The 288,358-nt window shown below is 36.2% G+C and overlaps 2 long non-coding RNA genes and 2 pseudogenes across 2 annotated transcripts, besides 3 other annotated features; 2 read left to right on the top strand and 2 right to left on the bottom strand.

The window, feature by feature from the left end:
- Window positions 11,185-12,384: an enhancer, noted in NCBI's record as "P300/CBP strongly-dependent group 1 enhancer chr21:26479627-26480826 (GRCh37/hg19 assembly coordinates)". NCBI's record gives its function as "activates an origin of replication core promoter dependent on BRD2, BRD4, P300/CBP, MED14 and CDK7 cofactors, with strong dependence on P300/CBP, by STARR-seq in HCT116 cells {active_cell/tissue: HCT116}" and the evidence as "EXISTENCE:reporter gene assay evidence [ECO:0000049][PMID:35650434]".
- On the bottom strand, window positions 18,328-18,566 carry RN7SKP236 (RN7SK pseudogene 236; annotated as a pseudogene).
- Window positions 37,836-39,035: an enhancer, noted in NCBI's record as "CDK7 strongly-dependent group 2 enhancer chr21:26452976-26454175 (GRCh37/hg19 assembly coordinates)". NCBI's record gives its function as "activates an origin of replication core promoter dependent on BRD2, BRD4, P300/CBP, MED14 and CDK7 cofactors, with strong dependence on CDK7, by STARR-seq in HCT116 cells {active_cell/tissue: HCT116}" and the evidence as "EXISTENCE:reporter gene assay evidence [ECO:0000049][PMID:35650434]".
- Window positions 61,952-279,148, bottom strand: LINC01692 (long intergenic non-protein coding RNA 1692). Its single transcript, NR_046198.3, has 4 exons — window positions 278,970-279,148; window positions 274,769-274,919; window positions 89,839-89,914; window positions 61,952-64,264 (listed from the first exon to the last, which is right to left on the bottom strand). It is a non-coding gene; the product is annotated as a long intergenic non-protein coding RNA 1692 (long non-coding RNA).
- Window positions 87,778-88,680, top strand: LOC100419737 (MIA SH3 domain ER export factor 2 pseudogene; annotated as a pseudogene).
- On the top strand, window positions 126,643-132,633 carry LOC107985516 (uncharacterized). The gene is made up of 3 exons (XR_001754982.1): window positions 126,643-126,775; window positions 126,870-127,710; window positions 132,437-132,633. It is a non-coding gene; the product is annotated as an uncharacterized LOC107985516 (long non-coding RNA).
- Window positions 164,120-164,169: an enhancer, noted in NCBI's record as "active region_18302". NCBI's record gives its function as "activates an Ori minimal core promoter by ATAC-STARR-seq in GM12878 lymphoblastoid cells {active_cell/tissue: GM12878}" and the evidence as "EXISTENCE:reporter gene assay evidence [ECO:0000049][PMID:35858748]".
- Window positions 279,149-288,358: the final 9,210 nt, after the last annotated feature.

The raw sequence follows: 288,358 nt of genomic DNA, 5'->3' as shown, positions 1-288,358 counted from the left end.
GGATGACCAGGAGACCCATGATTAGTCACCTTAGAGAAGTGGCAAAACTCAGAAATTAGGTGCAACATGCACCTCAAGTAAACAAAATGAAAGAAAGGACAAAAAAAGATGACCTAGTTGAAAGTAAGCATACTAGGCAGTTGAGTTCCACTATCCCTTTCTGCAACAACATGACCTTTTCATTACAGTCTGTAGTTTAGGTTTATTACTAAATGGTTTCTCAAACACCTGGAAGCAACACTTTTAGATCAGAGCCTAGAGGTGAGAAGCACTGGCTGGTACAAGATCACCATCTTGTCTCACTCAGGGCACCCAAATGCTAAACCATAACAGCCATAACAAAATCTTTTTCCATATATCTACATGCCATAATCTTTGCCATATCCAGTAAGCTAGAGTTGTGGGAATGAGTGTCTCTCTGTGTGTGCTTATCTTTCAAGGTAAAAGTAATATGTTTTTATTTTGGAAATTGTCTCATGATTATTAGTGTTTTTAGTAATGTTGTGGGCGGGTCTTTGTTTTTAGAGCTCCCAAGATGGAGGCGGGCCACTCCCAAGATGGCAGAAAGCCTTTTGTTCTCTGACCTGGGGTTCTTGGCCTCACAGATTCCAAGGAATGGAACATTGGGCCATGCGGTTAGTGTTATAGCTCTATTAGAAGCCATCATTATCATCATTAGAAGCCATAGATCTATTAGAAGCGTCTATTAGAAAGAGAAGTGTGGAACCCAGCAACTAGTGTTCAGCTCGATTAGGACAAACCTGGGCACTTAGCTGTGCAGGAACAATAGTGAGCCTTTAGCCCGGTCAGGAGCGGCAATGGGCGCCTCACTGGATCAGGAGCGCAGCAGACACCCTGCCGGATCCGGAGGGGTGGAAGTCAGCGGCGGGTCTGCTACCACGGGGAACAGCAGTGGTAGAGGGTGAGCAAAAGTTCAGCTTGAGCCGGAACAAACACTGACCAGAGGAGTGTACAGTTGCAAGATTTAACAGAGTGAAAACAGAGCTCCCATACAATGGGAGGGGACCCAAAGGGGGTTGCCCACTCCCGGTTTGAATCCCTGGGTTTTATATCCCAATCATTGTCCCTCCCCCTGTGCTGTTAGGCGATATATGATTTGACTATTTCTTTACCTCCTGCTTTTAGCCTAATTTGTATTTCAGTGAACCCTCTTTACTACCTGATTGGTCGGATGCGAGCTGAGTTACACGCTCCGTGTTTAAAGGTGGGTGTGGTCACCTTTCCCAGCTAGACTTAGGAATTCTTAGTCGGCCTAGGAAATACAGCTAGTCCTGTCTCTCGGTAACTTTGGCAACTTTTTGGTAACTTTAAAGACTAACTGGATCATGTAGTAAAGTGGGAAGAATGTTATGTTCAGCATTCAAGCAGATCTGGGTTCAAATCCTTTGATACCAAATCTCCTTTAAATTTACTTTCTGCACCTGTGAAAAGGGGATAGAAACATCTAACATATAGAACTATTGGAAGATGTGATCATGTTCTAGATTGAAAGTGTCTGCTGTATATTTGACACTGAATGACTGTCATCTTCCTCTCTGCTCTGTGACCTTACTGAAGTACCTAACTGCAGCACGTAACTCAGTCTATAAGAGAATCATGCTGAGTGGCATTTGGTGAGATACAAATAAAAATTTAGGACAAAAATATTATAGTTTCTAGTCTCAAATTTTTATATAAGTAATTAGTTGACTTCTCCTTTTATAAAATAAATACTGCAATTATAATTAAAAACAATGTTTTTATAAAGTTTTCTTAACTTTATCTTCATGGGTATGCTATGCTATGAAGAGTAGGATAAATAGATCTGGTTTACATACACAGAATCTAAACACTCAAAAATAAATGTAAAACTCTTGGATAATAAAACACAGCAGTCCTTAAATAGTTTCCTAAAGGAATTTCACACATCTTGTTTATTCTCTGTTGTCATTTTATTCAAGAAAACTAAATTTCCTCACACATGTTAAAGTCTCTCATCGGCTGCCGTAAGAACAATGCACTAAATATTTATGTTGCCAAGGGCTTCTTTTTAAAAGCAACCTGTAAATTGTTTTGCCAATTTATATTGCATATTTTTCTCTGAAAATGGTGCTTTTGCTTCTCTCCAGCATTTATGATAAGTTAGGCAATAATGGAAATAGTTTGACTCCAGTAGTGGTGAAATGGAAACTGCAGACATTTCATGTCATGACTGCAGTCCAGGGTTAAAGAATGCTTGCACATTTGATGAATTATCTTTCTCTACAACTAAATGTGTGTCTTAATTCTGAATATAGACCTTAGGCAATTATTAATCTTCAGTAGCAGAAGAACCTAAACCCAATCTTTTTATATTACCTCATTATTCCTGTTCATAAATGAAAATTTAATTTCTGTTATGCCACTTAGTGCAGTCAACTGTTATATTATTAATTATAGAACTGCTGCTAATGCCTAGGAATGATATTTTAATAAGGTTTAATCTCTTTTCCACATTCTAGTGCCTTTCATAATTATGTCTCAGTTTTTCTCCTTGCTTTTATTTTATTTGCAAACAAACCCAGTAGTGCAAACTATAATGCTGAGTTGGCTGGTGTTTCTGAGACAGGCATATCATTCACAATCCAGGCTCTGTGAATTTGTTCGGAAAAAAGGGGGCAAAGAGAGACAACTTAATTTTAAATACTAGCTGCAATATGGAACCACATCTTGCTTTAAGATTTAGTTTTTTCACACTTGCCAGGGGTGTTTTATGCACGTGGCAATCATTCAGAAAGGTTTTTTAGCTGGAAATTGTTTTGTGTGTGTTACAAGAAACATAATTTTTATTTTCAGATATGCTTTAAGGCAGTTGGGAGTTTTCCAGAGGAAAGTGTGTAGATTTGTGGTCATGTATGTATGGCAGAAAGAAGGTGAAAATTGAGCTACAGTCATGTGCTGCATAATGATGGTTCAGTTAAAGATGGAAGACACAAACAACAGTGGTCCCATCAGGTTCTAATGGAGCTGAAAAATTCCTATCACCCAGTGACAGGGTAACCCTCATAATCTCCTAGCACAAGGCATTACTCGTGTATTAGTGGTGATGCTGCTATTAACAAACCTACTATGCTCCCAGTCATAAAAGTGGCACATGCAATTGTACATCATGCTTGGTCATGATAAATGACTATGTTACTGATTTATGTATTTACTACACTATATTTTTTATCGTTATTTTAAAGTGTATTCCTCCTACTTATTAAAAAAAAGTTAACTGTAAAACAGCCTCAGGCAAGTCCTTCAGGAGGTATTTCAGACGAAGGCTTAGTTATCACAGGAGATGACAGCTCTGTGTGTGTTATTTCCCCTGAAGGCCTTTCAGTGGGAGAAGATGTGGAGGTGGAAGACAGTGATATTGATGATCCTACATCTGTATAAGTCTAGGCTAATGTCAGTTAATCTCTTGGCAAACCCCTGGTGTAAGTCCAATTAAATATTTCTGTCTTTGTTTTCAACAAAAAAAGTTTACAAAGTATAAAAAACTAAAAAAATTTCAAACAGATTAAAGCTTATAGGATATGCATACAAAGAAAGAAAATATTTTGTACATTTGTGCAATGTGTTTATGCTTAAATCTGTATTAGCCAGGGTTCTCTAGAGAAATAGGGCTCATAGGAGATATGTACATATTAATGGGAGTTTATTAGGAGGACTGACTCACACTATCACAAGATGAAGTCCCGCAATAGGCCATCTGCAAGCTGAGGAGCAAGGAAGCCAGTTTGCATCCCCAACCTCAAAACTAGGGAAACTAACACCACAGCCTTCAGTCTGTGGCCAAAGGTCAAAGAGTCCCTGCAAACCCCTGGTGTAAATCCAAGAGTTTGACAGATGAAGAGATTGGAGTCTGATGTTTGAGGGCAGGAAGCATCCAGCACAGGAGAAAGATGACCAGAAGATTCAGCCAATCTAGTCCTTCCATGTTCCTCTGCCTGCTTTTATCATAGCTGAGCTGGCAGCTGGTTAGATGGTGCCCACCCAGATTGAGGGTGGGTCTGCCTCTTCTAGTGCACTGACTCAAATGTTAACCTCCTTTGGCAATATCCTCACAGACACACCCAGAAACAATGCTTTGCATTCTTCAATCCAATCAAGTTGACAATATTAACCGTCACATAAGCTAAGTGTTATTATAAAAGAGCCAAAAAGTTAAAAATAATTCAATGCTTACATAGTAAAAATGTTATAGGAAGGCAGAGTTACTTCTTATTAAAGGAAGAAATTTTTAGAAATAAATTTAGTGTAGCCTAAGTGTTGAGTGATTACAAAGTCTACAACAGTGTACATCACTGTCCTCAGCCTTTGCATTCACTCACCACTCACCTACTGACTCACCCATAGCAACTTTCAGTCCTGAAAGCTCCCTCCAAGATAAGTGATCTAAAAAATGCTGTACTATTTGTGACCTTTTACATTATATTTTTACTGTATCTGTTCTATGTTTAGATATGGTTAGGTACAAAAATAACTACCATTGTTTTACAATTGCCTCCAGTATTCAGTACAGTAATATGCTGTGCAGGTTGGTGGCCTGGGAGCAATAGGCTACACCATGTAGCCAGGTATGTCGTAGGTTATACCATCCAGGTTTGTGTAAGCACACTGTGATGTCTGCATATTGAGGAAATACTCTAATGAAGCATTTCTCAGAACCTATCCATGTCATTAAGCAATGCATGACTGTATTTAATTTCTATGCATTTGACAGCTTGTTTCTATTAAAGGAGTTGCCAACATCCTTAGGAGAGCTGTGCTGTTTTTCTCTATTAAATAGAGGGAATGAGGTCTAAGTTGCTTTGGTTAGTGTGTCTTCTTTATGATCCAGAATTCACAGTATTTATTTAATTATCTTATCCTACCCCCATGGTGATCTCTCCATTTTTTTCTTTTGTTTTTAGCACATTTTAACCTCACTTTAGTATGATATATTTATATAATTGCTGTATTTATATGATTAAATCTTGAGTAATAACCTTAACAATACTCTTAGTTTCAATGTGTTATGAGGATCAGGTCACTTGGCACTTTTAAAAATTTGTTTTATTGTGCAAGAAACTGGTAACACACAACAGGAAGTGAGAAGTCTAATCTATAGGTCAAATTCAAGAGGGAGACCGAGTGAAAAAGATCTGTTTCCTTGTTCCCCAAATATGTACCCAGTGTTCCATATGTTTTGGTTGTCGATAAGGTATTAGGAATTTGGCCTAATGGGAAAAAGCTTTAAAAAAAAGCTCTCCATCATTTTTGCAACATATTGAGTTAAGTGTAGTAGGAGAAGAATGGAATGTATAGGCCAGTCAGAAATTGTGCTTGTGTTCAGGGGGTAAGGAGATTGTGTACGAAAGTGTGCAATTAAAATTTGGGTAACCTAGAGATGAAACTTTGGGAATCACCAACATTTAAGAAATAAAGAGAATGAAAAGGAACTGTTTAGAGAGATTGGAAGTGTATAGGAGTGAGTGGAATCAAGACGCAAACAAAAGAAAGTTACACACAGAGTAATGATTAATTACACAACCTGTTGGAGGGAAGGCAAGTTCTGTAAAAAAGGAGATACTCTGTGTGCGTTTGGCACCTTCTAAAGCTGAGTGCAGCAACGTGTTTGGTGAGGTACCAGGCTGTAAATATTTTAGGTCTTGCAGACCACATGGTCTCATTGCAGCTACTCAACTCTGTCGTTGTAGAGCATGAGCAGAAACAGAAAATACATAGATGAATGAGCGTGGCTGTGCACCAATAAAACTTTTTATATAATAACAAGTGTGCCTCAAATTTGGGCTGTGCACCATAGTTGCCAAGTATGTAAGAGAACTAAGGCAAGAGATTAAAGTTAATTTTTTGGGACTACGAGGCCAATAAGTGACCAAGACAAAATTACACTTACTCTTCAGGCCTTTTTTACTACACCATGTTGCCCCTGCTATAGTAAAACTGCAAAGGCCAGTTAGCCCCAGACTGATTTGGACTTAAGCTTCTTATTGAGTAATGGATCCCACATGCATTCAATCATCTCTTTAAGAGCTCATTTGTTTTTGTGCAAAGACTTGCTGGCATTAGTCTCACAGCTAGCCTTGACGACAATGGGAGCAGTAGTTTCTTAAGGCTTGTATTGCAGGTCATCCATCCTCTAAAATATTGCCCCTCAAAAGGTGAGAAGAAATTTGACAATCTTCCTCTAGGCGTTTCTTTTTAAAATGCAAACACTTCTGCAAGGCAAAATTGGTTAGCATTAATAATTAATTTGAATTAATATCAGATATTTTTAAAACAATAGTGGAAACTTTGGTGATAAGGGAACACTTAAAAAAGCAGAAATCAAGGGAAAGGACAATGGAGAAAAACGTCTTCAATTTGCTATACATCTCTGAAATTGCTAGAAATTAAAAGTAAATATCTCAACCATTAAATATATATGCCAACATGTAATTTTTATACTATTGTCTTTCAAATTATGTTAACGTTTGCTACCAATAAAAAAAGCCAGAAGTGTTCTAAAAGTTGCATTATTTTCAGATATTAAAAATGCTGAAAATAAGATTTCTGAAATATAAATTGAATGTGATGGGTTTCATGTGGGTCTTGGATATATATGTTATACCTATCTCATTCCAATTTTAATATACATATATTATGTACTCTCTCTCTCTATGTATATATACACACACACACCATGGAATACTACTCAGCCATAAAAAGAAATGAAATAATGGTATTCACATTCACAGCAACCTGGATGGAATTGGAGACCATTATTCTAAGTGAAGTATCTCAGGAATGGAAAACGGAACATCATATGTTCTTACCAACAAGCGGGAGCTAAGCTATGAGGATGCAAAGGCATAAGAATGATACAATGGACTCTGGGGACTCAAGGGAAAGGGTGGGAGAGGGGTGAGGGATAAAAGATTACACATTGGGTACAGTGCACACTGCTTGGGTGAGTGCACCAAAATCTCAGAAATCACCACTAGAGGACCTATCCATGTAACCAAATACCACTTGTTCCCCAAAAACCTATCAACATAAAAATAAATCAATAAATATAACTTTCATGTGGAAAAAATAAAATAAAATAGATTATCTAGTTTCAGGTATTCTGTTATAGACAACAGAAAACAGACTGTGAAAATGACATTGGAGTAGTAGGTTGAGAGATGACATCTGCTTTGACTTTCAAGCTGATAACCAACCAACATGATAAAAGAAGCCATAAAGAAAGAAAGAGATACATAATACTATTCAGAACCTGTTTAGTTTGCCTTTTATATATGTTCATTTTTCTCCATCCTAGGAAGGTTTCACTGTGGTTCCACACGAATCCTTAGTACATGAAGTCTGAATACTTAAAAGAGTCTTCGAGATTATTTTGTTCAACCACTGTCTACACAAGAATAACCTCAGTATCACCCTAACGTATAGTCACCCAAATCTAATTATGCAGCTTAAGATTCCTTGTGAAGGGCAATTTTGTAACTGTAGTTGCTACTTATTCTATTGATAACTATTATAGGTTACAGATAGAGAGAAAGGTATATGGATGTTGGATCTTATAAAAAGGCTGGTAGAAATAGAAAATTTGCAAATATCACTATTTTTTATTTCTGGTTGTTAAGATTATTAAAAACGTGCATTGTGCTTTTCAATATTTTTCCTGCATTTGGTATGCTTTGTTTTTACAGTAAGAACAAAAATCTATACTCATACTTTAAAAGAAATAAATAAAAATTTTTCTCTTTTAAAAAAGAAACTAAAGTTTCACTCTTCCTCTGTAACAAAACAGATAATTTAAGTGTATTTTATAGATGAGAACTTTACAAATACTCAGCTATAACAATTATTTTATATCCTTTACATTTTTCTTCTCCAAGTTAATTGTGTCTTTTCCTTCTCAATTTACCTGCTGATTTACTTAAGGATCTTTTCCTGAGGTGATTTTGAAATGGTCAGGATTATCTGATGGGCTGTTCATGTTCGGCAACATCACTCTTTAGAGAACATTTGAGCTTATAAGTGTTTTGAAAAGATACAGGAATTAAAAAGGAAAACCACATATAAATTGTCCATCATTAGATTTTTTTTCAATATAAATTACCTGGTTTGTATTGTGGCATTTAATTTTGCCCATAATTATCAGTAGATAAATAGTTAACACATAAAGCCAATTGATACAAATAACTATTTGCATAAAATGTGTTTTTGAAGTAAGATTTCAAAGGCAAAAATACAGATAAATAATTAACCAAACCACTAAAAAAGGGTTCTGATTTGACAAGTTGGGGGGAGAAAAAAAATATCAATTATTTCCAGTAAGAATTTATGTTTTGACTTAAAAATGTTTTGTGACAATGTCAACTAAATCTACTTCCTTATTGAGAGTATAAATAATAAAGCTCACTTGTTGATGTGAAACTCAACCACATTTGTTCTAATAAACAATATACCTAAAGCAGGAATTAGCAAGAAAGCTTGGCTTCAATCACACAAAATTTATTGGCAATAACAAACAAATATAATACTGTTTAATTAATTTCCTGGTGATTGTTTACAGCATTTGACATATCTGTATACACTGATAACACTTACCCGACATAACTTATTGATTCTTTATGTCATTACTTGCAGATACTTATAACTATCTAATGTAGTATCATGACCAGCCAACGTGAGAAATTTTATTCTTTAAGTAGAGGCTTTCATGTGTTCATGGACTATTTTTACTTATTTATTCTCATATTTACTTGGTCAATATCACAGAGTTGATTTGCAGTATTTTTCTTGTCACTGAATTAAATCTGCCCAGTTGAGAAAGAATCAGCTACAACAGCTATTGCTCATGAACACCTAATAGCTGTTACCATGCAATTATCGTGCCTGAAATAACATGATTGTGTACAGCAGTTGATAGGATAAGTTATCAGACATCATCCCTCTTTTTAAAGGTTTCATCTTAAATCTTGCAAAATACATTTTGACAACATCTTCAGGTTTCTAATGAACTTACAATGAACTTTTCTCACATGTCATGTTTTCATATTTTCTTCTAATTGTGATTTGCTTATTTTCTAGTAAAAGTAGAGTGGTACTACCTTTGAATTTTTGTGAACATTACTTGTGTAAGGGGACTTTAGTTTCATCTGTGAATTAGGCAGGATGAAACAGACTTCATACAGCTTCTTCAGTCCTTAGATACTCAAGACTTTTCATGCAGAAACTCGACTAACAAGTAATCTATGGATAATAGTAACGAAAAGATATTTGTTGTTTGCGTTTATTGAATTCTTACTACAGGCCAGACTCTTTTCTAATCACTTTACATTTATTAATTTGTTACCAGTCAATTGTAATGGCAATAAATAGGATTTAGGAAGAGTTGAACTAATCTGATTAAACACTGGCATTAAGAAAATCAGATAAGATTGATAATCTGGCAAAAACTTTGATACTTGAATTTTTTTTTTTTAACACTTTAAAGAAAGATTGAACTCTATGTGTCACCAGTCCAGGTATTCACTGGAAGTAAAGAGGCAGCATACTGTTTCTTCCACTTTCAAGAATTTCTTTTCCATATTACTGTTTTGGTAATATTTTAGGTCAGACCCCTAAAATAACAGTGTAGGCTCCTCAATGATTTTAATTAAATTGTGCAAAATGTGATTTCTCCTTCTGCTTCTATAGATTTTATTCATTTTCCATGTATACACTATACTACACATTGAAAATAGGCTTAGGGTACAGGGATTTGTTCTGAAAAATACGGTGCAGGTTTGCTTACCCAGCATACTCTTTCTCATCACTTTTGCTTCCAGCCATTAAGACTTTGATAATGCTTTAAGCCAGTTCCACTTTTTTATCCCTGCTCTGATACAGTCAGAGGACAATAGAATGGAAAGGCGGGCACATATCTTCAAACCATGTGAATTCAAAGGAAATATTTGTTTTTGTATCTTATAAAAAAAATAGCTCGGGCTTCTGAGGAGAATGGCTCAGAAGCAAGCTGAATACACTGATTTATTTGACCCTCTGAGGATCAGAATATTTTTATACTTGAAATAAGTAATGAATCACCAAAAAATACTTTCTTAAAATCCAGCAGGCAATTTTCTTTATATTTTTTCTAAAATTGTGACATGCTTTTCCTGTACTAGAAAAAATATAAAGATGTATCATTGATAAAGCTTAAAATATGAAGCCAAAAATAATGAGCCAAAAATTCTAAGTAATTGAAAATACCACTTATACTGGTACATATATTTTTAATAAACTTTAAGAGATACTTTCATTATTTTAAAATTTACTTTGGCCCATTTATTTCTGTAAGTTTTCATGTCATACTTTCCTCTTTTCAAAATTCTACTAGGACTTTAATTTTCCTTCATAGTTTATAGTCATTCTACTCAAGAAGAGAAATGATTTGGGAAATGATGTGGAATAGGATTCCCCTGCTGCTTTCAATCCAGAAGATGCTATGTGGTGAAACCCGCCTGGGGATCCCTGCTGATCTGTAATGTTCCATCATCATTGCCAAAGTGTCTCCCCTGACCAGCAGCTCATTACTTTTTCCCCATATAGGAAATACAATTATTTGTCTCTGGGTTAGATTTTCACAGAAAAATAAAACTGCACCGTAAGACCTTCTGAAGATCATGATTAAATAATTCATTCATTCAGTCATTTATTAATTCTTATACTAACACGTGTATTTTAAATACAACTATAAGTGAATTTATTATACACTTCATTAGGGCTCATGTTAAAATAGTGACAATATTTCTTATTTTTGATAAAATGGCCACTTTTATTACACACTGAAAATCTGAGTTTTATCTATAATAAAACCGTAATAGTGTGTAAAATGTCTTTGTGAGTTCTGTGCGTTATTCCAGAAAATTACCAAACTTGGGTCAGGAATCCTGTGAACTCTGGAATTTGTAGTTGGAAGGCAAAAATATGGGTAGCCTATGCACCCCATTTACGGTTGGCCTCTGAAGTCAGGGGCAGTCTTGTGGAACTGAGTCCTTAACACATAGGATCTGATGTTAACTCTGGGTAATTAGTGCCGGAATTAAATGGAATTATCGGGCACCCAGTTGATGTTAGAAATTAGTCAATTGGTATTGGAAAGATAGAGCAGCAAATATTTGCTTGAAGTGGGGGAAAAAAACCCTCATACCCCTGATCAATAAAAAATTATAAATTAGTTTGTCTAGTAATAAAACTGCCATTGCAAAATTATACCTGAGACAATTAAAGAGATCTGATCTAACCAACTCCATCTTGCTTTTCACTTTCAAGCTGGCCTTGTTCATTCCTTAGCATAGGCCAAACTAACTTTTGGAGTAACTTAGTTTATAGTTTATAGTTTGAAACAAGGATGCTAACAGTCCTTTCCCAAAACAATCCCCCTTCTTGTCTGGGGACTAGATTGCCTTTGCAGGACTAATAAATTAGCCAAAATTTGTTAGAATTTGGATTAGAAATTATGGTTTAGGAGTCACGCAGCCGGAGGCGACAAGAGTCTGACCCTCCCCAAATTGCTCCAGAGGATGACATCACTATTGTAAAACTTAAGATCAGTGCTTGAGATATTTTCAAGACCCTGCACTTGATGGATAACCTGGCATCGCCCAGATGGATCAACTCGCTTATCTGATCTTGTGACCCCCTACCCAGGAACTGACTCAGCACAAGATGACAGCTTAGACTTCCTATGTCTTCATCTCTGACTCAACCAATTAGCACTGCTGACTCACTGGCTTCCCACCCACTAAACTAGCCTTAAAAACTCTGATCCCTGAATGCTCCAGCAGACTGATTTGAGTAATAATAAAGCTCTGGTCTCTAGCACAGCTGGTTCTGCATGAATTACTCTTTCTCTATTGCAATTCTCCAGTCTTGATAAATTGACTCTGTCTAGGATGTGGGTAAACTGAACGCATTGAGTGGTTACAGTAACTTCATTGACTTTTCCTTGAGAAAAGAAATTGTTAAGTGACCTTAATATAATTTATTTTGTATCATCGAAAGTGCCACAAAGTGAAATGATAGAGCTAATTCATGGATTTCTTTAGCATTTAACTAAGCCTCTACTATATGCTGAAAACACCACAAAGTCTTAGAAATAAAAAACAACAACAACAACAACAAAACAGTCTCTGATGTTTAGAATTCACAGTGTAGCATGTGAAACAAACATCTAAGCAGATACTGTACAATGGACTGAGGTAAGTGAAAAGGCAGATAGGCACAAGGTTGTAAAGAGCCCAGAGAAAACCATTGGAGTCCTAAGGGTAGAGGAAAGTCACTAGGGCATAGAGTGGAGAGGTAAATGAGACAGTGAGACAGGAGCTGGAGGTAGAGAAGATGGAGAGAAGGGGAACACAGCCCTGTCCTGCATGGAAGGTCAAATCTGTATTGTATGTAGTTAAGGGTCTCTTTAGGGTCAAAGTTTCCCTCATTTCAAAGGATAGAAAATGGCTTACTAGATGTGAGATAATTGGAAAGTAGTTCTGGTAGAAATTGGTTGGGTGAAGTGGTCTGGGATCTTGAATCTAGGTAATGCTTGGCTCCAGATTACTGGCCACCTTGGATAACAGAGAGTGGAATAAAACCAAATAGATAAAGCCAGATAGCAAGAAGCAAGTTATTCTGCAAATGTCCTGTGTTTTCTGTGTAATATATGCAGGCAATGAATTAATACAAACTCCTGGTCTTTTGAGGATGTTTGCCACATTTCAAGTATACCATAAAGCATAATTCCCTAGATAATTTCTCGAGTCACTGTGACAATGCCCGCAAAATAGCAACTTGATGAATGGAAGTTGCTGGGCTATTCATGACCCAACGGACTTTTGTACACAGGCTGCATTTCCCAATTTCAGACAAGATTGGACATATTCAGGGTAGTACGCCATAGACAATACACTATTTCAAATAACACACAGATTACTTTCAGGTTACTTTGAAAATACATAGTCAATAATGAGAAAGACATATCTGTGCTTCTGATGAACTATTGTACATAATATAAATTTGATATAAAATGTTTATTCCCACATCATTTAAAAATAAATTCATTATTAATAGTAATATAAAATTTGATATTAGATGTTTGTCCTATTTAAGAATATAAAATAATCCAATATGGCATCTTACTTGTATTGAAAGTTATTGATTTTTCACCAAAGTAGACAATAGAAAAATGTGATTCTATCCATGAATGTGACTATACTTTCTATTACATCTTTAAAGTTCCAAATGTTATGTGGGTATTTCACTAAACAACCAAGTAAATTAAGTATTATATATGTGCTGATTTACATATGATGAATTCTTATTAAGCAGGATATAAATGAGCCTCAACTATTGCAAAAATTATGGCTTTAATATGACAATTTTTTTGGTAAAAACTTGCTTAATCAGATATCAAAGAGATACTGACATTTTATTCAAGTGTATTAAGAATATTGTAGGTATACTAGCTCTTCTTCTAAACTTAAACCCTCCAGACACTCTGTTCCACCCCCATGGATCTCATTTCATCAATTATTTGATGTCATCAGCTTTTCCTGATCTATTGTCTTCCTTCCACTAGTGGTTCAACATATTCAAGTTTCTTTCCTTAAGAAAAAATTAAAAGTTAGAGTTTTTCAAAACATAGATATAATCTGATGCTACCTCAACTTCAGAGCATTCAATGATTCTCTCTTCCTTGAGATAAAGTGCAGTGTATTTTACTCAGTCATAGTTAGGGATGTTTTAACAAAGTACCATAGCAGACCTTCATTTATAAATAGCAGATGTTTATTTCTCACAGTTTGGAAGGCTGAGAAGTACAAGAGCAAGGCACTGGCAGATTCAGTGTATGATGAGGGCTCTCTTCTGGGTTGCAGGCTGTTGACTTCTTGTTGTTTCTTCACTTGATAAAAAGAGAACAAGAGAGCTCTCTGGCCTCTTCTTACATAGGCACTCACCCCATTCATGAGGGCTCTACCATCATGTCTGATTATCTCTTCAAAACCCCACCTCCGAACACCACCACACTGGGGGTCAACATTTCAATTGTTAACTGGGAGTTAACAATTTTGGAGAGACTAAAGACTCAGTGCATTGCATTCAGTATGTAGCTTGAGAGCTCTTCAGATGTGGTGCCAGCATGCCTCTCAATATTTCCACACTGTATGTTTCATCTATCCTGAATGACTTTCCTTTCCTCCTGTGTGCCACACTGTCTCCTGGCTTTTACCCATTTCAGCTCCTGTGTCTAGAATTCACTACGGGAATTTTCTCTTGGTTGATGTTTTACACATTCCTCCCATTTCTGCTTAGATATCCCTTCTAGAACACTTTCTCTAACTCTTCACAAACTGGGTTATGCGCTTTTCCCCAGGTTACCTCATCAAAGGGGACAAAAAGAACATTAGCACCATAAGAATAGACTTTGACATAAGATAGTGCCAATGATTCCTCACCACTTTCATTTGTAACCATGTCTTGTCTGTATTTGCCTGTTTCCTCTTCTAAATTGATTTTTAAAATTATGTTTTCAAGTTTAAAGAAAATTTCTAGTGGAAGTTTGATTGGAAATTTCTAGTGGAATGCTAAACCTATAAATAAATTTGGGTAGAATTTGCATCGAAAAATATGTTGTCTATTCAGCAAAACAGTTTATTGCTCCATGTATTGAAGTAAACTTTTTTGTTTTTTTTACTGTTATTTGAAGACAAAGAATAAATATATATCTAACTATACATATACACACATAGCTGTTTGTATGTGTGTGTGTATATATGTGTGTGTGTGTGTGTCTATGTATGTGTATATATGTATATTTGAATTTACCCTAATTTCTATTTAATTGTCTGTATTTGTTACCAGGTCATTTTTAGTGAGTGCAAATATATATCTATATTTGCCTCTAGTATTCTTGGCATCTACTACAGTAAGTGACACATAGTTTTCTACATGAAATATTTATTTTATGTAATAAATAAAGGAGACAGGAAAGAGGGAAGGAAGGGAGGAAGGAGGGAAGGAAGGAAGGAACAAAGGAGGGAGAGAAGGAAGGAGGGAGGGAAGAAAAGCAGGAAGAAATTCTATAAAGTCAAATTTTGATTTACTTTACATTCAGACTACTCATTAGCTTGGAAATAACTTTATTTTTATTGTTTAATCCAAGAACATGACCTGTATGTCTGCTTATTTAGTTTTCCTTTATATATATCTACTCAGTTTTACAGTTTTCTTCATAAATATCTAAACCTTGATTTTTGCTGGGTTAAACTTCTTAGCTTCCTATGTATTTTTAGATAATTCTCAAGGATTTAGGTGTAAAATTAAAACATGTATGCTATTAATTTTTCCACTGTCCAACTGCTTATTTCATTTCCTTTCCATATTGCTTTGCAGAAACTCTATAATGAAGATAAACAAAAATAAATACCAGAGCCTTCAAAAATTATTAATGGGAAAGTTGGGAAAAAACAAAAGCACCCTATTTAAACATAGCTACAGTTGTTTCCAAATTCAAAGAAAGTGGTTGAAAGATTGCAGTTATTTTATGTGGAAAGGCACTTTAATAGACCCTTTTATTTTCTGATGGTAAAACATTTGGGCTGTGTTTCAAAGAAAATAGTATGGTCTAGGTAATGGAATGGTAAATCACTCTGCATAATAAGAGTAAATGAGTCATCCTTGGATGAAGACTGTTCAACATGAAGAAATGTCCAATTTTACTTTGCTCTTACCAAGACACAGAGGAGTCTCTGGTCCTGGAGAAGATAAGAGATTGGGGAAGAGCTGGTTACTTACAGCCATATGTGATGGGGAGTGGGTGCCTGATGGAAGAGAGGCTGAGTATGGAACTCTCTGATAGATATAGCTGGGAATTAAGGAATTATGATATTTAGTGATACATTTTTCTATCTGTGATTTTTAGGCCTTTGTCTTAGTCAATTTGTGCTGATCCAACAAAATACCACAGATTGGGTGGCTTGAACAGTAAACATTTATTTTTTACAGTTATGGAGGTCATAAATCAAGATATCAGCAGGTTTGGTGTCTGTGAGGGCCCACTGCTTGCTTCATAGACAATTGTCTTCTCACTGTGTCCTTACATGGAGGAAAGAGCAAGGCAACTCTTTGGAGCCTCTTTTAGAAGCTACTAGTCCCTTTTATCCCCATGACCTAATCATCTTCCAAAGGCCCCACCTCCAAATACCATCTTATTGGGGATTAGCTTTCAACATATGAATTTTGGAGGCATGCTGACAGTCAGTCAGTCTAAAGCAGTCTTCAATAACATCAGTTAATCACAGAGTTCTTGCATTAGTGCCAGTTTGGCAAATGAGCAAGTCATTAGGAAAAAGAAATCTGTAGAAAAAGCAGAGATAAATGTTGTTTATTCATATTAGAAAGTGTAGTTTATTAATTTGTATCATTTTCCTACAGCTTTTGCTTCAAACTTGTACAAATAAAAGTTGATATAGTGATCACTCTAATGAGAGAGTGAAAATTATATAATATAAAGAATTCTTCCTTTGGGAGGCTGAGGTGGGCGGATCACGAGATCAGGAGATCGAGACCATCCTGGCTAACACGGTGAAACCCCACCTCTACTAAAAAAATACAAAAAATTAGCCGAGTGTGGTGGCACATGCCTGTAGCCCCAGCTACCCAGGAGGCTGAGGAGGGAGAATCACTTGAACCCAGGAGGTGGAGGTTGCAGTGAGCTGAGATTGTGCCACTGCACTCCAGCCTGGGCAACAGAGCAAGACTCCTTCTCAAAAAAAAAAAATTATTCCTTTTTGCCATCTACAATCTATATTTTATGAGACAGTGGCCAATAATGTTGGCTTGAGAAGAGTCTACTTCTGTATATTTCAATAATAATCTGTTAGATTATCTTCTGATGTAAATGACATGCAATTTAATTATTTCTCTCACTCATTTATAATCTATAAGATTTTTAATGGTGAAGTTGATAAGTTTTTTAATGATAAAGTTGATAAATCTCTAAGATTTTTAACAGTCAATAAAAATGAGATTTAAAATATATTTCTAGAAAAATAAGAAAGAACTTAACTCTTGATGAATTAAGTTTCCACTTTAGAGCTATACATTGTATTGCAATAATCTAGTAGCCTGGGCACGGGTGATAACTTGGGCCAACTGGGAGAATTTGAGACAAATTTGGGAGGTAAAAATCTGAAGAACATGGCTGTGAATGGTGATGGATGAATCTCAAGTTTTCTACTCAGGCATCTAGATAGGTGGTGTGGTCAATTCTTTTTTTTTTTTATTTTTTATTTTTGAGATGGTCTCGCTCTGTCACCAGGCTGAAGTGCAGTGGCATGATCTCAGCTCACTGCAACCTCTGCCTCCCGGGTTCAAGCAATTCTCCTGCCTCAGCCTCTCGAATAGCTGGGACTACAGGTGCACGCCATCATGCCCGACTAATTTTTGTATTTTTAGTAGAGACAGGGTTTCACCATTTTGGCCAGGATGGTATCCATCTCTTGACGTTGTGATCCACCCGCCTTGGCCTCCCAAAGTGCTGGAATTACAGGCTTGAGCCACTGTGCCCAGCCGTCAATTCTTGTGATAAGAAAAAAAGGATGAGAAGATACTAAATTATATTTTTTAAAGACTTGTGGTCTCTTTTTTTCTGAAGCATGACATAAAAAAGCTAAATTCTAATCTAGCAAAGGTCTGGCTTTTAAAAAAGTAATATCAAGTTTCTACCTGATGTAATTTAAAGTAATTCATATATTTAATTTTGTTGACAAGAGCAAGATGTGGAGTTAGTTTGAATATTTCCTTCCTGGGTCTGTATATGTGTGCATTTATGTACATAAATAAGGACGTATGATAAGATGGCTCTTTCTTCTAGAACTGGCTTAAAAGGTTTCTTTTATTTGTTTCACTTTACATCTTTCACTATCAATACCCTAGATTTCTTATGTCAAGGTAAAGAAGTCTGATGAGTGAACAAACTGGTATTTTTAAGACAGTGAAGTGGAATAAAAATTTTTGGTGGAACGCTAATGAACTGACTAGTTTAGAAAACATACAATATTGCTGGTGTCATGCTTTCAGGAAGCCGATATAGAAGAGCCCCTGCTGTCCTTCTCCACATTGGGGCTAACTTAAATTCACAATGCCACCTGCTACCACTGCTTTTCTTTCTATGAATTGTAATGACTAGATAGAGCATTAATCAGAGCTTGATAAATCCTAGAAATAAGCAAAAAGACTGTTGCTAAATGTTTTGGTGCTATTTGTTTATAATTGAGAGCTTGTTTGGAGGTTCTAGCAGGGGAGTGCAGCTACTCACGTACCCTAGAACAAAGACTGGTCCTCCTCTGTCTGGGATGGTCGTCCTCTTCATTAGAGTGCACAGCTTCGGGACAGACACACAAGGAGTGGTGAGGGAGGAAGGGGACACCAGCCTAGCCAGCCAGATCAGCCGAATCAACCCTGGAGATCCATGGGGTGGCAGATGTCCCAGCCAGATTGGCCTCACATCCATATTTTTTATAATTGTAAAAAAAAAAAACCTTTAAGCTTCTATAGTCATACAATCTGAAAAATGGTGTATATATGTATACATTTATATGTGGTATATAAATACTTATAAATGTAAACACATAAAAAACATATTTATTACATGAGGACCTGAGAACCAAATTCTATGGTAGAATAACGTATATTTTAATTCTCCCTTAACACTGCTTACATCAAGCATGGAGTGAGACAATAAATTACTCTCTATTAATTGTTGAAGATTTTAAAAACATCACTGTAAAACTCTTGCTTCCAAAGTTCAATGACAAAATATAAACACATTACAGTTGAGTTAGAACAACTAGAATAAAAGCAACTGAATTTTCATTTTTAGATTTTTCTGTGGAATGAAATATACTGTTATAAAATATAAAGGAATTTCAAGTAAACAGTGCTGATTAGATTACTTTAGCTGATTAGTGTATACAAAATGTCTTATGATTTTATTGTCATTTAGCATTGATATAAAATATTTTTCCATGTGTTTTCAAGTGAACAATGTGATACAATGACAACTCTTTAGTTAACTTAGGACATGACTGCTTCGTCTATCTAATGCTTGCTATAACTTCTACATTAATGTAGTTGCTTATACGCTAAAGCTTGTTAACTTGGCATTTTTCAGATATGTTGACAGGAGGAAATTAAAAATAAATTTTCTAAAGGTTAGTTAATTACAGATAATAAATTTTATTATGCAAATATGGAAATGATTTAATTTTCCAGTATGTCATATTGAGGCTATAAATTAAAGCTCGCCTTTTATTTATACTGTTAAACTGCCAGTCAAACTGAAGGCTATCTAATTATAAGAAATTTTAAGTTTCTAAGTGTTTTTGATCTTTTCCCTTGGAAGAAATCTGGGGATCTAACTTTGGTCCTTTTAGGCACCTTTTACAGCTTTGAGTCAATGATACATTGTATTTCTATCCTGAAATTTAGCATATTAGCGGAATCTAAGGGTTTTTACTAAAACATTCAGCCCAGAAAGTTTGTTTATTTTATCTAAAAAATATGGTTCAATATAATTAGTTATATTTTATCTTACAGTGTAAGAGACAGAAGACAAATTTAGCTATGGGATATATATTAACCATGTGCTGGGATCATTTATAACTACCTTTCTGTTCCTCCTTTCAGTTAGAATGATGTTAGGTTTATCATTTTTCTTTTATTTCTTCCTTTCCCTTTCTTTCACATCTGTCTTCTCTCCCTCCTCTATCAGCTCCAAAGGGGAATAAAAATGACGTTATAAAACCCAACAACTCATATAGAGAATTTTAGACCAAAAATTTACAAGGATGAAAGGAATAGTAAATATGCGGAAAATGTAATATCCCATAATTATCATTACCTAGTATTAAATTTAAATATGAACTTCCTTGGAGACTTGTAGACACATATACATACCTTCACACACACACAAGAAATTATGATGATGTGTAGAATTCTTACTCTTTCACAAAGCCCTTTCAGTTCCCCCAGTGAACTTATTTCCCTCCTAACATAGAGCCTGACCCTCCCCTGGACTTGAAATAATATTTTTCTAATAATACCCACACAACCTTTAGAGCTCAGCTCAGTCAGTCATGTGTCTTTGTTATATATTCTTTCTCACATTTCTTTAATAGCACTTGTATAGTTTGTAAAAATGCATTTACTTTGTAATATTTCTTACCCTACCAGAATGTAAGCTCAAAGGAGATAAAAACTGATTCTACTTTATAGTTCATTTTTTATCTCTAGCACCTCTCACGCTGCTAGGTACATAGTAGATGCTCAATTAGTATTCATTTAATGAGTGAAATGTAAATGAATATATGAGGCATTTCCTTCTAAGTTGGAAGTGAGAAAAAAAAACAGGTATGTAAAGTTATTCATAACAGCTGATTTGAAGAGCCATCCTTTTTCTTATAACTGTTTCTTATGAACTACAGTGAAAGCTAAAAGTGCAATAAAATAAAAATAAAATTTAATAAGGGGCTTGTTTCAATAACTTGTGGGGTTGCCAAAGTGGGCTTCCAGTGATCAAACTTGACAAACAGAACTCGGATTACAGAGAAAAATGAGTGGCCATCTCAATCAGTATATTTAATACCAAAGTTGCAAAGCACTGTTAGATATTGTTGAGATAGATTTATTTTTTTGTTTGCAAAGGCAAAACTTAGGTACTATTACAAGCAACTTTGCATATCCTCATTTAGGTATCAATCCTGTGTAACCCAAATATCTGTAATGTTAGATACATCCAACAAACTTATGGGATAATTAAATGAAGAATTTGTTATGAAAAAGCTTACCTGAAAATAACTCAAAACATTTTATGGGGCTGGGTGTGGTGGCTCACAGCTGTAATTCCAGCACTTTGGGAGGCCAAGGTGGGTAGATCACCTGAGGTCAGGAGTTTGAGACCAGCCTGGCCAACATGGTGAAAACCCATCTCTACTAAAAATACAAAAATTAGCCTGGGGTGGTGGTGCGGGCCTGTAATCCCAGCTACTCAGGAGGTTGAGGCAGGAGAATCACTTGAACCCAGGCGGCAGAGATTGCAGTGAGCTGAGATCGTGCCACTGCACTCCAGCCTGGGCAACAGAGCAAGACTCCATCTCAAAAAAACAAAAGAAAAAAATATTTGATGGATAAGTGAGCTGCTACTATTTTGAAGTGGTTATAGTAAACTCAACTAATTTATTCTAACATTTGTGATACTTATTTATAGGAACACAGATTGAGTTTTCTTTAGGCCACCAAAACTTAAACACTTGGCAACAAATTACAGGGAAGATTTCTCTACCTTTTGGCTTGGCTTGGTTTCTCTAACTCAGATGGATCCCATAATGTTATCACTTAGATATCTATTTCCATATTGCTATTAATGTTTCTCCAATAGTTCTTATGGGCAGAACTGAGAACAGTTCTCAGATTTGGGGAAGGAATGTGGTTGGAACCATGCTTTTGTTGTTGAGAGGAAGAAGTTCATTTAAAAAGCAGTAGCTTTTGACTTCCTTCTCTCTCTTATTTCTTTTTTCCTTATTTTCATTCATCTTCTTTAAGTCCTTTCTGTTGTAGTCACCCTACAGATATTAGATGGATTCCCACCTAAAATTTGGTTCTGATGTCAAAGCTGATGAAATCACACACACCGAGAGGGTATGAAAAGATTTATTACTCAGATAATGAAGAGTTATGTGGCTAGCACAGGTGCACTTCTCAAGCTGGTCTGAAAATAGCTTAAGAATGCAGTTAAAGCAGGTTGGCTTGGGGTTTTTATATGGTGGGTAAGTGTGGGGCAGAGTTGAGTGTTCCCTGATGTGGGCAAGGGCATGCACAGTTTGAACCCCTTGCTGGAACCAAGGAAGGGGCACCCAGGCTTTCTTATCAATTTGCTCAGAAGAGAAAGAGCAGGCAATTATTAAAAAATTGAGTCGGACTCTCTTCTACCCTTCTTTTATTTTCCCTCCCTGCCCCCATCTCACCCTCTCTCCCTTTTTCTCTTCCTCCCTCCCTCCCTTTCTTCCTTCTTTTCTTGTACATGCATTGTCCTTTCTCTTTCTTCTGTCTGTCATACTTTTTTCCGTTCTTATTCCTGTTAAGAATTGTGCTTTATCTCTTAGAAAATCCCTTGAATTGGTAGAGAAAGCACAGCCTTTCTGAGAGTGCCACAAGGAAGATAACTTTCCCAAGTCAGCAAATTCTGTATCATATGCTTTTGTGATTCTCAGAAATTGGATTCAGTAGGATTTTTATTTTAATTTCTGAGCATCCTCAATAGACACTCAAAGGATATGTCATGCGCCTAAAGAAACAAAGTTGATTTACTGACTAGAACACCCTGCTATCATCTGTTTCTGAATTATTGAATCCGATTACAAATTATAATAGTAATGATAAAATATCACAACTAGAACATTTTCTGATACATTAAAAGCAACATTTTTTCACAGTGTTTTGGGTTTTACCACATTCTAAAACGGATATATGACTGTGTATTATAAAAATCATAAGAGGGGCCGGGCGCAGTGGCTCATGCGTATAATCCCAGCACTTTGGGAGGCCGAGGCGGGCGGATCACGAGGTCAGGAGATCGAGACCATCCTGGCTAACACAGTGAAACCCCGTCTCTACTAAAAATGCAAAAAAAAAAAAAAAATTAGCTGGGCATGGTGGTGGGCACCTGTAGTCCCAGCTACTTGGGAGGCTAAGGTGGGAGAATGGCATGAACCCAGGAGGTGGAGCTTGCAGTGAGCTGAGATCGTGCCACTGCACTCCAGCCTGGGGAACAGAGCGAGACTCCATCAAAAAAAAAAAAAAAAAAATCATAAGAGGATAAGAGGATCTAATATCAAAGGATCTAGTTATCAAAATTCAAGTGACTATATAAGTTGGTCACACATATTACAGCTTTTTCAAAGTCCAGGATATTTCTTAGGGGTTAGAAGCTGAGGGATCGTTCTTTATCTCATAATTTTAGTCATGAATTTGTAGAGGAAACAAAAATTGTAATTTCTACATTTAAAAGATAGCCAGCTTTACTTTTGTTTATCCATGCAATTCACTTTTGTTCCCACAAGGTAGAATTTAATATTTAATAAAGCAATTAACTGGGCAATGAGGCTAGAATTTCAAGTTTATGACTGATTCTTCATAGTCAGTCATTTTGTTATAAGGACTGAAGGTGAAAGGATTTTGCATTTTCCTACTTGCACCTGGAGATAATGATGTTGTTTCCTATTTTCTGTGCTATTAACAGCTGTTGCATCTCCATACTGCTCTTGTCTTTCTTTCATTATTCCCTTTCTACATGATATTTATGCTAAAGCTCTCTCTCATCTCTTTGATTAGCTTTCTATTGTTTTCAGCATACTTAAATTACATGTTCACAAAATCTTATATGTGCTTTCTTTTGATGTGTCAATCATTAACCTATGCATAATCCCATATAATTCTTTCATTACTGCTATTATTTTTCTAATATATTCGGATGCTGTTAAAAATATTTTTTGCTGCTATTGTATTGAAGTAACCTCCTAGTTATTTTAGGATAAAGAAGAAAATTAGAGATAACTACTGTCTATTTATTGAACCACAGAGATTATATTTGGTACTTTCTAATGTTGTCTTATAATCCTTTAAACAACAACTTCAAGATTATTTTTATACTTGATAAAACTACTCCTCAAAAAGGGTAAGCTATTTGAAAAAAAGGTGTAACTAATAAGTGCTAGGGTATAGAATTTTAAAATAATGTTTATTAGGTTTCAGATACTTCTGTTGATTTATTTTTAAACCAAATTTTATTTAGATCCTGGCTCTGTCTCAATATGCTTGTATTAGTCTGTTTTCATGCTGCTGATAAAAACATACCTGTGACTGGGCAATTTACAAAACAAAGAGGTTTAATGGATTCACAGTTCCACGTAGCTGGAGAGGCCTCACAATCATGGCAGAAGGTGAAAGGTACATCTCACATGGCTGCAGACAACTTGTGCAGGGAAACTCCCCTTTATAAAACCATCAGATCTTGTGACGCTTATTCACTATCACAAAAACAGCACAGGAAAGACCTGCCCCCATGATTCAATTACCTCCCATTGGTTCCCTCCCACTACACGTGGGAATTGTGGGAGTTACAATTCAAGATAAGATTTGGGTGGGGACACAGCCAAACCATGTCAATACTATATCTCATTCCATTATTTTTTGTGGTCACTCTAGGAATTAAAATATGTGCTTTTAATTTATCACAGTTTACTAAGAATTAATATTATGAAACCTTACATAATATAGTATTATGCTTACATTTAATTCATCTTCTATGCTATATTTATCATACATAATACATCTACTTACATTATTAAACATAGAAAATAACAACATGTTTGTCGTTTTAGACAGATGTGTTTTTTAATGTAAATCAGACAAAAATTAAAAGTATATTTACTGTTTCCAATGATCTTCATTTGTTCTGGCATTTATAAGCTTCCATCTGGTGCTATTATCCTTCAGCTTGAAGAATTGTCTTTATTATAGTGCAAGTCCACCAGCAGCAGATTCTCTGCTTTTGCTTATCTGTAAATATAGTAATTTTGCTTAAATATTTGAAATTTAATTTTCTGGGTACAGAATTAAAACTTGTCAATTTTGCTTCAGAACTGTAAAGATCTCAATCCATTGTCCTCTTGACTCCATTGTTTCGGATAAGAAGTCATAGTTATTCATCTTGTTGTTTTCTAAAATGTATCATTCATTCATTTTTCTCAGGATGCTTTAAACATTTTCCCTTATTTTTAGAGTTTTGATATAAATATAAAGTGATATAAATATAAAGTGACAATGTGTGTGCTCATGTATGCTGTTTTTATTTTTATCACACTTGGGGATTTATTAATTTTCTTAATTCACCACATTTGGAAAATATTTGGCCATTATTTTTTCAAATAGTTTTGCTGCTTTATTCTCTGTAGCCTTCCCTCTGAAACTTCAGTTACATATATATCAGGCCATGAGATATTGTTTGTAAGTCCTTAAGTTCGGATTTTAAAAATCATTTTCTTTCTGTTCTTAAGGCCAGATAATTTCTATGTATCTGTAACTGATATAACAAAACAATTATTCTGTCATCTCTAATTTGCTGCTAAGACAATGCAGTAAATTTTTTATTTTAGATATTTTACCTTGTAGTTCTAGTATTTTTATTTAATTCTGCTGAGATTTCTCACATCCTCATTCATTATTAGCAGTTTTCTCCTAAGTCCTGGAACTTAAATTTATAATATCTCTATACTAATTATAATTCTAGGTCATATCAAAATAGGTTTCTATTAACTACTTTTTTCTGAACTATAGGTCACATTTCCTTGTTTTTCATATGTGTAATAATTTTTATTTTATGCTAAACACTGAGATGATATGTTGTAGAAATTTTGAATTCTGCTTTGTTTCAAGAAAGAGCTAAAGAGTTTGTAGTTGTTGTTGATGCAGGCAGTTAACTTAGCTGGATTCATCTTATGAAACATACTTTCTCTCAGGTGAGCAGGAACTAAAATTTCCTTTATTTCTTCTATTCTTCCAGATGGTGCAATTCATCTGTTTGGTATGCCCTTAGGCATGTATAGTTCAGGGATTAGCCAAGCATTTTCAGAAAATTAAAAGCCTTAAATTCTGCCTACAGATTCTTCAGAAAAATAATACTGCAGTTTTCTGCTTTAATTCTATTTGTTCTACTCCATACATTTTGGGTAAAGGCCTCAGACAAAAATATGTATAAAGATAAATTTTACTAGTACTGTTCCATTCTTTCAGGGTTCAATTCCTTTCTAATTTCTGGTTGCTTTGGGACACTGTACATTAGTTCATTTGATGGTTCATTGGATGCAAGCTACCCTGCCATACCTGGAAGAACCCCACCCTTCATTCGCATTTATTTACCAATTTAGAATACATTTTTAAGTCCATAAAGTGTCAAAGTTTTCTGGTAAAATTTTACCAATTTATTGTCAAGGCCCTTTTATTGATAGTTTATATATAATCTTTTAAAAACCACTATGGCACTATATTTAATCTTTCACATAATTTCATCCACAATGGCTTTGTTAATGACAAGGATATTTTTGTCAATCTATCTCAGTATATACGGCAGGCTGACAAATTGTATATCAAAAAATGCCTTATTAGGGGGCTAAGAGGTACTAGTATCAAATTGAATTAACTTCAATTGATTTTATTTTTAGAATATTTAGATTTATAGAAAAAAATGAGATGGTGATGTAGAGAGTTTCGAAACACTCACACTCAGTTTCCTCTGCTATTAACATCTTTCACCATCATGGTGCATTATAGAGACATATATCTGTAAAATGATATATATATATATATCTCTATATCATATTATCACATGGAGTTTCCAGCCTGTTAGTGTGTCGTACAGAATGTGTCAGAAAGTATTCCCTCTGTTTGTAGTTTCTGGAAAAGGTTGTGTAATATTAGTATTTTTATTCTTTAAATGTTTGGTGGAATTCATCAATAAAATACTCTGTGTCTGGCATTTTCTTCTTTTGAATTGTATTGAATATTGATTTCTTTAATAGATACAATTGATGAAAGTAGCAGGCTTCCAAGCAGCCACTGCCATTGTGCGAGCTGGAGCAGGAGCCGGGGGAAGAGGGAGGGAAGAGGGTGGGACATGAGCAGTGGCAGTGGAAGTGGCTGCAAGAGCAACAGTGGCAGTGGTGGGACCCCTTTGCCCAGCGTCCCCTGTGCCCTGTGTTCCTGAGGCAGCCGACTCTGCTGCCCCACCCTCGCACAACTAGGTAGGACCCATTCCCAGGCCTGGAGCCTCTGCTGCTCTAGATGTGGCCTCATGTCACTGCTCTCACCTGCTGACAGTGTGAGGAGGATGTGGGGAGGAGGTAGACAGTCTCTGGAGCCCAACCCTAGGAGCCCCCTGGAGCCTGCCACCCTAGGGGCCACCACAATGGGGCTGGCCAAGTCTCCCACTGAAGGGAGAGCAGTGTGGTCAGGCATGGAGGAGTGGGCAGAGAGGGGCCCAGCGAGGACCTGGAACTCCCTCCTCAGGCCGTGAGGAGGTGCACCTGGGGCTGCACACTCCATGGAGATGGCAAGAGCTGGAGACAAGCGGGAGCCCTGCCCCTTCTCAGTTGATGGGGCAGGAGCTCCCTGGGGATTTACATTTGCAACTAATCTAAGTTAACTTTCAAATGACCTACTGTTCTTTATGCTTACTACAGGTACCTTATTACAGAATATATTCAATTTCTTACTCACATCTCCTGTAACACTGGTGTTATTCATTTAATTTACACAGATGTCATCCAATGTGTTTTTACAATTGTTACTTTAACAAACAGTTATCTTTTAGGTCATTTTAGAATCAGAGAAATAAAGCATTTTATTTCAACTGTATTTGTTCCTGGTATGACCCTTTTCCCCTTTCTTTATGTAGATCCAAATTTTTGATCTATATATTTGTTTCTATAACATTTTTTATTAAGCTTCTGTTAATACATTATATAAAGCACACATGTTGGTAGTATGTTTTTTTCACTTTTTGTTGTTTGAGAAAGTATTTCTTCTTCATGCTTGAAGAATAATTTCACTTGATATAGCATTCCAGGCTTCAAATATTTCACTCTGCTACTCCTTGCTTACATAGATTTTTTTTTGTTTCTTTGATTTTTTTAATGAGAAGCCTATTGTAATTATTATTATTTTCTTCCATAGGTAAGTTCTCCTACCCTACTCCATCACTGGCTTCATTCAAGATTTTCTCTTTGTCTTTTGTCTTTGGTTTTCTGCAGTTTGAATACATTACTAGGCATGTACATATTTTGGTATTTGTTTGCTTAGTGTTCTCTGAGCTTTCTGAATATGTGATTTGGTGTCTGCCATTAGTTAAAAAAAATACCTCTGCCATTGTTATTTCAAATAGTTCTCCATTTTATCTTTATTTCTTTCTTGTGTTCTAATTATCTATATGGTACAACTTTTGATAGTATTCCACATGGCGGAATGTCATGTTCTGGTTTTCTTCATACTTTTCCAATTTCAGTTTGAGAAATTTCTATTGACATATCCTCAAAATTACTGATTCTTTCTTCTGCTGTATCTAGCTTACCGACATACTCTTCAAAGTTATTCTTCTGTGTATTAGTCCATTTTCATACTGCTAAGAAGAAATACCCAAGACTGGGTAATTTATAAAGAAAAAGAGGTTTAATGGACTCACAGTTCCACATGGCTGGGGAGGCCTCACAATCATGGTGGAAGGCAAAGGAGGAGCAAAGGCACGTCTTACATGGTGGCAGGCAAGAGAAGGTGTGCAGGGGAGCTGCCCTTTATAAACCATTAGATCTCGTGAGACTTATTCACTGTGATGAGAAGAGCATGGGGAAAACCTGCCCCCATTATTGAATTACCTCCCACTTAGTCCCTCTCATGACGTGTGGGGATCATGGGAGCTGCAATTCAAGATGAAATATGGACGGGGACACAGCCAAGCCATATCATTCTGTTATTGTGCTTTTGATTTCTAGCCCTTCTTTTTGATTCTTGATTATAATAGAATAAAGTTTTTTCATTTTAAGCCACTAAGCTTGTTATAATTTGTTATGACGGCAACAGGCAACTAACACAGTATGAAGAATAGTACTCTGGATAGAGCCTCAGGTATCCTGTTCTGATGCTTATTAGCTTTTTCTAGACAATATCCCTACATCACTTTAGAGTGAATGATACAGTTTTTAATGGTTACAGCAGGAAGCCATGCAAATTTTGTCAAATTGGCTTTTTAAGTGGCCACTCTCTACATATAGACAAACTTTTCCTCCTGTTACAGTCCTCAAAACTTATAACTTAACTCATGAGTGGAAGTGGTTTATAGAAATACCACTCTGTGACAATTCTTCAGTTCTGAAGATAATGAATTGCTATTGATAATGAATTGCTATTGATAACTGTTTTGTTAAATTTAAGTTTCCAAATTGACTTTGCTAGGCTTCACAACTTGTGAATCCGTAAAGACAGTGAAATAAAGCTCTCAGTAATTTTTCTTTATCAATAAACCCTCCCACAAAAGTCTCTCTTGCCCTTGAAATAATATGGGTGCTATTGTAAAGTTTCAAACAATATTTTAACCAAAGTACTTAAATCCAAGGTTTTAGATACAACTCAGTTATATTTACTTGGTGCCAAACTGTAGTTTTCCACCTTTCTATAGCATAAGGTTGGAAGTAGATTCTTTTATCTACACTCTCCCCATTCTAGGGATTCTAAAAATCATAAAATTACACAATGCTAGAGATATCCATTTCAGTGATATTCTAAGTTTATCATGCATGTGAACCATCTTCAAATTCTGATTTATTAGGTTTGGGACAAAGCATAAGGATTCTTCATTTTTAAGAAGCTCCAAGCGAGTGCCCATGTTGCTAGTCCTTTGAGGTACATACCAACACTTCTCACTTTACAAAAGAAATAAAGTTTCAGAGATTCAGCTGCAACTTATTCTAAATCATGTTTTTAAAAATATGCTATTCAAAGATATAAAAGTATAAATCAACAATATTAATTACCTCCAGCATTAGCTCCTTTACTTTGAGTTGGTGTGACAGAAGGAACCCTCTTTATTATTTCATTTGTTTTCTAGGCTTGTTTGAAAAATAATATAATTTAAGTGCTTTTTAAGTTTTGAATTTGGTATAAAATATTTTGTTTAACACATAGTTCCACTCAAAATATGAAATAGATAATGAACAATTGTCCAAGAAGTATGAAAACTGATGCTATAGAGAAGTTGTTATACAGAGTCATAACCCTTCATATAACCTGTCATTAGCCTAATACTATTTCTCATGATGGTCATTCCTAGTTGTCTACATAAAAGAAGGGTGAGAAAAGGGAAGTGTACATAGGGGCTAAAATATTCAAAGTATTCATTACAGATAAAGCGGGTGAGGTAACAGCTGTTCTTGACAAAGAAAACAGATACGATATATTCTTTTGAGAATATTGTGTAGAAGAAGAGTCATGTAAATATTCAAAAGAAAATAAAGCCCAAAGCAATCCTCAAACTATATGAATAACAACACATTTTAAGGATGAAGAAGCAGTTACAAAATAATAATCTATCTGCCTCCAATCTATCATTATATTTTTCATCATAACTTCCATAAAAGTGAAAAAAATTATGTTTTGTGGACTTTGACATATGAGGTAATATAAGTATAATAAAAGAATCATATGAACCCATGTATCTGGTTTATTGCTCATAAAATTGGCATCAAATGGTCATCAATAACTGATGAACAGATATAGATGCTCTTTGTTTACTATACCTCTTCAGCGGGTGATAGTAGATTTATATTTGAAGTTATTGCTCCCAATCTTTCTCATGCTTAAGGATTTGTTCTCTTAGACATTGGCTGTTTAATTTAATAGTGGTTTTCAAGATGTTGCTTCAAAACACAAGAACTGTCTAATTTACCTGAGCTCAAGATAATTTGTAATCTGCAGTACCTCTTTCAATAGTAGAAGAGACTAAAAGGATGCTATGCTATAGGTGACATTAATTTTAGTTAGGAAATATAGGCACAGCAGTGACTGCACAAAGAATAAAGGTAGATTTTATATGGGACTAGTGGAATTCACTTAGACACTTATTCAAATTTTTCATTCTAATGTTTTTCAATAGCTTTTTATCCATAGACCTTTTGTTTGTTCTGTTTCATTGGAACGTCTGACTTCTCATAGTTGATTGTAGACCTTTCTCTACTTCAGATACACAAGTGTGTATGTGTGTCATATCTAATTATATAGTTATATAAATATATACATATTCATACATGATAAAATATATGTCAAAATTGAATTTCTCTTTCAGAAAAGCAAATATTCCTAGTAAGATATTTCTGGCTATATTCATGAATCAAATCTTATTTAAATGTCAATGTGTTAGAGTCCCAGCATCCCACTCACTTCTATTTTATATTTATAACTCACTTGTAGTGAGTTCTGTAATTCACTACAAGTTCAAGAAGATTAAGAAGTATCAAGTGCTGATGTGATACTCACTAGTGTGCATGTGCTGCTCTAACTGCCTTACATATTTATAATTGGCCCATCTTCACTGCAACTCTGTGGGGCAGCTTCTCCTACTGTTTTCACTTGATTGATGATGAACGAACTGTACACAACACAGGGCTAATAGCTAGTCTTAGAAAATATTAGGATTGGATTCTAGACAGTCTTCGTCTCAGTAAGTAAAATAATAGATGTAAAATTAAATTTGGACCATCGCTACCAAGAGCTTTTCCACAAATGTTATTTTTTTCTCTGTACTTGGTATCAATTTCTCCCTGTTCTTATTTTACATCCCTAAAATATTCATTTTTTAAAATTTCATGTAAGCATAGAGAATAGAAAGAAAAATATTTAGTAGTACACTTAAAATTAGTATGTTACATAGCTTCAGTCTTAATATGAAAACTATCAATGGTAAAATCACAAATTTTATTTTTGTATTCTTTGTAGCATTACAAAAAGAGCTTTAATATTTTGTATTTTTTTACTGCCTTGTTTTGACTTTTTTTTTTTTTAGCTAAGCCAACTTATTAGCATTCAGATTTTTTAAATTAGCAAACTACTTCTTGATAGAATGGCTGAAAAATTCTCATTAACTATGCTATTAAATATTTTGTCATGCCTTCTGACAGCAGAAATATTAGACACCTAAAAGTAGCTTAAGTGTTTTTCACATGTTAAAATAAGAATAAAAATGAAGGATATAAAGAAAACTCTTTAGTTACACTAAACATCAAACTATGACTTTTGGTTACTCTTGTATTCTTACGACAGGAAAGAAACTGAACAGGCCATATAATAAACTCAATTATACCTGTCTGCTTATTATTACAACTCATGATTATCAGATAAAATGCATGATGGAGTTAAATGGCAACAATATTTGCATAATGGCAGTTACCTACAGTATATAAAATGAAATGTCTTTTATAAAGCTTCAGGGTCTTCTTAAATAGATGCATGAAACTAATAAGTGTTGGCACAATAGAATTATCTACTCAGCAGATTTCTTGGATTTCTTGTGTGTTTTCTTAGCTAACTCTAACACATTAGAAAACACTTGGCTTAGAATTTTCTAAGAGTTAACAGTTTGCATTATTATCTGAATTATTTAAACATTTTTCTTATTTAGTATAGCCTCTCTAGTATAAATCTGTCAGAATGGTTTATGCTTTGGAGTAAGAACTACTCTTTGACCCTCAGAATCTCATTCAAAGATTAAAAACTGTATAATTTGCATTTCAAGTGGTCAGATAGCCATTAAACTATCCAGGTAAAGTGTTTGAATAGGGAATTATTGATTAAACAGAAGCCTTTGAATCACAAATGGAAGAGAAAATGATTGTCAGTCCTCAGGCTTTTCTTTAAATTGTATTTTAGTACTTTTTATTTAAAAAATGTTTTGAAAGATGTCTCAGTGGAAGGAAACGGAAATTTCCCTTGCACCACGTCCTGAGAATGAGATGCGTCTGTTCTTTCCAGAAAATACTAAGGGACAATATTACAGTCGCTTTTCCTAAATTAAGGCATAATGAATGGAAAGTAATCTCTGCTTATCATTAACAGCTGGTTTAGTCCTTTTGTCTGGCTTACGGGATGTCTGAGGTTTAGATGCTATATTACTCTTCTCAGGCTATAATAACAAAATAGCATAGTCTGGGAGACTTAACAACAGAAATGTATCTTCCCACTGTTCTGGCAGCTTGAAGGCCAAGATCAAGGACCAGCAGGGTTGGTTTCTGATGAGGTATCTCTTCCTGGCTTGCAGATGGCCCTCTTCTTCCTGTGTCCTCAGAGTACAAAAGGAGGGGAATCTCTTTTGTTCTCTCCTTATGTGACTGCCAATCCTATTGAAAGCCCCCAGCCTTATGACTTTGTTTAACCTTAATTACACAATTCAGCCCATAGTAGATGCCCAAATTAGTGACACGGATTGAAGAAACGTTAAAGGTTATACAAGCTCCAAGAAAAATGAGAGTACTCCTGAAGTTTTAATATACTGAATCAAGCCTCTGTACCTAGCTGTGGAGATTGTTAACTAGGTATCCTCTAACTGCTTGGTAACATCTACCTGATAAATACTTTGCAAATAGTGAGTTTCAGCAGCACAAGAGAAAAGCACAAGATTCTGGATAAGCAGGAATGCAGAGAAGCTGTAGAGACCCCAGAGCTGACGGCTTCCTGGAGCTGAGGTGGTCGGCACACAGTCAGCCTCACTTCTCATGATCATGCTTGTGAGTCATAGGACCTTGGCTACGGTGCTGCTGAGGATGTTACAATTCCTCTCTTTTATTCTTTCTTTTTATTTATTTATTTTTTAGACAGAGTCTCACTCTGTCGCCCAGGCTACAGTAAAGTGGCGCAATCTCCGCTCACTGCAAGCTCCGCCTCCCGGTTCAAGGAATTCTGCTGCCTCGGCCTTCCTAGTAGCTGGGACTACAGGCGTCTGCCACCACGCCCAGCTATTTTTTTGTATTTTTAGTAGAGACGAGTTTTCACAGTGTTAGCCAGGATGGTCTCGATCTCCTGACCTTGTGATCCGCCTGCCTTGGCCTCCCAAAGTGCTGGCATTACAGGCGTGAGCCACTGCACCCAGCTATTCTTTCTTAAAGCTAAATAAACTTGGTGTTGGTTGAAGCCTACTGTGCCTTGTTAGTTTGAATGACAATGTAAATCTAAGACCTCTGCTTCTGGGTGAGCAGAGTGGGTGCTGCAACTGCTAACCATCTGAGACTATGCGAAGGGAAACAGGAGAAAGAAATTTACTTGTCTTGTATAATAAAGCAGAGGCTTAGGATGTGATGCAATTGTACAATGGAAGAAATAGGAAGGATGGTGAATTGTGGGGCTGAAAATTGGAGGATGGCAGAAATCTCTGTAAGGAAAAGTAGACCCTTGAGCCCTACTAGATCCCACACAGACAGGCAACTTCCTCTTCTTTTCTGTCCTCACTGTCATCCAATCTCTGACCAGAATTCTATCTTCTGAGGAAATCAAAGCAGTAAGGACTCCAACTGAGAAAAATAAGAGATCATGGAAGTCAAAGGTGAGACAGATGCTGAAAATAAGTGAATTAAGTGAAAATCTGCTTACATAATGATAAAATTCGCAATCTCCCATTTCTACTTGTTCTTCGAACACATGCAGCTAGATACAATTTTCTTCTGCCTGCTCCATAGTAAGACAGAAAATTAGTATGTTATCCCACGTAAATCTGGTTGCAGAGAAAATGCATGAAATCCTCAAATTTGAGGACCCACAAATAAACTTTACTTGCTGCAAGATTATCTTCCAACAATGCCTAATAATTGACAATTTCTGCTCATGCACACAGATAAGGCTTCTGATCTGTTGTGTAGTGGGTACTTCATTCTTGAACATGAATGGACCACATTCCCCAGATATTTGATGAAATATTTGATAAAAAAGAGAAATCAAAAAACAAGTGGGTAAAGGATAGTTAAGAAAACAGTGATAATTTATGGAGTAGAATATTTTTCTAACAATCACCTACAATTAATATTAAAACGAGAAGATATATCTATGGAACAAGGACAAGATGATACAAAACAACAATGAAGGAACAAAAATAACTTTGAAACTAAAAAAGGACAGCAGAAAAATAAACTGAGGAATGAAACAAAGATTCTTAATTCTACTAGAATTGTATCTGCATGTTAGATGGACAAAAGGTAAATAGTGTGTGATAGAAAAGACAAGTTTAAAACATCAGAAAGATGAAAAAAAAAAACCTCCTCTGCACTCTTGCTCAAAAAGCTATTATAGGGTGTGTTTCATCAAAATGTAAAAGTAAACCAATATAGAGAAAGAAACTCTTAAAAATAGGTTTTGGCCTGGAGCGTTGGCCCACGCCTGTAATCCCAGCACTTTGGGAGGCCGAGGTGGGTGGATCACGAGGTCAGGAGTTCAAGACCAGCCTGGCCAAGATGGTGAAACCCTGTGTCTACTAAAAATACAAACAAATTAGCCAGGCGTGGTGGTGGGTGCCTGTAATCCCAGCTACTGGGGAGGCTGAGGCAGAGAATTACTTGAACCTGGGAGGCGGAAGTTGCACTGAGCCGAGATCACACCATGGCACTCCAGGCTGGGCAACAGGGTGAGAGTCCGTCTCAAAAAAAAAAGGAGATTTAGCACAGGAAAACATGAAGGAGCAGTCCTAGATCAACCTTTTTGCAGTAGGCCAAGAGAACAACTATTTCAAATGGGAGAAAAACAGCTCTGGGAAAAATTTCATGAAAAAGATAATGGGGTGGGGAGGGGAGGGGCAGATAAAAAGAACTGATAGATTATTTGCTCCATCTGACCACAGGGACTATGGTATTGAAAGTTGTTTAACACCTCTAAGTATAAGTTTGGATAGTCAGTCAGTATCAGATATTAAAAAAAAAAAGCACAACTAAGCAAATGAAAAAAGAATGCCACCATTATCAATTCCAGGGGAAAAAAAGGTTTATGAAATGGAAGGCTAATCATAAATATGCCACCTTTCTCAGTAGTGGATAAATTTACAGTTGTAGCCCTATAAACATTGAATATTGATTTAATCAAAACACCTATAATAGGATGAGCGAGAGAGCAAGAAGAAGTATAAGGGAGTTAAAACATATCGTAACATGCCGTGCAATAGATCACATCTAAAATTGATGTATCAGGAAATCATAGTGGGTTGGATCATCTGTTGTCAACTTGGCAGGCATCGAACCCACCTCCTTTAAGGTCTTCTCTAGAAAGTAGAAGCTGGGAACTATGTTTTCCACATTCGCCTTCTTCTTAGGGTTCCAATGAATGTTACTTGTCTGAGATTTGAAAGGTCAAGCAGAAGGACAGACCTTTATCAGGTGGCAATTGAGAACAAATGCTTGACAGCTGTGAGAGTTCAGAAAGCCTCCAGGTGAGCTTTTGGAGTCATGATCATTGGTGCTGATAACTGAGGTACTTGGATAGCAACCATCCATAGAGTCTTGAGATTTACAGTAGCTTTGTCTGAGGACATATGACCCACTTTACATATTTAAGCTAAAATCCTCTTTGGTTGTTTTCCACATTTTTTTTCCTCCTCAGTCTTTCCAATAGTCAAGTAAGCCTTCAATTTCTTGTATCAAAACCATTAAAAGATACAGGCTGGCTTCTGTTTTCTGAAGTAAATTTGGACTGAAATAAATACTACAAAATTTGTATTTGAAATATGGAAATCAAGATGAGAAGAAACTGCTAAAAAGTTTAAATCTTAGTGCTAGAGACTGAATTTTTTAATTTTTGCAGGTACATAGTAAGTGTATATATTTATGGGTTACATGAGATATTTTGATATAAGCATGCAATGTGTAACAATACTAGGGTAAGTGGGGTATTTATTTCCCTGACGTTCACATGTTGAAACCTAATTCTCAATGTGACAGTATTTAGAGGTGAGGCCTTTGGGAGGTGATTAGGTCACGAGAGTAGAGCCCCCATGAATGAAATAAGTGTCCTTATGGATATCCCAGAAATCTTCCTTGAACCTTTTCCTCATGTGCGGATAAACAGAGAAAAAGACCGTCTATGAACCAGGAAGAGAGCCCTCCCCAGGAACCAAATCAGTCCTCACCTTGCTCTTGGACTTTCCAGACTCCAGGACTGTGAGTAGTAAATTTCTGTCATTTCTAGGTAGCCCAGTTTATGGTATTTTGTTACAGCAGCCTGAATGGACTAAGACACTTGGGAAATGGAAAGAGGGAGTAAGATAGATTTTTAATATCCATACTTATTATTATTATCTTGAACACACACACATGAGGTTTCTAACACAGAGAAAATTATTATTTACTCATAGCAAACAAACCTGTGGTTTCCTGATGCCTCAACTTTTTAACCCTGGGGTAAAGCAATGAGATTCAGATGTTATCCTATACATACTAATTTGTATTGTAGGAGAGTAATTCAGAAAAAAATAATTGAGGTATTTTGCTCATTGGGAAGCATGTTTTTACTCTGACCTTTTGGAATGTATATAAATCTCTCTAAGGGAAAGATAACATTATTGTGTTCAGCTTTTGAACTTAGGGACATCTTTGAAGTCCCATGTCTCAGTAACCTGTTCCCTCCCCCAGTTCCTCAAATATATTTTTCTAGAATTCTTTATTTAAATCGTACATAATTTATCTTTCCAAACTGGCTCATGTCCCGACTTTCTGTAAAATTTACTCAGAAATCTTTACGTATCAAAGCTGAGTTTATTAAGCTTACTATAGAAATGGAAAACTCCACATTCACCATCTCTTAGTATCAAAAGGCGGGAAAAAGATAATTTATAGATTTTGTCCCCTGGACTCAAATAGATTAATGTGTATATTTCAAGGCAAGAAAAATGACTGGGAGTTAATGTCAGAGTTTGTAACATATTTGTTGAAGATTAGTAGACACAGCAAGACCAGGCTCTCAAAATCAACCTCAATGAGTTGGCTATCTTCCTGATGAGTGAGCACTTTGTCCAGGTGAGCAGGTTATTGTGTGTGTTGGGGGGGTGTCTTTGTCGTGAGTCTAGAGTTGACAAATTTTACACCTTTCTTAACTTTTATTTTTTTCTACTTGCTCACTGCATGACTTGAAATAGTTTACAGGTCACTGCATGATATGATTTGGATCTGTGTCCCTACCCACGTCTCATGCTGAAATGCAATCCCCAGTGCTGGACGTGGGGCTGGGTAAGAGGTGATTGGATCATAGGTGCAGTTTCTAATGAATGGCTTAGCACCATCCTCCTTGGTATTGTCTTGATGATACTTGAGTGAATTTTTGTGAGATCTGGTTGTTTAAGTGTGCGCCACCTCCCCCTTCTCTGTTCCTCCTGCTCCAGTCATGTAAGATGAGCCTGCTTCCCCTTCGTCTTCCACCATGATTGTAAATTTCCTGAGGCCTCCCTAGAAGCTCAGCAGATGGCCGACATCATGCTTCCTTTAAGCCTGCAAAACTGTGAGTCAATTAAACTTTTCTTTATAGAGTATCCTGTCTCAGGTATTTCTTTATAGCAGTGGGAGAACGGACTAATATACTGCCTTTTCTCCAATTTGTAGCCATCTTCAACATTCTATCCAGGATTTCATGGATAATTTTTCTGTGCTCACGTATTCTTTTCTCTAGCAGGCCATAACCAGCTTAATTTCATATGTATGTTCGGGAATGTCTGTGGTTTGTGGCAGAGTGACTTATATAGTTAGCACTTACGAAATGCTTATTATATTAATGGACTCCTATTGACAAAATTCTTAACTTCTCTCTTTATTCTCCCACTATGATGCTTCAAATTTCTTAGAAGCTGTATTTACATAGTTGAGTCTTTAAATCAGAGAGCAGAAACAATTTGTGTAAATTAAGTATAGTGCCCAGAACCAAAGCTAGTATTTCAAACAGCTTTTAACTCTCAAACAGAGCTCTGAAACAAAGAGTTTTTAACTCTCTTCTTGCAGATCTTCTGAGGAGATGACAAGGGACAGGAGATCAAGTTCAATGACATGGCCAATGACTCAGCCAATCATGACTACATGACTGACTACATGGTGAAACCCCAATGAAAACTCTCACCATCTAGCTTGGAGAGCTTCTGTGGTTGTCAATGCTCTGTGTATCATCACATTTCAATGTGCCATGAGGGTGACACTTTCTGATTTCACAAGGAGAAGACAACTGGAAGCTTAGGGTCTGAGACTCTGCCAGACTTAGCACCATGTGTTTTTTCTCTGGCTGGTTTTGATTTTGTATCGTCTCTGCTATAATGAAGCTGTAATCATAAATGTAGCACTTTCCTGAGTTCTGTGAGTCATTCAAGTGAATTCTCAAACCTGAAAGGAACCCTCAAGTGTGTAGCCAGTTGGTTAGAAGTGAGGATGTCCCTGAGATCCTTGAGCATGCAGCTGGTGTCTGAAGTAAGGTGGTCTCATGGAGGACCTGTAAAATTTGGACTAACTCTAGATAGTTAGTGTTAAAAGTCATTGCACTGCTGGTTTCCCTTGCTGCTAAATACTGAGCAATTCTCTGTAATGATCTCAGCCCTTTTTGGACCTGCCATCATTTGTAGAATGCCTGTGGCCCCTATCCAGAGTATTCAAGTAATTCTGAGTGTCCTGAAAACCACAGGGAGCCTGGACCACTGCCTGAGGCTCATATGGCCATCTGCCGTAGCTTCTGGCATACAATTATTTTGTCTTAGTGAAAGTAGCTGTAAGCACTACAGGCTAGTAACACCTGAATTTCCAGAGTGGATTTTGTGATGTGCCACACAGACTCCTTTTTAGGACTGAAATATGTAGGCTCTCAGCTTTTCAGAATGTCACTGGCTTACTGCCCTCAGATGACAGTCTTTTCTGGAAAATGCCCCATGTTGGAGACAGCTGCTTTACCCAAGTGACAACCTACATTCAATTATGATAGATGCAGGAATATAAAATCCCAGTTCTCTCATTACAATGCAGGCAATGCTGAAGGCCCGTCACAGCTTCAGAGCTCCTTGTAGGTTTGGCCTTTGTTTGGACTGCATCACTGTTTAGCTTCTCCTTCTGTCCAATCCTGCCTCATTTCATTACTTTTTTAAGTTTTCAAGGACTTCTGTGGTAGAATTCTTGTGTAGTAATCTTTTCAAATTTTGCTTCCCAGGGAACCCAGTCTGCAATAGTTGGCACCGACTGGTCAGAGAAAGAAGAGATAGAATTCAGAAGCTTAATTACCTGCTAGCTCACATTTAGGCCTCCATAACTTTTGTCAGATGAACAAAAATGAACCTTGTACAAGATAGCAATGTTGTTAAGTGCTTCAGTATATTATTGAAAGGAATGCAATAGTAAGTACAGATTATCATGATGATGAGTAATCTGAGGTAACAACTGACATAAAGTATAGAGAAAGCAAGTGGTTGTTGTTAAGTGCAATCGATGCTTTGAAGAAAGATAACCAAAGTGATTAGGCAGTAATTTGAAATTAAGTTTAAAAGCCAGAGGGCTTCCTTGATAGCATAGCAAGGCCTAACTACAGCCAGAGAGCAAGTAAAGCTGAGGACCAAGCCAAGAACTTAATGATTAAAGCACCAGAGCTTCAAAGAAGGCTAAATGATGGACCAAGGCAGTTATCCTATGTGATGTCAAGGCGTTGATTAAGAAATGCAAACTTAGTCATGTGATGAAGACATCTGGGTTGATACGCTAGAACAACCTTGATTCACAGACTCCCCTAGACCATCTGTTCATGCAGAGGAAGCCCACTCCTCCCTGGTAAAAGCTGACATACTTCCTTCCTTAAAGACAGTGTAGAGGTCTCCCCCTGTAGGAACACATGTCTTATCCTGCACTCATCTCCTTTCCTGGATATTAGACCAATTATTTGGACGTCACAGCTTAGCTGGAGAAAGCATTTGGTCAGATAAGGGATTAAAGGGACTATTATACAAAGAGCTGCAGGAAATAGTCTTACTTCCCTTGGGGAGAGAAGTGAACCTCATCCTTCAAGGAAGGACATGAGAGAAAATAGAAATGCATGGTACAAAAATGTCGTTTATAATACATAAATTGAAATGAATGAATGAATGACTCAGCTCATATCATCCCCCCAAGAATATTCTATGTCCTGTCAAGGCAGAAATACTCCTTGTTGTGCATGCTAATGGCCTTTTTTCATATTTCTATTATAGAAATTATTACATTGCTGTTATTTTTCACAGTCATGTCTCCTCTGCTGCTGGAGGAAATTCTGAAGAAGAGTGAGTGCATTTGATTTCTCTTTAAACACATATGAGATAACTAGCACGGTGTCTGGCTTTGAAATGAAACACTGAAACCTCCATAGTTGCTTGTAATTTTAAGGCCATTCTGACCGAAGACAGACAAAAAGTGAGTCAATCATGAGCCCTCAACTTTTAGGGCTCATGATTGACTCACTGTCTATCCACATGCTTCATATGTTTTTGTATTAATGAGTAAGTAGGTGGATAAGGATAATGCATATTTACTTAATCTTTTAATTAAATTCAACTGAATGATGGGAAGCCTCTCTCTCAAAGATATCCATCCAGTTAGATGGCCTTGTACAGCAAACATCGGGCTAAGTTTGAATTTGAGTTCACATTATCATATTAAAATGATAATACTAGGTGAAATTTTCTTGACTTCAGTCAGATAATCTTTGAGAGGCAACTCTTCCTTGGATCACCAAAAATACTTTAAATTTGAGAAATGGGTAATCCTAACCCATTCAATTTTGTTTACACCCAGCTATAATGGTGGAAAGCTGTCAAAATCCAACCCCAGAGAACAAAGTCATTACCTCCAACAAACTCATGTGTTCAAGCTGCCAATTTAAGGCTCAGAGTAAGCTCTCAAAAAGAGAGCTGATAGCAGTGCCTCTAAGTAAGTTGCAGCCAACTAGCTTAAAGGGACTTAAAGATATTTTATCGGCATCTAAGTCAGGAAATGCAACAATACAACTAAATTCCAGTGGTCCAAGATAGTGGTGAACCTTCATGATGCTCTGCTGCAAGTGACAGATGCAAGTCTTTGGAAGCTGTGCCAAAAGGGAGTTATAATAAAACTGGCTGCATGATGAGAAAAAAACACAGCCGTGTGGCAGGACATTCATGAGAAATATGGATTCAGCTGGTGTTGTTTACACATCAGAAAAAATGTATTTTTGTGCTAAATCCAATCTGTGATGTTCCAATGAGAACATGTGGCCTCCAGTAATCCACTATCAAAGCTGATCTTCTTACTTGCATAAAGAGTGATACAAAAGAAAGAGGGATTAGAGACTCTGTTTTTATTTCATTCCTCTGAATGTTATCTTTGGAGGATTAAGAATGACTGATACTGATACACTGAGACAACCAGTTTAGACCAAGTAATTCTTGAGAGAGAAAATTGACAGATATATCTGGCTGTGCACCTGAATACTAGGAAAATACTTATGAAAGTGTGCTTTGAGTTTAGAATGTTCATTCTGATAGATTTTATATATATTTAATCATTCAGGAAAGAGGAGAGCTATGCGAAGTCTGTAGTAAATGGCACATTTGAAATGTCAATTGGCATATTCATGAGTATATTTCCTACTTGTAAATAAAATTAATAGAACTGGAAACATACTGCTACAGACTGAATACTTATATCCTTTACAAAATGTGCACATTTAAATTCTAACTTCAAGGTAAGGGTATTAGGAGGAAGGATCTTTGGGAGGTGTTTAGGTCATGGAAGCAGAGCTTTCTTGAATGGGATTACTGACCTTATAAAAAGACCTCAGGGAGATCCCCTGCGCTTTCTCACTGTATGAGGGCAAGCTGTCAAGGTGCTGTCAATCAGTAAGCAGAACCTCACCAGACACTGAATCTGCTGGCACCTTGATCTTGGATTTCCAAGTCTCCAGAACTGAGAAATAAATTTCTGTTGTTCGTAATCCACCCTGTTTATGGTATTTTGTTAAAGCATTCTGGATGGACTGAGACACATACATTGCAGCATCGTCTCTTAGAAGGTGTCCACACATTTTTGCAAAACAAAAGACACATTAAAATGTCCACTCAGGGTGCTGCCACAGTGAGTTTAGTACTGAAACTTTGGTTTTGGAAGCAACAGATTCACTGCAGTGGGAGTCTTAGAACAGAGGGCAACCCAACGCTAGCTCTGTAACTGAGAAAGATGAATAGTGCCCAGACTCTTAAATTCTCAGACCCTAGCAAAGTAGCTGGTAAATGGAGGTATTCATTCATGAATGACTTTTTTTCTTTCAACTTCTATTTTAGGTTCAGAGGTTACACGTGAAAGCTTGTTACATGAGTAAATCATGTGTTGCTGAGGTTTGGTGTATGAATGACCCCTTCACCCAGGTAGTGACCATAGCTAATTGTTGGTAGCTTTTCAATGTATCCCCACCTCCCAGTCTCCCCCTTCAAGCAGTCCCCAGTGTCTACTGCCCATCTTTGTGTCCACGTGTATTCAATGTTTAATTACTACTTATAGGTGATAACATGTGGTATTTGGTTGTCTGTTCCTGTGTTAGTTTGCTTAGGACAATGGCTTTCAGCTGCATCCACATTGCTGCAAAAGACATGATTTCCTTCCTTTTTAGTGTAGTATTTAATGGACCACATTTTCTTTATCCAGTCAGATGTTGATGGGCCTCTAGGTTGATTCTCTGTCTTTGCTATTGTGAATAGTGCTGCAGTGAACACAGAACTGCATGTCTTTTTGGTAGAACAATTTAATTTCCTTTGGGTATATACCCAGTGGTGAGATTGCTGGGCTGAATGGCAGTTCTGTTTTCAGTTCTTTAAGAAATCTCCAAATTTCTTCCCACAATGGCTGAGCTGATTTACACTCCCACCAGCAGTATATAAGTGATTCCTTTTCTCCACAACCCATTTGTTGTTTTTTGTCTTTTTAATAATAGCCATTCTGACTGGTGTGAGATTGTATCACACTGTGGTGCCTTTCTCTAATTGCCTTTCTCTAATTATTAGTGAGGATGAGCATATTTTCATATATTTGTTGGCTGCATGTATGTCTTCTTTTGAGAAATATCTGTTTATGTCCTTTGCCCATTTTTAATGGGGTTATTTGCTCTTTTGCTTGTTGAATTACTTAAGTTCCTTATAGATTCTAGATATTAGAACTTTTTCTGATGCATAGTTTGTGAATATTTTTTTCCCCATGCTGTAGGTTGGCTGTTTACTCTGTTGATAGTTTATTTTACCGTGCAGAAGCTCTTTAGTTTAATTAGGTCCCACTTGTCAATTTTTGTTTTAGTTGCAATTACTTTTGGGGATTAGTCATAAATTCTTTGCCAAGGCTGATGTCCAGAATGGTACTTCATAGCTTTTCTTCTAGGGTTTTTGTAATTTTAGATCTCCCATTTAAGTCTTTAATTCATCTGTAGTTAATGTTTGTAATATGGTGAAAGGAAAGGGTCCAGTTCCAATCTTCTGCATATGGCTAACCAGTTATCCCATCCCTATTTAGGGAGTCCTTTCACCATTGCTTATTATTGGTGACTTTGTTTATCATCAGGTAGTTGTAGGTGTGTGGCTTTATTTCTTGGCACTTTATCCTGTTCCATTGGTATATGTGTCTGCTTTTGTACCAGCACCATACTGCTTTTCATGAATTTAAACTGAATTTCATATCATCATGAAAAGTTGAGCAGATTACAAATTGCAGATTGTCCCAGAAAATAAAAAAAATCATGAAAGTGTAGGTATCATAAACATTATTGATTGACTGCTTGAAGACAGTCACTTAATACATTAAATCTTCAGTTTTATTTCTAACAGTGAATGTATTTACTTTTATTTAAATATCCATTTGCAAAATGAGTTTTCTTAAATCAAAGGCCTGTACTTTTATCTCATAATGGCAAGTAATTAGCAACAAACCCACTTTGATGTGACATCAATTTTGTGTTGATATATTCCGTCCATAAACCATCATTATATGACTCCAACATTCTACTTAATAATACATTGTCCATTATATTAATACATTGGCTAGATGACTTTGTACCAGGAAAAAAAATTATCTTACTTGAAGAATTAGTAGACTGCTTTTCATCAGATGATGACAATTAGATAATGGATCATGTTTCCTTTGTTATCTTGCCAGAATGCCAAGAACTAAATTTAATCATCAATCAATGTAACTAATTAGGCATAAGTTGATATATCTTCCTTACTTTCTTTGACATATTTTTATTTTCTTATTTTATCCTAATACTTGCATATTAAACCTCAGCAAACAAATGCATATAAAATAGGTATATAGGTAGGTGGCCAATCTATGCATCAGATATTTGTCATTATAAAGATGTTAAATCAAACAACCAGAAAAAATCTTTTGTTGATAAGATAAACAAGACCTCAAGCTGAGTCAGTTGGAAGTAATCACCTTCAAATTAGACCACCTCACTCTGCCTGTCATCACAAGCTTGCAAAACATCACACTTAAAACATTTATTAAAGCCAATAGATGATTATCATCTTCCTCTTCCAGTTTTAAAAGAAATGATTAAACAAAAATTTCTTAATGTTTAAGAAGACTTTTTGTCTTAGATGTAGCAAAAATAATTGGTACTTGCTTTTTGTTCCTTTTTAATCAAAAGGTTGAGTTTAAACACCATCTGGAATTGTATTTTTCCTTTAATTTATTTACATAATCAGATTTGAATACTCAAATTTATCTATAAGAATTTTTCAAATAATAAATATTATGGTTATTTGATATAGTTTGGATGTTTGTTTCCTTAAAATATGATGCTGAAATGTGACCTTCAGTGTTGGAGGTAGAGGCTGGTGGGAGGTATTTGATCATGGGGGCAGATACCTTACGAATGACTTATCATCCCCTGCATCATCCCCTAGTGCTAAGTCATAAGCAAGTTATTGCTTAGTTCACAAGAGATCTGGTTGTTTAAAAGACCATGGCACCTCCTCCCACCCTTGCTTCCTCTTACTATATAATGCACTGGCTCTCTGTTGCCTTCTGCCATGATTGTAAGCTTCCTGAGGCATCACTAGGAGTAGATGCTTACACTATGCTTCTTGTACAGCCTGAAGAATAGTAAGCCAAAATAAACTTTTTTTTTAATAAATTATCCAGCCTCAGGTAATCCTTTAGAGCAATACTTGCAGACCAACATAGAAAATTGGCACCAAGTTGCTAAAAAGATATCTGAAAATGTGGAATCAGCTTTGGAACTGTGTAATATGCAGAAGCTGGAAGAGCTTGGAGGGCTCAGAAGAAGACAGGAAGATGAGGGAAAGTTTTTAACTTCTTAGAGACTGGTTAAATAGTTGGGACCAAAATGCTGATAGAGATATGGACAGTGAAGGCCAGGCTGATGAGATCTCAGACAGAAATAACGAACTTATTGAGAACTGGAGTAAAGGTCACCCCTGTTACTCCCTAGCTAAGAACTTAGCTTAATAGTGTTCATTCCTTACAGCTTTGTGGAAGGTAGAACTTAAAAGTGATGACCCAGGGTACCTTATGGAAGAACTTTCTAAGCAGCAAAACATTCAAGACATGGTCTAGCTGATTCTAACAGCCTATGATCAGATACAGGAGCAAAGGAATGACTTAATGTTGGAATTTATATTTAAAAGGAAAGCAGAGTGTAAAAGTTTGGAAAATTTGCAGGTTAGCTATGTAGCAGAGGAAGAAAAAGCTTTTTTTAGGAGAGGAATACAAGTGGGCTTAGGAGCAACCACTTGCTGGAGAGATTTGCCTGACTAACTGAGAGCCAAGTGCTAATATGCAAGACAATGAGAAAAAGGCCTTGAAGGCATTTCAGGGATCTTTGAGTAAGTCCCTCTTATCACAAGCCCAGAGGCTCAGTAGGAAAAAATGATTTCCAGAGCCAGGCTCAGGGCTCACTACTCTATGCACCCTCAGGATACTGCTTCCCATATCCTGGCTACTTTAGCTTTAACTCCAGCCATGGCCCGAAGGGTTCCAGTACAACTCAGGCCATGGCTCCAGAGGGTGCAAGCTATAAACCTTGGTGACTTCCACATGATGTTAAGCCTTCAGGCACACAGAATGCAAGAATAAAGGAGGCTTGGCAGCTTCCACCTAGATTTCAGAGGATGTATGAGAAGGCCTGGGTGCCAAGCCACAGGGGCAGAGCCCTTGCAAAGAACCTCCACTAGGGTAGTGCTGTGGAGAAATGTGGGGTTGGAACACTCACATGGAGTCCCCACTGGGGTACCGCCTAATGGAGCTATGGGAGTGGGGCTGCTGCCCTCCAGACCTGAAAATGGGAGAGCCATGGGCAGCTTGCATCCTGAGCCTAGAAAATCCACAGGAGCTCAACTCCAACCCTTGAGAGCAGCCATGGGGGTCCCCAGATTCATATGTTGAAACCTAATACCTCATGTGGTGGTGTGAAGCAGGCCTTAGGGGAGGTGATTAGTGTCTGAGGGAGCTTATTCACCCTTCTATCATGTGAAGACATAAAAAGTGACATCTATGAGGAATGAATCCTCATCAGACATTTAATCTGCTGGTACCTCAATCTTGGACTTCCTAGCTTCCAGATCTATGAACAATAAATATTTGCTGTTTATACATTACCCAGTCTAAGGTATTTTGTTATAGCAGCCTGAGTGGGCTAAGACATCAAAGAAATAAAGTTTATACTTAAAATGAAATGTACCTCTCTGCACTGCTGAGGTGAAAAAAAAAATTGAAAGAAAAAGAAAAGAATAGAAATGTAATGAAGTTTAATGTATTCATTCTTATTTTTCTTCTTTCTGTGACATGTTGCTTGCAAATTTTTCAGCCTTTTGGGGACTCAAGGTTATTTTGCATTCAAATACATTTTAAAATAGAGATTTACTACAGAAAAACACCCCAGGGCAAAATAAGGAATAAACATAGAAATCTTGGAAAATCATGGAAATATTACATGCATACAACAGACCAAAAAGTCATAGCATATGCTACCTCTTTATCCCTCCCAATTGACACGAGTACACGAAACAAAAAAGTTTTGGACTCACCTAAACAGGATGTACAATTCAAGCTCATTTCATAAATGTTATATGACTGAAAACTTTTATCTTGAGTAAACTGGTGTGTTTAATTTTCATTGAAAACAAAATCATAGGCTGAGCGTGATGGCTCAAGCCTGTAATCGAGCACTTTGGGAGGCCAAGGCAGGCGGATCACTTGAGGTCAGGAGTTCAAGACCAGCCTGGCCAACATGGTGAAACCCCATCTCTACTAAAAATTCAAAAATTAGCCAGGCATAGGTGGTGGTGCCTGTAATCCCAGCTACTGGGGAGGCTGAGGCAGGAGAATTGCTTGAACCCAGGAGATGGAGGTTGTGGTGAGCCAAGATCACGCTACTGCACTCCAGCCTGGGTGAAGAAGCAAGACTCCATCTCAAAAAAAAAAAAAAAAAAAAAAAAGAAGAAAAACAAAATCATAATTTCAGAATATAACATAACTGCTATGTAGTATTTCTTTGGTACAGAAATTTATAGTTAAAAAACTTACTAGACAGATTAAAAAAAGGGAGGCTACTAAAATGCACTAATTGTTTTTCATAAGCTGATATGGCTAAAAGTCTGACTAGTACAGACCTGCCTCAAGTAAAACAACTATTTAGTGATAAATATTAAATTAGGTAATAAACTTAATTTTATAGTACTTCTACATTTTTAATAACTGTTAATTTAAATATTGATACCTAACGAAGTTGACATTTATATCTCTTTGTTTATATTCTTTGCATTCAAAATTAGTTTTTCAAGACCACCTTTGTATGCAGACTGTCTTAAGATATCTTGGCATACTCTATTTTCCCCAAATATGGTGTTTTATGTATATATTATATTATACATATGTATTTATGTATATATTATATACATATGCAATTATATCTATACATATTATTTGCTAGTTAAGATTTAAATTAAATCTTTAACTTTAGGCTTTTTAAAAAAATGACATATATTAAACCACTGAGCATAATGAACCCATCAGGGGAAAAATCTTGGGTTATTCTAGTTGTTTTTTTCACTAGACATTTATAATGATCAGGAAAATGGTAATTATTATTATTTCACTTGACAAGAACAGAATTCACACTGACATTGCTTTTGCTGCTCTTGTTTTTTCCACCGCACTGTCATTAGCATCTCCCACACCAGGAAGGCTGAGGCAGGAAAGAGTTACTTTTATTTTTCTTTGTGGAACCAAGAGGCTGAAGTTGTCAGAAATTCTGTTATCTCCTTATTCCTTCATTCTTCATGGATAAAGAACAAAAATGGGAGGAAATATCAATAGAGATTCTCTCACCTCTTCTAATTTTTTTTTTTTTTTTTTGGCGTAGGTTAACCAATAGTCAGGAATTTGATGGAGAATATTCTCGTGAAAACTGAACTTCTAGAGACAAATTTTCAGAGTATCTGGGTTTAATTGTTTGTTTTGGGTGAGACAGAGGCCAAGAGGAGGACAGAAATAGGTGGGCAGAAGTAGAATGTGACAGGTTAGTGACCATTGCTTTTTACAATGAGAAAAGCAGTTTAGGCATCCCAGCCAGTCTTAGAGACGATGGTGTGGGGATCAAAAAAGACTGAAATCAGAACCTGAATCTAAGAAATCAGATTTTCCCAGAAGCTGTTCTCAGGCCGCATGTTCCCTATATCTAGAATATTTGCTTCTAGCTAGCACTCTGTATTAGTTTGCCAGGGCTGCTGCATTACTGTCCTAGGACTGCCATAACAAAATATCACAGACTGGGTCACTTAAACAACAGAAATTTATTTCTCACCATTCTAGTGCCTGGAAGTCCAAGATCAAGGGGTGAGCAAATTTGGTTTCTCCTGAGTTCTCTCTCCTTGGCTTGCAGAGAGTGTCCTCACAGGGCCTTTCTCTGTGACCAGTATCATCAGTCATATTGGATTAGGTCTGCCCCATTATGGCCTCATTTAACCTTAATGACTGCCTTAAAGACCCTATCTCTAAATCTAGTCACAGGGGTGGTTAAGGATTCAACACAGGAATTTTGGGGGTGGGGGAACAGAGATGCCATAACAAAATAGAATACGCAGGATGGCTTTAACAACAGAAATGTATTTCTCATAGTTCTGGAGGCTGGAAGTCTGAGATCAAGGTGGCAGGACTGTACTCCTCTGAGGCCTCTTTCTTTGGGTTGTCCATGGCCCTTTCTTGCTTCCTCTTCACGTGGTCACCCCTTTGAGCACACGCATATTGCTCGTGTCTCTTTTTGTGTATCCTAATCTCCTGATATAAGGACAACAGTCAGATTGGATTAAGGATTATGCCCACCCTAACAGACTCATTTAACTTAAGTACCTCTTTAAATGTCCTATTTTCAAATACAGTCATCCTGAGGCTCTTTGAGTTAGGGATTCAACATGTGAATTTTGAAGACACATAATTCAGTCCATAACAACTATCATATTATACAATATACCTTTAAGTAAGTATTAAGTAAATATTGTCCAAAGATGAATGTGACATGATGTGCTTTTAAGACACATAAACTTATCTTCTAAACTAATCTATTTAACTAAGGGGTATAGAGTTCAAAAGTCAGCTTGTGTAAATATTATTAAAATATTTGCATAGATGTCAAGACAAATGATACTAAATTAAGTGGATATTCATATTAAAATATTTTGTCGACCCCTAGCTAATTCTATAAATAAATTTTTTCCAAGCTTCATCATAGATTTAAGCATAAATTCTAGAGCCATGTTTTGTAAAAGAAAATATAGAAACTATTCCCCTGTGACCGGGGGATAGGAAGATCATTTTTCAGACAGGATACAAAAAGAAGTAATTATGATGGAAAACAAATGGTCAACTAGGTAAGATGAAAATTTATAATTTCTCCTCATGAGGGAAATGAATTGGTCATTTACAATTAGTTTACAATGTTTGATACACACATATAAACACGCACACATGAACGCACACATGCATATGTCACTATGGAACAGTAATCTATAATCAATAACTCTAAAACGTAATAGACTAAATCTGGAAACAAACCAAATGCCTATCAGCAGGAGAAGAGAAAAACACATTGTGGTAAACCCACATAATAAGCACTACCCAGCAATAAGGGAATCCATCACTGAAATACACAGCAGAATGGAGGAATCTTGCAGACACTACACGGAGCAAATGATGCCAGGCAATCAAAGGGATGAACTGACAGACGGTTACAGAAGTCAGAAAGCGGCTGCCTTTGGAGGGAAAATTGTCTGGAAAGAGACAAAAAAGAACTTTCTGTGGTGACAGAAATGTGCTAAATCTTCTTTTATTTGATCATTACACAGGTCATAGTCATATATAATTGTCAAATACACTGAACTGAACATTTAAAATCCTATGCATTTTGTTAGAATAAAATTTTTTAAAAAGAAGAAATAAAACTCAAACATAGCCAGAAACTTTTTGGTAACAGTAAAAAGGCTTGGCATTTATTTTACCACTATTGGGTATTGCTGCATTTAAATTTGGGGAGAGACAGGCCTTGAATAAATCATTTATCATTGTATGCAATATTCAATAGTTAATTGCACAGGACAAGGCAAACTGGAAAGGTGATGAGGAATGGGACGTTCTGATAAGGGAAATTTATTTATTTATTTTTCTGACAGCAAGAAAATTAAGTAGTGCTCATATATGCAATATATAGACATACGGTCCACACACAGGTACACAGTATATGCAAATATTCTTAGAATTGTCTTAGAAGTAATGTAAACCATTTTACTATGATTTTGCTAAAGTATCAATCTGTGAAATATGTACATTTTATTCCTGTGCTATAGGCCAACCAGTGAAAGATATAGTATCAATCTCTGTCATATATAATAGTCTCTGATGACTTGTGAACTTCATGCAATTTATACTTTAATCATTAGTCTTGGTAGTAGAGAAGTGACTGACTCTGTTACATAGTCCCCTTGAAACATCTAAGGGTTATAAAAGAGGGAAGTAAAATATAAGCTCTATTTGGAGCCAATTTTCCTCTTCTGAGAAGCATATTCTCAGTGAGAAAGAGATAATGCCACTTTTACAATCATTCTAATATATAGATTCTCAGGAAGAGGTTTTAGTTACATGATTAAGGATTTGAGTACGATGTTGGAGAGAAACAGTACATCTTTTGGTGCAGTCTTCAGAGAGAATGATGGACATATTCAGTCAGGTATTTGAACTGGTGTGAATATTGTGCTTTTATTTCCACTTCATATGGGATTATTTACAATTGAGTGATTCTAAGCTGCTGCTGGGAAACTTAGATTAGAATGAGTGAATGGATGAATAAATGAAATATATTAAGCCATAGAATGGAATATTTGGTAATTTCACATATCATGTTATCTTATGGAAAACTAAACATGAAAAAAATGTACAGGAAAAATTAAATTGTAGAAAAAAATTAAAACTATGACAAAATTCACAAGACAAATAACAGGTAGCATTTACATAGTGTTAATTCTACATGGCGGCAGATACAGTTCTAAATAACTTTACATATGCATCAACTAATTGAATACAACATCGTTAAGTACTAACATTTTACTTATGAGAGGTTTAAGGCACAAAAAGGTGAATTTATTTGCTTTAGGTGCCAAAGATAAAAGAGCCAGATCTGGGACTTAAACTCGAGTTGTCTGGCTTCAAGTTTTGTCCTCTATACTGTATGACTCCAAACCGTCCACCCTGCCATGCACACACGTGCACATACACACACGTACACACACACACACACTTCTACCTATAAAGTTACAACACACAGCTTGAGAAAGAAAAAGTTGACAATTACCTAGAAATGGAAACATGTTCTCTTTCACCTAGGAGACAATTATTGTTTTGACAATGTGTGAACAAAACAACTTTCATCATCTCTGAAGATCTTTTCTCTCCTTTTTTCTATGGTGCTTGTGATACTACTTATTTCCATTCTCATACAACCAGACATAGCATTGTTTTCCAAGCAGAATATTCCACTGTAACATTGTTCCACAAATGGATGAATGAATAAAATAAATGAAGCACCTTCAGATCTTTTGCCATGAAGTTATCCTGAGTAATTTTTTTCCTGATATTTTATTGCTAACTTCTTTAGGATTATGCCAAAGTTATATTTCTTAGTGTAGTCACTAATTATAAAAATGTTCCTTGCCAGAAATTTACCAAATGTCTTTTAGCTCCAAACATACCATTCTGTGCCCTGGCAAATAATTCTGGAATTATGGCTGTGCAAACAATTTCCAGGATGCTTTCATAGTTGGCTCTTTTTGGGGTTTTCTAAATTGGTGGAACTAGTGGGAGATTAGAAACCAAAATAAGAGGACAACCCATAAGTTCTTCATCTCTAGTTCTAACCCTCTTTCTTTGTTTGTGGGCAATGTGCCTCTTCCAACTCTTCAACTTCTTAGGCACCAGCTCTATCCCTGGCCGCAGTTCCTATAAATAGCATTTCCTCTCTATGCTCTCCTAGACCCAGAGATGCTAGCTATTATCTGAAGTTTCTCATCTCTGAGTTACTTTACCTTTTCCTCTTATGCCTCTAGCCTTCCAGCATCTATTTTACTGATATCCCGTATTAAATCCCTTCTTTTTGAAACATCCAGCATGGTTTCTGTATTTTTTGACTGGATCTTGACCCAGTGCCTCCTTTACAACCACACAATAAATTCGTATCAATGAGAGTGGATTCCAGAGACAGTAAGAAGAGAAGTAAAGATAACAATAACATTATCTAACAACATTATTATATATATAATAATAACATTATTATCTGCCTTTATATTTTAAAAAGGTCATTTATAGATTATCTAATTAATTGATCTATGTACCTACCAACCATACTGTGAATAGTTTTCTTGAATGAATTCAGTTATTCCTCACAGCACTTCTTAGAGCTAAATGCTGCAATTATGCACATTTTTTCAGATAAAGGCAGAGAGATTTTTAAAAACTGCTGGTAGAAATTAGAATTTAAAAAGGGGCAGAGCAGAGGAGTTTATCTGTATAGGGAAGCAAAGAACTGAAGAAGGCCTCTTGAAAAAATCATAGTAAAATCATTTCTTTTCAAGATGGGCAATATTGAAGCATTATATGCAGATAGCATTAATCTGGTAGAATGGGAAAAATTAATGATATAGAAAATATAAGGATTACTTGCAGGATTGACTTGAGTAGGAGAGAAGGGGTTCCATAGAATAGATATAGAAAGGGTGTTTCCTTAGATAGGAATGTAATCCATTGACAAAATATATGGTGCAAATAAAAATACATTGATGAAATGGAAGCAAAAGTATTTGGAAATTCATTTATGATTGCCTCTGTTTTCCCAGTAGATAAAAAACAAGGCTAATAGTTGATGATGAGGAAGAGAAAAAGAATGTTGGGATGATTAGAAAAAGAGAGAATGTTATGATTTTGTTACTTAAAATTAAATGACTGGCCAAGAGGAAAATAATGGTTTGTCATGCAGCACTAAAGGAGAGATTGAAGTTTTTGGTTATAAACTTAAAGTGAGATTAATCAACATGGTTGTATAATTTTCTTTAGTCACATGCAGCTGCAAAAGTGCCAGTGTAGAAAAGGCAAATAATTTTATTTACTCTGAACTGTAGTTTTATCTGGTGATTAAAAGAGAGGGAGAAGTCCAAGGGAACAGAGAGTAAAATGCAAGAGTGTATAATGAATCATGTCATCCTGATTGAGTCATAAAAAGATGGTACTGGGCATTGAAAAGGTATAGGAGTATAGAATTGAAAGTTCTGATGAGATGGAGGAATTGTTGAGATCTGGGAGGAGAGAGGAGCTAGTGCTTGGAGACTGGGAAGCTTGAAGTTATGGAGGGGGTGCAGTAGTAGTCATGACAAGATACAGAAAGGAACATACAGAAAGAGTAGCTGAGGAAGAGTAAAGGATGGCTCAGATCTCTGCCCTTAAGTATAAATCAGGATATAAAGTGAGATAAGACTTGTGCCGTGTCAATTATTTTATAAATCAGAATGTGGTCAATGCTGTAAGGCATGTATAAAGAAAAAAGTTAGATCAGAAAAGAAAGAAATCACTCTTGGCTGGTTAACCAAGAAGAAAGTGGGATTTCAATTCTGCCGTGAAGGGTGGGTGTTATTTGTAAACATGGTGGTGGAGGAGGAAGTGTGTTCTGCATAGAAGAAATGCTACAAATAATGATCCATTGAGAGGTAGTGTCAAAAGGCCTTTAATGCCAAGGGTAGGGAATTTGGATTGACTTGATAGGCAAGAGAGTATTAGTTTAGGATTTTAAGAAGGAATATCTTATTATTTATTATCTAAAAGGAAAAATGAACCACCAGTATTGGGAAAGGTGAATTAGAGGAAGAATGTTCGGTAAAAGGTTAGTTTGCATATGAATGCTGTAATAGCCTAGGTCAATATAGTAAAGCCCTATATTAAGTCATGGTAGAATGAAAGTATATAGATTATTAGTTGTTACAAATGATCACAAAATGATATACGAACTGTTTATTTTCATCAACTGACTAGCCAGGTGACTCTTCAGCTCCCTTGATCTTGGCTGGGACCACTCACATGTCTTGTGACCACCTGGCTGATGCTGCTCTGGGATGGCCTTCACTGCAATAACTAGGGCAACCTGATGGGGAGTCACAAACCTCACATCCTCTCCCAGGCTAGACTTGGCACTTCTCATGCCAGTGGCACAAGGACAAGAGCAAAGTGGAAAATCACAAGTACTTTTTAAAAACCATTTAAGTCCCAATCTGCTAACTTCTCACTGGACAAAGCGAGTCCCATGACCAACCTGAGTCAGAGACCTCACAACCACAAGAAGAAAAACATGATGCAGGGAAGGATAAAGAACTTGGACCATTTTTGTAACATATTTACCACAGAATGGAAAGAAGAGGACAGATTTAAACAATATTTGAAATGCACATGTGCATGTATATGCCTGTGTGCAGATGTGTGTGTGTGTGTGTGTGTGTGTGTGTGTGTGTGATTAATCAGCAACTGACTGCCTATGGAAATAAAGAAAGAAAAATTCAAGACACTTAAAATTTCAAATCCTTGTCTATGGAATGATGACAGTACCATTACAGAGATAAAAAGTCATGGGGTCATGGGGAGAAGTTGGGTTGATAGAATAATGATAAGTTTAGTTTTGAGCCATTGAATTTGAGATAAGCAAGATGTGCAATAGAGAGCTGGAAATTCTGAACAAGAATTTGCACATATATGTGACATATGTTTTATGTATGTAAAATATATGTTACATATATGCACACTATTTCCAGGGATATATAGTTTTCAAGAGAGAGATAATTTTTAGGGGAGGGTATGCAGAGAGAGGTATAATTTTGAAGAATGAATGCAATGTCTGGTGTAATGAAAGATGCACAGCTATTGTTCAATAAATTTATTCGATTAGATGAATATAATTAGCAAAACCTTGAGGCTGAATTAAAGAATATTTAAGCCAGAAAGAAATAGCCTATTCGTTGAGATGAATGCAAAAACAATAGAGAAAAATGACTCCTACTTGGAATTTCTACAGTGGTGGGTTGATGTAGAGGTATGAAGACGTTCAAACAGGCTAGAAAGAGGAAACCTAGTAGTGAGATAAGATGGGGAGATGTGAAGGTACACATGCTAAAGAGCCGAGGAGATGGGAAGCTAAGGCAGGAGAATCGCTCGAACCCTGGAGGCAGAGGTTGCAGTGAGCCATGATCGCGCCATTGCACTCCAGTCTGGGGGACAAGAGCAAGACTTGGTCTCAAGAAAAAAAAAGCCAAGAAGAAATTCTGAAAGGAGGTCGGTGATTTTGGTGTTTCTCCCTCATTTGCTCCATGTTTGAAGTGATTTACCAGTTAGTCACCAGGGGCTGCACCTGAATTCTGGGAACAGAAATATCTAAGAGAACCAAAGGGAAGAGAGGGAATAAAATGGACATTGAAGTGCATATGTCAATAAATAAATAAAATCTTGCCATACTTCCGCCAGAATCTTAAGGTCATGTCTGCTTTAAAAAATCAATGTATAAATGAAGTTTGGATAATTACTTATGTTTCTATAATTTCTATTAAGACACTTAAAGTTTATAAATGCAGAAATTTTAGTCTTTCTTGAACAGGAAAACACCCACTCATTTTTTTTCATGACGTATTAAATGAATCTTTAAAATGTTTTCTGAAGGAAGCTTGATTGCAGACTGAGGGATAGGAGAAGGAGAGACACATTGAAAGAAAATCTGTCACTAAAGAGAGAGGCAGGAGGATTGAATTATTCTTTTAGTGACTCTATAATTGTTATTATTTTAGTGCCTCAAAATATGGCTTTGTTAATACACAAATAGGTGATTGGGAGACACTTTTTCATAGCTATATTCATAATATCTCAGAAAAATACAATCTGGACATTCTAATGCTCCTCCCTTATATACACTCTCAACTTGAAGTTACAGGAAACAAGTAAATCTAGTATCATGCATAGTTGCTTGTGGGAAGTAAGAATCTTGCCCAAACCCACTCCTTTAACTATCTGCTAGCATGGCTAATGGTTCCTGGAGAAAGAAGGAGTCACTTTGTTAATATAAACACCAACCCTAGGCCTTTTTCTGCTCACTCTGCTTCCAGGATAGGCTGATGTCAAGAAGGTTGACTTTCTGGTCTTCCGGGAACTCAGATGAATGCTTTGCATTTAAGCCTTCAGAGTGTCATGCTGTGCTCTGCTACTCACTTCCTCTGAAATCAGCTTCTGGCTCAAGTTATACACAGTTCTTTTCCTGAAGTATTGCCACTACTTTTTTCCTTCTCTCCAATTGACTATAAGAAAACCTGTTTGTATTCACAAAAATTAGCTTATAGTTCCTCCTTAGTGAATAGCTCATAGTTCCTCCTTAGTGAATATCACCCGTGGCTGATATTTCATAATACATTTATAAATCCCTGTCACATCAGGGTGAAAATGCTCTCTGCAGTCAGCTAACTCTTGTATCTACAAATTACCAATGAAGGTGAAATTCCGTGACTTCCAGTGGGCAGGGGTCAAGCATATATTTATTTTTGAAAGAATAATAAAAAATTACAGGCACAAAGGTTTTAAAAAAGTAGTTTTGTTTTTTATCCGTATTGATTTTTCACCTAAAATTATTGTAGGGTGTGCAGTTTTGAAATGAAGAGCAAAACAACAATGAAACCAGTCTTTTACACTTAGCATAATATATCAAAGCTTTGCTTTTCTTACCTCTTCTTTACCTTTGGCCTTTTCCACGGCAGCATCATTATTGTTGCTGTCTTTGTGAATTTGTCTAGATAAAGCTTTATGAATGCCTGTGGACAAGAGTGAGCAGTAAAATAAAGAAAGCTGATAAAGACATATAGAACCTTTAGTAAATCTGGCCAGCAACTCTTTTTTGTTTCTATGGATTTCCAGAAATAGTCGTTTGCTATAGTTTCCTTTTACATAAAAAAAAAAAAAAAAAAAAAAAAAAAAAACCCCCTCAGGTTGGGCGTGGTGACACACACCTGTAATCTCAGCACTTTGGGAGGCCGAGGCCAGTGGATCACCTGAGGTCAGGAGTTCAAGACCAGCCTGACCAACAAGGTGAAACCCTGCCTCTACTAAAAATACAAAAAAATTAGCCAGGCACGGTGGCAGGCGCCTGTAGTCCCAGCTACTTGGGAGGCAGAGACAGAATTAATTGAACCCGGAAGGCAGAGGTTCAGTGAGCTGAGATTGCCCCATCGCGCTCCAGCCTGGGCAAGGGAGCAATTCCGTCTCAAAAAAATAAATAAATAAATAAATAAATAAATAAATAAAAAATAAGACCAGGTGCAGTGGCTCACTCCTGTAATCCCAGCACTTTGGGAGGCCGAGGCAGGTGGACCATGAGGTCAAGAGATTGAGACCGTTCTGGCCAACATCATGAAACCCGGTCTCTACTAAAAATACAAAAATTAGCCGGGCATGGTGACATGTGCCTGTAGTCTCAGTTACTCTGGAGGCTGCTGCAGGAGAATTGCTTGAACCTGGGAGGCAGAGGTTGCAGTGAGCCGAGATCATGCCACTGCACTCCAGCCTGGAGGCACAGCAAGACTCCGTCTCAAACAAAAACAAACAAATAACAACAACAAAACAAACTTCATAGAATTTATTTAAAATGTTGAATCATAATAAAGATATGTATTAAAACCAGACTATCAACTCAAACATTTGTAGTATTTCTCATGAACAGGTAAATTATGGGGAAAAGTAGGCTAAAAGGAAGCTAACCAGAAAAATATACGCTATCAAAGACTGAATAGGCTTCAGTCCAAAATAGCAATTTCTAAATATAAAGTGCTATATTGGATTTACACCTTCAACTAGACTCACTTTGCATGTCTTTACAAATTAGCGAGATGGTTTTGTTGGGAGACAATTCTCTTGTGATCTCTCACATTTCTGCAAGTCTAATTTTCTGAACAAAGCCATTATCAGCCAATTTTCTCTAGATTTTCTTTGCAAGATGCTTGTAAAAGCAAATAGTCTTGAAAGGTGAGGATGTTCTCCTCCCTGGAGCAGATTTAAATTCCAGGTTCATAAAGGTAATGTCTCTCTCTGGAGAGGAGGTTGGGCCAATTTGCAAGGCAGTATCTATATAAGATCATGGACTTCCTAATATCAGTGTTCTGTAATTCATCCCACTGTAAGTAGGAAACACTTGACCCTCATCATGTTGCCCTGTGGGAATTGGGGCTCAGCAAATAAGGGCAAAATGTTACTCTGAATCCTGCTATAGCTGTGTGTAACAAACTGACCCAGAAACTTCACATCTTTCTGCCAGGATCTATGAAAATATGACAGGCTGTCTTGTTAGGCTGCAAATAGGATAACATCTGAGACATTGTTCCCCATGTGACAAGTTTATCTGAACTTTAATAAATGCCTTAACAGTTTTCTTCAACTGGATTATATTCTCTCATTGCTTTTCGAAAGACATTTGCTATTTTAGCTTAAGATTACTTTTCTCGTTATGCAAATAATATTTATCCACAGTAGAAAATTAGAGAAACTCTAAAATATAAAGAAGTCGTTAAAGATATCCGTAATTCTACTAGAGAAAATTATTAACAATATTTTAAATATATTCTTAGATCTGTCCCTCCTTGTGGGCATACACACACCCACATGCAAACAGACACATTCACATACAAATATAGAAATTTACAATTTGGGACCACAGTGCATATATTGTTATTTGGTACTTCAATTGTAGAGCCCCATATGTTCCCTATATGATACACTATCTTTAATAGGTTGTAAAAGACTTCAATTTGGTTTTATTTGTCTTATTATCTCCAATGTCCCTTATTTGTCCCTCCCAGTTTCCACAAATTATATTTAAGCTAATACTTATTGAATACACCCCACTGCACATAATCTACTAAGACCTTTATGTGTATTTTGTCAAAAATAATCTAAAAAACACTAAGAAGGTACTTTTTACCCTTTTTTCCCCTAGTTTCCAGCTTTTCATACCATATTTAGAAAGATATTTACCCTAGGCTAAAACATTATTTTATTTTATTGCCTTATACATTTACATTTAACTGCAATTCATCTAGTGAGTTAATGATTTAATATTTCCTTTTTTTTTGAGACAGAGTTTTGCTCTTGTGGCCCAGGATGGAGTGCAATGGCGCGATCTCAGCTCACTGCAACCTCTGCCTCCCGAGTTCAAGCGATTCTCCTGCCTCAGCCTCCCAAGTAGCTGAGATTACAGGTGCCTGCCACCACGCCCAGCTAATTTTTTTGCATTTTTTTAGTGGAGATGGGGTTTCACCATGTTGGCCAGGCTGGTCTTGAACTCCTCACCTCAGGTGATCCGCCTGCTACGGCCTCCCAAAGTGCTAGGATTACAGGCGTAAGCCATGGTGCCCAGACCATGATTTAATATTTCTAATTATTATGAGATTTAACATTTATTAGGCATTTATTTATACTATGGTCAAGTGCTTTCCTAAGTAGTATGTATTTATGATACTGTTAAACTCTCCCAATGTCTTCAGCTGGTAGGCTTATTTTCCTTTTAAAGACAAGCTAACTGAAACAGAATAAGTTAAAATGATCTTCCAAAAGTCACTGAGTTACTAGGTTACAAAGCTAGGACTCACATTGTGCTGAGAATGACGCCAGAACCTTCTCTGAACTGTGCTTTTCTGTCTACAAGAGTCAACCAAGTGTACTGCCACTGTTTGTTGAATCATCTCTCACTTTCTTCCTAATTAAAATATTTTTTGATGTTATGTGTAATTCAAACATGGAATGGACTTGAGTCTGTTTCTGGGCGTTCTGTTCTGTTACACAAATCTAGCTACTTACCTTGTGCCTTACAAAAGAGCTGCTACGTGGGAACAGCTAGCACAAACTGATACACACTCTTCCACCTAAGTTCTTGTAATAAACACTTCTAAGGGTCATATATGTGCTATATATAAAGAATTTTACGGTTTATTTAGAAGATATCAATATTTGTAGGGAATGAATACACATAGGAGGAAAAATATCAGGCTACTATAGTCATTCTCCAGTTTGTGATGTTGGAACACTGGAATTAATTGTGGAGAGAGACTGTTTTATAGTCCATCCCAATGTCAGGGTTGATGGCAGACTGTCCTGGATTTGCATCCAAGGAAGCCAGACAAATCAAAGACCCAGCCTACAGAGAAGGAGGAGCATAAATTCCATTCACATGGGATGACAGGGTGTCTTCTAAGATGGGATAATTTATAAAGGAACAATGTTTAATTGACTCACAGTTCTCCATGGCTTGGGAGGCCTTAGGAAACTTACAATCATGGTGGAAGGTGAAGGGAAAGCAAGAACTTTCTTCCTAAGGTGGCAGGAGAGAACGTGTGCATGCATGCATGCACAAGAGAGAGAGAGATTGGAAGTGACACACTTTTAAGCCATCGGCTCTTGTGAGAACTCACGCACTATCACAAGAAAAGCATGGGGAAACCAACCCCATGATCCTATCACCTCCGACCAGCTCCCTCCCTCTTCCCAAATTTCATCTCGAATAGATACATATCAGTAAGAATGCTAATAAACAGAAAATCTTTGTTAGTTGAAATTTTGGAATAAAGTATAATAATTTGAATACTTAGTATTTTATTCACTGAGATAAAATTTTGATGTTTTATGAATAGTCTATTGAACTGTAATTTTTCAGAAAATGGTGTTTATTAACATACATACAAATAAAAATGCATGTAGTCTTTGCTCTTCAGACATATACACATGAAGCTCCCCATTGAGATTTAGCAATTTGGCATTTCTTGAAAAACAATAATGAAACCTCTTATAATAAGCTATGACAGATAAAACTAGCTTTAAGAAATACTTATAAACAAGTCAAATCACATTAGAAAAATAATCTTGAATTGCCTTTTCAAGGTCTAGCTAATAACTTCTCTTTTCATTACAGTGAAATTTTGCTCTAATGAAATGATATGAATAGCCCCAATAATTTGCCCAGTCTCTTGAGCCTTATTTAATTGAGTTGAAAACTCATTGTAATGGGATTATCTCTTTGCACTTCTTGAATCAGCTCCTTCCTGAATTGGCTTCTCTTTCAGTTCATATATATTAGCAATGTAATTTTTGAGATGGGAGAGATTATGTGGACTATAGAGAGACAGCTTTGTGTAGTGTAAATCTAATTCAATTTTATATCTCAAAGGCTTAGACAGTGTTTCATTTTTAAGCCTTTCAGTACATTGGATGTAGGTAATGAAAATTTGTGTTAGAAAAGGAGTAAAACATTTGTGTTGTGGCAAGAGTAAAAAGCAAAACAAACAACAAACAAACAAACAAAAAGCCTGCAGCATTTTGCAAAAGATATGCTTGACTTTGAAAATGAAGAAAAATAATCAAGTGTATGCTGAGAACCATTCCTCCACATCAGCTAAGTTGCTTCACAGAGGAAATTACAAGCCTCACTCTATCCATGCTGGAGAAACACTGGGTTCTTATTGTAGACCATAGATGTGTGGCAGAAAGGAATGTCTACATCTTTGCAAGAAAACAAATCAGTGTTGTGAAAAATGCCAGTGAGCCCTTTGTGGAGTGAATGCCTAAAAAATTAATGCAGGGGCCGGGCGCAGTGGCTCACCCCCGTAATCCCAGCACTTTCCGAGGCCGAGGCAGGCGGATCACCTGAAGTCAGGAGTTTGAGACCTATCTGACCAACGTGGGAAAACCTCGTCTCTACTAAAAAAAATAAAATAAAATAAATACAAAAATTACTCGGGCATGGTTGTGCGTGCCTGTAATCCCAGCTACTCTGGAGGCTTAGGCAGGAGAACCGCTTGAACCTGGGAGGCGGAGGTTGCAGTGAGCCGAGATTGAACTATTGCACGCCAGCCTGGGTGACAGAACGAGACTCCATATAAAAAAAGAAAAAAAATTATGCAGGTCACTTTAGCGCCTTGTGCGATGCAGTCTCCTACAACACACTTGTGTTTAAATCATGGCTCATGCCACTTTGTATCTTTGTGTCCTGAAACAAATTATTTAAAATTCAGATCCCCAATTTTATCACTTGAAACATTGGGATAATTAAATCCAACTTAAAGACACTATTCTTATTAAATTAAATGTGATGGTAAATGCGCTTTAAAATGTGATGGTAAGCTACACTGTAAAATGATAAAAATGATGATCTCTAAGGTCACATGGAGTGGAAGTCTCCTAGGAGATCTATAAATGCAGCCAGCTTATTTCTTTAAAAATTTCAATTTGTAGAATATACATTCAATGTTGTATATTAATATAGCTTCATTATGAAAGCCAACATATTTCTAGGGTACTTATATTTGCTTGTCATAGAAGTTAAGCTGGTTTTAATACTGATTCTGTTGACTGTGGAATACTGCAATTGCATATCCAAGAACTATTGACTATTTTACTATTTACTTGAAAATTGTAAGCATTTATCATTTATTTACCCTAATATAGTTACATAAAGATGACATAAACATTAAATAAAACCTAAAGTATATCTTATGCCTATTAAATGGTATCAATGTTGTTCAAAACCATCTGGCCCATCAACACTAATGTAAATCATTCTGTGTGGCTTATTGGTCTAGAAAGAGTAAAAAATGAAAACATCTCCAGACAAAAACCACACTACAAGATAGTATATATGATTTTATCTATGTTTTGGATATGCATATCTTTGATGTACCGCTCTATAGGCAATTGGGATTTGGTTTGTCCCTTGTTAATTTCATCAGCCATTACACAGAATGAATAGTTGGCTTAGGAGGACCATTGGCTCAGGAAATTTAAAAGTAACCCTCAAATGATCCAGCACTCTTACTAAACAAATGCTGGCAGGATTTGAGGATGTGTCCTGTCATTTCCACACAAGAAACCTTACAGAACTTTGTTGTCATCTGAGAGGTATCACAGGGATGCGTAGTCTTCTGTTAGGAAAGATGACAATTGGTCCATAGAAAAAGACAAAGAATCTGGAAGAAGAGAATCGAAAGGAAGAAAATCATTTTTTAACAATGGGCTAACAGATAGATTCATTTTACATATTAATATATTAATGTAGTTTTTAGTTCATTCATTAATCTATTAATTCTATTGTACCCTCACTCAAGCAATTTTATATATTTTTTCTTCTATTTTTAAAATTTTGGTTTTGACCATCAATGCAGATACTTTTCTTTTTCTTTGAAGCAATAGTGACTGGAATACATGAGATAGTTCCTGCACATTAAACACTCTTAAAACAAATAAAAAAATTCTAGAATCTGAAGAAATTCAAACACTATTTTTAAAAAATTTAGCTAGTACACCATTGCTCTGTAGCCTGACCTGATTCCAAATTCCACTAATTAACCAGCAAATGAAGTGGTCATAAATATATTATTTTTGTTCTAACTTTAACTTTGTAATTACTTATGTGTAATATGTGTGACTCTAGTCATAGTGGTATCTATAAAAAGTTTCAATTCCATCTAAGTTAATGAGTACATGAGGAAGGAAATGTTTACAAAATTATTATAATTAAGTTTCTTTAAATGGCCACGTTTTGAGAACACAAGGAAATGAGTAGTTAGTTCCCTAAAGAGACAAGTGAGTATACTGTAAGGCACAAAATGTGCTTTCTTGCTTAGGTCACTTCAACTTCTTTGATTGGAGATAACTCACCTTGAGATTTCCCATACAACCTGAACGAAACAATCACTAAACCATGCTGACAAATGAAGGAACAAAATATAACATTTATTTCCAAAGAAAGTTGGTTCTTTCTACCACATGCTTTAGAGAAAAATAAAAACTAGCATAGTCTGTGTTTTTGCAAAACTGCTTATTATTTTTATGCTTCAAGAAGGCACAAAATTGAGCTTTAAAGTTTCATTCTGTTTTAAAGACCTCTTAAAAAGAGACATTAAATCCATAACACTTTAGAAGATGCTTAGGAAAGAGGACAGCCAGAAGATGAAATTTGAGATAGTTACATATGCATATCTTTATTTTCCTTCTTTGCTTTTTACTTTTCTTAATATAGGATTGGAATTTGTTGAGGAATATACTAGTTTCCCAGGAGATGTATGACCACAGGGGTGGGAATACTAGATTTAATTATGAAAAGATGAAGTTTATGGCTACAAAATTAATAAAGATATTTCATAAAAACCATCAGCATTTTACTTGTTGCCAAAATTGGAGACAGTATTTCAACATAGGCAACACTGAACAGCCTTCTTGTACCTTTCTGAACTCCTGAATTTTCTTTTTACTTCTTACTTGTGCCTCTGGATTTTCAGTGCTTCATACTCATCTGACTGTAAAAATAAATGAAAATTTTCTCTATCCAATCCAATTTTTTCATTTTCTTTTTCTAATTCTAATGGTGTTGGTTGCACACATTGGCATTTATTTAGTTATTTCTGGCAATTCCAACTGAAGTCTAATAAATAGTGGAGGCGGCCGGGCGCGGTGGCTCACGCCTGTAATCTCAGCACTTTGGGAGGCTGAGGTGGGCGGATCCCGAGGTCAGGAGATCAAGACCATCCTGGCTAACACGGTGAAACCCTGTGTGTACTAAAAATACAAAAAAGCCGGGCGTGGCGGCGGGCTCCTGTAGCCCCAGCTACTCGGGAGGCTGAGGCAGGAGAATGGCGTGAACCTGGGAGGCGGAGCTTGCAGTGAGCCGAGGTCGCGTCACTGCACTCCAGCCTGGGCGACAGAGTAAGACTCTGTCTCAAAAAAATAAATGAATAAAAAATAAATAAATAAATAGTGGAGGCTATAGATTCTTCATCCCTCTTTATCTGAACCTTTCCAATAGTTTTCACTTGTGGACCTGATGAAATGTCAGTTTTCATGCTTCACTTTTCTTGGCAGCAAGATTGGGTTGAGGCCTAGGCTTGTCCCATATAACATTGTATCTCTATGGAAAAAATGATTGCTTAGAGATTGGGCACAAGGATCCAGTTAGGCTAACTAAAATCTTCCTGTACACTTTTCTGCTTCAATCGTGGCGAATACAATCCATCTTTCTTTTAGATCACTAAGTGGAAGGATAGACTTTGGAGATTGATGGATGCCATCTTTCTTTCTTTTAAAATTATGCTTGGGAACACTTAAAACAAGACCTACTCTCAACAAAATCTTAAGTGTAGAACACAGTATTGTTACCACAGGCACAATGTTATACAGCAGATTTGAAGAACTCAGTCATTTTGCATAACTGAAACTTAATACCCATCGAATAGCAGTTTCCCATTTGTCCCTATCCCCTGGCCCTGGCAACCACCATTCTATTCTATTCTCTGCTTCTATGTTTTGCTATTTTAGATACCTTATAGAATTGGAATCATGCAGTATTGATCTTCTTGTGACAGACTTATTTCACTTAGCTTCAACGTTGTTGCATATTGCAGCATTTCTTCCTTTTGTAAGGTTGAATAATATTCCATTGTGTGTATATACCACATTTCTTTATCCATTTATCCTTTGATGGACATTTAGGTTGTTTCCACATCTTGGCTATTGTAAATGGAACAAACATCGGGGTACAAGTATCTCTTTGATATCCTAATTACAATTCTTCTGGATATCAATTTGGGATATACAATCCCTACAGTGAGATTGATGGATCATATGGTAATTCAATTCTAATACATTCTTTTAGGAAACTCCGTTCTGTTTTCATAGTAACGTTTCACACTTCTACCAAGAGTGTAAAAAGATTCCAATTTCTCCACATCTTCATCAACCCTTATTGTCTTGTGTTTTTTTTCTTGATAATAGTCATTCTGATAGGTGTGAGGTGATATATCATCGCAATTTGGATTTGCATTTCACTGATAATTTGTGATATTAGCACCTTTCCACACACCTGTTGGTCTTTGTATATGTTCTTTGGAGAGAGATCTATTCATGTCCTTCCCTCATTTTTCAGTTGGGTTATTTGTTTTATTGCTATGAAGTTGAATGAATTTCTTATATATTTTGGATATACCACTTTTCATATGCATGGCTTGCAAATTCTCCTATTCCATAGGTTGTTTCTTCACTCTGCTAATTGTTTTCTTTGCTATGGAGAAATGTTTTAGCTTGATGTAGTTCCATTGTTTGTTTTTGCTTTCGTTGCCTATGCTTTTGGTGTCATAGCCAAGAAGTCATTGCCAAAACCAATGTCACGGAGCTTTTTCCTTGTTTTTCTTTTTCCTTTTTTTTTTTTTTTTTTTTTGAGACGGAGTCTTGCTCTGTCGCCCAGGCTGGAGTGCAGTGGCGTGATCTCGGCTCACTGCAATCTCCACCTCCCCGGTTCACGCCATTCTCCTGCCTCAGCTTTCTGAGTAGCTGGGACTACAAGCGCCTGCCACCACGTCCGGCTAATTTTTTTGTATTTTTATTAGAGATGGGGTTTCACCTTGATAGCCAGGATGGTCTCGATCTCCTCACCTTGTGATCCTCCTGCCTCAGCCTCCCGCTGGGATTACAGGCGTGAGCCACCGCACCGGCCCCTTATGCTTTTCTTTTAGGAGTTCTATAGTTTCAGGTCTTATCTTTAGGTCTTCAGTCCATTTTGAGTTGATTTTGTGTATGGAGTAAGATAAGGGTCTAATTTCATTCTTTGCAAGTAGATATCCAGTTATTCCAAAACCATTTGTTGAGGAGACTATATTTTCTCTATTGTGTATTCTTGGCACTATTGTCCATAATCAATTAATTTTTAAAAATGCATTAGTTTTTCTATTCTATTCCACTTGAATGTATGTCTGTCTTTATGCCAGCACAATACTATTTTAATTATCATAGTTTTGTAACACATTTTGAAATTTGGAAGTGTGTTGCCTTCAGTTTTCTTCTACTTTCTCAAGATTGTTTTGACTGCTTGAGGTCTTTTGTCATTCCAAATAAATTTAGAATTGATTTTTCCATATCTGTAAAAAATGCCATTGGGATTTTGGTAAGAATTTCATTGAATCTGTAGATTCCTTTGTGTAGTATGAACATTCAAACAATATTAATTCTTGTAATCCATAAACACAAGATGGCTTTCAATTTATTTGTGTCTTCTTTAATTTCTTTCATCAATGTTTATTTTCCAATGTATGTCTTTTATCTCCCTAGATAAGTTAATTCCTATCTTTTTCTTTTTGATTCCATTGTAAATGAGATTTTTTAAAAAATTTTCTTTTGGATAGTTCATTATTAGTGTATAGAAATGCAACTGATTATTTCATATGTGGATTTTGTATTCTGCAATTTTACTGAATTTGCTTATTAGTTCTAATAGGGTTTTTTGGGGGAAATTCTTTATGGTTTTCTACATATGAATTCCTGTCATCTGTAAACAGAGATAATTTTGCTTGTTTCTTCCTGATTTGGGTGTCTGTTGTTTCTTTTTCTTGCCTAATTATTCCAACCAGGACTTCCTGTACTATGTTGAATAAAAGTGGCGAGACTGGGCATCCTTGTCTTGCTCTTGATCTTACAGGAAAAGTTTTTGTTTTTTTATCACTGAGTATGATGTTAACTGTGGGCTTGTCAGATATGGGCCTTTATGAAGTTAGGGCACGTTCCTTCTATATCTGATTTGGTTTTCACCATGAGTGATTGTTGAATTTTGTCAAATTCTTTTTCTGCATCTATTGACTAAAGGATATGATTTTTATTCCTCAGTCTGTTAATGTAGTAAATCACATTATTGATTTGTGTATATTGATCCATCCTTGGATCCCAGAGATAAATATCACTTGGTCATTGTGTATGATTGTTTCAATGTGCTGTTAAATTAAGTTTGCTAGTATTTTGTTGAGGGTTTGTGCATCTACATTCATCAGGCATATTTGCCTGTAGCTTTCTTTCCTTGAAGTGTCTTTGTCTGACTTTAGAATCAAAGTAATGCTGGACTCATAAAATAAATTTGTAAATGTTTTCTCTTGAATCTTTTTTGAAGAAATTGAAAATGATTGACATTAAGTCTTTAAATGCTTTGTAGATTTCTACATTGCAGCCATCTCTTCCCGGGCTTTTCTTTGTGAGAGGTTGTACTTACAGATTGAATTTTGTTATAGTTATAGGCCTTTTCAGATATTCTGTTTTTTTCATGGTTCAGTTGTGATAAGTTGTATATTTATAGGGATTATCTATTTTCTCTAGATTATCTGGTTTGTTGGTGTATAATTATTCATTAAGTCTTTTCTTACCCTTTGTATTTCTTTGGCATCATTTATAATGGTTCCTCTTTCATTTCTGATCTTATTTATCTGAGCATTCTCTCTTTTTTCTTAGTTTAGCTAATGGTTTGTCAATTTTTGGATCTTTTTAAAATTACAATTTTTAGTTTCACTATTTTTTTCTATTTTTTCCTAGTCTCTATTTCGCTTATTGCTCCTCTAACATTTATTATTTACTTTCTTCTGCTACTTTTGAGCTTAGCTTGTTCTTCTATTTCTAGTTTGTTGAGATGGAAAGTTAGGTTGTTTATTGAGGTCTTTATTCTGTATTATTGTACACATTTATTGCTATAAAATGTTCTCCCAGTACTGCTTTTGTTGTGTACCATAAGTTTTGCTATGTTGTGCTTATATTTTTGTTTGCTGAAAATAGTTTCTAATAGCACTTTTGATTTTCTTTTACCAATTGGTTACTCAAAAGTGTGTTTTTAAATTTCCCAAATATTTGTGACTTTTCTGGCTTTTCTTCTGATATTTATTTGTAGTTTAATTCTATTGTAGTCAGAAAAGGTACTTAGTAAGATTTCAATGTTCTTAAATTTGCTAAGGGTTGTTTTTGTGACCTATCATTTGATGTATCCTGGAAAATTTTCCATGTGCACGTTGGAAGAATGTATATTCTGTTGCTGTTGGGTGGAATGTTCTCTATATGTCTATTAGTTTCATTGGGTTTACAGTAGCAGTGCCCAGCCTTTTTGGACCAGAGACTGGTTTCATGTAAGACAGCTTTTCCATGCGAAGGGAGGGTCGGGGGTGGTTTCTGATTCTCACGAGAAGTACAGAACCTAGATCCCTACCATGTGCAGTTCACAATATGGTTCATTCCCTGTGAGAATCTAATGCCACTGCTGATCTGACAGAGGCAGAGCTCAGGCTGTAATGCTACCTGTCCCACAGCTCACCTCCTGCAGTGTGGCCCAGTTCCTAACAGGACATGGACCAACACTGGTCTGTGGCCCAGGGATTGGGGGTCCCTGGTCTATAGTATTGTTCAAGCCTGTTATTTCCTTATTGACTTTATTTCTGGACTTTCTATCCCTTATTGGAAGTGGGGTATTGAAGTGTCCAAATATTCTGGTATTAATGCCTATTTATTTCTTCAGGTCTGTCAAAGTTTGCTCTAGATATTAGGCACTCTGATGTTCTGTGCATATATATTTTTAATTGTTGTATTTTCTGGAGTGATTGACCCTCTAGTCATTACATAATGTACTTGTCTCCTGTGACAGTTTTTGATTTAATGTTGATTTTGTCTAAGGACAGCTACTTCTTCTCTGTTTAGGTAACCGTTTGCATGAGACATCTTTTCCATACCTTCACTTTCAGTCTATGTGTTCCTCCAATGGAAGGACTTACTATTTCCATTTTGTTCATTATTTTCTGTCTGTCTTGCAGTTCTTTTGTAGTTCTCTTTTCCTCTCTTGCTATTTTGTTATATGGTTTAAATCATACCGAGGTTATAAATAATATATAAACAAAACTTATAAATAAGTTTTGAAGCACAAAGTGTTTGCAATTTGATATTTGTGTAGGTAAATGTCATTTAAGCACTCTATAAAACAATATACAATATTTTTCTTTTAGTTACTGACAAGAAGTAGCTGGTACAAGCATATATGGTTGTTGTTACTCTGTACCCTGAGGGTTTTCTTTAATACCTCCTGATGGCACTACAAAATGGACAATGTTAAAGATAAGCAGGGTCTTCAGTGACAGTCTTTATCTTAGGCAGGACAGTGATGTCCACTAGGCTTAACCATGTTGAGATAATTCTCCATTGGCCCTTTGTATCTCTATTTGCCTGAAGCAATTTTGGATAAAATATATCTACCTGAAACATTTTTTTCAATACAAAAATGTATCTATTAGATACAAGTAGATGAAAACCTACCCTTCTTTTTTGGTTGATTCATATTTATCCTTTAGATTCCACTTTGAATTTTACTCTAAGTACAGGTTAGAAAGCATCCTATATGTATTTCCTAATATAACATTTATAATGCAATTTAATTTAATATTTTTATTATTTATATTCATTATGAAGACTGAAAGTTCTTTGAAAGCACAGACCATCTCTACTTAATTCATGCAATGAATATTTCCTGGGTGCCTACTATATAATATGATAGGTGCTGGGGATACAAGGATGAATAAAACTCTATTTCCCTGTGCTATCAAGAAAATCTATGGGTAAATGTAATAAAGGGATAAGACCTAATTTTGGATTTGGAGCCAGGAAAGGTAACACATTCCTGTCATTTAAGGTGACCTTTAAAGATAATAAAAGAATTAGCCACATGAACAGTGTGGTGAAGAATAGCCCAGGCAAAACATATACATATATAAGTAACCTCAATTGGGAAAGAGCTTGGTGAACTCCAGAAACAGAAAGATGAAAGTTTGACTGGTGATCAAGGAAGGTGCTGGATGCAAAGTGAGCCTGGAGATGTGGTAGAAGCAAAATTACCAAGTTCTGTAAAAAAACTGTCACGAGTTATTTTAAAAAAATGTAAATTTTGAAAATACATTTTTTAGTATGAAATCTTGAGTTATATTTATTTTTAAACTTTACAGATGTTAACACCTCCTATAAATGCAGAAATTTCTTCTAAACTGATGCCAGAATTTCAAAACAATTTAGTTACTGATGATATGCATGTTATAGAGTTTAGTAATTTACAGGATATTTTAAATACAAAAGTAAGAATAATAAGTTACCAAATCCAAATACATACTATTTTAAATTTAGTTCGTGTTGAAAATGATCACTTTAAAAAGAAAGGTCTGCTATTCTTTTCATAAATTAGAAGCTCTTGACTATAACTTTTAGCCTCATAGACATGATCAATCTTAATGGAGTGGTGAGTTTCACAAAAAAGACAAAGGTCTGAAATGTTATGCTGGTTTTGCTCAGGTGAATAAAACAATTCTTTTCTCACTTTTCTTTCATCATGGGAAAGTCAATTTTTCAAACAAAAATTATTGTGCATCCCAGTGGGAGAAGCTGAAGGTCAACATGTCACTGAGGTTTGCAGCAAAAGCTGTGGGCTTTTTGGTTGATGGAGTAGTTATTGACTGAAATATAAAGGAAATAATTTTTCTCTGTCTCTTTTTGTTTGTAGCAGCAAATTCACTAGAGTTCTCTTTACTAGGGACCATGCAATCATGTCTGTTTGTCTCACACAACTTGTTTATCCCATCTATCTGACTCCATGATTTTCCTTTTTGAAGCAGCCAAGTCCAGTCCTCCCAATAGAATTTCACAGTGAGTTACTCAGGTTCTACTGAATAATACTGGTTGGGGTAAGAATACTGGTTCTATTTTGTTTCTTTCTCCTCCTCTGCTCAAAATATTGGTGCAAATGTGAAGTTAAGACCCCTGAAGCTTCCTCAAGTCATACCTTCCAGAATATCAAATGCATATTTTTGAACATACTTGCTTCCAAATCGACAGTATAACATCAGTTTCTGTAACTCTCAATATCTTTTCTCAGCAAGGGAGAATAACATCTCCATAGAAATTTAAAGATGACTCTCCAAACCTAGACGAAATAATAAATAAGTAAAATAAATAAAAAAATAAAAACTCTACCAGGAAGGCAATGCAGTCTCCCAGAGAGGCCAAATACCTGTGCTCCTCAGAGAAAGCATATCATGGATGCTCAGGGGTGATTAAAAGCTATTTAAATGGGATTTTTTTCCCCCAAGATTCTGGAAGTTTCCTTTTAACAGATATTTTAAGTGAGTTATTCATCTGTTCGGATTCCACTGGGCACTTCATACTGGTCTTTATACACCTTCTCTGATGAAGGTCTGTTCCTGACCATCTCGGTCAAATCCCGGGGTGATCTTGATAAGGATTCTGTTTAAGTAGAAGATCCTCCTTGCTCCCAAAGAATCACTGTTTAATTTCAGTCAGTCCCCATAGGGAGTGGAACACATTTGCACAAAAAGTATGTTAAGAGAGTGAGCATTTTTTTTTGGTTTCACATAATCAAATCTCTCTTTTTAATTATCTCCTTTTACATCACTATCCCAGGCTGAAGCCACTCACGTCCCTTTTACTTCTACAATGACAAGGCTGCCTGGTCTGCCATTCACTGGAGACAAAAAGTGTTCCATTAGACAGGAAAGAAATTGAAGTTTTACTTTTATTTCAACAGGATACTAATATCCTAGGCCCTTTTCATTTTCTTCTTCCTTTTTTCTAGTTGAAGCATTGCAGGATGAATGCATAGCTATGAATAAATACTTAAAGCCATTCCATTTATAGAAGTGTATTTTTCAATGAGAAAGTGAAAGCCGAATTCTTTAATTTAATTTGACAAACACTTCCTCACCTAAAAGTGTGTATGTATTTTGTACTTATTTTTTGCTATCTGAAGATGAGAAGCGAGAGATGAGGTATATAGATGAGAGGATTATCAACGAGCAAGGCCAACAGGATCAGAAAAATAATGTACAGTATATGATAAGCATAATCCTATCAGAAGTGTGAAAGGAAATGGTAATAATGAGTATACTCATTTTCTCATTAGCTCCTAGACTTTTCTATCTCAATTTGAACTAGAACTTTAGGCTCACTATGTGCAAATCCTTACTCATATTGTATTTTCATATTATATTTTTTCCTGCTTCTCCTCTCTTCAGTCTTGCAATCTGACTTGCCCTTTACTTTGTATTTATTTCCTGCTTTCCTAGATTAATAGCATCAACATCTGCTTAGCATCTCAGTTAGAAATCACAAAATTGTCTGCAATTCTTCCATGTTCCACATCTTGGAGTGTCATTCATAACCATGACACTCACTACTCTAGCGGGTCAGATATATCCATCTCTTCCACTCCATTGGCTCTGCCCAATTTTCTATTTAGATGCTCATAAACTCTTCACTGTGCTATAACATAGTTTCTGGCTGCCAGCATCTCCTCAATCTGCACTGTCATGAGAGTTATTTTCCAAGACTGTATCTATACCCAATCAAGCCACTGAGTTAACAAACTAACTGTTCCCTGAATTTTATGACATAAAAACTTGAATTCTCTTTCTGATATATGTAAAAGACTATTCAAATCCTGTGAGGCTGACAATTTATAGTTCTCATTTCTCCACGTCATACTCCTTTGAATTTTGCAATGTAGTACCCATCTTTATGTGTCACTATTTATGAATTGCTTTTGCTGTTTAATTTCTCTTTGTTAATATCATATGTATTCCTGTCTCCAAAATAGCATCTGTTCCACATTTGGTATCATTTATCTTGAATTTAAAGAAATATGTAAAGCACCTTCTATGCTGATTCTTTTCCAGAAATAAGAAAATATTCTCCTGCCTATAAGTTGTGCCCACCCTGATACCAATCTTTTCTAGCAACATTTTTTTATAGGTGAACTATCAGATTTTTAAAGATACCATACCATTTTAAAATCTTACATTTTTCAAGACAAAACTAATTATTTGCTCTTTGAAAATTCTTTATAATATGTCAAGTTCTGTCCTGCAGTATACATAAATGTTCTACATTTATTTAAATGTAAGAATCTCTGAGGATCTGCATTGTTCTTTTTAGACTTGTGAATCTTTTATGAATTTTTGAAAATTTCATTATAAACCGACATTATATTCCTGAAAGGGCCATGACTGTTTCTGGACATCAAATTCTTAAATATTCTAAGGAGCCAGAGGCAATAGGTTTCTAACAGGCTTTCAGAGTTGTTTTTATTATGATCATTGTTCAACATTCTTGACTTAATTTCAACCTATTTTCCTTTAAAATGATTATTCTTAGTTCCTGCAAATATTCTCTTTGTCATTTGGGCTATATTTCCTGTATTCCACTGTGGTGTTTTGATAAATCTAATAATCTTTCTTCTTAACTGACACTGCAGGGTTTTAAGTTTATCACTTGATTGACATATAATTGCAATGCTTATTTCCTGAATCCCTAATTCCAGCCGTCTGGCTTAAGTACAGTTTTGCTCATTGTTGTATTAGAATAAAATATTTCTCATATTTTGTTTATGTTTCTAAGGCAGTCAACATATTCTCTGCCATGAGAAAATAACATATCTTCTTTTAATCCACTCCTATCTACTCCTGTCCCCCTTTGTTTGAACTGTTTCCATGTCTACAGTGGGACCTTTTTTCTTTACACAAATAGCAATTCAATATTCTGTGCTATAGCTTTTCAATTATACAGACTGTGATGGGCTAAATTGTGTCCCCTGAAAATTCATATGTTGAAGCCATAATCCCCCAGTACCTGAGAATGTGCCAGTATTTAGAGGCAGGGCCTTTAAAGAGATAATTATGTTAAAATGAGATTACTAGGGAGGGCCCTAAACCAAACTGACTGGTGTTCTCCCAAGAAGAGATTTGGACACACACAGAGACATCAGAAGTGTGTGTGCACAGAGGAAAAACCATGAGAAGAGGCAGCAACGGCACAGTCATCCGCAAACCAAGGAGAGGGACTCAGCAGAAACCAGCCCTTCCAACACCTTCATCTCAGACTTCCAGCCTCTAGAATTATAAATTCCTGTTGGTTAAGCCACCCAGTCTGCAATATTTTGTCATGGAAGCCCGAGCAAACTAATGCATAGATAAATAAATTACCTGTAAAAACACATGACACAATAATTAAATGTACATACAACAAACTAATTATATGTAAATATTTTGTGATAAATCGGAAGAAAAGATAGGAGAAATGTTCAACCTGGTTATGTTGTCTGTAAGCCCCTGGGCTTCTGCTGTTAGTGCTTCTATTGAAACTATGTTATTCAAATAAATTCTGAATTCATTACCTTTAAAACCTTAGTTAATGCAGGGATAAATGGAAAATATAAACTCGATTTCTGAGGAAAGATTACGAGCACTCTTATGTTAGTTATGTTTATTGAAAAAGAAAAATGGTTTAAAGAAAAAGGTTATTGAAAAGGAGAATTAGTATCTCCCTACAGATCATTTTTATTCATGTGAGGGAACACGGTAGTCAGGGCGAACACACCTGATCTTGAATTTCAACCATGCTACATCCTCTTTGGAAGACACTGGAAAAGAGCTTGGCCTCGCTGCCTGGATCATAATACTCAGGAGTATCTTTTCTTTGTACATAAAGAAACCTTTTAATACCTCACAGGCTTTTTGTTAGGATTACATGTATGCAGCATGTATGCACCATAACCTAATAGAGTATTTAACACACGCAAGCCATCAGTCTGCTTGCTGGTAGAGATATCATCTTTAAAAAACTCAGTATATGCATTAAGAGAAGTCCCTAGTGGGTGTCCTTAGAAAGATTTTGAGGCAGTTTAAAGGTGGAGAAACATTGTCTTCAAATACATAGTTAAATGACTTAATTTAAAAAAGATTTAAAAGAAAAGTTCAAAACTATGTACATCAGACAATTCATAATAAGTTGTGGATTTGCTATACTTATGATCCGTTATGCCACTTGTTCTTTTTGACACATTTATCTATTCCGTTGACTTTAATCAGACAATGGCAACTCCCTCTTTGTCCTCATATTATTGCCTTGGACTTTTCTAAAATTTCAATGAGGAAGACTACTTTAATCTTAGGAAATCGATAGCTCTACAACTGAGAAAGTCAACATTTAATTGGGTTGTATGTATCAGAGGATAAGTTTATTTTATAGAAAGAAGAAAAGTTATCAAGCTTAGTTATCAGAAATGAAGTTAATTAGTAAATTTCAGAGGTACTTTGGTAATTACTGATTTTAAAAAGAGAAATAAATGGACCCAGGGGAGAGAAAAAAGAAAGAGAAAGAGAGGGAGAGAGAGGGGGAGAGATAGAGGAAGAGAAAGAGAGAGAGATTGGACACAAGCAGAATTATGGAAATTTTATCATTCTTTTGACCACTGGAGTAAGATGAATTAAGTAAGACCACAAGGGAAATTAAGTTAGTAAAAGTCAGGTGTCACCTAAGGCTGGAGTTGTGTCAATGCCACTCCTTGTACCACCACCAACACCCTTACCATAAGGTGATTACAGTTAAATGAGAAAAACAAATGCAAATAGAATAAACAGCAACTAGAGGAGATGATATAAGTGGTCTAATGGGCACCCTTTGTAAAAAGTCCTGAGGAGGGGTCTAGAAGGGGTCTGTGCCATAAATAAAAGTGAGTTTATGAAATTAAAAAGAAAGCCTCCCTTGGATATAGAAAGATTGCCATGTGCTTGAGAGAGCTTCTGGTTAAAGCTCAAGCCTCGTGCTTCTCCCAGTGAGTTGCACTGAAGTCAGTGTAATCAATCAGTCATGTTGTGTGTACTCGTGGAGTCTTTAATCTTTCAGCATCACAGGCTGGGAGGAATGTTCGGGTACAAAATGGCAGAATCTCATCCTTCTGAGCATCTGTGTAAGGAGATTTGGAGAATTCATAGCAATTGCAGCTCCTTTGATTCAGCCTGGTCTCTGCCTTTGCTCTTGCCCAGGAAACCAGTTTTTATCCACAACCAGAGGGAGGCAATAGAGAAGGAAGATCCCCATAATGATTTGCATTGTGTATATTTTGAAAATGACTTTATTAAAAAACAATTGTAGAAAGCATTCTAGTTTTGTAAAAGGGAGAATAAATATGTATATGCATTTTCAGATCAATTTTATTACTTCATGCTTATGAAATTACATGATAACTGCCCTGCTTAGAGAAATAGTAAAATGTTGACATTGATGATCTTTAAATATAGATATGCCAATTTAGGAAGCTAAGTTTCTTGTGTTGACTGACGAATTAACATGGAATTCTGGGTTTTCTAGAGTGTGTTTAATATGATACAATTAAAGTATAATACCTCTGGCTAGTGTGAAATAGAGTGGGCTGTTAGGGAACATAAGTCAGGGACTGTCATGTGAAGCCCTCAGAAACAGATGGAAGATCCTTTGCAAGCCTGGTAACCCATCAAACCTTAGATACTTGGCTTTTTTGGAGACATCTTGTTAAGGTGTTTGGTTAAATTTCAGAAAACTCCAATTCCAATCCCCTTTGTCCAGCACTGACCACTAATTTATAGTAAGAAAACTCATCTAATACTATTTTAATGAAAGGCTGAAAAAAGCAGATGGGCACAAAGAAGTAGATTGCCAATAATTCAGCAAAAGTAAAGTGGCAGTTTTCCCTTGGTGGTACACAGAAAATTTTCCAGTTACACATTGTATTGTGCCCACTCGTAGCTGCCGTTCATGCTTCGTCTTCAAGTATGCAAAATAATTATGGAAAACAGCAGCCTCACAAAAGCCACACTTATAAAGACAGGCATTAAAACTACCTTTCATTCATACTTTTGCCTTGCTGCTGTTTGGAGTTCCTTGTCTAAGAGAACTTCGAAAATCTGTTTGGGATTCCTACCATTTCTTCAAATTCCTCAGAAGAACAATTGTATTCTGGGCAATATGATTAACGTCATAAATATTTCTCGAAGTGGCTACTATTCAGAAAGCTTAAACCCAGCGTAGGTATATGAAAGATAAGCATTGTGAAATGGAGATACTCAAATGAACTCACCTAAGTACTGGTAAACCCTTTGAGTTTTTAATTTTCATCTTTTTTACTTTGCAAGATGGCTGGAAAGTATGATGAGACTAAAAATACATTTCCAAAATAGGATAGATTTGCAAAAAAAAAAAAAAATAGTGTTTTCTCAGCTACATGTTCAATCCTGCAAGATTTTCATGTTTATCTAAGTTTTCTCACATGCCTCAGTTTTGATAACTATGCTTCACATGCAGAGAAGGAAAAAATTCAGGGCTTAATATTTTGTTTCATTTGTATCTTTTCCTTTTTATTTTTTTTTTGCTTGATAAAAGTGCTTACCAAGATCAGTCATGTTTCTCTAAAGGTGAAGACAGGAGGAAATGTGTAAACAATTGGTAGAACAAACAGGAGAGTTGCTTATTTTATTCCATCAATTACGGCGTCCCAAATCATTACAACCTCTTGCCACCTGTTTCTGTCATTGTCTCCTCCCTCCTGCTTCCTCCTTCTTCGGTTCCATTGTTGGAAGGGCTACTCAAAGGTTTCAGGAAACTAATCACACTGCACTGTTTTTAACACGTCTCTGCCCTGCGAGCCTTTCAAACAATTAGTCTCTTTGCAAGTGTTCAAAGATGTAGTACATTTTGCCAAGATTGTAAACTCTCCAGATTCCTTGCTTCCTGTTCCTGATCTACATTAACCCAGTCTTTTAAGGCTTTATTTCCAGTGGCTGATGAGAACAGAGACAGAAGATGGCACTGTTGACTCATTATCAAAAAGTCAGCAATTGCTTTAGAAAAAAAAATCTTCCATGTTAGAAAAACACAGTATTATTAGAAACTGGAAGTGAGACTACATATATAATGAAACCCAATTTTTGAATATTGTAAGAGGAAATATCAATTAAAAATTAGAGAAAGTAAACTAAGCAGTGAGAAAGTCTCACTGACTTAAATTTTCAGGAAGAGCTTGTTTCATATGGAATTCAGTTCTAGTTACATGCAGCAGAGGGATAAGATGAGATACTTGGGGTTTGGTTCAACTCCACTCTCACAAACCACAAGGCATTAGACACATTACTTAACCTCTCCCTGAGTCTAAATGTCCTTATTGTAAAATGGAGATAATAATACTTATTCTGTATGATCATTTTTTGCAATGAATGAGCACATAGTAAAAGTTCATTAATGCTGCTAGAATGTAAGTCTTTGATTATCTTGTTAATAACTCTATCAACACCAAATAGCACAATACCCAACCTAGAAAAGCTGTGTAGAAATTGATTGAGTGAAAAAAACAAAACTTAACTGAATTTTGTGTTAACTTACTGATGGTACTTAAACAAGAAGCAGGGCACATGTAAAAAATAATTAATTGGTTACCAATTTGATCGTTACAGCACTTGGCTATTTCAATCTGTCCTTTTTCTTAGGGAAATTTAATTATTTCCAATTAAACTATTGAAGATGTCTCATCATTAATAGGGAAATTTTTATATAGATTTTCAGAAGCACTAGCAGACAGCTATTTTATTTAGACAGGCAGAAATTAAAGTATTGTTTTTTAATATTCTCTTCTATTTCTTATTATAATTGTAACCATTATACCATAGCCTACCTTTCCTTTGAGAAATTTAAATGGGAAAATAACATATGGTAGAATATTTTGCCCCTCTTGTTTCCCTAAAATTTAAAGCAAAGACACATTATTTGTGCTCAGTCTACACTAATTAAACATGAATATTTTACATTAAGATACATAGAAATGAAAGGCTTACTTATCCTGTAATATTTTACGTTGTCATAATATTAACTTTAAGCATCAGGAGTTATTTAGACATCATTAAATGTATACATGTTTATTTTCATAATCCCTATGTATGTGATAGAGCTATTTAGCAAAAGTCAATTTTCTCTTTTGGGGCACACAGCCAGCCTACTTTCTTGGTCTTCTTTGCATTTGGGTTTGGACATATGACTAAATTGCAGAGAATGGAATGTGCATGAAAGCAATGCATGCCGTTTCTGTATCGACTCTTGTAGGAAGAAAGTATGCTTCCTACCCCAAAAGATCTGTATTTCTTTGTACTCACTAGATGCAAATGACAGATAGACCCTAAAGGGTACAGAGCCACAAAATGGAAAGAATCTGGGTTGATGAATCTCCACATAAAGGAATTCATCCTTTGCTTAGTAACTGCTAGGTAAGTGGGAAATCAGCTTCTCTTTGTTCTATTAGTTTTTATCACCCCAAATAATATGCCTGTAAAAAATAGTGAGCTAGCAATCACAGCATAACATATGATTTACTGTCACTCTTTAGAACATTCTAGGCTAAAATAGGGACACCAAGTAATAAGTGCCTTTTGACAGAAAGGCCAGGATGCTCTGCTCATTCAGCTAATCAGCAATTCTATATAGTATACGCTCACTTTTCATTAACTTATTTTTTTAATTAAAAATACCAAATAGTAGCTCACTGAGTGTTAATATTTGGGTACATTCGCACAGATATCTGGGCTTCACCTCATTATGTTTCTACTCTATTTCCTCCATTAATCTGTCCAATGGAGGAAGGATATTTAAAATTAAAATTGATGGCATCCACTTAAACTTTCCAAAGAGTGGGGAGTGAGGGGCATAATATTTATTTCTTATTCATTACTTTTTCTTCTTCTCTCAGAGTTTAAGTGTAGCAAGAAGGGAGAATTAGAAATCCTATTACAGTATTTTTTTTTTAACCATAGAAGAAGAGGACCCAGAGAGGTGACATGTTGAGTGAAACACAATATTCAGCCTTTAAAGGTACAGACATTCTTCATAAACCTTGACAGATGCATCCAAATGTTTTTGGTGTAATTTACAGTGAGGGTCACATGCTGATTCTTTTCCATTCCCTGCTCCTCACTTCCTGCTCTGTGCCTCAGGAGAATGGTTCATGTAGATGCTGTCTTTCTGGCTTCCAGTTAGACTTAGCTAGGGGGAAGTACTTGCAGAAAGTGGATGATAGAAGGGGAGAGAGGGCAGGGTATCTCTTCTCTTGCTCACCCCCTCTTCTGCACAGGATTTTGGAAAGCCCTGATATGTTCTCTAGCACCTGGAGCTGCTGCCATGCATTCCTTTCTTGCCCTTTCAGTCTTAGGGAAGGAATGGCTTCCTTGCTTTGCCAATCCGTGAGTGTTGCTGCCTCCATTTTTGCTACCTTTAAATAGTCGAAATGGTTGACCAGCAAATGGACACCACAGCATAACCAAGTTGCCACATAAATGTAACTATAACATAAAGCCTGAGAATCTTGGGTTTAGAAATGAAGAGCCATTTCCACAAATGAAGCAAAAGAAGAGCAGGCCTTCTTTTTTTCCATGACCTATGGATAATTTTGCCTAATAATACCATCTATGTAAGAGGGCGATAAAGGAATAATAAGGTTAGAAAAAAAGCAGACCTTCTGTTAAAAATAGACCTTTTTGATAGAAATTCTTTAGCTGAGGTAACACAATGTCTTTTGTCTCAGGTATTATGGTATCCAAAATTGAGTGATAACCCATTAGGGATAGCTGAAGAAAATAGAGATCTATACTGAAGGCAAACGCTAATGTGTTTAAAGTATCCTGAGAGTGAGACCCTCTGCTTTCTGGCAGTTAGCAGAGGTTGTATGTGTTAAAGGCAGCTGGGTTTGTCATCAGTTAAAAGAAACAAGAGAACAAGAATGTGATGTATAAGGCAAGGCAAATGTTCCAGTATCACTTCCCAAAAGTATACAGCCTAAGAACAAGAAAGTCTATGGTTTTGAGTTTTGCAGGCAAAATGGACAATTTAAACAACTTCAAGAGAGCACCTTCTATAGTTTGGGGTTTATGATACAAAACCTCAGTAACTAACTAACTAACTTTGTGCTGGGTGGGGGCTTGAAATTTTTGGTGTTAGGTTTTCTAAAAGACCTTAACCTTTATGAGAGACCTATTAATATTTTAAGGCTTTAAAATGTTATTATGTTTGAGAAAAATAACTATGCAGTCTGTATGGCTATAAAGATAAACTGGAGATCAAAATGTCATTAATAGATAAAAACTCAAATTCAATTTTAGATAGATTTTTAGAACAGTGAAGGCTCTCCATAGCAGCAATAGGAAGCTATGTGAGGTGGTGAACATTTTAGTATTACGTATGGTTTAGCAGAAATAATATGGTCAGGGAAATAAATACAGGCATCGTGGTTGAACTTCATGGGATTAGGCTAGATGATGTAAAGGTCTTACCTCATTTTAAGATTTTATAATTTTAAAATTTATATTCCCCATACTGAAAAATATTATGCTTATGTATACCAGAAGGCATAAATTAACATACACTTCACGTATCTCACTATTATGATTTTTTGATATTACATATAAAGTAGGATCCATAAAGTGTAAAGTTTCAGACAGAGTTTATTTTTAGTTGCCGTACTTCTTTTCTTCATATTTGATGGCATAATTCCTATTTCAAATTATAGCCATTTAAGACTTTGCAAGGGAGTTAAGCTAGAAATTTTTCTGTTTTTAGGATACTATATGCAAACATGGAGGCTGTCAAATAAAATTTTGGAAGCTGAGAAATAAAAAAAAATTACTTTTAAACACAAGGAATCTCATGGAGTTAAAATGAGCAGTTTTGTCTCTTTCCCAGGCTTTTGGACATCACTGGGTTATAAAATTACTTTTATACTTTAAAGAGAGAAGACTGACATAGGGTTGTCGATGTTGTTTTTCAGCTACATCTATCTTAAAGAAAAGTGAATATAAAATAACTAAACTTTATTGCCACCATTTCATATAAAAGGAGAATCTTAATATATAAAACCATAATTAATTCCCTGGGTTGTATTAAAAATATTAAACAACTGATATAGTACTTGTACTAATTGGCCGATTGGCATAGACATTAGCTGCCATATTGGTAAATACCATCTAAAAATTAGCATTTGATAAATATAATCTCAGGATAAAGCACAACTTTTTATGTTTAATATTTTTGTTTTGTGAAAACTTATAATTCTGTATTTTTCTCCATTTTCCAGGATGCATAAACATCTTGGTAGACCTTAGGTCCAAGATAAAAATTTACAATGTTGATGTAAGATAACGCCGCATATCTACAACTATCTGATCTTTGACAAACCTGAGAAAAACAAGCAATGGGGAAAGGATTCCCTATTTAATAAATGGTGCTGGGAAAACTGGCTAGCCATATGTAGAAAGCTGAAAGTGGATCCCTTCCTTACACCTTATACAAAAATTAATACAAGAGGGATTAAAGACTTAAACGTTAGACCTAAAACCATAAAAACCCTAGAAGAAAACCTAGGTAATACCATTCAGGACATAGGCATGGGCAAGGACTTCATGTCTAAAACACCAAAAGCAATGGCAACAAAAGACAAAATTGACAAATAGGATCTAATTAAACTAAAGAGCTTCTGTACAGCAAAAGAAACTACCATCAGAGTGAACAGGCAACCTACAAAATGGGAGAAAATTTTCACAACCTACTCATCTGACAAAGGGCTAATATCCAGAATCTACAATGAACTCAAACAAATTTACAAGAAAAAAACAAACAACCCCATCAAAAAGTGGGCAAAGGATACGAACAGACACTTCTCAAAAGAAGACATGTATGCAGCCAAAAGACACATGAAAAAATGCTCATCATCACTGGCCATCAGAGAAATGCAAATCAAAACCACAATGAGATACCATCTCACACCAGTTAGAATGACAATCATTAAAAAGTCAGGAAACAACTGGTGCTGGAGAGGATGTGGAGAAATAGGAACACTTTTACACTGTTGGTGGGACTGTAAACTAGTTCAACCATTGTGGAAGTCAGTGTGGTGATTCCTCAGGGATCTAGCACTAGAAATACCATTTGACTCAGCCATCCCATTACTGGGTATATACCCAAAGGACTATAAATCATGCTGCTATAAAGACACATGCACACGTATGTTTATTGTGGCACTATTCACAATTCACAATAGCAAAGACTTGGAACCAACCCAAATGTCCAACAATGATAGACTGCATTAAGAAAATGTGGCACATATACACCATGGAATACTATGCAGCCATAAAAAATGATGAGTTCATGTCCTTTGTAGGGACATGGATGAAACTGGAAATCATCATTCTCAGTAAACTATCGCAAGAACAAAAAACCAAACACCGCATGTTCTCACTCATAGGTGGGAATTGAACAATGAGAACAGATGGACACAGGAAGGGGAACATCACACTCTGGGGACTGTTGTGGGGTGGGGGGAGGGGGGAGGGATAGCATTAGGAGATATACCTAATGCTAAATGACAAGTTAATGGGTGCAGCACAGCAGCATGGCACATGTATACATATGTAACTAGCCTGCACATTGTGCACATGTACCCTAAAACTTAAAGTATAATAATAATAAAATAAAATAAAAAGATAATTTTCCTGTGGCAAGAGCCCTTAGAGTGATCCTATGGCAAGGCAGTGATGAATGGTGTGAAAAGTATAGAATTCCAATCTATTAACTCACTTTTTCAGGATTTTTAAAGGATAGGTTGATCCCTTAGGAGTCATTTATAATAATGGGTATGTAGTATTCAGTGGCTTAGTTCATTTTGTGCTGCTATAACAGAATACTAAATATTGAGTAATTTATAACGAACAGAAATGTATTGTCTCAGGGTTCTGAAGGCTGGCAAGTTCAATATCAAAGTGCTGGCATCTTGTCTAGGCCTTCTTGCTGAATTATCATATGGCAAAAGGTAGAAAGGCAAAGAGGGAAAAGAGAGTCAATATAATGACATTAATCCCTCCCATGAGGCAAAGCCTTCATTGTCCAATCACCTCCACAAAGTCCCACCTCTAACTCTGCCACAGTGGCAAATAGATTAAAACATTAATTTGGAGGGGAACCAACATTTAAATCATAGCGTTTAGTGTGGAGGAAAAATGGGCAACAGAGGACATGATTCCAACTATTGAAGAGTTTCAAACCTAACTAGAGGAATAAAGAATATATACTTGAAACTATGAAGAAATAATTTTAACATAATTAATCAGTAAGTATATGATAGGAGGTTTGATCCAAATATAGAAATGCTAAGATAATATAAGTTAAAGAGATGATAACATGGAAGTAAATTTAATTTAAGAAGACTCCAAAGTTTTCCAATTCAATTTTTTTATTCTATAAGAATATTAATTCACTTATATGTTACAGATAAAATTTAGTAACCTATAATTAGACATTAGATGCTTACAGTTTGAGAATGTGTTACAATAAAGAATATTCATAATACATCTGTGCTTTATGCTTATAATGAAATCTAGGGGTTCTTGATGCAAAAGTTACTTGGGACTCTGTAACTTAAGATGTTATGTTTGCTCTCAAGATATCCTATGGTAGTCAGGTTGATGCATTAAATATTCAGTAATCACTAACTTGCTAAGGATATAGAAAAATAAAAGCAATTTTCTTTTCTTGGCTCTTGCTTGATTTTGCATTTTAAAATTAGATTTCATTCACTGCCTTTCAAATTGGTAGCTTGCATCATATTCTGCCCTCATCATCTACGCTCTGTTTTTATTCACCTTTTTTTTAAGAAGTGGCATAGACCCAAAAGTGAAATTACTTGAATTAAAGAGGAAGGCATAGTTAGCATTTTTCTAAAGCAGCACATGGAAGCCAAATAAGTTTATAAGATTTAGTTCACTCCTGTTAGAATCTGAAAGGCACATGCACTTTCTCATGAGTTAGCCAATGGCAGTTTTTTAACAATAAACTATTTCAAACTTTTCAAATAGTCAATTACAAATTGTCATGTTATGAGGTTATACTCTTCTTTTCAGTAAGCTTGAAATGCAACATTTCAATATAAACTAGAAATATATTTTAGAAAATCCCAAGCCATTGTTTACGAGAAATAAATTTGTATATCACTATCTCAAAGCGCCAAAATTGTTTTTTGAGGTGTTTATCCACAAAAAAAAGAACATCTAATGTACCATTGGAGAGATGACTCAGGAAATTGGGTATATCTGACCGATGGGCAAATTGTCATGAATGCAAGACAGCTGAAGTTCACAGAGAAGCAGAATGAGTATAGTTTGCAATGAGGCTACTCAAGCATCTAAGTTGGATGGAGACTGAGAACCAAGACTACCTTTCATCATAATAACTATCTGATCCAGGAAACTCAAATGCTGGAATATCAGATGGCAAGCAAGTAAATAATGTCACTGCTTTAGAAAATTCTTGTTAACCAAATTATTCAAGCATACAGTTTGCTCATCTGGGAAAAGAGCTGTCTTTTTAAGATAATGGTTCGTTTATCAAAACTCCCCTGAGACCCTTAACTGGCCATGCTTACCAGTCTTCAACTCTATCATGTGAAATTTTTCAGATCCAACCAGTTTCCTACCTTGAAAAACTTTCCTTAAATTGCTCAAAGCCATGCCCCAAACTTAATAAATGTCCTGTTTTATATTTTTCCTTTTAAGACACTATTGGCATTTCTCAAGGTGGAAATCTCTCTTGCTCTCATAAGTTTAACAAATCTAGGCGTGCTGTGGTGGAAGCCAGTCTTCTGATGTCACAAACGCCGTGTTTGTTGACATTAAAAAAAATGGAAGCAGGTCATGACTTGAAGACACCATAAATTTGGGAAAAGAGCAGAAAAGCAACTCACGAAAACTTTCCCTAGTGATCAATGTGGAACATCTGGAAGACATCACAGAATGACGGAGAACAACTTTGGAATCAAATACAAGACAGCTTGAATGAAAACTCTCATCTTCAGCAAAGTCCAGAACCACTCAACTAAGAAACTGTGCAATGAGAAACAAAATGGAACAAATAGCACTGTTGGAGCATTCAGACACAAGAGGTCATGAAAGATAAAGGGAGCTAATTAAAATTTCTGGCTGAATCCTGCTGAAGACCATACAGTTGCCCAATTTCTGTAGCGATCACAAGGATGGTGGGAACCTGGAAGTAGAGAAAATGAGGGAGGAAGAAAATGGTAATCACTGGCCTATCAGTCAGAACTTGATCTAAAGAGTCTTACTGTGGATGTTAACTTAAATAGGTCACTTAAAATGACCTATTTAAGGAGAAAAACAGGAAAGATTCAGAAAACGGTGTGAAGAAAATCAAATGAATGAAGAGCTTACAGGATAAGTAGAAAGTCTCCAAACTGAGCAGGCATCTTTGCAGTCTGAAAATGTGCAGCTTGAAAGGGAAATTTGGAAGCTTCAGCTAGAAAATGTAATACAACTTTAGAGAAAATCAGTGAACTGCTTAGAAATAGAGAAGGAATTTCCCAAAGTGTGTAGAAACATGAACTCCACATATCAGGTACAAAACTTTTACAAGAAGGTGGCTAAAAACAATGACAAATAATTATGGAGTGCTTCTTTCTCCCATTGAAATGAGACTCTGATTTGAGAAAAGAGCTTAAGAAAGTTGGATGGCTGCTCTGTTGACTGAGAGAAAGCTCCATGGACTCAGAAAAGAAAATGATCACAACAGGCAAATAAAGGCTAATATTAAGTTCAAGTTCCAGTTTTTCCCAAAGGACCCTTTTGTTTCTGCTGCTCCACATGCAGCTTATAGAGGCCTAGAGATGCCAGGGTGTCCGTTGAGTCATAAGGTCCCCCAGGGAGAGTCATGCATTGAGGCCTCAGGGACTGAGGGTCACCCGCAAATTTGGCTCAGCTTCTATAGCATCGGAGTCCTGAACACCCACAACCACAGCAGAATATCTGCCTTGTCATTGTAAAGTAATTTTGATATATCTCTTTTTGGTTTAGCTACTGTTATTTAATTGATGTTAAAATTGCTCTTATTTAACTAGGTACAGCATAATTTCTAAGATTGTATTTTTAAATAAAGATTTATTTAGATATCTGTTATGAATACATCATTTTTACATCACTGCAACTCCTAGAATGAAATACTGTAAATATTGTATTTTGATAAATATAAGTTCGACCGTTATTTAAACCATCACCAAAGTTTTACATACATAGAGGCATTTGAAATAATCAAGACTATTTCTGTATGCTAGAAGCTCTTGTCAGAAATCAGGACAATTATTTTAATATTTACCTAAATAACTTCTGGTTGATTTTGAAAAGCAATGCAAACAAACACACAAAAAACCTAAACAACAGCACAACCCATTCAAACTTGATACTGTTTTTATTAGCATAGCCCTAAATTTACATATTAATTTAAGAAGGTTTACATTCTGAAGTCATTTGTTTCTTGCTTTAGATTTTTAAAAATATTTTTGTTATGTTTAATATAGTGCTTGTTGTCTAAATATTTCTAAAATTCATGCAGTCAAAATCAAACGTTTATCTTGATAACAAACATACACATACATACAACACCACAATGTAGATACAGGCACTTTTTAGTTGTTTTGTCAGTATCTAAGGAAAATGTAAAACCAAAGAGAGCCTCAGATTTAATATAAAGAAAGGAAAAAAAGAAGGAAGGAAAAAAGGAAGGAAGCAAGGAAGGAAGGAAGAAGGAGGGAGGGAGGGAGGAAGGAAGAAAGGAAAGAAGGAAGGAAGGAACTGTGCACATAATTTATATACATATAAATGATATATAAATTATATAGACACAAAAGGAGAATCTCCTGATTAATCAGACAAGATTCCACCAAGAAACACCTTATCCCAAATTGTGCAATTGAAAAGACTTTGAGGAAGGCACCTCTCTAGAAATGAAAAGCCAGACAGCCAGCAAAGAAACTGTAACTTCTTTCTATAACGACAGAAAACCAAATTATATTAATTACCTAAATGGACTTGAAAGCAGATTTTTCTCAGATCCTCCCGAAAAAAGACCAGCTGGTTGACGTCTTGATTTCAGCACTGTAAAACCCAAAGCAGAGGAACTAGTTGAGCTAACCCAGGCTTCTGACCTACAGAACTCTCAGATACTAAATGACTACTGGTTTAAGTTATTAACCTTATGACCATTTGTTATGGCAGCAATAGAAAACTAATACAATGCAATTTTAGTAAAAGCAAGATATATGCTATAAAAATTATTCTTTAAAAACCTTTCATTGATTATTTCTGATTATAAAAATAATACATATTCATTTTTGGAAAATGAAATAGCATAAGTAAATATCAAGAACAAAATTAAAATTATCTACATTCCCATCAATAAAGATCATTACTATTTTTGTGTTTCTCTTTTCAATGTTTTTATGCACACACTTTTGTTTGTAGTACAAGTAGAAGGTTATATATAATTGTACAGTCTTTTAATAAGTAACATTATATTATGAAGAATTTATGTTATAAAATTTTGCATAATATTTCTCCAAATCTACAATGGCAACACCTATGTCTTTTCTCCTTTTTTAAGACATGAGGTTTGGTTAATTAATACATATGGTAAAATGCAGAGCTCTTAAGTATTCAGCTTGATTGATTTTGACAAATGCATACAGATATGTAACTCACATTCATATATATATATATATATATATATATATATATATATATAATTTCTCTAATCTCAAAATCTCCTTCTTAGCCCCTTTCTCATCAATTCCCACCCTTTCAGAAACAACCCCTATTCTCATTTCTATCACCATAAGTTAGTTTTCTCTGTTGTAGAACTTCTTAAAGGGAATCATACCTTATCATATTAGGGTTTACAGATAAACAGAACAAATAGGATGTGTGTGTGTGGGGGGGTGGTGTGTGTGGAGAGGGAGAGGGAGGAAGAGAGAAAGATTTATTTTATTTGAAGGAATTGGCACATGGATTAGGGAAGCTGGCAAGTTCAAAATCTGCAGGGTAGGCCCACATGCTGGAGATCAGGGAAGAGGTGAGGTTGAAGTTCAAGTCCATAGGTCATCTGTTGACAGACTTCCTATTGCCCAGGACAGGTCCATATTTGTTCTCTTAAGGTTTTCAGCTGATTGGATGAGGCCCATCCACATTATGGAGGGCATTTTGCTTTACTCAAAGTCCACCAATTTAAATGTTGATTTCATTCAAAAACATATTCACATAAACATTTAGAATAATATTTGATCAAATGTCTAGGCACTGTGTCCAAGCCTAGTTGGCACATAAGATTAACCATCACAAGTCCACTCCTGGTCAGCTTGGCAACCATATGAATCTCCTTAAAGCATACTTAACCTACAAATAAATACAATAACAATGTCATACTTCCACCTAACACGATCCAACTGTCTTATGTACAACTGAAAATGGAATAACTCGTTCCCCCAAAAGAATGCAAAGTCCTTGAGTGATAGTTACTCTTCCTCTTGATATCCCATATCTGATATATCTCATAACTTAAACACTATTATGTCAATTTAACAATACTTAAATACTATACTATAAAGTTAATAGATCTTATGTTACCTATGGGGATAAGAGAGAAAAAAACAAAGATTATATATGTTCCGATAAACCCATTGTAAATTGAAAATATTCTAAGTCAAAAATGCGTTTAATACACATAAACTACCAAACGTTATAGCTAGCTTACTTTAAATGTGCTCAGAACACTTACCTTAGCCTACAGTTGGGTAAAATCTTCTAACATAAATACTTCTTTTGTAACAAAATGTTTAATAGCTCATGTAATTTATTGAATACTGTGCTGAAAGTGAGAAGCAGAAAGGTTGTATAGATACTTGAAGTATGGATTCTACTGAATGGGTACCACCTTTGTGCCAGTGTAAAGTTGAAAAATTATAAGTGGAAAATCATGTCAAAGCATTGTAAGTCAGGGACCATTTGTGTGTGTGTGTGTGTGTGTGTGTATATACATATGTGTGTGTATATATATGTTTATAAATATGTGTATACATATATATAAACACAAGCATCTTCATAACAACACAAGGAAGACATATTCATGACAATCACAGTCTGTTTCTATAACTGGTTACATGCTCATAACTGGTATTTAAAACTACTTTCTTCCACTGCCCATCTCATATTCCCATTGCTTTCAGCAAGTAACCCAGCTGATTATGGTTTGTTACCTGGTGGGGTGACCTAAATCTTTATTCCTGAAACGTATGGGCCATTCATAATCCTGCTTGGATTTGCTTGCTGCAGTTTTTCATTGACTTTAATCACAAGGCATGTTAATACTAAGAGACACTGCATGAATTTTGCTGTATTCCAGGCATATTCCTCCTTACTTCCATTATAAAGTAGCAGTCTAATTTCTCCTTGGAATTCAGAATCAAGCACTGAAGCCAGTACAATAATTTCCTTTTTTGCCTGTTATTCAGAGGACTGACGTGGCAGGGTGGAAGTCTTAACTTCCATTTCAACGGATCAATTATTGTGTTTCCTGGTGGCAGTAGCCCTCCCTTTGGAACTAAGACCTCCAGGCCAGCAGAGCATTAAGTTGTGGGCACAGTAAGCACAAATTTTGCTAGTCAGTCTTCAGGGGTAATAGTGGATGGTGCAACTCCCATTTCTACTCCTTGATTCCTGGGCCCATGAATCCTGCTGTGAGAGAAAGAGTACCATATATTTAAGGCTGATTTAGAGCACATATATTCTGTTGTAGAATCTTGCCTTGTCTTGTAAGGTATTGTACCTAGCTGTTACTATAAATGAGTCTTCAATAGGCCATCTCATCATTCTATCAAGCCAGCTACCTAAAAATCATGGGGAACATAAGATCAGTTAAATCCCTGAGCATGAGCCCACTACTATAGTTTTGCTATGAAGTGAGTTCCTTGATCAGAAGCAATGTTGTGTAGAATACCATGAGGGTGGATAAGCCATTCTGTAAATCAATGAATACAAAAGCATTACATGCAGGGAAGGCAAATATATTAACAGTGAGTGTGTCTATTCCAGCAAGAACAAACACTGTTCCTTTCACGATGGAAGCAGTCTAATGTAATCAACTTGCCATCAGGTTGATGCCCCCGGGAAATGCTGCTGTATCGGGGTCTCAGGGCTGGTCTCTGCCACTGGCAGATTGGGCGCTCAGCAGCAGCTGTAACTAGGTCAGCCTTAGTGAGTGGAAGTTCCCGTTGCAGAATCCATGCATAACCTCCATCTCTGCCACCATGGCCACTTTGTTCATGAGCCCATTGGGTGATAACAAGGGTGGCTGGGGAAAGAGGCTGACTGGTATTCACAGAACGGGTCATCTTATCCACTTGATTATTAAAATCCTTCCCTTGAGGTTATCCTTTGTTGAGCATTCACATGGGACACAAACCATCTTCAAATCTTTTTTTCTCATTAAGAAAGGTCTATTGACGGCCGGGCGCGGTGGCTCACGCTTGTAATCCCAGCACTTTGGGAGGCCGAGGCGGGCGGATCACGAGGTCAGGAGTTCGAGACCATCCTGGCTAACACGGTGAAACCCCGTCTCTACTAAAAATACAAAAAAATTAGCCAGGCGTGGTGGCGGGCGCCTGTAGTCCCAGCTACTCGGGAGGCTGAGGCAGGAGAATGGCGTGAACCCGGGAGGCGGAGCTTGCAGTGAGCCGAGATTGCACCACTGCACTCCCGCCTGGGCCACAGAGCGAGACTCCGTCTCAAAAAAAAAAAAAAAAAAAAAAAAAAAAAAAAAAAAAAGAAAGGTCTATTGACATGCCTCTTTCCCAAATTTCCTGGTCAGCAATTTTCCTATCATGTTTCTTCCAAGTTCCTGAACATCAGGTCCATTATTTGGTAAATAATTACATGCCTGATTATTTCTCCTTCCAAGAAAAGTAAGCAACCAATTTCAGTGCTCAAATTTCTGACACCTGAGAGGATTTCCCTTCACCACCATCCTTACAAAATGTCCAAGAAGGAAGCTGTACTGCGGCATTGCATGCTTTTACATGTTGCTTCATATCCTGTGGAACCATCTGTAAACCAGGCCTGAATTTTCTTTCTCTATCGATTGTTCATAGGGAAGTTCTCATGATGTCATAGGGGCAGGCTGGGAGAAAGAAGGCAATGAAGCAGGGGTGGGGACAATGGGCATTTGGACCAGTTCATATGGCTTACTTGTCCCTACAGGGCCTGCTTGGACCCAATCACATATACACCACTTCCATTTGATGAGAGTGCTGCTATGCATACTCAACTTTATGGCTTGGTAAGTCAGATAACAGTTCATGATGGGCTCAGGTCAGATGGTAAATGGGCAGCCCACAGTTAAGCATTCAGTTTCTACCAAGACCCAGTACCATGCCAAAAAACAGAACTTTCTTACAGTGCCCAAAAAAACCCAGAACTTTTGACACCTTGATCTTGGACTTCTAGCCCCCAAATGGAGACAAAAGATATTTTTGTTTTTTAAGTCACCCAGGTTGTAATACTTTGTTATGGCAGCCCTAACAAACGAACAGAGCTGTGATAATGTTGCTCCAGAGAGGGAGGTCATGCTGAGTCCCATACACCTCCCAGTCCTAAGCAGCGACAGTACAGTAACATTTTGAGATCCCACCCCCTACCAGATTGCATCATGCTCTGGGGCCCAAAAGCCACTACATTTCCATATCCTGGAGCACCATTGACATGTCCCATGCATAGTCACTGCCACTGCTGGCTGCTGCTGCTGGGGCCAAGGTATGAGCCACTGATAGTGACCCTGTCCCCTGATTACAGGGCCCCACATCTTCATGCACCTTGAAGAAAGCCTACCCTGCCACAGCCTCCCTTGCTGCTGGCTCCTGCCATCACTGAGGCATAAGTACAAGCCATTGGTAGTGACCCTGGTACCCCCAACAATGGAGTCTCTATGCACTTTCACACATTCCAAGAAAGGGCTCCCCTACCCTCAGCCACTGACACTACAGGCTGCCACCACCAGGGACAAGCACGAGCAATCTATGCACTCTCCAGCCTCCTCCCGCTTGCAGGGACTGCCACTGAAAGCTACTCTGCCCTCCCCAGTAGCAAAGCCAAAGCATAGTCACTGCTGCCCCTACCTAAGCATTCCACCAAGGTCGCAGATCACCCCATCCTGGCCTACCACAGCCAGTACCTGCACACACCATCAGAGGGCCAGATGACAGTTCCACCAGGCTGGGCTCCACCCCCTCCAATACCCAGTCCAGTCCACCACCTTCATCACCTGAACATTTCTCCAGAGGCCTGAGGTTAGGCACCTCCAACCTACTGCTACCATCACACGTGGCACCCACCTGTATGCACCACCTGCAGGCCTGGGGACTGGCCCTCCCAACCTGTCACTATCACTGATAGCACAAATGTGAACTTCTTGGGAACCGAAGGGTTGTCTCATCACTGCTACTGCCATCACCATTGCCACATCCACTTCCCAAGGGCCCAAGAACCCACCCGCCTGCCTGGCTCACTGCAGCCACTACTAGTACCCAAGCAAGCTGCCTAGATGCACAGGAAGACAAATATCACATGATCTCACTCATACGTGGGAGCAAAAGCAGTTGATTTCATGGAAGTAGGAAATATAATGATAGATATAGTAAGAGTGTGAGAGCAGCAGTGGGAGGGATGAAAAACCATTGTTTAATGTGTACCACATACAGTGAGAAGGAATACGATCTAATATTTGGGGCCGGGCGTGGTGGCTAACGCCTGTAATCCCAGCACTTTGGGAGGCCGAAGCAGGTGGATCACGAGGTGAGGAGATCGAGACCATCCTGGCTAACACGGTGAAACACTTAAAAATACAAAAAATTAACCGGGCATGGTGGCGGGCGCCTACAGTCCCAGTTACTCCAGAGGCTGAGTCAGGAGAATGGCATGAACCCGGGAGGCAGAGCTTGCAGTGAGCTGAGATCACTCCATGGCACTCCAGCCTAGGCGACAGAACGAGACTCCGTCTCAAAAAAAAAAAATCTAATATTTGGTAGCAGAGTAGGGTGACTATTAGTTAACAACAATGTATTTTATGTTTCTAAATAGCTAGAAAAGTTAAAATGTTCCCAACATATGGAAATCATAAATAATTGAGGTAATATATAACCCAAATACCCTGACTTGATAATTATGCATTCTGTGCATGTAACAAAATATCCCAAGAACCCCATGTAGATGAACAAATATTAAGTTTTAAGTATCAATAATAAATAAATAAATGAAAATTTTAAAAAGCAAATTATTAAGTTTGATGTTATAGCAAGGTACCTTTTATTTTCCTTGGGTAGTCTATGAATTTAAATTGACATAGTGTTCCACGTGGTAGCTAGTCAGATGCCAACAGGGCAGGAGAGGGCCCCTACACCCAACCAAGAAAATCAGGCAACCATCAGGTGATGGTCAGGCAGTTGTCACACCGCCTCTCTAAAATATTAACAGATTGCAGCCAGCACCGAGGAAAGGCACTGTCCCTATAGATAGGAAACACCTAAAACTGGTGATCAGCAGCTTTCTGATAAGATCTCAGGAGCTCGACGAAGGGGCTTAAGCATGCACATTAAGAGGAAAAATGGTGGAGTATGACCTTCCAGGGTCATTCTGCAGGTAAAGGGAACTCAAGTGAGCATGTGTACGACTCCAGTAAACACTGCGCATGCTCACCTCCCAACTGCTAGCAGGCCACTGCACATATAGGCAGCCCACCCCAAAGAAAGAGTCAAGGGAAAAGAGATGCAAGACGCCAGAAGTAGGCCAGCCAACATATAAAACCCGAAGCCCAAGGTCAAAGGGGGCACTTGTCCTCCAAGATGCCTGTAACTACAAGTTAACATATAAAATGTTGTTAAATTTAAGATGAGTAACGCTAGGACACGGATTATTTAGTGAGATGCAAATAAAAAATCTAAATTTTTTAAATAAAATTCCAATTCAAGTTTACTAGTTAGACAAATATAAAAACCTATAAGAACTGAGTTTTTTAAGTAGCAACACAAATGACATGAATATACATCTACAAATGTCTGCATATACATATATAGAAAGAGATAAATCTAGATCTATATACTTAGAAATAGAGCATTCACAATTTCTCACAGAGAAAAGTTAATGCAGAGGCAATGAAATATGAAGATGCTATCATTATTTTCAGAAATCCTTGCAGTTTCCATGGTAAGGCAATATGTCATATTATTAGGTTCATTGAATATCTAGTAATGGACTGCCCTGGATCCATTGAAGGTTTAACATATCCTCTATTCTTGACTGTGAGTTTAGGCCTATGAGGTACAATCACTGTGCTTCAATTTTCTCACTTGTAAAGTAGGAAAAAATAATAGCACCTTTCTCATCAGTTGTGAAAATGGCATGAGCTAGCAAATAGAAGGTGGGTAGAATAACGTATTTCAGATAGTAAGCAACTCAAAGCTGTTGTTGTTATTATTATTATTATTATTAATTCTGGTACTAGCTTTTGCTAGTATTGAATGAATGAAAATCTGATATAATTAACAGTATTTAAATGTTCACAATAATCATGCAATCTGTGGATCCATGTACAATTTACGTTTTATTTTATATTTTTTCTCTTTCCCACCCCCCCCCCCCCATAACACACAAACAATACATAAATACACTTCAGCACTATTCTTTTCTTTAAAGGGTTCAGAGCTTTGGATGAAAAAAGTAAGTATTTTGATATTTCAGAATATTCCAGCAGTGTTCATCTTCTGCTGTTGCACTTTACATTTGCACAATGCTACTTCAAAATAACAAAAGTCACCTTAAAAATAAACTCGGCGGGACTGGGCGCGGTGGCTCACGCCTGTAATCCCAGCACTTTGGGAGTCCAAGGTGGGTGGATCACCTGAGGTTGGGAGTTCGAGACCAGCCTGACCAACATGGAGAAACCCCATCTCTGCTAAAAATACAAAAATTAGCCAGGCGTGGTGGCTCATGCCTATAGTCCCAGCTACTCAGGAGGCTGAGGCAGGAGAATCGCTTCAACCCAGGAGGCCGAGGTTGCAGTGAGCCAAGATTATGCCATTGCACTCCAGCCTGGGCAACAAGAGTAAAACTCCGCCTCAAAATAAACAAACAAACAAACAAACTTGTCGGAAGGTGTGTGGCTCACTGTTTCACCAAGGAGGTGAGGAATATTCTATGCACAAGCATCAGGGTATGGACTGCAGAGCTTCCTGGCTGATGGTATAGCTATTTAGGAAATGAAGCTATGGTTTTCACCTTACCATTCTTGTGAAAACTTAGAGAAATACCTTGTTTAAATCGAGCAGAATGTAAAATGCTTCTGAGTTGTGAACCATGGAACTTCGGAACCCTAGGGCAAAACTAACAATGTAGTTGATAACTAAGCTGAGGAAATTTTTTTGCAGTTACTAGAAGTGAAATGACAAGATTAGCAGTGGTAGGGATAAAAAAAAAATCCAACAATGCCTTGTGTGTTCTGTATCATAGTCTTAGGGCCCACAAGAGTCAAGGGGTTCTCCTGAGGTTACGATTGCAGGAGCCTGTGATGGAAATGTGGGCCATTGGGGTCTCTCACTTACCTTTTCCCCCTATTGAGGAACCTCTCCAGGTTTCCAGCCAAGGCTGGCCAAGGAGGCTGCCTCGTTCCCCTCTCTTTCCTTGCTTTAAGTGTTTCCTGTGACTTCTCTGTTGAATTCCTGTTCTCTCTTGGATGATCTATTTGAAGTGTGATCATCTACTAGCTATATTAGCTCTTCTTTGTGGAGGAGGTGAGTACCAGCTGCCTGTAGTCAGCCACCTGAAGCCACTTCTCATTTGTTTTAAAAAAGTGAATTATTTTAAACATAATTTTTAAATGAGAAAAAAATGTATTTGTTAACACTTATCATTTCCAGTGCACTGCAATTCTTGGTGTTTCCATCTGGTATTACTTCCTTTTATCATCAACAACTTTTTTTTTTCAATGTTTTACAACAAGTTTCTCTTATAACTTTTTAAATAGTGTAAGTCTGTTGGTGACAAATACTCTCATGCATTTATTGTTTAGAAATCTTTCTTTGAGCTTTTTTTTTTCTTTTTTTTTGAGATGGAGTTTCACTCTGTCGCCCAGGCTGGAGTGCAGTGGTGCTGTCTCGGCTCACTGCAAGCTCCGCCTTCCGGGTTCATGCCATTCTCCTGCCTCAGCCTCCCGAGTAGCTGGGACTACAGGTGCCCACCACCATTCCCAGCTGTTTTTTTTTGTATTTTTAGTAGAGATGGGATTTCACCATGTTAGCCAGGATGGTCTCGATCTCCTGACCTCGTGATCCGCCCGCCTCGGCCTCCCAAAGTGCTGGGATTACAGACGTGAGCCACCGTGCCTGGCCTGAGCTTTGTTTTTTAAGGCTATTTTTGATGGGTATAGAATTGTAGGTTGATATTTCCCCCGCTCCCTCCCAATAACTTTAAATATGTTATTTTCAGTTATCCTTTTTTTGACTTCCACTGCGTCTGATAAAAAGTTATGAAATAGATTTTATGATTTTCCCCTGCATGTGACCTGGATTCTTTGGCTTCTTTCAGTATCTTTCCCACAATCATTAGTTTTTAGCATTTTGATGATCATTTAGCTTGAGATAGATTTGTTTGTGTTTATGTTCCCTGGGGTCTATTGTGATTCTTTGAAAAATGTTGGCTACTATTCCTTAGCTATTTTTTCTCTCTCTCTTTTCTTAATATGACACTCCAATCACACATATGTTAGAACACTTTAAAATGTTCCACAGATCACTGAGGCTCTCTTCAACTATTTTTCAATATTTTTTTCTTGTTTTTATTGAATGTTTTTGACAACCCTATTTTCAAAGTCATTTTAAGTTTACTTTTACAGTGTCTCATCTGCTGCCAAGTCTACCTAATACATTTTCCATTTTATGTGTTGTATTTTTGTTAACAGAACTTCCATTTGGTTGATTTTTAATGGTTTCCATCCCTTTAATGCTTCCCTATTTATCTCTTATTTATTATTTATTGGGCATATTGTCCTGACTTACTGCATGTCTAGATAACCTTTATTACATTCTAGATTTTCAGAATGCTCTAATATTGAGTATCTCCATTTTATTGTGTTTCTTAAGAAACTAATGAGTTTGGTTCTTGCAGGCACTTAATTTACTTGAGGATCAGCATGCTAATTTAAACTTTGGTTTTAAGCTATGTTTGAGCAGTTCTAGAGTTGCCTTTACTGTAAACTCTAGAATATCTATTTGTTTATAGTGTGATGTTTTTGGAATTTTACTCAATGTCCAGAATGTAGAAGAAGGACTTATCTCTCTGGCTAGTTTGCACACAGATTTTTTTTTTAACTCTCTTCATAAGTTCTAACAATTATTTAGCTCACAATTCCAGATAGATGTTCTTTTTTATTAGTTTTTGTTTTTTGCCTGGTTTCATGGAGTCTTACCCTGTGCATCTACACTTATAAACCAGCCAAAGACTAGCCAGAACTGTGAATAAGTTTCTCTACAGACTTCTGGAGCTCTTTTTCTGCATGTCTTCTCTAATATCATGTCTCAGAAGTCAGGTCTCCTCAGCAGCCCCAGATTTCCATTATCTGTCTTCACAGATCAGCAAGATGCCTATGCTGGTACTCTTTGGACCATGTCCATAAACAATGTGTGATCAAGCTATTTGATTTGTAATGAGGAAGTGATTGGTGACCTTTAAACTATAGTCTTGGAGGTGTCACAAACATCCTATTTCAGGTTGATAGTTTTGAATGGGGATGAGAAAGTAACTATAGTTATTAAAACTCTCACTACATATCACCATAACTGATTTCTCAAAATGTGAGAGAGATGGATGCTGTTACATTCTTTTAGAATAAACAGAATAAAATATTCATCAACCACAAAGTTGGTGCTGATGATCATGGCACCAGAAATAACAACAGGACAAAGCACCATCAACACTTAATGAAGGTAAAGAAAACTGCAAGTTTATTTTATTTTATTCTGAGTTTTTTTTTTTTTGAAGTGAAGGCTTGTACGTTTAACAAATTTTGCGTACATTATAACTATATTTCTTTCTAACTGTGAGAATATGACCCTTTGATTTTTCATCCTATAGTTTATGAAAGAGGCATTCTAAGAATATCTTAATATTTACATATTATGGACCTCCCCCCCGTCAAAATGAAGAGTTAGTTAGTACTTTGCTGATTTCCATAACTAAAATTGTTAAACAATAATATAGTTATATAAATGAAGAAAACAGCTGTTTAGCTCTATTTTAGAAAAAGTACAATAAATGTAAATAATTAGGGAGTTATTATTTACTAGCATTATGTGGCATAGTATAGATAACATAAAATATAACAAAACAAAAACAACTGGACTATAGTATTCTTCTGTTATCATTGTTATTCACAAGAAGCAAGAAGGAGTTCCTGGAAGACAGTTCATGATCCAAACACTTCTGGTTCTCTGTAATTTTGTGTATCTTTTTCAATATAAATCAAATCTACCATGCAGGTAAAATCAAACTGAGGAAAGAAAATATGACAGACAATAAGCTTTAAAAAGGAAGCTTAGAGTCTGAAGTGGTACTTTATAATGGTGAGAGCTACAAAGCAAGAGGATGAAACATTTCTCAGATAGTTTTCTTGCTGCCATGACATAACCTGGGGCATTTTCAATGATTCACTGATGTCTTTGGAGGTGGTGGAGAGGTTTGTACACACCCTCCCAGACATCCCAATCATCACTTAAGTAATATGATAAGGTAAATTTGTCTTTGTTACTGTAACTGAATTGGTTTTTATAAAAATAGTTTATGCTTCACAAACTTAGATTATTGTAGCCTGACACATTTCTGCTATACTAATCTCTGACCTACTCTGTAAAATGGCTGTGTGCTGATTATAGGTTTTATTGTGTATAATAGCTGGTATTGATTGCATACCGGAAGCCAGTTGATTCTCAATGTAATCCACTATTGATAATAATTAATGACTTGCTTGCTTGTACTTAGAAAAAGGATGCTGATAATTGTAGGAACAAGGAGAAACCCAACAAATTTTATCATTTAAAAAAGGGAAGCCTGGAAATTCAGGTGTTCTTAATAAGAAAAATAGATGTATTTCTTATAGAAAATAAACACAATGGTAAATAAAGAAGAAAGAGAGTAAATCAGACTTTTTTTCCTTTTCTACTCTTTGTACACCATTTCTCTTGAAGTTTGAAGTTAGATTTTGTATAACCAACTAATATGTACGTATTAGTTGGTTAACGAAGCAGAAATGTGTTTTTCCACTCTGCTGCAGCAAAGTATCAAAGGAATGACTCTGAGACAGGAATAATCCAGGGTGGTCACAGGATAATGGAAAATTCCAAGCAGCAGTTTTGCATGACTGGCAAATAAAAACTGTTGAAACAGTTGCATAAGCTAGGGACTGCTAAGACGGTAAGACGGCAAAAACCAGTATGTGGGCCAAGCTGGCTAACTGACTGGACCCAATATGGTGCTGGATGTGACCTAAGTTTCACCTAGGACCTCATCATGTGCTCATTAACATACTAAATAATACGCCCACCAGTGCCATGACAGTTCCAGGAACATTCGTATTTGGTTTAAAAATGGTTGGCACCACAGTTCTCAGAAATTTTCTCCTTTTTCCAAAAATCTGTATGAAAATCTTCATGAATATTCCACCCCTTGGTGAAAGAAACTCATAAAAATAGAAGCTCCAAACCCCACTGGGCTCTACTCACTTTCTTGAGTATGCCTGCACTCCCCTTTCTTGAGTGCGTACTTTGGCTTTGCAACAAATTGTCTTACTTTCACTGTTTTCTGACTGGTTCCTTGAATTCCTTATTCCAAGTTGTCAAGAGCCTTGACTCTGGCTGGGATGGAAGTCCCATCAGTGTTTGGGCACCTCCCCTAGCTCAGGTGTCAACTCTTCTACTATAGATTTTTCTAACAAGAAAGTACATGAGAAGGTATGCAGGAAACATACCAAATCGAGAGACCATGTCTAGCATGCAATCATTTTTTTAGTTCTCAGAGAGAAGCCACCATTACAGCTCTTCTAAGGTTTTGTTCTTTAATTTTTCAAACTTTATAAGAACAATGCATTTGCCAAGGTAATATAAGTTAGCAACTCAGAGAGAGTTATAATAGCTGCATAAAATAATGTTTAAGTCACCTAATATTATAGAAATGTATTTTGTTCTTTCACAAAATGGATGGTTAGGAAAATGTATTAATGAGTAGAAAAGATTTAATAAAGTAATATTATTTCATTAAAATTCATTAAAAAAGTTTTAATGAAAACTACAGTTGCCATTGAATATATAAATATATACAGTTAAATTTTTTTTTGAGTGCCCAGGCTGGCGTGCAGTGGTGCGATCTCGGCTCACTGCAAGCGCCGCCTCCCGGGTTCAAGCCATTCTCCGGCCTCAGCCTCCCGAGTAGCTGGGACTACAGACACCCGCCACTGCGCCCGGTTAATTTTTTGTATTTTTCAGTAGAGATGGGATTTCACCATTTTAGCCAGGATGAAAGAAAGAATTTTAATAGGTTCCCATACCAATTGCAGATGTCAGGTGTAGTTATTATTCATCTCAGGCATTTCAACAATATTGTACCTGACATTGATCTAGGTGCAACATATAAAAAATGTTAAAAAACATTGTTCTTCAACTCAGGTATTCCTTCAAGGCATTATCCTTCTAATTCCCCAAATCAAATATTTTATATGGTCTTGATTTAAAAAATGATTGTAATTATATTTCTGGTTAGTGACTTGTGCGTTCATTGATTTTGGAATTCTTATTCAGTTCTTAAATTTGAAATAAGCAATTTATTTTCGTTTTTAAAACTGTTCCTTCTGATGAGTTTTTAGAGGCGATGGGGAGCTCAAACCTTGATAAAAGCCCGATGAACATACATTAGTGGATCATCAAGTGTAATTTACAGAAATCATGGGAATTAGAAACCTTCAAGAAAATGGCAATGTAGCAATCTGGATAATTTTTTAGAAACATACTTTTGAGACTAACCAAGCACCCTGCTTGGCCTGTAGTGGGTATTTAATAAACATACATAATCAGTGAGGAAATTTTTAAATAATAATGATTACATTTTTTTCAGGAAAATGAAAATGTTAAGAAATGTTGTACTTGATTATTTAATTAAGAGACAATGAAAATGGGTCCCCGTGCAAATCTGTGATACTGTGATAAGAAATATATATTTGGTCTTCATTACCAGGTTCATAGCATAGAGCTCCGGGAAGCTATATAATTTCATGAGTGATTGGAATGAGAGAAGCATCTTTTGTTGTAATATTTGTTCTTTGTCCTTGGTTTCTGATATAAGGCTTCTAAGACACTTGGAATTTTCTGAGTCATAGGATTGGCTTTGGTATCCTAATGAATGACTCTTGGATGGCAGGGCTTCTGGATACCTGCAGGATAGAGACTAGTCATGAAAGAGGCTTATAATGTAAGGGATGGAACTTTCAGTTCCACCCCTGGACCTCCGGGGAGGAAAGAGGGAGCTGAAGATTGAGTTTAATCACCAACAGTCAATAATATAATTAATCATGCCTACACAATGGAACCTTCATATAAATTTCTAAAGAGTGGGGTTTAGAAGACCTCTGTGTTGGCACGTAAATCCATGTGCCACAAGAGTGGCCTACTCCAATTCCATGGAGACAGAAACTTCTGTGCTAGGGATCTTTTCAGACCTCATTCTATGTACCTCCTCATCTGGTTGTTCATTTGTATCATTTGTAATAAACTGGTAATAATTTTTATCCTTTATAAACTAGTAATAGAAAGTAAAGTTTTATAGCTATTGCTTATCATGTTGGCTGTTTTTGTAAATTATTAAACCTGAAGAGGACGTCATGGGAAGCTTCAATTTGTAGCCAATCAGCCAGAAGTATGAGAGGCTTAGGATTTTGGATTGGCATCTGAAGTGGGGGGACTGAGTCTTTAACCTGTGGGGTCTGCACTCATTTCAGGTGGCTAGTGTCAGAATTGAACGGAATAACAGAGCGCCCAGTTGATGTGCGGAGAGTTGGAGAATTAGTTGGTATAGGAAAATCTCCTACACATTTGATGTCAGAATTGTTGTGAGTAGAAACAGATTAGAACACAGAAGTGTGAAGAAATTGAAGAGGGGTGAAGTGAACCATTTTGACCCATTTTTTTGAATGAGAGAATGAAAAAAACAAAACTATAAGAGATTGAAGCAAACAAATCCTGAAGAAAACAGAGAGAAACTGCCTAGAGAATAAGTATTCTGTGTTTTAAAAAAGGAGATAGGAGCACATACCGTGTTTTTTATTTTACTATAAATCATCCTTCATGCCTACTCAGTTTTATAAATGTTACATGTATTGTAAACCTAAATAACAAACAGAGAGAGGCTCTCTAAAACAAAATCATATTTATTCAAAACTAAGGCATTGTAAAGGGAATATGAGTATCATAGTAAACGATACGCATATTCAAGGAGGTAAAAAAGACTTTTTAAAAATGAGGATGATTATGCCATCATTTTGAGATAATTATTCTTTGCTATAAGGCTTAACAACAACGGTGATGCCAGTCTGAGGGTGCACAGGCAGTGGCTGGGCACGTGTTTTCGCAGACATATTTTTGATGTAAGTTTGCGATGGCCTTTGTGCAAGCTTGTCTTTGCAGAGTCTTTTGTGGTAGTTTTTGTTATCAGGCATTTATGCGTAAGAACTCTTCTATTTTGGCCTTCCCTGGCTCTATTTGTCTTTTTTGTTAGCTTGTTTCTTTTTTTTTTTTTAAACAGAAATGACTTTTGATTTTGACAACTTTCATACCATGTATTCATTTATTTAATGAAGCATTCAGTAATTGATTCTTTATACCTTTATTACATTCTTACAATGTGACAGGCCCTGTCCTAAGTCCTAAAAAGTATTCTGTAGTGATTGTCATTGTTGAATAAATGTTAAAGAAAAATTTATGAAAAGAATAAGGAAGAACAGAAAAAAGAAATAATATGGATTAATTATATAGAAAATGTAGATATTTATGTATGCCATAAATAAGAAAAAAATGGAAAATTTTGCTTTATTATTTGAATTCTGTTATTAAAATCATTTCATAAGAATTAAATGAGTCAGCCCCTTAAGTTCTTTGTACAATCTAAGAATAAATATAAAATCATTAAATTTTAGACACACTGAAGTTTTGAAAGTAGACTTAATTTTATACGAGGGATTCTTATTAAAATAATTAGAAGATACTCAGTTGTCCAATGGACTCTGAAAAACTGTGTACATTTTAAAATGAAAGTTGGAATTAACAAAACAATGTCTGCTTTCAAGAAGAAATGGTGTCATGATGGTGTGGCACTAAAACATTCAGTGTCTTAGATATAACTTTGACCTTTAAGAAACGAACAAGATATTTGAAAAAATATGTAGCCCAGTGATTAAGAACAGTAATGGTCATCTTCAGCTAAGTGAGAACAACAAGTTCATAAACGGTAGTGGATGAAAATAATAGGTTATTTATTTTTCACATAGTGTTTTCGGGGCTGTAGAGTTTTTCTTCTCCAAGTGTCTTTCATTATGGGCCTTAGACTGAAAGATCATTCCTCATCTAGGACATGTCATTTTGTGCCAGAAAAATAGACAACTGGTGGAAACACATAAGATTCTTAAAGCTTCTGCTCAGAACTGGAATGCATCATATCTTTTCATTAAATTGACCAAAGTATGTTATGAGGCTAAGCCAAGTCAATGGGCCAAAGACATATACTGCTCCCCTAAGAGGCCCTGTAAATCCCATGGCAATGGTTGGTGATAGATAGTCCTTTTACACAGTAGTTAGTCAATAAATGAGAGCAATAATGCAGATTATCTGAAGAAGATAGATTTGGAGCCAAACTTACCGGATTTTCCACATAATCTCTGTGTAAATCTTTATGCCTTAAATTCCTTATCTGTAAAATAGAAAACACTAGACCTATCTCATAGGGTAGAAATCAAAGTCAAGAGAATTAATGTTTGTAAGGAACTTAGAATATTACTGGGTTATGGTAAGTCCTGTTTAAGTGTTAAATACATTACATGGATACTGCAAAATTAATCATACTAGTTTATTTCAGTTACACTTTCTGATTGCACCCTAGGAAATGCTTGTCAACTGTAGGTATTTAGCAATAAGCAAAGGAACACCAGTTTTATCAGATTTAATAAATTCTCATGAAAACAAGCCTCTGGTGATTACAAAAGCTGTGAGTTAATTTCATTTTCCAAGGTGTCATACTTTTACTTGGTGTTTATAATAAAGATCATAAACAATGAATTCATATATAATATGTGACCTTTCATAAAACACCCAGAATAGGTAAATCCACAGAAACAAAAAGCCAATTGGCAATTTCCGGGGGATAGGGGGAAGGGAGGGTAGAGAGTAATTGCTTTATTGCGTACAGAGATTTCTTTTGGGGAGATGAAAATAGTTTGGAATTAGATAGAGAGGTGGTGGTTACACAACACTGTAAATGTACTTACGCCATTGCATTGTACAATTTTAAATGGTTACTTTTATATTATGTGAATTTTACCTCAATTAGAAAATGAATTAATTAATAAAGTCTTCATATTGGTTCTTTTTACATTTTTACAAATCTTAAATAACATATTATAAATATAAGCTTATAGGAGACAGAATTTCAACTACCTTGAATGACACCGATGACCCCACAATTAAACTTAATGAAAATTAACCTTGATTTCTTTGGACGCTTCACATATTTAGTTAACTCCCTACAAAATATCTCCTCTTGGTCTACTCTACGCAACCTCACACTTGACACCTAAACTTGAATTCACAATCTCCCTAATCTTATATATCAAATGGTAATTTTTAACCTCCCCAAATGACACTGTCTTCTTCCTAATTTTGCAACTTGGAAACAAGGGAATCATTCTTCATAACCCTGTTTTCCTCATACCTTTTGCTAATCCATCTCCAGAACCTGTCATTTTATGTCTAACTACATCTCGATCGTATCCACTTCTGGTTCACCTGGATGACTCTAATAGTTTCCTAACAGGCCTCCCCAAATCAACCCTTTCCATATCAAATGCACCTACTTGCTCCAACACATATTCATATGATCCATTCTAAGCACTGAAGCCAAAGTTGCCATCTACCCTTACAAACTTTTCAAATGCTTTCTGTTGGTTTTATCTTGGCCTCCATCTCCTTGCCTTCATGTACAATTCCATTTCATGTCATTCTTCTCTTTGATCTGGCCACATCAGTTACCCAAATGCATCAGGTTCTCTCCAGCCATGGGCCCTTGACCTGAAATGCTAACTACCCTCTCTGTTATGGGATGAATTGTGTCCCTCAAAAATATGTTTAATTCTAACCCCCATATCTGTGAATGTGAGCTTATTTCAGAATAAGATCTTCACAGATGTAATCAAGTTGCAATGAGGTCATTAGGATGGGCCTGAATTCAATATGACTGTTGTTAGGATAAGGGAAAATTTGGACACAGAGGCATGCATGCACAAAAGATAATGTGGAGATACAAGGGGAGAATGCCATGTCATGATGAAGGCCAAGATTGGAACATCTTGGCTGCCACAAGCCAAGGAACACTGAATCATTCTTGATAACTCTATTTTCCTCATACCTTTTACTAATCCATTTCCAGAACCTGTCATTTTATGTCTAACTACATCTCAATCCTTTACAATTCTGGTTCACTAATTGGTCTCCCTAAATCAACCCTTTCCATATCAAATGCCCCTACTTGCTCCATCACAAGACTTCTATCCTATAGAACTGTGAGAGAATAAATGTTTGTTTCTTTAAGTCACTCAGCTTGTGGTTCTTTGTTACAGCAGCCCTAAGAAAGGAACACTCCTTTTCACTCCTTCATCTTTTAGATCTCAATTCAATAATCACAGGACACTTTCCATTTAAATATGTGAGTAGTTCAAATTCTCTTGTTAGGAATCTTGTATTTGCCTTCTAACACTTATCAGAATTGCAATTTTACATTTATTTGTGTGATTTTTCATTTAACACTTACTATTCAGTCCCTGTTCCATTCTAGTCTCTCTCAGTGTAAGGATATTTGCTGTTTTTTTTTTTTTAAACTTGTTGTTGCATTTCAACACCTACATAATGGCTGTCATATAGAACACAATCAGTAACACAGACCTAAACTTTAAAAATTAATAATTTATTATTACATGCCTATGTTATGGGAATGAAGTGAGAGTTAAAGAGAAAATGTACACAAAAGCAACTAATAAATATGCATGTGTGTATGTGTGTGTGTATATATATATATGCCAGTATTTCAATTTATGATTGAATGTAAGTGATATTTCATGAAGCCATGAATTCAATTTTGAAGTAATGGTGAGGATATTTTGTGATGAGATGGATAGCAACAGAATTCCTTTCTCTTTTTGAGCTTTATGATTTAATTTGCTTGCTATATTGATCTGAAGCAGCAACCTATTATTGAAACTAGGACAGAAAAATACTAGATTTGGTAGAGACCTGAGCAATCTGTCATCTTTGTGAATAAAACACAAATATGACATGTTTCAGGCACTGAAATTTCTAATGATATTAACCTCTAGAGAAATTTGACTCGCTGACCTGATACTAAAAGATACATTCTGCATCTTCTCTGGGGAATCTAAGACTTACCCAGGTGATTAGGCATTTTATCATCACTGGCAAAATATCTTTTGGTTGTATAATGCATCTTATGAAATTAACAAGTGCATAGTTATTTAATTAGGATTTTCAGCAGTTAATTAAAATATGTTCTTGATATTTATCTGTTTTCCTTTTCTTTTCTGAAAATGTAAGTTTAGATCTCCCCTATCGAAAAGTTCTTGCACTCTCTGTCCACAAAAACCCTCCCATATCATGCCCTTTCTCTGAATAGTGTTTTGAGTCATTATATTTTCTCCAATTATTTTGGCCTAAACATTTACATTTTCTGACTGTAGCAAGAAGATGTTACTATTTTATAAGAACAATACTGAAAAAAGTTCTAGATAATAATTGGAAGATAAAAAATGTGGACTAATTCAGAAAATGTGTGTTTCTGCGTGCTTTGACAATGAAAAAAATTTGAACATAAAATTACAAATCATTTTTGGGATGTTTTGTTGCTTGAGAGATAAATGCTTAGAAAATCAAAGTATATTTGTCTACAAATATACTATATGTTAATGATTGTTTACAGATTAAAATAAGTAACATCTTAATATGTTGACATTGACTTTGGAATATGCATATTACAAAAGAATCTCAAAGGAGTTTTCAGGTGATAAGTACTTGGTTTTAGAGATCTGAGCAAGTTGACCCTGTTAGGGAAGGTGTGATGTAAACAGAGCCAAAATAAAGGTGCTACAAATGTGAGTTAACTTTGCATGGGGAGGCCATCTCTTCCCATCTGGAGACTTGCCTTCTTTTTTTTTTTTTTTTTTTTTTTTTTTTTTTGAGATGGAGTTTTGCTCTGTCGCCCAGGCTGGAGTGCAGTGGCTCCATCTCGGCTCACTGCAAGCTCCACTTCCTGGGTTCACGCCATTCTCCTGCCTCAGCCTCCCGAGTAGCTGGGACTACAGGCGCCCGCCACCACGCCTGGCTAATTTTTTGTATTTTTAGCAGAGACGGGGTTTCACTGTGTTAGCCAGGATGGTCTCCATCTCCTGACCTCGTGATCCGCCCGCGTCGGCTTCCCAAAGTGCTGGGATTACAGGCGTGAGCCACCGCGCCTGGCCGAGACTTGCATAGAAATGTAACACATGAGTTTTTGTAGAATTTACATACAGAGTGTTTTGAGAAATGTGTCCTCAGGCAATCTCATCACTATGTGAATATCCTAGAGTGTTTTTACACAAACTTAGATTGTATACCCTATTGCAGACCTAGGCTATAAGGCATAGCCTATTGCTCCTGGGCTACAAAGCTGTACAGCATGTTACTGTACCAACAACTGAAGGCAATTGTAATACAATGATAAGTATTTGTGCATCAAAATATCCTTAAACATAGAAAAGCTACTGTAAAAATGATATGGAAGATAAAAAATGGTACACCTGTATAGGGCATTTACCAAGAATGGAGCTTGCAGGACCAGAAGTTTTTCTAGGTGAGTCAATGAGTGAGGGGTGATTGAACATGAAGTCGTAGGACATTACTGTACACGACTGTAGACTTATAAACACTATACACTTAGGCCACATCAAATTTATAAAATACAGATTTTTTTCTACAATAATATGTTAACTTTACCCACTGAAAGCTTTTTACTTCATAAACTTTTATATTTTTTAACTTTTTTGATGCTTTTGCATTAACATTTAGCTAAAAACACAAACATGTTGTACAGCTGTACAAAGAGATTTTCCTTCTTTATGTCCTTATTCTACAAGCATTTGTCTATTTTTTGATTTTTTAAAAAATGTTTACACTTGTTTTGGTTACAAATTAAGATACATACACATACATTAGCCTACACAGGGTCAGAATGATCAATGTCACTGTCTGCCACCTCCACATCTTGTCCACTGGAAGCTGTTCAAGGACAGTAACAAACCTCGAGCTGCCATCTCAAGATAACAATACCTGTTTCTTGCATATCTTCTGAAGGACCTGTCTGATGTTATTTTACATGTAACTTCTTTTTGTAATAAATAGAAGTGAAGTTTACTATAAAATAATGATAAAAAGTGTAGTATAGTAAATACATAAACTAGTGACATCATATTTATAATTAAGTATATTAGTCTGTTCTCCCATTGCTGTAAAGAACTACCTGAGACTGGCTAATTTATAAATAAAAGAGGTTTAATTGACTCCCAGGTCTGCAGGCTGTACAGACAGCATGGCTGCAGAGGCCTCAGGAAACTTACAATCATGGCAGAAGGGGAAGGGGAAGCAGGCATGTCTTACGTGGCCACAGAGAGAGAGAGAGTGAGAAAGGGGAGGTACCACACACTTTTAAACAACCAGATCTCGTAAGAACTCACTCACTATCATGAGAACAGCAAAGGAGAAGTCCATCCCCATAATCCAATTACCTCGCACCACACACCTTTTTCTTTTCTTTTTTGAGACAGAGTTTCACTCTTGTCGCCCTAGGCTGGAGTGCAATGGCACAATTTCAGCTCACTGCAACTTCCGCCTCCCAGGTTCAATCGATTCTCCTGCCTTAGCCTTCCGAGTAGCTGAGATTACAGGCATGCGCAATTATGCCTCGTTAATTTTTGTATTTTTAGTGGAGACAGGGTTTCGTCATGTTGGTCAGGCTGGTCTCCAGCTCCTGACCTCAGGTGATCTGCCCGCTTTAACCTCCCAAAGTGCTGGGATTACAGGTGTGAGCCACGTGCCTGGACCAGGCACCTTTTTCAACATGTGGATTCAACTTCCCTTCCCCTCCCTTCCCCTCCTTTCCCCTTCCCCTCCCTTCCCCTTCTCCTCCCCTCCCTTCCCTTCCCTTCTTCTTTACTTTCTCCTTTCCTTTCCTTTTCTTTTTTTTTTCTTTTTCTTTTTTTTTTCTTGAGACAGAGTCTCGTTCTGCTGTCCAGGCTGGAGTGCAGTGGCACGATCTTGGCTCACTGCAACCTCCGCCTCCCGAGTTCAAGCAATTCTCCTGCCTCAGCCTCCTGAGTAGCTGGGACTACAGGCGCGTGCCACAACACCCGGCTAATTTTTGTATTTTTAGTAGAGATGAGGTTTCACGATATTGGCCAGACTGGTCGTGAACTCCTGACCTCAGCTGATCAGCCCACCTTGGCTTCCCAAAGTGCTGGGATTACAAGAGCGAGCCACCGTGCCTGGCCTCTGAAACTTTTCTAATACAAATACTGTTTGAAGCCAAGACAGAGAGATAGATTTGAGCTTAACACTCTCTCACGTTGGGAGTTGACTTTCAATACAAAGCTTTTTTTTTTTTAAGAACCTGGTGTCATAGTATTGGCTTCTAGAACATTGGGCAGCAAGCCTCTTCCGCTTGATAACAATCATGTTACTCTTACAGAGTAGAGTGGGAAAAAAGCAGAATATTTAATAATCCGCCAAGTAAATAAAGAGGCCCTCTGTGGTTAAAATTGAGCATCTCTATGTAATACACTCAACTTATAACAGAAAAAAAAAATCATAAAACCTGAGCTCTTTCTTGGAGATATCTAAAATGTAGTATCTGCAGACACTCAACTCTCATCCTGAGGAATCTCTATATTAGTAGTGTAGTATTTTACTTCTAAATATATTTCATTTGTTATATTTTACTAACAATAACTTTTTAAATTACTAACACTCTGTGATAGATTCTTGTATCAATGCTTTCTACACGATATTTTAAGACTAATCAACAAAATGCTGTAAGCAAAAACTCACAAATTATCAACTGAAAGTATCCATGGTGGCCAGGTGCAGTGGCTCAAAACTGTAATCCCAGCACTTTGGGAGGTAGATGGATCACTTGAGGTCTGGAGTTCAAGACCAGCCTGGCCAACATGATGAAACCCCATCTCTACAAAACTACAAAATTTAGCTGGGCATGATGGCAGGTGTCTGTAATCCCAGCTACTCGGGAGGCTGAGGTGGGAGAATCCTTGAACCCAGGAGGTGGAGCTTGCAGTGAGCCAAGATCACACCACTGTACTCCAGCCTAGGTGACAGAGCAAGACTCTGTAAAAAAAAAAAAAAAAGAAAAAAAAGTATCCATTATGTTTGTCCTATAGTCCAATTAACTAAATAATTATGGGCTTTATAATGACTAGGGAATATAAAATTAATTTGATTTAAATAGAGCACAAAATAAAAGATGTAGTATTTCTCTATCTCTGGGCATACTGCTAATTCTTAAAAGATGGTTTAGAAATGAGTTTCCTCTCTATAAAATATAGTAAAGCACAGTAAAGCTGTTTTTATTTGAAAGTTTTGTGCACAATATTAGAAATTCAAATGTTTTTTTTGTTTGTTTGTTTGTTTTTTAAAGATGGCTACTCCGTTTTGAGCAGGATGAGAGCAAAATCATACCTGGGGGATATTTAGAAAAGGAAGCCGTCTCTGCGTGCTTTTTTAATTTTTTCACTTAAATTTAAACCAGACTTAAAAGGATTGCTTAATATCTTTCAATGACTCATCTCAGAGTGACAACATAAACTCCTCTCCCTGCCTACAAGACCCAGTGACAGCTGGACTGTTTTTGATTTTTCCTCATCTTAGACCACAATTTCCCCCATGCTCACTAACTCCACTCACCCTGGCCTTTTCGCTGTCAGAGCAAGCCAAGCTTGTCTCGCCGTAGGGACTTTGCACTTTATAGTTTATCTTCACCCAAATGATCTCGTAATTCACTTAGCAGCTCAAATGTCAGCTTCCTCAAAAATTCTTTTTAAAATTCATGTCTCAACTCAAATGTCAGCTCCTCAAAGAGACTTCTACAACCTCTAAAGTCAGATCACATCCATCCCTTCTTTTCTGTTTTTTGTAGGATGTATCACTGTTTGGTGCTATATTTATTTGCTAGGGCGACTATAACAAAATGTCACATATTGGATGGCTTAAACAACAGATATTTACTTCCTTACAGCTCTGCAGGCTGGAAGTCCAAGATCAAAGTGCCAGCAGGGTTGGTTTCTCCTGAAGCTTCTCTCCTTGACTTGTGGATGGCCACCATGTTGTGTCTCTCCTCATGGTTGGCCCTCTGGGCATGGGCACCCTTAATGCCTCTTCACATGTCCAATTTCCTTTTCTTGGAAAGGGCAATAGTCAGATGGGATTAGGACCTACCATAATGGCTTCATTTTAACTTAATCCCCTCTGTTAAGGTCTTGTCTCCAAATACAGCACACACTAAGGTACTGAGGATTAGGGTTTTAACATATGAGTCAGGGTGTTATGCATTTCAGCCAATTATAAACATTATTTATGTTTTTACTATCTGCTTTCTGTCTGCCCCTTCATAACATGAACTCTATGAAGGCAGGGGAATACATGACTTGTTTTATTTGTCTTTCCTTAACCAGTCTGAGTTAATGATCCTAGTTGGGTACAGGTGTTGGACAATGAATATTTTTTGAATGCTTGAATGGTTTCAGTAAAGGCATATTGATCTCCAATGTTGAGTAGGAATCTTTTCACTAGAATAAATTACATGTACTTATTGTATGGAGAGTCAATGTGGAGAGAGAAAACTTTCTGCCTCAAGTATTTGGAAAATTGTTCAGAGTTTAAAATAAAAATAAATTTATTTTATTGTGATAGATTTTATTTTAAAACTCTCACCCATAAAACTATCGTATGAAATATTTAGAAAAGTCAAAGAATATTCTTAAAGAACAAAGAATATTCTTTAAGAATATAGCTAAATAACTTAAATGAAAAACATGGAGGTGCAACCTCCACCCCCCCCCCCTCTCCGGGTTCAAATACTTCTCCTGCCTCAGCTCCCGAGTACCTGGGACTACAGGCACATGCCGCCACACCCAGCTAATATTGTATTTTTAGTAGAGACGGGGTTTCACCATGTTGGCCAGGCTGGTCTGGAACTCCTGACCTCAGGTGATCCGCCTGCCTTGGCCTCCCAAAGGGTTGGGAGTACAGGTTGAGCCACCACACCCAGCCAAAGTCACATATTTAGCTAGCTTTCTCTCTTTAAATAAATGTGAGATGCCAGAGTGCTGCAATGACCTAGAATCAAGTAGAACTTTTTGCACAGAATACATGGCGAAGAATGTGAGACTTAAAATAGCATTTTCAAGGAATGAAGACAAAATTATAGGCAGGTTATATAATAGTAAAATTCAAATTGTGAAAACAGCTTGCCAAATTAACACAAATTAGAAAAGTTGGGAAAGAGCTGACAAAGCTGGTAGGTGAGAGTATTGTAGCTTACAGTTAACATTTAGTTCAAGTTATAACAACTAGGGCCTAAAGGGGAAATGGTGATCAGTGTGGTCAATGTATGATGATTTCATTTTAAAACAAGAAAGCAAGTGTTACTGCTTTTGTGATGCACTAAGATTGAGGATCTAGACTGAAGCTGTGAGATATATCATTACAAACTTGAAAATTGGAAATGAAGAATTAGCTTCTTTTTCTACCGTCATCTTTGGAAATTGGTTAAAGGGTTAATTGTGCTACCATTTGTAGTATGGGAGAAGCCAGAGATAGGTCATGGTTTAGAGCCAGAAGTAATGATTTTCTTTATTCACGTATAGTGTTTTTGTAAAATGGGAAGCAATATAAAGTAGAACTTTGAATCAAAATAAATCTAAATGAACAGCAACAAAAAAAGGTAGGGCAGAGATGTGAATTTTAGAATCATTAGGGCAAAAAAGATCTCATCAAGGACAGGAGAGAAATAAAAGAGCAAAATATCTAATAGTCAAGCTTGAAGAATGACCACATGCAGAACAAAATACATGACATTCAAGAGGTTGTACCATCTCACACAAATATACATGAGAACTAGAAATAGATTGTGTCTCAGTTGAGGTACTTGAAATTATTTTCAGAATGGAGAAGGCAGTTGTCTTCATCAGGGAGAAATAATTTCATGCTTTTTCACCATTCTGTGTTTTGGGGAATGGGTGGGAGGGATAGTGGTTTGTGCTAAGTTCTAATTGCCTTCTACTCAATTAAGGAAAGACAATCTACATTTTTATTATTAAGTGATTGATGGTGCACTGTGATTATGAGTTTGATCATGAAACATATGAATTTGATTTCTCTTTCCTTTAAAAATTACCCAGTCTTGGGTATTTCTTCATAGCAGCATGAGAATGGACTAATAAATACACTTTCCTTCCAGTATCTCACAATTTTGTGGCTTGAAGGGATTTCTCATGTAAAAAGAACCAACTCGGCTCCAGTGAACATGAAAGCAAACTTCCGGCAGGACTTTGACCTTTCTAGCTAAACTTGCCACCTCCTCTTTTCAGTTTTGGATCTCTGAGCCAAACTTGTATTTTCTCTCCCTATTTTCATCTTCTACTCTGAGCAAATAAGGTGAAAAGTAAACACTGAATCCCAAGACACACTGGAAACTCATTCTATTCTGTTTCTTTTAGCCATAAGATTTCCCCACTCACTTTCAGGAATAAACAGTTTCAGAAAGCAATCTTTATAGTTTAATAGCATGTGGCATTTACAGTCTCTGAAGCCCAAATTTCTCTTTAACGTTTTCTCCTTCAATAACCTGAGTCTCCTGGATATTGTCGTTCTATGCCTGAGCACGGTTTCCCTTCTACATTGGTCCTTGATTTTTTTTTTTTCTTAAACAGACACATTTGGTCCTATTTTGTGACAATTATTGCCGCAAAATAAAACATCAAAAATATTTCAAAGTTGTTTCATAACATATAAATGATCTACACATTTCTTAAACATATCTCTTTCATTTGCCTACATTTATATTTGATACAGGCAGCTGAAAGCCACATATCAATTTTCCTTTATTTGGTGCTTAGAAGGTAGAACGTGGCATTATGTGGAAAATAATTCTGTAAGGGAAAAAAATTGGAGTAGATATAGGTTATTTTCCTCTCCATTTACAGAGCACAATATTACCAAAAGAAGATATTTTATTGAAATAAGTTATCTAAATAATTTGACTATGAATGTGAAAACATGAAAATATAATTACATGTGTTTGACATACTTGAGAAAAATGTTGTCTTTAGAACTCAGTGATATAGTTCTTTTGTCAAAAGCACACTGTTTCCAACTGTATTTTAGTTGTGCTTTTATGTGGCAATGAATGTTAATTTTTTTTCTCAGGTAAAATAAATATACAGGGAGGTTAACCTGAAGTCAAAAAGATAAATTTAAAAAATTGTTTCTAATTGGTTGCTTATCTAAATTCACTTTATTACTTGAAGAGAATTATCTTTACTCTCCTTTGATATTATGATTCTTTGCTACTCTGGGAATACAGCCATTCTTTTAGTACTGGATTATGTATTTGACAGTATAGCTCTCTAAACACAACATTTTTGGTCATAAAGATATAATAATCAGAAAGTAACTTCAAAAGTTCAATAGTTCCTCTCTTGAAAACTCTTTCCTAGGTCATTGTTTTAGCCATTTATACATTGTGCAACTCTTCTAAGAGAGAGAAGATGATTTTCCCTTTTACTCTTGTAATTTTCTCATACATTGATATCATGAAACTAAAAATCTTCTCTATTCTTTTCATTGATATCTCTGAAAAGTGTTGGCATTAGGCATACGCTTTCAGACATTTCCTTAAAAAAATAGGTTTTCCCCCAGCCACCATGGAAGACCTAGTTGATCCTTTGTTTTTATTTTTTCTTAAAGTCCAATAGAGCTTTTTTTTTCTTTTCTTAATGTCCAATGGGGCTAATCCCTCTCTTGCTCTCTCTTCGTATGTTTAAATTCCATTGCCTTACATTTTCTGTGGGAACCTAGTGTTCTTAATTGTAAGAATCTGAGTTTTACATAATTAAAAGTATTCAGGACTTTGTTTTGTAGCAATTTTAACTAATTCTGTCTTTTATAGTATATAAAAGTCCACAGGCATTATTTATTGTGTGTAGTAATAATTGTTTTTTAATGCAAAAGTGAGCCCAGTAAATATTTTTAAATATAACAATTCAGAATAAATTTTGTTTAAGTGCAAAGACTAGCGAAAAGGAAATAAATATTACCAATATATATGTAAGAATTGAGAAATTTGGGAAAAAAACAACTATAGTATTGGAGTGAAATTTAAAGCAGGATTTTTTTTTTTACCTGTTACATGAAAATTCTAGGAATGTATTACTTTATTTCCTGAAATAAGAGCTAAATTTTGAGAAGATGTTATGGCCTTAAGCATGGCCACAGGTGAATTTTCTCAAAATCTAGAGGCCACTTTTAGTTTTTAAAGTGACAGACTTCTAGAATGAGCAGAGTGTTGTGTTTTTCATAGAGATTGTAGGTTTTGTGCAGGTAGGTCACTAATCGTTCCATCTTAGTCCTAACGAATAACATGGTGCCTTAGTATTTTCTACCTGCTTCTACTCTTGCCTCCCCTCAGTCTACTCTTGTATTAGTCTGGTCTCATGCTGCAGACATCCCTGAGACTGGGTAATTTATAAAAGAAACAGCTTTAATTGATTCACAGCTCCACATGGCTTGGGAGGCCTCACAATCATGGCGGAAGACGAAGGGAGAGCATTGGGACTTCTGATGTGGTGGTGGGCAAGAGGGAATGAGAGCATAGTGAAAGGGGTTTCCCTTATAAAACCTTCAGATCTCATGAGACTTACTCACTGAGTCTTATTCATGAGACAGTATGGAGGAACTGCCCCCATAATTCAATGATCTCCTACCAGGTCCCTCCCATAACATATGGGAATCATGGGAGCTACAATTCAAGATGAGATTTGGTTGGGGACATAGCCAAACCATATCAACTCCTTACCTAGCAACAAAATTATCTTTTAAAATGCAATCTGTATTACATCATTCTTCCACTTAAAATGCTCCAGTGGTGTTTCATTTCATGTAGAATGAACTTGAAATGTCTGACCAGGGCATATAAATCACTCTTTCCTCCCCAGCTCATCTCACAACTTTCTCCCCAGTGCCCATTCTACATTTCAACTAGTATTCCTCTCTTCCTTGATTATTCCACATTTGCTGTTGCCTTAGGGCCTTGTCACCAGCTGTGTTACCACTTGGAACATTTTCCTGACAAATAATTTCTTAGCTGGTTCCTTCTTGTCTTGAAATTCGATTCAAATGTTACTTCCTTGAGATGCCACTCAGCATTGGAGTGAGAAGGGTAAGTCAGTCTCTATAATATTAATTAGTTTTAGTTTCTTCCTGGCACTTTCCACTCTGCAAAGATAGATTCTTTCTCTACATGCCAAAAAATAAAATAAAGAGGAAAAAGAAAAGGACAGAAAACAAAAATAAATACCAAGTCTATGAGAAGAGAGTTCTTATCTGTTGTGATTAAAATATTTACTCTCAGCACCTAAAATAGTTCCTAGCACATGATAAGTTCTCATCCTATGTTTTGTAAATGAAGAAATAAATGGGTAAGTAAAAAGCATAAGTTCAAAAATTATTTGCTAAAAAGAGTGAACTAAAAAAATATACCTCAGACTGTCCAGCCTCCATTCTCTGAGTAAATGCTCGATAAATCAATCATCCTATAACTTGGCTTTCCAGTGCTGCATGATTCCAATAGCCAGTCAATTATGTTGATAGTCAACGAACATTTTTAAAGACACTTAGGTGTCAGGCTGGGGACAGAGGGAGCGAACAAGCCAGGAGTGCGTGAGTCCCTGCCTCAGGGAACTTACATTCTAGTATGAAAGCAAACTATATATGTGCCAAAAAAAAGAAAAAAGAAAAAAAAGAAAAAAAAAGAGTGCAATGATGTCAGAAAAGTAGGGCCATGCAGAAATTGGTCAAGGACTCTGCGTTTTAAGTTTCATATAAAGCCACTATAAAGTTGAAAACAGAAAAATAAAAATACGGAGCTACACTTTAACTTTGGCAAGATCCCACTAAGCACTCATCGACATTGTTTTACTATTGTACTGCCATGGTAATTATTTCTCTTTTCATCAAAAATGTGAGAATTGACTTGCCAATCTATGTTGGATTTTGACTTTCAAAATTTTACTGTTACGCCTCTTTCTTCAGTATGTCCTAGCCACCTACTGTTCTCTGATGAGTCTGTCTGATCTTTACAATTTGCCCATTTCCATTTTTGTCTGTTTTACCCTAATTCTAACACTTTATTGAACATTTTATACCTAGAGAATATTTTATTTTATTATTTTTTTTGTATTTATGATATACTTTAAAACACATTTTAATAGTTTTAGGGGTACAAGTGGTTTTTGGTTACCTGAAAGAATTATACAGTGATAAAGTCTGAGCTTTGAGCGTATCTGACACCCAAATGGTGCACATTGTACCCAATAGGTATTTTTTCATTCCTTACTCATCACCCTCGTCCTCTTCTGAGTCTTCAGTGTCCACTATACCACTCTATTCTAGCGAATATTTTAAATGTATTATAGATACTTATATAACCGAAGTTAAAACTCAGCTGGTAAATATTGATATGGTGAAATAAAAGCCAAGTTAATAAATACTGACTGAAGTAATTAAATCACCAAACAAAACCATAAAGTAGCCTATATTTTTTAATTTAAATTTTAATTGATTGAATTCTATAGGTGTCTATGTAAAATTTATACTTAGAAACGGAAGTAGAAGATTAGACATTCAAACAAGATAATTTTTATAAATTTAATCAGGAAAAATTGTGTTACTTCTTTAATTTTCATTCTCCAGTGATAAAAGGTTTATATATTTATAACCATTCTAAGCCTAATATTTTAATATTAAGAATTGAACTAAGGTTAATATTTAATATTAAGACTTGAACTAAGTTAGTCATTTTATTTATTTTTTTAACCAATGAATTATTTTTTTTAAACACAACTTTACTCAGATAGAGTAAAACAGGGCTGGCTGGTTTGGTTAAAACAGACCATAGGACTTGTGGTGGAGGGATGGTGGGGGAAGCCTAATATTTTAATGTTCAGAACTGAACTAAGCTTAATATTTAATATTAAGACTTGAACTAAGTTAGTCATTTTATTTATTTTTTTAACCAATGAATTATTTTCTTTAAACACAACTTTACTCAGATAGAGTAAAACAGGGCTGGCTGGTCTGGTTAAAACAGACCATAGGACTTGTGGTGGAGGGATGGTGGGGGAAGTTTCTGCTTTCCTTGTGGTTTCTATCTCCAGATGATCCTGGGCAAAAGTACAGAGGTGATTTCTCACCTCAGATCCTAGTCCGAAAATAATTAAAGTAAATTTTTTTTTTTTGCCTGTCATTTTTGAGTAGGAAAATCAGAGCCCACCTTGCAAATTGGTTTCTAATGATGGGATTTTTTGGTATCACATTGTGACTAAACTGTTAATTGACAGTTTTTATGGACTTTCCTGGATGACTAAGGATGGAACATTCCTAGGTGAACTATAGGTAGCACTGATCTCAAGAATCATGTGGGTAAATTCTAATCTAAAGAGCAAAGTTAGTGGCTTTATTAGAAATGGCTACAGAGTGAGAAGATAAGTGCACAAGCAGGACTGTTATTTGAGGATACACTGTTCTTAGGGCAGGATCCAGAATCATACAGAATCTTTCTCATATTTAGTAGAATGTGTTCATGATTAAACACGAATACAAAATATAGTAAATGTATAACATAGATATATAACATTCAGATGACAGGTAACTTATTTTTATTTATTTATTTATTTATTTATTTATTTATTTATTTGAGACACAGTCTCGCTCTGTCGCCCAGGCTGGAGTGCAGCGGTGCGATCTCGGCTCACTGCAAGCTCCGCCTCCGGGGTTCACGCCATTCTCCTGCCTCAGCCTCCAGAGTAGCTGGGACTACAGGTGCCCGCCACCACGCCCAGCTAATTTTTTTGTATTTTTTTAGTAGAGATGGGGTTTCACCGTGTTAGCCAGGATGGCCTTGATCTCCTGACTTCGTGATCCGCCTGCCGTGGTCTCCCAAAGTGCTGGGATTACAGGCGTGAGCCACCGCGCCCCGCCAATGACAGGTAACTTCAATCATGAAACAATTTTAGGTGTTGTCATTGTCTGGGAGGGGTTGAGATCTATATGATTGTTTCAGGTATTTGTGTGGTTTTTTTTTTTTTTTGTCTTTAGGATAAATGTTTTAAAAGTCTCTGAAATAAATGCATTTTTGTATTTATGTGACTTGTAACTTTTTCCCTTTCTGGGAGGAAAAGTGATTTTAGATGTATGTATATATATCACACATGTTTTATCCATTGTGTGTCATTCAATTGTTAGGTGATATAATATTGCTCTGCCACTCAAAAGAACCAAGTTGTCCTTAGCCACATACATGTAATTGACTAAAGGATTACATGTATTAGGATTGAACTTTTCCCTATTGATCCCCCTTCTTTCTTCCAGCAATCCCATTACTGGGTATATACCCAAAGGATTTATAAATCATGCTACTATAAAGACACATGCACACGTATGTTTACTGTGGCACTATTCACAATAGCAAAGACTTGGAACCAACCCAAATATCCATCAATAATAGACTGGATAAAGAAAATGTGGCACATACACACCATGGAATACTATGCAGCCATAAAAAAGGATGAGTTCATGTCCTTTGCAGGGACATGGATGAAGCTGGAAACCATCATTCTCAGCAAACTATCACAAGGACAGAAAACCAAGCATGTTCTCACTCATAAGTGGGAGTTTAACAATGAGAACGCCTGGACACAGGGAGGGGAACATCACACACCGGGGCCTGTCAGGGGTGGGGGACTAGGGGAGGGATAGCATTGGGAGAAATACATAATGTAAATGACGAGTTGATGGATGCAGCAAACCAACATGGCACATGTATACCTATGTAACAAACCTGCACATTGTGCACATGTACCCCAGAACTTGAAGTATAAAAGAAACAAAAAACAAAACAAAACTAAATCTACAAGTAGTCTGTTATCAAAGAGAGATGTAACTTTATGTTCTGGTAGAGAACTTTCCTATTTTTATGTCAGAGTTACTTTTTGAAATGTGCCATGGGTGGATTATTGTCCAAAGAATATTAAAAAACAGCAGAAGTTCATTTTATATAGCAATATAGGATTCATTTTAATTGGCAGTATCTAGTATTTAATAATACTAAAAACCTCCCTGGTAACTTCGATTCAGGTTATTTAGGAGTTGAAGGCATTAGAAAAAACGTAATTTTTGTTTTATTTTCTTTTAATATTAAACTTGCAATTTTACAATTTGGAGCAATAACATTTTCAGAAATGCTTTACAAGAACATAATTATAAAGCAGCTTCGTCGTCTGGGGTAAATACTACCAAGGTTTTTGGTCTCACAGTGAAGGAGACAGAGGTCATGGACACACACACAGACACAGTGAGTTCGGAGCAGGAGTTTAACAGGCAAAAGGAAAGAACAGCTTTCCGTTACAGAGAGGGGTCCTGAGTGGGTTGCTGGGTGGCAGTAAAAATGCCAGGGTTTTTATAAATGGTCTAGTGAGAAGGGGGCTGTTGAGAAGGGGGTGTCTTATCCTCCTGGGTGCCCAAAGGTTCAGTTGAGCCAGGTATGCTATCTGTATAGAGCAGAGTTTTTGTTTGTTTGTTTGTTTGTTTTATCAGTTCCCACTCCATTCCCGGACCACATAGGCCAACTTTTAGTCTGTGTCTCTTTGTCTTGCTTACGTGGGAGGGAGAGTTTCTGTCTGTTCCCATACGTCTTCCTGCAGCTGCAGGCATACCTCCAAATCTGCTTTTAGCTTCCCTATCTTAGTGCACCTAAAGGGAAAGGAATGTGCTTATTACAGCCCACTGTTTTACTGGGACCCATGGTATAAATGTGAAGTTTGGTGATTATCCAGGAGACCTTCCCCCCTCCTTCTGTGCCCCAGCTGTCTTATCTGTGTTTTGTTGTCTGCTCTTTCAGGCTGCTTGTTGTTAGAAGAGAAGTGGCATCCTTGAACTGCATGAGGTTAGAAAGGGAGCTCTGTTTGAGCTGCTTTTTGTTAAAAGGAAAGTTTCCTGCCGGGGACTCGCTTTACCCTGTCTACCTAAATAATTTCTTTTTGTCTCCTATAACATATTTCTCCCCTCTGCAATGGGATCCCTAACTGCTGTTAGGGGGAATTGGGTGACGACTTCTTCTGGCCACTTCCTGCTGGAGAGGGGTATTGTGTGGGGACCAGCAATTAGGGCTCCTCCAGGGATCAATTTAAGGGTCCCCGGTAGAAGGGCGGTTTCATTTTAGAAGGACAGTTTCATTTTCAGCTCCATTTGCAGCACCATTTGAAACTAGATGGTTTCTAGGCAAGAAGAGATGAACTTTACAAGGAGGTTCAGCATATAGGGTCTAAATATGAGTATTAATTAAGATTACCATTATTAGTGCGGGCACTATAGACCACAACCATGACATCAGAGTTTGTTTGATGCCTGTGAGCCATGTAGATGGGTTGTGCTGTGGCACGTGGGTGATAATATTGGTTGCCTCTACTAGATGTTGCTGTACTTTACCAGAAGCATTAATATAGGAGCAACACTCTTCCTTAAGGAAAACACATATTCCTCTCTGACTTGCCATTAGGAGGTTCTGTCCCATACGGTTTTGCAGGGTGATACCTGCAAGTGAGTTTATTTGCCATTGCTGTTCTTGAATGGCAGCTGTAATTTCTTTTCCTTTTTTTTTTTTTTCAAGATGAAGTCTTACTGTGTCACCCAGGCTGGAGTGCAGTGGTGTGATCTCAGCTCACTGCAACCTCTGCCTCCCAGGTTCAAGCGATTCTCCTGCCTCAGCCTTCCGAGTAGCTGGGATTACAGGTGTGTGCCACCATGCCCGGCCACTTTTTGTATTTTTTTGGTAGAAATGGGGTTTCACCATATTGGCCAGGCTGGTCTTGAACTTCTGACCTCGTTATCCGCCTGCCTCGGCCTCCCAAAGTGCTGGGATTACAGGCGTGAGCCACCATGCCTGATTGCCAGCCGTAATTTCAGCTAGAGCTTGGGTTTGCTGAAAGGATAAATGTAATCCCATTTACCTTCGGGAGACGGACTGAACAGTGGTTCCTAGGAGTCCAGTTACAACAGCTGCTAAAGGGAGTAGAATTACATGAGCTGCCTGAGTAGAATTACGTGAGCTGCCTTTTTTACTACAATATGGGTGTTTCATAAGGAATGGGAATTGTATGGAAGTATTGGCATAGGATAGTTTTGAAAGTATTGCTGCAACACCACAGGTTCTCCTCCAGTGACTTGGTGGGCTCATATACCCCAAATTTCCACATATGAAGCATAGCTCTCGTTTGAGATCTAGAGACACTTTGTATCCCCAAAAGTTCAGCTCTACATGGGGGGGTCTTGTGTACTTAAGTAGTTCCCACTGAGGTCCTCCCATATTGAGGCAAATTCTGCTCAAATGCTGGGGGTGAATATATGATTGGGGTGGAAATTTAAAAACATTCTCTGCACTACCCAGGCTAAAGTTTGGGTTAGGGGTAAAGGCGAGTTATCTATCAACACTGAGTACCAACCCGTAGAAATGTGAGAAGTGTTGGTGTTACTAGTAAATTGAGGTTGCCTTGAATTTGGATATTTAAGGAGAAGGAACTGGTGCTGCTTTCTTACTTTAAGGTACTATTTGAGTCTCTTTTCTGAGGAGTCACATGACCTTTCCTGAGCTGTCCAGCTAAGAAAGACTTCATATGAGCAGTTGGACAAGGTTCTCAGGAAAGTTCCTTTTTTCCTTTGGGACATGAAATAAATAGGAAATGTGAGCCTTGAATCTACATTGTGAAAGACTTTTATAGGAGGTGGGGTTTCTGTAAAATTCAGGTCTGGGTGGCCATCCTTTATAACTTGTGAGATGATTGGGAGAAATATATTCTTGACTTGCTTATCAGGATAAGTTGCATTGGACTGAGCAGCGAGGGTAACTGGAGTGTTAACTTTGGCTAAATCCTCCAATGATAGTGGTAATACTTCCGCTGACAGCGAGTCTGAAGTACAAATATAACATGAAGTTAGGTTGACTGCCAAGGCGAGGTGTTGGATTTGTTGGGCTATAGGGTTTAGGGGATTGACCTGCTCTATCAGGAGGAGGAAGAAAAGTTTCAGTAGCAAGAACTTCATATTTGTCTTTTTTTTCTGTAATTATTAGACCTGTTATAAAGGTGATAGTTAGGCAGAAGATTACAGCAAGTACAATTCTGTGTCCAGAATTCCACTGTGTATCATGGTATATAGTCCCACTGCAAACAGCAGAGTAAGTATAGCAATTCCTGCAATTATAATGTAGTAAGCTATTTCCATCCAAAATTTATTTACCATTTGCCAGAATATACAATTTCCCCTTGTAGGTCTATGAACTTACAAACGTACTCCCAAGGATAGTCAAAATCTCCCTGCAAGTATGCATCAAAGAAGAGTTGTAATGTCTGGCGGCGAAGTTCAAGGGGAAAGGTGGAAATAACTGAGAGGATTTGGTAAGGCAAAGAGGGGGCTATGTGGAATGAGTAGCCCTCATTCATTTACTTATCTTTGGTTGTTCTCAGCTTGAGATCCTCTATTTGTTCACAGTGATATTCAGGGCGTTTTTCTGGGCTGTCAGGGACTTTTCCCTCAGTTTTCCAAGCTTTAACTCAAGTGTGATGTATCCAGGAGTAGATTCAGGTAACTTTTATTGTCAAGAGGGTGGAGAGAAGAACGGTTTAAGGCCCCTCCCAACTCGGGTTTAAAGACAGGAGAGAGAAGGAAGAGACTTCACCAGTACCAAATCTCCTGGGTTAAATAGAGGTGGTCCTGTTTCCTTGTGTTGGGCCTCTGCTAGTTGTGTTAATTCCTGTTGGAAATGAGCCAGGGAGGTTACGTGCTTAACTAATTCGGAGGTTTCCTGATCTAATAGGAAGTCATTTGTAAGGAAAGGCCATCCCTACAGTATATCGAGAGGGCTCAGGCCTAACTTTGAAGGGGTATTTCTTACTCGTAGTAAAGCTATGGGAAGAAGAATGACTCAAGGAAGTTGAGTTTCCTGGGACAGTTTTCTGAGGTGTCTTTTGATAATGTTTGTTTTCTCTGCCTTTCCTGAGGACCGGGGCCTCCAAGCACAATGGAGATGGCACTGTATGCCTAGTGCCTTTGAGACCTCCTGGATGACAGCTGCTTTAAATGAGGGGCCGTTGTCGCTTCGGAGATACTTAGGTAGGCCAAAGCGGGGAGATATTTCATTAACTAGCACTTTTATTACTTCAGAGGCGCTTTCTGTACGGCATGGAAATGCTTCTACCCAATTAGTGAAAATATCTACCCACGCTAGGAAGTATTGGATGCGCTTTGTCTTCGGCATGTGGGTGGACTAATTGCCAGTTCTCTCCTGGATAGCTTCCTATTCTTTGGGTTTGAGGGAGAAGAAGCCGTTTATTGAGGGAATTATTCTTAAGACATCCCCTTCTCAACAGCCCCCTCTCCCTAGCCCATTTATGAAACCCCTGATATTTTTTCTACCACCCAGCAACCCCGCTCCAGATCCCTCTCTGTAATGAAGAGCTGTTCTTTCCTTTTGCTTACTAAACTCCTGCTCCAAAACTCACTCTGCCTGTGTGTGTCCGTGACCTCGATCTCCTTGGCTGTGAGGCCAAGAACCTTGGTATTTACCACAGACAATGAGGTTGTTTCAATTATACTTGAATAATAATCAAATAGCCCATACTCAAAGGTAAAATATGTATTACACAAAAATATTCAGCACACAGCTGATTCTGTTTTCAAAAAAAGAAAACACTGAGAAAATTACACAAAATTATCTACCTCAAAATTCATACATATTTGATGAATGGATTACCTGGCAAAAGAAGAGACATATACATTTAATTCCCTCCTTTTAATTTTTTTAGGTTTTGTTGTTTTTCTTTTTTTTTCTTTCTCTTTTCTTTTTTCGTTTTTTTTTTTTGACGGAGTCTCACTCTGTTGCCTAGGTTGGAGTGCACACCTCCCAGGTTCAAGCGATTCTCCTGCCTCAGCCTCCTGAGTAGCTGGGATTACAGGTGCCTACCACCATGCCTGGCTAATTTTTGTATTTTTGGTAGAGACAGGGTTTCACCATGTTGGTCAGGCTTGTCTCGAACTCCTGACCTCATGATCTGCCCACCTCAGCCTCCCAAAGTGCTGGGATTACAGGAGTGAGCCACCACACCCGGCCTTATTTCCTTTTTTAATGTTTAAAATTAATTATTTCTTAAGAAATATTTATGTATTTATTTGGGATTCCATTTGTTTTTGGGATCCTTATTGTTTTATTTTGCCTACAACTTTTTTGGAAGATTTTATTTTTGCTTTTATTTTTTATTATTCTGACTGGTTCCTGTCTCCAAGAAGTGGAGATAGATTCATTGACTTTCACACAAGGGAAACTTCCTGGAGTCATTTGGACTGACTTGCTGCTATAGGTAAAAATGACTTGGCAGTAAGTTACTGATAGAATATTGATGAGACTTTCTACAACAACAGAAAAGCTATAGCAAGGGCTTTCTTTTTTTTTTTTTTTTTGATGGAGTTTTGCTCTTGTTGCCCAGGCTGGCACAATCTTGGCTCACTGCAACCTCCGCCTCCCAGGTTCAAGCGATTCTCCTGCCTCAGCCTCCTGAGTAGCTGGGATTACAGGCACCTGCCACCACGACCAGCTAATTTTGTAGTTTTAGTACAGATGGGGTTTCTCCATGTTGGCAGGCTGGTCTGGAACTCCTGACCTCAGGTGATCTGCCTGCCTCAGCCTCCCAAAGTTTTGGGATTACAGGTGTGAGCCACCGCACCTGGCCTAGCAAGGGCTATTATATTAACACTCAGAGACCTTGTTAACTACTTGACTCCAGATTTTTTTGCAACCATAAATTGCATTTAGAGGGGCATAAAGCACACAGTGCCTGGGGAACCTGGTTTAGGATAGCATTCAGGATGATGCTCAGTGTTTATGTTGGAAAATGATTTCCAAGTGACTCTTAAAAAGTGAGTTTTGCTTGTGCTATGAACTTGGACGAGTTCACTTTGTCCAGTCTTCAGAAATGCAACATTTTTTTTCCTACTATTGTGTGATAGCACTGTGTGATTTGTCATTGTCACTTGGGTTATCTGCTCTGCTCTCCTTAGTGACACTCTATTGTATGAAAATGTAGCAGGGCAAGTCAGAAATGGGGAAAGGCACTAGAGTTGACAAGCCCTGCATTTAGCTCTATGGGAGTGCATCTACTTATGAAAAAGTATATGGAAATATGTGCCCCATCTACTAAGTATTTTTTGACCTTCACATGAAAAAATTAATATGAGTGTGCAGTGTAACTTATAAACTGTGGGACAAAACTACTCTCAGTATTTGTAGCATGATCATTTTTACTGCAAACCCATGAGGGACAGAATCCCCAAAAAACATTCTCAGAACAGCTTTGTTTTTCCTTTCATTTCCCAGAGTCAGCTGCTTCATTTTCTCTTCATGTCTACAGAATAACATTTTGATCTGGGAGATCATATCATCACTGTGTGAGTTGGCTATTGCTGTGTAAGCCATCTCCAAAACTCACTGCTTGAAACAACAATCATTTATTATGATAGCTTTCTAGTTATGAGGGCAAAGTTTGGCTGATCTTAGCTGGGGTCACTCATACATCTTTGGGTTGGAGGCTGTTGGCTAGTGTAGACTGGCCTCATCTGGGGCAACTGGGACCATTTGGCTCTGTTCTGTATGACTTTCATCTTTTTCTGGGACCAGGAAGCAAAGCGAAGCATATATATTATCATAGCAAGAGCACAGGGCAAGTGCAAGCAAGCCTGGGCTTACAAGCCTTTTTAAAACTTCTACTTGTGTTATATCTGCCAATATTTCACTGGCCAGAGGAAGTCAGTTGGCTAAGCCCGGAATCAAGAAATTACAACCCTCACCACTCCAACTCTCACTACTCCAAGCCTCAATACTCCAACCCTCACCACTCCATCCCTCACCACTCCAACCCTCACCACTCCAGCTCTCCCCACTCCAACCCTCCCCACTCCAACCCACGCCACTCCATCCCTCGCCACTCCAGCCCTCGCCACTCCAACCCACGCCACTCCATCCCTCGCCACTCCAGCCCTCGCCACTCCAATCCTCGCCACTCCATCCCTCACCACTCCAACCCTCCCCACTCCAACCCTCACCACTTTGCATCCTCTACTTTACAGCATGGAGGATGCTGCAAAGTATGTGGTAAAAGATGAAACTAGGAGGGAGTGACAAATTGGAGTCATTCTTGCAATCTGCTACAGTCACCTTTCTAGAACAGTATATTCCAAAGTGAGACAATTGTATCTATGCCCATAATCACTTATACTCACAATATATCCATATGTTCTTAGCACAAATCTAATCTTAAATGAGCACATTTGTTTTTCTTTTCTTGTTTTTTCTTTTCAAACATTGTATTTAGAGTATCAGCTCCAAATATTAGCTGCTGGCACATAAAGGATATCTTGGCAGGGTGCGGTGGCTCAGCCTGTGATCCCAGCACTTTGGGAGGCCAAGGCGGGCAGATCACCTGAGGTCAGGAGTTTGAGACCAGCCTGACCAATATGGTGAAATCCCGTCTCTACTAAAGATACAAAAATTAGCCGGGCATGGTGGCGGGTGCCTGTAGTCCCAGATACTGGGGAGGCTGAGACAGGAGAATTGCTTGAACCCAGGAGGCGGAGATTGCAGTGAGCCGAGTTCGTAGCACTGCACTCCAACCTGGGCGACAGAGTGATACTCCATCTCAAAAAAAAAAAAAAAAGCCATATTGCTAGTCAATGCCAAATATTATAAATATTAAAATCCTGCATAGTAAAACACACACACACAACCACACACACTCATACAAATATGCTCCTTTTTCAATATCAACCATATTTTAAAATTTATACCACATGAACATCCTAAATCAGATCTAAATATAGGCAACATACAGTAATACAACTACTACTGCCAGTATCATCTATACATACATGCTTTAAGTGTATTTTCATGCTTATCATATTTCTTACACTTGATAATTTGAAAGAACTTAGTTGTTCAAACTATTCCTCCTATCTAGCAGATACTATAGCAGAACAAATTCACTTTATAGCACTGCTTATAAAATTTAACCTGATTTAAATCTTATTTATTTTTGCAAATCAGACTCGCCTGATTTTATTAGAGATCTTGGGCTTTTTCACAGTATTACATTTGCTATTATAAAGTTATTAAAAGATAATTTAATAGTCTATTTTAGTAACTATTATTGCTTTTCTCTAAATGTGTTCTCAACATATTTTGCATTTATATTCAAATTGACTTTGCCGAGCCTGATGTTGTCTATAAAGGAAGGCTGATAATTATTCTCCACTGCACACTTTGTCATATTTATGCTTAGCTCATTTCATTAGGAAATAAAATTGTATTTGATTTAGTATGCTCATCATTTCCTTGTGTGTGTGTGTTGGTGTATATGAAGTAATAATTGTAGTAGCTCAGATTTGAGTTCATACTTTGACATAGAGGTTGCATGAAACAAAACTATTTTTTGGCCAATTTTGAGTTCAGGAAAGATTCTGACTTAACCATGCAAAAAAGGTTAACAAAATGTAGGTATGATAAATACATACAAACACAGGTTTGGTTCTTTAAGAAGCAGCAGAGGTCAGGTTTGTTTAAGAAAAAAACAAAACTGTAAGCATGAGTTTACAGGATCTAGTTTAATACTTATCTTCCCTCCCTTGTAAGAAAGTCACAATCTCTTGAGTTCTTGTTTTCTCATCCAAAAAAAAAAAAAAAATGAGGTAATAATAATCAACTTTCCAATCTCATGCCTTTTGGGCATGTTTAAAACAAATAGCAGTTAGGACAGTGTTGGGCAAATTCTAACATAATAAATTTATGTCCTAGTGCAGATTAAGTTAAGAGCTGGTGTTATTACTGAGAGCAACAGAGACTAGAAAACGTGCTAATAATTTGATGTTCAGATGCCTGGCTAGTCGGCAACATCACGGAATGCTTCACAGCAGAAAACGGGCTACATCCCTTGACTTTGACTATGACAAAAAAGAAGATACACTTGTCAAGAAAATTCATTGAAAATTTGGTCTTTCAGAAACAATATGTAAATTGTAGGTAAGCTTTATAAATATATATTGAGTATCACCCACACAAACACACGCACAAATACACATTTCGTGATTTTAGAGGAGGAAGGCATTTCAGATGGAAACAGCTCTGTAAAGGTACAAAGCGCAGTTTGAAGATGGCACTCAGTGAATCTTCCTCCTGAAGCAGAGATTAAGGGAAGTAAAAGGATATTTGGACAGTGTGAGAGAAATGAGGCAATTATATTGGATGGGGCAGTAAATGAAGGATGGGCAGCATGAAATTGATGGAGTTAGGAGAAGAAAAAGGGCTACAGAAATTGTCAAAACCTGGAACCAACCTAGACATCCTTCAATAGAATAAATAAACTCTGGTACATCAATAATAGATAAACTGTGGTACATTCATACAATGGAAAATTATTCAGTATTAAAAAGAAATGAGCTATCAAGCCATGAAAAAATGTGAGGAAACCTTCACTGTATATTGCTAAGTGAAAGAAACCAATATAAAAGATGAATGTACTGTATGATTCTGATTATGTGACATTTTAGGAAAGGTAAAACTATGGAGACAGTACATAGATCAATGGTCACCAGAGCATTATGGGGAGGAAGGGAAGGATAAATTGGTGGAACACAGGAATTTTTTTTTCTTAGGGCAATGCAACTATTCTGTGTGATACTACAATGGTGGACGCATGTTATTGTATGTTTGCAAAATCCATAGAATATACAACATACAGAGTGAACTCTTATATAAACTCTGAACTTTGATTAACAATAATGTATTGATATTGGCTCATTTCACAATTAACAAGTGGTTCATTTAGCAACGTAACAAATGCACCACAGTAATGCAAGATATCAATAATAGAGGAAGGGCCTGGGTGCAGTGGCTCACGCCTGTAATCCCAGCACTTTGGGAGGCCAAGGTGGGCAGATCATGAGGTCAGGAGATCGACACCATCCTGGCTAACACGGTGAAACCCCGTGTTAAAAATACAAAAAATTATCTGAGCGTGGTGGCGGGCACCTGTAGTCCCAGCTACTTGGGAGGCTGAGGCAGGAGAATGGCGTGAACCCGGGAGGTGAAGCTTGCAGTGAGCCGAGATCATGCCACTGCACTCCAGCCTGGGTGACAGAGCAAGACTCCGTCTCCAACAAAAAAAAAAAAAAAAAAAAAAAAAAATAGAGGAAATGGGAAGGGTGAAGGTGTATACAGAAACTTCTATTTTCTTCTCAGTTTTTAAAATAAACATACGATTGCTCAAAAAAGTCTACTAATTAACAAAAACAACAAAAAAGGTTGGTGCTCCTTCTGTGGAAGATGCCAACTTTGTCTTGTTGATCCTAGGCTTGTAAGTTTTCCCTCTCTCTCACCCTCAACATAAATAAAGCTTAGTCCTTTACATGCCACTTCCCCCAGATTCAAAGTAATATTAAATTATCTTGAAGTAAAGAGATTGTGATCCTCAAATAAGGAAATGGAGAGAAAGTCTGCCTACCTCCTTAAATAGAAAGTAGCCTAGGGAATAACTGTGAGAAGTGAAAGAATAAGTGATAATGATGATGATGATGATGATGATAATAATAAAAATAATAATGATGATGCTTATGCAGGGTAAGGACTCATGAAAGTTCTACCAATGATGACATAGCAGTGTAATAAAAAGAGCATAGCCTTCCAATTCTGTCCATATTACTCACTAGCAATGTGACCAAAAGTAGCTTTTTAACATTCTAATGTGCTATTTTCTCAAGTATCAAATAGTAAGAATAATCATATTTGTGTTGTGAGGTATTCAGAAGTTTAAATGGCCAATAGAGGTTACTGACCATAGTGTTTAGGCATGCAAGACAGTTTTTCTCTTGTCTCTTGGAGAGGTGACACACCATAGTCTTCTTTGCCAGTAAGGAAGTTGAAATAACATCTTGAATAAGAGATACATGGATATGGCTCAAAGCAAAGGTTTACCCTTGGGGAACCAAGAGTTTTATGGTCTCCTTAAGATCACGGTCAACTAAAAAAATGTCATCCAGGCAGAAAGCATTCCTCTGCTTGAGGCATAAAGAGATACTACTGTTTATGGTGTTTGCACTTTGGGAGAGGAAGCTGCTTAGAGATCCTGAGGATTGTCAGGATCTAGAAAAGATTAGTTGGGGTTTTTCAGAAGCAGAGAAGGCAGAAAAGCCAAGAATCTTATGATGTATCACTCTGGGCACCAGCTGAAGGAAAATAAAATCAGCTAAGTTCCCAATCTCTTTAATATTTTGTACCTTCTTAACCAATCTGCCCTGATGGTTGGGGAAGAGGGATTTAGATAGGGCGACCTGGTCTTGAATGAATTTGGTGTGGCAGTGTAGGCGTGTAGGAAAGAAGCAGGAAAGCAGAGCATTTAGCATAAAAATGGACCATTAAAGGGATTTATGCAATTGTGTTCACTTGAAATCCAGAGATTAGGGGAAGGATCTGGGTAAACACTTGAGCTAAATCTCCATTAATTATGATTCAGATCCTCAATTTTTACTTTGGTTTCACTTTGTAGAGCTTTCAGTGACATTCAAAATAATAAATGTTTCTCAAATCCTAAATTCTACCGTTAAGAAACTTTTCATAAAATCAGAGGCATGGGATGATTGTAATTGATGGAAGGAAGGCAATATTAGTAACCACTGAAAAGATAACCTATTTTTAATGGATAACTGGGAAAAATACATTAAAAACAATGGGAGAAATAAATTTGATATGTTGAGGACACCAATGCTTTATGCAAAGAACTGAAACCAACAGGAATTCCTATCTTTGTGTTAAAAAATACATCTATTGGGTTCAGGTAATTTTTCTGTTTCTATGTTACACTGAGGCCAAGCAAAAATAACTTAGTTGCTTTCCCCAGAAAATATTCATTCCTGGAAGATAAGAGTGAGCCAACTGAAATAGTTTATTTATCAATGCTAGTAGTATGCTGCTCAAAACTCAATTCATCTTGCTGTATATACCAATTTGAAGTTATTAAGTCACAAATTCTGTCAATGCCAATTAATTCTCAAATTTGAAAGATCTGCCTTAGAAAAGCCCAGCTCAGGCCCTAGGAGATTATACCTACTTTTTTCTAATATTCAGTTACTGAAATACTGTTAAGACTCTGTTAGGTGGTATTCTGACTGCAGTAAGTCTTTAAAGTTTAGTTTTGCTTGATCAGTGTTTTCCTGTTTTGTTTTGTTTTTTTCCTGGTCTTTGGAGGATTCAACAGTTGGTAATTCTGGAGGTTTTGTAGCTCCATTTGAAACCCCCTCACTACCACAGGTCGAGATCCTCAATCCTAAACAACATTCTCTGTGAAGGTGCCTGGAACATCCTCCCAGGAGCCTCTACAACTGCTGTACTGAGCTAAGTTTTGGACTGGGTCTGAGCTCTGATTTTTTTTTCAGGTTCCTAGGCTCCAAACTGCTTAGTTTCTTTCAATTCTATGCATATTGGAATTAGTTGATTTTGTAACCAGGTTTGAAATTCCCATCCTTGGAGGGGTCCCGTCTTTAACTCGTAATACACTGCTGTGTTTTTAAGTTTTCTAGGGGATGGAGTGGGAAGGTCTTTGTCATACTCTGATATAAGCTTATAAGACCAAGGTCTTAGAGAAGAGATTGGACATAGACCTAATAAATCCATTCATTGAAGCTCACTCTAAGGGCTGATAAATTCAGAAAGCCATGTCAGACAGGCGTTATGGAAAACGTTTGCATTGGGCTATCTGTCAAAGCCTTTTTACACCTTGCCACAGTCTTGTCTAAATTCTTCTGTGACAGTTTGGTTCAGGAAGAAACTTTTTGAAAACTCCTGAACACGAGAAGAATTATGAATTTATCAGATTGTCAGTCTATGCCATCTCCGGGACAGACTTCACCTTCTTTTACGTGTCCATACTATAACACTAATTAGGTATTTGTCTTTCTAAATACCGTAATTTCTTGAAAGATAATTAAGGATTACAATGAATATTTGGGGGGAGGGGCTTCTGCTATGAAAAAAATTATTCATTTGAGAAGTGCCTTAGAACAAAACAGGGGCAAAATTCCAAACCTCTTATGTTTATCATTTTTTATTACTAGGGGAAGCTTCCAAAAAAATTCAGATTCCAAAATTACTTCTGTAAAAAAATGTGTAGCTAAGTCAGAAGAAAAAATGTGAAAAAAACATGAAACTATCTTTCTCTTTTATCTTCCTAAATCACATTTCAAATCTACTAGATTTCTTCCACATTTCTTTTCCTTCCATTATGATCCTACATCACACTCTGACCCCCCCACTTCTGACCTACTTCCTTTCCCTTCTGCTCTACAAGAAACCCTCACAACTCAATTGCCTCTTTCAAATTAGAGTAGCTTCTTAGGGCTGATTTTAAGCCCTAGTCTCATTCTTGTAAAGAACTTTCCAAAGCCAAGACATGAAAGAAAGAAATTCACAAATTCACAGAATAATTTAGTTCTAAGAAGATGTAGAGCTTTATACTCTATACCAATTTTTGCTTAATGTAGTAGAGACCTTAAGTACAAGAAGTACAAGCTATGAAATGGAAAAGGTAGAGTGGGAAGTTCCTCAGCATGTCCTCAGAGGACTACCCTAGTCTACTTATTACATCAAAAACCACTGGAATTAGCTATACATACTGGTTAAGATCTTCTCAAGGATACCTCCAATGTCTTTTCTACGAAAATAGACTTGAATCAAATTTTGTCCTATAGGTAAAGAAAGAATGAGCCCATTGGAGATAATAGTATGCATTTTAACAACTCTAAGATTTTTTGAAGGCTACCTCCAATCTCTTCTATGAAAATAGTCTGGAATAAAATTTGGGCCTATAGGCAAAGGAAGAATGAGCCCATTGGAGATATCAGCCATAGGCATTTAAATGTCTTTGGATAGTATTAAGCAGTCGATCCTAAAGTACATGTGAAACTAGCTTTAGGATCAGTCTTTTTGATGAGGGAAATTATCTTCAGCTTTAAATGGAGAATATGATATGCAAGCAAACACCTCAATGAGAACCACATCTCTCACACCTCCATGAATATTTTGAAAGAGCCATTGGACAAAAGCATAAATGGATCTAGAATATGTTTTACTGACCTTACATTAAAACTATCAGATGCTTCCTCCATTAGGCACCCATAATGGTGCAGATTGTTGCAACCATAACTTTCTACAAGCTTGCACAACACATCTAAAACTAGACACTAAAGAAACACTGAAACCAATATTTCAAAGTCTAAAGAAGTAGGAGCTCATCATAGCTTGCACTTATCTGTGTAATAATTTTGTCTTCCTACGGAAGAAAGTCACCTGGAGAGGATATTGATGTATGAAGCACCTCAAGGACATAATAAAATAGTTATTCCACTCTTGTGGTTTTGAATAAAAGTACTATTTTATCTTCTGCATTACATTATAGTTGTAAATCTGTGTTCTACCTTCTTTAGTGTCCTTCAGATAAACATTCTTTTTTTTTTTTTTTGCATTTTACTGGGAATGTCAACAATGTACACAAAAGTAAATAACATAGAGGTTAAAGTAAAATTCATGGCTGTTTAGGTAGAAAACCATGAGAAAAATCCTTGCTCTCAGGACAGTCCAAGAGGCCAAATACTTTGAATGGTTTAAAGCTAGTTTTGATTCCAATGTCAGAAAGAAATACCAGAAAAAAACATCCTTGCAAATTGCATGAGAATAATCTCTGGCCCTTTCAGGAGTTTGTTGGCACCAGAGAATCTTGAATAGAAACTTTCATAAAATTTTAATGAAAGCATTGACTGACTATAGCAAGGACAATTTGGCTGCAGTAGTCAACTAGCATTACTGAAACGTTTGACCCAAATTGTTGACGATGCCGCTGATGAAAATCTCACCAATCGCCAGCAGCATAGTCCTGGTAAAATTATAAAGAAGAAAAATGAAAAATAGCTAAAAAATAGAAAAATGTCTCGGGACATCTCCAAGTAAGTTTTGTCCTACTATCCTCCACAACTGATTTTGAATATGTTTGTCAGTGTTTTCTAATTCTGGTGATGGATTGAAGCTTTTCTTTGAAAGAGCTATGATCTGATACTAGCAAAAATACCACTTGATTTTGTTATCCCATTCTGGGAATTCCAACCTATCTCTGCAGTAACAGAGATACCCATTTTACTGGGACTGTCACTAACAAGATTTTCAACACTTTGCTGCTTATTCAGAAACTTTACTGCCCATATTATCCCAATCTTCAGAAATGATAGAAGGAACAATTAATTCTTAAGCTAAAACATCAACAAAGCTTTCAGACATTATAGGAATCCAAAGAGTATTGGCATTGTTTTTAATGACAAAGAAATTGCCTATTTTTAGGATCTTATTTGTTCTTCCATTCTGAATTGAAATCAGACTGCCTCTTACACCTAGAAATTTACTCTGATTCTACATTCTGGTCAAATTCAAGCAGACATCCTCTGATACTGCAAAGAACTCATAAAATGCACCTAATCATCATCAATACATACAGTATTTCTTCAACATCCTCCTAAATAATGCTTACATGGTCTGAAATGTTAAGATCTTGTCTTCTGGAAGAGATACCAGATAGGGTTATTGAACTCTAATGAAAACATCTCATCAAGTACTGTAACTAGTTAGCATAACTCTAAAAGTACACTTGTTTCTTGGATATACTTTACTAGGAGAAGAGAATTCATCCTCAAAGAATTAGAAAACTGTTCCAACTAGAAACCTCAAAATGAGGATTTTAAAGAATCTTCTAGAAGTGGACAATCTTTAGGTGACAGCTTCAACCCATAATCTTTGTAACAAGTTGGCAACTGCAAGAAGTTGTTGATCCAAGGCACACAGAACGATATTCAAATAATCTAAACATAGCTTGTCATATACTTTAATCTGCATGCTATTATTCTTTATCTTTATATGTATTTCTCTTTTTTCTACACTTAAAATTCAGGATTAAACCTATACATCATATTTAGAAAGAGGACTTTGTAGCAACCAGCCTTTGTAACAGAACTTTCAGAAAAACAGACCCGGAAAAATAAAAGGAAATAGATAATGTATATTTGGAGGCTGTATTACTTTTACATATCTTATAAGAGAGCTATACTACATTTTCAACTTCATTTATTGACTTAGATGTACCCAAAGTTTTTTTTTCTTTTTTATAGTGAGCAAATGTCTCCTTTATTTATCTTTAAATGTTTATTTTTTTAATTGACAAATACAAATTATATATAGTTATGGTGTACAACATAATTTTGTGATACATATTCATACACACACACACATTGTGGAATGACTAAATCAAACTAAAATATCCATTACCTCACATACTTATCTTATTTTTGTGCTGAGAACATTTAAAATCTACTCTCTTACCAATTTTCAAGTATATACTAAAGTAATGCTCCTTATCTACAGTTTCTCTTTCCATGATTTTTGTTACCTGCAGTAAACTGCAGTCAAAAAAATTAAATAGAAAACTCAAGAACTAAACGATTAATAAGTTTTCTGAGTAGCGTGATGAAATCTCATGCTGTCCCTCCCGGGACAGGGATTATCCCTTTGTCCAGTGTATCCATGCTGTATGTGGTATTCGTGTGTTAAGCCCTTGGTAGCCATCTTGCTTGTCAGATCAACTGTGGCAGTATCACAGTGCTTGTGTTCAAGTAATCCTTATTTTACTTAATGATGTCCCTAAAGCACAATTCAGATATGTCAAAGAGAAACTGTTAGGCATCTCCTGTAAGTGACAAGGTGAAAGTTCTCTACTTAATAAGGAAAGAAAAGAAATCATGCTGAGTTTTCTACGATCTATGGTAAAAATGAATTTTCTGCCCATTAAATTGTGAACAGAATGTTGTTATAATTGTTCTATTTTATTATTGTTATTACTAGTCTCTTCCTGTGCCTACTTTATAAATTCAACTTTATCATAGATATGTATGTATATAAAAATAAAAATTTTACATAGGGTTTAGAATAATCTGTGGTTTCAGGCATCCAGTGGGGATTTTGGAACCTATCCCCTGTGGATAAAAGAGGAATGACTATACATTGTTTTAAACTATAATCACCACATTGTACAATGGCTCTACCTTTTCTATACTACAATTAATGCTGCCTGATGCTGACGACTCTTGAAGAATGACAGAAAATTATTAAAATAATATTTCACAATAGAATATGTGGTGTTCTAGCTGAAAACAAATTACTAGTCACTAATGGCTGATATTGGATTTGAGGCATGCAACATATTGGCTGTTATCCTCACGAGATCCATGATCTGAAGACTGTCACACAGCATCCATGATTTCACCCAGGATCTCTTTCAGCCTCTATTTTTCTCCCTACTAAAAAGATATCTTTAGATAATTTAAATTAAGAAGGAAAAAATTTGAAACTTGGACTTTGAAAATTTTAATAATTGAAAAAGGTTTTTGGCTTTTTCCTTTATTTTATGATTCTCTAAAAGTAAGAAAAATCCTGACTAGAATTCATAGAATAGAAGAACAACTAGATCATGTCACTATGGCTTTAGCACTCTGGCATGAAATCAGGCAGGGAATGGTTCAAAATAAAAGTGTCTTAGATTTATCACCGATCTTTGCGAGTAAAGTATTTGTTGTCTTAGAGGACTATTGTGCTTATAGCTTCATCTCTCTCAGGTTGCCTTAATCTACAAAAAGGCTCACAAAACAAAGACATAAAATTACATATCTTTGTCAACAACCAGTTAAATTAATTTGGTTACATCTTTTTCTGTGAGCAATAAATGAGGAGTTTTATTCTCTTGCTTTAATATGACTCTCTTGACTTTCATCTTCAAAATTAACTATGGACTCTTATCATAAGCCTTCTCATAGTGTTCCCCATGGTTATGGTGCTCAAATGTGTGATCACAGGAGACTGATGTCCTATTGCTCAATCATTGTCATAAGTGCTATGCAGCTGCCTTCCCAGGAAAAGTTCTAACAGATGATTATACAACAAATTGACACAAAGAGCTATTGGAACAGTTACCACCAAACACTCCCAATGTGACTCTGTCAGTTAGGGTTGAAGCAGAGAATCAGAACAAGGACCAGGAGTGTATTTAAAAATGTGTCATAAGCAATTAGATAATGCAATGGTGAGGACCAGCCAGGCAAATCCAAAGTCTGTAGACAGGACAGCAGGAAGGGCTTGTCATACTCTCAAGCACAGGGTGAATTTTTTGTCCACATCCAGAATTTCTTCTTCAGGAAATTTCTAGTTCTGTTTTAAATGCCTTTTGACTAATAGAATCAGGTCAACTCCAATTATCTAGGATGATCCCCAGTATTTAAAGTCAACTGATTATTCACTGTAATCACTTCTGTGAAATATCTTCACAACAGCAGATAGATTAGTGTTTCCCTGAATAACTGGGGACTGTAGCTTATCCAAGCTGGCATATTAAAATGACCACCAGAGTTAATCCATGCTAGTTTTCTATGGCTGCTGTAACAAATTACCATACTTTTAGTGGCTTAAAACAACACAGATTTATTTTATAATTCTGTAGGTCAGAAGTCCAACATGGTTTTCACTTGGGCTAACTACAAAGGGCTGTATTTCATTCTAGAGGCTCTAGTGGAGGACCCATTTCTTCTGTTTTTCTGGAGTCTTCTGGAGGCTTCTGGCTTCTGGAGGCTTTCCATGGTTTTTGTCTCATGACCCTTTTCCTCCATCTTCAATGCCACCACAAGCAGGCTAAGCATTTCTCACACTGCATCACTATGCCTTGCTTCTGTCATCACTCTCTTTATTCAACTGTGCATCCTTTGCCTCCATCTTCTACTTACTTTAAGTTTTTTTAAGATCTAATTAACGTAACACATTTTACTCAGTTACAGTGTACAATTCAATGACTCACAGATCTGTTCAACCAGCACAACAGTCAATTTTAGAACATTCTTCTCACCTCAAGAAGAAACTCCTAGTTTTCTTTATTATCTCCCATCGTCCCACCATCCTCAGTCCTAAGCAACCACTGATATACTTTCTGTCTGTATAAATTTCTCTACTCTTCACAATTGATACGAATGGAATCATACATTATATAGTCTTTTGGGACTGAATTTTTTTTACTTAGCATAATGTTTTCAAGGCTTATTTGTGCTGCAGTATCTATCAATACTTCATTTTTATGGTCAAATATAATTTTATTATATGGATATACTCATACTTTGTTTATGGATTATTTTTACCTTTTGGCTATTGGAAATCATAGTATAATGATGCTATAACAATAAATAACAATAAAATATTGCTATAATAACATTCACTTAAAAATACATATTAAAATACAAGTATTTCTTTGAATATCTGTCTTCAATTCTTTTGTGTATATGCCTAGGAATGGACTTGCTGTGACATAGGATACTCTATTAATCATTTGAGGAACAGTAAGACCGTTTTCCAAAATGACTGCACCATTTTACATTTCCACTAGTAATCTATGGGGATTCTATTTTCTCCAAATTTTTGTCAACCTTTCTGATTATCTGTCTTTTTGATTATAGTCATCATAGCAGGTGTGAAGTGGTATTTCATTGTGGTTTCATTTGCATTTCCCAGATAACTAATGAAACTGAACTTCTTCACATGTGTTTTTAGTCATTTTTTGTATCTTCTGTGAAAAAAATGTTCATTCAGATTCTTTACCTTTTCAAAATGGGTTTGTCTTTTTATTGCTGAGTTGTAAGAGATTTTATATATTCTAGATACATGACCCATATCAGATACATGACTTTCAAATATTTTCTTCCATTTTATGAGCTGTGTTTTCACTTTCTTGATGGTTTTCTTTGAATGTTAAAAGTTTTTATTTTAATGAAGTTCAAATGGTCTGTTGTTTCTCTTGTTCTTCCTGCCTTTGGAGTCATATCTATCAATCATTTGTCACATAAAAGCTTGTAAATATTTTCTCCAATGTGTTATAGTTTTACATTTAGTTTTTTGATCCATTTCCAGTTAATTTTTGTATATGGTGTAAAATAGAGGTCTTATTTCATTCTTTTGCATGTGGCTATCCAATTATCTCAGTACCATGTATTGAAAAGACTATTCCGTCTTTCATTGAATTATTTAAAATCAATTGGTTATGGATGTATGGTTTTATTTTTGGTCTCTCAATTCTTATCCATTGGTATATACATCTGTTCTTGTGCTGGCATCACACTGTGTTGACTGTCATTGCTTTGTAGGAAGTTTTGAAATTGTGAAGTACTCCTACCTTGTTCTTTATTTTCAAGGTTATTTTGACTATTGTGGGTCTCCTGCCTCCACTTTATCGACAACTTTTTCTTTTGTAAGTGGAAAACTACTGTAGTATCTATAAAATAATTAAGAAGAAGTGAGCCTAAAATAAAATAATTTTATGGAAACACAAATTCATTTTTTATTTTCCTGAATAGTAAAAGTATTAAGAATAAGACTCATATTTGGTTTTTGTATGTTTTTAAAAAGCATTGTGCAAAATATCTTTTCAAGCTGGTAAAGCTGCTATGTAGAAATAGACCAGTTAATGGTCTGGAAGATTTGTAATGTGCTCTATACACATCAATCTCTGTTAAGAGAGGCTAAACGTTCCAGGTTGCACAATTTAAATACATCAATTTCTGCAAGAGGTCAGCTGGGATTCTTGAGGAGTACTGCCATCTTAACAATTATTTAGTATCCTGATTCATGTATATAAGTTGCCTTTCCATTCAGTACAGAGTCTTTAATTTTCAAAAATATGTTGCCGTTTCCAGAGTATAACTTTAGTACTACTTTGTTAAATTTATTTCTTAGCATTTTTTTATTGTATTGTAAATGGGTTTGTTTTCTTACTTTCATATTTGGATTGTTTGTTATAAATATATGGGATACAAATGATGTTTGTTGATACTACTATTGTGTCCTATCACCTTGTTGAAGTCATTGGGTATTTATAATTTTAGTGGATACTTAGGATTTTCTATATGCAAGACAATGTTATCTGAGAATAAAGATAGCTTTTCTTATTTTTTTCTAATTTGGATCATTTTATTTTTTCCCCTAATTTCTCTGGCTAGACCTTCAAAAACTGTGTTGAATAGAAGTGGTGAGAGTAGGTGTCCTCTTTTTCTTGATCTTAAGAGGAAAGCATTCATTTTTACCATCAAGGATGATGTCACATGTGGGTTTCTCACAAATACCCGTTATCAAGTGGAGGAAGGTTTCCTTCTATTCCTAGTTTATTGAGTATTTTTATCAGAAATGATATAGGGTTTTGTTAAATGCTTTTTCTGTGTTTATGGATATGATCATGTAATTTTTTTTTTTTTTTTTGAGACTGAGTCTCCCTCTATTGCCCAGGCTGGAGTACAGTGGCATGATCTCGGCTCACTGCAACCTCTGCCTCCCAGGTTCAAGCGATTCTCATGCCTCAGCCTCCCGAGTAGCTGGGATTACAGGTGCCCGCCACCATGCCCAGCTAATTTCTGTATTTTTAGTAGAGACGGGGTCTCACCATGTTGACCAGGATGGTCTCAAACCCCTGACCTCAAATGATTCACCCACATTGATCTCTCAAAGTGCTGGGATTACAGGGTTGAGCCACAGCACCTGGCCTGATCATGTAATTTTAAAATTCTATTGATATAATGTATTACATTAATTATTTGTTGTATGTTTAATCAACCTTGCATTCCTGGGATAAATCCTACTTGGTCATGGTATATAATTCTTTTTATATGTTGCTGGATTTAGTTTGCTAGTATTTTGTTAAGGATTTCTGCATGTATATTAAAGGTAATTTAGGTATAAAGGTATATTAAAGGTCTATTTTCTATGTTTCTCCTGTCTGTTTTTGTTCCTTTACTGATTTCTTTTGCATTATATAATATTTTCTAATTAAGCATTTAAATTTATTTATTTATTTTTACTATATCTTTTGAGTTTTTCAAAAAAGTGGTTTCTTTAGGGCATACTACATAAATTTTAACTATCATATTAATTTTCAGATTTATGCTAACTTAATTCTAGTAAGATATTGGAATATTATTTCTATATAACTCTTTATGAACTGAATGCCTGTGTCTTGCCCAAATTCTTATGTTAAAGCCCTGCCCCTCAATGTGGTGGCACTAGGAGGTGTGACCTTTCAGAGGTAATTAGGTTTAAGTGAGTTTCTGAAGGTGAGGCATCCGTGACTGTATTAGTGCCATTATAAGACGAAGAGCCCAGAATCCACTTTGTTTCTGCCATGCGAAGCACAATGAGAAGGCAGCTATTTGCAAGCCAGGGTGAGGGCCCTTACTAGCACCCAACCATGCTGACACTCTGATCTCAGACATCTACTCTCAAAAACTGTGAGCAAATAGATGTCTACTCTTTTTTTTTGTTTGAGATGGAGTCTCGCTCTGTCACCCAGGCTGGAGTGCAGTGGCACGATCTCGGCTCACTGCAAGCTCTGCCTCCAGGGTTCATGCCATTCTCCTGCCTCAGCCTCCCGAGTAGCTAGGACTACAGGTGCCCACCATCACACCTGGCTAATTTTTTATACTTTTAGTAGAGACAGGGTTTCACCGTGTTAGCCAGGAGGGTCTCAATCTCCTGACCTCGTGATCCACACACTTCGGCCTCCTAAAGTGCTGGGATAACAGGCCTGAGCCACCGCGCCTGGCCCAGATGTTTACTCTTTAAGCTTCCTAGTCCATGGCATTTTGTTATTGCAGCCTGAGATGCCTAAGACATTATCTCTATTCTTTTTCCCCTATTTTTGTTATACTGGTATTATACATATTTATGTATTAATATTACAAACCTACAAACTCATGATACTTTGTTATAATTATTAACTTACTCATCTGCAGTCATTTCCTTAGCCCAATGTAGGTTTGTTCTCACCCACCTCCTTTGTGCTGTCATTAGCAAACATATTACCAATTTATTACATTTCTGTGTTACAGACCGAACAATACATTGTAACATATTATTTTATACAACTGCTTTGTAAATCAAGAGAAAAAGAAAAATATAGATTTATACTGCCTTGTGGAATCATATAACTAACTTTATTGAAGCTCCTATTTTTCTATGTGTATTCAAATTATTATCTAGGGTTATTTCCCGTCAGCCTGAAGAAACTCCTTTAGAGTTTATTGTAAGGTGGGTCTGCTAGCAACACATTCTCTCAGTTTTTGTTAATCTAGGAATGTTCTTATTTTACTTTAATTTTGGAAAGATAGATTTACCTGATATAAGATTTTTGGCTGACAGGTTTTGCTTTTTTTTTTTTTTAACTGAACACTTTAAATATGATATCCTATTGCCTTCCAGCCTACATTGTTTTTGCTGAGAAGTCAGCTGTTAAATCGTATTGAGGTTCCCTTGAAAGTGAGGAGTTTTGTTTTGTTGTAATTTTCTCTTGCTGCTTTCAAGATTTTCTCCTTGTTTTAAGTTTAAGCATTTTTACTATGATGTGTCTGATGTGGATATGGACATGGATGTTGATGCACTTAATGGTGTCCCAGATTTCCCTGAGGCTCCTTATTTCTCTTTTTTATGTTTTCTGTTTTTTAGCTTGCATAATCTGAATGAGTCTATCTTCAAGTTTGCTCATTCCTTCTTCTGCCAATTCAAATCTACTGTTGGGCCCATCTAGTATAATTTTCATTTCAGTTCTTGTGTTTATCAGCTCCAGAATTTCCATAATAATTTTTATCTCTTTATTGATACTTTGTCTTGTGTTGGACATCGTCATCATGACTTCCTTTACTTTTTAAACAAAGTTCCCTTTCAATCTGTGAACATACTTAAAATGGCTACCATGAAGCCTTTCCTGTTAAATTTGATATCTGGCTGCTCTCACAGTTCCTTTTGCCTGCTTTTTCTTTTTTCATTTTATATGTCATACTTTCCCATTTCTTTGCATTCCTAATTATTTTCTTGTTGGAAACTAGACCTCTTGAATAATATATTACGGCAACTTTGCATATGAGTCTCCTCCCTTTCAGGGCTGGAATATTTTAGTGATGTCTATTTTCTCCTACCCCACACTGTTAAACCTCTGATGTTAATCTTCAGTGGGGCACAGCTTTTGGTATGTCCACAGTCACCTTGAGACAATAGTGGGTTTGGTACGGCTCTCTTCATCTCTTTCCCTGACGATAGCAAACTGTTATGCCCCATTAATTGGAGGCTGATTGCTCTACTATTTTCAACTATGTCCTGGGTTATAAATTGCTCTATAGGCTAATACAATCAGATTTGGGCTTCTTTGAAGGAGGTTCTTAGATCAGTGTTGTATATTTTTTTCTCTAAGTTTTCTCTTTCTCAGGTTCTCTCCTACAAACGAACTGGCTTACCGTTCAGCCTATGTCTTGAATCTATTTTCTCCCAGTTGCTTTTCACCATGACCTCCATGTCTATAGGCTAGAATTTCCCTGTGCTCTGTTGCAAGTGAAGTCAATTTCTTTGGGAAGAGACTAGGAGCTATTAGTTTTATGGCCTGCTTTTCCCTCTAGTAAAATATTGAGTTAGGCCTCTGTGGTTAGGTTTGAGATGATGGGATACTTTCTCTGAGTGATGCTCCTACTTTTGAACCTGAGTGCCCAATGGAAGTGGAGATTGTAGCATGAGGTCTTCATGAGTTGGTTTTCTTGGTGTGGAAACTTATGATCCAGGGTAAGGCAACTGGGGCTCCAGTATTTTTAAAGGTACTGTGCCCGAAATGGAGTCTCTGTTCCATGAGTGGAGGGTGGGGTGAAGAAGGGGGCCTTGCCTCTCAACTGTTCTCACCTGAAACAACCTCAGCAACAGGAGACAACTGGCAGTAGGAGAAGAAATGTGGATGTTGCATTCTGCCCTAGAAGAAAGCTCTCCAACTGGAAGCTGTGGGAGAAGATGCCATTTGTTCTTGGCTAAGGAAGTCTAGATTGGAGAAGTCAGCTATTAAATCTTATTGTTTTTAATATCTTATGATAATATCTCTGAACTGGGAGGGCAATGGAGAGTGGACTTTGCTTAAATACTACACACTCCTGCTTTTCATTCTGAATATTACTAGATTTAATTGAATGGATGTTTCTTCATTTGCTGTATTCCTTTAGGATCATTTCCAGGGGTTATAAAAAGTTGTTTTTTAAAAAAAAATAATTTTTACCAGTTTCACTGGGGAATAATTTTTCCAACAGTCATGCTGGAAGTCCTCTTATAATTATATTTTGCTTATCTGGATAATTTTTTCTGTCTTAAAGTCAGCTAATATTTTCTGTCTTGAAGTCAGCTGATTGCAACCTTATATCCATCTATCACCTCGAATTCCCCTTTGCTATTTAATCTAATATATACATAAGCTATGGAGGCTTCAAAACGGGCTCCTATGGGGAAACACCATTCTGCCTGACACAGTGAACCCAATACATCAGACAGTAATTTTGATCTGCATTGATCATATCCTCATGCTGTGATTTGGTTTGAGTTTGTTCCCACCAAACCTCATGTTGAAATTTGATCCCTGAAATGGCAGTCTTGGGAAGTGGAGCCTAGTGAGAATTGTCTGAATCATTGGAGTAAATCTCTCCTGATGGCTTAGTGCCCTTCTCATGGTAGTGAATGAGTTCTCACTCTGGCAAGACTGAATAAGTTCTCATGGAACTTAATGAATTCCCTTGAGAATGAGTTGCTATCAAGCCAGGATGCCTCTTAGGTTTTTCCTCTTCACACATAACTGCTTCCATTTTGACCTTCTCTGCCATGTTATGATGCAGCACAGAAGACCTTGCCAGAAATCATGGCCATGTCCTTGAACTGTCCAGCCTGCAGAACCATGAGCTAAATAAACCACTTTTCTCTATAAATTACTCATCTCAGGTATTTGTGTGTAGCAATACAAAACAGACTAAGGTAGTTCATAAGATAATGGTATATCTTAGGCATGACCAAAAGCATGACAAAAAGTGTCAGTGAGCATTAATACAAACATTTTTTTTCTCTCTGTGTTAAGTCATGCCAGGTCCAGGCATACTTTTCTGCCCTTCTGTTAAGCAATATATATGATGAACATATTTACATGTCCCTATGTCAAACAATATTGGAATCAAGCAAAAATGTCTTAATTACTTGTTGCAAGAAATATTTAATTGTTGAAGACAAGACTGTAAATGCAGCCACAAGCCTTTTCTCCCAGACCATATGAAAACATATGGCAGGCTGACATATCTTCTTGTCAAATCCCCCTTTAAGACTCACTCCTCACTGTAAGGACAGCCTGCTTATCAAATCCCCCTTTAAGACCCACTCCTCACTGTGATCACTAATCTAGATCTAGTAATTCAAAAACTATACCTAATTTCAACCAGTTTCCTCCTTTGAAACACTCATCTTAAAATCATTCTGCTCAGGTTATAAAACCCTAAATATTTCCTACCCAAAGGTTGGAACATTACTGTTTTTTAATCAAGAAGGTGTGTGTGTGTGTGTGTTTAGATGTGTGTGTGTGTGTCTGCGTGTGTGTCCCTTACTGTAAGAAGTCTGAACAACCAAGCTCTGCTTGATCATCTGATTTTTTTGATGACGGTTTGTGAAGCTGACAGTTGAAAATTGAGTCACTAACATGAGTATACACAAGATATTGACTGTGAAATGTACTAAAAGTTAGGAAAAAATGAACCATATTATGAAAATGTAGACTGCTTATTTTTGAATATTTGTGTGAACTGTCTTTTCAATAATGAAACTGGAAGCAGAGAAATACTGCTGCAATTGTTCAACTACAAAACCCCCTAAATAAGGAAATAGGGCTTGAGAATAAGAATACATAGAAGCTTTCAGATTATTGCTGCTTTATTTCTCTGTAATTTTCTATGCTCTAGCTATTGGGAAAAGAAATACATATGATTTGTTTACTTATTTTCTTTCTATTCTGTCCATCTCTCAACAGTGAGCTAAAAGGAGTTAAATATATATTTTCTTTTTGATTTTGCCATCGTGAAGGAGGAGAAGTTCAATAGTTCTGAATTTTTTTGCAAAGGGTTTCTACTAATTATTTAAATTTAATATTCTCTGAAGTAATGCTACATTATTACTGATATTTGTGTCAACGGTATGTACAGAATAGAAATTCTTAAACTTATCAAACAGAAAGAGGTCTGGAGCTCAGTAGCCCAGTGGTTTCCAACCCTGGATGCAGGTTGGTGTCACCTGTTGACGCCATATCTCTGAGTGTTCGGCCTTGGTTTCTCCACAGGTGATTCTGATACATAGTGTGAGTTGATAGTAGTGATATAATCCATCTCCCAAATAACAGACTTTGGGAAAAAGAGGTTGCTAGAGGTTGGAAATTTTCACTGAAGGCTAGCAAACTAACAGTGGTAGATGTGAAATCATAACCCATGATTTCTGTTCTTAAAGTTAGAATCCTAAATAAATAAATGAGAAAAATAAGACTGAAGTTTTAATGCATGCCTTGAGACATTTTATGTTATTAGCTAATCTTCTAGGTAATGATTGCAGTTCCATGGTTAAATTGTTAAATTCAAAATATTCTGATTCCTATGCATTATGGCTCAGGAAACTATAGCCTGTAAGCCAGATCAAGCCTGCCATATGTTTTTGTATGGTCTGGGAGCAAAGACTTGTTGCATTTTTAATTTTTTGAAAAAAATTTCAAGGAAAATAATACATGTGACACATGAAAATTACGTGTAATTCAAATTTTACTGTTCATAAATGAAGTTTTATTAAAATACAGCCATAATGTTTTATTTATATATTGTCTATGATCACTTTTATGTCATAGTAGCAGAGTTGAGTAGTTGTCACAGAGACCATATGGCCCACAAAGCTGAACATATTATATTATCTGGTCTGTTATGAATAAGTTTTGCCTACCCTTGCTTTCAACAAAGAGTTAAAAATTCTGGATCTGTGCAAGTCAGTGGGTGTGTCTAATAATGCAAGATATGGAGTGGTTGAATGCATTTCTGGGCATGCTGTTCTATATATTTCTTCAATACCACTCATTATTCTATTTGACTATTGTTCTCGGGTTATATTAAAGATTAACGATGCACTCAGCTTAAATCAAGATTCACAGAGATGGGAGCATATAACAGAGTAGAAGGCATAATAGTTACAGATTTCACTTTTCTTCCTCTACAGAAATTCCGAGGAGTTAAAGTGTAAGGAATTTAAGTAATTGTAGGAAATCTCTCCCAAAGGATGCACAGCTCTGCCATATTCTTGTCATAAAGTTGACGGTACACCTATGCTATCCTATTTGGAAAAATATGGTGAGATGATGTGCAATGTCCGTCATTTTGCATTTTAAAATAATTAGGTTTAATTGTGCAGTGAGTATACATAATATTTGCATAACTCTCTAGTTGAAAAAAAGAACTTCAAAACTCTGTGCCTGAAGAGATATTAGTGATTGTCACAAAGTCACTAATATTTGTGGATCTGTGTCCCTACAGCAAGGTATTATTTGGTAATAGATATAAATCTTTGAAAGGCTCTCAGTACAGACGTAGCTACTAAATAACAGTTGCTGTGGTTAATGTGCCATGGGATGGTGAGATAACATTCCTATTGATTATATAAACATCAGTCAGCCTGTAACCCATTGGAATGAAAACGACGGCGGCAACAACAGTAATAACACGGGTGATAGCAGCAGCAGCAAACATGGCTCTAGAACTTTCTATGCGCCTAGAATGGTTTAGATACTTTACAGGTTTTAACTCACTTAAATCCTCACAGCAACCTTACAAGGTAGATAACTATGACACTGTACTCAGTATATTATACATTGCACTGTACAGATGAGAAATATAAAGCACTGAGGAGGCAAGAAACTTGGCAAAGGTCACATAGTGAGGAGATGAAAAAAAACTGGAAACCAGGCAATCTGGCTGCAGTCTTCGTTCTTAAATAGTATCTTTTTTTCTGCTATAGTTTATATGAAATATGTCACGTAAGTAAAGAAACAGACTGTCCACCAAATCATGTTTTAGAAAAAATATTAAGATTCTAAAGGATGGGACTATTTCTCAGGATATGGACTGTGTTGTAATCATACTTTTTAATCTCCTGATTCTAGTGTAGTGTATAGTACAATATATAGTTGGTGCTCCATAAAAGTTTGCCAAATGAATCAACCGATCTGTGGGAAATATGCCTCAGGCTGAGTAGGAAGAAGTGAACTTTTCCCCAATTGTTGCCTTTCATAAGCCTTGCCCACAGGAAGTCTGGGAATTGTAGAGTATCAATAGCTCTTTAATCTAGCTCTGACAACTACCTTGAGATGTAGGTGACATTTTCTCATTAGGGCTTCCCTTATCCCTAAGGAACTATTTCTTTATGTCTCTTCAGGAATATGTCTAAAGATTTTGATTTTTTTTTGGATAACCATTTGTGTTCATTCTTTGCTGTGATGGGGTAGAAAGTTAATGGGTGCCGCACACCAACATGGCACATGTATACATATGTAACAAACCTGCACATTGTGCGCATGTACCCTAAAACTTAAAGTATAATAATAATTAAAAAAAAAAGAAATATATCACTGTTTTGTCTTCACTGGGTCCACTCAGTTTGGGGATTGGAAGGCTTTCAGCAGGCAGGGAGTCATTACAAACTCATGTATTTCTTCAAGAAATCCTCATTTCACTGAAGAGATCATTAGGCGATCAATTAGTTATTAGTGAGAGCGCTCTGGAATTTATCTCAGAGTCTAGAACCCCATATTTAATTTGTGTGAGGTGATCATAGGAATTCACATTCCCACTGGCCTTTCTTGCCTTATAACCTGAATTATGTATGTTCTCCTATGCAAATCATCACATTGATTCTTTTGTTAACAGCTTTAATGAGGTGTAATTGATATACAAATAACTACACATATTTAATGTGGACAATTTGGTGAGTTTCAGTATATGCAAACACCTGTGATAGCATCAGTACATTTGAGGTTACAGATGTAACCGTCACCTCCCAAAGCTTTCTTGTGCCCCTATGTTTTTGTTTTTGTGGCGAGAACACTTAACATGAGATGAGCCTTCTTAACAAATTTTGACGTGCCCAGCACTGTATTGTTAACTGTAGACACTAGGCTGCAGAACACATCTTTAGAACTTACTTACAGGCAGTTCCATTCTCAGCAAAGATTGCGTTTGTCTGGAGGTCCAAAGTCCTTAATTAGGTCTGTAATAATCTCTTTGCTCTGGTCATGTCCAGTTGTTGCAGCACCATTTGTTGAAAAGATTATCCTTTCTCAATGGAATTGCCTTTGTTCCTTTCTCAAAGATTAGTTAATGGTATTTGTTTGGGTCTGTTTCTGAGCTCTGTATTGTTTTCCATTGACCTGTTCTTCCATTCTTCTAGCCTTTTGCCTGTATCACACTGTCTTGACTAATGTACCTTTATGTAATTTATAAACTCCAGGAGTTTAGTATTATAAGTTTTTTCCTTTTTTTCAGTATTGTGTTGGCTATTCTGCATCTTTTTTCTTTTCATATAAACTTTAGAGTCATTTGCTGATGTCCACAAAATGACTTTCTAGAATTTTGGGTTGCGATTGTTTGTATCTAGATCAAGTTGTAAACAATTAGCTTCTTAACTATATTAGGCCTTTCTATTCATAAACATGGAACATCTATTTTTTTATTTAGATATCTTTGTTGTTTTATCTGAGCTTTGTAGTTTTACTCATACAGATCTTGTATATATTTGTATAATTGAACCAAAATGCTTCTAATTTCAAATTATATTTGTTTATTACAGGCTATACATAAATATAATTTGACTATTGTGTATTTATAAGGTTGTATTATACAATCTTGCAGTAATTGCTTTTTAGTCCCAGGAGTAATTTTGTTAGTTCTTTGGGATTTTTTACACAGACAACCCATGTCATCTACAAACAAACACAGTTTTATTTATTCTTTCCCAATCTCTATATGTTGTATTACCCTTCCTCTTTTAATTGCATTTTCTAGGACTTCCATCATAGAATTGAATAGGAGTGATGAGAGAAAACATCCTTGCCTTATTCCCAACCACAGAAAGAAATTGTCCAGTTTCTACCATTAAGTATGCTGTTAGCTATAGGTTTTTATAGATTTTATTTTTCCAACTTCAGTGAGTTCTAGTCTTAGTTTTCTGAGATATCTTATCACAAGTGGCTATTGCATTTTGTCAAATGCATTTTCTGCACCTATTGATATGCTTATGTGATATTTCTTCTTTCATCTGTTAATATGGTGCATTATATTAACTGACTGCTGAATGTTGAACCAGCCCTGCAAATCTACAACAAATCCCACTTGGCCCTGGTGTATACGTTTTTATATATCGTTAGATTTTCTTTGCTCATACTTTGTTGAGAAAATTTTCATTTATGTTCATCAGAGATATTGGTCCCTTGTTTTCCTTTTCTGTAATGTCTTTATCTGATTTTGAGATTAAGATAATGCTGCCTCATAGAATATATTAGGAAGTGTCCTTTCCAATTTTATTTTTTGGGGATTGTGGTTTACTATCACTTCTTTCTTAAATGTTTGGTAAGATCCAACATTGAAACCATCAGTTTTAGCGCTTTATTTTTTGGAAGGTTATTAATTATTGATTCAATTTTAAAAATAGATATAGAGCTATTCTAATTACATATTCTTGTGTCAGTTTTGACAAATTGTGCTTTTCAGTTAATTGGTACATATCATCAAAGTTATATGTGTGGTCATAGAATTGTTCATAATATGCCTTTATTATTCTTTTTGCATCTATGAGACAGTAGTGATGACCCTTCTTCCATTCCTGGTATTAGTAATTTGTGTCTTCTTTATTTGTTTGTTTAATTTTTGGTTAGGCTAGCTAACCAGTTTATCCATTTCATTGATATTACCAAATAACTACTAATAAATATTATAACTACTGAATCAATAAGACTTAGTTTCAAATTCTGATCATACCTCCCTTTTTGCTATATGAGCTTCCAATTAATCTTTAGAGTTTAAGTTTCCTCATTTGTAAATCAAAGATTATGATCTGTCTGAGTTGTTTTGATAATTAGAAATAATGTGTGCAAAAAGGCATTGTGTTAGTCTGTTCTTGCAGTGCTATGAAATACCATTTGACTTGATAATCCCATTACTGGGTGTATACCCAAAGGAATATAAATCATTCTACTATAAAGATACATGCATACATATGTTGGTTGCAGCACTATTCACAATAGCAAAGACATGGAATCAATCCAAATGCCCATCAATGATAAACTAGATAAAGAAAATGTGGTACATACACACTATGGAATACTATGCAGCCATAAAAATGAATGAGCTCATGTCCTTTGCAGGGACATGGATGGAGCCAGATGCTATCATCCTCAGCACAGCAATGCAGAAAACCAAACACTGCATGTTCTCACTTATAAGTGGGAGTCAAAAAATGAGAACACATGAACACAGGAAGGAGAACAACACACACTGGGGACTAGTGGGAGACGGGGAGGAGTGAGAGATCATCAGGAAAAACAGCTAATGCACGCCTGGCTTAATACCAAGGTGATGGGTAGATAGGTGCAGCAAGCCACGTGCACATGTTTACCTATGTAACAAACCTGCACATCCTGCACGTGCACCCCAGAACTTAAAATAAAATAAAATTTAAAAAAAAGAATTACCTCAGATTGGGTAGTTTATAAAGAAAAGAGGTTTAATTGGCTCATGGTTCTGCAGGCTGTCCAGGAGGCATAGCAGCTTCTGCTTCTGAGGAGGGCCTCAGGAAACTTACAATCATGATTAGGAGACAGGAAGGCAGGCACATCTTACACTGCCAGAGCAGGAGCAAAGGAGAGAGAAGGAGGTGCTACACACATTTCAAAAACCAGGTCTTGTGATAACTCACTCACTCACTATCATGAGAACAGCACCAAGGAGGAGGTGCTACACCATTCATCACGGACCACCCGCATGATCCACTCACCTCCCACCAGGCCCCACCTCCAATATTGGGGATTACAATTCAACATGAGATTTGGGCAGGGACGCAGATCCAAACCATATCAGTCATTATCACAGTGTTTGTTATGTTGTTAGAAATAAAGAGAAGTCTAGTAATAATACATTATTGTGGATGTATTTTTATTAGTATGTCATCAAAGTATTATCCTCCATGACTACTAATTATAAAAAAATGCAAATGAACAAATTTCACCTTAAAATTGAATGTGTTTATTTGAATTTTAATGGATCTACCATGCCTTATGCACAATGTCTTTCTCTGGTCAATTCAGCAGAATATAATTTCATGACATCAGGGTAATGATGAAATTTTTTTATCGCCAAAAAGATTTTTTTTCCTGTGAAAATATATAGGGAATGAGGTTTGTATTATTATAAAAATTCAGCAATGTTTTACTCTTGGCCTAGTTGGAAAAACACAGTAGTAGCCATGAAATAAGAGATAGAGAAGAACTGAGCCTAAAATGCATTTGGTTTATGAAAAAGAGAAATTAATATTTTATTTTCCTGAATGTTGAAAATGTTAAATGTATAACTCCTATTTATTTTTGTGCTTTAAAAAAGCAAAGTACAAAATAGTTTTTTTTCCAAGCTGATAGTATTTTTTCCCAAGCTGATAGCCCAAATCTCATGTTGAATTGTAATCCCCAATATTGGAGGTGGGGCCTGGTGGGAGGTGAGTGGATCATGCGGGTGGTCCGTGATGAATGGTTTAACACCTCCTCCTTGGTGCTGTTCTCATGATAGTGAGTGAGTGAGTGAGTTATCACAAGACCTGGTTTTTGAAATGTGTGTAGCACCTCCTTCTCTCTCCTTTGCTTCTGCAAAAATAACCATCTAATGATCTGAAAGACTTCTAAAGTATCATCTTCAAATTGTTCTGTTAAACAAGGGGTGAAAGTCCAGGGCTACACATTTGTCAAGTAAATTGGCAGAGCTATTGCAGCAAGGGGATTTGACAGAACCACACACGTGGGTCTTTGCTGATTCAAGTGGCATTTATTGAGTTCAAGTTATTTTTGTTGCTGTTGTTGTTGATTTTTGTACCGTTTCACAAAGTCAGTAAGATTTTAAATTAATATGTGAAACCTGCATAAAGATAATTTTGAACCTTTCAAAGTTTTAGAAAAATAAAACATGTCATAAGTAAATTTTTTCTTCTCTTTCTCTTTCTCAAGACAAATGTCAGCATTGTAAACTGTATCTGTCTCAATAAGTAATGCAAAAAAGGCTCTATGAGTTGCTGTTTCTCCTTTGTTTTTCTTGTTCTCCACCACTGCTCCCAGAACTCATATCTCCTTCACCTTCTCTCTTGGTTCAATTTTTATTTTTCAGGTTTCACAGAAGCAAGTTTTCAAGTTAGATTGAGTAATAGAAATAAACTAACGAGAACTATGATTAAACAGGAAAGCTAGTCTTCATTTTAGTATTGTAGCTTGTGTGTAGTGCTTTGAACATCTTTTTCTCCCTTTGCTGAATAACCAAAGTTTCTCTGTACTAAGGAAAAGAATATCAACCTCTCATCCAATCTGCAAGAATTTTTGAAATTACTTCTGTCAGTTGATCATATAGTAACTTCAAGTATGTTAGAATCATGTTCTGAGGAGCCACTTACTCATAAAGAGACAGAATGTAGTCCTAATATTTTACAATGAGCCTAATCTGCCACCTTCCAATTTATTTCTGGATTTTTGTTCAACCCTTTGGGTTAAAACCAAACAAATATCTTGTTCATCATTTATTAATGTAAGAAGTATTTGTTAACCATTACCAGGTACTGATTTGAGCATTGGTGATTAGCAGTGAGCAAATTAGATATAAATTCCTGCTTTTATGAGCCCCACATTTAGGTAGGTTTGAGGTAATAAAAAAGAAAAATAAGAAAAATACATACTCTATTAGGTAGAAGTAAGTGCTAAATGACGCAATACAAGCAGAGAGGGAGCTAGGAAGTGTGACTGTGCGTGTGTGTGAGAGAGAATTAGCAAGTTATGTAGGGCAACTTTGGAAGCCCTCAGTGAAAAAATGACTTCCAGTGGCTATGATAAGGTAAGCCATAAGCGTATTTGGAGAAAGATTTTCAAGCAGAAAGAACAGCAAAGGCAAGAGACTTCAAAGTAGGCAATTTCATTTCATTTCCTGCATGACAGTCCCTGAACTATTTCACAGTCACTAGTATATCATCCAGTATTTCCTTTTTTGTTATTAAAGAGCCCAACTGCCTTTCTTTGCTTCATGGATAAAACAATTATGCAAACTTTAATGACATAGTTGCCTCTCTCCTGGGAACAGCCAATGCTTTGCGTTCACCCTCTTTTTCACATTTGCGTGGGATAATACTAAATATTTTATTTTACCTGTTCAGTAGTGACTAAGAGGAATGAATAGATTATTTATGTTTTTGCAGCTTTAAAAATAAGTGCAGTTCTGACATGATTAAAAACTTTGCTGAGGCCGGGTGTGGTGGCTCACGCCTGTAATCCCAGCATTTTGGGAGGCTGAGGCAGGCGATCACTTGAGGTCAGGAGTTCGAAACCATCATGGCCAACATGAAGAAACCCTGTCTCTACTAAAAATACAAAAATTAGCCGGGCGTGGTGGTGTGCGCTTGTAATCCCAGCTACCCCAGAGGCTGAGGCAGGAGAATTGCTTGACCCCGGGAGATGGAGGTTGCAGTGAGCGGAGATCGTGCCACTGCACTCCAGCCTGGGTGACAGAACGAGACTCCATCTCAAAAAAAAAAAAAAAAAATTGTTGGCTCTTCATTTCTCTTTCATATCTGTTTTACTCATTTCTCTCTCTTATTCTCCTTCTTGTCCCACATTTCCATCCCCTAAAGAGCCACTAGATTACAGATTCTTCCTAAAAGTTTAATTATTCTATTTTTATCTGAGTAGGGCTGAGGAGGCAAGAATGGAGTGTTGGGCATCTGACAAGATACACTTCCTGCATTTAACCTCTGTCCTTCAATATCTACCTTATTTTGTAACTACCAGCAGAATGGGAAAGGCTGAATAACTAACTGCTAAATTTTAACAAATCTCTGTGAAGTGTCATGTCATTTTTCTCTAAAAGTCAAAGTGATAAAATCACTGAAGCATAGGAAAATGACATTAGAGACGTCACCTCCTTTAACTGTATAAATCACTCTCTAGGTTTTAGCTGCTCATTATAAATCTCATCAGTCAGTAATACCTGTTATGTATATAACAGTGAATATATAATTTATCATTCAAATTTGGCTTTTTGTGAGTGACCATGGGCACTATTAAATAAAAATCAGTCTGCAAGGCAGGCATGAAGCAGAACTCTGCGAAGGAAAACTGAAATTGTGTTTATCCTACTTATAATGATATTTAATAGAGGTAGTCACATAGTCACTAACAGATAAGGTTCTAGAATCACAGGGAATTGGGTTTGTATTCCAGTGTTCAGGAGACAGCTGTTTGACCTTGGGGACATCACTGAACTTCTCTAACTTTATTCCCCAAATCAGCATAGTGTAGCTATCACTGGTTTTAATCTCATAGAACTATTATGAGGATTCATTGAGGTCAAATGTATAAGTTGGTTTCCTTAGATGTTATGTATGTAATGAATTCAAATGTTATGAAAATAGAGGCATAAGATTAGTGAGCCTCTTCATATTTAAAATAACAAAGGAATGTATTAAAATGAACGTAAAAATGACAAAGTAAAATATAAAATGTGTCCACAAATATGATGGTACTAAAAATTGGTTCTAATTTCTTTCTTTTTTTTTTGAGACGGAGTTTCGCTCTTGTTGCCCAGGCTGGAGTGCAACGGCGCGATCTTGGCTCACTGCAATCTCCGCCTCCCAGGTTCAAGCCATTCTCCTGCCACAGCTTCCCAAGTAACTGGGATTACAGGCATGTGCCACCATGCCTGGCTAATTCTGTATTTTTAGTAGAGACAGGGTTTGTCCATGTTGGTCAGGCTGGTCTGGAACTCCTGACCTCAGGTGATCCGCCCGTCTGGGCCTCTCAAAGTGCTGGGATTACAGGCTTGAGCCACCGTGCCCAGCCTTCTAATTTCTTTATGTATAAGTACATGACTAGATAGCAGAACTAGAGATAATAATATCTTAATATATGATAGAAATGGCTTTTAGTGCTTTTTCTATATTAACTAACTTAATCCCTTCAACAACTCTATGAAGAGCTATTCTTGTGGGGAAATTGAGACACAAAGGTATTAAGAAGCCTTTTCTTTTCTTTGTTTTTTTTTTTTTTTTTCTTTTTTAAGACAGGGTCTCACTCTATTGCCCAGGCTGGAGTGCAGAGGCATGATCTCGGCTCACTGCAACCTCCACCTCCCAGGTAAAAGCAATTCTCCTGCCTCAGCCTCCCCAGTAGCTGGGACTACAGGTGCATACTGCCACACCCAGCTAATTTCTGTTATTTTTTTTAGTAGAGACAGGGTTTTACCATGTTGGCCAGGCTGGTCTTGAACTCCTGACCTCAGTTGATCCACCCATCTTGGCCTGCCAAAGTGCTGAGATTATAGGCATGAGCCTGGCCAAGGAGGCTTTTCAAGGTCACCTAAGAGGTAATTGTCAAAGCAGAGATTTACACCCAGGCGATTTGGTGTCTTAACCTTTAGGATATTCAGACTCTCGGTATGAATAGAAATGAAACAACTCTATAACAAATTTGGAATTAGAGAAATAAATATTTTTAATAAGTTTTAAAAAAATCTGACTTTTGCTTACAGTGAAGAAAACCAGATTTATTTTCCAATCTTAAAATAATAGAAAACCAAACAAAATATATGAAACAACGGTTTTTGTTGTTATGCTTTCATTTTTGTTTTTATATTGAACAACGGAAATATGCAGTACAGGAAAGTGATTCCTGAATAAGAGAAAACAAATGAGTTAAGCCCCATCATTGCCTCAGCTTACTGCTTTAATAGAGTTCCTACGCTTAAATACAAAACACAGAGAACTGAACAGAGATTAGTGGTCCTGCTGAGTTGAGGAGACATTTGGAGTTCAGAAGACCAAGGTAGTTAAAATTTATAAGAAAAAATTTGGAGAGTAGAGAGATTGACAGCCCTGGATATTTGCAATGAGGAAAACCTCTTCTTTTTATCCCAATACTGAAATTTGCCTGCATGAGACAGCATTGTCTTAGGTGAAGAAAACAAGTATTGAAGAGAAATAATGCTTGTAACTCCTCAGAAGAGTTCTATACTGAGTGATTTTTTTGATCATCCTAACAAATTAACAATTCTAACTTAGAAGCAGTTGTTGAAAAGGATCCAACTGGTCCCAGGTATCTTAACTGTGATCTAATGCAAAGCCCGACAATATTTAAAGGACTACAAAAAACATTCAGAAAACAAAAACATAAATTCTACCATGCCCAACACCCAAACAAAAATTGACAGGCATGAAAGGAAGTAGAAAAATATAATCCATAACAGAGAAAAATCAATAAACAGAAATAGGCTTTCAAATGTAAGGTATTATAGAATTAGCAGAAAAGAACACTAAAACATCTATTAGATGTATAATTCATATTTTTAAAATGTATAAAAATAATGAGTAGTAAGATGTGAAAAGAATTAAATTGAATTTTTAGAGATAAAATACACTATCTGAAATAAAAAATACATTGGAAGATATTAACAGAAGATTAGAAACTGTAGAATAAAATATCAATAAATATAAATACATAGAAATGTAAATTATTCAGATGAAACACAGAAAGGAAAAACCAACAAATATTAGCAGGGCTTTTATAGGCTACTACTGAGCTACTACTAACAGGTTACTTTTGGGTAAAACAATTTGAGGCAGTTATCAATATACTGAATTGGACAAATAATAGTTAACTGTGAAAATCTAACTGAATTATGTAAAGAGAACAAATATATATATATATATATATATATAAATAAAATTTATTTTAACAAAGTCTATGCAGCAGATTTTGGACTCAATTCTTTGCCCTTAAGGTAAGAATGTTGCCATTCTGTTGAGCATAAGAAGGGGGTCTTTACATGGGAATTATATCTTTGTGGGTTTTTAAGTGTTTTTTCTAAATAGTATGTCAGAATAGTGAGGAGTTTTGGATAAAGAGAGTTTAGCTCACAGAAAGATAAAGAGACAGAATTGTCAAAAGAAGGAGGGGGAGCTCTGGAAAGGAAAAAAAGTTTTAGTTAGCTTTGAGACAGTATTTTGTAGCAAGGCAGTCTTTGAGTCCTGAATGGTTCTTTGTTTCCTAGCCTCAAGATATCAATGCGATAAGCATATCTTGTTTAAAATGTAAAATTTTATAGCAGCAATCTTTTATTCTAGTTTTAAAACAACAGGTGGTTTGAATGATCCCTATAATGTTTAAACATGTTACCAATCAGAGTCCCAGAAAATGTCTTGGCATGGCTTTAAACTTTCTCAGGTTGAGTTTATCCAAAGCCTTAAGGTGCAGGAATTTTCCCTATAGTTTTTAAATGTAAAGCTTACCTGGGTACCTGAAGGCAGCTGGTCAGAGACCATCCCCTCGGGACATGGATTACTCATTGCAGGGACCTGACAAAGGTGTCCCTTCTGATACCCTTAGTGTGAGCATTACAGCAAAACCTGAAATGTGAGCACACCCCAGGAAGCACGAGTGTACCCACAAATTGCAAGTGTACCCTACAAAATGTGAGTGGACCCCACAGGGCTGATAGAGCCTAATGAACTGGCTTCCTGAAGAAAAGTTTTCAAGGCTTCAACCTAAAAATGGGAGATCTTAAATCCTAGAAAGCAGCCAGAAGATAACTGAGTTCAAGGGACTCTTGTAGGCATCAGGTGTTGTTCCAGATGTGGCTGGGAAGGAGCTTGGGGGCCACTTCTGATCCCATCGTTGTCCCCAAAGAAATGTTAACAAAAGTCATGAGATTTGCAGAGGGAAAAGGAGTAGCTTTAATTTCTATATTAAAAAAAAATCTGCAAACTGGGGAAGCAAAGCCTTCAGTGTAAGTGAAATGTGTTCTCTAAAGAGGGTAGGGTGAGGCTGATGTTTATGCCTTACATGGTCTGTTTTGCATAATTGGGTCATACGTTTTCAGCGGGTTTGGGGAAAATCTATGTATATTTATGAGGGAAGTCAGGCACATGCACAATGGGTAAACAGATATGTAACATACACTCTATGTTCACTTTGTGGTTGAGTTTTAGTATTAAAATGAGGGGGAGTTTAGCTGACTACATTAAAAGGTGAACTACAGAGTTCAAAGCATTTTGTGTACATCCTGTGTAAGGCGGCCGAAACTGGCTTGAGGTTTGTGGTTGTGTATCAGGAAAGAATGTTTGAAGGACCAATACCCTGTCTAATCAGAATTTGTGATGGGACTGCAGAACCGGAGGGGAAACAGTAGGATAAGGGGCAAAGCCTGGGTTGGATAGTCTTTCAATAGAAACTACAAGTCTTTCAATTAGGAGGTTCCAGGTGTCAGCTGAGCTTGTGAGGGTCAGAGGGGACACTCTAGCTGTAGTTGTTTTGACAAGGCTCTTTAGGAACTGGTTTCTGCTTAATTACAGGAAAGAAAATTTCGTGACAGTACTGAGTAACACAGGGATATGTGACCAGCTCCTCACCCTGCCATGACCCTTTGATTCTGTTTGGTTGTGCCTCATGTTAGCCATGAAGAGTTCATCTTGCCTGTCTGTTGGGGTATATTTTAATATGATCAAATAGGAAAGAAAACAGTGTTCTTCAGCTGATGAATGGCTAGACAAATTGTAGTGAACTAACCTGCTATTATCTTCTTTTTTTTTTTTTTTTTGAGATGGAGTCTCGCTCTGTCGCCCAGGCTGGAGTGCAGTGGCGCAATCTTGGCTCACTGTAATCTCTGCTTCCCAGGTTCAAGTGATTCCCCTGCCTCAGTCTCCCAAGTAGCTGGGATTACAGGCACGCGACACAATGCCCAGCTAATTTTTTGTATTTTTAGTAGAGACGGGGTTTCACTATGTTGGCCAGGATGGTCTTGATCTCCTGATCTCATGATCCACCCACCTCGTGATCCACCCGCCTTGTGATCCACCCTCCCAAAGTGCTGGGATTACAGGCGTGAGCACCGTGCCGGGCCCTAACCTGCTATTATCTTAATGTTCATGTGTCCCTAAGATTCATATGTTGAAATCCTCACTCCCAAGGTGATGGTATTAGGAAACTGATCCATCGGGAGGTTACTAGGTGTTTAGGCAGAGCTCTTGTGAATGGGATTAGTGCCCTTGTAAAACAGGGTCTAGGGAGATCCTTACATCTTCAACCATGTGAGGTTATAGTGAAAAAGCAGCTGTTTAGGAAGTGAGCCCTTAGTAGACACCAATCTGCAGACACCTTGATCTTGGATTTCCAGCCCTAGAACAGTGAGAAATAAACTTCTCTTGTTTATAAGCAAGCCAGTTTAGAGTATTTTTTTTATAGCAGCCCAAACGGGCTAAGCTACCATTCAATGGAATGTTACCAGTGATAAAAAGAGATGAACAAATATAAATATCAACATGGTTAAATTTCAAAAGCATTATAGGAAGTGAAAGAAGTGAAACACAAATGGCTGCAAACTATATGGTTTTGTTTATGTAAAAATATTTTTTACAAGGCAAAACTATTATTTTAGAAAGAATAGAGTTTGCCAGTTTCAGGGAGGTAGGGAAAGCTAATTGACAGGAAAGAGCTAAGTAGTACAATTTTGGGGGTGACGAAGCTATTTTGCTAGTATTACTGACCATACATATGTTGAATTTTATACCAAAAATTGGTACATTTTATTCTAAAATTATGGCTGAACAAAGCTGATTTAAAAATTTAGGTAAGCATAATATTAAATATTTGGAGGTGACTAAAGAAATATGTAACCAAAAAACCCATAATAAAATGCAGAAATGAATATACGTAGCAAATTAATCATGCTACATATTGATGAGATTATCACAAACTAGAATATTTTGATAAGAATTTGAAATTTAAATTATAGTCACAAATAGTAAATATGAAAACATTGCCTATTAAAATATGCTTTTTTAATAGAAAATACCAATGACATTGACCCAAATAAATATATCAGGTCCGAAGTCATCATTTCTCAAATCGTAAATAAAATCATTTAAAAAGTGAAGAAATAAGCTTAAGTAAAAAAGACTTATTAATTAAAAACCCCAAATTGAATGAAATTATGAATTAGCTAAAAGAGAATGTGTGGGCTTCAATGTGCATCATTAATTTTAAGTGAAAATAGAAACATTAAGTGTAATATATCACAGTACAATAAAGTGCCATCAAAATTTCTGTCATTTTGACACATCATTTGAAAATGTAGGCAAAAACATGTGAAAAATTGCTTAAAACTCTTTGCCATCTGGGCAATATCAAACAAATAATACTTTAAAAAAAAGAGTAAAAGGTTAGGATATTTTTTATATGGCTCTGGAATGTATAAGTAAAAATAAATTGGAAGTAAATTGGAGGACATTAAAAGAACTATATATTCATTGGCCTTAAAATATAAAAGTGCCAACTAACATCTTAAACTATTGACCTGTATTTCTACCTGAAATCTACAAAATAAAAAGTTGATAAATTTCTAGAGTTGAATCCCAAACACTTAGTCAGCATATGTATGGAATAGCCAGGATTGAAGCTGTCTGAGACAGTTAGAGATAGACTCTGCAGCAGGCAACTCTAACTACTACACCGCACCAATCAACTTTCGGGAATGCTAATTAGACATGCTTGGCTAAGTTGAACAAAATTCCAACATAAGCTTTTAATGAAAGGCTAAATTTCCTAATACATACTTACTATGTTTCAGATAGGAGAATGGAAATGGGTAAAATATTTTCTATGAAACCCTATTCTTACATATTTTTTGCATATCATGTTCCTGGGTTCAATATCTTTCATTCACTACAGTTTTCATATTTGACCATATTTTCCCCAACATTTGTTTATTAAACGGGTAAGAGGAAAAACTAGCCTAGCTTCATTCTACATTCATTTCTCCTGCACTACTTATACACACAATGAATAGCTAGTAAACTATAGAGCTACAGTATTAATTTTAAAAGACAGTTTCACTGCATAAGATGCAAGAATCCAATAACTGGTGCCCTAAACATGAGTGGAATATTAGAGAACTAATGAAGAAAAACTTAAAAGTCTACTTTTCTCCGTCAAAGACATTGATGTCAATTTCACCATGCTTTGAAAATTTCATGTTTATTATTTTTCTGATGTTTATATCTTCTCTCTTACTCTGTCCTTGCCTGGATCTCACTAGTCCTTTTCTAATACTTCACACTAGATTGTAAACTTCATGATAGCTAGTGTATCTTATTCATTGCTTTCAGAGAAAATCTTAATAAAATAATATTTTTAATCGATGGTAACAACCAGTGTCTTTAACAAAACTAAGAAATGTGATTTGTTCAAGGGCTATAGCTTTTGTATCAAAGTCTGAATTGTATTCTAAGAAAGTAACTATAATAATCAGATCTAGACTTCTGGATTTGTTCACTAATATGGCACATTTGGTCAATAAAATATTGATTATAGTATTGATTTGAACATTTTGAGAAAGATGACATAATAAATTAACATTCATTTGAAATGACCATTACTAGGTGTCAATTAAATGATTGCTGATGTATTTACAGAAACAATTAGGAAATATCTTGATATATGAGCAGGCCTTATTTGTGTTAGAAAAGCCACAGATTATAATCCAGTCTGTGAAAGATAATCTAGCAAAAAACAAAACAAGAACAAGAATTCAGAGCTTTACACATTAAAGGTGTAAGCAACATTGTAACTTCCATATCAAGTGTAATAAAGTTCTCATTTCAGGACACATTTCCACATTTCTAAAGAAAGTGACAATAAAACATCAACAGTTCTTGGATGTTGAAACATAGCCAAAAGTGAGACCATCAGGAGAAGGGCCTAAGAAGAACTAGATTAACAGGAAGAAGGTGAAAAAGTGATAATAAATCTTTTAATCCTGCCACCTACACAGGCGATTCTCCACCTACCAGAGGTGAGAGCATATCTTACTAGGTCACTAACAGCAGCAAAGTCTCTGAAGAAGGTGAGTATGAGTGAGTAAAAGCATCATTTTCAGAAATTTGGAACTTCAACCCTCATCAAACTATTTAATATGACTTCCCATTTAATTCATTTTAATAATATCAGTGCTAAAAGTATTTTGTAGCAGGTAGTCTTATTACAGAAACTGTCTCAATCATACAAAACCTTTTCTCCCCCCTTTGGAGCAGAGCTTCAATCAACTTCTGGACATCTGCAGTCAAACCTACTTCAGGATTCAAGAATGAGACATTCACCATACCCTACATATTAAACAGACATTCACCATATCCTACATATTAAACAGATGTGCCTTCCCTTTGCTGCAGAAGGGCCCATCCTGCTTTTGACTAAGTAGATTCAATACTAATATGGTTATTTGACCAATCTCTGCATTTTGAGGGGAGAGGGAAGACTCATTCTCCAGGGTGTATAAGAAACCATCATATAGTGCTCAGAGATGACGTTGAGAAGACGTCAGTGACAAACATCTGGCTCATTAAAAATGTTTGATCTAGTTTGTATATTTGCCTCTGCCCAAATCTCGTGTTGAGTTGTAATCCCCAATGTCAAAGATGGGGCCTGATGGGAGGTGTCTGGATTATGAGGGCATGAATGGTTTAGTATCATCCTATTGGTGCTGTTCACCTGAGAGTGAGTGAGTTCTCAAGAGATCTGGTCATTTAAAAGTGTGTGGCACCTCCTCTCGCACTACCTCTTTCTTGCTCCTGCTCTGACTCTCTTTCTTCTTCCCCTGCTGGACACTTGCTTCCACTTCTCCTGCCCTTGGACATCACACTCCAAGTTCCACAGCGTTTGGACTCTGGGACTTGCACCAGCAGCTTCCTGGGGGCCCTTGGGCCTTTTGGCCACAGACTAAAGGCTACACTGTCATCCTCCCTGGTTTTGAGGCTTTGGGCTGAGCTACTACCAGCTTATCTCTTTCCCCACCTTGCAGACGGCCTATCATGGGACTTCACCTTGTAATTGTGTGAGCCAGTTCTCCCTAATTAACTCTCTTTTATATATACACACATCCTATTGGTTCTGTGTCTCTGGAGAACCCTGACTAATACATTGTTCAAAATCAGCTGACTTTTCCACAACATTTTCCCTCAATGTTAGTCCCCTTGAAGGGGACCAAGAGGTTTGCAATAAGCGTTGTCCTGCTTCGCCCTATTTCAAAATGTTACTCAGAAAATAGATTTGGAATTAGGCTGGTGAATGCAAGCCCTTATATCTGTGATGTCCAGGGATCATGCTATTAATAACATTTTCAAAGTATCTATGAACCAAAACAAGCTTGAAGGAGAAAGCAGTTTTTTAAAATTATGTCAATACACATATAATTTGTTCTCATATTCTCTTGCCAGCTATTACTGAATATCTTCCAGGAACTGCACTAGGATGGGACATTGGAGCTGAAAGAGAATCAAGCACTCTGGCTCTCAAGGAACTCCCAGACTAATCAGATTTATTTATTTTAGAGACAAACTCTTGCTCTGTTGCCCAGGCTGGAGTACAAGGGTGCGATCACAGCTCATTGCGACCTCAAACTCCTTGGCTCAAGTGATCCTCCTGCCTCAGCCTCCTGAGTGGCTTGGATTACAGGAACATGCCACCACACCAAGCTAAGCTAATACAATTTAGACAATTGAACTCTTGGTGGTGGTGCATCTTGCTGGGGGCCATACAGTTTATATGTCTACTCCCATGTATGCTTATATGTGATGCCAACGCATGAGAGGAGTCACTACCTGCTGAGCTGTGCAGACTCATTCTTTCCAAAGTGAAGGGTAAGAATATGGATGAACTTCTCAGTTCAGACTCTTCATTCTTCTCTCTCTTATGGTCTGATCACTCACTTATATAAATTATCGCCATCGAAGAAATCTAACTTTACAAAAGTGGTGGACAAATTTGGATTCAATATAAGCATTAAAATTGATCTAAAAGTAAAAGTAATGCAGATGACTTTTTAAAATGATAAATCACTTTTTCTCATGTAGCTCAGATTTGTTTAATGGTATGAGGAAAAAAGAATAGCAAATTTGAGAACTGGAGCCCCAATGCCTCCTAAAAGATCCATGTGCTATGATAAAGCAACCTGTTCATGGCCATTCTCAGATTGCATATGCATAGAAAATACTAAACAGACTCTCAAGCTTGGAAGATGGGTGACTCTCTTCCACATAGTACAATTATGTTTACTTATTGGAGTGTAAACTTTAAGGGAGCAGAAATCATATCATTTGTTTGATTCTATATTTTTAACTTCTATGACAGCGGAATCTAAAATATACTGTTGACAGATTGATTGACTGACATAAAGGAGGATCTGTAGACCAAAGTAGTTAAAAAAAAGAGATTTAATAAATTATTTAACTCCTTCTTTCTATCAAAGAGATAGTAAGAGCTGGGGGTAAAAGGAGACAGAAAAAATATGAAGCTACTGTACTAAAAAGAAAATGTAAACAGCCAACACAAAATTGATCAATGAAAGGTGAAGCAGTCACGTGCAACACGGCACATAACTAAGGTAGCTTTAGAGAAGTATACGTGAAGAATAAAAACAGGAAGTATAGGAGCATGGAAAATTTATAATATACACACAAAATGTGCATAAAAGTCTATTTAAGTAATGCAGGCTGGGCGCGGTGGCTTACGCCTGTAATCCCAGCACATGGGAGGCTGAGGAAGGTGGGTGATTCGAGGTCAGAAGTTCGAGACCAGCCTGGCCAACATGGTGAAACCCTGGGTCTACTAAAAATACAAAAAAATGAGCAGGGCATGGTGGCACACACCTGTAATCCCAGCTACTTGGGAAGCTGAGGCGCAAGAATCACTTGAACCCAGGAGGTGGAGGTTGCAGTGAGCCAAGATCGTGCCACTGTGGTCCAGCCTGAGTGACAGAGTGAGATCCCGTCTCAAAAAAAAAAAAAAAAAAGAAGTAATACAAAGGCTTTGGCATAGATAGCCTGACACTCTTTGCCAACATCAATTCATGTGATGATTTATACCACAGTCAAAGCTCTTGTCTATTAATCCATCAGCTCCTCTACTACAAATAATTTCTAACAAGCATCACAAAAATCTTGATCCAAAAGAATAAGTAATAAAGTATTATCTTACTTTGTAAAAACTAACGAGAAAGCCAACAAAAATGATATGCGAGACCAAGAAACAAAGGTGTGATTATGTGATTGTAAAAAGGTCCCTTTACCTGTAATCCCTGTTCCTTTGCCAAAGTGATTTTGTATCTACTTCCAAGGGGAGGTATAGCCAATTTTTCTTTCTTGAATTTGAACTGAACTTTTGCCTTATTTGGCCAGAATTATGTGGCATACACGATGCTTTTCCAGTTCTGAGCCTAGACATTAAGAGACAACACACACCTCTTTTCTCTGGAAACCATGCAGAGCTACCCTGAGCTAGATGGGGGACAATGAAAGATATGAGAGGCCAGTGGACCATGTTCCCAGCCGATCCCTCTGAAGAGGACGTGGCTTGCTGGCTGGCTGCTGGAGGCACTTGTATACATGAGGAGCCCTGCCAAAATCAGAACTGCACAACCCAGATGGCTGGCTTGTTAAGAAGCAAAAGCTATCTTTGCTACATGGTTTGTAAATACACTAGTATTTAAAATTTATAGATTTGTTTACCTCATCCCCCACCAAAAATAAATTCTGAGATTCTTCTACTTGCCAATTAGAACGAGAATTAATAAAATTGTTGAATACAGGATCACTATAAACTAGGCTATAAACTAGTACTAAATAAAAAAAATTAGTTCTAAGAAAAATATACTATTTAATATAGAAACAAAATACAAAGTAACAGCATAAATCAAACATTTACTGGAAAAGTTATTCCACGTTCATAAACTTTTGAAGGAATCAATGTCATAATGATGTCAATGTTCCCTCAATTAATCCATACATTTAATTTAATGTATATTCATACATTCAATTATAATTCCATCAGAATTTTTTAAGGCACTTAGCAAGCCGATTCTAAAATGTATGTAGAAGTAAGGAGGCCTGAGAGTAATTCAAAAGCAAAGAAGCCTCAGAATAATTAAGTCAATGTTTAAGAAGCTAAAAAAGGTGGAGGCTACCCAGGTAGCTTAACTCATCATGAAGTTATGCGAATATACAAAGAGAACGGTAATGTTATTGCCAGAATAGACAAATAGACTCGAAGAATAGACAGTCTGGGAAAGATCATTGCATGTATGAGAAAAGTGATGTTAGAAAACAATGAGGTAAAAAGGAACCATTCAATCAATGATAACGAACAATAGGCTACCTGTACTAAAACAAAACAAAACAAAATGATCCCTGAAGTCCGACCATATATAAAAATAATTTCCATACATACAAAAGACAAAACTTTAAAACCTTTGGAGAAATTTTAGAGGAAAATATTCTTGTGGTCTTAGAATAGAGAATAATTTCTTACATGATATTTTAAAAATTTCAACTCATAAAGAATTGTGTAAATGCTCCTACTAATGCAAAGTCCCCATAAAATCAGTGCAGAGACAAGTTTAGGTGGGACTATATGTAATAAATATAGATATCCATAATTAATGGCCATAGTAAGGCCACTATGAAGCAATAAGGAAAAGATAAACAGTATGGAAATATTAGCAAAGTATATGAATTAAACATTCACAAGCAAAGAAGCCTAAATGACCAATAAACATAACAACTCACACTCATTTCATCATTATTAATATTATTATTTGAGACAGGGTCTTGCTCTGTTGCCCAGGGTGGAGTACACTGGTGTGATCATAGCTCACTGCAGCCTCAAACCTGGGGGCTCAAGTGATCATCCAGTCTCAGTCTCCAGAGTAGCTGGGACTACAGGTATGCACCACTATGCCTGAGTCATTTCACTGTTAATGAGGAAAATGGAAAAATAAAATTCTTTACCAGATTTGACTACCTTGGTAAGTATGTGGAGCAGTGGAGACATTTATATACTATTAGGTGATGCAAAAGTAATTGCGGTTTTTGTCATTAAAAGTAATGGCAAAACTGCATTACTTTTGCACCAACCTAATACTATAAGTAGTACTGAAAATTGTACATCAACATTAGAGAGCGATTGAGCATTATGTAACAAAGCTAAATAGCTTATTTCTTATGGCAAAAGCTATTTTACATTAGGTTTATGTTCAAGAATGCATATTGTTCTACAGCAGGTTTATTGCTATATTGTAATTTTTAGTAATTGTAAAAGTTTAAGTTAGGACAAAACCAATATCTATTTATGAAAAAAAAATAGGTGGTTAAAAATGGTCAATTTGCCAGGCACAGTGGCTTATATCTGTATTCCCAGCACTTTGGGAGGCCAAGGAGGATGGATCACCTGAGGCCAGGAGTTCAAGACCAGACTGGACAACATGGTGAAACCCCGTCTCTACTAAAAACATACAAAAATTAACGGGGTGTGGTGGCACACTTCTGTAATCCCAGCTACTCAGGAGGCTGAGGTAGAATCGCTTGAACCTAGGAAGTGGAGGTTGCAGTGAGCCAAGATCGCGCCACTGCACTGCAGCCTGGGATACAAAGCAAGACTCCATCTCAAAAAAAAAAAAAAAAAAAAAAAGTGGTCAATTTAAATGGAATATTTAGAATAATGAAAATGAAAATGTATACAATATTATTACATAAATTAGCATCATTACATATCATAAACAACCCTCATCATTATTGTGATACTCTGTGTGGGAATTTTCAAAATAGGTAAACAGCACTATAAGTTGCATATGAGCATAGCCAGAGGTAAAAGTGCACATACACATCTGAATAATGACTAAGAAGTTAAAGAATGTTTTCCCTTGGTGGTGAAGGAAAGTGAGCAGAGTAGGAGGAGTACACAGAAAGCTATAATTGTGATTTTAATTTTAACTTACTAAACTTGAAGGTGAGTGTGTGTGTTCAATAGATTATTGTTTAAATTTTGTAGTATTTTTTAAAATAGACATTTTTCTTTTTTTTTTTTTTTTTTTTGGAGACAGAGTTTGCTCTTGTTGCCCAAGCTGGAGTGCAATGGCATGATCTCGGCTCACTGCAACCTCCGCCTCCCAGGCTCCAGTGATTCTCCTGCCTCAGCCTCCTGAGTAGCTGAGATTACAGGCACGTGCCACCACACTGGGCTAATTTTTTGTATTTTTAGTAGAAACAGTGTTTCAACATGTTAGCCAGGCTGGTCTTGAACTCCTGACCTCAGGTGATCCACCTGCTTTGGCCTCCCAAAGTGATGGGATTACAGGCGTGAGTCACTTTGCCCGACCAAAAATAGACTTTATTTCTTAGAGCAGTTTTAGGTTCACAGCAAAATTGAGCAGAAGATACAAAGAGGTCTCATATATGCCCTCCCTTCACACATGCACAACCTCTTCCATTATTAACATCTCCCATCAAAATGGTACCTTGGTTATAACTGTTGAACCTACAATGTCACCTCATTAGCACCCAAAGCCCACAATTTACATTAGGGCTCACTCCTGATACTGAACATTTTCTGGATTTGGACAAATATAAAATGACATTTATCCACCATTGTAGAATCATAGAGTAGTTTCACTGCACTAAAAATCCTCTGTGCTTCATCCATGTATCCCTTTCTTTCCTAATTCCTGGACTAGAAATAGCTAATCTTTTTACTGTCTCCATAATTTTTCCTGTTTCATTGTCACATAGTTGGAATCATACAGTATACAGCCTTTGCAAATTGACTTCTTTCACCTAGTAATATACGTTTAAGTTTCCTCCATGTCTTTTTATGGCTTGATAGCTCATTTCATTTTAGTGGTGAACAATGCTCCATTTCATGGATTTACCAGTTTATTCATCCACTTATTTACTGAAGGACATCTTGGTTGCTTCAAAGTTTTGGCAATTATGAATAAAGATATGAAAAATCATATGTAGGTTTTTGTGCACATTTTATGCAGCTCCTCTGGGTAAATACAAATGAGTGTGATTGCTATATCATATGGTTAAAGTATGTTTTGTTTTGTAAGAGACTACCAAACTGTCTTGCAAAGTGACTATGCCATTTGCATTCCCATCATCAATGAATGCTCTTGTTGCTTCACATCCTCACCAGCATTTGCTATTGCTCTGGATTTTGCCCATTTGAACAGGTATGCAGTGGTACCTTGTTGTTTTAGCTTGCATTTCCTAAATGACATATGATGTGGAGCATCTTTTTATATGTTTGCAATATATTTTTTATTATCTTTTGTTTAAAATATGTCATAAACATTTTAAGAGGCAGGGTGTTGTGGCTCATGCCTGTAATACTGCAATTTGGGAGGCCAAGGCAGGAGGATCTCTTGAGATCACTAGTTCAAGACCAGCCTGGGCAAGAGAGCAAGACTCCGTCTACACAAAAATTTAAAAAATTAGCCATGTACGGTGGTGTTTACTTGTAGTCTCAGCAACATGGGAGGCTGAGGCAGGAGGATCACTTGAGACTAGGAGGTTGAGGCTGAAGTGGGCTGTGATCACACCACTGCATTCAAGCCTGGGTGATAGAGACCCTGTCTCTAGAAGAAAACAAAAAGATCTAGAAGTATTCATATATTAAATCTTTGGAAAGAGCAGGGCTAAACTAATGTCCTAGAACAGGGGTCCCCAACCCCTGGGCCATGGACCACTACCAGTCTGTTAGGAACCGGGCCACGTAGCAGGAGGTGAGCAGCAGGTGAGCAAGTGAAGCTTCATCTGTGTTTAGAGCCACTCCCATCACTCCCATTACTGCCTGATCTCCACCTCCTGTCAGATCATCAGCAGCATTAGATTATCACGGGAGCACAAATCTGCTGTGAACCGTGCATGCGAGGGATCTAGGTTGTGTGCTACTTGTGAGAATCTAATGCTTAATGATCTGTCACTGTCTCCCATCAGCCCCAGATGGGACCATCTAGTTGCAGGAAAACCACCTCAGGGCTCCCACGGACTCTACCTTATGGTGAGTTGTACAATTATTTTATTATATATTACAATGTAATAATAATAGAAATAAAGTGCACAATAAATATAATGTGCTGGAATCATCCTGAAACCACCCCCTCTCCCCGCTCCCAGTCAGTGAAAAAATGGTCTTCCACGAAACCTGTCCCTGGCACCAAAAACGTTGGGGACTCCTGCCCTAGTATCAAAGGATCTCTATGACAGATAACTGTGAACAGATATATGGAGAAGTAGGGGCACTGCATGTTTAGAACAGGCTCAGGAATCTCATCATTTCATTCAGAGTAGCTTTTAGAAACAGGGTTTATACAAAAATTAGCTGGGCATAGTGGTGCACACCTGTAGTCCCAGCTACTTGGGAGGCTAAGGCAGGAGAATCGCTTGAACCTGGGAGGCAGAGGTTGCAGTGAACCGAGACTGGGCCACTGCACTCCAGCCTGGGCAACAGAGCGAGACTCTATCTCAAAAAAAAAAAAAAAAGAAAAAAAAAAAAGAAACAGGGTTTATACATATTATTTTGTGGAGTCTTAGATACCTACTATAAGTAGAGAGTAATGTAGAGGCACCACCGTGTCAACACAGCCCTCCTGATTGACAAGGTGACCCGCTGCTACATGATGAGAGTAGGATGGAGCACTTCAGTAAAAAGCTACAACATTAAAACATGGCTCCTTAACATTTCAGCAGTCCTAAATAAGGGTGAGAAACTTGCACTATCTGCAATTGTCCCCTAATTTAAATATGAATAACTTAAAACGTGTCACATCTAGGGAAATTAAAATGGAATGCAAGAACAATGTTTTTAGAACTCTGGAAATGTTTTTGAACAGAAGTCTATAAGGGTGAAGTAGATGAGGTGGGAAATATATAGGGAAAGTATTTTTAGTTAAAGGCTAAAGGCTCTTTTATTATCTTCAGACTACTGGGAGTTACAAGTCCTTAAATGAAAGCTGGGAAAATGAGGCATACATTATAACATTTCTTGGTATTCTAGGAATGAATAAGTACAAAAGAGAGTATGATGAAGAATTTCCTAAGCTTCCCTTATACTGCTGTCTATCCCCTTCCTACAGTATTGATCTCCAAAGCCAGCACTAGTTTTTCCAGTTATTGATTATTTTAAATATTGCACTAGAAGAGGCCAGAATCCACTTAGTATTATTTTTTGTTCACTAGTTTATACTATTTTCGTTAGTACCTTAACTTACTTTTTTCACCCTTCATTTACATACACTTACACAGGCCTTTTTTTAAATTTGAAAAGAAAATAGATGAACACAAGTTAATCGACAGGTTCAAGTTTGGAAATCAAAATTATTTTATTTTAAATCCCAATTATAATATTACAGATTACATTCTGTATCCCACAAGGAGGAATTAAATTTGTCTACCCTATGTAGAACTGGCGGAAGCCGTTCATGAACGCTTGACATTAATTGAGGTCAGGGTTGGTGGTTAGTGTTTATCCTCGGTATTGGTTATAGTTTCTAGTATAGAAAATTTAAACTATTTCATTACAATTATTTGGGTTGCAAGTTGATAAACACAACTTAAAATTTCTTAAGAAGAAAAAAAATAAAAGCTTTTTGTTGCCTTATGCTTGAGAAGTCCAAATGAAGGGAACAGTGTTTAACGCAGTTGGATATGAATAGACTTGAATCGTCTGGTTGGGGAACCATGAATGGCAGGCATGATAGGGCTGCTTGTTGAAAAGCCTTCCCAGAACTACACTAAACGGACTGGAGATCCTCTCACCCCAAAACAGAGAAATTGAGCAAACAAAAATAATAGACAACAAATTATCTAACCTGTTGAGCATGTCTTTTTATTTTGATACCTTTACAATTTGTGGGCTTCCTGACACCGGAGGAGACTGTTCCCCCAGAGTTAGCTAAATCCTACAGATAGCAAACAACTCCCCAGGAGTGAATCTTTCTTAGGCAAATTAACCAATCCAGAGCTCACTCACTGCCTTGAAGCTCTTACGCTCCAGGCCAATATTTCCCTGCCCTAATCACTCCATTGCCAGGTACTAGACAACTCAGGAAACCCCTACAATCTAGAGTACACTGAAATTGTTCACACTTGCCAGTTCTAAGTTGTTTATCCTGCCTTGCTCATTAAAGCTCTGACTCACATTTTCTGCTTGCTCCCTCTGCCTCCTGGCTGACCTGGTGTTTCTGCCTATGGCCCTGCATGTGTGCACTGACTCCTGCTTCTAGAGTTCTGTGCATATAAACTTCTTCCTTCGTGCCAGTCATTTCTGTGTCTGCATGTTTTACTAGACCTGATGAATACAAATCTTGGGTGCATTTTAAAATACAATCTAGTATACTTATACCTTGGAAATCAAATTAATTAACCAATTAATTAAATTAATTTACTAATTTATTAACCAATTAATTTACAAAGTAACCAATTAATTAAATTAATTTACTAATGTGTTTATTTTGAATTTTAAATTAATTATAATTAATTTATCAATTTATTATGCAGTTGATACTTGTTAAGTACTTAGTTTGTCCTAATGCAAATATTATTATTTCTTTAACTTAGGTACTAAAAACCACCTATTAGTTCAGGTTCTTCAAATTACACTTTTCCTTCATTATCTCTGAGTACCCTCTCTCATAGCATCTTGAAATTTACAAGGTATTTCAAGACTTTGGAAATTGTAGTATATAAATCAAGTATATAAATCAAGAAAGAGAGGGAGGAGTAGAAAGACACTCAAAGTCAATAGATTAATCAAATATTTTATTTTTTTATTTTTACATTTTCTTAGTTTCAACTCAGAAATAAGGAGTTATAGATCACTTGAGTTTTTTTCAATACATATATTTTAAGACTTGAATCAGATTTCATGTTTTTTTTACTTTGCTTTTTACCCACAATTTTATTTATTTTTAAAAATGTTTTCATTTTAACTTTTCGTGGATATATAACACCCACAAGTTTATTTTCACATATGTGATAAACATTCTAAAACACACATTCCAAATAATTCAAAAATTGGATCAAGAAAAATATAATATTCTTATAAAACCTAATAATAAAAACAGACCATGGTAAAGAAGCAAACACAGGCTGGACATGGTGGCTCATGCCTGTAATCCCAGCACTTTGGGAGGCCGAGGGGGGTGGATCACAAGGTCAGGAGATCGAGACCATCCTGGCTAACACGGTGAAACCCTGTCTCTACTAAAAATACAAAAAATTAGATGGACGTGGTGGCAGGCGCCTGTAGTCCTAGCTACTTGGGAGGCTGAGGCAGGAGAATGGCGTGAACCCCGGAGGCAGAGGTTGCAGTGAGCCAAGATCGCGCCACTGCATTCCAGCCTGGGGGACAGAGCGAGACTCCGTCTCAAAAAAAAAAAAAAAAAAAAAAAAAAAAGAAGCAGCAAACACAAATGGAAAGAATATTCATCAAAAGTTATAGAGAGATTAATTTTGAACATGCTTTACTGGAAGTGAGTTTTTAATCTGAATTTAAGGACCAAGGCCATGAGTTTATAAAATGTTTGGGTAAGGTGTGTCAGTTTGGAACTAAACAGAAAATTAAGTGCTCTCCCTGCATTCCAACTTCGACTCAAATCCCTTTTATCACAATGAAGAAAGCACAGGAAAATTTTATGAGAGAAATGATTTTGTAGACATAAGTTTTAAACAGTTTTAGTTTATATTTTAAAGTAAAGGCAACCATAAAGACAAGGAACTTATTAATAGTTCAACGAGTTTGGGATACACCTCCCAACTGATTGGATGATATTGTTGTGGGTCACATTTAGAGAGAGAACAAATAAGAGGTCTTGCAGAAATCTTGCAGTGGGATAAGTGGCTTCAACAAAGTGAACACATAAACTCAATGTAATTATCAGGCCACTGAGAAGTAGAAGTCCCTTTATGGAGTCTCTAAAAATCAGGGGCCTTGGAAGTATTGTGAAAATTAGAAAGACATTAAACCATCTTCCCTTAAAACACGGTGTTATAATAAGTCAAACATAAGACACAAATATTTGTGGAGATATGCATAAACTCTAGTAAGTAGAATTAGACTTTGCTTACCAAAGTCATCTAATTTTGTGGTCTACCATTGCAACATTTTTGGGAGACCATTATCAAGGAAATTCTAAGCGTGTGTCTATGTAGAGAGACCACAGCAGTAGAAATAAAACTCCAGTGAACTACTGAAACCAAAAAGTTAAGGAGACGATATTGATCGTTTAATTAAATAAATCAGCCCTGTGGATTGAAAATGAGTTTTTAGAACTGCAGCTTGCAACACAGTCGCACATACTTTAATGAGGTAAAGACACCCAGGGAGAGAACTTGGCAGCATTGTGGCATGGTGTATATATGCATTTGGGCAATTTCCAGGAGAGTTTCCAATGAGCCAACATATAATAAAAGGAATAGAAACAGCCTTGGCAGCAACACACTGGAAGCCAGCAGAATCTATGCCAAGTCTGGCAGCAGAGGTAAAGGCTGCCACAATAATGATTTAGGAGTACAGCTTTGCAATCTTTCCCAAACAAAGAGTGCTTGGAGGGAAATCACTCTCTGTTCAGAGTCCTAATTGAAGGAAAGTTGTCTTTACCCACCCACTTTATTCACCAAATCTCACACCCATGATTTTCAAAGCTAGCTTGTAAGTACTGTTGGACACAATCCTTTGTCTTGCTCTGCCCTGGGAAAAAAGGTACTCATAGAGAGACCTTTCAGCAGTTTCAGACATTGATGATCTGTAGTACATGCAGAAACTAAGTCTAATAGCTAAAATTAGTTTGCTTTTGCAGGGCTTTCAATTCTTCCATTTCACATAGCCCGCATTTGCTCAGTTTACATTGCAAAAGCCCAGTGTCCATTTTTGTTTTGTTCTGCGTTAGGCTGTGTCTTTTTTTTTCATCATGACTCTCCAGCACAGTCAATGAAGACAGAAATAAGTAGAATATTCCTGTTCCTCCTTGACTTCGGGATTCCCATAGGCTGCATTTTGATGCCCCAGGTTGTGAGGCAACAACACGTCTTTCCTCACCTGTGTGTTCTGCATGCAAGAACAAATGCAGAAGGGACGTCCAAAGAGAGTACGCCTTGAGAAAGTACAGGTTTTATCTTCCACAAGCACATTACATCCTACACTAGACTCCACCCCATGTGTGAATGGTAATATGGAAGCTTGCCAAACACCTCCCTAATCTGCATTCAGTCTGATGCTGCGGACTTGAGTTTTGTTACACTCTTCACTAATAATTTGTTGCATACTTGTACTGACTCACTTTAATTCTATTTTTTTTAGGTTTTCCAGTTAATATGTGGACCAAAAAAGCACAACTGGACCAATATATAAAATAAACACACTCCTTTACTACAACAATTCGGGAAACTAAATTTTCAATGATGGAAGGAATGGTTATATGGTTAAAACCAAATGCTAATGTTGGATACTTTTATTAATTCAATAAATGAATATTCATTTATTTATTTACTGAGCTCCTACTGTGTGCCATGCACTATTCTTGGTTCTTGACATACTTCTATGAACAAAGAAATATAGAGTTTACTTTCTAATGTGGATGAGAGGAAGGTATAAACAACCAAACAACTAAGGAAATACTTTCATACTATGTCGGGGGTGAATTGAACTAATAGAAATTAAAGCAGAATAAGAGGATAGAGTGGCATGGAAAGATACAATGTAACAGTATGCAAAAAGCAATGCACAACTTGGCCCGGAGAAGAAAATTTCCAGACAAATTATATAGATAAGCCTTTCCTGATGATTATATTATTTTTCCAGTCTTTTCCTGTGATAGTAAATTTTATATGTTAACTTGCCTAGGCTAATGGATGCCTAGATGGCTGGTAAAATATCATTTCTGGCTATGTCTATGAGGGTATTTCAGCATGAGATGAGCATTTATTTGAATTGGTGCATGAGTAAAGCATATGGCCCTTCATTTGCCCAAATGTAAGTTTACATCATCCAAATCATTCAGGACTTGAAAATGACTAAAAGACAAAATAAGGTTAAATTCACTCTCTGCCTGACTGCTTGAATTGGGATAGCAATCTTCTCATGCCCTTGGCACTCATTCCTGCTTCTCAGGCAGTCAAATTTTGAGTGGAATGTTCGCCATCAGCTCTCTGTCCCTCAGGCCTTCCAACTATACCAACACCAGCTTTCCTCCATCTCCAGCTTTCAGAGGGCAGAGCATGGGACTTCTCAGCTTTGGTAATCATGCAAGACTGTTGTTATTATACCTTATGATAAATCTTTCTCTATATATATATATGTATTTATATATATATTCTATTGGTTTTGTTTCTCTGGAGAACCCTGACTAATGTACTCCATAAACCATGCACTTGCGTAAAAAGTCACACTTACTAACAAAGATCTAGAATCATTAAGAAAGGAGACAGCAGGGGAGGTTTTTTTTATGTTTGCCCATTTTGTTGTCTCTCTCCTTTAACTTTCAGTGTTAGTGCTCACAATTAAGTACTAAGCAGTCAATCTTTCAGACTCCTCACCTATGACAACCATAATCCTTTAAAACCATGTTTTCTTTTTTTTTTTTTTTTTTTTTTGAGATGAAGTCTTGCTGTGTCACCAGGCTGTAGTGCAGTGGTGCAATCTCGGCTAACTGCAACCTCCAACTCCTTGGTTCAAGTGATTCTCCTGCCTCAGCCTCCTGAGTAGCTGGGATTACAGGCGTGTATCACCACGCCCAGCTAATTTTTATATTTTTAATAGAGTTGGGGTTTCACCATGTTGGCCAGGCTGGTCTTGAACCCCTGACCTCAGGTGATCCATCGACCTTGGCCTCCTAAAGTACTGGGGTTTAGCCACTGCGCCTGGCCAAAACCACATGTTTTCTTAACATTCTTAATATTAATTTAATAATACTAACTTATAAGGATTGACATTTTCTTAAACCTCCATTTTTTTTCCTCCATAATTCTAGTCCCATGATATATTTCTAAAAAAAAATTCCTGATATACTACAATATGACATTTGAAAATATAACAGTATCAGTTTTAGGACACTTAAACTAAAATATACTTAACAAACAGCACACAGAAAGACTGTGAATGTTTCATAAGAAAAGCAAGTAGAAAAATTTGATGGACCACATAGGTCCAAGTCAGAATTATTTTTGAAATAAATTGCTTTTATTAAATTTACTTAATGTTAAATAGACAATGAATAAATTCTATGCTTCAATTTCTCACTTATAGAATATGGGTACATTGGTAATGCACAGAACTTTTATCTTTTATTTTTCTCTTGTATATTGGAAATAAATAGATAATGCATTTGACCAATGATTTAAAAATATTGGTGAATTTACTGCAAAGAAAAAGCCCCTTGTCTTTTAGTTTGAGATAGTAACAACATCAATGAACTAATAAATTAGGCTCACTTGAGATTTTGTTTCCATGAGAGAGAATAAAATTAGCCTCTGGCATTCACATGGATATTTTATAAGGAATTTCACTTTTTTGTAACTTCTGCATTTTGAAACTGCTATGGGAATTTTGTATTGTTACAATTTTTCCAAGAAAAGATAAATTATCTTCTAGAGTAAACATAAATATAGTTTTTTTTCCTTTCTCAAATCTGCATAGAAAAAAAATATGTCTTTTTTTATGACACTTAACCAAAAGCGAGAGACTCGTGAGTCCCAGCACCAGCTGTACACACATATCTCATGGGAAAGAAACATTCAAAGCAAGCCCAGAGCATGGTGCTGCTTCTCAAGAAGGTCCTGTCTGTGGTAGTGTGAGATGCTCATCTTTATGCTTCTCCAGTAGGCAAGTCTCCTGCCTGTTGATGAAGGCTACTGCATTAGCCTGTGCTCTAAATCCAGAAGTCCTGACAGGCTCCAAGACATCAGCCAAGTCTGGAGATTATAAGGCAGAGGCAATATGTATTATCCCTGTCATGCTTTTCTGTTATTTAGTGATTAGCAAATTGATCTCCAGTTAACAAAATAACAAGGAAGGTTGGTTCTAATTAGTGTGTAATACCTTTAGAGATGATAATATGTGAGAGTTCAAGGAAAATTTCCTTGTGTTATTGCAAGCCATTCGTCAATACCTGTGCTACTGGGAAAATTACTGAGTTAGATACATTGATCTTTAAGATACTAAACTAAATGAGCCAACATATATCACCATAGACTTTAATAATAATATAGCAAGACTCACAAAAGTAAACAGTATGCACTGAGTGTAGAGTAATAGGAATATGCCTAGGAAAATGAGCAAATCTTTATGATAGAGTTTTAGGCAATTTTCACTGACCATTTATTTTTAGCCAGGCAGAAGTAGAGGTGATCCACTGCCAGCTATTGTCCCAGCTGTCTTCAGATGGTCAGCTGATAAAAAGCAATCTCATGGGAATGCCAAGATTTTTTGTCATTTTCCTTATCTTTTGATTATACAATGAATCTAAGGAAAACAAAGTTTCAGCATAATATCCAATCTAAAAATAGAGTTTATTGTGTTTAGTACATTTTTAACTTAAACTTACTGTGAAACACAAAAATAGAAATGCCTTTGGGACAGCCGTGGTGGCTCACACCTGTAATCCAGGCATTTTGGGAGGTTGAGGCAGGATGACTGTTTGAATCCAAGAGTTCGAGCCCAGCCTGGGCAACATTGCAAGACCCTATCCCCTACAAAAAATAAAAACTTAGCTAGGCATGGTGGCAGGTGTCTGTGGTCCCAGCTACTTGGGAGGCTGAAGTGAAAGAATCACTTGAGCCTAGGAGTTTGAGGCTGCGGTGAGCTATGATCATGCCACTACACTCCAGCCTGGGCAACAAACTAAACAAAGAGAAATGCTTTTGCTCAAAAAATCAAAAATATTCACATTACCTTTCAGATAAAGTTCAAAAACATATTAACAGTACATGTGACATTTCACAGTAGTTCAACCTAATCTTTTCACTACTTTTGAAAGCCTGTTTTCTTTTAGACAACAGTGTATTTTGGTCTGTCACTCAATAAACAGTATGCATTTTCTCATCTCTATATTTTCTTGTGGTTTTCTGTTTGTATGTTCTGCTGGTGATGGGTATTCTTTTCTTTTTCTAAGCCAATCACTTCTTAAGGTTTATATAAATCCCAACTCTATTGTGAGACTTTCTCAGATGGTTGTAACAAATATTTTTCATTCTAATGACTATCCAGAGCACAGGTTTACTGAACAAAGCATTATGCCATGTGCCTCTTAGTGTTTACTTTCAAACTTACATTCTCACCACAATGTTTTTTTTTTTTTTTGAGATGGAGTCTTGCTCTGTCACCCAGGCTGGAGTGCAGTGGCACGCTCTTGGCTCACTGCAACCTCCACCTCCCATGTTTAAGCGATTCTCCTGCCTCAGCCTCCTGAGTAGCTGGGATTACAGGCATGCACCACCACACCTGGCTAATTTTTGTATTTTTAATAGAGACAGGTTGTCACCATATTGGTCAGGCTGGTCTCAAACTCCTGACCTGGTGATCCTGCCTCAGCCTCCCAAAGTCCTGGGATTGCAAAAGGCAAATCTTATTTTTTCTGCAAGATTATGGATTTGATGCTCAGGTATTGCATTTCTAACTCAATAATTAACAGAGGTAAGAGTTTACCATCTTCTTATTCTACACTCCTGGTAGCATAGTATGAAGCTAGCTATATATTACATTGTTAATAAATACTTGTTAAACTAAACAAAAAACTAAAACACCTCTTTTTGATTATTTAACATTTTTACCTAATGATGTTACTTTATCATTTTTGTCTGGCATAATTTATTGACATAACCTTTATGTGTTTTATTTCCTGTTGTTAAGGAGGTATCCTCTTGTTTCATCATTCAATTAAAATACCCATACATCACAATGACAGGGCTACATGAGGAGAAGTGTGTCATTAGGTCATTTGATCATTGTGCAAACACCATAGGACGTACTTACACAAACTTAGGTGGTATAACCTACTACACACCTGGGCTATGTGGAATAGCCTATTGCTTCTAGTCTTCAAACCTGTACAGCATGCTACTATGCTATTAAAAAATTAATAATTAACTAATTATGAATAAAAACTATAGGCAATCATAACACAATGGTAAGCATTTGTGTGTCTAAACATACCTAAACATGGAAAAGGGACAGTAAAAATATGGTATAAAAGATAAAAACTGGTACACCTGTACAGGCAGGCCCCATAAGTGGAGGCTGCAGGACTGGAGATTGCTGTGGGTGAGTCCATAGGTAGTGAGTGAACCTGAAAGCCTAGGACTTTACTGTACATGCTGTAGACTCTCTAAGCACTGTACACTCAGGCTACACTAAATTTATAAGGAAAACAAAAAATGCACTTTGATATCACCAGGAGATAGGAATTTTTCAGCTTCATTATACTCTTATGGGGCCCTCGTCACATATGCAGTCCAACGTTGACTGAAACATGGCTATGTGGCACATGACTGTATAGAAATTATTGATCTTAGGAATTAATTTAATTATCAGATCAGCAGCTACCATATTGGCCATATTTTTTGTTAAATTTTTTTTTGTTAAATTTTCTTAAAATTTTGTTAAATTTTTTGTTAAATTTTTAAATATTTCTTAAATTTTCAAATGCTCTATTATATAGAAGAAAACACAATAAACAGTAAAGTTATTAATAGAGATCATAAAACATGTTTATGGTTATAGATAGTAAGTGGTAGAACTAAACTGAATCCAAACAAGTCCTAAACCATCTCCATTTATTTTTTTAATTTATATTTATTATATTTTTAAGATTTAGATCTTTTGGTAGAAAAAGGCATCATGTATGATAGTATTTAATTTGAAGACACAGATTAATATTAGACCATATTAGGCCACATAAAAACATTTTGGTATAATGTAAATAGAGAAGAATAGATTTGCTCAAAGCATATCTATGGTGCAGGTTAATAAAAAAATCTAGGCTGGGTGCGGTGGCTCACGCCTCTAATCCCAGCACTTCGGGATGTCAAGCTGGGCAGATCACGAAGTCAGGAGTTCTAGACCAACCTGGCCAACATGGTGAAACCCCATCTCTACTAAAAATACAAAAATTAGCCAGGCGTGGTGGTGCACGCCTGTAATCCCAGCTACTCGGGAAGCTGAGTCAGGAGAACTGCTTGAACCTGGGAGGTGGAGGTTGCAGTGAGCCCAGATTGTGCCACTGCACTCCAGCCTGGGCGACAGAGCAAGATTCTGTCTTGGAAAACAAACAAATGAACAAAAACCTTAAAGCTAATTACTTCACCAACTTCTCTATCTTTACTAATGAAATTAGACATGTTATACATATATAACATATATAAAACATTCCTTTCTATGCAGGCAAACTACAGTTCTGAGGGATTAAAGACACTTTAGCTAATAGGTGGTTGAGAACAAACTGCCTCTTGCTTGCTATTCTACTCTCAGTTCTTTTGGTTTTCTTCCACAGCATTTAGTTTTCACAAATTGACAACTAAAATTAATTTTGTTCTAATAATGAAGCAAGTATTATTGTTTTTCTAAAGATAGAAAGAGGGGAATAGAATGCAAAATTCTGAGATGATCCATAAATGAGGGAAGGGAAGGGGAGAAAATTATACTACTATGATGTGATAGGATGTGACTGATTCTATCAATTTGTTAAAAGTGCAGTATTTTAAGGACAAAACATGCTCTCTTTGGAAAGCGATCTTTCAAAGCAAACTTTTTTCTCCAAATAGACATTTACATATACCTTTGAGTAAGAAGGACACATACATGATACTTACTGTGTTGTTTCAATAGGATTTTCATAGCAGATGACTTTGCAGATGAAAGTTGCTTTAAAATGAAATGCCATGTATATTTTTTTCTATTGTGATAAGTATAAAGGAGATCTTAATATAGAAGGCAACTTGAGAAGGAATACATTGACTGAAAGGCCTATTATGCCGATTGAATTCTCAAGTACTAATATGATCTTGTTCTTTATTATGGAGAAAATAAATTCATTGACCATAATTGCTCTCAGAGCTCAATGAGCACAATAATTGTATTGTGCAGAGAAAAAGGAAAAAGAATTGTAGTATTATGATTTAATTTATGCTGGCACAGAAGTGGGTTAGCTCATCATTTTTTGGGAAAACCATCATTTTAATGCAATTAAACATTTATTTCTTAATTTTTCACCAGATTACATCTACTTATTAACTTGTGAGAGAATGTGTATTGATCCTTATAACTGAAACATATTTACTATGTCACAGCTTACAACATTTACACTGTAAAACAGGAAATAATATATCACATCAAGGCTGTCATCTTTGTAATTGCTTTGCAAGCAATACTATTGGGAACCCAGAAAATCTGAGACAGGTCTCAGTTAATTCAGAAAGTTTATTTTGCCAAGGTTGAGAATGCGCCCGCAACACAACTAGGCTGCCAATAATAAGGGAGGAGGAAGTGAGGGGTAAAGTCTGGAATAGTCCTCCTATTTTTTGGATAGCTTGCTGATCGTCGAGGTTATGAATTTTATACATTTTAGGGAGACATGAGACATTCATCAACATATGTAAGAAGTACATTGGTTTGGTCTGAAAAGGCGGGACAACTTGAAGCAAAGGCAGGAAGATTTGAAATGGAGAGGGAGCTTCCAGGTCACAGATAGGTGAGACACAAAGAGTTCCATTCTTTTGACTTTCTAACTAGCCTTTCCAAAGGAGGCAATCACATAGGCATCTATTGCAGTGAGCAGAGGGATAACTTTGAATAGAATGGGAGGCAGGTTTGCCCTAAGCACTTTCCAGCTTGAGTTTTCCTTAGTGATTCTGGGCACCCAAGATATTTTATTTTCACACTACGTATTATGAGGTAAATTTGCTTAATTTTTATAGACATTAGAAATGTAAAGAGTTTCTTGACTATCAATCATAACCAATATAGTACATTGAATATTATGTATTTGAACATTCAATGTTTTCTAATTTGGAAATATTTTAGTTTCTGATTTTGTTATATTTAAAGTATAGTTCTAAGACCTTTGCATAGAAATAAAAAATAAAATGAACGTTAAAAATGTGAAACTATATCTCATGTAACAAATAGTGTAATGGTGTAAAAAATAATAATAGAATAATCATGTAAATAAGTTTATAATTGAAAACAGTAAGCACTATAAAGGAACATACAAGGTGTGAAAGTAATTAATAGGGGAATTAACATTAACTATAAGATTGAGAAGGCTTTTCTTCAGGAGGGGAGATGTTAATGAGCTAAGATAATGGAGTAGTGTATGTAAATATTCTTTGAAGTCATGTCATGAATAAGATCATCTAATGAGAAATGGTAGAAATAGAGAAGATCGAGAGAGAGAAAGAGAGAGAGAGACTTCTTATGAAACTTCAGTTTTAATGGTCCAGTTAAAATTGAAAAGTCAAAAAAGAGAACTGAAAAAGAGAGGCTAAAATAGGCAAAAATTTAGAAGTTTTCATGGAAGACAAGGATCAACAGTGTTTCTAGAAGGACAGGATCATGAACAGTACTGAATTTTGCTGAGAGGTCAAGCAAGATAAAGACAAAAATTTCCCTTGGTTTAGCGATAGAGATGTCATTGGACACTTTAGCAGGATCTTGGCTGGATGCTGTAGACAGAAAATGCAGATTAAAATGTTTAGAGTCATGAATAAAGGCAGCTTTTCTGAAATGGTAGAAGTGGAGATGGAGAGAAGGGGGTGAATGTCATTGGTATTTAGGATACACAATTGATCAGATCTTTTGATGGACTCTACATGGAATGAAAGGGAGAAGATAAAATAAATTATGATGTCTAAGTGTCTGGCTTGCTGATGGTGATAGTTACTGAGACAGAAAACCCTGGAAATAGACAAGCTGTGGGGTTTTATTATTTTTTTTTAGTGGGATGGAATGTATGAAATTGTAAATTTTATTTTGGGCATACTGAGCTTCAAATGACTTGGAGTTATCTAAATACATGAGTGGAAAAAGCTTATTGAATATGCTGGTCTGAAGATCAGAAGGGTAGATAGAGAAAGGGACTGTGAGAGGCAGAAATGTAGCACAATGGGAGAAATTTTATTTTAAGACAGTAAGAGGAACTCACCCGAGGAGAAGGTAAATATCAAAAGGGAAAAGAGATCATTGATAGCTTAGAAGATAGGAGTGGATGAGAACCAATCACAGGTGGAGTAATTGGCTTTAGGTAACAGGAAGAATAATTCTGCTATAGTAATAGGAGGGGAGAAGGGTAGCAAAGGATCCTGGATATGTTTAATTACAGGAAAATAAAGGATATGCCTTCTATTCTCCCTAAAGTAGAATGTGAGAAGTTGAATCCTACTTAACTGCTGAAATGGAGTGGGAATGGGAGGATGGGAGTTTGGGAAATGCACGCTATACCTATAGGCTGAAAAATGTGATGGACAGTTATTGTAAGGAATACTATGGATGATGATTAAATAACAACAGAAGAAAATGAATGCCTGTTTGGAAGAGAGATAGATTCACTGTTTTGTGTTTGGTAAGTGAATACCACAGAAAGTGGGATGTGAGAGGTGGCTCAGATTTTATAGAAGGAGCAGGGCATGCACGGCTAGAATACAGAATGAGCAAATCTGTTAGTGGCTGTATTGGGTCATTCTTGCATTGCTATAAATAAGCACCTGAGACTAGGTAATTTATAAAGAAAAGAGTTTTAATTGGCTCATGGCTTCACAGGCTGTACAGGATGCATAATGCTGACATCTGCTTGGCTTCTGGGGAGGCCTCAGGAAACTTACAATCATGTCAGAAGGTGAAGAGGAAGCAGGCACATCTTACATAACCAGAGCAGGAGCAACAGAGAGACAGGGGAGGTACTATACACTTTTAAACAACCAGATCTCACAACTCACCCATATCATGAGAACAGCACCAAGGGGGAAGTATGCCCCCATGATCAAACCACCTACCACCAGGCCCCACCTCTGAAATTGGTGATTATAATTTGACTGAGATTTGAGCAGGGACACAGATCCAAACCATATCATTCCATCCATGGTCCCTCCCAAATCTCATGTCTTTCTCACTTTGCAATATGCAGTCATACCCTCCCAACAGTCCCCCAAAATCTTAACTCATTCTAGCACTAACTCAAAAGACCAAAGTCCAAAGTCTCATCTAAGACAAGGCTAGCCCCGTTGGCCTATGAGCCTGTAAAATAAAAAAAATAAAAAAAAGTTAGTTACTCCCAAGATAAAATGGGGCTATAGGCATTAGGCAAATACTCTTGTTCCAAAAGGAAGAAATTGGCCAAATCAAAAGGGATACAGGCCCCATGCAAGTCTGAAACCCAGCAGGGCAGTTATTAATCCATAAAGCTTCAAAATAATCTCCTTTGACTCCATGTCTCCATCCAGGACACACAGGGGCCAGAGGTGAGCTCCCAAGGCCTTGGGAAGCTCCACCTTTATGGCTTTTCAGGGTTCAGCCCTCATGTTTACTGTCATGGGCTGTTGTTGAATGCCTGTGGCTCTCCCAGGTGCAGGGTGCAAACTGCCAGTGGGTCTACAATTCTGGGGTCTGGAGGATGATGGGTCTCTTCTCACTGCACCACCAGGCAGTGCTCCAGTGGGGACTCTATGTGGGGGATCCAACCCCACATTTCCCCTCCACAGTGCCCTCATAGAGGTTCCCCATGAGGGCTCTGCCCATGCAGCAGGCTTCTGTCTAGACATCCAGGCTTTTCCATACATCATCTGAAATTGAGGCAGAAGCTCCCAAGCCTCAACTCTTAAATTTTGTGCACTTGCAGGCTTAACACCACATGGAAGCCATCAAGATTTATGATTTGCAGTGGTCCAAGCTGTGCCTGGGTCCCTTTGAGCCACAGCTGAGACTAGAGCAGTGGGCACACAGAGAGTGATGTCCTTATGCTGCTCAGGGCAGTGGGGCACTGGACCTGGCACCCCAAACCATTCTTTCATTCTAAATCTTCAGGCCTGTGATGGGAGGGGCTGCCCTGAAGGTCCCTAAAATGTCTTCAAGGCCTTTTCCCCTTTGTCCTGGATATTAGCACTTGGTTCCTTTTTACTTATCCAAATTTCTGAAGCAAGCTTGAACTCTTCCCCTGAAAACAGACTTTTCTTTTCTATTGGGCTGTAAATTTTCCAAATTTGTATGCTTTGCTTCTTTTTTAAATATAAGTTCCAGTTTCAGGTCATTTTTTTGCTCACTCATGTTAGCATAAGTTGTTAGACATAGCCAGGTCACAACTTGAACACTTCGATGGTTAGAAATTTCTTCTGCCAGTTACCCTAAATCATCACTCTCAAGGTCAAAGTTCCACAGATCCCTAGGGCAGGGGAACAATCCAACCAAGGTCTTTGCCAAGGTGTAACAAATGTGTCCTTTGCTCCAGTTCCCAATAAGTTCCTCATTCCCATTTGAGACGTCCTCAGCCTGGACTTCATTGTTGGTATCACTATTGGCATTTTGGTCACAAAAATTTAACAACTCTCTAGGAAGTTCCAAATTTTCCCTCTTCTTCCTGTCTTCTTCTGAGCCCTCCATACTCTTCCAGCCTCTACCTGTTATCCAGTTCCAAAGATGCTTCCATGTTTTCAGGTATCTTTATAGAAATACTCCACCCCTGATACCAATTTTTTGTATTGAATTGTTCTCTCATTGCTATAAAGAAATACCTGAGACCAGGTAATTTATAAAGAAAAGAGGTTTAATTGGCTCACAGTTTGGCAGGCTGGACAAGATGCATGACGCTGGCATCTGCTTGACTTCTGGGGAGGCCTCAGGAAACTTACAATCATGGCAGAAGGTGAAGGGGAAGCAGGGACATTTTACTTGCCAGAGTAGGAGCAAGAGAGAGGGGTGGGGGAGGTGCTACACACTTTGAAACAACGAGATCTCATGATAACTCACTGGATCATGAGAAAAGCACCAAGTGGGAAATCTGCCCCTACAATACAACCACCTCCCAACAGGCCCCTCCTCCAACACTGGGTATTATAATTGGAATTGCAATTTGTACAGGCACAGATCCAAGCCATATCAGTGGGGTAATTAATAGGGCTGTTAGATTAAGTCCGACATGAGTAGACTAGTGGCTTATTTTGGAGATAAAGAACAAACAAGTTTAGATGAAAGTTGAAGACAAGTTTCTTAAAAACAGGCATTAAATTTTGATTAGCTGTGACAATTAAATCAATCCACCTTGAATGCTTATACACAGGGACTTGAAAGTTATGGAAATTGGGCCATGTGAAACTTATGCTATCAGAAGTTTGAAAAACAATTTGGAGCTGTGAATGTCAGGAATTGGGAATACCTAGAAGGCTAGTACAGAATTCATATGAAAAGTAATGAAGACCTGAAATAAGGTGGAAACGGGCAGGCAAGAAATGATTCTAAAGTGCATTCTGAAATACATGCCAATGTTTCTTATTCTTTATTGAAATTTTCTATTCCAATTTTGAATCAGATATCCTGGGGTTTTTGCTTTGTTTTCCTTTTTGGTCTCTATGTGGAGAAATCCAGAATGGAAAATACCATCATTAAGAAGCTTGTTGAGCCATCTGTCTGACTGGGAGGCTATTTCCCGTGGTTCTAACTAATGGTAATGACTTTGAATTTTATTTTAATTTTTAAAAAGAGTGAAAAAAGTTACATTGCACTGTATGAAAGAAAAATGTTCACAGTGGTAGGATAACTGTTTTCCTCTATTTTGAGAGCCCTCTTCATCAGTTAAGTACCACTAACCAATTTTTAAAGAAGAGTTAAGATGTTTGTCTCAGAAAAATAAAAATAATAAAAGTGTTTATCAAGATTTCCTTCTCCAAGCTAAGGTTCTATTTTGCTTGTAATCTATCCAGTTTTTTCTCAGGCATTAAGCATTATACTAAAATTGGAATAGAAAAACAAAACACTTTATTTTAGAGCACGTATATCCAAAAAGCTAAAGTGAAGAACAAAACAAAACTTATTATACTCTACTTTGTGCTGTATTGAGTTTTCTTCTTGCTTCTCACTTAAATGTTTGGTTTCAGAATTTTCAGATAACAAAATTGTCTATATTAAATTACTTGAAGTTTCCCCACAGTTCTTAGGGCATATATATTACATTGTAATAATCTCAAAGTGATTAAATCTCAAAGTTTTAATAAAGTATACAAAATTATTTCAAAATTTAATGTATTTGATAATACTACTATCAGAGACTTTGCTTTCAGTCAGGATGAAGAAAAGAGGACTTGATTTACCCTCCTGACTAAAATAACAACAACAAAAAACTAAAATAATATAAAACAATAATTTTTAAGGCACTAAAAATTTAGCAACAAAGAGTAGTGATTCTTCAGAAATGGGAAGCAAATGAGGGGAGCGTTATGGTTGTCCATGGTTACTGCTTTATGACAGTTCTGAGGCCACGGTGAAGAAAAGTTAATCCAGTTGGAGACCAGAGTTCTCTCTGAATTGAGAAAACAGAACTGACAGTCGGAGAGGAACAGAGGACCTAACATTTGTAGGGCTGAGTACTGGTAATTATAGAACTGCAAAGTTTAAAGAGAAATTTGGGAACCTGTAGAGTTTCCCTGTCAAGTGCTCAGCAGAATACTGATTAGCACTCAAGTGTAAGAAAACAATCCAAGGCTAGGGAAAAAAATCACCTAAAGGATTAATGGTAAGAGGGCTGGGAATAGTGATGTTTCCACCAAGCATCCCAGACAACCTCATGAATCATGTTGCGTTGGGTAGAGGTCACAGAATGGTCTTGCCTCAATAGTGCAGAATAATTAGCCCTACACTGAGCACTGTGCCAATTCTGCCTAAAACTCTTCCAAAAAGACAAAAAGGATCAAATGACTCCCCTGATACTTGACCACTTCCTAGAAGAAAATATTTATAAAATATAAAAATATCAATTACCCAGATAAAATTCACAGTAACTGAAATCTAATAAAAATCATCAGACATATAAAGAGGCAGGGAAATATGACTACTAATAGAGACAAATCAATCAATCAAAATGAATGCAGAACGGACAGAGGTTTTAGAATTAACGGACAAGCATATGGAAACAAATACAACTCTACCTCATATGTTCAAAGACACATAGATGCCATTAAACAGACTCAGAACTTGTAGTGATAAAAGCAATTGGGTAAGTGAAAAATATCCTCGGTGGTATTACAGCAAATTATACACTGCAAAATGAAAGGTTTGTGGACCTAAAAAGAGAGGTTCAAAGGTTTATAGCAAGAAAAACTGTCTTACATGAAACTCAGAGAGAAAACAGAATCAAATCAAGTGAGCAGGCCATAAAATAACTCTCAATGTATCTAAATGCATTGAAATCATACAATATATGTCCTGCAATATAACCACAATAGATTTAAATTAGAAATTCATAAAAAATTCTCTAGGAGATATCCACATATTTGTACATAAATAACACAATAATCCATGTGTCAAAAAAATAGAAAGTATTTCAAATTCAATTAAAATAAAGGCACACAAAATACAACAGATTCTGGTGACGTTGTGGAGAAAGCAATATTTTACACTGTTGGTGGGAGTGTAAATTAGTCTAATTATTGTGGAAGACAATGTGGTGATTCCTCAAAGATCTAGAAGCAGAAATACCATTTGGCCCAGGTTTCCCATTACTGGATACATACCCAAAGGAATATAAATCATTCTATTATAAAGATTCATGCACGTGTATATTCACTGTAGCACTATTCACAATAGCAAAGACATGGAACCTATCTAAATGCTCATCAATCATAGATTGGATAAAGAAAATATGGTACATATACACTCTGGAATACTATGCAGCCATAAAAAAGAATGAGATCATGTCCTTTGCAGGGACATGGATGGAGCTGGAAGCCATTATCCTCAGTAAACTGAAAATGCAGTAACAGAAGACCAAAAATCACATATTCTCACTTACAACTGGGAGTTGCATGATGAGAACACATGAGCAGGAACAGCATACGCTGGGGCCTGTCAGGGGTGGAGGTGTGGGAGGAGGGAGAGCAACAGGAAGAATAACTAATTGATGCTGGGCTTAATACCTAGGTGATGGGTTGATCTGTGCAGCAAACAATACTGGCACATGTTTACCTATGTAAAAAACTTGCACATCCTGCACATGTACCATGGAACTTAAAAGTTGAAAAAATATAACATAATATAATATAATATAATATAATAATATAATATAATATAATATAATATAATTAATATAATACAGATATATAAAAATCTGTGAGATGTGACAAAAACTGTGTTTAATTGGAAATTTATAACACTGTATACCTATACTAGGAAAGAAGAAAGTTCATAAATCATGGTCTTTATCTTCTTATTAAAGAACTAAAAAAGAAGAGCAAATTAAACATAAAGTAGGAAGATAAAAGAAATTATAAAGATCAGCATGAAAATTAGTGAAGTAAAAAACAGAAAAACAATAGAAAAATAAAAGAAACCAAAAGCTAGTTTTTTAAAAATATAGATTGATGATAAACGTCTAGCTAGACTGACCAAAACAAAAAGAGAGTAGACACATGTTGTCAATATCAGGATGGGAATATAACATTACTACCAAGATTTGATAATAAGATTATAAAATGCTTCCCCTCTCTTCCACCCTCCTGTCATATCAACAGGGTTCCTGTATAATAAAAGTAGATTACAGCTGAAAGAGCTGTCAGGTGCACATTCTACTTAAGAAGGAGTTTTTAGGGAAACTCAAAGATAAAACAAATGACAAGAACAAGGATATTAGAGGAAATAAAAGACTGAAACGTATAGCTACAAGAGACTTTAAAATTAGCCCAAATCCTAGTCAGATTGATGTCACACCTCAAAATAAAGGACTGCTTACAGAGCTCTGTTCCTTTTGCCCAATACATCATGTTGGCTTTAAACAAAAAAGTTTAAGTCTTGCCAAAAGACAGGAAAAAAATGTCTGAAGATATAAAACGAACAGAACAAGACTCATATATGATACAGATTTTGGAATTATCAGACAGAATTTAAAATAACTATGATTAATATGTAAAAGTCTCTAATGAGAAAAGTAGACAACATGTACTAACAGGTAAATAATGTAAAGATAAAGAAAATTTAAGAAAGAATTAAAAAGAGATTCTAGGAATAAAAAAATGCTAACAGAAATGCAGAAATGCTTTGATGAGCTCATCAGCAAGCTGGACATGGCTGAAGAAAGAATGAAGATCTATCAATATAAATTTTTGAACAGAAATTAAAAGAAAAATTAATTTTAAAAAGCTACACAATAGAAATTTCAAGATCTGCAGACTATCTCAAAATATTCAGCATATATGTAATAGGAGTAGTAGATGAGAATGAGAAGACAGAGAAGGGAGGAAGAATATTTGAAGTAATAATGGCTGAGGAGCTTCTAAAAGTAATGATAGACACCAAACCATAGAGCAAGAATCTCAGTGAACACTAAGCAGGATAAATACCAAAAATAAAGCAAAAAAAAGAAAAAAAATCCAAAGCTGTTTTTGGTTATAGCAAATTCAGATTATTGAAAACTAAGGACAAAGACAAAATCTTGAAAGCAGCAAGTAGAAAACAATACACCTTACTATAGAGAAATAAGGAAAGTTAATAAAAATATATATTTATATATATATAAATGGCTGATATATATATGATATATACCATATATATCAGAGAAATAAGGAACAGTTATATATATACTTTATATATATGTATTTTGAAGGCTGATATATATATTATATACTATATGTGATATATATATAGAAGCCTTCAAATAAACCTTCTGAAAGAATTTACTCACCACCATAAATATATATATACACACACACACAAGCACACACACACATCAGCCTTCTCTTAAAAGACCATGGCAACAAGAAAAATTGGAGCAACATTTTTAAAGCGATGAAGGAAAAAATTTACCAAACTAGAATACTATATCTAGGAAAATTACTATTCAAAAATGAAGAAATCTTTTCTCTGACAACCTAAAACCAAGGAAATTTATTGCCAACAGAAGACCCATACTATTAAAAAAAAAGTTAAAATAAATTCTTCAGTGAGAAGAAAAATAATCTAGAACACAAAATCAGATCTACACACACACAAAAGAATACTGTCCCAGAAGGAATAAACAAAGGTAAAATAAATAAATAAAAAATTAAATTGATCCAAAAGATAAATTTGCATTCAAAGCCATAATCACAATTATATATTGATTATAGAATATGTATACATAAAATGAATGACATCATTGTTATAAGGGAGAGGAAATGGTAATACTCTGCTATAAGTTGTGTGCATTAACTGTAAAATAATATAGTATTATTTGAAAGTATACACAGATTAGCTTTATATTTAGAGTATATTGCAAACTCTAGAACAAACACTAAAATATTCAAAAAATAAAGCATAATTTTAAATGCTGAAAGGATAGAAAATGGAATCATTTAAAATATTTGATTAAAACCAGAGAGGGCAGAAAAAGAGCAGATTAAAAAATTAAAACTTTTGCTCTTTGAAAGGCTTTCTCATTTTTCTTAGTTAAGTGATACTTAACAATTTACTTCTCTTTCCTTTCAGAATAAATGCAGACATGTTTCTGTTTTTAACTTTCCAAATCTGCTCTCAGTTTTTAAAATTAATTTTTAAAATGCCTGGTAAAAATTGTATATATTTATGGTGTACAGCATTGTGTTTTGATATATGGATACAATGAAGAATGGTTAAATCAAGCAATTTAACATATGCATTACCTCATATACTTACAAAATTTTTTGTGGTGAGAACATGGTTCTCTCAGTGATTTTTAAGTATACAATGCATTGTTATTAACTACAGTCAGCGTGGTGTACAATAGATCTCTTGCAATTATTCCTGCCATCTAACTCAAATTTGGTGCCTTTTGACCAATATCTCCCCAGTCCCTTCACCTATGCTGTTGGTCTCTGGTAAATGCTGCATTATATTCTTTTTCTGAGAGTTTATTTTATTTAGATTCTACATGTAAGTGGATCTATGATGTAGTATTTGTCTTTCTGTGCCTGGCTTATTTTACTTGAAATAATGTTCTCAAAGTTCATCCATGATGTCACAAATAAGAGGATTTCCACCTCTTTTAAAGCGGAATAGTACTCATTTTGTACATATACCAGTTTTATTTGTCTATTCATCTATTCATGGACACTTAGATTGATTCCAATGTCTTAAAAATTGTGGATAATGATGCAATAAACATTGGAAGGAAGATATCTTTTCTACATAATGATATCATTTAATTTGGATATATACCCAAAAAGGGATTGCTGGGTCATATGGTAGTTCTATTTTTAATTTCTTTAGGAACATTCATGCTGTTTTCCACAATAGCTGCATCAATCCACATTCCTATCAAGAGCATACATATGTTCTCTTTTCTGCAAACTCTCCCCAACACTTGTTATCTCTTATATTTATGTATAAGAGATTCTGTTAGTATGGTTATTTTTAGAGAATAGTCATCCTGACAGGATGATGTGATATGATATTTTATAGTAGTGTCATGTGTATTAAATGGTCTTTCTTTTCAGGATTCATTAAGAGGAACAATATTCTTTAAAGAGGGGACTTGCAAAACATACAGCAGAGGAAGGAGCAGGCAGCAATCTTTGCTGTTCTTCATCCTCCGCTGGTGATACCCAGGCAAATAGGGTCTGGAGTGGACCTCCAGCAAACTCCAGCAGACCTGCAGCAGAGGGGCCTGACTGTTAGAACGAAAACTAACAAACAGGAATAGCATCAACATCAACAAAAAGGACATCCAGACACAGAAAGATCACCAACATCAAAGACCAAAGGTAGATAAATTCACAAAGATGGGGAGAAAGCAGTGCAAAAAGGCTGAAAAATTCCAAAAACCAGAGTGCCTCTTCTCACAATTCCTTATCAGCAAGGGAACAAAACTGGATGGAGAATGAGTTTGACAAACTGACAGAAGTAGGCTTCAGAAGGTGGGTAGTACAAACTCCTCCGAGCTAAAGGAGCATGTTCTAAGCCTGCAAGGAAGTTAAGAACCTTGAAAAAAGGTTAGACAAATTGCTAACTGGAGTAAGCAGTTTAGAGAAGAACATAAATGACCTGATGGAACTGAAAAACACAGCACGAGAACTTCATGAATCATACACAAGTATCAATAGAAGAATCAATCAAGCAGAAGAAAGGATATTAGAGATTGAAGATCAACTCAATGAAATAAAGTGAGAAGACAAGATTAGAGAAAAAAGAGTGAAAAGAAATAAACAAAGCCTCCAAGAAATATGAGACTATGTGAAAAGACCAAATCTACGTTTGACTGGTGTGCCTGAAAGTGACAGGGAGAATGGAACCAAGTTGGACAACACTCTTCAGAATATTATCCAGGAGAACTTCACCAACCTAGTAAGGCAGGCCAACATTCAAATTCAAGAAATACAGAGAACACCACAAAGATATTCCCCGAGAAGAGCAACCCCAAGACACGTAATCGTGAGATTCACCAAGGTTGACATGAAGGAAAAAATGTTAAGGGCAGCCAGAGAGAAAGGTGAGGTTACCCACAAAGAGAAGCCCATTGGACTAGCAGCGGATCTCTCCGCAGAAGCCCTACAAGCAAGAAGAGAGTGGGGGCCAGTATTTAACACTCTTAAAGCAAAGAATTTTTTTTTTAGAGACAGAGTTTCACTCTGCTGCCAGGCTGGAGTGCAGTGGCATGATCTCAGCTCACCACAACCTCTGCCTCCTGGGTTCAAGCAATTCCTCTGCCTCAGCCTCCCAAGTGGCTGGGATTACAGCCACGCACCACCACACCTGGCTAATCTTTTGTATTTTAGTAGAGACGGGGTTTCACCATGTTGGCCAAGATGGTCTGAATCTCCTGACCTTGTGATCCACCCACCTCGGCCTCCTAAAGTGCTGGAATTACAGGTGCCAGCCACCACACCTGACCAAGAAAATAATTTTCAACCCAGAATTTCATATCCAGCCAAACTAAGCTTTATAAGTGAAGGAGAAATAAAATCCTATACAGACAAGCAAATGCTGAGAGATTTTGTCACCACCAGGCCTGCCTTACAAGAGCTTCTGAAGGAAGCACTAAACATGGAAAGGAACAACCAGTACCAGCCACTGCAAAAATATACCAAATTGTAAAGACCATCAATGCTATGAAGAAACTGCATCAACTAATGGGCAAAATAACCAGCTAGCCTCATAATGACAGGATCAAATTCACACATGACAATATTAACCTTAAATGTAAATGGGCTAAATGCCCCAATTAAAAGACACAGACTGGCAAACTGGGTAAAGAGTCAAGCACCATGGGTGTGCTGTATTCAGGAGACCTATCTCATGTGCAAAGACACAAAGGCTCAAAACAAAGGGGTGGAGGAATATTTACCAAGCAAATGGAAAGAAAGAAAAAAAAAAGCAGGGATTGCAATCCTAGTCTCTGATAAAACAGACTTTAAACCAACAAAGATCAAAAGAGACAAAGAAGGGCATTATATAATGATAAAGGGATCAATGCAACAAGAAGAGCTAACTATTCTAAATATATATGCACCCAATACAGGAGCACCCAGATTCATAAAGCAAGTTCTCAGAGACCTACAAAGAGACTTAGACTCCCAAACAATAATAGTGGGAGACTTTAACACCCTACTGTCAATATTAGGCAGATCAATGAGACAGAAAATTAACAAGGATATCCAGGACTTGAACTAAGCTCTGGACCAAGCAGACATAATAGACATCTACAGAACTCTCCACCCCAAATCAACAGAATATACATTCTTCTCAGCAACACATCTCACTTATTCTAAAACTGATCACATAACTGGAAGTAAAACACTCCTCAGCAAATGCAAAAGAATGGAAATTACAACAAACAGTCTCTCAGACCATAGTGCAATCAAATCACTCAGGATTAAGAAACTTATGCAAAACCACACAACTACATGGAAACTGAACAACCTGCTTCTGAATGACTACTGGGTAAATAACAAAATGAAGGCAGGAATAAAGATGTTATTTGAAACCAATGAGAACAAAGACACAACGTCCCAGAATTTCTGGGACACATTTAAAGTAGTGTGCACTAAATGCCCACAAGAGAAAGCAGGAAAGATCTAAAATCAACATCCTAACAGCACAATTAAAAGGACTGGAGGAGCAAGAACAAATAAATTCAAAAGCTAGCAGAAGACAAGAAATAACCAAGATCAGAGCAGAACTAAAGGAGACAGACACACAAGAAAACCCTTCAAAAAAAAAAATCAATGAACCCAGGAGCTGGGTTTTTTTAAAAGATCAATAAAATAGATAGACCATTAGCCAGGCTACTAAAGAAGAAAAGAGAGAAGAATCAAATAGACACAATAAAAAATGAAAAAGGGGTATCACCACCTATCCCACAGAAATACAGACTACCACCAGAGAATACTATAAACACCTCTATGCAAATAAACTAGAAAATCTAGAAGAAATGGATAAATTCCTGGACACATACACCCTCCCAAGGCTCAACCAGGAAGAAGTCGAATCCTTGAAGAGACCAATAACAAGTTCTGAAATTGAGGCAGTAATTAACAGCCTACCAACCAAAAAAAGTCCAGGACCAGATGGATTCACAGCCGAATTCTACCAGAGGTACAAAGAGGAGTTGGTACCATTCCTTCTGAAACTATTCCAAACAATAGAAAAAGAGGGATTCCTCCCTAACTCATTTTACGAGGCCAGCATCATCCTGACACAAAAACCTGGCAGAGATACAAGAAAAAAAGAGAAAATTTCAGGTCAATATCCCTGATGAACATATATATGAAAATCCTCAGTAAAATACTGGCAAACCAAATCCAGCAGCATATCAAAAAGCTTATCCACCAAAATGGAGTCAGCTCCACTCCTGGGATGCAAGGCTGGTTCGACATATGCAAATCAATAAATGTAATATATCACATAAACAGAACCAATGGCAAAACCACATGATTATCTCGATAGATGCAGAAAAGGCCTTTGACAAAATTCAACAGCCCTTCATGCTAAAAGCACTCAATAAACTAGGTATTGATGGAATGTATCTCAAAACAATAAGAGCTATTTATGACAAACGCACAGCCAATATCATACTGAATGGGCAAAGACTGGAAGCATTCCCTTTGAAAACTGGCACAAGACTAGGATGCTCTCTCTCACCACTCCTATTCAATATAGTATTGGAAGTTCTGGCCAGGACAATCAGGCAAGAGAAAGACATAAAAGGTATTCAGCTAGGAAAAGAGGAAGTCAAATTGTCTCTGTTTGCAGACGACATGATTGTATATTTAGAAAACCCCAACGTCTCAGCCCAAAATCTCCTTAAGCTGACAAGCTACTTCAGCAAAGTCTCAGGATAAAAAATCAATGTGCAAAAATCACAAGCATTTATATACACCAGTAACAGACAAACAGAGAGCCAAATCATGAGTGAGCTCCCATTCACAATTGCTACAAAGAGAATAAAACACCTAGGAATACAACTTACAAGGGATGTGAAAGACCTCTTCAAGGAGAACTACAAACTACTTCTCAAGGAAATAAGAGAGGACACAAACAAATGGAAAAACATTCCATGCTCATGGATAGGAAGAATCAATATCACGAAAATGGATATATTGCCTACAGTAATTTATAGATTCATTGCTATCCCCATCAAGCTACCAATGACTTTCTTCACAGAACTGTAAAAAAAACTACTTTAAATTTCATATGGAACCAAAAAAGAGCCCACATAGCCAAGACGATCCTAAGCAAAAAGAACAAAGCTGGAGGCATCATGCTACCTGACTTCAAACTACAAGGCTACAGTAAGCAAAACAGCATGCTACTGGTACCAAAACAGAGATATAGACCAATGGAACAGAACAGAGGCCTCAGAAATAACACCACACATCTACAACCATCTGATCTTTGACAAACCTGACAAAAACAAGCAATAGGGAAAGAATTCCCTATTTAATAAATGGTGTTGGGAAAACTGGCTAGCTATATGCAGAAAGCTGAAACTGGATCTCTTCCTTATACGTTATAAAAAATTAACTCAAGATGGATTAAAGACTTAAACATAAGACTTAAAACCATAAAAACCCTAGAAAAAAACCAAACCTAGGTAATACCATTCAGGACATATGCATGGGCAAAGACTTCATGACTAAAATACCAAAAGCAATGGTAACAAAAGCCAAAATTGACAAATGGGATCTAATTAAATTAAAGAGCTTCTGCACAGCAAAAGAAATTATCATCAGGGTGAACAGGCAACCTACAGAATGGGAGAAAATTTCTGCAATCTATCCATCTGACGAATGGCTAAGATCTAGAATCTACAAAGAATGTAAACAAATTTACAAGAAAAAACAAACAACCCCACAAAAAAGTGGGTGAAGGATATGAACAGACACTTCTCAAAACAAGACATTTATGCAGCTAACAAACATGAAAAAAAGCTCATCATCACTGGTCATAAGAGAAATGCAAATCAAAACCACAATGAGACACCATCTCACACCAGTTGGAATGGCGATCATTAAAAAATAAGGAAACAGATGCTAGAGAGGATTTGGAGAAATAGAGATGCTTTTACACTGTTGGTGGGAGTGTAAATTAGTTCAACCATTGTGGAAGACAGTGTGGCGATCCCTCAAGGATCTAGACCCAGAAAATACCATTTGACCCAGCAATCCCATTACTGGGTATATACCCAAAGGATTATAAATCATTCTACTACAAAGACACATGCACACGTATGTTTATTGCGGCACTGTTCACAGTAGCAAAGACTTGGAACCAACCCAAATGCCCATCAATGATAGACTGGATAAAGAAAATGTGGCACATATACACCATGGAATGCTATGCAGCCATAAAAAAGGGTGAGTTCATGTCCTTTGCAGGGACACAATGAAGCTGGAAACCATCATTCTCAGCAAACTAACACAAGAACAGAAAACCAAACACTGCATGTTCTCACTCATAAGTGGGAGTTGAACAATGAGAACACATGGACACGTGGTGGAGGGGCTCACACACTGGTGCCTATTGGAGTGTGGGGACCTGGGGGAGGGATAGCATTCGGAGAAATACCTAATGTCGATGATGGATTGATGGGTGCAGCAAACCATCATGGCACGTGTATATCTATGTAACAGACCTGCACATTCTGCACACGTATCTCAGAACTTTAAGTATAATTAAAAAAAAAAGAAGCTCAACTTCATTCATTATTACAGGTATAAAAGTTAAAACCACAATGAGAAACATCAATTAGATTGGCCCACGTTTAAAAAAGAACTGACCCTACCAAGTGCTAGTGTGCCCTGGAACTCTTAGATACATCTGTCGGTAAGCAAAATGAGACAACCACTTTGGAAAACAGTTTGACAGTTTCTTACAAGGCTAAGCAAACATTTACCACTTAGTCGAGCCATTCTATTCCTAGGTAGACTTTACCCATGAAAAATGAAAGCATATATCCATACAAAGATTTATAAGAAAAGTTCATAATAGCTTTATTTGTAACAGATGAAATTTGGAAGCAATTCCAATGTCCATTTCCATATGTACCGATGAACAAATTATGGTACATACATACAATGGAATGCTAGTCATATAGTCAAATGAATCAACTATACACTACGATATGGATGAATCTGAAAATATGCTGAGTGAGGAATCCAGAAGAAAAAAAAGAATACATAGTATATGAATTCAAATATATACCAGGAAATTTGAACTAATCTGTAGTAGCAGAAAGTAGATCAGTGATTGACTGAGGTTGGAATAGAGGTGAATTGTAGGAGGATGGGATTAAAAAAGGCAGGAAGAAACTTTGTGGAATTATTGACGTGTCTGAAATCTTGATTTTAGTAAATGCTTTCACCAGATATAAGCATATGTCAAATTTTCTCAAGGTGTACACTGTCAATAAGTGCAGCTTAGTGTGGGTCAATTACTCCATATAATAAAGCTGGTAAAATAAAAACATATTTTTGTAACATAATGTTGACAAATAATGCTGCCATGTGTATTAAATGGTCTTTCTTTTCTGAATTCATTAAGAGGAACAAGATTCTTTAAAAAGGGGACTCGCAAAACACATAGTAGAGATAGAGAGTATGGGAAGATTTCTGACTTTAGAATATCAACTATTACATCAGTAGATGTAAATCAGAGATTTAGGAAGTGAGGTTTTATGTTTACTAATCTCTAACCATGAAATGAAGTTATAGCTCTACATGCAGAATTAAAAGGGCATCAGAGCAACTAGTATTAGCTATTTTCAGCCAATTGGATGTGCAAAGCAACAGTTCCATCTTTCACATTTCATTTGTATTTTATTTCTTTCATTTTTTTCATCAACTTTTATTTTAAGTTCAGGGGTGCATGTGCAGGATGTGCAGGTTTGTTACATAGGTAAATGTGTGCCATAGTGCTTTGCTGCACAGATCAACCCATCACCTAGGTATTAACCCCAGCCTGCATTAACTATTCTTCCTGATGCTCTCCCTCCCACTGCCCCTGACAGGCCCCAGTGTGTGTTGTTTACCCCACCATGTGTCCATGTGTTCCCATTGTTTAGCTTCCACTTATAAGTAAGAACATGTGGTGTTTGGTTTTCTGTTCCTGCGTTAGTTTGCTGATTCTATTATAAAGATCTATGCATGCATATGTTCATTGCACACTATTCACAATAGCAAAGGCATAGAATCAACCCAAATGCCATCAATGATAGACTGGATAAAGAAAATATGGTACATGTACATCATGGAATACTATACAGACATAAAAAGGAACGAAATCATGTCCTTTGCAGGGACATGGATGGAGCTGGAAGTCATTATTCTCTTTATTTTTAACTGGAAATCCGTGCTGATATTGTCGCCATGCTCTCTACGATTCTTGGATATATATTGGAATTTGTTTTCCTATTACATTTAGACTGAAAATTCTGAGAGAGCCCCATAAATATTAACTTTTGTTATAAATATTTTACCAACGTCAAAAATTCTCATAAAATTTGTTTTTGCAAAAACTTTCCCATGGGCTTAATTTCCAAGTATGTGTGATTTTAATCAATTATATGCTGTATAAAATTTTATTTTATATGTCAGTTCACTAATATAAATTCATTGCAAATAATAAAATACTGCCTCAAAATTTTTCATTCTTAAGATACTTGCGATGATAAATTTCCTTTTATCCAGTGTGGTTCCAGTGACACCCACCATATTTTTGCCCATATGTCACGATCTACACCTACCTAGCTTGTGGCTGTACTCTGAGAATTAGAATAACCATTTTGCATAGAGTTCAAAAAGATTTGCAAGACAACTTAAGACAAACTTTCAGTGTAAAATATCTCTGTGGGATTAAGTCACATACTGCAGTCTGGTGGCTGCAAAGGTATATAATAAAGGAGAAAGAGATCACATTATTTCATGCTTATTGTGACACATACGTAAAAGTCTTCTATTGGTCATGATAATCTCCAGGAATAAATTTAACATGTGGGACTCATATAAATACATTTAGAGTCAAAGATAGATGGCCAAGTCATACATTTAAATTCCATCTGTTAGAAGGAGGGTTTCATAAATTAAGAATATTATGGTATTTAAATCAATGAATTTTTAGATTTACTATGATTTAGATTCTTTGTCTTATAAAATGCATACTTTTATTTTCATTAAGTTAACATCAACAATAAAATATCCCTGCTTACATTTTACAAACTTTGTTTTTTATGTAAAAAATTGCACTATTATAAACATTAAATACTTCTTTAATATTTATCAATTTTTTCTAGTAATTTTTCTTTAACTTTAAATCCACAGATATATCCCTGACATATTTTGGCATGTTAAAACCAATTCTTTGACTTGTCTTTTTTTAATTCTTGGCTAAATTATAAGAGTGTGAGACCTGATGTACGATTAACAGAGAAATCTGTCGTGTGGAATACTACAAATTACAACATAAAAAGGAACATGATATAACATTTCACAATAAGCAAATGTCAGTGTACCTATAATTTTTTTCTAAAGCCTTTGAAAATATTTTAAAAGGTCATAGTATAAGATGACTTCAGCAATAACAATCTGAATAGAATGCAGAAAATATTTCCTTACTTTTTCTATCTAGAAAATGGAACAACCAAATTAAGCTCTCTCATACCAGAATGTATCAGATAAATGATAAATTTAACCCCATTTTTCCTCACATCATTTAAACAACGGAGCCAATTAAGTGGAACATTAAAAACTGATGAACCAAAAAGTGGCATAAAATAGCAATTAGAAATAATGAGTTCATGAAGTAAAATGACAAGGAAGAAGTCATCAAAGACAGTATTAGAACCAATAATTAATGAGAAGTGACAGTGAAGAATTGAAATGCCAAATTCAATAGCGACTATGATTGAGTGTGTCTTAGATAGACTGGTAAGATAAAAACACCTCCAGAGTTTAGGGATTTTTCCACTGTTGATTTAGTATAGTTAGAGAAGAAAAAATATCCTTAAAATTAAGCTACTCTAAGAATGACATCCAAGTAAATTATCTCATATTCATAAAGAAATCATTTAAGTTTCTCATTCCAGCTTTAGATATCTTTTGCTTCAAAATGATCATGGTTTCATTTTGTTAAATATAAATACTTAAGGTCTATCAAGCATATCAGGACATACGTGATGTATCAGGAATTTCATCTATCCCTCCAAAGCTTAGAACAAGGGAGAAATCTGGTATGTTGTCAGGCTGAGGTCGGTATGATATAAGAGGAATAAAATGAATAATTAATAGGATTTCTGTATCCACCAGACCAACACTGAGCCAATAGAAGGTATATAGGTATATCCTATGTGTGTGTGTGGTGGGGAGGGCAGGTGTGTAAAAAGGTATATTTCAAGGACTTGACCTTGGCTTACATGATCATGGGATCTGGATAGGAATGTCTGAAATCTGCAGGGTAGGCTGGCAGGCTGGAAACTCTCAGACAGGCTTTAAGGCTGGAATTTCTTCTTCCTCATGGAAAATTCCATTTGTTCTTGAGGGCTTCAATTGATTAGATAAGGCTCACTCACAGTACAGAGGATAATCTCCTTTACTTAAAGTCAACTGATTGTAGATGTTACACACATCTGCAAACTACCTTCACAGCAACACCTAGATCAGCGTTTGATTGAATAAAGGGTGCTATAGCCAAGCCAAGTGGACATGTAAAAGTAACCACTCCAATCTCCAACTACCCTTTCCTTCCCAGAAGCATTTCCTCTTTCAAAGACAGATTTCCAAAAGAAACTCCCATTGTCTAAACCTTAGCAATTAGGCCCTCCTTTAGGAATAGTCCTTGTGAGAACACAGACATAAAAATTGGGGGGATTAATAAGTACAAACATACAGTTAGATAGAAGGAATAAGTTCTCATCTGATAGAAGGGCAGGTGACTATAGTTAACCACAACATATTGTACTTTAAAATTAGCCAGAAGATAGGACCTGAAGTATACTCAACACATGGAAATGATAAATCAATGAGTACCCTAAATATCCTCAACTGATCATTACGCATTCTCTGCATGTAACAAAATTTCATATGTACCGCATAAATGTGTATTAATGCAATGTAACAAAAATTTTAAAAGGCCTGGGGTAGACTGCATTTTTGATAAAGCTATGGCAATGGCCCTGATATCTACTGTTCATGCTTAGTGACTGATGGCCTCTTCCTTTGAATCCCATGCTGCCCAAACATACTTTGGAGTATGTAGGATGACTGTAGTGTTGCTTTATTGCTTCAGATTACCTTTGCTTGGTGAACTGAGTGGGGAAAGGAGAACAGAGTAGGGAACTGATAAAAGTGGTTGAGGTATCATATATGACCCTTTTATTTTAAATAGAATTTAACTACATAATTGTGGTCAACCTGCCAATTTTCATGAATTAAAGCCCTTCCAATGTATGATAATATATATTTAACATCATTAAAATTACCACATGTTATGATTTTGAGGACATAAGACATTTTCAGTTTTTTTCTTTATCCTATGCTAATGTTCCAGACTGAAAGAAATTACTTTTTTAAAGATGAATCTTATTGAAGTTGAAAACCAAGGGAAAACTGGTAAATTAAATGCTGATGGGATCCTATAGGAAAATTAAGTCAAATTACAAAATCAGAGTTAAGACAAAGAAGCCTGGTTACCAAAAAAGCTGCAGAGTAAGACAAACTGTGATAGAAGTTCAGAATCTCAACACAGACATAAATAAACAGCCACTAAATCTGCATTGGGAATTATTGCTTTATGTGAAGTTTTGTAGATTAGTCCCCTACATTGAATAATTAGATCCTTATGACATAGACACTATGAATCAAGCCCCTTCTGAAATTGCATGGTTCCATAACCTATATTTGACCTCTCACTATCCTCTTTTCACCTCAGGTTACTTCCCAGACACTAAAAATTTGAGTTCCTCTTTAATTTCCTTTTTCTTATGAAGGTAATTTTCATGTGACCACCTATTATATCTGACCTAAAAGGTTATTTTATTTCTCTCTCTTTTTTTTTTTTTTTGAGATGGAGTCTCACTCTGTCGCCAGGCTGGAGTGCTATGGCATGATCGTGGCTCACTGCAACCTCCACCTCCCTGGTTCAAGCGATTGTCCTGCCTCAGCCTCCCGAGTAGCTGGGATTACGGGCATGCGCCACCATGCCCAGCTAATTTTTTTGTATTTTTAGTAGAGATGAGGTTTCATCACGTTGGCCAGGATGGTCTCCATCTCCTGACCTCAGGTGCTCTCCCTGGCTTGGCCTCCCAAGGTGCGGGCATTACAGGCATGAGCCACCACACCCGGCCTTATTTCTCATTTTTAACAGAATTTAGCATGTTACCATTCATCATTCTTCATCCCCCATCTTCTTAACCTTGCTTCATGCACCTCCTAATAAAATATTAATGAAAAAGTTTTACTTAATATTTGATTGCCTAACTTTACATATGTGGTTCCATGTAGAGATGGAAAACAATTTCATCACAGTATAAGTATACTAATTTTTAAAAAGGAAATATTTTCCATGCTATAAGGTATTACTATTTTCTGTGCTATTTGTTTTCTTGCCACAATTCAACAGTACCAACAAATTATAATAATAAGAGATTTACTTTTGACAACAGAAACAGCTTTCTTTTTTCTCTAACGCATGACTTTTTTTTTTTTTATATATACTTTAAGTTTTAGGGTACATGTGCACATTGTGCAGGTTAGTTACATATGTATACATGTGCCATGGTGGTGCGCTGCACCCACTAACTCGTCATCTAGCATTAGGTATATCTCCCGATGCTATCCCTCCCCCCTCCCCCCACCCCACAACAGTGCCCAGAGTGTGATATTCCCCTTTCTGTGTCCATGTGATCTCATTGTTCAATTCCCACCTATGAGTGAGAATATGCGGTGTTTGGTTTTTTGTTCTTGCGATAGTTTACTGACAATGATGATTTCCAATTTCATCCATGTCCCTACAAAGGACATGAACTCCTTATACAAAAATCTAACGCATGTCTTAAAACCTCTTCCCATGTGCTCGAAGACATAATGGCAAAGGTATTAAAGAAAATCTACTACTGAATTTCTTACTGTGGTGAAAGCATGACAAAATCACTCACCCTGAATTGAGATGACCCAAATTTACATGAATATAACTAGAAATCTTGGGAAAGCTTGCATATATATTTAATTTTTCCCTGTCAATGCACTGCTTTATTGTAGGAACTGTAATCTCCTATGACATATAACATTCCAATGATTCAAGCCATCTGAGAAAGACATTTAGATGAATGTAATTCTTTTTTGTATTGATCTGGGAAGGAGGAAAGAAAGATGAGAATTCAGTGCTGACTTCCCAATATATCTTTCAGGGTAATCGGCATGGATAAACTGCCCTGAACATGGAATTTGATGAAAATCTGTTATTTTCATTTGTGTCTATCCAGAATTTTTCTTTTCTAGAAATCCTCCTTGTCATCTCCTGACTCCCCATCTGTACAGGAATAGATTCTCATGTCCAAGTTGTCCAATTCGTGTACCCTGTGACCTTTCACATGTTAATTCATCCAGAGATGCATGGATGGCTCAAGTGGAGTCAGAGTTCTTTTTCAGGATTGGATGTGCATTCGGGAAGAGAGAAGCACTCTGTTCTTATGATCTTGTGAATGGCATAAATCATGCAAACCTAAGAAAGCTATGGACCATTTTTGATACCTTGTGTAGAAAACCTACCTGAGAATTACAGAGAATAACAGGAAAAGAGTCAATTGCGGACATCTGTGAGTGACTAAAATTGTATCTGTGGGTGTACTTTAGGAGTAGAAAGATAGAGGCAATAAAATAGAAAAATAAATAACGTTTCATATAGTTATATTTTCATGGAGAAGTATTTATCTGTACGAATGTCCCTCAGTTTTGTTTTGTTTTGTTTTACATTTTTGTTTGTTTGTTTTTGTTTTTGAGACGGAGTTTCCGTCTGCCGCCAGCTGGAGTGCAGTGGCACCATCCTGCCTCACTGCAACCTCCGCCTCCTGGGTTCAAGCAATTCTCCTGCCTCAGCCTCCCGAGTAGCTGGGACTTATGGTAATTTTTTATTTTCTTTAATAATTATTATTTGGGTTTTTAAACACAAATATTAACTAATTTAGTTATCTTTTAACAATCACACAGCTAATAAATATTGAAGTTGGACTTGAACTCAGATGTCCTAATGCCTGTTTTAGGACTCTTCCTTGATACTAAATATCCCTTTCCTTTCAGTCACCCCTTTTCTATTCTGAATTTTTTCAAACTCTAGGCCACTCCTCTTTCACTGATATGCTGGTTGTTCAGCAATGGAAAGACTCATGATTCTGTTATGTTCCCCAACCTCCCTTCACAACTTGCCCCACACATACACACACATTGTTCTATGTAGAATCACCTCTGCTGTAGAAAGCGAGAATGAACAAAGAGGATGGTGAAAATGCAGACCTACCAATGGCAAGCTCATGCCAACATAAGGCATCCTGTGTGTGCAACTTACACTTGATTTACAGGTATTGAACAAGTTTAAAAACAGTGGAATTGTATAGAGAGTCATATCCTCATATGAAGCCTTGCTCTTTCAACATAGAGCCTAGGGCACTTTGTTAATAAATTTAAAAATTTAATTAAAAATAACCAAAAAACAGCTTCTTTTCAGAAGACATAGGTTCTTCCAAGATGAATGGAGTCTGAACGTATCTACCTCATCTGTTTTTATTTTCTGCTGCTTCAAAAATCAAAATTTAGAGAATGTTTTACTTTCACGGATAACACAAAGAGGAAGATGTATTTCTTGGCATCAAAGATTGAAACATAGAAAGGATGATGGAAGGTGAGCAGAGAAATAGAATGAGAATTGGATGCAAACAAAATGCCCCAAAGCTTTTTTATTAACTTAGTTTCCAGTGGAAAATATCAAAGTAGGTGTTTTAGTCATGTTTCCCCCAAAAAAACAAACTAATAAGACACATAGAAAGACATATAGGAAGTGACTTTTTTGAGGGATTTGCTCAGGCAATTATGGAACCTGAGAAGTTTCAACATGTGTTCTCTAGAGGTAGAGGCCCAGAAAAGCCAGCAGTGTAATTTCAGTTCAAACCCAAGGGCCTGAGAAGCAGGGGATCAAATGCTGTAAAAGTCCCTAGCTCAGTCTGAGGGCCTGAGAAGCAGGAGCACTGATGTCTAAGCACAGGAGAGCATGGATGTCCCAGCTCAAACGAGCAAATTTGCACTTTCTTGGCCTTTTTGTTCTATGCTTGCCCTCAAAGGATTGGATGATACCCACAAGCACACACCGCTACACCCGGCTAATTTTTTTTTTTTTTTTTTTGTATTTTAGTAGAGACGGGGTTTCACCAGGTTGCCCAGGCAGGTCTCGAACTCCTGAGCTCAGGCAATCCGCCAGCCTCGGCCTCCCAAAGTGCTAGGATTACAGGCGTGAGCCACTGCGCCCGGCCAGAATGCCCCTCAGTTTTTAAGATACAAACTGAATGGTATACATCTAACTCTTAATTAGAGTTTCAGTTAATGACCATGTAGGAAAAATGATATTAATATCTCAGAACGTAAAAGTCCCCAAGGGGAAAAGTCTATAGGTTTTACTTCCAATACAACTGGAGGAATATCAGAATCACATGTAAATGGTTTGAAAAGCTCCCTAAAAGTCAGCAAAGAAGTGGTACATTGAAAGTGCTACTGGTTTTGAGCATATATTGCTGCGTTGCTTTATCTGGTAGGTAACAACTACGTTAATTTTTGGTGATCAGAAAGCAGAAGTGGTGCTTTAGGCATTTTACACCTTGGCAAGACTATTTGTTACTTATATTAAAACATTTTTTCTGTATATTTGTTACATTTTGAGAAATTGACAAGCGTTGTAAGTAAATTGTAATTATTTCCCTCTTAAAATAATGGAAAATAGCCTCTCTATTTACATTCTCAAGCAGAATGTCTGTTTTTAGAAATGTATTACCAACATTAAATGAGAGAGAGATATATATAATATAATAAGTTAACTTTTAAATAATAATAAATTAAATATTAAACATTCATATTTAATAATATATTATCAATAATTAAATGTTAAGTGATACATAAATATTAAATATTAGGTAATAATAATACATTTAAGAAATCTGAGCAGACACAATAAGTTATTTATTAACATCTGAAGTATTAATAATAGCTATGTATAAAAAGCCTTCTGAGAAAAGAATAGTTGCAAAGAAAAAAAAAGAAAAAAATTACAATACCTACTAATTTATCTATGTATCTGTATTATTTTGCAATTTTTTATGACACTGAAAACAGTAGCCTAGATGAACATGTTACAAACTTTTGATATGCTTGGATCCCCTGCCCACACCCCCTGCCTGCAGCTTTACTGAGGTATGATTGACAAATAAAAATTGTATATATTTAAAGTATATAATGTGGTGTTTTGATACACATATACCTTGTGAAATGAGTACCACAAACAAGCTAACATATCCATCACTTTACCTAGTAACCAGTTTGTGTGGTGAGAACACTTGAAATCTCTCCCAGAAAATTTCAATTATGCAACATATTATTAGGTCTAGTTATGACGCTGTGTGATATGCTTGCCTTTTGATATGCCTGTTACCAGGAACGGTTTTAGATCTGTGAATAATGTCATTTAAATATAACCTGTATGACTACATAGATATAAACTAAGTCAATGTATTTAAAAGGTAGTAAGTGAAACCTATACATGGTAGATAAAAAAGGAAACAGACTAGTAGGTCAGAGAGTAAATAAAATTGGTTTCCATTCTGCACTTTGTGCTCTGTGAGGTGGTGAAATTTCCTCCTTGCCTCTGTGTTCTGCCCAGGTGCCAGAATTGGCAGCTCTCCTACAGAATGTTCACTTACATATTAAAAAGCATCAGTTATCACCCCTTTCATAATGCCTTTGGGTGCTTCTTGGCTGAGAAAAATTATTAAAATAATGAGGGTTTCTTACTCCTGGAGAAGCTAAACTGTTAATGGTTTCTTTCTACTTAGGCTATTAAAAAAAAGATGGTTTTCTGTCCAATAACACAGCCAAGGCTGTGGTTATTTCTCACTCTTAAATTGCTTTCTCTTTCTACTTTATCAACAGAGCAGTCTTTCTTGGCAGCTCTTTCAGATACTGGCCTTCACTAATTAAATTACAAGCAAATAAAAGGAAAGAAAAGGGAAGGAGAAAGCAGCTTTGAAGACAGTCATGATGTCTTTCTTCTCCCTCCTCAGGTCGTGTTTGTTGCTCCCCAATAGTAGCTCAAAATACTAGAGTATTCATTCTGTTTCTATTGTATAACCCTTGTCCTGGCATATACTATAAAGGGGTAATACCAGGATGATTTGAACATGAATAATATGTCCCCAAATTTCTCCAGAGTGTCTCATTAGTAATATTGGAGATGCTTTATTGTCAGCCACAACAACAGGGTAGGGGATTGGGGAGAGACACTCAAGACAAATAAAAAGGGTTCGCTTTCTTCCACTTTGCCCTTGGGAACACACATGTAAATGCATTCAGGTTCCATTTGTTCACCTGAAAAAATTTAAGAGCACTTATGATATTGACAATGGGTAAAACAGACCCATATGCCAAGTCTGATGCAGCGATCATCAGCAGGATTCTTCTAAAATATTTTGGCCCGAGGTATGAATACTTCTTAACGACTTAATGACTTAAATACTTCTTAATGTAAAGTGTGGACACACTTCACAAGTCTTATGGTAGAGAAAGTTATCATTTACCTTGAATTCATTAGCACTATTGTTTCCTAAAGCACCTGAAATGTTGAATCGGAAATTCCAAAATACCATGTTCAAGTACTATGATTTGAACCAGGTTTACATTACAAAATGTTCTGCTTATGGCCCTTAAAAATACGGCAGCTGCAGAAAAAGAGCTTTGGATTCTTTGCAGTACATATAAAGTGTTAATTAGTGTACTGAGATATTTATTTGATAGATCAGATAGCCCAAGTAGTATGATTAGAACCAGGTAGAGGAGCCAAGTCAGGATGGCCAGGCTCAAGGCCTCATAGCACACCCGACCACCACCACCCACCTTAACCTTGACAGGCTTGTCTGTTAACCCTAGTGTGGCCTATAAATGTCACATTTTCTGTGTATAGTGATATAAACAAATTTGGGAAGTACTACCATTATGCGGTTCATGTTATATGTTTTTCAAACAATCAGAGTGAGTCAACAGAATTCCTTTCACGGGTTAACTTGGACAAACCTTGCCAAGGTAAATGCCTGGTGATGGGGTTCACAACAAGGATCTCCAGCTGAAACATCACCGGAACTTCACTAGAAAAGCCTTTTCATGGTTTCTGGTCTAATAATTAGCTATTAAGTGCCAAGAACTACCATCTTAGATCTATGTCACCAAATACTAGAAAATGTCAGCTGCCCCCACTAAACAGCTTTATAATATTAATTTATCTTTTTCTCCCTAGAAATATGACCCAAAATCCACTCCTCACTTGGACACTGCTCTGGTTATGATGGCTGACAAGAAGATCCTGGTGGTTGCTGGTAGTAGATCTCCTAATTTAACTTCTTCCTGCTAACTAGTAAAATCAACCCTATGTCAAAATCAAGCCCAGACTTGTTCCTCCACCATTCACAACTGCTCTAAATGAGTTTTATCCCATGCTGTGTGGTTAGCAAAGTCTTCAATAGGACAGCCTTCCTGCCTGTTTGTCAATAGCTAATAATTTCTTTTGTTTCTCTCCACCCTGCCACCCCATAAACTAAGTATGGGCCTCATTTACCTTATTTGTAATTCACAACATAGAACTGACTTCCTCATTATAAAAGTTTCCTTACTCGAAACAATTCAAGGACTGGGCAGCATTGCTAATATTACCTCCTCTATGGAAGAAAATCAGCCAAATAATTACCACCAACAGTTGTGCCAGTAAGCAAATAAATGTCTTGGGAGATGCTATTTGCTGTGTTGGTTGAGCTGAAATTTCTGCTCTGAACTATTAGTTCAGAATTATTAAAGAATAAGATTGCCTCCACCTAAAGCAATAGACATTACCTCATTACTGTATTGCAATATTGTCTAAAGAAGTGCAAAGATACATTTAGTTAATTCTTTCTCTGTTATCAACAAACACAGAAAAATTATGTTTCTATTACTTTTGCCATTACTTTCAATGACAAAAACGCAATTACTTTTGCATCAACCTAAATAAATGTCTGGTTTACTTATACTGCTAAATTATAATAAGAGGAAAATGCCTAGGGCAGATGACAGCTTCTGGTATGACAGGTGTGGCACCTGGATAGCTGCAGTTGAAAGCCAGCTTAAAAATTATTAGTATTAGCTAGCTCTATGTGCCACAAAATGGTAATTTCCTACTTTGCACTAGTCATTTAAAAAATGCTTTCCCTTTTGAAATCTTTCTCTCTATAATCATACTATGGCAAGATTTTACTGTGTTCTTGAAAAAGAGGGTGGCTTCATCCATTTGGGCTGCTATAACAAAATGCTATAAAATGGGGGGCTCATGAACAGCACACATTTATTTCTTAGAGTTCTGGAGCCTGGAAAATTTGAGAGCAAGGCACCAGTAGATTCTATGTCAAGTGAAGGCTGCCCTCCCGGTTTATAGATAGATGTCTTCTTGCTGTGTCCTAACATGGTGAGAGGAGGGAGCTCTCTGAGATCTCTTTTATAAGGGCACGAATCCCATTTATGAGGGTTCCACCCTCATGACCTAATTACTTACCAAGGGCTGCACCTCCTAACACCATCACATTGGAGGTTAGGATTTCAACATATGAATTTTGGTGGGATGAAACCATGCAGTCTATAGCACTGGGTTTAGAAACAAAACCTAAGCTGTATTAAAAATTAAATTCGTACAGTTTATAACGTCTTATACATTACATATAAAACATGATACATCTGTAAAGCTTTATCTTTTTATAAAATGTGTAAAACCTGGGTTTATTTAGGATTTCTAGGCAATTCGTATAACTCATATACTATAGATTATGGCACCCAGCCATTAATTATCTCCTAGCTTTCCTTTTGGAAAAGATCCACACACCTAGCCAGGCCATGAAGAACCACGACGATTCTACCGCATGGAGTTTCTTGCTCTGCCAGAGAGACCAAAGTCCTAGTTAACATTTTAGGACAAGTTGGCAATAATAAGGCTAATGATAAGGTCACTGGGTGATAACCTTTAAAAATATCAATTTATACAATTGCACAAATTAGTTTCTTTTTACCCTACAAAAGAGTGTGTTATCTTGGTAAGAATTTATCATGTGCATTTTGACAAATTGGATTTTATCCATAGTTGTCAAGTCCAATAGCCAAAAAGAAGTCTCCAAATTATATCAGACTAAAACTGGGCTGTATTTTCATGGGCTGCTGGCATTTTAAAAATTTAAGGTATACATATGTGTACAACGTGCTTTAATGGCACTGAGAAATGGTAGAAAGTTTGTCTTCAGTGGGTGCTAAGAAAATATTACATAATTTGTAGCTATGAAAGAGTGCATGACAAATATTATCACCTGGATCCTAAAGAAGCAAAGCCCACTAAGAATTTAGATAGAACATGAAATCTAAAAATAATAAAGGCTTTATCTGTTAATATATTATTAATAAATTTAAGATAGTCTGCATATGATGCAGTGAAAAAGGGGCTTTACATTCCCCATATTCTGCTTCTAAAATTTCTTCTTCACTTTTCTTTTTCAATATTGTAAGTATAAGCTTCTCAGGCCTGCTGTTTTCTTCTGATGCCAAATGCTGAAATCACAGTACTTAGAAACTTAAGAATTCTGCCTGTGAAACAATCTCAGAAAAATAATGTGGGGAAATTATGAGAGTTCATATATCAGTGTGTTTTAAAGAGCACTTGGTATTCTCAAATTTTGGTGGTGTATTCTTGTTACTTTATATTTTGCTGATTATCAGTCAGTAAAAATCTTTTCCCCACTAGAGTTAGAAACAACCAATGTGCAGACAGAAGAATAATTTACTGTAGAATGTGTAAATAATCATTATTTAGAAAGTATTCTAAAAACAAATTATGGAGCAGAAATTATTCTAAAAACAAATTATGGAGCAGAAATAATTTATCTTCAAGATAATAAGAATATCACATTTTTCTAATTTTATTATGCTTATCTAATTTTATTTTCTAATTTAAGTGTTTGAGAAGTTTGTTTATTTGGTTTGTTGTTAAGATTTGGTGTTTCTGTTCTCCAAGAAAAAAATTTAAAACTTCATAGTGACATTAAATAATCCATAAACAGATCCCCATTAATAGTTGCTTCTTTATAAAATTGCTCATCGAGGAAAACAGCTACTTATTTAAATTAGATTTACAGAACTCAAACATAAGTAATCCATAGAAACGGTCTGTTAATCTGCAAATTTGCAGAAACCATTTCTAGAACATTATCAGTGACTCAGATATGTACAGTTCCAAAATCAAGTAAACTTCAAGGCAATTAAGTAAAACTCTTTTTATCTAACAGCTGTACAATGAGCTGCTATGGTTATTGAGACAGTCTGATTAAAGCAATATTAGAGCATATTTTAAAAATCACACTGAGAGTAATTCAATGTGGTTTAGTAGGCACTTCTATATTTTGTAGTGACCAAGGGATAGATAAATGAGTGAATGACATGCAGCAAAGTAGACACAAAAAGGTAGAAGATTACATTTGTGATGTATTTACATGGCAAATGAAATCTCTTTTACCATCTGATATGGTTTGGCTGTGTCCACACCCCAAATTTCATCTTGAATTGCCATCTAAACTGTAGTCTCCACCTGTCTCGGGAGGGACCTGTGGGGGATGTTTGGATCATGGAGGTGGTTTCCCCCCATGCTGTTCTTGTGAGAGTGAGTGAGTTCTCATGAGATCTGATGGTTTCATCAGCAGTGGTTTCCTCTTTCTGTCTCTCTGTCTGTCTCTCTGTCTGTCTGTCTCTCTGTCTGTCTCTCTCTCTCTCTTTCCGTCTCTCTCTCTCTCTCTCTCTCACCTGCCACCCTGTAATATGTGCCTGCTTCACCTTCTGCCATGATTGTAAGTTTCCTGAGGCCTCCCCATCCATGTGAAACTGTGAGTTAATTAAACCTTTTTTCTTTATAAATTACCCAGTTTCAGGCAGCTCTGTGTAAAAACAGACTAATACACCATCTTAATGTCAACTGATTTTTCTGAAAATTTTAAAATAGAATATAGTGGAGATGGTGATTTTCCTGCTACTTAAGAAATGGTTTTATGAACTTGAATTTTGCACATGCCTTTTTAATGGAAGAAGCTATAGAGTACAATAATATTTGTGATGTAAATTCTCTGAGCAAAATCCATTTTGAGTATCTATCTAATAATAAGAAAACATTTACAAGTATACATATAAACACACATATGCATACATGTATTATGTATATGTACATGTAATATACTGAGGTCAACTACATGAAGGTCATTAAGTGTTTTATATATAACATGTACTTAATTATCAAAACTCTATTCATTTAATAATAATATTTTACAAACAAATATGAGGCTTAGGGGAACCAGCTGAATTTCTGAAAATTACACCCCTATAAGTGGGAAAGACAGAACGAACACATAGTTTATCTAACTCAGAGGATGAGCTCTTAATGCTATAGCATTCCTCCTCTTTCCTAGGCTCTGTCAAATCACTTCCATAGAATTTTATTTGTTTAAGATCTGTCCGCAAACACAAAAAAAGACTAGCAGTTCTTCACTTAATTACAGATTTTTAGTAATCATAACACATTAAGGTTGACAGATGCAGACATGTTAGCCAGCTCTTCCTCATTCTTATAAATTATGAATTAAAGCAGCAATGCTATCAGATGCATGGCTTCGATAGCACTGTTAGAATTATATGATGTCAGTTTTATTTTAATCAAACTTTCAACCAAAGTCTTAATATTTCCATTGCACATTTGTACAATGGACTTCATTTGCTTTTATAAGTTTTTGAGTTAAGTTACATCACTGGAATCCAAAGAATACAGAGTGGTAGAAATCATCTTTTGCTTCATCTAACTTCATCTACCTCCACAGAGAAGAGGAAACAAAAATTCAGAGCTCAATAATTTACCATGTCAATAAATAACTAAACTTCTCTGCTAAGAATGTAAGTCTGTGGAAATAACCCTGGACTTTAGAAACCACTGTTCCAGATGCATAATGTTTTTTAGAAATACCTTACTCGAATATTAAAACTAAGCACTGTCTTTCAGCCTAGAATTCTAGGAATGGATAATTAGCAATGAAACCAAATTTTTAATTACATGTTTTGTTTTATAATGTTAGCTGATACTCACATTTAGGAAGGAACCCAAAGAAATATAGCCAGTATTTAGGAGGGAACTCAAAGAAAATTAAAAATATTTTAAATATATCGAACTTTATTTATGCATTGTGTTTAGAGTTTGCACTTTAAGATTTTCTTATCCTGCTATTTGTTTTTTAAGCCAAAGATTTCTTGTGCCAGACTGATGGAAACTGTGGTAAGAAAAAACTGGGGTAAAAAAATTGAAAAAGTTTTGAATCAAGAGGCTTTTCCTTAGAGCAGAAGCATTCCTGATTCACAGGTGATGCTAATGCTTTCTGATCACCCATAATTTGATCTTTCTAAAGGTCCTATGATTACAGGTTTTTCTGTGATAAATTCAATCTCAGATTACTCATATATCAAATTAGAAACGCCAGATGCATCTTCTCTTTTGGACAAACTCTTGATGTATAATTGCCTTTCCAATAATGCATGTCTCCTTATATCAGTCTTTATATTCTGCGAAAAAAAATCAGCCCTTGTTTGTATGTTCTAATTATCTGGTTTGGCAAGAAATTCAAACTGAAGCAATCTTTGCCTTTGCACAATAAATTTATTGCTTTGTTAAGGAAAACATTATTTTTTCTTTTACTTATATAATAAAGCACAATAAACAAATCTGAAGTCATACTATACTATATATCTATTTAAACGGAATTGTATTTTGTATTACAACTGCTCTTAAAATAATAAATTAGAAAAATAAAATGCATTCCAAGCACAGATTTCAGGGTCAAGTTGCTTTTCTAATGGTAATAAGTTGTATATATGTAGCAGCTTCTTTCTAAGACTCTCAAAGGGCTTTATCATGCTAAGGTTGAAATTCAATTTATGTAATTTCAAATCAAATATAATTATCTCTACATTTGAGATGAGAAGATTGCTTTGTTTTATAGTACTTTAATGAATAATTGTAGCTTTGTTTATAGCTTCAACTTCTGGATTGCTTTTAAAGCTCAACAATTATATTTAAAAGTCCAGACTCTATTTTTTAACTTCTATTAACTTCATCTAATTCACTAAAGACTTTGTTCCCCTTTCCCTGAATGCCTGTCATTAATCACTTTGAATTCCACCTCTGCAGAGCTTAACTATCTAACACTCTACTGCCTCAGTCTGTCTTGTTATCATTTATCTTTCCTTCCCCTCCAAGTTACCTATCTATCCACTGCCATGGACACTGTTAAGGTTTGAATGTTGGTGTGCCCCACAGATTCTTATGTTGAAATGTAATAGCCATTGTGACAGTGTTAAGAGGTGGAGGCTTTAGGAGGTGATGAGGGCATGACTGGAATTAGTGGTCTTGTAAAAGATGCTTGAGAAACCCTGTTTGTCCCTTCCACCGTGTGAGGATGCAGCAAGATGGTGCCAACTGTGAAGGAGAGAGCAAGCCCTCAACAGACACTGTGTCTGCTGGCAACTTGATCTTACACTTTCCAGCCACCAGAATGTGAACAATACATTTCTGCTGTTTACAAATGACCCAGTCTAAGGCATTTTGTTACAGCAGCTCAAATGGACTAAGACAGCCCCCTGCTGGATGTATCATCTTCAGATTTTGGGCTACCTTTGGAATTTTATTTCTAGAAGTTTGTTTCCCAACTGCAACCTCTTATCTTCCATAATACTTGCTTAAAAATCTCAATATCTCAATTATTTAATTTCATTGTAAGTTTTAGGCCATTATTCTCATGCTATTTTCATGATGATTTAGTATCTTTTGGCATTCCTTTTTTCTTTTGTCTAACCTAGATTCCATTACGCAACATTATAATTCCTGTTGTAAATACCCTTGGCCACTATATATTACAATCACTATTACTATCACAGTTGTTCTCCCTGAGTCCTCACAAATTTCATCTCCACTCCCCTAGTGAAAGCCACCATCAGCTCTGTTATCTTACTGTTACAGCCACGGAAAGGGTCTTCCCACTTTTTATATAACTCTGCAATATCAACACAGCAAACTGAATGACTTTTCAAAAATATAAATTGCACAATTTATCTTTTATGTTTATGAAGGGCCAACGTTTGCTTATTACTTGAAATAAAATATGAATTCATGTCTGTCTTCGATATCATCCAATGTGATATACTCTGAAGCTAAACTGAACTTCTCTTAATTTCTTCACATTAACCAAGGGCTACCACACTTTTCTGGACTGCTCTTCCCCCTGTGGTTCCTATAACTATCTTTTTCTTGATTTTTTTTCTTTTTGAGATGGAGTTTTGCTCTTGCCCCCAGGGCTGGAGTGCAATGGTGCCATCTCCGCTCACTGAAACTTCCGCTTCCTGGGTTTAAGCAATTCTCCCGCCTCAGCCTCCTGAGTAGCTGGGATTACAGGTGCTCACCACCAAGCCCAGCTAATTTTTGCATTTTTAGTAGAGATGAGGTTTCGTTTTGTTGGTTAGGCTGGTCTCAAACTCCTGATCTCATGTGATCCACCTGCCTCAGCCTCCCAAAGTGCTGGTATTATAGGTGTGAGCCACTGCACCTGGCCATTCTTCTTGATTTTTAAATCTCCCATTCAATATTGCTTCCACAGAAAAGCCAGTTCCAGTCACCTTTCTAAAGTAAACATGTGCACATTACCCACTATTTGTTTTCTCTGTTTATTTGAATTTTCTATTCATTTGTTTTCTTTCATAACATATAAAACAAACAGTAAACATAAACTAATAAACTGGGATAATGTGTACTTCTGTCATCTTCATATTCCCCATGCCCAGCATATTGCCTGGTAAAAAGAAACATCCAAAAATATTTGTTTACTAAACGTCACTAAAGCAATTTTAGGATGGCTTAGAAATTCTAAGCTGTTGGGTTCATGCTATGATCATGTAGCATTTAAGACCAAATCTTACCTCATGGGGTCAAAATAAAAAAAGTATAATAAATTTCCTACCCTTTATTTACCTAGAATAACCAATACCATGTTTTCCTGCACTGTGATCCATGATAATATTTTCGCCTGGAGTATCAAATCAATTGTGTCAGAGTATTATTAATACTTTAATTTGATCTGCTTATGTCCTCATGAGATGAGCTATTAAAGTCTGTAATCAGTCCCAAATAAATTTGCTTCTGCATGGTTTACATGGACTGCAAAACAGTATTTATTAAAATAAATATTCACTGTTTATACATATTCAAAACATACAGTCACATTTAGGTTATGGAAAATAATTGTTAAAATTATAGATTTTCAAATTTTTACCTAAAATATAAATGAATATTATATTTTTCCACTTTTATAAAATTGAGAGTAGAAAATCTAACTGTGCTATCAGTAGTAATTAAAAAAAAGAGGCATAAGAATTTAGCATTGTCATCAAAATAGGTAATTCTAGAATTACATAAATAATATGTAAGCATATTATACTGCATGCTCATTAGCCCTAACATGATAAACAGCTTAAAATAAAAAATAAAAAAAGAAGTGGTGTTGGAAACATAAAAAATAAGTACTTGAAATTCTTGTTATCTTAATAAGTTTAATATTTCTTAAATTTACGTATGTGCCATGCACTTGTACAAAATATGAATACTAAAAACACTTTTTTAAAAAATACTAAATCAATACATTTTAGTTAGGAAATTTAAAATATATATATTAAGAAATAAAAGAATGTTGATGATTAAGTTGCTCAGATTATTTTAATTATAATTTAACTGTGGAATAATCTAATATTTGACTGATTTTTCTGGTTAAGAGAGTGAATTGAGGCCAGGCACAGTGGCTCATGCCTGTAATCATAACTTTGGGAGGCCGAGGTGGGTGGATCACCTGAGGCTGGAAGTTCGAGACCAGCCTGGCCAACATGGTGAAGTTCTGTCTCTACTAAAAATACAAAAAATTAGCTGGCTTTGGTGGTGGGCACCTGTAATCCTAGCTATTTGGAAGGCTGAGGCAGGAGAATTATTTGAACCTGGGAAGCAAAAGTTGCAGTGAGCTGAGATCATGCCACTGTGCTCCAGCCTGGGCAGCAGAGCAAGACTCCATCTCAAATTAAAATAAATAATTCTATTATAAAGACACATGCACACATATGTTTACTGTGGCACTGTTCACAATATCAAAGACTTGATAACAACCCAAATGCCCATCAGTGATAGACTGGATAAAGAAAATGTGGCACATATACACCATGGAATACTATGCAGCCATAAAAAAGGATGAGTTCATGTCCTTTGCAGGGACATGGATGAAGCTGGAAACCATCATTCTCAGCGAACTAACACAAGAACAGAAAACCAAACACCATGTGTTCTCATTCAAAAGTGGGAGTTGAACAATTAGAACACATGGACACAGGGAGGGGAACATCAACACCAGGGCTTGTTAGTGGGTGGGGGGCTGGGGAGGGATAGCATTAGGAGAAATACCTAATGTAGATGATGGGTTGATGGGTGCCGCAAACCACCATGGCACATGTATACCTATGTAATAAACCTGCACGTTCTGCACTTGTACCCCAGAGCTTAAAGTAAAATAAAAAATAAATAAAAATATAATAAAATAATATTAAAAAAAGAGTGAATTGAAAGGACTAAATTTGCAGACTCAGAATGAACACAAACAATGGAACATTGCATTAGTCTATTATAACAGATTAGCAGTGTAGCTTAAAGTGCTTAAACTGCTCAGGAAGTTTAAGCTGCATTTAATGCAATATAATGAAGGCTATAGCACATTCAAAAGTTGGATTACATTGACTGACAACCATTAATGGTTGTTTGAATTGACTAGTCAATGTAATCCAACTTTTGAATATACTATAGCCTTCATTATATTTAAATATATAGAATACTCTTTTAGCATTATGCCAAAATAGAAGTTATGGGAGATGTGGAAGATATGAAGGGGCTTAAACTTTTCTCAACAATAAACGTCAGCCAGTGAGGAGGCTCGATGTCTTCACTTTAGTCTCTTCTAGTCTTGTTTTCATAAGAAATTCATAAATTCTCCTATTTATGTAATAAATAGGGTTAGGAAAGTTTAAAAAATAAAATAAAATGCCTCCCCTACCTTTGAAAAATAAAACAGTTGACTGTCTTATTATTTTTCCTATGTATTTTTGATTGAAACATATCTGCTACTAAGTAATGCAAAAAATTTTTAGTGTTTTGAAATAACAAACCAAGGCACAAGTGTGAGAATTCAGTTAGAGAGATCTCTTTATTAACAGGGGATTTACAAATCTACAACTTGCCATAGTGCCTGATAAGAATAGAAATAGGAAAAGTCCTATGGGCTGAATGTTTGCATCACCCCCAAAAAATCAAATGTTGAAATCATAAACCCCAATGTGATGATTTTGGGAGGTGGTGCCTTTGAGACGTAATTGGGCTACGAGGGTGGAACCCTCATTAGTAACATTAGTGCCCCTATAAGAAGAGACACATGTTTGCTCTTGCTCTCCCCTCTCTACCATGTAAGGATGCAGCAAGAAGACAGCCATGTGCAACCAGAAGGAGGGCTCTCACCAGACACTGGATCTGGTGGCACCTTGATCTTGGACTTCTCAGCCTCTACAACTGTGAGAAATACATGCTTGTTGTTTAGCTATCCAGTCTATGGTATTTTTGTTACAGAACCCTCAACTAAGACAAGAAGTATAGGGTGCCAATTAGCTTAAATTACTATGTTGGTGGGAGCAACTGAAATCTTTATCTGCAATTCCAACTTCACTCTTGACCTGTTGATCTATATCCTGAACATCATTCACCCATTGGCTATATTTTTGTTGTCCATAGGCCAACCTCCAAAGGCAGAGAGGGAAGAGCCCTTCATAATCTTTTTTATTAATTTTCCTTCACATTCCTACTCCAGAAATTGGACATGCCTGGATTCCCAGATTTTCTCTTTTTTTTTTTTTTTTTTTTTTTTGAGACAGTCTCTCTCTGTCACCTAGGCTGCAGTGCAGTGGTATGATCTCGGCTCACTGCAACCTCCACCTCCCTGGATCAGACAATTATCGTGCCTAAGGCTCCTGAGTAGCTGGGATTACAGGCATGTGCCATCATACCTGGCTAATTTTTGTATTTTTAGTAGAGATGGGGTTTTGCCATGTTGGCCAGGCTGGTTTTGAACTCCTGGCCTCAAGTGATCCACCTGCCTGGACCTCCCAAAGTGCTGGAATTACAGGCATGAGCCACCACATCCGGCCTTCCCAGATTTTCTTGACAGTTGAAAAATTTTCCACCCACATAAATGTTTCAGGAGGCTCGTTGGTAACTTTTCCACTTTTGGACCCTCTGTTCCCTAGCTTTTCCAACAAATGTGTAAGCTGTTAATTCTCAAAGGAGTTATGTTTCCCTAACTAAACACTGTATGATACAAACAATGATATATATTGGGAAAAATAGAGAAAAAAACCTCTTTATTCCTACCTGGTCATATACAGCCATACATCTGCCAAATGTTTTACATGAGCAGGTCCAATTAGAATATGGTTGCCAGATTTAGCAGATGAAAACCTTAGTTAAATTTAATGCTGAGAAAAATAATAAATAATTTATAGTAATATATTTCCCATGCAATATTTAGGACATCCTTGTGCTAAAAGATATCCATTGTTCATTTGAAATTCAAATTTAACTGGGTGTTCTGTATTTTATGTAGCAACCTCAGAAATGCAAGAAATCTAAGCAGTTCTAGAATTGATGAAATCATGGATGTTTTCTGATGCCTCATGAAATGCATCATTGTTACCGGACTTCTCTTCTCTCTCAACCTTACCCTACATATATAAACATGGTTCTACCTATTTATGTTCCAACTTCTTCTTCTTAAGCAGACAGGCTATGGTGCTTAATTATTTCTTTCAAGAATAATTGGAAGTATTAATTTGATAATCAGCCTACCTAATTGATTCACAAAACCTGTCCCACAGAGTTTCCTGATCTCCTTTAATTTGTACTAATTTCTTTAATGGAGATACTAATACGATTTAGCATTCTAAAAATATTGTAAGGATTTATCTCTGGTCAAGTGATGATTTCATTCAATATTTCATTTCTCATACACAATTGAGGAAATATAATAAGAACTTCGGTCAGCAGCTTAATTTATACTTAACAGACAGAGTTGGTAAATTACTAGAAGTTGGCAAAAAGAATGGGTAAGCCCTAATTGATTATATAAAGCTAGGATTGCTCTGAAAATGGGGGAATGTTTAATATTCCTTATTATTCCGGGTGTTGCAATATGATCGATTCTTTAATAGTAGCGATGATTAATGATTCTTAAAGTGATGCCGAGAATAGCGTCTTTACCATTACCTGGAAACCTGCTAGAAACACAACAACTTGGCCCCTTATAGACCCATTGAATCAGTAATTCTGGAAGTAGGACTCAGCACTCTATTTTTGAACTCAGTACTCCATTTTTTAAGAGGCTCTTCAGGTGATTTTGATAGGCACTAAACTTTGAGAACCACTTTTCTATGTGAATGCCAAATCATAATCATTCAGATGAGTTCTGTTTCCACGAAAGAAGACACGTATTACCTGGTGAATGGAAGGAATTATAATTTTAACTGAATCCTTTACCTGTGTGTTTGTCATATGATTTGGAGAAGAGAGCAACTCGAAGGTGAATTTAATCACTATAGATAACCAGCTGCGATAATTGCCTCACTCTCTGCATTACTTATTCTGCATATAAATTGCCTTCAGGCACATTCTTGTGCATCTTTGCACAAGACTATTAGTTGGGGGATAAGAGATTAAGAATTCAGGTAATTTTGAAATGTATGTGATGCTTTAGGTCAAAGCATTATGGAATCATATCACTAAGCAAGTACCTAGGAATTATATCCAAAGAAAAAATATTAAAAATGCATTTGGCTAATGGGGCAGAACTTATGGCAGGAGTTAAGTTAGTTTATATTGAAATAGCACTAGAACATCATATATATATATATATATACACACACATATATATATATATTTTTGAGACCGGTTCTCACTCAAAATAGTAGATTAAGTTATAGATTATTTTAAAGTTACACTAAGAGCTTTGTTATGATCCTTAAACAAAATAAGATATTGAAGACATTTTTTTCACTGTGTACATTTTATTTCAAAAATAAATTGTAAAAATATAAATGTGTAAAAGGGAAAAATAATGAATAGAAAGTAGTACACATGATGGTAGGGAAAACACCCTAAACCTTCTAGTAAACACAATAAATACAGCTGTACTACATTTATCAGTAAAGGCAGAGTTTGTAATAATATATTTTTTAAAAAATTCGTCACATGCCATATCCAAGTTATTTGTTAGCAAAGCTTTTATTTTTATTTTGTTTCTCTGTAATAGGCCACATAGTATAAATAATATAGGTTTTGAGGATCACATAAAGACTTCTATTACTTCCTTGAGTTTTTTTTTTCTTTTTAAAAATAACCCTTTACAAATGTAAAAATGACTTCTATTTCAGGGGCCATATACAATCAGGCCACAGGCTGATTTTACAGTGTGTATTTTTTTTTCTTTAATTCCTGGACTAGCAGATGTGAGTCCACAAGCTAAAGGATTCAGATATATCAGTATTTAAGCCACCTCAGCCTTCTCCACTATCCCAGACATCCACAGTTCTGTCAGTGAAATCAAATCGTGGTTCTTTTTCACTACAACGTTTTGGAGGTTAGTTGTTACCCAGTAATAGGTAACTGGGACACAATGAAAGTAAACATATGCATATATTATGGTGCAGAAATTGCTTTTATGACCAAGTATAATGGAATACATCCAACAGCATTAATGCTGCTACATTTCAGAATATTCACAGAAGTATTGTTTCAAGCACCAGCAAATTGTAATGCATATACAATAATATAATAATAATGATAATTGTGCTCAAATAACATGGTTCTATTCAGCATTAAATGTATAAATTCTTGGGACTATTTTTTAGTAAGGCTAAAAATCACAAATATATTTATAAGAAAAAAGTTAAAGAAACACAGCAGAACCATTTATATAAATTATAAAATAAGTCGACACTACTGCTTAAGGATACAGGGCTTGTAATAAACTGTTAGAAAAGCTTTAAAAATGAGGAAGAATAACTTTAGGATGGTGAGTTCCTCTAAATAGCATGAAATGCCACCAGGAAGGGATATACAAGGATCTTCAACTTTTATTTTCAAGTTTTATTTTTTAAGCTCTGTGGTATGTGTATACCTACACTATTCTTTATGCCATTTTTATGTCTTTTCAGACAATTAATTAAACATGGTATTACTTAGTGTTTCATCAAGACATATTTTTTATTTTTATATTTGTTTAATTCATATTTTTATAAAAATAATTTTGCTAAATCAAAAAGATTGAAAACCTACCATGATGCTGTTAGGTATTTTGGGAGAACCAAGAAAGAACACAATGCTCAAAGCAGTCATGAATGTGCAAAAAGGAAAATAAGAAAATAACCAATTTGACTGCAAAAAATGAACACACCCTAAAATAGTAAAATAATTCATCACTATATATTTTATCTACTTTTCATAATATAGCATTTCTTAAATTGAGATATATGAAATATAATTCAGGAGGATGTGAATAAATCTTAGCGGACGGGGAAAGCTTCCATCATCAAGTACGTTAGAAAAACCTAGACTAAACCAAGCTAATTTGATTTATTAATTCTGGCAATTTCAGAACTCTTAATAGTGAATCTGCCTTCTCAATCTCTGCAAGAGGAGTTGTAGTCTATAGTACTTTCCAAACTTAATTGAAAATATAATTTATAGAAAACACATCATTTCAAGGATCAGAACATTCAATGGAGCAAACTTTTGGAAATCATGCCATACCACCTGAAGAGGAGAGATCACTTTTTGAAGGAGTGCTCTTGCAAGGCTTTATGGCAAATGAGGATTTGAACTGGATATTGCCTAAAAGAAAGAAAAACACTACGCATAAACTCCCTTACATGAAGAATCTAAAAATGTGGAACTCATAGAAGCAGAGAGTTAGAATGGTAGTTACCAAGCGTTGGGGGTGGGCAGGAGAATGGTGTTAGGAGGATGTTAATCAAATAATAAAAAATTTGGGTTAGGCAAGAGAAACAAGTTCCAGAGATAATATATAGTGAATTATAGCTAATAACAATATATTCTTGAAAACTGCTGAAAGAATAGATTTTAACTGTTCCCACAAAATGGTATGTGAGAAAATATATATGTCAATTAGTTTGATTTAGGGATTCCACAATGTATGCATATTTCAAAACATGTTGTACCTGATAAATATATACAATTTTTATTTACCCATTTAAAAATAAATAAATAAATTACCAAAATGAAATGAGGTGCAGACATTAGGTAGCTAAATCCAATAAAATCTATGGCCCTGATTGATAGACTAAATAATAAGACATTTCACAAATGAGTGAGGCATCAATGTCAGGCAACTTCTGTTGCCTAAATGTTTTCACATTTCTTTCAGGAAATTTGGTTGAAAATGTACAATTTTTGTCTGAATTCAGCAGAAACAAAGATCCTGTTATATTCATTAGTAAGTGTTTGTGTGAGAGAAAACTCTTCATTAAAATGATCATGATATGAAAAAGGCATATATTTTGTCAAAATCTGGGTAATATAAAAACAAAAATAATGAATTTGTTTTCTTAAAGTATCCATTTAATGATTTACTGATTCAGTCCGTAGTCTGTTCTTTCCACTCAACTGAACATCTGTTCTGATAGGCTTGTCTTCCTCTAATAAGGAGCCTGAATTTAGAAGGTGATGATATGAGAAAACACCAAATATTCAGAAGCCATCCAGGCCTGCTTTGGATGTCTTTTGGGACAAGAGAGCATGTGAGGGTATATCCAGGCTGCAAATAGCACTGAAGATGTCATCTCTGTGGCTGTTCTACGTTCTACTTCACTCCCAAAGACCATGAATTACTTCAAAATATGCCTGATCTGATTTTTTTCTAAAGTACTGGGCAGCTGTGCAAACAATATTAAAACAGAAAAAATATTTTGTGCCATGCACTGCCTTGATTGTACACGCCCTTAAAATAGGAAACATAGACTCTTTCTAAAAAATACAGTTATATCAAGACCTGCTTTTTAAATATCCGTAATGTATTATTACCTTTTGTGTTTCTGTTCAGTAAGTATTACATTCACTGAGAGTGATTTGACCAACAATAAAAACAAAGATACCATCATTTTCCTATTTACTTTTTAATTTTAAGGTTGACTTGATTGAAAATAAAATTATTATGGTAGGTTTGGCTGTTAGGTTATTTATTTATTATTACTATTTTTATTTCATAATGCATTTTTATTCTTTGGAAGTTTAATTTTTTAAAATAATTCATACTTTGAAATAATTTAAAATGTATACAAAAGTTATAAGAAAAGTTTAAACCATTCTCTCACTCAGATGACTAATTGTTAGCATTTTATTACATCCAAACATCCCATATATAAACTTAAATTTTAATCAATTGTTTCAATAATTTCTCTTTTTCCATTCTGACCAGGATCATAATTATGTGAATGCACATAAAATGAGAATGCTTGGGAGATTCTGCAGTCCATAATATATGGCCAAACTGATCAGCATGGGCTTCCTTATTGTGGTTTAATTGGTTTCTCCAATGATTTGCAATCTTTGCTAAGTGGCTTTGGAGTAGACTAAGCTAATTAATTTGCCTGAGACGAATGCTGCCAGTGGGTCTATAACCATGTTGCTACCACTGGAGTAAACATAACCTCAATGTTCTATCAGTGGGGTGACTACTGTTATTCAATTTCTGATTTATATTCTGCAATAACTTTTGTGGCATTTTACTAGACTCCTCTGCCAGATCTGCAAGGCCAGATCTCTTTTGGACCAACTACTGTGCAACGTCATCAACCAGCAATTACTAGTGGGTCTTCATGGCTTTGCTCCACACTGAGTTTTAATAGATTGGATTTTTTTTTCAGTGCAGCAGACAGTGAGAAGCAGACAGAGTAACATAATGGCCTCCATATTAAAATTCATTAACCTTGCAAAAGCACTTAGTATCATCAGTAGATAAAAATGTTGTTAACTACTAAGCCTTAAGTATTCATCAAGATACAAAGACTTATTTCTGTATAAAATTGTGGTGCTCATATATAGAGTTACTGTACTGAATGTTGATAAATAAAATATTTTTAGCAAATCTTTGAGGGGTAAATAAAGCATTGAAATTTAGTATTTACTAATGTTAATTATCTGGGAGGTTATTCTAATTGCAAAGATAACTCAGATTTCCTCATGGTCTTCATCTGAGTGTTTAACACACTGAGATGTCCATGATCAAAACATTTTATATATAAAAGAAATTAGAGAAATTGGGATTTTTCCGCAGAGGCAGCATTAAAGACTGATATGGTCTGGCTGTGTCCCCACCCAAATCTCATGTTGAATTGTAGCTCCCATAAGCCCCACGTTTCATGGGAGGGACCTGGTGGGAGGTAGTTGAATCATGGGGGTGTGTTTTTCCTGTGCTGTTCTCATGATAGTGAATAAGTCTCATGAGATCTGATGGTTTTATAAAAGGCAGTTCCCCTGCACATGCTCTCTTGTCTGCCACCATGTAAAACATGCCTTTGCTCCTCCTTTGCCTTCTGCTATGACTGTGAGGCTTCACCAGCCATGTGGAACTGTGAGTCCCTTAAATCTCTTTCCTTTATAAATTATCCAGTCTCAGGTATGTCTTTATTAGCAACATAAAAACAGATTAATACACAGACCTACAATCTTGAAAATAAATATTGCTGAACACTACTACTCCAAACAAATAAGGTGTAGGTGTTCTGAAGGACAGAAGACTTGCCAATATGCTGGCTTCTCTCTCCTCCTTTAGTCATAGACAGGGATCTGCTTTCCTCCTAAACCTGCTTAATCGTCATTCTTTTTAATGCTTTTTTCTTACACCGGTTTTCCTCTGACCCCTTTGTTTATCCAGTTACAGCCTTCGAAGAAATACACAATCTCCAATATCACATCTCTTCCCTTACATAGTGTTAGCCAACATATATGACTAAATATATGTACCCATCCACTCATCAAGGCTAAACAACATTTATCTAATATGCAATTTCTTTTTTGCATAACTAGTGTCCACTGTGGAAGAAAAACTCATACTAATTTTAAGTGTCCTGCTAAATACCTGGAGGAGGAACTAGTGGAAATTCAACAACTAGATTTTAACAATTAATTGGTTTTCTTGTGAATTAAAAAATATTTCAAACTCCCAAAGAGGGAGAAGGATAAAAGTAGAAAAGTACAGATGCTCTCCTACTTATGATGGAGTTACGTTCCAGTAAACACATTATAAGTTGAAAGTATTATAAGTCAAAATACATTTAATACATTTAACCTGCTGAACATCATAGCTGAGGCTAAGCTACCTAAAATGTGCTCAGAATACCTATATTTTGCCCACACTGTTGGACAAAATCATCTAACACAAAGCCCATCTTATAATAAACTGTTAAATGTTTCATATAATTAATATTGTACTGAAAGTGAAAAACAGAATGTTTGTATGGCTACTCAGAATACGGTTTCCACCAAATGCCTATCACTTCACATCATCATAAAGTCAAAAAATCATGTGGACCTTCTGTATGTGAATGATACATTTATAAGCAAACATCAACATTCTATGACTACTTATCACAATAATTATTTTGTTTATTGTGTTATATAAATCATCATGTTACTACAGTTAGGTTTAGTTTTGAATCCATGAGAGAAAATAGTATAACATTGGAAAGATGGACTGATATGATTTAAGAAGAAGCTACTATATTTTTATTGTTTCTGACTTGAGAAGAATTCAATAAACAGATAAACCACTAAATACATTGCAGGAGAAAAACAAATGCCATGTATATTTCAGGGGTATTGTACTAGTCTGTTTTCACACTGCTATGAAGAAATACATGAGACTGGGTGATTTATAAAGGAAAGAGGTTTAATTGACTCACAGTTTCACATGGCTGGGGAGTCCTCAGGAAACTTACAATCATGGAGGAAGGCAAAGGAGAAGCAGGCACCTTCTCCACAGGGTGGCAGGAGAGAGAATGAGTGCAAGCGGAGTAAATGCCGGATGCTTTAAAAGAATCAGTTCTCATGAGACTTACTCACTATCATGAGAACAGCATGGGGGATACCACCCCCATGATCCAAGTACCTCCACCTGTTCCCACTCTTGACAAGCGGGGATTATGGGGATTACAATTCAAGATGAGATTTTTGGGTGGGGACACAGCCAAACCATATCAGGTGTCTAAAGAGATGTGATTATCTTGATTGGTAACACAACTTCACAAAGAAAGGACATTTCAAGATTTCTATATATTTAATTATTTATCATTATTTTTTAAAAGGTGGGAGAGCAGAGAAATAATAATAATAGTGTCAGTAGTAGCAACTGGTTACGGAACTTCTACTAAGTACCAGATATTGTCCTAGGTGATGTTCCTCTGTTTTCTCATGCAATTCTTACAGAAAAGTGGTTATTAGCTCTGTTTTCTATGAAGAAGCAAAGGCTTCCAGAGAAGGATTTCAAACCCACAAGAGAGCCAAAATTTAAATCCAGGACTTCTGAATCTAAAGCCCTTGTTTGATCTATTACATAAATTGAATGTCTCTTATCTGCCCAGGACTTTGCTATGCCATGGGAATAAGGCTCTCTGGTAGAATTTGACTTACATTTTGAGTAAAAGGCCTCACAGAGAAAGAAAATTATCAACTAAATCTTGAAAAATGGCTACGAATTTGGTAAACACAGTAATCAAAGGTGTAAAGGTATGGGGAGGAAGAAGAATATATTTCCATGAAATCAGCAACTTTACAAAAGTTCGTTTACTTATTTATTTATTTTTTTGAGATGGAGTTTTGCTCTTGTTGCCCAGGCTGGAGTGCAATGGTGCGATTTTGGCTCACTGCAACCTCTGCCGCCTGGGTTCAAGTGATTCTCCTGCCTCAGCCTCCCGAGTAGCTGGGATTACAGGCATGCACCACTACGCCTGGCTAATTTTGTATTTTTAGTAGAGATGGGTTTCTCCATGTTGGTCATGCTGGTCTGGAACTCCCAACCTCAGGTGATCCACCCACCTTGGCCTCCTAAAGTGTTGGGATTACAGGTGTGAGCCACTGCACCAGGCCAAAAGTTCATATTTTTTAAGGGGACATAGTGAGAAGTTCTGTGTGAATAAATTATAGAGCTCATGCCACTTGGTTTCTGGAGCTGTATTTCCAAGCTGCAAATAGATTGAGGTACATTTCAGAGATCAAAAAGATAATCACTGAGCATATGTCATAGAAAGCAAATATATAAGGGTTTCAAAGAAGTGATACGAATAGTTTCAAATATTTCAGAGACCACACTGTATGAAAATTAAAGATAATTTTATATTTTGTAAATAAAAGTTTATTAATTATCTTTGAGATGTGATTCATTGCAGTGAGAGTAGTTTATAAAGGAGTGACATACGCTAAAAAAAAGACAGCAAGATAAGTAAATTATAAACAACTATTTGTTTGCCATACTTTTAAATCATTCGTTCTATGACCTTTATAACATTTCAAAGATAAGAGTTCCCAGTAGATTGAATTTTCTTAAGTAATTTTCCTAATGTAGGAATATTGCTTAGTACTATTTGACCTTTTAATATTTGATGAAATACCCACCACTTCTTACAGATTGATTGTGTTCTTTTAATCCTAACAGGTTTTACATTTGTAACAGTTTGAATTAAAAAGTGGAATCATGATAGCTGTATTTTCTCCAGCCAAACTGGTTTCTCCCAATATAGGTGGACAAATTGGGAACAATGACTCCTAGAGTTTAAAGTGTAACAGAAAGAGGATTGGATTCAGAAATCACTGTGCTGAAGCTGAGGTCAAAGAATGGATTAAATCACTGAACTTCACAGAATCCAGATGTGAAAGCATCATTTATCCGATATTTTACATTTCTCTACCTCCACCACGAGGTATTCATTCAGTGTCTACTTGAAACTCCCTGTGGGCATATGTTTAAGATTTAAGTAAGTAAATGTCAGATGCTATATTTGTTGCTGCTTAGCTCAGTAGAGATACTGTGTTTGGTATGAGAGAGCTTGTGCAATCTGCAGGCTGAGTAATCTTTCACAGGTTGGTTGCTCTATGGGGAGCATTTTTATAGCAGATCATCATAGCAAACTCAAGCTTTAGCCAATCCCTAAGCAGGTGAAGATAGTCACAGTGCACATAAGCATTTTGACACTTCTTTGGGGTGAGTTCCCTTCAGGTTATGAGTATTTACACAAGAGAATTCCCCAGGATGATGAAAAAGGCAACTAACTGAAGTGCTAGATGAGGAGGGTAGATAGACAAAACAGTGCAGAAGGAACAAATAAAAATATTGCTTTGTGCGGAGGATTCTAGACCATAAATATACACTTGTAAACATTTGTCCTTTATAAGTGTCTGAGTAACTACACATATGGATTTCCTTAAGCCCATAGTTCATCAATGGAATACAGTGATACTGCGGATTCACTCACTGGATCCAGCTTGAGTAACCAAATCTTTGGATGAAAAGGCAGATCTAACACTCTCCATTAAGCCAGATCTTGCTTTCTCTTAAACAATCCCATTCTATTTCTTTAATAGCTCTGAAGTACACAGATAAATATACAGTACATATTATGTGTGGTTTGTCTACATATGTGTATATGTGTGCATGTCCTCATCATAGTTACATATTCACATTTTCATGTATATTTAAACTTATCTTTGAAATCAGTCTCCCTGTGACTCCATCCACTGGGTTTCTGTTGCTGTTTAAAACAAATCTGATAGGTTATCCAAATAGCCATTGAAGGGAGCTTCTTACCACCTTGAATAACTTCTCTGGTAACTTAAAATATTGCTACGATAGTTTTTCATTCAAATAGTAGGGTTTTAAATTGTTACTATTAGTTGCCTAATTTTTAGTATGAATATTAAAAAATACATGTATTTACATATTTTAATGTGTATTTATATATTTTAATATGTATGTTCAAGTATTGAATTCTGTATGTTTTTTACACTTCTAAAGGAAAGATTCCATGTGATAAATGTGCAGAAGACTTACAGTATCATATCATTCACCCTAGCAAGAGCAGTAAAAAATTAACTATGCCACAAACTTCAGACATGAATTAGTCTTCCATCAGAGTGTAAAAGCTGCCCTTGCCTTGATTCTGATTCCATAGAGCTGCAAATCTTAATCATGATTTCTCCTTGACTACAGGAGAGACTCTGCTTATATCATAGGCAGGCAATAGACCAGTTGTTTCTCTTTTTTTTAACCACACTTGGTAGTTCAGAGTTCTTATGATACCCTTGAATTCATATATAACTGGTAATAGACCCCACATTCTTCTCATCATAATCATCTGCACACGTATATGGTGCATGTCTTTTTTGATGATACAAACATTTTCTACCTCAATCATAATATCTCTTCAATCGGGCCGGGTGTGTTGGCTCATGCCTGTAATCCACAGTACTTTGGGAGGCTGAGGTGAGCCGATCACCTGAGGTCAGGAGTTTGAGACCAGCCTGGCCAACATGGTGAAACCTTGTCTCTATGAAAAATACAAAAATTAGCTGGGCCTGGTAGCAGGGATCTGTAATCCTACCTACTTGGGAGGCTGAGGCAGGAGAATCGCTTAAATCAAGCGGGTGGAGGCTGCAGTGAGCCGAGATTGCGCCGCTGCACTCCAGCCTGGGTGACAGAGTTACTCAAGTGGGATTTTCTGGCTGAGAGTTTCATGAGGTCCCTCTTGAGGCTAAAATCAGAAAGCAGCTGTGGTTACAGTCATTTTGAAGACTTCTTCACTTATCCGGTGCTTAGCTGATGAAAATGTGAACAGCTAGTGGCTGTTCACATTTATATATATGTGTATATATATATATATATATATACGTATATATATATACGTATATATAAATATATAAAATATATATAAACATATATAAAAATATATATAAACTTATAATAAAATAAATATAAATAAATACACATAAAAAAATATGAGGTTTCACCATGTTGGCCAGGCTAGTCTCAAACTCCTGACCTCAAATGATCCGCCTTCCTCGGGTTTCCAAAGTGCTGGGATTACAGGCATGAAACACAGCACCCAGCCTATTTTCCTTTATTTTAAAAGGATATTTTCACTGTATATAGAAATCTGGAGCTAGCCACCCCAACACCAAAACTTTAAAAGATATTGCTCCACTGTATTTTGGCATCTATTGTATATCAGCAGAAGTCAGCTGAGATTATTTCCTTCCCTTTCTGTAATGGGCTGTTTGATTCTGACCGTTTCCAGGTTTCATGTTCATCTTTGGTTTTTAGCTGTATAACTATGATGGGTCTAGGCGTGTGTGGGTTTTTTTTGTTTGTTTGTTTTGCTTTTTTTTTGTGAGGTTCGCTGGGTTTTTTTGTTTGTTTTCAATTTGTAAGTTTGCATTTTCAAATTTAGGAAACTTTTAGCCCCCCTCTTTCTTCAGTTTTTCTTCTTCTCTATTCTATCTCCTGTCCTCATAGAATTTCAGTTATGGATATGTCAGATCTCTTGCTTAATGTCCCAGAGATTACAGAATTCACGACTTTGTTTTTTCCTGTCTTAGATTAGACAGAATCTGGTAGATTGAATCTGTTGATCTATCTTAAGAATTGTGAGAGGATTCCGGTTAGATAATTTCTGTTGATCTGCCTTCAAATTCCCAGACCCTTTTCCTGGCATCTCCAATATGGTGTTAAGAAGCCAATCTAAGTCCGGGCGCGGTGGCTCACACCTATAATTCCAGCCCGTTGGGAGACCGAGGCAGGTGGATCACCTGAGGTCAGGAATTTGAGACCAACCTGGCCAACATGGTGAAACCCTGTCTCTTCTAAAAATACGAAAACCATCTGAGCATTGCGGTGCACGCCTGTAATTGCAGCTACTCGGGAAGCTGAGGCAGGAGAGTCACTTGCACCTGGGAGGCAGATGTTGCAGCGAACCATGATCGTGCCACTGCACTCTAGCCTGGGCAACAGAGCAAGCCTCTGTCAAAAAAAAAAAAAAAAAAAAAAAAAAAAAAAGAAACAAAAGAAAAACACCACAAACAAAACAAAGAAGCCAGTCTAGTACATTTTAAATTTAAGATATTGTACTTCTGTTATAGAATTTACATTTACTCTTTCATATAGTTTTCATTTATCTGCTGTTACTCTGAATGTGTTCACTCATGATAGTACATTTATCCCTATGTTTATGAATATATTTATAAGATACGATAAAATCCTTGTCAGCTAATCTCTGAGGACTTGGAGAAACTGAAACTCTCATGTACTGTTGGTAGGAATGTAAATTGGTACAACTCCTTTAAAAGAGGCTTTGGCAATATCTATTCCCATGAAGCATACACATCTTCCATGACACAGCTATTTGACTTCTAAGTGTACACTGAAAAGAAATAAATATCTCTGAAAGAAGATATAAACAAAAGTATTTATACCACCATTAATTATAATCATTGAAATCTGAAAAATCTCAGATATCCAATTTATCAAAATTGTAATAATTATATAAGCTAGTATATTAAAGCAATGTATATTAAACATCAAATAAATGAACATACTGCTTCTACATGCAAGGTTTTGGTAAACATTGAAAACTTTGATTTAAATGAGCCAGATACTAACTAATCTATATTGTTAGAATAAATTTAGAAGTTTGTGGATTTGTTTTTTTGATCCTGGAAATTTAGAAGTTGTGGGTTTGGTTTTTTTATTGTTTTTGGTTTTTTTGATTAGTATGGGGAAGGCATAAACAAAGCTTCTTGGTTGCTGCTATGGTTTAGATGTTTGTGTCCTTCTCAAAATTCACATCGGAATGTAATCCTCATTATGGTAGTCTTAAGAGGTGGGATATTTGGGGAAGAGATTAGACCATGAGAGCGCTGTCCTGTTGAATGGAATTAATATCTTTATAAAATGAGTGTGCAGGAGCCGTTTAGACCTTCTTGCCTCTCTACTTTCTGCCATGTGAGAATGAAGCAAGAAGACCTTCACCAGCTGGAAAGCCGATGCCTTGATCTTGGACTTCCCAGTCTTCAGAACGGTGAGAAACACACTTCTGTTGTTTATAAATTACCCAACCTGTGATATTCTGTTATAGCACTGGAAAAAGACAGTTGCTATTAATATTTTAATAATCTGGGAAATAGTTACGTGCATTTTTTGTAAGAAATCATCAAGTTGTACACGTAAATGTGTGCACTTTTCTGTACATCACTTATCTTTGTTATAAAAAGGCTGACATAAAAATAAAAGATAGGCCACATCTTTATTCACCTCTTCCCCTTTCCCGCTGCTAATGTGAATGAGATGGTTGGAGCCATCTAAGACAGTGTTGTGAAGTACTAAGTATCAAATAACAGTAGATGGAATATGGGGATATGCATAAACTAATAGATTTATATTCTGTGTGAGACAGGTAAACTTCTATCTTATTAAAAATAAAAATACATGTACCTATCAATGGAACAGTTGTGCTATCTAAAGTTAGTTGATAATATTTTGTAAATAATTTATTACCTGATACAGCTGCTAACTTAGGGAACTGAAATTCTTCCATGTCCAGAGATTTTATAATAAGATATAAATCCTGCCTAAGTCTGCAGTTATTTTTTTCAATACAGAAAGATGTATTAACACTCTCCTTACAATTGTACTTCATGGTTCAGTGCATATATCACATCCACACTTACAAGGTGTCTTCTAGCTGGTGCTGGAATTGTCTTCAGTATTCAAACGTATTATTTTATAAGGTCATCTATACCAGAGTGATAGAGGATATGATGATATCAATTAATTCTGTGAGAATCAATTTTGCTAGAAGGCAATTTTCATGGTATAAAGCAACACTGTATGGGCCATCATGATTGCCAAAGAGACACTCAGTAAGTCCAATAGTATTTTGGGGAAGATAAACCTATGTCCCACATAAGCGATTATTCCACTATCAAAAATGTAAGAAAGGTGAAAATATCTATAAATCTCCATTTGACATATATGTTTTATCTGGACAGAAAACAGTGGGAACTGGGGAATAACACTTGATTATCCTTTCACCAGGATCATTTGTAGCAATTCCATTTCATATTGGTCATCTGCTTTAGCAAATCAACACAACGCCCAGCTCCTGAAATATAGCTTCTGATGTAACAAATGTGTATTTCTTACAAAAGATAGAACCTTGGAAACAATATGTCACCTAAAGATTAAAGTATCCTGCCAAAACCTCTGTCACATAATTAGTCTCAAACCAGAAGTCCTATTTATATAGCCCAAAGGATACAATTTTGATCCTCAACATTGATGTATATATTTCCATATGATTATGAAAATATCTACTTATGAAAAAATATGTACTTATGAAATGTTTAATTATGAAAATATTTTAAAAGCCCAATGTGATTTTTAAAACAGTCCTATAGGTAATAGTTTACTGTATCCATGTAGTCATCCCCAAAAGGAGAAATTATATGCAGAGAAGTCAATGGTGTGAGAAAAAACTTAGACTTTCATGTGTATTTTTTGCCTAAAAGGAAAAGTTGAAGCATTAATATTTACTAATGTTCAGAATAAGGATTGACACTACCACTTTCACTCATTACAGATGCCAGAGGGTCACATGGCCTAGATTTAGGCTTCTGGAGGAAACACAGGGAAAATCACAGCGCAAGGGTTATAATTGACACCTTCATGTGTTAATGAGCTTCCTTCATACTGCAATGCATTTTTATTTCTGCACTGTGGAATAGATGTGTTCTTATGTTTTTAAATATAAGATTTTTACCCTTTCCAGACTGTGAGATAGTGGAAGGGGATAGGTGGGGTGGTTAATAGATACAAAAAATAGTTAGAAGAATAAATAAGATCTAGTATTTGATAGCACAACAGGATGATATGGTTAATATTAAGAGTAATTTAATTATACATTTGGATTGTTTATAACACAAAAAATAAATGTCTGAAGTGATTAATACCCATTTACCCTGATGTGATTATTACACATTGTATGCCTGCATCAAAATATCCAGTATACCCCATAAATAAATACTATGAACCCACAAACAATTTTAAAAATTAAAAATTAAGGTTTTATGTAGGAGACACTTTAAAAGATAATATAAAGAATAAATATGAGTATAAGCTATTTCATATCACACAGTAATTATTCTGTGGTAAGAAATTTTTAGATATCAAATGAAATTAGGCAATTTTTAAAATGTATTATAAAAAGAAAAATCCAATTATTTTGATTTTGTAGGCACTTCTATAAAAAAGAGTCAATAGTATTTTGCTATGCTGCATATATTAAATCACACATACACATACCCAACTTTCAGGCACACAGAAATACACATACAGAAGCACCACTCAAAGCAAAGCCAACATCTTAACAATAATTAAGAACATAACTTTCTTCTTGAAAGAAACTCATGCTATAGATATAAACTTCCGTTTAAAAATATTTTTCTAGTTGTACTGTTTAGTTGCCATAAACACTACAGTGAGTTAAATATAAAAATCTTATAACTTAAAATTTTAATGTTTGAAACTTTTAGTATAATAAAAATTCTTTAAAAAGAATTTTTGTTTTTTTCTTCTTTTTCCCCAACAACATACAGTTGACTTTAGAGAATGTTGACATTTAATTGCATAAGTTCAACAAAATCATTTGTAAAGCCAGTAGGTAAAATTGGTAAATAAATTAGTATGATTCCATAAGCACGGACAAGGAGGAGGTTCTTCCACTTGGATCTCTGTGTTTGCTTGGTTTTTCCCCAGTTCCTACAGCTTTAAAAAAGTTCAAATCACTGGATTATAAAGGAATTTCAAAAATTAATGAAGTATTTCAAATCAAGTGTTTATGCTTATACACAATATTTAAAATCATTGTCTTTATCTCATTACTTTAAATATGATTTTTAAGCATATATTATAGCATATATAAGATATAAAAATTTGTGCAATCAAAAATGACAACAGTGATATTACAACCAATCCCACAGAAATAGAAAAGATCCTCAGAGACTATTATGAACACCTCTAAGCACACAAACTAGAAAATCTAGAGAAGATGGATAAATTCCTGGAAACACAAACTTCCAAGATTGAATCAAAAAGAAATTTAAACCCTAAATAGATTATTATCAAGTTCCAAAATTGTATCAGTAAAAAAAAAAAACCTACCAATGAAAAAAAGCCCTTTACCAGATGGATCCATAGCTGAATTATTCTAGGCATACAAAGAAAAGCTAGTACCAATTCTGCAGAAACTATTCCCGACAATTGAGAAGAAAGCACTTCTCCCTAAATCATTCTACAAAGGCAGCTTCAATATTATACCAAAATCTGGCAAAGACACACAAAAAAACTACTGGACAAAATCCCTGTTGAATATAGATGCAAAAATCCTGAACAAAGTACAGGCAAACCTATTCCAGCAGCATATCAAAAAGTTAATTTGCTGTAATCAGGTAGGCTTTATTCTTGAGATGAAAAATTGATTTAACATGTGAAAATCAATAAATGTAATTCATCATGCAAACAGAATTTAAAATAAAAACCATGTGAGCATCTCAATAGATGCAGAAAAAATCTTTTGATACAACTGAACATCCCTTCATGATAAAAACCTCAACAAACTAGGCATTGAAGGAATTTACCTAAAACAATAAGAGCCATATAAGATAAATCTATAGCCAACATTATATTGAGTGAGCAAAAGCTGGAAACATTACCTTTGAGAATAGAAATAAGACAAGAAAGCCCACTCTCACCACTGGTATTCAACATTCTATGGGAAGTCCTAGTCAGAGCAGTCAGGCAAGAGAAAGAAATAAAAGGCATCCAAATAAGAAAAGAAGTCAAATTATCTTTCTTCACTGAAAGTATGATTCTATACCTAGAAAATCCTATAGATTCTACCAAAAAAAATCCTAGAACTGATAAACAACTTGAGTAAAGTTTTAGGATACAAAATAAGAGTACAAAAATCATAACATTTCTACACACCAGAAACATTCAAGCTGAGAGTGAAATCAAGAACACAATCACATATACAACAGCTACACACACAAAATACCTAGGAATACATGTAACCAAGAAGGTGAAAGATCTCTACAAGGATAATTACAAAACATGGCTAAAAGAAATTATAGATGACACAAACAAATGGAAAAATATCCCATGCTCATGGATTGAAAGAATCAATATTGTTAGTGACCATACTGACCAAAGCACTCTACAGGTCCAATGTTGTTTCTATCAAATTACCAACGTAATTTTTCACAGAATTAGAAGAGCCCAGATTGCCAAAGCAATCCTAAGTAAAAAGAACAAAGACAGAGGCATCACATTAGCCTACTTCAAACTATACTATAAAGCTACAGTAATCAAAACAGCATACTACTGTTACAGAAACAGACACATAGACCAATGAAATAGAATAGAGAATTCAGAAATAAAGCCAGACACCCAGAACCATCTGGTTTTTGAAAAAGATGACAAAAATAAGCAATAGGAAAAGAACCCCAGTTCAATAAATGGTGCTGGAATAACTAGCAAGCAGAAGAGTGAAACTAGATCTTTACCTTTCAGCACATTAAATAAATAACTCAAAATGCGTTAAAGATATAAAGATTTAAATGAAAAATCTCAAACTATAAAAATCCCAGAAGAAAGTGTAGGAAATATCATTGAGAACATTGGCCTTGGAAAAGTCGTAATGACTGTCCTCAAGAGCAATGACAACAGAACCAAAAATTGACAAGTGGGACCTAATTAAGTGCTTCTGCACAGCAAAAGAAATTATCAACAGAGTAAACAACCCATGGAATGGGAGAAAATATTCACAACCTATGCATCCAACAAAAGTCTAACATCCAGAATCTATAAGGAACTTAAACAATTAAACACACAAAAAACAAATAACCCCATTAAAAAGTGGGCAAAGGCCATGAACAGACACTTCTCAAAAGATGGCATACACATGGCCAGTAAACATATGAAAAAATGTTCAACATCATTAATCATCAGTGAAATGCAAATCAAAATTGCAAGGAGATACCATTTCCCACCAGTCAGAGTGACTGTTACTAAAATGTCAAAAAATGCAGAGGCCTGTGAGACTGCAGAGAAAATATGATACCTACATACTGTTGGTAGGAACGGAAATTAGTTCAGCCACTGTGAAAAGCAGTTTGGAATTTTCTCAAAAAACTTAAAACAGAGCTACCATTTGACCCAGCAATCCCACTAGTGGGGATATACACACAGGAAAATGAATGGTTCTACCAAAAAGACACAGACTTCTATGCTCATTGCAACACTATTCACAGTAGCAAAGACATGGAATCAGCCTAGGTGTTCATCAACTTGAGTGGATTGGATAAAGAAAATGTGGTACATATACATAATGGAATATTAGGCAGCTATAAAAAATAATGAAATTATGTCTTTTGCAGCAACATGAATGTAGCTGGAGGCCATAATCCTAAAGGAATTAACGCAGTGACAGACAAATGTTCTCACTTAGAAGTAGGAGATAAACATTTGGTACTCATGGATGCAAAGATGTCAACAACATACACTGGGGACGACTAGAAAGGAGAAGAAGAAAGGGGAGTAAAGGTTGAAAAACTACCTAATGGGTGCTATGTTCACTACCTGAGTGAGAGGATCATCCAGACCACAAATCTCACACACAATATGCTCATGTAACAAATCTGCAAATGTACTCCCTGCATCTAAAGTAAAAGTTGATATAATTTATTAAAATATGCACATTTTAGTTGTTAAATTAATTTTAATTTCATATTGATATGGATGTATGGGCAACATCATTTTGCAATGAATACAGTCTTTGTCACCCTATGGTACACACATCAATTTGTTCAACAAGAACTTTTAATTGCCTATTATAGAACACTGTAGCACCACCATTGGCTTGGCACAATGGGGAGCAATTTTTCTACAACAGATCTAACAATGAATTATATATTTATTTCTATATTTAAAAAATTTACTGTTGCATTTTATTTATTTTAAAGATCATAATTGATATTAAATCAAAGAATAATTGAGTTATAATTATAAAATTTAAAGGTTAACAATAGATATAATTAAATTATTTTTAAATTTAGAAATACAAATTGAACACATTCTTTGCCATGAAAAGTATAGAAAAAGTGTATGTGATTTTCAGATTTATATTCATACAAACCAGGATTATGGCTTCCTAAAACACAGATTTAGTTGATATTGGATCTTTATTTATGTGAGAGTGGCTTATATATTTTAAGTTAGCTAATGCTACCAGGAAAGAAGGAAACTTCAGTGAGACATGTGGAGCCTTTCTATATTGCTGTGATCTTGTTTATATTTAGTCTGCTTTCTAACACATGTATCAATATGTTTTTAAAAATTCGGATAGTAATATTTTATCCTTTGTGTGCCACACAGTCTCTGTTGCAGCTGCTCAACGGTGCTGTTGATATGTAAAAGTAGCCACAGCCTATGCATAAGTGAATGAGTGTGATTCTGTTGCAACAAAAATTTATTTATGAAGGTAGGCAAGGGTCTGTATTCCAAGACAATTCTTCATGGATCTCTAATATTTCTGCCCCATCTTGCTGGCAAAAGATTTATCGGCAAATTTTCTCCAGGGTATCTTTCGAATGCCGTTGGCATTATTGGAAGAATTTGAAGGTAAAGATAATGTGCCCTTTTGGAGAAGATTTGGTTACCTTCCAGGATCATAAATATTAAATAACTCTTCTTCTAGAGATTGGGCAGGTTTGCTAACAGCCCTTTTAATAAGATCACATCTTCCTAATATTCTTCCCCAGTAACGCACCTCACTGCGTGTGCTGGCACGTCTGACCATCATTCATGTGAAAATTGGGATTGAGTCAACCCAAGCAAAGATGTTAATCTGTTTACTGCTATTGTTGTGAATAAAAACTCTAATGGGCTCTGCCAGTGTCTATAAAATTGCGGTAGGTTATTTTATCAATAGAAAACAGACTAAAATCTCAGAGCCTCCACAATTCTTGACAAACCAGATCTAGACAGAAGGGAAAGTTGAATGATTAATGTATTAAGTAATTCTCTTGGTGTCTTTATTTCAATAGCTGGTTTTGCTTTTTTCCAGAATGAACTGCCTATGACTTTTTTTTTTTTTTTTCAAGTGGTTCTAAGATTTTACTCTAAGTAGCTTAGGACATCAAGTAAAGTGTTGATTACATAGCTGAACCTGTGTAGTTTGACCCAAGGGATTTTCAAGTGTTATGCAATAAGATTGTGATTAAGAAAAAAGTATTTACATACTAACATGCTGCATAATTTCCACGATCCTATTTTTTACCCTTAGGTAAGCAGATAATCTCCAACTTGTAATGGTTTGTTAATGATTTTTCAACTTCGCGTTGAATTTATTGGGTTATTAAGCGTATTTTTGACTTAGGAAATTTTCAGCTTACAGTGGGTTTATCTGGATGTGACCCTATCATAAGTCAAGGAGCATCTGTGTTTCAGTGTCAGCAACTGCTTTCTTTACTGGCATAAATAACTGAAATCTATAAACTTATTCCTGCAACAACTCAAACATATGAAGGCAATCCTGACAATATTTAGGTCTCTAGCACTATAGGTAAGCAGAGTCTGGAGTTACTGCTGATTGCCTGACAATTTGGATTTCTAGTCACTAGCATCAGAATTGAGCTGTCACTTTCATTTTAACTCCTAACCGCCACACTTAATGTATCACGGTATTTCCAGATTTTCTAACACTAAGTCATTTTTACATTCTTATAGCAAATCCTTCTCATCACCATGGATTATCCTTTTAATATATATTTGAACCAAATTTGATAGTATATTATGTCAGGTTTTTGCATGTCTCTTTAATAAATTAAATGAATCCAGACATTTTATTATATTATCATTGTAAATGTTTGTCTTTAAGTTGAGTTTAGAAGAGTAATTGAGCGGATTTGTATCATGTAATCCTAGGATCACTGAATACCATGAATATTTTCCCTTCTTTATTAACTTTTAAATACTCACATAAAAGCCTCTGGACCTGAGATCTTGGGGATATAGGTGAGGGTGTTTCTGTGACTTTTGTTTTTATGGGTAGGTTTCTCTTTGACATTTTTATTTTTCAGTACAATGTAGGTGTTCTACATTATCAGCCAATGTTTATAATTTATGTTTTTTAAACAAATCAAATCTGTGGTTCTTGTTATTGAACTTTTCAAAATTATCTTTATAGACTAGTACAATTTTTAAAATATATATAATTTTAAATCACCTATTTATTATAAAAATTGCATACCTATAGTATTATTTTTATAATAAATATATTTATTATATTTATTACACTGCTTAAATAACAAAATTAATTTTATTATTTTTTTAAAAACATTTGTAAAAATTGCAGAAGATGCCAATATGTCCCTTGAGTCGCCTTATGTATCTTATTTACCTTCCCAGAATTAGCCAGTGTCATCATTGTGGTGTATACATGCAAACTTGGATATGTTCTTCGGGATATTTTCTGTTCAATATTCTTTGGCCAGTTTTCTAACTGGATGTCATATATCTATTAGTTTTTAGAAACCTTTTATTATGAATAGTAAAAGTCCCTTATAATTGAACCAAGTTTTTCCTCAAGTTGTCAATTTTCATAATTGTTTTTCTATTCTTTTTTTGACAGAGATGATTAAAATTTTAAATAAGTAAATTGTATCATCCTGTCAATATGGCTTTTTAATCATATTTTTAAGATATTTCTATACCAAGAGATGATTATTTTTCTAGATTTTTTTCTTTAAAGGTATTGTCATTTTCTCTCTCTCATACATCTTGACTTTAATAATTTGCAATTTACTATTGTATTTTAAATTTTTTATTGTGGAAAGTTTCAACCAGTCAAAAACAGACAAAATGGTACAATGATCCTCTGGGCCCATCATTCAGCTTCAATAGTTATCAACTCATTGTTTTTCTTATTTCATCTTTTCCCCCAAATATTTCCTTTCTGTCATTTTATTCACTTACTTTTATTCTTTTTTATTTTTCATTTACCTCTTTAAAAATTTGACAGAACATAGAAAATTAGTTATTGGTATATTTCTTAGAAAAATGTAAACACTTAGTATATTTCTTGGTAACCTTTATTTTTTGGAGTACTCTACAAATGAGTCCATATGTAATTGTTATTCATTACAGTCGATAACATCTTAAGTCTGTTCTTCAGTTTGTTTTCATAAGGCTCCCATATGGACAACAAAAACATTTAGTTTATTGAGCATATAAAACAGGAAGGGAATTTTAGAATCTATAAATAATCTGAGATATTTTATGCTTGATTTACTGTTCTTGCTCTCATACAAAAATTGACAGGATTTACACAGAGAAAATTTTATGCTGACATAGTTGTTATTAAACAGAAAAACACACTTGTTCTATGCTAGTGTCAATATGGACTGTAGCTTTTCTTTTTAGATTTTATTTTTTCAGCTTTACTGAGATATTAATGACAAATAAAAGTTATATATATTTAAGGTATGCAGCATGACAATTTAATATATGTATACATTGTGAAATTGTGACCCCAACCAACCTAATTAACATATCCAATCACCTCACAGTTACTATTTTTTGTAGTAAGAACATTTAAGATCTACTTTCTTACCAAATTTCAAGTGTACAATACATTATTTTAGCTATAGACAGTATGCTGAACATTAGGTTGCCAGAATGTATTAATTTTATAACAGAAATTGTGTATCCTTTGGCCAACATCTTCCATTTCCCCCAACCAGCAGCCCCAGCAACCACCATTCTACTCATTGTTTCTGTGAGTTCAACTCTTTTGGATTCTTCATATAAGTTAGATCATGTGGCATTTGTTTTTCTATGCTTGGCTTAGTACACTTAGCATCATGTCCTCCAAGTTCATCCATGTTGCTGCAAATGGTAAGAATTTCTTCTTTTTAAAGGCTGAATGATATTCTGTTGTGTATATGTGCACCATATTTCCATTATTCAGTCATCCATTGAAGAGCAGTTAGACTAGTTTCATGTCTTTACTAACTTAGTATCATTCTTTGTTTCTTAAGGTAAAATTTTTATTGAGTAAAATTCACCCTTTTTGATGTACAGATCTTTCAGAGAGTGAGGCATTTTAGCATTGTGGTTAAAAGCAGCCACTCCATAATGTCTGTACTTCTTTATCATTTACTAGTTTTACAACTATGACTAGTTAAAATCTCCGTGAGTTTATGTACAAAAGATGTATCAGGGAATAAATAGAATATGTACTGGATTCATAGTTCTCTTGCTGGCAAAAGTTGAGTCTCCATGAAGCAGACCCTAAGACAGTGTTCAACATACAGAATATTGAATTTGGAGTACTTTGGGGATCAATACCTATGGAGAGGGCGTGAGGGAGACCATGTCCCTAACTTGGTCTTGCTGTTACTTAACCCAAGGAATAGGGCTAATAGCAGGATTCAGGGTGGGATCTTGATTCAGGGTGGGGGTACATATTGGCTTGCTAGGCAGAAGCCTTTGCATTGTCTTCAACAAGGAGTGGCAGTGATGCGGGTGAGAACTCCATGACAGCACTCAATGGTCTTGTGTGTATCCATGTAGGCCACATGGAAAAGGCTTGAGCCACCACTGATCTGAGTTTTGGTGTGAAACCTTGTGATTCTCTTGGAACATAAGAGCACGTGAGGCTTATAAGAAGCTTCCACAAGGCCATTTTCTCACTTGCTTCCCCCATTTACCAAAGAGATGATCATGAGAGATGTTTTCATTGCCTCCCATTTTCTGATGAAGCATGAAGATTTCTACTGTCCCTCTTGAGATGCAGCTTGCAGGCCATGAAACAAGTTGGTTGCAGTCTAGAATGGCCTCAGCAAATGGCATTCTATCACCCATGTTGAATTTTTCTCCCCTTTTACCTTAGTGTTGTCTTGTACAAGCGCCCTGGGAAGCTAGCACCTTTGGGCACTCTTTCCTTCACTGTCTATGGAAATAATAAATTATCTGAATCTTAAAATGGCTCATTGTTCCTTTATTGGTGTATTTTTCAGAACTTTGTCTTCCTTGTCTTGTGTTCTTGACAAGCAGATGCTAATCCTTAATAGAAACGAGAACACATGGACACATGGAGGGGAATGACATACACTGGGGTCTATCGGAGGGTGGAGGGTGTGAGGAGGGAGAGGATTAGGAAAAATAACTAATGGGAATTAGCCTTACTACCTAATTCCCCCATGGGTTTACTACCTAAATCCCCATGACCCAAGTTTACCTCTGTAACAAACATGCACATGTACACCTGAACTTAAAGTAAAAGTTTAAAAAAAATGTGCCACTTCTACAGCCTCAGAAGATTGGCAGGAATATAAAGTTTTAATGTTTTCAGGAACATCAGCCAAGAAGTCTCCATTCCAGACTAGATTTAGACATTGTAGCCGCATGACTACTTAAACTTAGAGTTTAGCTCTCCTGTCTGTATTGACAAAAAAATCATGGGCCTTGGCGTCTACTTTTTCTGCTCTTCTGCTCCAGGAGATAATAGATTCATTTTAGGTTACTTCTAGTTTGTAAAATTGACATTCAAATGCCTGTTAATTGCCATATAAAGCAGTATATCAGAATAATCTGGTAGGCATTTCTCTAACATGGACCACAGGGCCCCACCTCCATAGCTGTTAAGTTAGTGTGTTTAATGTGAGACTTGATTATTGGCATTTCTTACAAATTTCCAGGTTCAAACTCTGAGAACCATTGTTCCAGAGTACTCACCAGAGGTTAGCCAAACATACCCAATTCCTGGCTAGTAGATTTTTTTCGACCCATGCCAACTTAAATCACCACCTGAACAACTGGAAATTCACCCTTTACCAGGGCTATTTGTGCTCTACCTACTAGCATTGATGGAAGTCTTCTTACCAACTAGTCATCACAATTCAGGTCTAAAACTTTATCTTACTGCCTGATATCTTGGACCACTCTTGGCACCCAGTATTGCAAGTTGGATTCTCTAGGAAGAAGACACCAACCGAGGTGGTAAGTAGTGTGCAGGATACTTTATTAGATAGCGCCTTTGGGATATGAACATGTGGAAGGGAGGATAAAAAATCAGGATTAGGCAGAAGGAGAAATCAAGCTCTCATACAGACTCCATGAAAACTTTGGCAAAGTGCACTGGGAACTCTGGAGTTAAAACCAACCACCCACCATATTGTCCCATAGTGGTCTAAAATAGCTAAGTGTTTTTACCAATGCCTCTATCAATCAGCAATTTGATATGGGCCACTCTGTAAAAGGCAGGACTTTTAATAAGCTGTTTCTCTCTAGCTGAGGCACCTGACAGCTGAAAGCTGCCTAGAGCTCTCCAAACAACTGGGACTAAAGCCCTTTTCTGAATAGCATAACACCTCTTCCACCTCACAGAATATAATTGATGGCTGTTATTATGTCCTTTAAAAAATTCGCAAATCTTGACAAGCATATTCCTGGGTATGTTTTGATCATGCTGCCATTGCAAATTAAGTCATTGTACTTATTTTGTTCTAAATGCCATTTCTCATAGAGGGTAAGGCAATTGTTTTCTTGTAAATTGATTTTTTACTTAGTCGTCTTGCTAAACTATTCTGTTTTTTGTTTTTTACTATTTGGGTTTTATCTTGCTTGGAAATAGTACAGTTTGGAAATAATAAGGGTTTGTTTTTCTTTTGCAATATGTTGTTTATGTTTTACTGCCTTTATGGATTGTGTTGATTAAGATTCAGTAAAAGATAAATAGTTTATGTGACAATGAGCCCTCATGCTTCTTTCTATTTTCAATGGGGACATTTAGCATATTCAATATTAATGATCATGTTTAATTTAGGGCTTTTATTAATATATCTTTTCAAACATATGAAGATAAAGAAATTTTGTTCTATTTCAAATCCACAAGTAATTTTATTGTGAAGATGCATCAAACTTTATTTTTTTGTTGCTTCTATTGGCTTTTGTAACCCCAAAAGATTAATAGATTTTTCCTTAAAATCTACTGAGTTAGATAATAAGTTTTCTAATGTGAAATTACCATTTTACATTAGAAACCCTAATGGCACAGTAATCTTTTTAACACAGTGATAAATTCTATTTGCAAATATACAATAAGAAAGTTATATCCTTCTTACTTTTCATTTTTGAGCCAGCTGTTTTTTAATATTGGACTTATACTAGCCCATTAAATAAATTGGGAAGCTCTCCATATTTCTATGTGATCATATTTTCAATATAATATTATATTGCAATAAAATGTATTTTAAAAGAAGCTATTTCAGTTTTAGTTTGGCCCAAGAACCCAAAGTATTAAATAAAGCATTTCAAAATATAGATTTTGCAGGAACCAACGTTAACAAAACAAAACCTGTAAAATAAGAAGAAGGGAAATCTGTTGGATGTTCAGTTTCTTAGATTATGTTTTATACAATTGTATACAATGTATTTTACATGTAGTAAAAAACAGAATAATTATAAAAATATTAAAATATTCTGAATTTAACCTTACCTTTTTAAAACCTAAGGGTTATAGGTAAAATTATGAGGGGTCATAAACTACATTTATTATTAAAAACAGCTCTATATTGACCAATGTTAACAAAAAGAAAACTCAGACATTTGGTTAGCATGAAATGTCATTTATTGTACACCGGACAGAAATAGTTCCAGTCATTAAATACCAGATATTAAAGAATATGCCTTTTCAAATTGAATTTATAATTGTCCCTAGACCCAACACTCACATCAAATTTAAGGAAATATTGTTGCTTTTATTACAGAGTGCTTTGCCTTTGACTAAAGAACAGAGAAAGAACTGATCACAATGAGCATTCCCTTCACTCTGCACTGTACAATAATTGCAACTTGAAACCACGGTACATTAATTGAAAACTCTAAAGGAAATATTCAGGACATCTGTGTGTTATTAATAATGCATTTTGTATTATAGTGTTTTATTGTACATTTTTGGAGTAACAAGAAAATGTTTCCAGAGGTTTGTCCAGTTGTGCTTTAAATAGACACCAGTATTTCCATTTATTTAAGTAAAATAAATAAAATAAATGAGCTCAGTACCAGCTCTAAAAACAAATGAGACCATTAGAGTTTCTTTCCGTAAGTTTGAGTCTGATCACTTATAGGACGGGGGCAGAAAAATAGGTGGACTATGACTTATTTATTTGGCCTTTAGATAAACAAACAAACAAACAAACATACACACACAAAAAGGTAGATTTTTCATCAGTGAGGGATTGTAGAACATAAAATCTGTGATATTATTCCACTGCTTAGGGATATGCTCTGGACGGTTTACATTACAACACATCGAAAGTCAACTCAGTGTGTCTGAGAATGGACAACTAACTTGTTTTGACAGTCCCATTTCTCATTCCTACTTTTCAACAGTCATACTGTCTTAGATTGCTTAGGCTATTATAATAAAATACTATAAACTGAATAGATTATATACAACAGAAATTTATTTCTCACAATTCTGGAGCCTGGGAAGTCCACAATCACAGCAATGGCAGATACAGTGTCTGGTGGTGCCCTGTTTCCTCATAGACAGCTATGTTCTCACTGTAACCTCACTTGGAGAAAGGGGTGAGGGGTCTCCCTCTGTTTTCTTTTATGAGGACTTTAATCTCATTCATGAGGATTCCTTCCTAATGAACTTGTGACCTCCTAAAGACCTCACTTCTATACCATCATATCGAAAGTTAAGATTTCAATGTATCAATTTGAGGGAGATGCATATATTCAGTCCACAGCACATACTAAACTAAGAATACATAACAATGTGTATTTTATGGTATTTTAACAGAACAAATACTCTAAACTTTGTAATTAAAATATTTTTTATTTATATTTGTAATACTTCTAGTTCCCAGGAAAATATTTACATCAACTTTGAATTTTTTATGTAGGTCTGCAGCACTCCTCCTTGTTACAGGCATTTTAAATTCCTAATACAGTCTTAGTGACAGGTTATCTGACACAAAGATGTATACAAGCTTTTGAAGAAAAAGACTGTTTTGGAAATGTTTGGTTTGTTTGTTGTATCTTTTCACCATTTAATTTTGTCTCATGCATAATCTGATGTCTCTTAAAGAGGGCACATATGAAACATTTCAGCTTTCAGGTGCTCAAACAAAATATTCCACTGTGCTCATGACAAACCTAATAGATTCTAGAACTAAAATGTAGATATAAGGGATGTTTGCGAGCTTTATTTATTAAGTCAGGTTTAAATTAGGTCTGATTATCTAGATCTTTTTCCCACAAATTCTAATTTTGTTCCATGTTGATTTGGATTGTTATATTATACCCATTTTACCATACATCTTCTAAGTGCCTAATTAAGTTCATCTGCTGAATGGGATGATAAATATGAATTTAATATCTGGTGATAACAATATCAGAACTTTAGTCTTTTGGGGACTCAAAACACTTTTTCCACTTCAATGTTTAGATAATGAGAACCTTTTTTTTTTTTCCTTAGTTGGCAGAATACATTTTTTTTTAAATTAAAGTCTTGGCTTTCATTGCTTTTACAATATCACCTCTTCCAAAAAGCATTCTTTGGTTCTGTCACGTAATTTTTGCCTGAAGAGGCTTTTATTATATGATGCCAGCTCCCACCATGAGGTTTGGGGCTGGGTTTTATTCCTCTGTGTCAGAGTATTTCACACTTTGAGAGTATCTGGCACATTCAACCAGCTCAATGTTTGATGATAAATGAGTTAGGTTTTACTTTCATTTGACTACTTTTAAAATGGTTAATAGCTAAAGTTTAACTATATTACTATGATCAATTGCTTTATAATCATTTTTGATTTGAAGACAAAACAATAAAACTCCATGTGTCACCCATTTTCATATATTTTTGAAGATTATTTTAACAGTAAAATATTGAAAAAAACCTTAGGGTATACTTTTGGTTGCCTTCCAAAAAACCATTTATGCCCTATATCCCTTGAGGCAAAATTCCTTTTTGTCTCTTCATCCCTAGTTTATTTAAAGAAGAGGACGTAGCCCTCTTGTCTTTAGTAAAGCTTGAACATATCCTAATGATCTAATTTCCTTTGTTATTATTAGTTAGGAGTGAGAATGATTTTGGTTTCCAGCTAGTGGAGCAAGAGAGAAAGTCCACTGGATGCTTCTGAGATGGTCTTCTGGCTAATCAAAGAATATTTATAGGAAGACTCAGTGACATTTTACGGTTCAAAGTTGGCTGTTATGAATGCAAATTGTGGAATTATGCTGGCCAGCTTCATGAGGAGAACTAAGCCAATTTACTGAAGATGACAGAAAGGTGAAAAGCCACTTTTTAAAAATGTCACTAAGACAATAAATTGAACAGCTCTGTGATTTATCTATCTAAAAACTTAAGTGACATAATGAATATTTTCTAAATTTTAGTTCACTTTTATTTGGGTTTTGTTTCTCGCACCTGAGATATAAATCATGAACTTCTAAAAATTGTCATTCAAGAATTTTTAATAAAATTGTGTTTGAAGAGTGATGTTTTTAAACCTATGAAATGGCTGTGAATGGTAAATTTATATAACTTTTTTAACTTTTATTTTAAGTTCAGGGGTACATGTGCAAGTTTGTTACATAGGTAAACTTCTGTCATTGGGGTTTGTTGTACAGATTATTTCAACACCAAGGTATGAAGCCTAGTACCCATTACTTATTAGTTCCTGATCCTTTCCCTCCACCTACCCTCATCCTCTGACAGGCCCCAGTATGTGTTGTTGCCCTCTCTGTGTTCATGTGTTTTCATCATTTAGCTCTCACTTGTAAGTGATAACATGTGGTATTTGGTTTTCTGTTTCTATGTTAGTTTGCCAACGACAATGGCCTCCAGCTCCCATGCAAAGGACATGATCTCATTCTTTTCCATGGCTGCATAGTATTCCATGGTGTATATGTACCACATTTTCTTAATAATAACTTTTAATTGTCTCACATGTGGTGAGTCAGGCTTTCAAGGTTCAAGCAGTGAAAATATTCTCAAGAAGTTCTTTTTTAAGAAAATGCTATGTGGGAAAAAAGGAAACACTTCTTCAAATGAGCCATGAACTAGCCAAATATTATCATTTGATCAGCCCAGCTGACAGAATTAGCAGAAGAACAAGAAGCTTCTCTGGCAAAAAGGCACAAAGAAGGTGTCATAAACAGAGTAAAAGATAAAGATAGTGACACAAAGCAAACTAGACACAAGCTATTACTCTCATGAAGAATGAACAGATCTATTCTCTATGTATGAGATTTTAAAAACGCGAGAAATATTCAACTAAAGCAGACAATTATCAGCTTAGGAACTGTGTACTCAGAACCTGGGGATTTAAGGATGCTACCGTCACTTTATACATGAGTGACATGAAACATATTTTATACTGAAAAAAAATCTGTTTCCTTCTAATGCCCTACTAATAGCTTCCCAGTGATGTAAACAAATGTCTTCACAAAAAAGAAAGTTTTTCAGAAATACAGAATTGTGATTTCCAGACTGACACTGTTTCAGTTCCAATTCTAGCTCTGCAGATCCTAGGTGTGTCATTGTGAGGATTAAAGCAAATGATGCATTAAGCCATTATACATGTAATCATTCATTAAATGCTAATTGTCATAGTTCTTGAAAAATCTGATAATAGTTGAATAGTTAATGCCTTATGTATTCATCAGACAAATAAGCATATAATTATAGATGTGATAAGAAATACTTAGTTAAGTGATTTTCAATACCCTGTAGAGTCATAGGAGGATGTCTTAAGGAGGTGGTTGCCGAGCTATGACTTGAAGGGGTCAGGATAAGCAAGAGATAAGGGCAGGGAGAAGGTATAACAATAGCCCTCAGGAACTTTCTATGCAGAGACCCTGAGGCTGGAAGAAGACAGTATTGCAAATAATTTTGACAACGACTGGTGAACACTAGTATATTTATGTGAGTGTATATATATATATATATATGCATCTAATATAGATGTATGTATGTGTGTGTGCACATATAGATGTATGTATGTGTGTGTGATCATATATATATATATATTTGTAATACTTCTAGCTCCCAGAAAAAAATATATACATGCACACACACATACGTACATCTATATTAGACTATATTTTCAATGAGAGCCTCCTCATTGTTAGTTTTCTGGCTATGGGAATAGTGATCACTTATACCCAACAACTAGTTGAGATTTTAGCAGAAACTTGTCACTCCATAAATATTCACGGAAATATAATTTTATGCATATATATCTACACACACACGTGCAAGTATGCTAATTGCCTTAGGCAATAATATATGAACATTTAGAAAAAAATTTTGGCTGGGCATGGTAGCTCATGCCTGTAATCCCATCACTTTGGGATGCTGAGGCAGACAGAATGCTTGAGCTCAGGACTTTAAAGCCAGCCTGGGCAACATGGTGAAACCTCATCTCTACTAAAAATACAAAAACTAGCTGGGTGTGGTGGCACATGCTTGTAGTCCCAGCTACTTGGGAGGCTGAGGTGGGAGGATGATCTGAGCCCAGGAAGTCAAGGCTGCAGTAAGCCCTGATCACACTACGCACTTCAGCCTGGGTGACAAAGACGACACCCTGTCTGAAAAAAAGAAAAAAGAAAAATAATTGTGCATTTGGCTGCTTATTTAAAACAAGCTGCTGTTGAGTAGTTGTGTTCAAGGAAGGTAAAATTAAGAAAGGTCCTGTGTAGGCTGAATATTTGGATATAACTGAGGTACAAGAGAAGAACTGTTAAGAAAACATAAATATAATTACAGCAAACATTGTACATTTCAAGTTCCTTTAATATTATATATAAATTTACATATTATATTGACTTTTCATATATATGTAAACAAATCATTATTTGTGAGCCAGATTTGGAAGTATTAAGACTTTGAAATGCCCATATGGGTCAAAAAACCTTTCTTCTTCATTCTTTTCTTCTTTTCTTTTCTTTTTTTTAGTGACAGGGTCTTGCTTTGTTGCCTAGGCTGGTTTCAAATTCCTGGCCTCAAGTAATCCTCCTACCTTGGCTTCCCAATGTGCTAGGATTACATGTGTTGCCACTGTTCCCGGCAAAAGACAATTTTTTTTAAGTGAATTGATCTCTAGGGTAAGTCGTTATACATAGTTGAATAATCTTTAACTGGTTTTTATAGATTGAAATTGACCTTCTGAAAGTGTTTTAAGGAAGATGAATGCTTTACATGTAACTAATTTTGACTCCTTTATGTTCTTGCAATTTTGGCTAAGCCCATTATTCTTAATGAGTGTTAAGGAATAAAATAAATCCTTATTCTAGATTTAAAAAAATACAGAGATAGAAAATAAAAGAAGACTTTTCTCTTACTTTATTCCATCAGGAAATGTTGTGTTGCACTCCTGACCCTAAATGTTTGGCATTGGTAACCTTGTAATATGTTGTGCTATTTAAAGATTCACTTACATCACATAGAATGCTTTTTATTAAATGAGGTTAAGAAATATGAATTTTAATATGACAGCGCATAGAAATCACCTGCTTTTAAATAGGCAAAGTTGCACATGTATAGTACTCCGTAAATTGTAATTCATAAAATAAATGAAATATGAGCTTGTGCTTAGAAATTCTATGATGATTTAATTTTACAAATTTTAATTGGAGAGAAAGACAATTATGTTACTAGTCTTTACTCTTTTATATCTATTTTATATGCCTATTTTGGTAAAAACAATATTTTATTTACCATATGTCAGGATACAGAAAAGGTGGAACTGATTATAATGAAAAAATTTTGCAAGCAAAATAATCAAACCTAGCCATATTAAAAAAGAATACCTGGGAATTTTCACAAAGATTAAAGCAAGCCAAACAACATACTATCCAATATTTTTTCTGTGGTTCCTATACATTTAAATAATGAAGAAATACCTTAGCAACTTAAAATACTTTTGAAGTTAGTTCAAATTATATTTCTTCAATAAATATAAATGTTACAACAAAAATGCTATATGTTACATATAGCATATATACATTATATGAAATGTTTTTCATTATTTCTGATTAATTAAATTTTAATCAAGTAGGAAGCATGCTACATAAATCATGTATACCTTTCAAGGTGTGTTGAGAGTCACTGAAAGCCATTTACGAACCGATTTTATTTGCTTGCACATTCCAACAACTAATCAACAAATTTATACTACATTTATATTCTTTTTTCTTTTTTTTTTTTTCTTTTTGTAGATGCAGTCTTGCTCTGTCACACAGGCTGGAGTGCAGTGGTATGATCTTGGCTCCCTGCAACCTCTCCCTCCCGGGTTCAAGCGATTCTCCCTCCTCAGCCTCCCAACTAGCTGGGATTACAAGCCCCTGCCATCATGCCCAGCTAATTTTTGTATTTTTAGAAGAGACAGGGTTTCACTATGTTGGCCAGGCTGGTCTCAAACTCCTGGCCTCAAGTGATCCACCTCTCTCAACCTCCCAAAGTGCTGGGATTACAGGCTTGAGCCACTGGCACCTGGCCCTGCATTTATATTCTTAAAATAATAAAAATATAGTGTATGTGCATGGTACTTAACACACTCTAGGATGTTTTCTCATATATTGAATCCGTTTATCATTTAACTTTTTTAACCAATCTTCCAGGAAGGTATTAATAGTCTCATTTTGCCTATTAAAGAAGCAATGTCTGTAGAAGCTCAAAGCCACAAAGATCATATGTGGTAAAGCTTGCAATTGGAGCTACTTGAAGCTGTGTTTTCTGATCATCCTTATTGCTTCCAAAAGTCACATATATTTTACAGTAGTTACATAAATATATTATTTTTATATGTCCATTTGGAGATATACTTGAAAATGAGAGATTATCGATACATGCATTAGACAGTGAGCTTTGAGATCCTACAGATGTGTTCAAATTTGGCTTAATTGCCTCCAGTTATGTAATCTGCCACAACTTAAATAACTGGGAATAATAATGAGATACACTTGTACATTGAGAAGAGACTGAGAACCAAGTCTTGGGACATTCCAGCATTCACATGTTCATTTCTTCGTACATTCACTTTCAAATTCAATATTACATTATTCTCTGATCCAGACACTGCAACTATAGTCCCAAGGGGTAGAAAGTAAAAAGTCAATAACTTGATGATGCAACATATTCACATCCATGGAACCTATCTATGTATCTGTATGTATACTTCAAGTCTCATTTAAAACATGGAATGGCTGCTCTCTGCATTGCCCCCCACAGACAACTTTTGTTTTTTCACAGCATGTAGTCTCAAGGTACTTTAATATTTTAAATGACAACTCAAGGCTATGAAATTAAATTTTCCAGCATTAAAATTGGAGGTCGTGCAATCTGTTATAACCTAGCTTCAAAAGTCATTGTTAAGAGCTGAAGTGCACCTCTCTGCCCCCAACCAATTTATATGTTGAAGCCCTAACACTCAATATGACTGCATTTGGAAATAGCACCTTTAAAGAAGTAATTAAGGTTAAACCAGAACCTAATGGTGGGGTCCTAATCCACTATGAGTGATGTCTTTATAGGAAGAAGAGACACTAGGGAAGGACAAATACCAAGGAAAGGCCAAAGAAAGACACAGAAAGAAAGAAGCAGCTGTCTGCAACCAAGGAGAGAAACCTCTGGAAAAGCCAAATCTGCTGGCAACTTATTTTGGAGTTCTAGCCTCCAGAACTAAAAGAAAAAATAAATTTCTGTTGTTTAAGCCATCCACTCTGTGGTATTATATTATGGCAATACCATAGTCAACTAAAACAATCATCCGGCATAACTTCAGTTATACTCAAATGGTTGAAATAGTACTAGCCCACCAGATTTTAGGAGATGACAGTCTTAATGAGAAGACTGTCAAGTAATTTGCAATCATATTCTAAAGTCACCACATATTATTTTTTTTTGTTGATATGGAATCTCTCTGATATCTGACCCATATTTGAACTCATGTTATTGCCTTTATCGATGAGAACTTTACCTGTAATCACTTGTGATCTTTTGATGATATAACCGATGGTGATAGGTTTGTAGTAACTATTGCTCTGTGAAGACAATGCACCAGCAAACTCTGAGTTCTATGTTTTTACCTTAATCACCATGTTTGTCCTTGCATTTGTTGTTGCAATAGAATGTAGCTGTACCCAACTCTACCAGGGACAAGCAGTTACCCAAATTAAAAAAAAAAAAAGAAGAAATCTGCTAATGACTCTGGTAAGACTGAGTTAGTGTTTCTTGAAATCTCTTTATGCCTCAACTCAATCCTCTTGGTTTATCAATTTTTCTTTTTTTTAAGGTAACTTAGAAGAAGAAATCAATCCTCGTTTATTTTCTAAAACATTGAGAGTTAGGGTAGTGCTTCAATACTACTGAAACTTTCATATTTTAGAAAAAAATCCTTGGGTGCTATCAGATGAATGGTAGGCAAATTCAAGAGATAATACTTCAAGAGAAAGAGGAAGCTGTTTTTTTTTTAGTCTTCAAAGTCTCTGTGTTTCCCAGCATTTTTTTTTCAGGGATGTATTTCATTTTTATTTAATTTTTAACTTATGAATGACCTCCTTTCTTGCTTCTATTTCCCTATTATTACTATTTTTAATGGTCTGGGAAGAAAGAGTCACTTATGCGGGCCATTAAAAATGAAGTTTAGGCCGGGCGCGGTGGCTCACGCCTGTAATCCCAGCACTTTGGGAGGCCGAGGCGGGCGGATCACGAGGTCAGGAGATCGAGACCATCCTGGCTAATATGGTGAAACCCCGTCTCTACTAAAAATACAAAAAATTAGCCGGGCGTAGTGGCGGGCGCCTGTAGTCCCAGCTACTTGGGAGGCCGAGGCAGGAGAATGGCGTGAACCCGGGAGGCGGAGCTTGCAGTGAGCCGAGATCGCGCCACTGCACTCCAGCCTGGGCGACAGAGCGAGATTCCGTCTCAAAAAAAAAAAAAAAAAAAAAAAATGAAGTTTAATGAAAGCGTGTACATTAAAAAAAAATCCTTCACTATTAGAAGCCAATCTGAGGAAGAGCCTCTTCTGGTTTCTAGGGAATTTACTGAAGAAACTGCATCCAGACGACGCATTCAACACATTTTACACTTAGAGCCTAAAGTATGTTCATTTCTGAAATTCAACGCAGATACATCTAAACGAGCTGACAATGAACAAGAATATTTTTCCTCATTATTGTCTGTCACATTAAACTAAGTAGGGGTTCCTGTAAATTAAGTAAAGTTTGTTTACTTCTAAATATCATCAGACTGTTTTTTTTTCCTTTCTGCTTCTGCTGGTTATGTGTAAACCAAATGTACCTTGATGGGAAGTGTTTCCCCCTAAGAAATCAATGTCATTCACATAGATTGATATAGTGAAGCAATGGAGAATAAGGAAAATTCTCCAAAATGAATTTTCCTAAAAATGAAACACACTGTGAATTGAATAGAAGAAAAAGCATGTTATGAATAGGAGGAAAATAGCCCTGTTTTCCTACAACAAACAGGCCCTCAGCCAAAATACTGTTGCACTTCTGACTGAGTTTGGGGCTATTACTAAAATGGAAATAAAATGTTATTTGTAAAAGATATTTTTTATACTCAAATCTGCATATATATATTCTGTAGCTAACATTTACTACTTATATTCCATGGAAACAGATGCTATACAAATACAAGGATGTACTACTTGTTCATCCGGTAGGCAAATTAGGAATTTTATATCCATGATTGGAGTTTTTAAACATAATCAAAATGAGCATCTTCAAATTTTTTCTTTTCAGAGTGTTATAATTATGCTACATAGTTCCCTCTCAGCTTTAACAGCCAGGTACTTATATTTTTGGCCCAAATTTTGGTCTCAACAAGGCTGGTAAATATACTTACAAAAAGCATATAGAGCAAAATTGACGCAGTCAAATGTTCTCTCTGTATTAATGTGGTTTACTCATGCTAACCACACTTTGTCTCTCCTTCTCATATTTTGATCATTTTACCTAAGGGGATGTACAGAGGAACTGTTCCGTGGGGAAAGAGACGGGTAGTAGTAGAAGACTCTGTCTATATCTTTATGTGAGCAAGGATATGTCAAGTCAATGGGTTAAGCATCAGCTAAATACTTGGACAGGCAAAATGCCATGAAAAATACCTACATCACTTAAGAAAGGGTTGAAACTAGAGAATTATAACATAGTCTCAATCCTGGAAAATACATAGTGAGAAGAAAGATTAAAGGAAGATAGGTATCATGGTGCTTAGGAATTGGGAACTGAGGCAAAGTTAATAAGATAATTAGGGTAGAAAGAAGCTTTGAAAGGTCCTTCCTACAACTTGTACTCAACACGTCACATAACCAGCATGGAAAATGGGCTATATTATATATTGCCCCAGACATGCATTTGCATAAATACTCATACATAATTCACTGAAATGTTTCACAGTGTAGCACATTCAGTGGTCTGCTGTAGCTTACCTACAGGGTTCTAGATTCCAGGGTCAAAGTTTCCCTGCAAACTTGAATGTGTGCATGTCATTTTAATTTTTCTTTGGAGACAGAGGCATCTTGGTCCCAGTTCTATTCATCTTTCTTAAAGCATCTGAGGCTAGGGTAGAAGATGATCACATCAGTAGAGAGTGGCTTGCAGCTAACAGGCAAGGTACATTTGCTTTCAGTTTCCAATGCCTCAATCAAACAGACTTTAAATGTGTCTGGTCCATCAGGCTGTGAGAATATCATGACTGACACTATCTATGGCAGTTTTGAGAATCCCTTCTCTCAACAGTGCCAGTCACACTGCTTTCTGGGTTGGGGCCAGTGGATGTTCTCCCTCTGAATGATTCAAGTTTGACTCACACAACCATGACTCCTTTAAGGAGTACACCTAAATCCACAGCATCTCCTGCACCATTACTAAGATAACATCTCTATAATTCTTCCCAGTTCTCTACATAGTATCTAGTGAAGTTTTCCATGGCACACAAGGATAAACACAAAAAAATATACCTAGATTGTTTGTTTCACATTCTGCAGCGGGATGAAGTCACAGCTACGTAAACCCAATCTAAGGCTATAAAAACCTTGGTACTAGTTAACGTTTCATTGATATTTTTTTCCCATGGGAATTCATCTCTTTGAAGGAACTATCTCCTAGAGAGCCAAAGATCCATTATTACAGTTAAGACCTACTGTACAGGCAGTCTGAGATCTTTTACTGTCTCATCCCAACAACTCTAAGAAGTGTAGGAAGGTCTAAGCCCTAAGATGTCCCAGCTATTGCCATTTTTCCTTTATAAGCATTACACCCTTTACTTTTCCAAAGAGAACCAGTGGAAATTTAATAATTTGCCTGTTTTCTGCACAGAGTAGTTGTAAATTACTTCTTTTTCTGTCCAGAGTTGGTGTGCATCTCTGTAAACTGCATCTGAAAAGAATTTAGATTTTCTTTTTTTATTTTATTTTATTATTATTATACTTTAAGTTTTAGGGTACATGTGCACAATGTGCAGGTTAGTTACATATGTATACATGTGCCATGCTGCTGTGCTGCACTCATTAACTCGTCATTTAGCATTAGGTATATCTCCTAATGCTATCCCTCCCCCTCCCCCCACCCCACAACAGTCCCCAGAGTGTGATGTTCCCCTTCCTGTGTCCATGTGTTCTCACTGTTCAATTCCCACCTACGAGTGAGAACATGTGGTGTTTGGTTTTTTGTCCTTGCGATAGTTTACTGAGAATGATGATTTCCAATTTCATCCATGTCCCTACAAAGGACATGAACTCATCCTTTTTTATGACTGCATAGTATTCCATGGTGTATATGTGCCACATTTTCTTAATGCAGTCTATCATTGTTGGACATTTGGGTTGGTTCCAAGTCTTTGCTATTGTGAATAGTGCCGCAATAAACATACGTGTGCATGTGTCTTTATAGCAGCATGATTTATAGTCCTTTGGGTATATACCCAGTAATGGATTTAGATTTTCTATCCACCTTGTAAGAATTTAGATTTTCTATCCACCTTGCACAGATTTAATACTAGTTGTTAAAGTGAGGTGGACCAGAGGCTGCCTGCCAGTTAATGAGTAACTCTCCCTCCCCAGAGGAGTTAGTAATAACCAGATGCTATTCAGTATTTTATTCTGCAATCACCCATCCAATTCATCCTTGATTATAGGCAATAAAATGGAGGACCACTTATAGAGCTGTTGACCATACAATTTGTCATTTTCACCATAACTTACACAGGCTTCCCTCAAATCCTCTCAATCCGTCCTCAAGGACCTTAGTTCTCTTCTTCAGAACACATCTGTCACTATCACATGTCCACTGCCAAAATTGTCAAGAACGATGAAGAGTCTGAGATTTTATCTTATTCGTCAGTTAACAAATTATGAACACTGCCTTTTTCTGGTGTACAGTCTATGTAATTTCTACAAACGTCTGTAATTATTTGAGGATATCACATAGATGTCTCCAGCAGATGAATACAAGCCACAGCATAGAGATGACTGATCAAGTTACAACCAGACAGGGTTTGTCTGCTTGATCCTGATATTTTAGGAAAACCAAGCTTATCTGTTAGTGTTACAATTTATGCATTATTTAAATTGGATTTGGAACGCACGAATCTATCTCTTTAAACAATACATGCTGGGTAAGTCAAATTTCCAACCTTAATATTGCATTTATCTATAGAAAAAAAGCACGATCTCTATAAGGAAAATCACATAAAATTCATCCTTATAATGTATAACTGATGCTATTTGCTAAGTAGCTTTTTATAATATAATCATATCTGGTATTTTCCCAATAATAATGATTTAAATTGCTGTCTTCTAGCTAGCAAAATGATTCAGTGTATTTAAATTTCCTCATTTTCCTGCATCAAAATGGAAATTTGTTTTTTGAAAATGCATAACTATGTATAAAATCCTTTTAAAAGCATTCATTTTATTTGATGAGCTGTCTATTTGGTACTATACCTATGGAAGCAGATCAATTTTAATATAGGCATTAATAAGACATGTTACCCCCTGGTGCCTAAAGGTGAAAATATAATAGGTCTGCCTTCAGAGAAACATTTCTGAATTCATCTGGTGATTGAACCAATTGTTCACTTGAAGACATTTTACTTAATTAATTCCTACATAAGAATTGTCCAATGTATCACTTCTGAAAACAAAATGCTTCCTTAGTGTATTGGTCTTCATTTTTTAAATGAAAAAAGTTAAACTCAAAGGACACTTTGATAATGAATCTAGAAGATAAATGCAGTGCACTGAGTTCACCATTCACTATGTTATTTACATTCTTTCCAGGGCAGATTCTGCTGCAATCAGCATATTTGTATCCTCCAAAATAAAGCATCTTAGGTAACTTAATCTCTTCGATGCACATAAAGGAGATGAATTGGCATTCCAAAACAATTCTTAATGTTTAAGTTACATTATTAACATAGGTTTAAACATTTTTATCTTGGGTGGATGCAGAAAATTCAGTATCAAAATAATAGTGTCTTGGAGCTATCACTAAAGAGGTGGCTGGTCTTTTTGAATGTCTGATTCTATTTCAATATACTTTGGCAACTCTTGTCTCAGATTCAACACATGACATCTGAGCATGGCAACTAATCATTTTATAGGGGGAAGTGTCCAGAGAAGCAAAAGCAACACTAAAAAGAGTAAAAAGCCAAAAATATATTCATTCAAGGAATACCTACTTGTTAATGAATATACACTGGTTTCTTTTCCTTTTATTTAGCAGACTGTGGCCTACCTGTTTTGAGAATGCTTTTTGAAATATTACTTTATGACATTTTGAGAAGACAAATCTGATCATATTATCGAAGAATATTGTGATCATATAGTAATCACCCTTTTAACAGATAAGAATTTTGCCTATATTTTGTACATAAACATGTTCTATAGAGAATTATCAGTATTTTAAATTTATGATATATTATTCTCTTTCCGAACATAACAAATCTAAGTTTGGTCTTCTGATGCAAAGAATGCTGACAGCACATTCTGGCAAAGCAGGTTTATGAACTCAATCTACAATATGCTGTATACTAAGTGGGCACTGACCAAGTGTTCTAGAGACGAGTTGTTTTTGGAAAGGAGAAAATGATTCTTTAGGACGTCTGACTCTTTGTAGAGGGCTACCAGGAAGGGAAGTATACTTGAAGAAGAGAAACCCCTAAATGATGGAATGCCTCTGGCCCAGTGCGGTGGCTCACGCCTGTAATCTCAGCACTTTGGGAGGCCGAGACAGGCAGATCATGAGGTCAGGAGTTCGAGACCAGCCTGGCCAACATGGTGAAACTGCGTCTCTACTAAAGATATAAAAATTGGCCAGGCGTGGTGGTGGGCACCTGTAATCCCAGCCGGGAAGCTGAGGCAGGAGAATCGCTTGAAACCAGAAGGAGGACGTTGCAGTGAGCCAAGATCGTGCCACTGCACTCTATCCTGGGTGAAAGAGCGAAACTCTGTCTCACAAAACAAAACAAACAAAAAAAGATGGAATACCTCCACTTCTTTTCTAACTCCAAATACCAAGTTAGGCTCAGAAAACTAAAAAAATTGAATGTTTTATTCCATAAAAGCACTGTCCTCAGAATTGTTATACATTATACTGTTTTATATAAGATATTCATATATAGTTGAATGAAATACATATTAATCACAGGAAAAACACAGCCCAAATTAAACAAGCCTCAGGCTGTTTGAGAAGCATTTACCTATTATACATGCCTTGATATGTTGTCAATCTAGACCATAACAGATGAGAACTTCTTATCTTACAGGGTCAAGAAAAGGGTTTACTAAAGAAGAAAGTTTAGCAAAGATCCTGAGGAGGTGTACCTTGGAGCCGCATGGCTATGTTGGGGGGAGAGTTTTCATGTATAAGGAAGAAGAGCAAAGCCATGAGTCACCCATGTGTCTGTTGGGTACAAGCATGGAACCATTGCAGCTTCTATGAAAATAAGGAAAGGAGAGAATACTAGAAAGTATAATAAAGAGGAAGTTAAACTGTCGCTGTTTGCTGTTGGTTATGATCACATACCTAGAAAACCCTAAAGACTCATCCAAAAAGCTCCTAAAGCTGGTAAATGAACTCAGGAAAGTTTCAGGATACAAAATTAATGTACACAAATCAGTAGTTCTGCTATACGCCTACAGTGAGCAAGCTGAGAATCAAATGAATAACTCAACCTCTTTTACAATAGCTGCAAAAAATTAAATTAAATTAAATTAAATACCTAGGAATATACCCAACAAAGGAGGCGAAAGACCTCTCTACAAGGCAAACTACAAAACATTGCTGAAAGAAATTATAGATGACACAAACAAATGGAAACACATCCTATGTTCATGGATGGGTAGAATCAATATTGTGAAAATGGCCATATTGTCAAAAGCAATCTACAAATTCAATGCAATTCTCATCAAAATGCCACCACCATTCTTGCAGAACTAGAAAAAACAATCCTAAAATTCATATGGAACCAAAAATAGCCCACATAGCCAAAGCAAGACTAACCAAAAAGAATAAATCTGGAGGCATCACACTACCCAACTTAAAACTATACTATAAGGCCATAGTCACCAAAACATCATGGTATTGGTATAAAAATAGACACATAGTCCAATGGAACAGAATAAAGAACCCAGAAACAATGCCAAATACAGCCAACAGATCTTCAACAAAGAAAACAAAAACATAAAGTGGAGAAAGGACACTCTATTCAACAAATGATGCTGGGATAATTGGCAAGCTACATGTAGAATGAAACTGGATCCTCATCTCTCAACTCAAAATTGATCAAAGACTTAAATCTAAGACCTGAAACCATAAACATTCTAGAAGATAACATCAGAAAAACCCTTCTAGACCTTGGCTTAGGCCAAGATTTTATGACCCAGAACCTAAAAGCAAATGCAACAAAAACAAAGATAAATAGATGGGACTTGATTAAACTAAAAAGCTTCTGCAGAATAACAGAAATAATCAGCAGAGTTAACACACAACCTACAGAGTGGGAGAATAATCTTCACAATCTATACATCTGACAAAGGACTAACATCCAGAATCTACAAAGAACTCAAACAAATCATCAAAACAAACAATCTCATCAAAAAGTAGGCAAGGACATGAATAGACATTTTTCAAAAGAAGATACACAAATGTCCAACAAGCATATGGGAAAATGTTCAGTATCACTAATTCTCAGGGAAATTCAAATCAAAACCACAATGCGATACCACCTTACTCCTGTACGAATGGCTATAATCAAAAAATTAAAAAAAAATCGATGTTGGCACAGATGTGATCAAAAGGGAAGACGTTTACAATGTTGCTGGGAATGTAAACTAGTACAACTGAAAGGAGTTAGCTTGCCTTAGGTAGATAGCAAAGAAGGGTCCCCAGAGAGCCCCTGGCCCATAGGTCAGTGCCTCATCCTCACATAACATAAAAAGCAGCCCGGGAAAAAAATCAAGCTGCAGACACCATAAGGGAACTAGCACATGGTGCTATGCCTAGAGACATGGCTACGGCTGCACAGATAGAAAAACCTCCGGCCCATTTGGATAAACACTTGCACAAACCTCTGGCTCACTCAGATTAAAAAAAAAAAAAACAAGGCCCAGCGTAGAAATGCCTTTGTCCCTTGTATAATCAGTGGGCTCCCAGGAAAAAGTTTCTTCTCTTTTTGTGGGCATGGCCACAGTGGGCTCCAGTGGGTTCCAGTGGGCACTCTCCTTTCTTTTTTTTGATTGTGAGCCCGGCCTCTATGAATCATCGCTTCAGCCCCTGATTGGTCCTGGACCAAGGTCTCAGGACAAGCTTTTACTTCAGCTCCTGACAGGTCCTGAGGCAAGCTGAGTAGCCTCCATACATCATCGCTTCAGCCCCTGATTGGTCCTGGGCCAAGCTTTCTAATTGGTCCCAGACCAAGGTCCTGGGCCAAGCTGAATCACGCATTCTCTAAGACAGTCTATGGACTGAGCACATTTATTCCCCTTCCCAGTCCATAAAAACCCTGGACCCTAGCCTCAGAGGGGGCACCCCCTTCCGGCTCCCCCCTCCGCTGGCAGAGAGCTTTCTTCTTTTGCTTATCAAAACTTTTGCTCGAACCTCACTTTTGTCTCTGCTCTCCTTAATGTTCTTGGAGGTAGGACAAAGAACTCCAGGTATTACGTCAGACAACAAGAGACTGCTTGGTTGTCTGAGCACAAGACAATCTTGGTGCATTGCTGAAACTAAAACACGACCACTATGAGTAACAGTGTGGGGAGTCCCTAAATAACTAAACATAGATCTACCATTTAATCCAGCAATCCCACTACTGGGTATCTACCCAGAGAAAAAGAAGTCATCATATGAAAAAAGATACATGCACATGCATGTTTACAGCAACAAAATTTGCAATTGCAAAAATATGGAACCCGACTAAAAGCCCATAAATCAATGAGTAGATAAGAAAATGTGATATATATATATATATATATATATATATATATATATATATATATATATATATCAATCACACCATGGACTACTACTTAGCCATAAAAAGGAACGAAATAATGGCATTTACAGTATCCTGGATGGAATTGGAGACTATTGTTCTAAGTGAAGGAATGGAAAATCAAACCTTGTATGTTCTCACTTACAAGTGGGAGCTAAGCTATGAGGATGCAAAGGCATAAGAATGATACGATGGACGTTGGGGACTTGGGGGAAAGGGTGGGAGTAGGGCTGAGGGATAGAAGACCACACATTGAGTACAGTGTACACTGCTTGGGTGATGGGTGCACTGAAATCTCGGAAATCAGCACTAAAGAACTTATTCATGTAAACAAACACCACCTGTTCCCCAATCACCTATTGAAATAAAGAAGTTAAAAAAAATTTTTAAAAAAGAAACAAAAAAAAGTGTAATAAAGAGGTAAGCACAGAGTGCTTCATATACAATTCTAAGGACTTTGACTGTTATGGTGACTGAAACAGGAAACCAATGGATGGTTTTGAGAGACATGACTTCTGCCTTAACTGAAGATTTCTTGTTACTTGGAGAAAATATACTGAATAGAGAGCAAGGGCAGAACGGGGAGACAAATTAGGAGACAATTGACATAAATGTGATGATGTCATGGAGTATGTAGTATAAATGAAAGTAATCATATATGGACACATTTTCAAAATATTTTAAAGTTAGTATCAACAGGGTTTGTTAATATATGAAACATGGAGTAAAAGATAAAGAGAACAGAGAAGGAAGCTAAAATATTCTTGCTCTCACTTTGATTTTATGTTGAGCTCTTTTAAGAAATAAATTCAAAGCTCTTGAAAGTTATACCCATGTCATATTCCTGCAAGTTACCTTAGACCTGGGTGGTGCCCTGAGTCCTGAAGTGTGTTAAAGATTCACTATCTCTTTTTTGGGTCAAGTTTCTTGCTTATTCTTTCTGTGTTCTCTCAGAGTGTTGTACTTAAAAACCCATCAACTTCCCCCATTTTCCCAAGTGAATTTGAACTTGTATAAGAGGCAATAATCCCCCAATTCCTCTTTATCTATCTATTCATCTAAATATAGACGCTCCTCAACTCATGATAGGGTTATGTCCCTATAAACTCATGATAAATTGAAAGTATTCTAAGTTGAAAGTGCATTTACTATACCTAAACTACTGAACATCAATCATAGCATAGACTAGCCTACCTTGAACATCCTCAGGACACTTACATTAGCCTGCAGCTGGGCAGAATCATCTGACAACACGGTACGCTGAAGAACGTCGGTTGTTTATCCTACTGATTTGCTGGCTGACTGCCTAGCATCTGGAGAGAGCATCATACTGCATATCACTAGCCTGGGAAAAGATCAAAATATAAAATTTCAAGTATAGTTTTACTAAATACATATTGCTTTCACAGTATCCTTTAATTAAACATAAATTGAACTATAGTTAAGTTGGGGGCTATCTGTACTTACGTAATGTAATGCTTACAAAATGCCAGCCACATTCTCTAATTTATATAGAGCTTTATCACTCATTCAGTTCTTACAGCAATACTTTAAGGTAAATGTTACAATGACCTCTGATTTAGAGATTTAAAAACTGAGACACAGAAGGCTTAGAGTGAGTCTGCAAGGTTACTTAGTGATAACTACAGAGCCAGGATTCAAATGCTATGGGAAATCCCATGCTCCTAACTGCTCCAGATTCTCTATGTTTTTATATCTATTTGACAGGTATATTCCTGGGCATCCCATATACCTCGAATAAGCATGGAAAATAAAAGTAATGTAAGAAACTCAAGAGTATAAATGCATTTTTGAAATTAAAAATAAGTTTTGGGAGTTTATTATATAACATTTATAATTTTAGGTTCTTGCTTTTCACTTATGCAAATTAATGTCAAAATAAATGTATTTTTGATATTGCATATTCTACATTACTTACAACTTAAATTCAGTTATCAGTTCAATGGGCGTATAACTTATTGTCAAACTGGAAAAATGGTGACAGTGAAAGAGAATGGTATTAATAATTATGCCAGGACAATAGGCATAAAGGATTGTCACAGGCAGTTCCCTTAGAGGTGGGTCTATGCAGATACAATGAAATGGCTTTGCTTCTTCAACCTAAGCTGCTAGATTGATTCTCTAATTAAAACAATTAATTCAGGTTTTCTATGCCATACTACACATTTTTGGAAATGCACTTTTTTACTTTACACAGTAAAAATCTGCCACTCTGGTAAATGAATACTCATAATTGTAAGTTTGTTTCCTATTGTCTTGTTAAATTTCCTACTGTTGTAATTGTATTCATTAATCATTGGGTGGAGAATATAAAGCATTTCCATGAAACACCAGGCTGTGAAATGGGAAAGTGACCTCCAGCTTGGAAAATCATGGCTTTAGGATCTTTATATTTGTTTTCTAAATTGTTTTAAGCTTTTCCCAATGTTTACATTAAAGCAGGAGACTATTAACTTAGCACTATGGTTATAGTGCTATGTAAGCATAGGCATATAAATAGATGTCCTGTTTTTCTTTTCTTTTCTTAGCAATATGATCCCCAAACTCAAAGAAACAGAAACTTTTTCCCTTATTGTCATTCCTGGTGTTGGGGGAAGGTAATATATCCCAGTGCATAAAACCGTCCTCATATTCTGGATATATTATCCTCTCTTATAAGCATCCCAGTAATAATATCAACAACATGTTATGATCATGTTATTCCCCTACCATAACAAAAAAAAAAGGAGGAGTTTTCACTGTATACAATCTGAAGTGTGACTTCTTACCATTGCTGAAGGGTGTTAATCTATTCTTTTTTTTTTTATACTAAAATACTTATTTCTCCTCTTCCCCCCTGCCCATTTTAACATCTCTGAACCTGAGAAGGGAATACCAATCACAGCTGGTCTGGTGGCAGTTGTGGGGATATACTACTGTCAGACTACTCTTTATGAACCTGGTCAATAACTGTTCATGTTATCAGCACTTCTATTATTTAAATAAAAACAAACTAAAATTTTCGACTTTTGTAACATTTCTAGTTGTTAGAAAGTTATTGCATTGTACTTTTCATGAAAGCATTATTTTTTTCTTCTAAATATTGCAGGTAAATTCAATGAAGCATCTTATAATCAATACGTCTTAAATTTGATGGAGTACAGAAGCTTGCAGAGATTATTCCTAAATGCTTTTATTCATGTACCTCATATTTTGGACACATAGTTCTCTCTTATAAATATCCCAGTAATATTATCAACATCAGATACCTCCTAATGCAATAATAACACAGCATAATTTCTGTAGTGTATATTAGACAATGCAAATTGATATGTATTCTACAAAATGATTGACCAGTAATCTTCAATAGTTTCAAAGTCAAGACAGACAGAGAAAATACTCCATATTAGAGGAAACTATAGAAATATGCCAACTAAATTCAATGTGTGAGCCTGAATTGGATTCTGGAATTGAAAAGGAATATTAGTGATACAAAGAATAAAAGTTGAATAAAATCCCTAGATTGGCTAATAGTATTGCATTAATGTCAACTATTTTTTATAATTGCACTTTTTGATTATATAAGTAAACGCCACTTGGGAAGCTGGATAGGTAAATGGGTTCTGCGTTATTTCTGCAACTCTTGTAAGTATACATTTATATCATTATAAAAGTTAAAAAATAAAAATATAAAAAGTAAAATGCATTTTATTTCAAAAGAAAGAAAAGAAACCAAAGTTATATTTTAGAAAGATATCTATGGTAACTGATAAAATTTGATTTTATGGATTATATTAGAAAAGTAGAGAATGTGAACTGATGAACTTAAAGAAAGGGACTAATTGAAGAAGCATAACACACGGCCACGCACACAGTGCTACTTCCTGAAAATTAGATTTCTGAATGGCGCCACTAAACTTCAGGTACTTTTTATGTTCCTAGGATTGTATTACAGGAGTTATTAAGAAATTATTTTGGCCGGGCGCGGTGGCTCACGCCTGTAATCCCAGCACTTTGGGAGGCCGAGGCGGGTGGATCACGAGGTCAGGAGATCGAGACCATCCTGGCTAACACGGTGAAACCCCGTCTCTACTAAAAATACAAAAAATTAGCCGGGCGTGGTGGCAGGCGCCTGTAATCCCAGCTACTCGGGAGGCTGAGGCAGGAGAATGGCGTGAACCTGGGAGGTGGAGCTTGCAGTGAGCCGAGATCGTGCAACTGCACTCCAGCCTGGGCCACAGAGCAAGACTCCGTCTCGGGAAAAAAAAAAAAAGAAAAATAAAGAAAGAAATTATTTTAGGCAGCTAGAAAGGGTAAAAGAGTCCTCGGTAAGGCTTTTTTTTTAATAATAAAGCAGCCCCCAAAACATTTCTTTTCTGACAGAAAGCAGCCTGAAAAACCAGACCTGCAAGCATCGATATGCAAGTCACAGGCTTGCATATGTAAACGCAGGTGGCTCAGAGCCAAGTACACCCAATATGGCGGTTCCCGCTACTTTTTCTTTGTTGCCACGTGTGCAGACATCATGACAGTGAGCCAGGTAGAGGCCATGTGTACAGGTATCATGGCGACCAGCCAAGTAGTCACATTTACATAATCAAAGTTAGGGTGGGAGGGACTTTTTTGGGGGGGCTATTTGAATGACACAACTGGTCAAGTCAATCCCTTGGGCCCTATGCAAATCAGACGCCACCTCCTCAAGCCTCCCAGTGTAACCTACTGCCTTCCGCCCCAGCAGGGTTATTCTGTTTGGAGCCCTCCTCCCTTTGTAAGGAAGAACTGTTCTTTTCTTTTTCTTGCTTACTAAACTTTCCAGTCCTTAATCCGCTCCACGTGTGTCCATGTCACTAATGTTCTCAGCACGAGACCAAAAACCCTGGGTGTTTCCCCAGACAATGGAGCCATATCAATTGGACCAATAATCATGTGAGTCACTGAAAGACATGCCTTTGACATGTGCATTCATTTAAATTACTTTACATCTTTTTAATATGAAAAAAATAGATTCACCTTAAAGGTAATCAGTATTTCCATTTTAGTCCTATTTAAAGAAGAGTTTTAAGATTAACTTTCAGGAGGGACTATTGTCAAGAGATTCTTGGGCACTTATACATAGGATTAACAACATTTATTAAGGCCTATGATAAGGTAGCCCTTGTGATAGATGATCAAACCAAATATAAACACAAAACCTGTTTGTCATGGTGAATGGAAAGTATAGACAAACTAGCTGAATAAATATGTATACATTAAACATAGAGGGAACATGAATAATTAACTCCAATGACAGTGGAAGTTAGTAATGAAGACATTATTTTTTAGAGGGTAGAGAATTCCAAGTGATTTGCAGTTAATTACCTTTAACTATTTGAAAATACTTTCCATTATAATTTACCTTTTCTTGTTGCTGTTGTAATGTCAGCTGTAAAGCTTAGTATTGCTATTTTGTAGGTAAAATTTCCTTTACTTCCTCCTATTGAGAGGTGAAAACGTGCTAGCAGCCCTTGCTCGCTCTGGGCTCTCGGCGCCTCCTTGGCCTCTGCGTCCGCTCTGGCCGCGTTCCAGGAGCCCTTCGACCCGTCGCTGTGCTGTGGGGGCCCCTCTCTGGGGCTGGCCGAGGCCTGAGCCGGCTCCCTCTGCTGGCGGGGAGGTGTGTGGGGAGAGGCGCGGGCAGGATCCATGGCTGCGCGAGGCGCTTGCAGGCCGGCGCGGGTTCCGGGTGGGCCCAGGCTCAGCGGGCCCTGCACTCGGCGCGGCAGGCTGGCGCCTGCTGGGCTTGATTGGGGGACGAGCTCCCTCTGGGCTGCCAGAGTGCCTGGACTAGGTGCCGCAGTAAAATCCTGGGCGAGCGCTATTGAGAGGTGAAGCCGGCTGGGCTTCTGGGTTGGGTGGGAACCTGGAGAACTTTGCTGTCTGGCTAAAGGTTACTAAACGCACCAGTTGGCACTCTGTGTCTAGCTAAAGGTTTGTAAACGCACTAATCAGCACTCTGTCAAAATGGACCGATCAGCTCTCTGTAAAATAGACCAATCAGCAGGATGCGGGTGGGGCCATATAAGGGAATAAAAGCAGGCCACCGAGGCAGCAGCACAATCCCCTCGGGTCACCTTCCATGCTGTGGTAGCTTTCTTCTTTTGCTGTTTGCAATAAATCTTGCTGCTGTTGACTTTTTGGGTCCATGCCCCCTTTATGAGCTGTAACACTCACCCCGAAGGTCTGCAGCTTCACTCCTGTGGCCAGGGAGACCATGAACCCACCAGAAGGAACGGACAACTCCAGATGCGCCACCTTTAAGAGCTGTAACACTCACCGCGAAGGTCTGCGGCTTCACTCTTGAAGTCAGCGAGACCACAAACTACGGAAGGAAAAAACTCCGGACACATCTGAACATCTGAAGGAACAAACTCCTGACCATCTTTAAGAACTGTTAACACTGCGAGGGTCCGCGGCTTCATTCATGAAGTCACCGAGACCAAGAACCCACCAATTCGGGACACACTATCTCTACTCTCATCTTGACTTCTGACTGTTTTTAAGTTTTTCTCTGCATCTTTGGTTTTCAACAATTCTTTTATACTTTTTGATGTTTTGTGGTCTGGTATTTTTTAGTTTCCCCCACTTAAGATTTTATTATTTTTATGTCTGTGGCATAATGTCACTTCCAGGCTTTGCCAGTTCTCAGACATGACCTATTTGATAATTGATTCCTAATAATTCTCAACTCTTTTCCTCTAATTAAATATATGTTAGAAACTTTCACCATGTTACATGCGTTCTTACCCTCTAGTCAACATTTTCCTTCTTTTGTTATTTACTTTATTTATTTATTTTTGAGACATGGTCTCCATCTGTCCCCGAGTCTGGAGTGCAGGGGCACCATTTCGACTCAGTGCAACTTCCGCCTCCCAGAATCAAGAAATTCTCGTGCTTCACAAGAAAAAATAGCTGGGCATGGTGGCACATGCCTGTACTCCCAGCTACTTGGGACTCATGCTGAGCAAAATTTTTGTGTGTGTTTTTAGTAGAGGAGGGGTTTCACAGTGTTGGCCAGGCTTGTCTCAAACTCTGGGCCTCAGGCAATCTGCCCGTCTTAGCCTTCCCAAAGCATTGGAATTACAAGCATAAGTCACCACGCTTGGCCCGTTTTCCTTCTTTTAATTGCTTATGCTTCTACCTGAATGTTTACTTTTGACCTATCTTTCTACTGATTAATTTTCTCTTCACCTGTGTCTAATCTGCTGTTAAATACATAAAATGGAGTTTTCATGTCTATTTTCTTTTTTGGTTTTTGAATAAACATTGGTTTATTTTATTTGTTAAGTAAATCGTGTTGTGGATATTTAAGGTGTATGCAACACGATGTGAGATACACATAGTAAAATGGTCAGTATAATAAAGCAAATTAAAATATCTATCATCTCACATAGCTATTTATTTTTTTGTGTGCTAAGAACGGCTAAAATCTATTCATTTAGCAAAGATCCCGAAAACTACAATATTATTAACTATAGTCTTTTTCACATCTTCATGTTGATCTCTAGCCTTCTTCATCCTATGTATCTGCAACTTTGTATCCTTTGACATACATCCTCCACTTTCCTTCTCCATTCAATCCCTGGTTACCACTGTTTTATTCTGTGTCTGTATATTTGCCCTTTTAAAAGAAATAGATTCCACATATGAGATAATGCAATATTTTTCTTTCTGTGTTTGGCTTACTTAGCATAATGTCCTCCAGGTTTATCCATTTTGTGGCCAATGTCAGGATCTCCTTTTTAAAGGCTGAATAATAGTCATTTTATATATATGATTATATGCATACACACACACACACACACACACACACACACACACACACCAGAGTTACTTTACACATATTTTGTCAATTGACATTTAAGTTGCTTCTTTTTTTTTTTTTTTTTTTTGAGTAGAAGTCTCACTCTTGTCCCCCAGGCTGGAGTGCAATGGTGTGATCTCTGCTCACTGCAACCTCTGCCTCCCGGGTTCAAGCGATTCCCTGCCTCAGCCCCTTGGGTATCTGGGATTACAGGCGCATACCAACACGCCTGGCTAATTTTTGTATTTTTAGTAGAGACGGGGTTTCACCATGTTGGCAAAACTGGTCTCGAACTCCTGACCTCAGGTGATGCGCCCGCCTCAGCCTTCTGAAGTGCTGGGATTACAGGCATGAGCCACTGCGCCCGGCCTAAGTTCCTTCTGTATTTTGGTTATTGTGAATAATGCTGAATAAACATGGGAGGGCAGATATGTTTTACAAAATGGTGATTTTTATTTTCTTTGGGTATATACTCAAGAGAAGAACAGACAGTTCTCACAAGAAGACATACAAGTGATGAGCAAACATATGAAAAAATGCTCCATATCAGTAATCATCAAAGAAATGCAAATCAAAACCACAATGGAATGCCATCTCACACCTATCAGATTGGCTATTATTAAAAAGTCAAAAAATATCATATGCCTGTGAGGTTGCAGAGAAAAGAGAAGACTTATACACCGTTGGTAGGAATGTAAATTAGTCCAGCCACTGTGGAAATCAGTTTTGAGATTTCTCAAAGGATTTAGAATGACCATTCAACCCGGCAACCCCATTACTGGGTATATATCAAAAAAAATAAAATAAATCATTCTACCAAAAATACACATGCACTCACATGTTCATTGCAGCATTATTCACAATTGCAAAAACATGGAATCAACCCAGGTGCCCATCAGCAGTAGATTAGATAATAAAAATGTAGTGCATATACATCATTGAATACCACCCAGCCTTAAAAATGAAATTATTTCTTTTGCAGCAACATGGGTGCAGCTAGAGGTCGTTATCATAAATTGCTTAATACAGATCAGAAAACCAAATACCACGTGTTCTCGCTTATAAGTGGGAGCTGAATATTAAGTACTCATGGACACAAAGATTGCAACAATAGATACTGGGGACAACTACATGGGAGAGGGGGAGACAGTGAAAAAGTTGAAAAACTAACTATTGGGTCCTATGCTCACTACCTGTGTGCCAGGATCCCTCATATCCCAAATCTCAGCATCATGCAATATACCCATGTAACAAACCTGCACATGTGTTCCCTGAATCTAAAATAAAAGTTAAAATTATTTTAAAAAATAGTAATACCAATACTAAAGGTCAGGCATGGTGGCTTATGCCTTTAATAATACCAGCACTTTGGGAGGCCAAAATGGGAAGATTGCTTGAGGTTAGTTAAGAGTTTAAGATCAACTTAGGCAACATACTGAGATCCCACCTCCCCCGCCAAAAAAATGTAGCTAGATGTGGTGGCAGGTGCCTGAAGTCCTAGATAATGGGGAAGCTGAGGCGGGAGTATCCTTTGAGCCCAGGAGTTTGAGGCTGCAGTGAGCTATGATCACACCACTGCACTCCAGCCTGCGCAACAGAGTGAGATCCTTTCTCTAAAAATACAAAAATTTTTAAAATATATAATTAAAATAAATAAATACTATTTCATGTTAATGAAATCATACACACTCACAAAGTAAATTTTGACCACTTACTGGTCTCGATGAATCAAAATACATATCAAATTTTTTCTTTGCTGTTGAGTTTGGATCAGAATACACAGGCACATATTTATATAATAATATATTAAGTTGGTGCAAAAGTAATGCGGGTGTTTTGCCATTACTTTCTTGTTTTTTTTTTTGAGACGGAGTCTCGCTGTCGCCCAGGCTGGAGTGCAGTGGCGCAATCACAGCTCACTACAAGTCCGCCTCCTGGGTTCACGTCATTCTCCTGCCTCAGCCTCCGCAGTAGCTGGCACTACAGGCGCCCGCCACCACACCTGGCTAATTTTTTGTATTTTTAGCAGAGACAGGGTTTCACAGTGTTAGCCAGGATGGTCTTGATCTCCTGACCTCGTGATCTGCCCTCCTCGACTTCCCAAAGTACTGGGATTATAGGCGTGAGCCACGGTGCCCGGCCTTTTGCCATTACTTTCAATGGCAAAAACTGCAATTACTTTTGCACCAACCTAATATCTCATGTGTATATTTTTATATTACCTCAATTTCATCTGGTCAATATAAATGTGCCACTATTTGTTAAGCTACAGCTATACATTATGCTTTCAAAATTTACATTTCTCCAGCCGGGCGCGGTGGCTCATGCCTGTAATCCCAGCACTTTGGGAGGCCGAGGCGGGAGGATCACGAGGTCAGGAGATCGAGACCATCCTGGCTAACACAGTGAAACCCCGTCTCTACTAAAAATACAAAAAATTAGCCGGGCGAGGTGGCGGGCGCCTGCAGTCCCAGCTACTCTGGAGGCTGAGACAGGAGAATGGCGTGAACCCCTGGGGGCGGAGCTTGCAGTGAGCCGAGGTCGTGCCACTGCACTCCAACCTGGGCGACAGTGAGACTCTGTCTCAAAAAAAAAAAAAAAAATTTACATTTCTCCAATTTTAATCTTTTTCTGTACATATAAAATTTATAGTGCCATTTCTGACTTGTATACCTTTGCTTCTGTGAATGATTCTAAGTCTATACAATGGATGAAACAGAATTATGAACCAGTCCTTCTGGTGTATCTTGAATATAGCTTTTAGGAATTTTTTTCAGGATCCATTTCATTTCACTTCTTCAATAATGACTTTTTACAGCTTTTATAATTGTATTTTTTAAATTAATACATATTACAGGGACATATTTCCAGTGTACATGTGATGACTTTATACATGCATATTACCAGAACAGGACAATTGATATATCCATCATCTTAAAAATTTATCTTTTCTTTAGGCTAGGAATATTTATATTTTTCTCTTCTTGCTATTTTGTAATGGTTAATTGATTAATGATAGCTATAGTCACCCTACTGATCTATCAAACATCAAGTCTTATTTCTTCTAAGTGTATATTTGTACCCATCCATCAACTTCTTTTCATCCTTTCCAGCTTTTGAACTGTAATAATGTATTTGTTTTAGTTCTCTTGGTTCTTATCACACAGTTATTTGCTTTGTAATTTGCTTTATTGTTAATTGTTTTTCACTTAGACAGATCAAGAGACATGTGGACCCAGGGACCAGTATTTCATGTTATAATTATCGCTTCAGATCCTAGAACAGCATTGACTAACACTAGGAGGAGTTATTACTTGTTAGTCCTTGATGGATAATACTATAGAGCTGCTTCATAACCTGTCAGAAATTCTACCTTCTTTTATTATCTAGAAATGATAGTTTGTTACTAAAATATTGTAACCAAATTGTTCCTTAATCTATTTAATTTTATATATGCCTGCACAATGGCATCGCATGGTCATTTCCAACTGTTACGATAACAAATTCACAAGTCACTCCAGTATACCATACTGTGACACTGAAATATCTCACAGTATTCTTTATTCAAACTGAAATGTAGAATATATTACATTGTAGTAATTAATTCATTCATTTAGCAAGTATATTGAGTACTTAGTTACTTCATACCAAGCTTTAAGCAAAGCACTTACTTCATATAAAGCTTTAGGCAAAGCGCTTGCTGTACAACTGTGAAAGCACCAAAAACATCTGACTTTGTACAACTTGTATTCTAGTTGAAGAAAGAAGATATTAAGCAATTAACATTTAAAAAGCAAATTATATTGAATGCTATGGAAAAATAGAGCAGGGTAAACAGGGTCAGTGTGGGGTTGGGGTACTAGATGTAGAAATTTTAAAATAGGAAGGTCAGGTTAAAACTCATTAAGAAGCTGGTGTAACCAACTACTACAAACTGGATGGCTTAAACACCAGAAGGTTGTTGTCTCATATAAGAGACAATAGTGGCTTGGCACAGAAGTGGAGTGCAGAGAGAGGTGGCTTAATTTTGATATATTTTGAAATCAATAGTATATACTCTTCAATTAAATGTGGGGCTTGAAATAAAAAGAGGAAACAAAGATGTGTCAGATTTTTGAAACAGAATTTCTCTCTTGCAGAATATTTTATTTAACTATTCTTTAATACCTTTCAAATATATTAATTACAGGTACAAATGTGTTCACTTTCCCCCGAATGCCCCTTCTGCAAAGAAAGAATGTTAAGGATATTTATTTAATTTAAAAGCAATTTTTGATACTGATTTTCTTTCTTATCTTACAAGGATCTTCTCTTGGTCCTTGTAAGGTACTTCAAAATAAAATAACATAGTTCTCATTGTTTTATTTCTCTGTTAGATATTTTGATACTTTGTATAAAGCTCTCAATATCAAAATAAATTGAATTGAGTTGGTTATAGTCTTTATCACAAAGAACACTTTTTTTAAAACTTTCATTTTAGGTTTGGGAACACACGTGCAGGTTTGTCATATGGGTAAATTTTGTGTCATGGGGGTCTGGTGTACAGATTATTTTGTCACTCAGGTAATAAGCCTAGTACCCGGTACTTTTGACTGAAATGACAGTCAGTAGGTAACTATATTGGCTACTTCTATACTCTCAAAATGGCATCCATGTATTTTTCTTTGGGAGATAATATACAAAATGACATGATAATTTAGATTGCTACTATTACTTTCAGCTACCTTCACTTTGGTTTCATATAAAATTATTCTTTGCCCCATAGTAGTAAAAATTAAGATTTATTTAAAAAATATACCACAACTTATAGAAATTCATCCAAATCCTGTTCTTATAAATAGAGTAACTTTAGATGTAAAATCTAAAAAAATGAAATGAACAAATATTACTTGGGCAGTGATTAGTTTCCCAGAGCTGCCATAACAATGCACAGTAAACTACATGGCTTAACACAATAGAAAATTGCTCTTTTATAGTTCTGAAGCATCAGAGTCCAAAATCAAGATGTCTGCAGGGCCATTCTTCCTCTGAAACCTGTAGGGGAGAATTCTTCCTTGCTGTTTCCTAAATTGTGGTGGTTTGCTGGCAATCCTTGTAGTTCCTTGGCTTACAGCTGTTAACACCTCATTTTCTGCCTCCATTGCCAATGGAGATCTCTCCTCCTGTGTTTGTCTTTACATTGTTTTCACTTTTCTTATAAAAACACTTGTCATATTGGATCAAGAGATCACCCTACTCCAATATGACCTCATATTAATTTAACTGCAATGGCTGTATTCCTAAACAGCATCTCATTCCGAGCTGCTGGGAGTTAGGGGTTCAACCTATTTCTTTGGGGAGTATAATATCCATAATAAGTAGTAAATGTCTTTTCTCTAGAGATTGTAAATTTCTTCTACTAAGTTTTTATTAGCCATGCTGCAGTTTCATTAACAATAAAAAGCCATTAATGATTTTAATAGTTGTTGAAACGAATGGAATAAAAATTCATTTTTAGGAGGCCTATATTGGCATGCAAAATTGAAGAGCCTGATTTTTTGGAAACTCATTCTGTTGCAATGAAACGTGTACCTTGAGAAGTAGGGCTTTGCGTAGTCAATGTTCTCCAGATAAATAGAACCAAACAGAGCTAATAGGGGGTGTGTGTGTGTGTGTGTACACACACAAATTTTTATTACAAGGAATTGGCTCACTTGATTATGGAGCCTGATAAGGCTGCAGAGTGAACTAGCAGGCTGGAGACCCACAAGGGCTTATGGTGCTGTTCCAGTCTAAAGGCAGCAGGCTTGAGACCCTGAAAAAGCTGATGGTCCAGGTCATTGATATTGGCTTCTGCTTTTTGGGGCTCTAATATTTGAGAGATAGACTAATAATAAATATATCCCTCCACTATTGATTAGCTACTATATTTTCCAGGAATATTTCAGTTTGCAAAAAGTAAGAGGCAACTAAAACTGATTACAAAATATAGAAACTTTTTTTTAACTAACAAAAAGGAATTTATTGACTAATTCCAACCATGTGGTAAACTTGTCTTCTGGAATGATTGGCATCACTCTTGCTCTTGCAGCTCAGATATGTTTTATTCTTTGAGTTGATTTCATTTTCAGACAAATTTTCAGAGTGGTGGAAAATAGGGCCTCCCCACTAGCTGGGCCACTCCATGGCATACAGAATGTCTCCTCCGCTAGTTCTTGCAAAAGTCACAGGGAGAGTGCTCATAAAGCTGGTGGCCTAGGCATGTGGCATTGCTCAAGATTGCTATAGATCCCTTGCACTGCCTAAACAGGGAGTGAGGAAGATGTGGCTTCTTCAAGAAAAACCAAGTCACTGATATCAAAAAGAAGAGAGAGAAACATAAGTATGGTAAATAGAAAGACCAAGCACTGAGTTATTTGCCCTACTTATGTTCCCTGTAAGTTTCAGAATCATTACAAGATTCTTGTTTTATCACCTTTATCCTGATGGAAACTCAGCCAAGTTAAGTAACTTGTCCCAAATTTAGACAGCTAAGTAATTTCTGAGTTAGGGTTCAAACTTGGTTGCTTAACTCCAAATCCAATTTTCTTTCCAAAATATCACACTAACTCTATTAAAAATCAGAGCCAGGTTCATGGATGGGCCATCTGGGAAGCTTATTTGGCACCAGAGTAGAAGCAATGCTATGACATTGGTCTAAATTTGAATTATGGTACCTGGAATCTCGGAATTTTATATGTGACTCCTTATATATCTTAGGAAATACACCTGGTCACATTCTTTCAACAGGCAACAAAACCTCAGAATAGAAACAAAAATCACTTGTCATCGGAGTTGACTGATCTCTCCTGAGTACTTTTGTAATAAATATGTGTAAGGTGTGAGGGGGTTTTGTGGTCCTGACCATCAAACAAAACATGTTAGATCAAACTTTGCAATCAAAGGTTAACAAAAGAAGATACTTATTC

Source organism: Homo sapiens, chromosome 21 (genome assembly GCF_000001405.40).
Source record: "Homo sapiens chromosome 21, GRCh38.p14 Primary Assembly".
Classification (NCBI taxonomy): domain Eukaryota; kingdom Metazoa; phylum Chordata; class Mammalia; order Primates; family Hominidae; genus Homo; species Homo sapiens.
The sequence above is the reverse complement of the archived record's forward strand: the minus strand, read 5'-3'. Positions and strand labels throughout refer to the sequence as shown.